The following is a 288,358-nucleotide window of genomic DNA, read 5'->3' as shown; positions in this document are numbered from 1 at the left end:
GCTTCTTATGGTTCAGTGATCATCGTGAAATTGAATATTCAGTGGGGTGGCAGAAAAGGATGGGGTGAGTAGGTAGAGGTTGTTGTGGGTGGTGTGGCAAGGGAGGACGATTACACCCTGTGAAGACAAGCTTTGTGTGGAGCACAGCGTTGACGCTTAGGAATTTTTCTTAGCTATTCTCTGTGCATGTGCAGGGTGGGGGTCAGAAAAATGGAATAGTGAGGGGGTAGGGGGTAGGTGGAACGGGCTAGAGTGTCTGTGGTTGGTGGTGAAGGATGGGGTGTAGCCTACTCTAAGTAAAAAGGGTGTTGCAGGTAGCATGGTACGGACGTGGTAAAGGTTTAAATCAGGTTTCCTCTAACAGAACACAGACATCAAGAAGAAAAAAAGCAAGCGCTCGTCTCTTTGTGTACCTGGCGTCTTACGGTGCAGATAAAAAAAAAACAAAAATGTTAAATTAAGCACTCTTCATGACGCCTGGCAGCATTTAAGCTTAAGACGGGGTGGGGAAGGCAGGGATTTTGCAGTAGATCATGTCATCCTGCATTATATTTTTTGGCATGGTGCAGTACAAGGAACAACAAATACAGTACGGTATCGTAAATCTTATGTAAATGTTCCGGCCTGCATTGTGTGAGCACGAGAGGAAATAACTGAGAAGGGTGTCTCCCCGCCCCTCGACCCACGATATTCTCCGATAGGCAAGGTCACCATTCATAAGTCTTGTTCTTGGTGTGCTCGTGACCCTCATTTGCGTTGGTATTCCTCATGCAACGGTATCAGGATGCTGGTTCAGCAAATAGTTGTGCATGTATTAATCTCTGCAGGACACGACAAATCCTAGCAGTTATAGTCTGGCCATGTCTTCTTAAAATGTGAGTGGCTTTCCACCTTCTAGGAATTAAAAGTACTCGCGGTTGTAGTCTGTCTCTTTCCATTGTGTATATTTTACCAATGTGCCTCACAATTACTAAGATATATTTGTTGACAACGAACACTGCAATATTTCTTTAATCTGTTTTCCTGCATCACCAAAAAATTCAAATTTTCGTTCTGAGGATTTGTTTATGAAATATCTTAGATACATTTGCATCTGACACATTTATGAAATATTTTTGTAAACTTTACAGACTGTACACACTTTAGTATTGAAAATAAGGCCACAGAGAAGGAAATGTGTAGTTGTTTCGTGGAATTTTTTGGCGCCACCATCAATCATAACCACTCATCTTTACTATATTTACCGTTACACTGACCACTTCACCTAATGTGTATGTCGCTTGTGGTTCATTAATATTCCAAGGCCTCTACTCTTTGTATTCTTTAACCTCCAGAACCAGACCATTGTCAATAATATTTAAACATCTACAGTTTACTTCGCTTGGAGACCTAGGGATCGTGTATATAAACCCCCATAAGCCCCTTTGAGCTTAAGTTGTGTATCTAGTTGTTTTTATTTACGTCCCCCTTTACTCATACAACCACCAAGCACTTCACAATCAAACATGATAAAACACACACACACACACACACACACACGGGGAAAAAAAATGATCTGTAGTAATAGTCAGCTGTTATGGAGACTTGCTTATCTTGTAAATTTGTTGGGATCATTAGTATATCTGACCCCAGGTGATGTGCAGGTGGCGTGAGCAAGGTGTGTCAGTGATAAACTCACACTCAAGCACGGAACACGCAATGGCCCAAATGTGTTGCGTGAGGTACAGATTGAGCTCAGTGAGGCATGCACGCACACGCACACACTTTACACCTCATAAGCTGCGTGCAGGCGATGAGTAGGTGTATTTGTGTTACGGTCGGCAATGCACTGTGGGAAAAACTGGTCGGAAAGAAGTGCTTTTTTATGTCTTTTTGTAGACTGAATTCATAGAGCTTGCCACAGACAGGTCAGGGAATAATACATATCTTCATAATCTGCTCGTCTAGAAATTCTACTCCCTACCAATGAGTGAATAATGGATCCTCTTAAATTACGATGCTGTTTTTCAGGATTTCTTACTCAAGTCTGTGGAGAGACAAAACCTGCAGTAAAGAAGAGCCTCCGATTTCAGCTTTATCGTGTTACACTTCCCATGTCTTATGATTCAGTACGAGAGGCCTTGTGTGGTGTTGCAAGGCTGGGATGAGCGTTGTGCTGTCACAGTAAAATGAACTCTATTGTTCACGTTTCCCTTCATATGGTGCACCATTGTTTGTGAGTGCAGGTGGTTGTGTGTGTGTGCGTGTGTGTGTGTGTGTGTGTGTGCGCTTATCTTTCTTCATCCATTTTTCCCCAGTACTTCGTGCGTTTAATTCGTGAAGAATCATGAAGTTTTGTGTAAACTATAACCTGCTTTATCGAGGGCATGCACTGACAATATCTTACTGTTCATTTCACTATGGTATATTGTGAGAGTATACTGCATAATTTCCTTCACAGCGTTAGAAGAGAGATCAGATGGGTTACTTTTCCGCGGAGCAATACTGAAGTTCTACACCATCGAGCGCAGTAGGTGTTGCAAGGTTCACAGACTGTCTTCAGACAAATTTAGTTGTGCAGCTCGTTTGTCAATTGCCAGACTTAACATAAATTCCTGGGGGTTACAGCTATATTATTTCCACATGAGACTGTTATCTGGTTGGGCTGGTGAACCTAATCAGCGTCTGTTGACTGCATTTCATATACAGTAACATAACACCCACTGTCTGATACAGCAGATAAAAGCAAAGGATATTTCAGCACAAAATACTGTAATGATAACATGACGTTCTGAAGACGAGCTGGTGGCCACTCATTCCAGTAACCAGTAAAACGCCTTTGTCGGCGAGGTACGAGCGAGGCCATTTAATTCCGAAAGCACTGAAATGTCACCTTACACCCCGAGGATGCCTAGAGTATATTGATGGCTATCTACCTACCAAGTGTCATGCCTTTACGACAAACTGTCTGGCCTGTGGCCCTCTTTTGAAGATTTTCGACATGCTGCACTTGGCGCGTGTCACGTGCCAAGTGCACCGCCAAGATGTGATGAAACCTGTCAAAAACAAATCTTAAAGATATGTGCTATCATATGGCGCAAACCACGCAGTGATCGGCCCTGTGGTTGTTGAGATAATGCAGAGGCGACCGGCGGCAGAAGAGCTACTTAACCAAAAACAACTTTTGAGATAATCTGACCTTAAAGTTAATGCGTCTGTACCACCCTGTATGTATACGAAATATATGCAAATTTGGTATCATTAGATTTGTATGGTCAAAGAGAATAATTCCCTAATTTAAAAAAGAAATTCTATATTCATGCATTTTTTTTTTTTAATTCACTGCCTAGCAACCCCCCCAATTTTCAGTGGGAAAAAAATATTGCAGTATTGCTATGTTATTGCATGCAAATGAAATACTAATGTACTGAACACAGTGACACAAAAAAAATTGTCATGAGTCACTTCCATGAATTTTGGCAAATTCTTAAAATTATGGAAAACTAAAAAATCGAACAAAAATACGCTACATGGCACCCATTTTTTTTTTTTTTCAAAGTTAACAAACACCATGAAAACTCAAGACAATGAATATTTTGATGCCCAAAAGATGGTTGTTAATCATATTTTTTATTTTTGGCAAATATAGAAAAAAAAAATCCAAACTTAAGTATCTGACCAAAATCACCGTAGTGTCATCAAATTCAGCTTTATGACCAGAAACCCTACATTTTAATTTTTTAAAAGTTAACAAACATTATGAAAACTCAAGAAGCGTCATCAAAATCAGCTTTATGACCAGAAACCCTATAATGTTTAGGCCATTACACATTTAGCGTATAATAATAATAAATAATAGGACAATCTGTTCAATCTGTAACGTACCTTGAACTAATGCAGAGTTGGGCGCCAGTGGAAACGTGTGGTTCAAGTGAACACTCCATTTGACTCTCGTGCACACGGCCCACTATGTATGCAGTCTGGGCATAATAGTCCTCTGATGCCCTGACTGATGAAAAATGTCATTAATGTTCTCCACATCAACACGGGTAAAGCACTTATCCTGCTCACGTTGGCCTCACCGTTGTCTCTTTTACGCTTAGCCACTTGTTTCCACTCAGAACGGTGCTGTTGTCGCTTTCTCGTGACCTTTCGATATTCACACTCACTTTCAGTACCACTGGACGACAACTGTGGGTTAATCCACGCAAAAGTAGCAGAAATAAGCGAGGTTTAAAATGCCATCTTCTCCCTCACCTGTGCTTGCGGGCTGACTGCCCAACGAGCGTGCAACGGGCCTTGGGATTGGCAGAGCCAGCTCCTGTAGACACAGGATGAATGCCGCCACGCTATTGGCTCGTCAACTCACCCTTTAATACTTTGTTTTTGCTGTCAAAATTACCTGACCTTGAGCTTTGATTTTGAGGGGAATAAGGGCCGATTTCGCTTGGCTTTTCACAACAGATAAAGAAGATGGTCATGGTCAGGATGAATTTAATTTAAATTTCATTTTCGGTCCTTTGGCAAAGTCGCTCTGTCACCTCAAAAGCGTTGCTGTCGGGCTCCCAAATATGAAAAGACGGACAAGTATATAACCTACAAAAGACCGACGCAAAATCTCCAGACACAAAAAATGCTGGCAGTGTTCCATGTTCGGTTCTGATTGTGGTTACGGTTTCGGAGAAAGTTCGATTAGAAAGGGATATCTAGTCTGTATAGCCTGTGATTCATTCAATTTAACAGAGTTCCAAATACAAACATTTACATGTATGACCATATAAGATGCAAACTTCGGGAAATGTCACGCATTTCTTAACATACATTGGCCCTCTAGTTAGGTATGAAGTTAAGATCTGTAGCTCTAGGAGGTAAGTCATGTTGAAAACCTGCTTCCTTGCTGGTTGTTTGATCAAAAACTTCAGACAAGAGACTTGTTATATCTATCCATCTACCTATCTATACGCGCGCGCGCGTGTGCGTGTGTGTGCGTGTGTGTGTGTGTGTTTTAATCTGCTGATTTCTTACATAAGTTGCTGTTCATCACTGATTTTGACTAATTAAGATTTGTGAATAGATAATAAATGGAATTGCATCTCAGCTTAATCACCGGACCGATATGCTCGAGGCAGAGATAATGTCAGAAACTCTTATGCATAAATAAAGGGTTAAAATTAATGTGCCCATCCATTCTGGGGGTGTGGGGAGGAGGTGCGAAGAGTACGGGTGGTGTTTAGCATTCCATTACGCAGTGGGTTGTGCTTGGTGATGGAGGCACGGGTTTTACTCGACCTCTCAAATAGCTATGAAAGTGTTTGTGGTTGCTGAAAACAGTAAAAACATACAACGCTACGGCGCCGCGCCCCTCGGCTAGGCTGTGACTGTGGCTGCTGGAGGTGAGTGTGGAATGAGGTCGCTGCGAAGGTTGTTCATGTGAGCACTGTGAAATGTAGATGTGCACTGTAGCCTAGGGGGCAGGAAGGTGGTGCAGAGAAATTCACCTTTATTATTCTTAATTTCATGTGCACTTGTTCAAGGTGGTAATGAGTGTGAGAATTATTTCTGTGATAATTGTGTAGTGCATCTGAGAATGCTGATAGAGGGACAGAATCTTTTTAACATTCTCAGGCTCACATAACTCTGTGTGTGTATATATATATTTATATATAAAACCTGAATAACATCCTCGATGTCAGCTGGGATAGAAGAAAATAACAGATGTTCCGACCATAAGAGGGTAAATTACAACATTATTAACACATTCAGGCTCCTGTGACACACATATAGCTACACCCAGCTGTATTCAATCATCTGGCGCAAGCTGGAGTAAAATAAGAGAGAAGACTCGACCATACAAGTGTAAGTCAAGAACAGAGTGTGTGGAATCCAAATGAAGAGCTACAAAAGCAGTGTGTCAAGGCGTGTAGGTGACAAACTTAAAGTGGGTGCAGTGGGAGGGTGTGGCTACGCAGAGCGTATAGCAGAATGATTCAAGCAAGGAGCATCCTCTTGCGAATTAGGCGGAAAAAGGAAATGCTGACTTAGGAAGAGATGAGAGTCTTTCCTAACCCTTCTATCTTCTACGGACTCATTATTGTACTCAGGCTTCCACAAGACGATATTGTTAAGCTGAGAAGAATTCCGGTACTCAAACGGACGAAAAATAAAAACCGATAAACCTTTGAACTGGTAGAAGCTTCCTCTGTTGAATGAAATTATCCGAATTTAGAATACAAGTGAACCATGTTGAAGAACAAGTTAATATTATGTTTACTACGATAACCTCTCCCTCTTTATTTCACAACGAAAACAAGGAAGTGGTCCAGAATTACGATATATACACATTTTAAGTTGCCAGAAGAGAAGACCTTGTGAAATAACTGCGAACGTGGAAAGGAGAACGCACTGGCTAAGGAATGCAATTTCGAGAGCCGACTTTTTGCTGTGAAATACTGGGAATGCCAAAGAAGTCTGGTTTAACAGGTGAATTGGAAGAGTTTAGAATATTTGGAATGTTTGGCGTTGAATGCTTTCCTTAAAGAGGAAGACTTACAAGCATGGAACAGAGACGAGCTGTGGCCTGTGTGTGGTGTGAGAGAGAGAGAGAGAGAGAGAGAGAGAGAGAGAGAGAGAACATCGGAAGTGAATGATGATCTGCTGAAGTATGTGTTGTGGTAGAAAGACATTACTACTGAGCCGAGATCAAGCTGTATTATGTCCCTCAGCTCTGGCGTTTACCACTCCCACCACATGATATAACCCATTTTTTTTTTTTCCCCGAACATTTTATTTCCATAGCATTAGTTTACCTCTGTGATTACTGTGGTCGCACTTTTTCCCCCCCAAGAAACGTCAGACGATATTGTTCAAGTGAGAGGCCTGGCAACGTGGAAAAATGGATAATGGAACTAACTGAATTACTGTTAACCCCTTTAGCGGTTCTGATGAGGGATGCTTTCACTCAGTGGGACTGATAGGGGGACTGTATAAAAACTCCCCTCAGCTCCCTCTCTCTCGTCCGAAAGGAGGATGGTGACTTGCAGGTAAAGGGCAACTTCATCTTAATGTTCACTTGGATTAAGTTCAGCTGGGGTCAAAACAACACCACATCCTTCTGTCTGGGGGACATCCTACTGACTGGGGGGCTTCCTCTAATCTGAAAATAATCATGTTCCTTAAATTTATAGATGTCCTAACCTCTTCTACCAGATGGCGCATTTCTTCATTTATTCCTGCTGTGTTCTGATGATTAAATTCAGGTTAGGAGACTTTCCTAGCAAGAAGTCATAGAACCATTAATCCTGTATAACTAGTGATCTTCCATAGACCCCCCAAATCATCCGTAGGTAACAGAAAAACGTAAATATTCGAACTGAAGGGATAAAATGCGGTATGTGCTTAGAATAAAACAAAGATGCAGTATTTCTCATAAGCTAGCAATTGACTAGGAAATACTAAAGCGTAGGGAGGAAGATCTGTATTGCATGGTTTTCTATTCTGTAGGATATTTACAGAAGAAATTTGTGCAGCATGTGATGTGGTGTGTGGAAGGAAGAGAAGACGGAGGGGAGTGCAAGGAACAGCGTGGTGGACTGAAGAGGTGAGACAGGCTGTGGCACAAAAGAAGAAAGCATACAATGAATGGATGAGAAATAGGGCCGTGGAAGAAGTTGAGAGGCGGAAGAGAGAGTTATATGTAGAAAGAAAGAGAGAGGTGAAAAGATTAGTAAGAGAGAGTAAGAGGAGAGTGGATGAGGAATTTGGAAGGAATTTGAGTGTAAAGTGGAGGGATTGTAAGAAAATGTTCTGGAAAGAGGTGAAAAGAGTAAGACAGGGTGGAAGTGAAGTTAGCAGGGGAGTGAAAGATAAAAATGGTAGATTACTAGTGGAGAAGGGAGAAAAAGTGAGCAGATGGAGAGAACACTTTAAGGAATTGTTGAACATAGAGGATGGAAGTAATGCGAGTATAAGTGGCTGGGGAATGGCTGGGAGAAGGAGAGAGGTGAGAAGACGGGAAGAAATCAGTAGGATAGAAGTTGTGGAAGCAGTGAAGAAAGTTAAATCAGGGAAAGCCCCAAGAATTGATGGAGTGTGTGGTGAAATGCTGAACCATGGGGGAGAGATAGTAGTAGAATGAATGTAAAAGATGTGCAGATTGGCCTGGGAGGAAAGTAGAGTCCCAGAGGATTGGAAGTCAGGTATAATTATTCCCTTGTACAAAGGAAAAGGGGAAAAAGAAGTGTGTGGTAATCATAGGGGCATCTGTCTTCTAAGTATAATAGGAAAAGTGTATGGTAGGATACTTACTGACAGAGTTAGAGAAAGAACAGAGAAATTAGTTGGAGAAGAACAGGGAGGCTTTAGGAAGGGAAGAGGTTGTGTAGATCAGATATTCATTCTTAGATCTTTAGTGGAAAAGTTTCTAAAGAAGGGAAAGAAGTTGTATGCGGCTTTCATGGATTTGGAGAAAGCATATGACAGGGTGGATAGACAAGGATTGTGGAAAGTGTTAAGAATATATGGAGTAGATGGGAAGTTGTTGAATGCTGTGAAGAGTATGTACGATGGTGCAAAGGCTGCAGTGCGTGTGGATGGTGAACTAAGTGAATTTTTCTCTTTGAAGGTTGGGTTGAAACAGAGATGTGTCAAGTCTCCATGGTTGTTCAATCTGTACATGGATGGGGTAATAAAAGAGGTACAAGGTAGGGTAGTGGATGTTGGAGTGGCTCTGGTGAGAGAGGATAGTGTTTGGAAACTCCCTGTACTGTTGTTTGCGGATGATACTGTGTTGTTGAGTGAAGACGAAGGGGAGCTGCAAGGCTTGGTGGATGAGTTTGGGAGAGTATGTAAGAAACGGAATCTAAAGGTGAATGTAGCGAAGAGTAAAGTGATGGTCTTTGAGAGAGGTGAAGTCAGTGAATGGACAGCGAGGTTGGATGGTGAGGAATTGGAAAATGTGAGTACGTTTAAGTACTTGGGTAGTGTGATGAGCAAGGATGGAGGTTTGGAGGGTGAAGTGCTTGAAAGGGTACAGCAGGGAAGAAAGGTTGCTGGTTCTTTGAAAGCAGTGATAAGAAACAGGGAAGTGAGCATGGAAGTGAAAAAGTTACTACATGACAGTATTGTGATACCAACTCTAACGTACGGAAGTGAAGCTTGGACGTTGTTGGAAGGACTTAGGTCAAGAGTGAGAGCAGTGGAAATGAGTTATTTAAGAGGAGCCTATGGAGTCACATGGAGAGACAGGCTGACGAATGAGGATATAAAGGAGCGTTGTGGTGTTGATGTGGATGTGATAGGAAGCGTTATGAGGAACACACTGAGGTGGTTTGGCCATGTGGAGAGGATGGAGGGTGAAAGACTGACGAAGAGAGTGTATGTGAGTGAGGTGGAGGGGGGAAGAGGGAGGGGGAGGCCGAGGATGAGATGGAGGGATGGGGTGGAGAGGTATATGAGAGAGGGGGGTGTGAGTTGGGAGCAGGGGAGTGAAATGGCGGGGGACAGGGCGACTTGGAGGCGATTTGTTTGTGGCCACCCCAAACGGGATTGAGGCGTCTGGCAATAGATAGATAGATAGATAGTCAGCTTCCCTCCTGTAGTTGTGTCAAGTGCGTCTGGTGCCTCAAGCCAATAGCTGTTTTATTTATGTTATTATCTTCGTGTGTGTGTGTGTGTGTGTGTGTGTGTGTGTGTGAGAGAGAGAGAGAGAGAGAGAGAGAGAGGGCAAATTTCTGATGCTCCAATCTCGGACCGCCTCACTCCGATGACATCCTGTATTTTTGTATCTTGTTCGTACTTCCTCCAGACAGTTTTATTCAGCGTCGACAAAAACCTCGTGTTGAAGGGATGAATGGTTATATCTAAATCCTACAGTTTGAAAAGTTTGCCTAAGGTGAGAAGGGTTGTTTGGAAAGAGCAAAAATTAAATGTAAAATTAGTTAAAACCTTTCGCTGCCACATAGAACTTTGTCTTTTGTTCTTTTCTTCTCCCAACTTTTTTATTTGTCTCAAGAAAATCCTCAAAAGCAGGATAGTTAAAGACAAGCTAGATTAATCCCTGGGTCGTTTATTACAAAATTTACACTTTATTTTGGCTGGCTTCAGTCGGTTTTATTCAGCATAGGATAAACAGCCACAGTCAAAGGGTTAATATCCGGCACCCACAATGCACAGGCTGTCAGAACTCCCTTTATACTGCCCCGGAACTGTCCAAAAAAAAAATAAAAATAAAATAAAATAAATAAATAAATAAAAATCTTAAGGCTAAAGAGTAATAACGAGACAAGTCGAAATCTCTCTTCACTTATTTAGAACCCCGGACGTGTAAAGGAATTATTCTCCGCGACGGTAAAATACATGGACAGTGGTGATGCTGGCTAATATGTAAAGAGAGAAATAACATTGTGAGAATGATCTTATTGAATAGGATACTGTGCTGCGGCTGTGTGATGAAACTTATCTGACAGAAACTACTGCAGCTACAGTATGTATTAGTAGTAGTGGAAGTAGCAGTAGTAGTAGTAGTAGTAGCCCCAGGTTTATCTGAAACTTGCACTTCACCATCCTCCTTTTGGGGGATAGGAAAATAGTTGAGGGTCATATGTACAACCAGATATTGGAGCAACCTGATTATATTAGTGCCACCACATGAAGGCGCCCCTCTCCAGCGCCCCACCACAGCCATACCACAACTACATAAAAAAAATAAGCACTGATCGTATACTCTTCACCATTCACTTTCAACGAACTGCTTTAGTCAAGGAAAACTGGGCTATTATTGGGTAGAGAGGGGCATGGGTGGCATGGGAGAGGTGTAGGGGAGGTGTTAGGGGTGCTGGAGGAGGGGGGGGGACTGCTAGAGGATGGGGGTGAGGAATGAGAGTAGGGGAAGAACGATCATTTCCGGGAGATGTTGTCTCACCGGGATGTGGTTGGGAATGCGGGGCCATGAGGAGGTGGAATGAGGTCTAGGTTATTAAGGGGAAGAGGAGGAAAAAGAAGAAGAGAAAAAAGAATAAGAATAAGAAGAAAAGAAGTAGAAGAAGAAGAAGAAGAAGAAGAAGAAGATGGTGATGATGATGATGATGATGATAATGATGATGAAGGCGGAGGAGGAGGAAGAAAAGGAGAAGGAAAATAGTTTCCAGATGTATTACAAATGCATTATTTAATCTCCTGGCGTAGATTAATTTCGAATAAAGAAAGTCCTTACAATTGACTACAAGCGAGGGCGAAGCCCTTGCGGGTCTTCCGTCAAGTAGTGGCCTTTTGTCACATACGAGCGGCCAAACCCGACCCGGTCCGACCCGTCCCAACCCGACCCGGCCCGACCGTAACGCTTTTGAGAAGCTTATATCTCAGCAACCACAGGGCCGATCACTGCGTGGTTTGCACCGTATGATAACCCAGTTCTTTAAGATTTGTTTTTGACAGGTTTTATCACACTCAGGCGGTGCACGTTGCACGTGGCAATAAATTTACTTCTGTTACTGACGGTGGCTCAATTGGTAGAGAGGTGGCCTGCGGTCCTGTCGGACCCAGGTTCAAATCCCCACAGCGGCAGGGAACAGTTTAAGGATTTGAATTTCATGTAAAGCAGACTTTACCGATCTACCAGAAGACCCGCCGACATGTCGTAAAAATACCCCCGCTAATACCAATACACCAGTCCTGTATGAGACAGCCCTGGCATGTATTCAATATGAACGGTGGGTGTTAGTGCCGAAGTGGTGACATGTGGATGTGTATGATATGTAGGAGGACTACTGGGCCTTGGAAGCAGGCTGTGAAGCCTATGCCCAGAGTCGAGCACATTAAAAAAAAGTACAAAAAAGATAAAACAGACTGAGAATACATGAGGATGATAAAAACAGTACATACTGTATAATTCTGTTATTAACAAATAAATAAATGATAAAGCAGAATGGAAGAAAAATACAAATATGGGGTTAAATTGGCAATACATTAACATCAGAATGAAGGGAACAATAAAAGGCCATACTCCTGTTATTGACCATACACTGGGAGAAATGTATTAAGGAGGAGAGATAAACATAGCTACTACATAACACCAGGATAAAAGAAACTATAAATATACTCCTGTTTGTGTGTATTAAATATTTATATTAGTTATCCAATGAAGTCCTATATTAGTTACCCATAAACAATAACGTTATACGTGTCCATAATAGAGGGCGTGGAGGAGAACCACGAAGTTGCCAACAACACGGATTTGGGTCACCCACTTTTTTTACTATCTGCGGCAGGCACTCTCCTATCATCGTTCATATAGTCATTGGTCACCAGTGCTTGCTATTGAACTGTAGTGTAAACAGTGGGAAAGTAGGAGGCAAACATTTAATACATATCTGTGGTAATTAGCAAAAGCAAATGGTTCTTAAAGATAATGCAAAAGATAATGATAACTACATAAAGGAATACTCGCATAAAGCAGCATACAGTATTTAGGTTTCCAAGAATATTACTTCTGTCCCGGGGCAACCCAGCTGCCGTGAACTAGTTTCCTCACAAAGGTTTCCCTGGATATTGTTGCCACAGTCCACCGGTTCTGGAGAATTTAAAGAGATTACTCCATGATGGGATGGGCCCTTCTCAGTGTCACCACGACGTTGAGTTATTTCTTAAGCACCATTTTGTTCTTGTCGATTATAGTCAATACAGATATCGTCTTTCTTGTATTACGGGGACAGGTCAGCGTTACTAGTTTCTGCCCTGCATTATTTATACCAGTCACGACCCTTTTCATTCTTCATGGTGTATGCATATCTATGTCCACTGATTGTATGATTGATTTGCAACATCATGAAGCACTCTAAATATCTGCGTTCCTCACACCAGCACACTAAGCCGTCCCCACAAGACACGAGAAATGAGGGGACAATTTACCAACCACCTGTGTATCTGAAATGTGTCCATCGGAGACATGTGCCAATGCTGGGTATATCAGGGAGAACTAGGCTATATGTTGACCTGACTCAACGCAATAGACATAACGCAATCGGAAAGGACCGAAACGGCCCAGCAGTCCTCCTTTGTATATGCGCCTCCACATGTCACCACTTCGGCGCTAACATCCACCGACTGAAATACCTCACAGGGTTACTCCTTCCTCCCCCCCCCACTTTTTAACCAGTTTCTCAAAATAAAAATAGACCTTGCGTGATCTCGGTTAGTCACGGAAACCGAAAATGTCAGCAGAGTTGTTCTTTTATTTTTTTCCCCTCTCGAATGAGCCCCTTTCAGTTCGATGACGCATGTTGTTTTATTCATTTATTTTTTTATTTATTTATAATTTACGGACAATGTTATTTGATTTAGAGGAAGCCTATCGTAGTGAAAGGGTTAATGATGGCTATATAAGACCTATTAATTTCAGAAAGTCTCTCCTGAACTCTTTAAAAATCTATAGACAGCAAGATTAAAAGAAAGAAAATCATGAGAGTCTTCTACAGGCTAACACTATATTCGAATCCTATTTTATTCACGTTCTTTATGATGATTCTTCGAGTGGATGAAGATAGCAGAGAATAGGAACTCAAGCGCACTATAGTTTACAGGCTCGTACGCAACTCCTTCAAGACAGTGACGTATATTTTTTCATCCCTGGGAGCGATTTTCTTTTTTTCTTCCTGCCACTGGACGACTAAATTAAACTTAGGAGGAGAGATTTCTAGTAGTGAAAGAGTTAATGAAGACCGTACCTGACTCTTCCTGCTAGTAAGAATGTCTTTAAGTTCGAAAAAATAAATCCCTGGCAGTAGCAGTAATAGAAAACAAACTACTAACGAAAATGAAGGGGTTGAGATAATTCACTGTGGCCACTTGGCTTTACCGTTTCTTTAATTGGTAGGACATAATTGGTTGTGGCTGCATCCCAGTCTATTACCCAAGGACGGGAGGGGGATGACGGGGGAGGGAGAGAGGGGAGAGGGGGGACGGGGAAGAGGGGAGGGAGAGGAGAGGGACAGGGGCGGCAGTGTCTTCCCAGAACCAATTCCAGTTCTTGTCACCTCGCTCAATGGGAATACATGGTTGCGCTTCTCCTCCGGCTCTTCCTTTAACCTCTTCTTCCTAGTAATAAAAAAAACAATTATTTCCTTTCAATCCGATGGCGCCTTTTGGTATTTTTTATTCTTCCTGTTCCATCCAGACGATTTTAGTCAACTTATGGAAGATCTTAAGGTTATGAATGGATTATATTTAACCCCTCCAGTTCGAAAGTCCTCCTCAGCTGAATAAAATCGTCTGAAGTCAGCAAGATTCCAGGGAAAAGTACGTCATGGAGTAAAGTGGTTAGCCTTCTCACTCAAGGATTTTTTTTTTTTTTTTTAATTGTTGGTATTGCTCTATTTTTTTCTGTTTTCAGTTCAGAAGAATCCCATGGAAGAGGATATGTTAATGAAGGCTCTCTCTCAGTTTTATCTCTTCCCTAACCTGAACAAACCTGAAAATAACACTAACAAGAACATACTGAAGTCGTACTCAGGCTGAAGGGGTTGAGCTCTTCCTCCTAGTGATAAAAAAAAAGTTGATTTATGGAGGCGATTATGGCGAAGGAGAGCAAGACGAGGAAATGGCTTTGGGATGTGCTTTGCGTAATCCTAGACCCAGGGATTTAGAACGATTTCTGTGTATGGAGGGAGGAGGCCGTGTGGAGCGAATGGAGCATGAGAGACTGACTAGGAGAGTGTATGGAAGCGAGGTAGTTGGAAGAGGAAGGAGACGAGAACGAGGTGGCGAGATAAGGAACGAGAAAATGTAAAGGAAGGCGGTATGTCTGTGGAAGAAGGTTTGTTACTTAATAGGGACTGAGGCTCATGAGGAGACTAGAAGATTGTAAGAGCAAGGTGGTTAGGAGGGGGAGGAGAAGGAGGAGACCGAGAAAGAGGTGGAGAGACAAGATGCAAGAGTAAGTAAAGAGGATGGTTGTGTGTCGTGAGAAGAGAGGTGGTTAATGAGTGGGGACAGAAACGTCTAGAGTCCTTTTGTCGAGGCCACCGTCCCCCAAAGACAGATAGATAGATAGGTAGGAAGATAGATAGACAGATAGATAGATATATAGATAGATAAATAGATAGATGAGGTGCTTGCTTTCCTGGATCAGACTTTGTGCAATTCTAAACTAATAATTTCATGGCGATCGATGGTATGTGTTGGAGATTTTGGCAGAATTAGGTAGTTCTTTTGGTTGTCAGGCCTGAGGAATAGTATATTATACTTCCATGTAAAGCTCTCAGTTCAAATGCCTATTGTGGAGTGAGAATGGAGATAAGAGAGAAAAAGAAACGAGGAGCAGGTTGAGGAGAGAGGGAGGAAAGGGAGAGAGAGGGGTATAAATAGGAGGAAGAGAAAGAATAAGAACGTGAAAATTATGTTACGGATTTTGTGAGATGCTAAAATACTTGATAATTACCTTTTAGATTTTGGCACCTCTTCTACTTCTTTGTGTGTGTGTGTGTGTGTGTGTGTGTGTGTGTGTGTGTGTGTGTGTGTGTGTGTGTGTGTGAAAGAATGAGATAACGCACATTTGTTTTGTGTGCGTGTGTGTGATTGTGGAAGCGTGAGATATTACCTGTCAGTTGGAAGGAACAGGTATGTAAATGTAATTGCACTGTATAATGGTGTGTGTGTGTGTGTGTGTGTGTGTGTGTGTGTGTGTGTGTGTGTGTGTGTGTGTGTGTGTGTGTGTGTGTGTGTCCCAGGGAAGGTGCTGGCTAGAACGGTAACTCCCTCAGATGATCAAGTTTTTATCACGTCATAAGCAAGGTGAGCTCCTCCCCCCCTCCTCCTTCCCCCGCTCCTCTTCTTCCTCCCCCACATACTGATCTTCTTACTCCTCCTCATCTCATCCCTCCATCCTCCCTCTCCTTTTTTTCCTTCCTAACCACAGACTGCTCTTCTTACTCTTCCTCTTCCTCTACCCTCTTCTTCTTCTTCTTGACCTCACCTTCCTCACTTAAATGGTACGGTACTCCTCTTTCTGTTCCACATATTGATCTTCCTCCTCCCATATAACTCTTCTCTTCTCTTCTCCTCATTCCTCTTCTCTTCTCCTCCTGCCTCTACCCCACTTCTCTTCATCCACCCCCACATACTGCTCTTCTCGTCTTGAAGTATCAGAATAAAGTGAAAAAGACGTAATTGAATATAGAAGGAGTTGATTCTGCAGTTTTTCATTCATCTTTTCCCAGTGATTACGCATTTTTCACTTTAATCTTACTAGCTCCAGACGGTTTTATTCACTTCAGGAAAGACCTCACGTGGTCATGGGGATTAATGAAGACTATATGTAATCCATCCAACTCAAGTAGTCTCTCATACGGTGAATAAAATCGCATATCGTACAGAAGGGAAGAATGAAATATAAAACATATCGGCTGGAAGATGTTGACCTTCATCAGCATCCACTCTCCATCTTCTTCATTCCTCCTCCTCTCTTTTCACTCTTCTTCTACCACCTTTTTGGGGGGCGCGGTAGCACAGTGGTAGCGCGCTGGACTCGTAATCGGGGGATTGCGAGTTCGAGCCTCGCCCGGGCTGCCGTGCTGGGAGTGGTAGCTCGCTCCTGTAACCCTAGCGGGGCTATATAGTCCAATACAGGGCTTAGCTCGGGGGAACTCCATTTCTCCCATTTTTTTTTTCTACCACATTTTCTTCTCTTACTGCATCGTCTTCCATTTCTTTAATTCACTTAGTCTTCATTCCCACTCACTTTCACGTTGTCTCTCGGGTCCTCCTAGTGTTGGGAATCATTCTGGTACCTATTCTTTACAATGGTGTAGTCACGGGGAACCAGTCAGGGGGACCTGGTCCTTGCAACTGGTTCGCCCTTGAAATTTCTGTTTAATGTGTGCACATTGTGCAGCAATGCCCTCCCCTCCCATCAGAGCTTAGCCCCACTTTGGGGCCTGGGACCTGGATACACCCTTGATTCTTTACCATTTTATTTCTGTATCTAGTACACATTATTGGTTTCTTATGTGTTATATATTGTATGCACTGCATGCATATGTATACATGAACAATGTAAATGACATGAAAGACAATATTAATACTCTAGTGATCGAGACAACTCTAGTGCTCTATTCCAGCGAGTGAGATTTTATTCAGCTTTGAGTAATGGGTATTTAGGATTTCAGTTCTGTTTCCAATAACTTTTCAGGTCAGGAAAATTCTAATTTTGTATTCGTGTTAACGCTAACCTATTTTATTTAGCTGAGAGAGAGTTGAGGAGCCTGAGAGTGTTATATTCTTGCTTATTGTTGATATGATTTCTGAGCCGAAGTTTATGAATAATTACACGCAAAAAAAAAAAAAAAAAATAAAATAAAATCAAATCAAATCAAAATGTGATATGCAATAAAATCGGTGAGGTGTTGAAAAGTTTCCTGGCTGACGTTAAGAACTTCATTAATTACTCCATGTCCGTCTTCCTTGCTTGTCAACTTTTGGAAATTCTCTCGCTAACCCTGCAGTATTTTGTGTCCTAATTATTTTAGTTTAATTTCCTTAATGTGATAATTTTCCTGCTGTATTTTGTCTATACCCGTAACAAAAATCTCTTCTAACTGCAAGAGATAGAATCAGGTTCTACATATCCTTTGCAACAAAAACTCCTGTTGACGTTGTGACATTCTCATGATTATATTCAGCTTAATCCATTGAAGTTAAACATGTATCATTCAAGCTGGATATTACCTTCTGAATTTTCCGAGCACAAATTACAAAAAACTTCTCCAGGCTAAGGCGATTAAGAAAGATCTCCCGGGATGAGGAGATTAACAAAAGCCCATTACCTACAACACATCCATTTACTTCCCATCCCGACAACACAGCTTCACACATCTCAGTTTCCTCCTGCTACCGCACCGCAACCTTCCTCCCGCCTCTCAGTTCCGTCACACTCATTACCTCACCTTCCGTAATCTGACCCTCGTCCTCTGCCTGCCTCACCCCACACCACGGTTTACCACAAGACTCTGAGGCTGTGTGCACTTCCCTCCTTACCCCCCCCCCCTCTTCTCTCTCTATGCCTCGTTACACTGTATTTCTCTATTAGGAGCGTAGGGGCCCGGGGCTAGGCTACTCGACGCAGCCATTTAAAACAAGAATAACCAGTCACCCTTCACTGAGTAGAAGTATACAATATTAGAAAGAAACATCCCCTTGATTTTAACTTTTTTCCGGCAGAAGCGCCTAATCTGTTGTGACCCGGATAAATATGTGAATCAAGAAGGTGTATTCCGCTTTCATAACCAGTCAGGCTTGTCTGCAAGCCTGTTGTCTGCAAGCCTGTTCTGCTGGTGATCCGCCAGATATGATATCATCTTGTCAACTCCTCTTCCGCACTACGGTGAAGGAACTGTCGCACGCCTTTGAGACCTTGAGTGCGATTATATATTTTCAGCTTTAGTTTTGTCCTTTCCAAGTGTTTTTTTCACCTTAGGATAGACTGGACGGTTTAAATAAAGTTTGTGTTAATATATCTCCCAGGTGGCTCTCATAAACTTAATAAAACTGTGAAACAACAGTAAAAATGAACCAAAAACTATGTTATCTGATTATAATGTTATATTTCCCACTCTTACCAGGGGATGTCACAGATATTCTCTCTTATTTCTTGTATCGTTAATCAAAGCACAGTGTCCCATGCTTCCCACGAGTCACTTCCCCCAGCAGTATAAATAAGCTGGATGTAAAGTCGACTGCCTCGGAATTTAATCTCTTCTCTCACATCAATTCCCGTATCTAGTCACATCGATCTCCATTCCTGCAACACGTCTGAATTATTTTATGTTTCAGTTCGATGTCCTTGCTTTTCCGCCTCTTCTCTCTCCCTTTACGGTTTCAGTCAACTTTTTTTTCCTCCTTTCCTCATTTATCCTTCACTTGGTGGATTTCGTGCTCTCTCTCTCTCTCTCTCTCTCTCTCTCTCTCTCTCTCTTCCCGGCCTTCCTTCCTTATTGTCTCTTTCCTTTTTCGTCCCTCCCCCTCCCCCTTCCTTATTACCACACCCTTCCCTCCCTCTGTCTGTCTCTCTTTTTTCCCTCCATCTTTCCCTCCACTGCCTATCCCTCTAATCCCATTGTTTCTCCCCTTCCTTGCCCCTCATTCTTACCTCTCACCTTCCGTCCCTCACCCATACCTTCTGCCACACCCATCCCTCTATCTCTCTGTTTCTTTCCCTCTCCTCTTTTCCTTCTCTCCTTGTGTTCTCTCCCGCTTCGTCTCACTTCCTTCTCCCTCTTCCTATCGCCACACCCTTTCCTCCTCCTCTTTCCTTCACCAGTTTCTTCCTTTGTGCTCATTGCAGTGCCTCTCGCCCTAAAGAAATTCGGGTAGACAGATCTGGATAATTGAGTAGCGGGTGTAAAGACTCCCATATTTTATAATGATAATGACTTTCGTGACGACTCCAGTGAAATATCGTTGCTTAAAACTTTGGAGGTTAGACTTCAGAATTTAGGGCTTCCTGCTGTCACACCCGTCCTTCTCTGTCTGTCTTTCCCTTCCCCCTCCCTGCTGTCACACCCTTCCTTCTCTGTCTGTCTTTCCCTTCCCCTTCCCTGCTTTCATACCCTTCCTTCTCTGTCTGTGTTTCCCTTCTCCCTCCCTGCTGTCACACCCTTTCCTCTCCGTCTGTCTTTCCCTTTCCTTTTCCTGTTACCGTTCGCCTCACCTCACGACCCACCAGGAAACCCAGTGTGTGACCTGATCCAGAACAAGCAGGTCACACATACACAAGGACACCCACGACACCCAGGCGACCTATCAGGATTCCTCCACACACCACGCTCGCTCGACATGCAAACTCTTGTCCCAACGGAACGCGAACATCGTCTTCTTTTCTCTGTTTTTATCTGATGTTTTAAATAATTCAAAAGTGATTCTTATGTAGGATTATCATGTTCATAACCGCATCTAAGCTCGTTTTTCTGTGTGTCTGTCTCCTTGTTCATCTGTCTATCCATCATTCTGTCTATCGGCCTATCTGTCTATCGAGAGAGCACAGCCTTGTCTCGCTTCTTTGAGAGAGGTGAAGTCAGTGAATGTACAGCGAGGTTGGATGGTGAGGAATTGGAAAATGTGAGTACGTTTAAGTACTTGGGTAGTGTGATGAGCAAGGATGGAGGTTTGGAGGGTGAAGTGCTTGAAAGGGTACAGCAGAGAAGAAAGGTTGCTGGTTCTTTGAAAGCAGTGTTAAGAAACAGGGAAGTGAGCATGGAAGTGAAAAAGTTACTACATGACAGTATTGTGATACCAACTCTAACGTATGGAAGTGAAGCTTGGACGTTGTTGGAAGGACACAAGTCAAGAGTGAGAGCAGTGGAAATGAGTTATTTAAGAGGAGCCTGTGGAGTCACGTGGAGAGACAGGCTGACGAATGAGGATATAAAGGAGCGTTGTGGTGTGGATGTGGATGTGATAGGAAGCGTTATGAGGAACACACTGAGGTGGTTTGGCCATGTGGAGAGGATGGAGGGTGAAAGACTGACGAAGAGGGTGTATGTGAGTGAGGTGGAGGGTGGAAGAGGGAGGGGGAGGCCGAGGATGAGATGGAGGGATGGGGTGGAGAGGTATATGAGAGAGGGGTGTGTGAGTTGGGAGCAGGGCAGTGAGATGGCGGGGGACAGGGCCGACTTGGAGGCGATTTGTTTGTGGCCACCCCAAACGGGATTGAGGCGTCTGGCAATAGGTAGATGGATAGATACTCGGACAGAAATGCAGACAAACAAAGGATAAATCATTCTTTTAAAAAACAGCGTATTTGCGCTACCCTGTCCTTAACTCCTTCGCTTCTGCAACTCATAAACGATTTAATAAACCCTGAAGCTGACGTATTGTACTGAAGAGATTAATGAAGGCTGTATTTAAACCCCTCCAGTTCGAAAATCTCTTTGCGAGGGGAGTAAAATCAATTAGAGAAAACAAAAGTGCCAGTGGTAGTTCCGTATCACCATTTCCTAAGCGATTCATTATGCCTACTACACCTCGAATTTTCCCTTTGCGTTATTTATACTGGACACTATTTTACCAACATACAATATGTCTCAACTTACAGAAGCATAAAAATATATATGTAAAAATAAATCGCTAAGGAAGAGGTGTTACGGTTTAATCTACGCCGCCAAGAATACGTCCCAGAGTTTCACAAGGGGCAAGAAAGCGTTGACATTTTAGGCTATACTGTAATTTTGATAAACAGGCAAGATGCGTCTGAGCACAAGGCTATCTAGTTCTTGGGCAGCGTGATGAAGTAAGTGGTAAATAATACAGTGTGGCTGTGTGTGTGTGTGTGTGTGTGTGTGTGTGTTTACCTCACCACATCTTTAGGTGGGAACAGAGTTGGGATGATACGATGATTGTGTGTGTGTGTGTGTGTGTGTGTGTGTGTGTGTGTGTGTGTTTACCTCACCACATCTTTAGGTGGGAACAGAGTTGGGATGATACGATGATTGTGTGTGTGTGTGTGTGTGTGTGTGTGTGTGTGTGTGTGTGTGTTTACCTCACCACATCTTTAGGTGGGAACAGAGTTGGGATGATACGATGATTGTGTGTGTGTGTGTGTGTGTGTGTGTGTGTGTGTGTGTGTGTGTGTGTGTTTTACTATATATAATGCAAATTCCCTTCCCTTCCCCAGTCGTGTCCCAGTCCCGCTTGTCGGCATACCGGGCCAGTTCCTTACATCCTGGTTGGGGTGACCTTGGCTCTGGCTGGGTCATGGTGGGTCACGCCAGCGCCGACCCTCACCCTTACCCACCATGTCACCCACCATTATATTACCCTTACCCACCATGTCACCCACCATAATATTACCCTTACCCACCATGTCACCCTCACCCTCCATGTCACCCTCATCCTCCATGTCTCTCTCACCCTCCATGTCACCCTCATCCTCCATGTCACACTCACTCACCATGTCACCTCACCCTCACCCACCATGTCACCCTCACTCACCATGGCACCCTCACCTTCACCTACCGTGTCACCCTCGCTCTAACACTTCCAGCCCATTCACCTAATCAGACACCCACATCCTGAACTACATGCCCGCCTCCTCAGATTTCACGCCTAAGTAACATCTTTCACGCCCAAAAGCCTATATTCACGCCCGAGACTGTAGATTCACGCCCAAACCTCCAAATTCACGTCAGAGTCCCCAGATTCACGCCCAAACCTCCAAATCCACGCCTGGGTAGCAACCGTACCCGCAAATTCACGCCCGAATCCCTAAAATCACGCCCAGATCCCGGAATTCACGGCCAAAGTCAGGTTTTCCCACGCCCGGCAGGCCTTTGTTGTACTACCTGGCTATACCACGTTCAGTGACGCCCACACACACACACACACACACATATTAGGATACCAGTCAACCAGAAGAGACCCCATCATCTTCCACTCAGTGACAGAGGGCAGGGTCGATCAAAGGTCCTCAAAGTTCCCGTCCTAGCGTCTCACACAACCACCGCTCCACCAGTCTACCTCACGACCTGGAAAAATAGCAACAAAAGCAGCAACAGCAACAGCATTGACAGCGGTACCAACACACAAGCACATCATCACCTCCACCATGCACGGTCCGCCACAAGAACATGCCTCCCTTTGGTCCAGTTTTTCGTAGGGTAAACATATGTCGTCTCTGGTCGCCCATCAGTACCATCTTCCCCAGTCTGGTGGTAATTAGAGCCCGGCCTTGTGTTGCCTTCTTAGAGGAGTCACTGCTCTGAGACTGGGTGGTGTGTGGATGTCGGTGTAGGTGGGTGAATGGGTGAGAGTGTAGGTGGGTGGGTGAGGACGGGTGTGAATTTGTGGGTGAGTGTTGGTGTGGGTGAGTGGATGAGGGAGGCGGTGGGGCAGGCAAGGTGGACGGGACTGTTGCCTCTTCGTGCTTATTTCTTTGGACTTATATGTAAACTTTCCTCACAGCTTCACCTCTATGTTTGTTCATATCCAATCGATATGTCTATTGATAATCCACCTGCCTCTCGACGCACTGCCTTTCCCGTGGACAACTGCTATCTATCACAGTATTATCTGTTCCTCTGACTAATTCTTACCCCCCCCCCTCTCTCTCTCTCTCTCTGGATATTTTTTTGGCCTGCAGCCTCTCAGTTTTGATATATGCAGCCAAATTGTCATCACAGTTAATGTTTTTCCACAGCCTTGTTTATTTTGTTGTCTTAAATTCAGCCACAAGATGCAGTGGTTATAAGGTGGTAAACTGACAGGTGTTTTTGCATACCTGAACTGTGACCTTTTCCTTCCAGCACTAAAAGAATTGTTCAAGTGTAAATCCTAATTTATTTAAAAAACAAGCATAATTCATATTTAATTTAACTACAGTATATTGTTCGGTTCATGTATTCTGATTTTTTTTTTTTGTTCAGGCATCTAGTGTTAAAGTTCTATATAAATCTTAATGCACAACCAAACATAGGCCTATTTATTTCAAATATAATTGTCTGCCATTCTGTTTCTTCCCTCCATCTCAGGACCATCCCATGTATGAGATTTTCCGCTCCTCAGCAAGTGACCTTTCCCTCCCTCCCTGGCGCTTCTATTTTTTCCCCTTCCTCCCCACCTCTTCTTCTCCCTCCCAGTTCCCGTTTACCTTTCTCTCCCTCCCACCCTCTCTGCTATTTTTTCCTTCCCTTCCCTCGTCGCCTTTCTCCCCAGTTCCCGTTGTACCTCCTTCCCTCCCTCGAAGCTCCCTCATTTACTCTTCTTTCTCTACCTTCACCTTTCCCGTTTCCTCGCTCAGCTATTTGTATTAACCTTTTTATTTCTTGCTTCAGCCACCCACTTGCTGACCACTGTTTTCAATTACCATTTTTTGATGATTTTGTCACATATTTCCACTCTGTTGCTTCATGGGTATCTTCCTTAACCCCTGTCCTTTGTGTCTTGTGTCTTGTGCCTTGCTATTCTACGACTTTCCTCCTTTGATCCTTTCGGTAGGTGAAGCGAATTTAGCTTTCTGTTTTGGCTGACGGTAAACATATCCCAGTGAAAAGGGTTGAGGCAGTCATTGAAAACTTAATTTTTATTTCTTATGTTTATCAGTGTGGTGAGTGGGGACGCCCACCATCGACTCAGTCAATGAAGTGCTGCCTTCAGGTGACCCTAAACTGAGTGACAAACCAGATGACTTCCTGCGGTCCTGGAATCCATGTATTACGTTGGGTGGTAGCCATATGACAAAATGATACATGGAAGTTTAGTGGGTTAAGGCGCTTCAGTCGGATGAGCAAGTAAGGTTTTCATCCAAGGCGTGTCTGGGGCTTATTGCTTACATACTGCCATTCAGGAAAGAGCGAGGCTGGTCACCCTCGACTGAAACGACGGGGCCGAGTAACTCAAGTCTTGGGTCCGTACGTTCCTGGTAGGACTGCATAGGATTGATGGATTAATAAATTCCGTATCCCCCCTTCCGTCCTTCCTGTCCCTCCAGTCTTCCTTTTCTTGATTGTTAATATAAATGTTAAATGTTAAAATAAAGTGAAAAGTCTGTATGGAATAACTTGTGAAAAATATGCCAGGAAGTCGGTAATTCCTGAATGAGCGAAGTTACATCGAGTAGGAAAAAAAAAGAAAGGAAAAAAAAAAAAGACTGTAACTGCTCCTCGACAAAAGTAATAGCTATTTTAGTGACTGCAAAAGTATCGGGCAATAATTTTCTCGAGCAGAAGTTCTTAACCTAGGGTACACAACAACACGTGCCCCTTGGGAGTAAGAAGCACCAAAAAGGATACGAGAGATACTGGTCGATTACTTGCATACAGTAGTTACAGTGATACTCGAATTTTATTTTGCCAATAATGGTGTGTTTTTATACTACTAAACGTGATTGTTTGTTTGTAATGTGTGCATTTTACCCTTTTATACTATTGACTCTCTTTTTTATCCCTCGATCTTCACCAGGCTACATTTCAAATTAATGAAAAGCCCTAAGAAAAGAAGTTTTGCTAAATTTACATTGCTGGATGAAAGTTTTGGTTAGAAGTAAGGAATACTTAATGTGACTGTCTGTTTTCGGTGTACAGCTAAGTTCACCTGAGGACAGCAGCATTATCACCTTGACCTCGCACGTGAAATACCTGTGTGTCCATCTGTAGGGTCAGGGAGGACGGAAGGCGGAAGGAGCCAGAGAAGTTAAAATGGAACTGGCAGTAAATGAAATGAAGGGAGGAAGTAGGATAGCCCCGAAAGAAAGAATTAAAGGCAGTGGGAGAGGAGGAGTAGCAAGGGGAACATAAAGCACATAAACCACTCACACCCACCGCTGCGAGTGATGACTGTGGCTGACGTGGAGGTGGAGATAAAGTCAGGCGCGAAGACAACCTAATAAAGGGAAGAAAAACGATCGTAGGTAGGGTCAGACGCCTTCACCTCGCCTCAGGGAAGCTGTGTGCCATTGCAGGTGTCATGTGAAGGGGTGACAAAAAGCCTTCACATGAGCTTGAGCTTTACAACGCCATGATACCGTAATGCAACCTTCCCTCTCTAATCTCACATCTCCCTCACTCTCCTCCTCCCTCACCTGTCCTCTCCCTCATTCCCCTCTTCTCACATATCCCTTCTTTCTTATTCCCCTACTTTATATCCCTCCTTCTTCATATCCCTTCCCCCTTCACTCCACTCGTCTCTCCTTCTATCCCCCCATCCTCTCCTCTTTCCTTCTTCCTTTCATCTCATCCCCTCCATCCCCTTCTTCTCCCCTACCTCCAATCATTCCTCTCTATATTTCCCTTAGCGTCTACTTTTTCATTTTCCCCATCACTCCACTTATCCACTCTTACCTTCTCTCCCCTGTCCTCCTCCTCTCCCCCTCTCCATACTCCCTATCTTTCTCTTCCCCTCCCCCTCCTATCATCCCCTCCTCTTCCTCTTCCTCGCCACCTCTCTCTCTCCTCTCCCATCCCCCCTCTGTGTCCTCCCACATGCTATGCCACTAAATTACTGCCCGTGACGACTCTGCTCACGACCCTGCCTGGCATAAAAAGAAACTCACATGGGCTGAGAGAGAGAGAGAGAGAGAGAGAGAGAGAGAGAGAGAGAATTCTCAGTATATATATATATATATGCTCGAGATATTTTCTTGTTCCCTTTTTGCTTGTGAATATCAGCACGTGTATGCATGTATGTATTTATGTATAAGTTTTAGCAAAAATCGCATTAATGCTCTGTTCGATTTGGAAAAAAAAAATCGTAAATTAATTTTGTATGGAAATGGAAAGAAGTTATTCGATTCTTGTATGCATCAATCAAATGAGAAGGTCGTGGGTCAAGGTCACAGTTCGGGCCCGGCGTCATTTTGCTGACGGCGCCTTTTGTTTTTCTTAATATGGTTACTGAACAAGGTGGTTATATTCAGTATGGAAGAAACCTCTCGTAGTGAAGGTTTCTGCTCATTCTCTCACCTGTCCTCATCGCCCTCTTCTTCCGTAGTATAGCATAGCATTCCACCTCCACCTTAACTCTTTCCTCTTCATTCATCCTCGGTCCTCCTCTTTTCCCATTCGTAGATTTTTTTCCCCATGCAGTGGCCAATGCAGCAGCACCTTCACCACTCATACTCCACTGCACAACCTTGACGGAAAGAAATGACTGTGAATAACAGCAGAGTCAGGGGGGAGCCAGAGTGCCCACGCCCCTCTGGACAAAGAAGGCTCTCGGACACCACACATCCTGCACACTAATTGCTCGTTAAACTGAGGCTGCCCTTGGTGTTGCAGATTAATGGTGCTCTCCTTGTGGGGCTGTTGGCTGGCTTTAATCAGTGTCGTTCTGGCTGGGATTATTACTGTGTGAGATTGTAGAGTACTTGGGATATTACAGATCCAGCCCCTTCAAGATGGTGTCGGATCTTTCCCACTGTTTCTGCCATCTATAGACGGTTTTATTGTAGCTCAACAGAGAGTATATTGGAATAGATTGGTTAGATATAGCCTTTATTTACCTCCTTATTACTATCATGCATTGTGAAACTGATTAAATTCGTCTGGTAGAAGCATACAAATAAATGACGTCCTCGGGGCTGAAGAGATAATCAAAATTCAGCAGTTTAATGTAGCTCTCCACCACCCTGGTAACTACCCAATCCAACTTAATCCCCATGACTGTGACTCCATGACGTTCAATGACCTAATATACCCTAAGCTTAACAGTACAGCCTAATTATTTCCAAACTAAAATCTAACCTAACCTAAACCTCACCTACTATAGCCTAACCTAACTTAGTCTAGCATAATCTAACCTAACCTAACCTGTCCTAAGTTAGCCTGACTTACTCTCGACCACCTAACCTCTACCTAACAGCCCAAACAGAACCTAACATATCCAAACCTAAACTAAACCAAGCCATGCAAACAAATCTAGTCTAATCTCACCTAACGAAGCCAACCTAACCTAAACTAACTCAGAACAACTCAATCTAACCCAAATGACCTCACTTAACCTAGCCTGTCCTAACCTAAGACCCTAACCTGCCCTAAAAATAGCAGTCTAATCTTACTCATTGTAACTTATCATAATCTAACCCATTCTAACTTCACCCATTAGCTTAACCTTATCTAACTTTATCGAACCTAGCTCTACCTAACTTATTCTGGTATAACCTACGCCTGAAAACTTAATCTGCCCAAAACTGTCCTAATCTAACTTAAGTCTAACAGCCTGACCTTACCTAACTTAGCCTAATCTATCATAAACTCAGCAGTCTAACCTGATCTAATCCATGCTAGCCTAAAATCTAACCCTCTAACCAAAGCTAAATCTGTCTAACCTGACCTTATCTAACCTATCCTAAATATTTTAATCTAACCCAATCAAACTTGTTCTAATGTTACTTAGATATGTCAGGCTAACTTAACCTAGCTTCCCCAACTCAATCTAAACCTATCAGCCAAAACTAACCCATTCTAAGCTTACACCCAAACCTAACCTGGACCCTCGTGGAGAAGAAAAAGTGTCTCAATCGACTAGAATTCGTACTCATGCCCTCCGCCCAGCACTCCTCACTGTGTCCAGGTGGTGATTGTGGTGCTCTTCTGGTGACAGGCACACGACTCACCACCAGCCACACACTACACCATCTGGCTCGGCGTCCCCTTCACTGTGTTTATGTGGTGGACGATGTGTTGACGACCGCCACAGCCACCTGCTGCCATACAGTATACTCCACGGTGGTACACTGGTTAGAACATCCACCTTGCAAATGGAAGATCCCGACTTCGAGCTTCGGGCTGGTTAAAATTAGTGGACTCAATCTGCTTCCTCTGTCCGTATTCACCCAGCAGTACAATTATGGATTTGGCTGTAAACCGATCACTGCGGGTCGTAGTTTAGGGGTGGACTGAGACAGAGGCAACCCATTGTCTGTCTTAATGGCTTTCATGCATAGGGCGAAGATAGGATTATGTTAGGTGGGGGGACTGAAGTTTGTCATTAACCGTGAGATACGGCTGATTGGAAAACCGTAAAATATTATCTAAATTGAAAAAAAACGTTTGTAGCATTAAATGGTAAAAGAGGCAACCCAGGAAACTCATTTATAACTGAATTAATACATAAAGTAGATCTACGATATGGATGCTGATTTGAAAGAATTACTAAATAATATACTGAGTCACAAAAGAGGTTAGTACCCCGAGGTAAAAGTCGCATGATCACAGCGGTGGCATATGTGTATGAAATCTAGTACAGAGGGTAAAAAACATGCAAGGAGTTTCAGCCGCACTGTGGTATATGGTGAGTTATAAGAATGAGGGATGGGAACCCAACTCTTTGTGCATCCCATTATCCCTTTGCCCGATCTTTGCAAGGGGTAGTAGTAGTAATTGGTGGATGGGAGCCCATTCACCAATATATACTAAGATATCAAAGCGATATCTCTCCTTCTTCCCTATATTGCCTTTACATGTTTTTGCCGAAGGGTTCATCCCCCCCAAAAAAAAAATTAATAATGATGAAAAATTTTATACTGTACAAGACATTGTCAAGACACCACACGAACTGACATGAGAAGCTTTGTTGAAATCCGTATGCTCACATTCCCCTATTTCTGATCGGTTTTATTTTTGGGGGTGGGGGGGGGTAATCCCCCCAAAATCACTGGGGGAGGTCATGTCCCCAAAATATCGCAGTACAGATAAGAGTCCATTATACAACATGTAAGAGGACTAAGATATTTAAGTCGTATCTGCCATTTTTTCACTGTTTCCGAGAATTTTTAATTTGATGAGAGGGCTGACACCCCTAAAACCATGGTTGGAAAATTGTAGATAGTGGAAAACCTTCGGAGTAACCAGGATAACTCAATTGCCAAGTTTCATTCAGATCCATCAAATAGTCTAGGAGGAGTTAAGACACGGACACACAGGCAGACAGACAAACACAGAGACCGGCTAAATCTTCTGTACTTGGTACTGGAATATATACACATCACAGTATAATGCTGTATCTCATTGGAGGCGGATGAATGACTTGGTGCGATTGCTACCCAAGGAGCGTCACACTGTTGGCCTTGAACAACCCCAGTCATGCTCGCTAAGTGACGGGTGTTGTGTCAGGGCGGAAGCAGAGCGTCACTCATTTATTTTCTTTCCCTGTGGATTATTTTTACCTACTTTTCAGTCAACCTAATGGTGTTTCATTTCATCAAAGAAGTTTCTGAGACATCATCATACAGGCGACTCTTAGTCTTACATGTTTTGGTATTACATCTAAGTCCATTTTATTGCTGAAATTTATTACTTTAAGACTTTTTGACAATCAAAACAGTTTACAACTATACTGAAATACTGAGGAGTGTTTCGCCGAGGTTGCAACAGTCACACACAATTTGGGCGACACAGCTGCGTGAGCCAGTGACAACACAGTGAAGGGGTGCGGTGTTAAGGCTTAGCGGCGTGACTGCTGCTTCCTGCTGGCTGGCTGGCCCACTCTTATGGGTGGCGGCCCAACTGAAGCACCACGGACACGAAAGGGGAGGGGGTGGGGAAGAGCAAGATGAAGGTACTGTGGGTGAACTGATGTTGGGGTGGAACTTGGTTATTGGAGAGTGGACTGATGCGGGGAGTTATGGGGTGGGTGAACTGGGGAATGCTGGAAGTTGGGGCCAATGCTGTGGGACAGGGTACTGAGGGGTAGACTGAAGCCTGGAGACGGGGTTGGGATGGGGTTAGTAGACACTGAGCTGGTGTGTGTCAAGCACGACGCTCACAGATGGTCCTGAAGATACACACATCTGTATAGAAAAATGAAGAGTTTGTGACTTACTGAACGCTGTTATGATGTATGGAGGGCGATAAATTCTTCATTAGTATATTCGTTCAGTGAGTCAGTGTGCCGTGGTTACAGTAATTAAAAAGTATCTGTGCATGTTCTGTATTAAACAATGCGAGATCATGGACGATAGATACTGTACATGTTCCGTTTGCATGAGTGTGCTTCAAACTGATTTATGGACATGTTCCGCCGTGCTCATACGGAATGTTTTTAATGACAGATGACTTTATACAAGCAATTAGATCCTGATTTAGCTATATAAGATCATTATATTCTCCTTTGAGATCAGGAGCTAAACGTACAATTTCGGGAGTCATCGGACCTACTCTGTCAGATACATATTTGGCTGTTGGACACACGCGAACAGCTATTACTTACATTACTGTAAGCAGTACAAACAAAACATCATTACTGAGTCTTCATCATGGTAACTTAGTCTTACCAGCCATCTCTTTTTCCACTTCACGAAGCTCCTTCGTAAACACTTCCCGAAAGACGATACTGTAAAAACATCGCTTTGTATCAACACCGACTCGTGCCCTCCTCCCACCGCCTCTCTTTTGTGGGCTGGCAAGGCAATGGGTCAGACCATGGGTGAATAGAGACCAAGGGGATGAGACCAGGCAGCGTGAGGGTGTGCAAAAGGAAGGGGCGAGGATGAATGGTGGGTTGCCGAGTCGGGACTATGATTAAGAAATACGAGAAGTGATAACATATGAAAATGATGTCCAGCCATGTCTGCCGAATGAAGGAAAACAATAAGTTTACAGCTGAACGCAGTGCTTCTTCGTTACTTAATAAAACAATGGAACGAATATCCCACAAACTGTTGCTGGTAACTGCTGGAGTCGAGGGGGCGTTATTGGTTTTGACGAAGAATGGAGAAGTGAGGATGCGGTTGGCGATAGTGAAAGTGAGTGTAATAGCCTGGCAACAGATGCATCCGTGGTGGGGGCTGGGAAGCGTGGCGGGATGAGGGGGAGGGAGGATGGTCAGGAGTTGTGAATAAATAGTTGGTTTGATGGAAAGGTTGTGTCCTGTGGGAGGTGTGTCTGGAAAGTGTGAACAGCATATTAATGACAGAGGTGTGGTGGTGGTAGGGGAGGTGTTATGGTATGGTGAGGATGGTGTGGAAGTGTGGTGGTGGTGGTGGTGTGATGATGGTGGTGGCGGTGGAATGGTGCTGGTATGATAGCGGTTTGGTAGTGTGATGGTGGTGGTGGTGGTGGTGGTATGATGATGGTGATGTGATGGTGCTAGTAATGTGGTGTGGTGGTAGTGAGGTGGTGGTGGTGTGGTGAAGGTGGTGGTGGTTGGTGGTGGTGTGGTGAAGGTGGTGGTGGTGGTGGTGGTGGTGGTGGTGGTAATGTCGTGGTGGTTGTGGTGGTGGTGGTGTGTTGGGCAGTGGGTGATGTGTAAGGAACGTATCAAGCGGAGAGCAGCAAAATGCGCCCAGCCAACCTTCAAAGCAACATTCACTCACGTAATGCACTCATATCAGCGTGTGCAACCTCGGACGTGTGCACACAGTCCCTGCACGCACACACCGGTACACACACACCTGCACGCACAGGCAAGTACATCTACCACACGAAAAACAAAAATCTTACTTGACCGGAAAAAGTAGTACGCTTGCAAGATGGTACACACGAACACGCATTGATGAAGACATCCCCACTGCATGCATAAAGTGAATCATGCACCCCCTATGCTGACCCGGTGATGGAGAGGAACGCCTTCACGTGGTGGCACTGATGTAACCTGGCAGATCGCAGCCTACTTGTATGAACATCCTTATAACTTCTTTCTAATCCCCCAAAAGGAGTGTGGTGAACTAAAGGTGAATAAAAACTTCAGCCTCCATTCTACCGGGTTCTCGTTTAGATGAACCCGGGGTCACAACAACAACAACACACTGATTCATCCATATTGCACTGCATACATCACCATTATTAAATCTAGAATAATTCAGACGATTCTGTTCTATTCCAACTAGCATTTAGATTTTTCAGTCAGTTGAGAGCGAGTCATAGGAGCCAACAGTCTCTCATGATCGGGACAGCTCTAGTAATTATTCCAGCTAACGTTAGATGGATTTATTCAGCTGAGGAGAAGTCATGAGAGCCCGAAAATGTAGGGGGAAAAAAGATATTGCAATCATGTTTGTCTCGTTTTGCTTTATTGTACTTAAGTTCAGCCTAGTTCCCCATACAAAGAAACTAAAAGTACATTATTTTAGTATTGTGAACCAGATTTGTGGCGTTGTTGTTGTTGTTGTTACTGTTGTTGCTATTGCTGTTGCTCAGACTTATCTGGACGTGAACTCAATGGATTGCAGGACTGAGACTGCCTTTCCCTCGCAGTCCACCAGCCTCTTTGAGGGGAACAGGGGGGGAGTTAAGGGACGTTTGTATACCAGGCAACTACATCGCCTGGTAATATGATGGCCACCGTGCGAAGGCGCCATGATTAAAAGCTGAATATCATATAAAAACTTTCCCAACCTTGAGATCCTCCTCTTGCTCCAGTTTGAAGGTTATTTATTTTAGCGAGTTCATGTGGAGCGGCGTGAGAATGGAGGTGGTGGTGGGTCGTAATGTAAGTCGTGCTGTGCGTGGCCTCACCTCGCCCTGGCCACGCACCTACAGTTACGTCCAGAAAGAATTAAAAGAGCAGTTGTAAATATACTGTAAATGTAATGAATATTTTGTGTCATGTAATTTTCCCTCCAGTACGTCCAAATCCAGTTGAGAATGGATGAAGAGGGTGCTGGTGGCTCATGATGAAAATGTACTACGGTGTTAATACTTGTGTTCTGTAAGTGTATAAATGTAGCATAAACGTAGCGTAAATCGTGGTTCGCGTGGCCTCAACCGCCCTGGTCACGCCTTCAGTTACGTCCAGGCCCAATTAAGAAGAAAACGGGGCAGGAGTGGGAGTGGCTATGGGCCGAGCGTGACTCCACTTACCATAACTGCCTCGTAATCTCCTGCACTGCCACGCATCTTTAACACCTTCAGTCCAGTGGCGTATTTCCTTTCTCGTGCCACCTCCAGACGAGTTTATTCAGCTCAAGAAAGGTCCCGGTCGGTGAAGGGATTAAGGAAGTCTGTATCTGACCCCTCCAACTCAAAGAGTCTCTCTTGAACTGAATAAAAAGCATCTGGGAATAAGAAGATCGAAGGAGTTAACTCTCTCAGGTCTCGATGATTCACCTTCAGCTGAGTAAAATCGTCTGGTGAAACTCTGGATAAATGATTAGACTGGATACAACCACGAGAGTCTAAATGAAGAAAATAATACCACTCTCAGGCATCTATACTCACCCTAATCTGAACTTAATCTGGTGTTAGCCTAAAAGTACACAAGAGTAGGCGCCATTGTGAGAGCGTTAACCCTTTCTCTGGGCCATCTTCTTTTCAACTTAAAAGTAATGTGTTTTGTGAGCTACAATGAAAAAGAGTTTATAATTATAGGCAAAAACGTGAGACGAAGTAGTTTCTAATCTTTTTTCTGATGTAGGCTTCTCTGTGGCTAATATAAGCTTTTGGCTTTGAATAAAATGATAGATCCCACGTCTCCTCTTAAAAGTTAAACCAAAAAAGGAAATAAATAGTGATAAAGAAATATTCAAGTGACTAAAACTTTGCTTCACACACACACACACACACACACACACACACACACACACACACACACACACACACACACACACACACACACACACACAAGACAGTAGGAAGCGTACCATAAAATGAACGTTAAAAATTGACTTGAAGTGGGAAAACCATACCTGCATAATAAAAATGGGTTTATTGTGAAGATGCACCTCTTTTGGCGCTACCTGAATCCTCTTCGTGTATTTTCTTGGCTGATGATCTTGAAGTTTTTACTCTTGAGAAGCGTAAAGGAAGGTTGTTTTGAGGCATAACTGAAATGTAAGAGTGAGGTGTGTGTGTGTGTGTGTGTGTGTTCGTGTTCGTGTTCACTGGTCAGCAGGGAAGGTCAGGGACGTCCGCTCTCGTTAATTCTCCCTCACTGGCTCGAGTGCAAGAAATCCAGGAAAAAACATTTGCTCGGTCAAGTCTGAGTGGAGTAAGGGCGGGAGAGAGGCACTTGTAAATACAGTATAGCTATTGTTGCGGAGAACTGGCCGCACACACACACACACACACACACACACACACACACACACACACACACACACACACACACACACACACACACACACACGTTTATCTAGAGACCGGAGAGAGGACTGATGGAAGCGAGAGTGAGGTAATGGTCAGATTGTGCTAGATGGGTGAGCACTGGAGTGGTGTTACAGGAGGTGGAGAGGCGGAAAGTGGGTTTAGTCCAAGGTGATTCCACACATTGGTAAGAACTTCATGCATTACTGATTAAAAAGCTTTCTGTAATCACCACACACTTCACTGGTCACACACAATGTATTAGAAACGCAGTATATAGTCTAGAAGTGAGTTGCAGGTGTCAGGGGTACAATACAATCTTGTGTTGTTACAGTATATGAATAGATGTTTATACACTAAAATTCAGTTGTTTGTGAGTTCTAGGTATGCCTTAAACACTCATTTTTACTGCTGAGAGAATTATGCACAAGCCACCCTAGTTTTCCAAGACGGTGTGTGTGTGTGTGTGTGTGTGTGTGTGTGTGTGTGTGTGTGTGTGTGTGTGTGTGTGTGTGTGTGTGTGTGTGTGTGCTTCATCCACACCTTACCGTCTACATGTCGAAGAGCGTTGGTGGTACATTGGTTAGCATGTCTAAGTCTTAACTGGAAGATCCGGAGTTTGATTCTAAGGCGTGTCAAATTCTTGGACAAAGTTTATTTTTCCCTTTGCCCCTACCAGCCCTATATTGCAAATGGGCTCCTATACTGGTAGGTAATACTGACGTAAAAAAGAAAAAAAAATGCTGCCTGCTTTAGCCTAACTGTCTTCACTTAGTTAATAGACAAAAATCCTCCTCCTGCTCCTACTTCTTCTTCTTCTTTTCCTTCTCTTCTTCCTCCTCCTCCTCCTTCTTTTCTTCTTCTTCTTCTTCTACGTCTATATTTCTCCATCAAGCTGCCTGTTTGCATGTCACTGCGCTGCTTGCTCACATTTCCACGCTCTGCTTATGTGTTTGTCTTGCCTCTGTGTTTATGTGTCAATTCTCACGCCAGTCTGCTTGTGTGTGTGTTTGTCTGCTTCACGCTTTCTGTGTTTATCTTATACAGTTATTTACCAGCTTAATATACCTGGATGTTCTCTTCCTTGTGTCTTATTATAGTTGTTTCACTGTCTTCTTCACTGTTTGGCTTTCATCTCTCTCTCTCTCTCTCTCGCTGCCTGTCTACCCTTGTCTAGCCTCGTCCGACTAAGGCAATATTGGTGCGAATTGCCTGTCGTGACAAAGTGGTGCGTGGCGGGCAGGAAGAGAGAGAGAGAGAGAGAGAGAGAGAGAGAGAGAGAGAGAGAGAGAGAGGGAGAGGATGATGACACCTTGCAACACTACTCTCTTTCGCATCACTCTGTCACCATACCAGCGTGAGCATCTTCTCGTATCATCACGCTACACACACACACACACACACACACACACACACACACACACACACACACACACACACACACACACACACACACACACACACACACACACACACACACACAAAGCATAGACTTACAGCCCCACTTAGTATAACTCTCTCTCTCTCTCTCTCTCTCTCTCTTCATTTTTAGGTCAACACACTCTGGTGGAGATATACAGCATTTTCATTTTTTTTCCATCTTTCCTACAAACAATTTTTAACTTGTCATTCCTTTATTTCTTCACCAGTTCCTTCAAAAATAGCATAATTTCCCTTAAACTTACTCCCGACACCCCATTTATTTTTCCTTCATTTATTCTTCCTCCCTTCTCTCCTTCCCTCCTTCCTTCCCTCCTTCCTCCATTCCTTTCTCTTTCCCCTCTTTTCATTTCTTATACCATGGCCTTTGAGGGGGATTCATGACGTCAAAGGGCAAACCATACAAACATAAATTTTGGAATCCTCTGCTCTTATATGTTCATTAATCATTGTGACAATTTGCACACGAGTATGTCAGTGTATTTAGCCGCGTCGAGGTCATTCTGCACTGATGTACTTCCTTGATTATGCTGGCTGTCTCTAATCTCTCTATTCTCTTTACAACTTCCTTTTTTCATTCCTTCACTCTTTCTACCTTCCATCTTCGTCTCTGTTCTCGTTTACTCCTTTCCTTCCTCTGCATTTTATGCTTTATCTTTTTTTTTCTTTCCATCGTTCTACTCTGTCTGTCTGTCTGTCTGTCTGTCTTTCTGTCTGTCTGTCTGTCTGTCTGTCTCTGTCTCTCTCTGTCTCTGTCTGTCTGTCTGTCTGTCTGTCTGTCTCTGTCTCTGTCTGTCCGTCTGTCTGTCTGTCTCTCTCTCTCTCTCTCTCTCTCTCTCTCTCTCTGTGCCCCTTCCCACGAGGTTAAAGAGGCACAGTCATTAAGGCCACCAGCTGGGAGAGGGAGAGGCGACCCCCTACCCACCACAGTCCACCCACCCTCCCTTCCATTTTTCCCTTCCTTTTCCCTTCCACACCGCCTGCTGCTCCCTTCCTCCCTCCCATTTTCCATCCAAACTGCCTCCCCCTTTCCGTCTCTTCTTCCCTCCCTTTCTCCCTCCACCCGATCCCAGCTGCCTCCTTCCTGCCCTTCCACCCTCCATCCCATCCAGTCTCCCTCCCTGATTTGCTCCATCCCATCCAAACTACTGTACCTTCCTCCTTCCCTTCCTCCCTCCCTCCACCTATTTCAACCTCCTTCCCCCCTCTCTACCTTAATCCATTCCATCCAACCCATTTCCCTTCCTCTCTCGTTCCTATTCAGTCAGCTACTCACCCTCCTTTCTTCCTGTACACCCTTCTTCCCTCCAACCATCTCATCTAACAAGCTTTTCTTCCTCCCTCCTTACCTCCCCTCCCTTCCGTAAGGCCTCGCTCCCTCCCATCCTTCCTCCATCCCATCCAACCAATCTCTCTCACAACCTTAAACATCTCACACATCTTTCAATCCCTCCTTGCCTTCTCTCTTTCCTATCGAGCCAGTCCTCTTCCATATACTCCAAATCTTAGACATCTTCATATGCTTCTCATCCATCAGTCCAGCACATTCAGTCAGTCCCCGTCCTCCTTTCTTTCAGATTTCAAGCATCAATATCCCTACCCTTTTCCACTTCCTCTACCCCTCCCTGACCCCATCTCCTGACCCTTATCGTTTCCTTTATCTCTTGTTATCCCCCTTTACCTCCCTCCTCTACCCCTCTTCCCCCCCCTCTTCATCACACCCCCAGCCTCACTGCATCCGTCATCCCGTCTAGTCCTCTCCATATTCTTCTTCCCTCCTCATCCTCCCTCTTCTCTGCCCCCTCCTTCTTCGTCGTCTCCGTCATCACTGTTATCCCCTTCATCTCCCTCTCATTCCCTTCCTCTATCCTCCCCATCCTCATCCACCTCCACCGCACTCTCGTCGTCCCTATCATCCCTTGTTATGCCCTTCCTGCTCATTTATAACCCTTTCCCACCCTAATCGTTCCCGCCACCACCTCTTCTCCCCTCCATCATCCCTGCCCTTTCATTTCTCCATCCCCTACCCCTCATCTCCTCCACCATCTTCTCATCCACCTCACCACCTCCTCATCCACACAAAATCGTCTCCCTCATCTCTGCTATCCACCCCATCTTTTGTCCACCCACCCTATGTTCCTGACTGTAATCGCCGTCGTTCCCGCCTCCACATCATTAACGCCAGCTCCTTTCCACCTTCCTCTCACATGCTGGGTTTTGACTGTCTCGGGCCTTTGCGTTCTTGAAGTGTGTTGTGGTGGGGTGAGTGTGGGATTGTGTGTGTGTGTGTGTGTGTGTGTGTGTGTGTGTGTGTGTGTGTGTGTGCGTGTGTATGTGTAAATGTCTACGTACTCCACCATTTGTGTCAGTTAGCAGATGTAATTGCTACTTTGTATTACTGTAAGTGCCATTATCTATAATTTGTGTCTTATGCGTGTTATGTGATATGTCTGTGAGTGTCAGTTACTCGTGTCTGACTGCCAGTTTGTTTGTCCATCTGCCAGTGTGTTGGTATGTGTGAGAAAATGTCTGTTTATTCATAATTTCTCAGTACATATTTGTGTATTTGTCTGCAAGCCCTTCGTCTGAGTTGTTGTCTGCCATTTACTCCTTCATTCCGATTATGTATTTTGTGTTTTAAGTATTGCTACCACCAAACGATTTCATTCCACTTAGAACATACCTCTGACGGTCAAGGGGTTAATGAAGGCTATATCTTATCTCCCTAGTTCGAAAAGTCTATCCTAAGCTGTATACGTGGATGCCTAAGTCTGTGTGTCGGTATATCTGTGTGTGTCTTTATTGTCTATATGTGTCTGTTCATGAATACCAGTGAGTTCAAGCTAGTGCACTTTGTCTGCTACGTCCATGTCGTGTCTGTGAGTGTCATTGTGCCTATAGGTGTGTGTCTGTGTTACCTATTTGTGTCTGTGTGAGTGCCAGTATATTTGCGTGCCTACGTTGCGTCTGGCTGCGTGTATGCGTCCATTTACGAGAGATTGCTATAAAAACGGGTTCTTGAGTAAGAGAGAAATTCATGACACTGAGACCAGGTCGTGAGGCGATGATTGAAGGAGGGGGGAGAGGGATGGAGGGAGGGAGAAGGGGTGATGAGGGAGGTATGAATGAAGAAAGGAGAGAAAGAGGAATCTGCGCGAGTGATGGGGAAGGAAAGAAACGAAAGTGCAAGGATGAGAGTGAGAGCATTAATGGTGAAGAGAAGAACAGAAGGACACAGTAGGAGTTAAGAATGGAGAGACAGTGTGAGGAAGGTATAGTAAGGGAGGAAAGAGAGTGTAGAGATTTGTCGAAATCATCAGAGTGAGGTGAAGACTAAGGTCTGTAATTTGTATTTATGAGTGGTGTGAGAATAATAATGTGTAGAAATAATTTCCGTCGCTTAATGCATCCCAATATACTGACCCCTTTTCAGTCTGGGCCTCAGCATTGCTTCACTCTTGAATTACTGTGTGGGCGGCCTCTGATCTCCTGGACTGCTTTACCTCATGCCTGGCCTTTAAAGGTGAGTCTCCAATACCACAGACTTTACACATTCTCACTGTTTTTCTGTTCCATTTTCCAGTCACAGTGCAAATCAGTGTATTTCATCATTCACCTCTACAAGCGATCCTGTCTGCAACAGTTATCATTCCTAAAGTGACAAATTTTTCACAGTCGGTATGTTAGTTAATCTCCACGTATGTGGACTGTGACCACCATCATATGTGAAATACGTCATAGGAAGCATATATATATATATATATATATATATATATATATATATATATATATATATATATATATATATATATATATATAAGTAGGAAAAGCAGTTATGTAGGTTAAGTAAGTAAGTCTGTATGTAAGCAGTGTCTGTAAGCAGCAAGAGAAAAATGTATCTAACGTCGCCATAGTGAAGGGGTTAAAGGAGATATCTCGTAGTGAAGGGGTTAAAGGAGATATCTCGTAGTGAAGGGGTTAAAGGAGATATCTCGTAGTGAAGGGGTTAAGGGAGATATCTCGTAGTGAAGAGATTAAAATAGATATCTCTTCTTGGCTTGTTTTCGTCTGACAAAGCTCCGTAGCCCTTTTCAGCTCAGTTGGTGGCCAGGTGTAGTCAGAACTCGAAGATAAATTCGACTAGTAACCAAGAAGACTCATTCCTACTTCATTACTGAGGCTCAATGAATCTCAAGGAATCAAGACTTAGTTTTCAAGTTGGAGAAGTGGCCCAGTTGCGTCAGATGAATATAAACGTACTACAATAATAGAGTATAAAGTAGGATAGTTTCATGGAGAGAGACTAACAAATGAGGAAGTGAAGGAGCGTTGTGATGTGGATGTGGATGCGACAGAAAGCGTCAGGTGAAATACTCTGTGGTGGTTTGGCAATGTGGAGAGGATGGAGAGTGGGAGACTAATGAGGAGAGTGTATGTGAGTGAGGTGGAGGGGGGGAGAGGGAGGGAGGGGGAGACCGAGGATAAGATGGAGGGATGGAGTGGAGAGATGTATCAGGGAGGGGTTGTGAGCTTGGTGGAGGGCAAGGAAATGGAGGGGGACAGGGCGACATGGAGGCAGTTTGTTTGTGGCCACCCCTTACGGGATTAAGGCGTCTGGTCATAGATAGACAGATAACGTAGGATGAATTATTTGGTTGAGAAAGGCCGATCATCTGTTTTACCTGTATTTTCTTTATTTTTGGTCCAAACGAAAAAGCGTTCTTATTTCGTTGTTAAATGGGTTAAAAATGAAAAATATTATCTTTTCTGTTCTGTTCTTTGTTGTATGCGTGTATAATGTGAGTGGGGATGTGCGTTAGGGTGGGAATGTGGGTGCGGGTGAGAGTGTCAGGATGAGCGCGGGTGCGGATGAGAGTGAAAGCGAGCGTGTGGGTGAGGGTGAGAGTGTGAATATGAGTATGGATGTGGGTGGTGTTGTGAGCGAGGGTGAGCATGTGGGTGTGAATGAGGATGAGAATGTTGGTGCAGGCGTTGGTGTGGGTCAGGGTGTGAAAGAGGATGGTGATGTGCTTGTGGGTGAGCGTGCGGGTGTGCGTGAGGGTGAGGGTAAGACTGAGGGTGTGGATGAGGATGTGAGTGTAACGGAGAAGGGGTTAGAGGGGAGGGAAAGTGGCATGGGGGAGAGCAACGCGGGTACTGGGGAGGAGGGTGAGGAGCAGGGGGAGGCGCAAGCTGGTGTGGGAGAGGAGAACGGGGAGGGCACGCCTAACACGGCGGTGGATACCGCCACGAAAGTGAGTTATAGAGTGAAAGAAACCAGCGATAACACGACCAGCACCCTCCAGGCCAAAACGAGTACACTACTCACCCCACCCCCCTTTACGGGCTGCTGTGGAAAGGGCCGGCACACTCGCCTTGCTGGAAGGAGGTGTAGGGGCTGCCTTGTCGGTAAGCGGACACAATCTAAAAGGGACCTGAAAGCCCACCGCCCAGCCAAAAAGGTTCGCCAGCCTGGTCGGAAAATGGTGATCAAGCGTCACATCCGACCCAAGGCGCCCCATCATCACCCCATCCGACGCCGAGTTTCCCATCACCCCATCCAACGCCGGGTTCCCCGACGTCACCGCATCCGACGATCCATCGTCAGACATCGACATCCAGTCCTAGGACGACGCCCCGTTCCCGTCCGAGGACGTCACCCCGTCCGACGTACCTTCATCAGACGACGACACCCTGCACGACGGTACCCTGTCCGACGGCACCACGTCAGACGGCACCCCGTTCGGCGACACCCCGTCAGACGCACCCTCATCAGACGACGACACCCTGTCCGACGATACCCGGTCCGACGCCACCCCATTCGACGACACCCCATTCGACGACCCCTCACCCTGCAGCGACGCCACACCCACCACGGGAGACGCCCTGTTCGACGAGGGGGGGTCAGGCGCCACGGGGGAAGGAGAGTGATCTGGTACAGGCCTAAGCAGAGGCGGGTCGGCGGATTGTGGGTCATGGCTCGCAAAGGCTGAATGTGATCACACCTCTCCTCTAACTTGCTCTTTTTTTTTTCTCTCTCAATCTTAACTAATTTTAAACTCATGTAGTTTTTTGACACTTACCTACCCACATTCTCCCTCATTCTGACATTCACTCCCTTTCTCATATTCACTTATTTACACAGTCACTATCTCATTCACATTCATTCTTACACTTACGTCCTTTCTCATATTCATTCATTTTCACAGTCACTATCTTACCCACTCGTTCACTCTTTTATACTCCTACTCTCCGGTATCTTTTTTCTTTGTTATATTCTTGATGCTTTTATTGTCTTCCGGTTTATCATTGTTTTTCCTCTCAGATCTTCACTCATCATCATGCTGTTTCTCATTCTCAGTTTACCCTCAGTCTCGTTCAACTTTACACAGACTCTCTCTCTCTCTCTCTCTCTCTCACTTTCATTCTTAACTCACTCACTTCCCATTTCACCAACTCTCACACTGACTCTCTCTCACTGTCTCACACTTACCGCCTCACACTTACTGTACTCACTCTCACTTTCATTCACTCTCAAACTAATATTGTCTCACTCTCTCACACACTCACCCACATTTTTGCAGGTATTTTCTCACGATCACTCACTCTCACACTTTCTCACTGGCACTACTCTCTCACATTTGCGTTCACTCACTCATACAGCCTGACCACGTGAAGCTGTGTGTGTGTGTGTCTGTGTGTGTGTGTGACCCGAGAGTTTGTCCGTTTGTAGTGTGTGTGGCTTTGTACCTGCATGTGTGTGTGTACCTGCTAGTTCGTTTGTAGTGTATGTGTGTTATGTACCTGCATGTGTATGTGTGTGTGTGTGTGTGTGTGTGTGTGTGTGTGTGTGTGTGTGTGTGTGTGGATGGGTGGGTGTGTGTGTGGATGGGTGGGTGGGTGGGTGGGTGTGTGCGCACTCCCGAGGTATGGTGCCATATATGCGGTTCTCACGTTCATATCACTGAGGGGGAAGGGGGCCGTCTTTGTTCCGGCAACAGTGTCAAGGTCCCGCCAACACCCCCGTATGGCCAGGTAAAGCGGAGCAGTGTGTGGCAGGTGAATCATGGAGGGTGCCAGGCTACTTATGATTCTCGTTACTCTCGCTATCGCAGGCCATTTCCTTTATTGTGTTTCCCATATTCTCTTTGTGTTTCCCATTCTTTCCTCACGATTCTCGTTATTCTCACTCCATTGGCTGTATTGTTTTTCCCATCCCTTCTACATGACCCTCGTTCTTCTCTCTACCTCAGGCCATTTTCATTATTGTCTTTCTCATCCGTTCCTCATGTTCCTTGCTATTTTTCAACGCAGCTATACATCATTTTATCTAATTTTCTTTACTCTCCCTTGCTCATGCCCTCCATATTTTCCGTATTTCCTGCCCTTTTCATTATTTTGTTTTTTTTACCTCTTCTTATGCTCCTCGTTGTCACTGCTATGCTCTTTTCACCTTAACTTGGCCCAGATATTCGTCACGTAGCTCATTGATGGAATAAGACAATGTTGTGGCTATACAAATCTCCATATAGTACTTCTTCATGACTAGCACCATATTTTAGTGTTAATCTATAAATAAAAATCAGCATTCAAGATGGAGAGAAGGCAATTTTAGGCCAAGTTAGAGTAAAAAGGATATTTATACTTTACAATATGTAATTCTTTGTTCTCACTAGCTGCTTTCTTTATTGCTATCGCTAGTTCACGTCAGGTCTGTATTTTTCGGCTTATTCTATGGCATAATTATTATTGCTGTCACTAGTTCATGCCACTGTGTTTTGTTCCTACTATTTCGTGTCACTCTCTTTCTTCTGTCTCATTTTCCTTGATTTTTCTATTTCATGTTATTTTCTTGCCGTCTCTTCCATATTCCAAGCATTATTTTACTTCCTCTCACAATTTCACACCATTTTCCTCATCATCTTTCCCAGCTTTTCTCATACTCCTCTTTGCTTTCATCAGTTCATGTCATTTTCTTTCTCACTCTTTAATGTCTTTTTTCTTTTATATATTTTTTCTTTGTGGCATTTTCATAATTTTTTCACACTAATTCGGGTCAGTGTCATTTTGTTTACCCTTTTTTATATTATTCTTACTATTTTGGGTCATATATTTTGTTCTCATTTTTCTGTGTTACTTTCTTTATTAGACTTTTACTTCATACTTTTTATTTTCTTCTCTTTGGCTGTTCTTATTGTCACTAATATGTCCACTGTCTGTAAATTCCTCGTATTTTATTTTATCTTCTACATTACTGATATTCTTCTTAGTCCATATTATCTTCTTATCTCCCATCCATCCTTCATGATTCTCATTGTTTCCTAATTCATGCCACTTTCTATCTATTCTCCCTCCTTCCATGTTACTTTCTTTTCTCACCTTCTCTGCGCCTCACCTTCCTCTGCTGGGAGTGGATCTCTGTGTTTCTCTGCCATAGACGATTTTCTTCTATACGATGCGTCGGCGAAGTAATTGTTGAATATACTCTCTCTCTCTCTCTCTCTCTCTCTCTCACACACACACACACACACACACACACACACACACACACACACACACACACACACACACACACACACACACACACACACACACACACACACACACACACAAGGAGGAAGAGAAACGCACCTTCGCTGTACAAAATATATCTTTATTCGTTGGCGGTTCATGCATAAATATATACAGTAAGAAGCATCTCTCTCTAATACAGCGAGAAATTCCGATCTGAAGGGAAGAAGCACAATTTATGTACAAAAAAATTACAAAAAGGTGAATCAAGAGAACCATACATAAGAGACTCAAAATTTTCGTTTGAATTTCGCTCCTCACATACGTCAAAATTATATATCTAAAAACTTTGCACTGATATTGTAAAAAAAAAAATGTTGAAAAGATCTTAATGGAAATATATTTGTGATTCGTAACCTCACAGTTTCTTTAACCCGAGTACATCACGGTTTAATCTTCATGTGTCCAAATTAGTGCACATATTAGCTTTCGAAATGCTAGCGTTAGATAGCTTTCTTTAACCTGTCCATTATCAGCAGGCTCTTCTGTGCTTCAGTAATAATAATAATAATATTAATAATAATAATGATAATAATAATAATAATAACAATAATGATAATAATAATAGTAGGAGTATTAGTAGTAGAAGTAGTAAAAATATAATAATAATAATAATAATAATAATAATAATAATAGTAGTAGTAGTAATAATAATAATAATAATAATAATAAATAAAAATAGTAATGCAGTACTCGGGGTGAAGGGGCTTTTAATTTTTAGTGCCACATCCATGACACCTCACCATACCTGACACAATGCCACTTCCGACACTGCCATACCACCTGCCACCGCTGTCTCTCCTCACACATCGGTACGCAGAAAAATACACACATAATTTTACCTGATAACAAACGTATATTTTCCTCCTTTCGAAGTCAAAGATCCCTCTTTATATTCCCTCAAAGGCCTTCATAGCACTTCTTAAACGATTAATTTAGCATATTACACTTTAATTTCTTTTTGTAACTAATTTTTATCTCCCTAAAAGTGAATGTAATGGTGTAGTGTGCAAAAATAAATCGCCGAGGAAGAGGTGTTAGGAAATCTGTTAAGGCAAGGATACTATACCTCAAAAAATAGATTGGCGATACACACTGCATCTCATATACCTGGTAGACTTGGAGCACTGTTTCTACTCACACTCTACCTCTACCCTTGAGTGAGAGGAAGGCGTAGTCAGGGACCCGTAGGTTAAGAAAGCTCCCTAACACGTAGTCCTTAGCGATTTACTTTTTGATATGGCTGGGTAATATAACTTTGTATGGTATTAAGAGTATGGTAATGGTAAAATGATTTCCGCAACACAGATAAGGACGGCAAGATGTCATAAGCAAAATAAATCGCTTAGGGAGAGGTGTTAGAGGCTTCCTTAATCGACGTGAATACGGGTCCCTGTCTTCTGCTTCCCTCCAGCCAGGTGTAAGAGCTGACTGAGCAGACGATGTGGTGCAAGACGACCTGATTGCTTGTGCTCTCTTTCGCTGCGTCATGGCGGCCTGATACCGGTATGTTTTTTTTTTTTTGTTTTTTTTCTAGACGTTTTTTATATATGTCGTAGTGAAGGGGTAAGAAATGGAGGCTTTAGAGTGTACTGTGAATGTAATGTGGGGTTAGGAAGAGGAAAATTTAGGTGTGAAGGAATAATGCATTGAAAGCGACATTCTCTCTCTCTCTCTCTCTCTCTCTCATTAGCCCTACAACAGTTCCAACTCCCTCATGACTACCCTTCCTTGGACTGCAGTGAATATTTCTACGTTCGTTTGTTCCCTTTAGTGTGAGGATTTTTTTTTTTTTCCCTAGCATCTTCCAAGAGCTTTTTATGATGCTTGCGTGAGTCCTCCTGGACTTCAGATGCTAAACCTCTTGTCTGATTTCCTCAGTCACTTTTACTATCATCCTTTGCTGTCTTCTCTGTGTATTCTTTGATTTACACTCAAGGACCTCTACATTTTCGTGCTTATGTTTCGGTTTACTGTATTTTCTTTGAAGATTCTTTGCTGTTCCACTCCTGTTTAACTGAGGTTGTCTGTCACAGTAAACTGAGATCATTTGCGTTTTAATATAATTTAATTCCTCTGCGATCCTGCTCCTTGAAATGTAAGGAGTGCAGTAAAATGAAGCCAGTTAAGTTATTTGATAGGACTGAATAATTAAAGCATAAAAATTATTTGTTTGCTATTTCCCTGTGTATAAACCATCGTGACTTTTTGGATGAGTGCTTAATGAGTAAAGTTGTAACATTATAGATAGCTACTAAATAAATAATCTTTGTTATTAATGTGTCTACGGTAAGTTGTCCAAACTTACAGATGTCATATGGTGTGTTGCTGATGTCCAGATGTTTCTCAGTTTGTCCCTGAGGATAAAACTTTCACAAAACGAGTTCGTGGAAATTTGTCTCGTTTCACTGCAGCTCGGCACCAGCCCCAAGGTCGGGTCTTTTTAATTTTCCTTTCCAGTCCACTCTCGCCCGTTTCTCGACTTGCCCTTCCAAGTTACTCAGAATTCGTATTTAGTTTTGATTGTCCATGTGTCTAGCCTACATCCACTTATAAGAATACATCAACGTATCTACAGCTCGTCTTGATTTTCTGCTCACGTCTTAGGTTCCTCTCTCAGTACTTCCTTCGTTAATAATGTCCTTTCTTTTAGGTCTATATAGTAAGCCTACCCACTTTCTCATAACTGTCTGCCCACCTTACACATCTTCTTAGTTAGACCTCTGAGTCGGGATTCACTAACAGATTTACGGTCAGTTCCCTGTTGTATGTGTGTGTGTGTGTGTGTGTGTGTGTGTGTGTGTGTGTGTGTGTGTGTGTTTTGCAGAAAGAACAGTGACAGTGCAGAATCTTCCAGTGCCATTTGTTCTTACTAATAAATCTTACTGGGGAGAGGAAAATTATCACAAGTAATTTTGCTTTGCAGGTAGGACAAACAAATGAAAATTCTAAATCTTCTATATTATTCCATCAGAAGTAAGTCTGAGTCACGATAGGGAAATGATTGTTTGTGAATGGGGTCGCAGACTTCTCCCCATCCCCCATCCCCACCTCACCCTATACCCCCTGACTCAACCAGTTCCCAGCCCTTGCCCTTCTCTCCCGCCTCAACCGAACTTGACCTAAAGCAGGCGATGACCCGCGATGACCTCTAGGCCGAGCGTTTTATACTCCTCCTCCCCTCCCCTTTCACACCCCTGTCAGAGGAGGGGTAGATGATGTTGAGGGAATAACGATCATATTATAACGCAATTTTAACGCGGTTTGTAGCGAAATATTGTTGTACGGCTGTTTAACCCTCTTATAGACAAGGCAGAGTAAGTCTTTCTGTACAGTTCTTTTAAATTTATATAAAGTTTCATCTCCCGGATCTAATGCATGGCCGTATCCTTATATTATTTCGGTAAAGCGTTTGATATGTATAAAGTTGTTTGTGTGGCACGTTGGGTGTATTAAGAATATCAATAAATATGAGATTCCTATAACACTGAAGCATCTTCCTGACATCTTCCTATTGGACTGACCTTTGACCCGGCTTCACTGACCTCTTTTTCTTTTTAGTGAAGCAGGTCGTGAGAACCCCCTGGCAGAGTTTAATTTATTCACACATTATAGCACACACTTACTCACGACTAGGACTGCACTGCAATTATGTTTTTTTTATTATATATTACAGTACATACGTATTTATATACTGTTTCCGGCGATACCCAAAGCGTAACTTAGCTGGCCACTTACTATTTTTTTCCTGTTCCATGCAAGTAATCCAACCACCGCATCCTATCCTGACTTCAAAGAAATATGTTTTTATTATGTGACCTTGGCAAACTTTAAGAGGTTCCCTGGTTGTCTGGAAGCCTTATGACCCGAGTGCTGGTATTTATGTCATCCACGATCAGATTTTTTAACTGTCACTATCATTTTCTCCTGAGAACTATCGATATCCATGTCTTGTTTGGTATCTGTCTGCATCTTTCCTCTAGCATTTTTAGAGCATTAACAACCCGGTATTGAACTAACCTTTGATGTTATTACTTCCTTTATATCCACAACATGAAAACTACGGATCTCGTGTTGGCATTTATAGTCTAGCATGCGACCAATCTCTCTCTCTCTCTCTCTCTCTCTCTCTCTCTCTCAACACTCCGTCCCTTGGAGTATGTTGTCAGCCCCGAGGATTCAGACAGACGCAAGCGACACTAAGTACCAGAGACACAGGCCTGATCTGGCGCTACGGAAGGGGGAAGTGAGAGGCATTGCGTGAGAGAACAGAGCCACGTATTTTAGATGTGGGTTAGTAATACCTCTCTCCCAGCGATTTATTTTGCATGGTACATCTTCACATTCTCTTGCTTGCTATCTAAACCGTCTTGATACTATGTGGGTTGGTAGCGCTTCTTTCTCAGCGATTTATTTTTCGTATTTTCACAGTCTTGCTTGTTATGAAAGTCTTGATATTAACGTGGTTTTGCAACAGTCTCATACTAGTTAATACTTAGGTGTAATATGCAGACTAAATCGCCAAGGAAGAGATGTTACGGATTTTCGCGAGTCATCTAGAATACGACCCATGGGCAAAAGGTAAAACAATATCACCTGAACGTGCATACCCCCTTCGAGTGTAGAGGTTCGTATCTTTAAGGGTAGGTGACCAGACTACTTCCCCTTATGGCTTTATGTGGCCGGGAAACATCATCTCATGGGTTTCAGTCTATGCAAGGCCGTCAGTCCCACAGGCGCATTCTAACTACTACACCATCAGGAAGGACAGACAGGGAACAAGCTAGCGTGAACAGACAGGTAGGAAAGCGGGCACGTAACTGCGGGACAAATGCAGAGTAGCTTAAGATAGAGATAAGCACATGGACTGGAGGTTTGCGTGAAAAGATAACATTTCGGGCAATTAGACGGAATTATGAAAAGTTTGGCAGACTGATAACTATAGAAGGGAAAATTTCATACAGCAGAAGTAATTGGTGTAATAAGACAGTTAAGCATGGAAAGCTATGAAGACAGTGGTAGAAAAGAGAGAAGATAGATGGATAGATAGGTAAAGAGAGAGAGGGGAGGGGGGAGGATATCGCACTACCAACACATTCCCTGAGAACTGCCCGAGAAATGAGTTCCAATGTGGGTTATTTTCTGCTAACTGCCGTGTTGCTTCCTGTAAACTCTTAGATGGTCTGAGAATGTTGAACGTTCCAAGTATTAATTAGTTTGAGAATATCTGACGCTCCAAGTCTTAGCTAATCTGAGAATGACTGAATGAATGACGTGTAGAAAAGGGAGGGAGGGAAGGAAGGTAAAGAATGATTGTGTATGTGTGTTATACAACCTGGGGGGGCAGGGCCCACACCATGGTTGTATTGTGTAGATTTGTCATTTGTCAAGCAGGAGAGGAAGAAATTTAGTTGAAGAGAAAGTGTGGGGGTTAATCCAACATGCATGTGTATAATTAGGAAGGGGAGGTATCAGTGAGAGCAGTGTCTTTTTATATTTATTTAAAGATGGCATGATGGAGGAGTTAAGCAACAGGCCCTCTTGTGTCAAACATTAACTAACTTGCTGCCTCCTGGTCTCAGCTTGGACGGCCTCAGGGGCTTGGACAGGGGGATGGTGGAGGATGAGGATGTTTGGGTAGAAACTTGTCAGGACTGTTTGCCAATCTGAGAATACCTTGACACCTCAAATATTTAAGTATTGCAGTAACTTAGGAGACTGGGAAATAGAGAGTAGAATGTGATGTGCCAATTAACGACTATATGTTGGTGTAGAGTATGTAGCTACTTTACCAAACATGTGTAGTATTAATAAGTTTAAGTGCTCAAGTTCGTTTAGCAAATATCACTGCTGAAATTAATTAATCGTGTTAGTAACTTCCTGATCAGTTTTTAAGGGTTTCAATATCACTACTCTTCTTTTATGTAACTGCTCCGAATGTGAGACTGGTAGTTGGTTTCATGAGGCCCAGCAGTCCTCACAAACACTTAAAACCTTGATGAGGGCACACACCTTCTCATGGTACCACCTGAACACTTATACCTCATCTGTATTAAAATTTGACCCATAATGGCATTCGGGCGAGTGTTTTTTGATATACCGGTGCGAATGAAGGAGGAACAGTGAACTTTTTAACTTATGGAATTCTGTGACCTACTTTTCACATTCTTCTTGCAAGTACAGGCAGTTTTATTATGCTAATGAGAAACTTTCAAAATTAATGCAGTTAGATATAGCCATTAATAACCTTTTCAGTACAGATTTTTTTTTTCTAAGTTGAATGAAACTGTCTCGAGAAAAGAAAAGTAAAATATCGCGTCATCGGATTCAAGAGGTTACCAAAATTCAAGTCCTTAGTCTAGCCTAGCTCTTGTCACAGCCAGGATCGAACTTGCTATCTTAGAATGAAGTAGAATGAACAGTACACTCCTCTGACGGAAGAAGAGAGAGAGAGAGAGAGAGAGAGAGAGAGAGAGAGAGAGAGAGAGAGAGAGAGAGAGAGAGAGAGAGAGAATGCTGCCACCCAGGAAGTTAGAGACTGGGAAACGTGTAATTGAGTTTCGTGACAATTTATGAGGTGTGGGTGTTCCGTAATTGGGCAGACGTGTTGGGTGTGTGGCCGCTGGAGTGAGACACAGTGTGAGAGACTTCCTGTAGACGGAGAATGAGCCAATGGACTTTTCTTGAAGCGTTTGGAGCGTGAGAGTTGTGTATATGTGTTAGAAGTGTGAAAAAAAAAAAACTTCGCATAGTGTATGTGTGTGTGTGTGTGTGTGTGTGTGTGTGTGTGTGTGTGTGTGTGTGTGTGTGTGTGTGTGTGTGTGTATTACGCGTGTTGCTATCCATGTGCGTGTACTGAGTCTAGTTCGACAGGATGGACGATGCCCGACAGCCGGCGTAAAACACTGGCCTTGTCTCCTATAATGTATTTCTTGTCTCTTTTTCCTTCTTCATCACATTCTTCATCCTTCACTATCCTATGTGTTTCACGATCTACCACACCTTCATCTTCTAATTTCTTCCGTATGGCTAATATTAGGCGGTTTAGTATATCCATGTCCTCAGAGTCCGCTGAAGAGATTGAAGGAAGAAGGACACCATCGGTTGGGCGCGAGGACGATGGTGATGTTGGACGTGCGCTAGGCCTTGGGCGTCTGGACGGGGATGTAGGGCGGGCGTGGGGCGTGGGTGTAGGGCGTGCGTGAGGCGTGGGCGTTGGACGGGCTGCTGGAGCTCTGGTAGGAGCACGAACAGCTGACGTGGCAGGGGCGTGAGGAGGAGAAGGACCAGAATTCGTGCGATGCGAAGTTGGCCTCCTGCGCGGCGCCTGTGGGGTGGGTGAGGGGCGCACTCTTGTGGGCTGAGGACGCGGCGCTGACTGAGGTGCTGAGGGACGAGGGCGTTGGCGGGTAACTGTGGGTGTGGGCGAGGGTCGGTGGTGTGGTGCAGACACTGAGTTTTGCGACGCGTGGTGTCCGCCATCGTGTTTGGGACCCTTATGGTGCTTCCAGTTCTCTCCTCGCCGTATGCCTTCCAACACAGACTGGCCAATTTCAGGTGCCGGTCTTATGGGTCCGATTGCCTGTCTCAGCGACTCGAAATTCGGGTGGACGTCATAGGTAACGCTGGCAGTGTACCCGCTACCATCCGCTGTGTATGTCACCGTCTGGAGTCTGTTATCGGGGAGGGCCACACGGAATCTTCCTCGAGTCTCCTGGCCCAGACGCGCCTCCTCTCGGTCATGGAAGTTCTGGTAGTCGGGGGCGTCAACTGCATAAGCGAAGGCGTAGCTGCCGTCCTAGGAGGAGAGGAAAAAAAAGGATGTGGTTAGAATATGAGGGAATCATATGGCAGAATGTCACTCGTGTACAGACCAGAACGGTTTGGAAAGGACTGTCAGGCGTGTGTTTTTCGCTGCCGGAGAAAGTTGGAGTGCCACAGAGATCAGTGTGAGGGACCAGAGTGGGAAGGTCAAGATGGAAATAGAGGGAGGAAACGAAAGAAATGGTTGCAGTGGAAAAATAATATGGCATTAATTCAGTTTTTGTCAGTAATCAGTACGAATTATATAACGTGCTTTTTACACTGTCTGACCAATTAGATGGGAGGAGGGGTCCCCTCCTACTCTATGGCTTCCGTCGCCAATTTTATGTTTGGTAAAATGAAAATAAGTAAGGGGGGTTGGGCTACTTTTAGAACTCCTTCTGCTATCGAATCCACGTTTAATATAACAATAAAATTAAGGTGGGTTTAGCTGGGATAGGATAGGTTACGTTAGGTTAGGTTGGGTTGGGCTGGCTTATGTAATTTCACTTAACAGCACCATCGCTTGGACCTCTCACGTTAGATCACTTTCTAAAACTGCCTTAGAGAAACTTTGATTATTGTACAGAATCCCTAACTTCTTCATTGACGAGCTGTTAGCTATAATTTACAAGAGTCATGTGAGCTCTCATCTCGATTATTGTTCACCATTGTGGAGTGAAGGAGAAAGAGGGGAAGGAGAAGGAGGGAAAGGGAAAAGAGGCGAAGGACAGGGAGGCGAAATAGAAAGAGAAGAGGGAGAAAGGGAAGAAGGAGGAAGAGGAGAAGGAGAAAGAGAAGGCCGAGGAGGTGGATGGATTGTGTGAATGAAGACTGAGTGAGAAGGGGCTGACGAGGGAGGATGGGCAGGACCGAAGTGTATGGCGGAGATTGGTCAAGCACATCTACCCCATATAAGAGCGGGAGAAGATGGATGATGAGAAAGTAAGAAGATAAACTAAGAGACTGTTAACTCATTTATTAAGCTGAAGGAACAGTGCCTTTGTTGTTGTCACTTCTACACAATTTTCTTCAACTTCGGAATTGCCTCTCGTAAGTGAAGGATTAATGAAGGGGTTTATTTAACTATTATAATTACGAAAATCTCTCCCAAGCTGTAGATAGAAAGAATAAATAAAAATGACATCTTCTTTTTAGATAAAATAAGCAAAATAAATCACAAACTAAAAGGTATTACGAAGCCAATAACAAAGAGAATACGAGCCATTGTTTAAGCGTGTTGATCCCATCCGCCACACGCCGCAAACCATCTAAACACCCCCGTCCCTCAAGCGTGTCCACCCACTCACCCTTCCATGCCTCCGCCCTCCCTCCACGCCTCCGCCCTCCCTCCACGCCTCGTTACTCCTGGATGGTGTCGGCAATAGATAGTCAGCTGGGTTATCGAGCGTGTGATTGATGTAGTTACAATGTCCATCACAGCGGTATTGTTCATCTTTTAAAATACATCTAAAATATTCCCCTATTTAAACTGCCACACTTTTCTTATTTCTTACAACGTCGATGTATTGTACGTTCTGCTCCATCCCTGACGCTGCCACTCTATACACAGGTTCGTCGGCTGGTTGCGTTCTTCCACTCCCCTCCTAACTTTAGAGTGATTATAGATCTCTTTAGATTATTTCTTATATATGAATTATAAACACACAAATTCTTCTTTCATTGACCTGCGCTGCATAGAACACCTTTCTCTATAACCCTTTAAAGAGTACAGGTTCCTCTAAGCAAAATGTAATCTGGTGTTAGTTAGAAAAAAAATAACCAAAACGCTACACCACTCCTGAATGGGTCAACGTGTAATGAATGGCGTTTATGTATTGAGAATATACATGGAAACAATATCTATATGCAAGAAAATCAATATAGAATTCATAGGTTAGCTAAAAAAGAGAAACGAAAGTATGCCAAACAAACTAAAAAGAATGATAACAAGATTGCCAACATTCGTAAGGCAATACAAAATGGTCCCCACAGACATGCAGTTCACCGATAGACTTTCGTGCAAATTGCCATGATGATTAATGAACGTGCAAAAACATAGGATCTCAAAATTTAAGATCGTACATGGTTTGACTTTTGACCTAATAGACCCCTTTAAAAGTCCCAAATTAAAAAAAAAAAAAAAAAAAAAAGAGGTGGGAATTATGTGGCTATCAGCTGAAGAAACACCTGCAGCAAGTTTGAAAGGAATCGTTGTAGAAGTAAAGGAATAGTGCCAAGTTCCAGAAAAAAAAAAAGCTTTTGAATGAAAGAATAAAGAAATGAAGGAAATGCAGTTGGGAGGCATTGCAAGAAGCGACTCAAATGGCACCAAAGCATCATAAGAAAGGCGAATATGTGTAGTCTATATCCGTATAATTTTATGTGCGACGCAGGTAAACATCAACGGACGTGGACTTAAAAGCGACTTTAACAAATCGAAGGAATACTGCTGGACTTCTAGTTTGTTCGTTGAATCTTGTGTATAATAATAATAATAATAATAATAATAATAATAATAATAATAAAATAAATAAATAAATAAATGAATTAGCAAATAAATAAATACTCGTAAAATATGCTATTACATCTCAATGTCAGAATGAACTCAGACACCTTAAAGAGACAATACACAGACCGACTAACCGGAAGACGCCACTCACACCCATCATCATCAAAATAATCATTATCATTATATATTACATAATGCGGGAGGAGGAGGCGTGAGGGTGAGGGCGATGGCTAAGGTGGGAGTAACCGGTGTGTGAGGAATGCGTCCATATACAACCACAACAAAGACTCACGTGACTATCCACAGCCACAACAAAGATGCACCACACCACCACATCCTTTCCGCCAACACCCACACCTCAAGGTCTGGACATATTGGTAACCTTCGACAACTGAGGACTACCAGAACAATGCTTCTCTTTTGCTTCGTGCCGAGAATATTTTGAAACGCTCAGTTATGCAGCGCAGGTAATGTTATTTCTCAGTGTTCCAGGGTATCATGGCAGTGTTGGGTTTTGATTTCATAGTTTTTTTTCTTTTTTTTAGGGAAAGAAATTATGCCCACACGTTGAAGTTTTGTTTATTGTGAAGATTTAACAGTTTCGGCCTGATTTGGACCCTCTTCAGATATAAACACAACTCCAGTAGGTGGATATAATTTCTTCCACTTTTCGCCTTCGTCCCCTTGACCCATTTTTCAAAAAGTAAGTAGTACGTAGCCACCAGGGTTTATACTGTAATAGCTGGATTTTAATTTTTATTATTAAAAAATCTATAATACAGACACTGAGCAGACGCTCATAGTAACAGCCAAAGCCATTGTATTGTATCTTAATGTAAAGCGACGATTGCATGTCATTTCCTGGGTGAATGTTTGCATACTTTCCTTGAGTGGGGTTCTCGAAAATATTTACGGTCGGTTCCCTTGCAGTTATGTATATAGTATATAGAATTATTTATGCATGAAGAACAAAATACGAGAAGCCTCTGCAATTTAATTTTCATGTTCTTCCTGAAAAAAAAAAGTTTATGATAATTTTCCCCTCGTAACTAAGATTGGAATTTGTAGAGAACAAGAGACATGGAAAAAATATATGTACACTCTTGTCCCTTCTGCAAAAACTAACAAGTTGCAAAAGAGAGGTTAAACCGAATATACTTTAGAAAATCCCATTCCCTGTCAGCTACATTCTGTAGATTATTGCGCTGGATATCTTGGCAGGATGAATGTCGGTGAAAATGCATTAGCATTTGCTATGAAGAGCTGCCTTGAATTTGGAGAGGAATGCAGCATACAGCACTCCAGTTATGGGCTAGGATTTTCTCCCTAACCTTCTCAGAGTGATGAGGTATGTTTACTTTTCCCAAAGGGAAAACGTGTTAGCTATTTTTTTTTTTTTTCTTGTTGATGCTCTCCTCTACCAGCGCTTATTGCCACGGTCTTATGCTTTTAATTCTGGTCCGATTGGCCTCAAAATACTAAGCATTTATTGTGCTTGGGCCAGGTATCCCAAGACACATTTCTTAAATTTTCGATTTAGAATTTAAAGATTATTTTATAGCCCCGAGGTGTAAAAATACGGGTAAGAATCCACCAGACACGAAAACAAACACGCCGGTAATATATATATATATATATATATATATATATATATGGTAAGTAAACCCTAGGACGTCATGCATTTGCATGCAAATGTGGCCTCTCTAGTTGTATTACATTGTTGCTATCTCCAAGTTTTAATCAGGTCTGGGAGATTTTTCGAACCGGGAGGAACAGACATAGCCTTTATTAACCACTATGTTATGAAGGATTCCATCTAAAGTAAAAATAAAAATCGGTGATAATTTTATTAGAATGTTAAATGCGCCATCGGATTGAAGAAATAAAGGTGTAAATGTATATAAAAATATATGTAAATATATAATTTCATTTCACTGCATATCATCATCATCATCATCATCATCGAACAAAACTTTATCAAAGAAGTAAAAAAAAAATGTAATCACAATATGCCTTTATCAAGTTGACATTTTTGCCAGTCTTAGTACCAAGTAGTGAGTACAGGTTATGCGCCTGTGGTCAACTCCAATCAGTTTTATGTTGTAGGAAGACAGACCAAACCTAGGGGCTTGTGTCTGGGTCTGTTGTCTGTAATTACATACTTAATGAGCGAGAGAAGGGGAGGGAAGACTGGGACTTGGGGACGTTTTTTATCTTCTCTCTGTCCATCCCTGTCTTCTGACCATCATAGGAAGCAATTTAAGCAAACACAGATTTATACTTTTCCCTGCCTGTGATCTTCATCTGTTTCAAATTAAAGTCATGCCGTTACTTTTTTTCCTAATATCAAAAGCAGTCTTCCATGAGAAAATACACTTTCGAGACTTCCGTCAGTTTAAAAATATTAGACAGCAAAGAAAAGTGAGACACAGAAAAGATGAAATATTATCCGTTCAGTCTAGCGACAACTTTTTGGTTCTTGCAAACAAAAGCCACTTGCGTTCATTGTTGGGGGATTTATTTCTTTACTTATTTTTATTATTTATTTTCCGAAAAGCCTAATGAAGGCCACATTTAATCCCTCCAGGTTGAAAAGTCCATGCAAAGGTGAATCAATCGGAAAAAACATTAATGAAATGAAAAGACGTCATAGGAGTGCTGGATTTAAACAGATCTTTGTCCTCAACTTTGCATCATACGCTTGAAGCAATCTCCAGTTGTCTGAGTAGCTCTAATTTGGATTCTGGGTCGCATTCTATGCTGTTTTGGGGATACCGTAACAACTCCTTCTTGGCGATTTATTCTGCACATGGCACCTCAACATCCTCTTATACTGGTGTGTTAACTAGTGCTTGCCCGCAATTTGCAGGACTGACTCATAGCCTTTCCATCACAAAATGTTTACAAATACCATTATCTTTGAGCCTACATTGACCGGGTACCCTTGATCTATCTATCTATCTATCTATCTATCTATCTATCTATCTATCTATCTATATATATATATATATATATATATATATATATATATATATATATATATAAATAATATGTGTGTGTGTGTGTGTGTGTGTGTGTGTGTGTGTGTGTGTGTGTGTGTGTGTAATAACACCACCCCTCCTCAATATTCCGTGCTGAGACATTGGCGGCACACTAATATGAATAGTGAGAGCGTGTTGGGTAAGTAGAACGGCAGGTTGGAAGCGAGGTTAAGGTAGGGGTGAGACACGGTGCAGACGGATGCAAAATAGGTGGGAGGGTAGGCAGTAAGTGGGTTAGCTGTACGTTTGGTACACTGACTAGTGAATATGTCAGATAAAGAAGTTTGCATTCCAGTGTGTAGATGGGTTTACAGCATCACGGACAAGTAATTATTCAAACAGACATGATGATATGGAGGTAAATACAATAGGAAGACAAGCGTGTTAAGAAAAATCAATAGCTTTCGTAGAGAAGATGGATATGCAAATGAAAGCTAACGTGGACAAAAAAAAAAAAATGTCGAGTGTAGGCAATTCAGCAGATAAGCAGATGAACAGGAAGAAGTGTAGGTACCATATGCAGTTAGGTTGATAGACTAAAATGAGGCAGGTAGGTGATGATCAGAGAGATAGTAGCAGATATGAGGGACGAAAGAAAATGAATGAGGAGGTAGTTATTCAAATAAGAAGAGCAAGTGATTAGATGGCTAGATAAGTTAGGGAATGGAAAGACATAAGTAAACAGATCAAAAGGTACTGTTCCCTTCAAAAGTTCTGTTAATCTTCCAATCCTTCAATATCACATAACATTATACTAGTTGGGTAGATAAAACTAAATCAACCAAACAGATTAAAGCAATTACATATAATATTGCCCACAGTCATGTAATATTACTAGTTACCGAAAGGAAGGGAGCAGGAACAGAAATTTTAAAGGCAGTTATACGTTTACCTCCGACTCTTATACACTCTCGAAGCTTTATCAAGACCAATACGATCTTCCTCACCCAGCCAGGAGCATTCAGTGGGGTGAGAAGGGCTGCAGTCTCGTTTCTGTTAGTATCCCTATCTGTGTTAAAGTATTAGTGACCCCACGAGTAGAGTATGTGTGTGGGTAAGCAGGTCCGTAGGTTGGAGGGTAAGAAGTAGGTAAGTACTGTAGGCTGTTTGCGTCACCATCTTACGTCACGGGTCTGGCTTAGCTAATGGGACGGGGTTGACTGCTCATTATGCAAGGCGGTGGTCGACCCATACCTCACACGTCACACCCCATACCTCATCACACACCACCACTCATCACACACCGCACCTCATCACACTTCAGTGCTTAGTACGCACAACCACCCATCACAAACTACCACCCATCCCTCTCAAAAAATTTCACACAACACTACTCATCGGACACAACCATTCATCATACACCACTCATTACACACCACCACTCATCACATACCATCACTTATCACACATCACTACTCATCACACACCACCATTCATCACACATCACCATTCATTACACATCACCACTCATCACATACCACCCCTTACCACACTCCACAACTCATCACACACCATCACCCATCATACATAATCATTTATCACACACCATCACCCATCACACACCACAACTCATCACACACCATCACTCATCACACACCACCTCTCATCACACACCACCATTCATCACACGTTGCATATTCAATAAGTGTAGGGAGGTGCATGGGCGAAAGGATTGGGGCCAGAAAGAAAACTCAAGAGGTAGGAGTGCGGTGAGAGATGGCAGGAGTGAAGGGTAAGGTGACTGGGTATGGCACTGTCCACACATAATACAGGCGACGTATTGGTCTGCAGTGTGGATATCTGCTGGGAGAAACCTAAGGTACACGAAAGATCAAATCCGTGTGTATTAGAAAAGGGTTGAAAAGTGAAAGGCTTTCCTTTATTCACCACTCATTCAAGGAAGAAGAAAAAAAAAAAATAGTGTTTCACCGTTACCTAAAAAAATGTCGATTTTTTGTTTTTTTAAGCGAAAGAAGAAATGGTGTCTAATTTATACTTTAGAAAATAACAAGCGTTCGTCGACCGCATGCATGCGTCATGCCGGCGTACCTATTAGCTAGCAAAACTAGCTGACAAAACCGTTAGCTGACAAAAACGTTAGCTGGCAAAAACGTTAGCTGGGGAAACTCTTAAGAACATTAGTCGAAATGGCCTTTGATTTTCCAGCTTGCATTAATTAGGAATATATTAGTTCATTGGTTAAACCATGTCACCTAAAGTACTGCTGTGTCCTTTCTTTAAGTTATAACAGCCAGGTTCAGACCCAGGAACATAAATCAAGGTCCTATTTTGTCCGTGTGGATCCAGTCAGGTCAGTTTTGATCCATGAAAGTCAATTCAGGTCCACTCAGATCCACTTATATCCATTCAGACCACTTAGTGTTTCTATAGATCCTTGATACAGAACCCAACTAAATCGGATACAGTTAAGGACATGTAGGACAAAGGAGATCCTTCATGTCCAATTAGGTCCATCCAGGTTCATGAATGCCACAACAAATTTAGTCGCGCCATGGCATTAGTTTAACGAGAAAAAATGCCGCATGAATAGTTTAACCAGTCAAAGGTAATGACAAGCAACACGTAAGTATAAATTTCGCCGTAAGAACAAGAGATTTGTGTTTGTTTCTTGTGATGGCCAGAAAAGGTAAGAACAGACCAAAAGAAGACAAGAAACGTCCCCTAGTCCCAGTATTCCCTCTCGTCCCTCACTCATTAAGTCATTACAGACCACAGACCCATACACAAGCCTGTTTGGTCTACCTTCTGACAACATAAAATAAATTGGAGTTGACCACAGACGCACAGCCAGTACATCCATTCACGTGAAGAGTGGCAAGAATGTCCTTCACCTGCAGAGTGTTCCTATATTGAATACTACGTAAGTAAAGTTTTAGCGTGATCTAAGGCAATGATGATGATGATTATGATGATGATACATAACTTTGATCTGCATGCACATGTTAAAATACAGGCGACTACAGCTACAATACCTTGGACCTTGTAACGTTGAGACGAGTTCACCTACAAGATCAGACACACACTAACACCTTGCTTGATGCAGAACGGAGGTGTGACGATTGATATATAATCGTGGGCATAAATTTCGGAATGCGGCCACAGTCATGCAATCAAGAGGCCATATTTGGAGTGAGTCGCATTCCCCGCGTGGTTCGGAATATTTTGACTGAAAAAACAAACATAGCTTTAGGGTTGTAAAATTCAAACTCGTACGCGCATGTGGTTAAGACGAGACAGGGAGGAGGCGGGGATAATAATAACCAAGTGTTTGAATGCCAGTGATCTTCTAATAAATATTCTACCACCAAATAATAAAGTATTCGAGAGACTGATATTTATAAACCTCCAAATGCAGGACATACGAATATTGAGAGAACAAAAAGTGAATCTTCAAATGCAGGAAAGTGAAAGGAAGTCAGTTTATCCTCTGTGACGACCGTGAAGACATTGTGATAAGCTTTATACTTTAGATACAAGGTTACAAAGGGTCTGAAATTATTATGCAAAACTGATATGAGATCAGAGCCTCGCCAATTGAACATTTGTGCGATTTTTGAAGATAAATATGATGACTGTGGTCTCATAACTGGTAAATGCTTGATAAGGTAATGCATATTGTACACGGATTTTCTCCCATGTGTTGAACTGAGGAAACCATGCCATTACCGTCTTTGTAACAGTCCACCGCACCGCACCTGAACCTTTGTCGTCGCACTCACTCATGCTTGCCTATGTGACGAGTCAGTCGCTCATACCGCTCATGTTTCTCGAAGCTGCTGTGCATCGTCCGCCTCTAACCGGTTTATTAAATCTTTCGGCTTCATGTACGGTCATCTCACCAGAATTCGTGTACAGAGGACAAGGTATGACGGCATTACTTACAAAACTATATTCCCGAAATAACTTTGCCTTTTGCGTGTGTATGTGTGGAGCCAGTGCAGGGACCAACTTAAGAGGTAAAACGTGAATTGGTGAAGATCACAGTACTCAGAATAAAGAATGATAAAGATGCAGGTGCTACAGTTGTAGTTTCAGAGAAGCCGAAGGTATCTGGGGATTTGGGAGTAAACATGATGACAAATTCAGAAAAAGGAATAACGACACTTAAGGAGAGGTCCGTCCCAAAAGACTACTTAAAATTTGTCACTGTTAACAAGAATTTTTACAGATAACACAAGGCTGAAAGTATCTGGAATAAGTGGTGTGGTTTGTAGAATACGGAAAATGTTTGTGGAAACTGACAAGACTACGAGTACATGCTGTTTCCTAATGTATCGAAGCCTTCTTTTTATCGCGGTCTGCTTGGTGTATAATCTTTTTCATATATGCAGACCAAGTTAGTTTTTGTTCTTTAGTAATTGAGTATTCATAAACAGGACAATTTTTGCAGGATTCCAGCTTCTTATTTCTTTTTTAGTCTTGAAGAAAAAAATGCTAAAACCTCAAATAATGTTTTCAGGTTATTCAGGAACACAACTGCTGACTACCAGAACATTCCTCTCAGTATATCCTTTTGCATGAGCTCACTTCTTCAGACGCAAAATCGCAAGGTTCTCGATGTAAACAATATTCTCTCTCTCTCTCTCTCTCACACACACACACACACACACACACACACACACACACACACACACACACACACACACACACACACAGACGAGATTTGGCAGGCTTTAAGACATTTAATCAAGACTGGTATAGAAAAGACTAACGTGTACGATATTTCTTTCCCTCCTCTGACTCTGGATATAAGAAACTAGTCACAGAGATTCAGTAGTCCACCCACACACTAACAGTCTCTACATGCCACCACTTGGGTATTAACAATCACCATCTCTATTATGATATGATAGTAGTTTCCAGGAAGTACTTCGATCAGAAATGGAGTGATGATATTAATAGTGATGTTTCACCATCATATAAATATTTAGTATGAAAGAGCATGTAAACTGTTTGATCGAAAAGAATAATACTGTAGAACCAAAATCAAGGTCTGTTAATTTCATGACCCTTAAGACATTACTGAAGGTCGCAGTCAGGGTGAAAGACTGAGAAAGACTATCCCAGAGGTGGCCGCTTGAATTCAGTTAAGGTAGAGAACAGTAGAAAATTACAGCAGACTAATAAATAATATATTCAACCATTTGTCAGCGGCCCTGTTATCCCTCCCTAACGCATTTATACAGAGCTTTTTACCTACACTTGCTTACTTACCTCATCCTACTTATAAATTCCCCCTAACCTCCTTACAACACCACATACATTCCTTAATTCCCTCACCGCCACCACACCCCCTCCTGAACCACACCCCTGACCACAAGACACCACTTAGTGAACACTCAATGCCATCTTCTCTAGAGGGAAGGTGTGTTCTGACATTACCACCATCACCACCACCACCATTGCCATCACCACACTCCTTCCACTGCCATGACCAACACCACCACCACCACTGCCGCCACCACAGCTCTCCCACTCCATGTTATTATCAGGTTTGTTCCTACATCCTTTTCCTCCACCCTTAAGCCAACCTACAACCTACAACAAGGAATGTTTTCAGTGGAGAGATGTTGTGCTTGTTGCAAAGGAGACCGTGTGTCGAGGAGAAGAGTTGCTTAGAGCTTGTTGCGAAGATGGAGTTCCTTTACGCCATCTCGAAGCTGTATCAACATCTAATACTAAGCTAACCCGTCTCCTAATATTGAAAACTCAGATATGTAAAGGAGCTGCTGATCGGGATTGTTCATTTGTTGTACGTGATAAAAAGAGAAGCTGAAACGGTATATGAGCTGGGAAATTCTTCAGTTATAACCATCCTCAGATTGTGTTCTTATTTATGAGGAAGGCGTTGGGAATGAATAATAATAATAACAACATTAATAATAATACTAATAATAATACTAATAATAATAATAATAATATGATAATGATGATGATGATGATGATGATGAAAACATACACTTCACCATCAGCCACTCTCGACACAGCAACCTTTCTGGGAGAATTGCTGCTTTCACAAAATCCACTCCTTCCTGCTACATTTCCCTCGGGACCCCCTTTTCTGCTCTTCCCTGTCTTGCACCATAATTACCAAACTCTGTCCCATAGCAATATTACACCAAAGAACCATCCCCCGTCCCAGAATACCTGTACCTCCCCAGTGACTATCCTCCATCCCTCTTCCGTTCACCTCAACCACTTCTTACTTTACACGTATTTTCGGTTAAAATTTCCTGGACAAAAGTACACACACACACACACACACACACACACACACACACACACACACACACACACACACACACACACACACACACACACACACACACACACACACACACACACACGCACACACATGCCAGTATACGAGTACTTGAGTGTGACGGGATGGGAGTGAAAGCGAGGAAGGCGGAAGGGACTGTGTGTATCTGTCAGTATATTAGCGGTGACAGTAATTTCAAGGTTCATTAGGGTGCCATTGCTCTTAACTACTTCGCGGAAGCTTGTGTGTGTCTTTCGCTGGGACTGGTGTGTTTTGTTCGTATGAGACTGAGCTCTAATTCCTAAGGGACACATACAAAGACGAATATATACAGGGTGTCCCCTAGACCTGACGAAAGAAATACATGTAACATCGAGACTACTCTAAGACGTATATGTTGTATGATCATGTCGGATTTTCGGCATACTGCAATGGAAGGCAGCTGCCCCATTTCAGGTGGAACATCAGCTTAATATCTCCAAGAGCGATGGATGTGGTGCCTTTTGTCATACACCGGGCTATGTCACTATCTGCAGTTACCATTCATCCAGCCAAACTACAAATCCATTATATTGACCCATCAGGAGTAGGAGTAACAGTAACTGTACCGGTATTTGCATCAGTTCATATGAGGTCCACTGCAGGACCTGACCTTCTCCTCGGAGCAAGAGTGATAGCTGGGATTAATCCTCCCCATGCTGGTGAAGTACGAACATAGAAGGGGAGTTTGTAGAAAGAGTGATACTAATGAAAGTCGGAGAGTTGGATAGGGTAAGCTTTTGTGTGTCAGCGTCTGTATGTGTCGTCGGCAGAACTGACACGGTGCAAACAGATACAAGCATGTAAAAGACGTACTACAAGCACCTACTTTAAATGTCTTCCACGGCCTGGGTTCGAACCCTATACTCGGGGCATACGCATCGCCAGACGAGTACGCTACCCATCGAGCCACCGTAACCCCAGGAGTCAGAGTATAAACTTTCATTCTTGTATTTCAGAGAGTAAAACACAACAAGAATAATGACACTTTTCTGGCTGACTGTGCAACCACACGACGTATTCTCATTTGCTTAAGATATTTTGTCACGCATCTTTCTTGTCGAATTCTTTTATACGTTACACATTAATATCCTTTTGTTACTGAGGCACACGAAGCCGACTTTATTACGACACAAATAACGTAAAAGTGACAATTAAGGTTCAGTGTGGAGATTATTATTATTAAGAAAAAATAAAAGAATAAAGCATGAGACGAAAATATTAGAAAAAGAGAAGACAAGAAAAGAAGAGAATGAGGAGGAAGATGAATGACTGAAATTTATGATGAACATTTGGCACGCGAAGGCAAAAACGAAAAAGTTAAAAATTGCTGTGTAAAAAAAATATAGTAACCAGTGAAAGAAAAATTACAAAATAAATGGATAGGAAAAGGGATGAGGAAGTAGGACGAGGCCTGGGAACACACAGAAATTCATGGATGGGGAAGCGAAGGGTAGTACTGTGAGGAAGGTGAGGAAGTAAAATTTAAGGTGGATAGGATTAGGAGTTCTGCTATTTGTTTATTTTCCTTTCTTTACTTGTTTATTTATTATTTACTCACTTGCTCGTGTTGCTTGGACACTCTCATTCGATCCCACTTAATGGAAATTTCATACAACCATCCATACAAATGTTTTCGAGTCCATGCAGTTCATACTCCTTTTTCCCTTTTCTTTCTTTCTTTTATTTATTTATTGTTATTTTTTTAGCGAATATTTTACCTACTAGAAGCACCCCCCCCCCCCCGCCTTCTACAGTCCTGGATACGCCCTTGGGAGAGAAATAGGGGAAGTAAAAGGAGTGGGACGGGAGGTGTGAGATGTGGAAGGGAGACTAGAGGCCATCCCCATTCAGTGTTCCATCACCATTCCTTCCCACACTCCCAGACGCACTAAACCCCAGCTCTTTTCACTCCCTCCTCGTAAACTGTAGACTATGACGGCCTCTTCCGCGTTTCGTACAAAACTCAAATGGGCATAAAAAGTGTGTATCCGTGTCGCATTATTCTCTTTATGTTATATTACACAACATCAGAAAAAAAAAAAAAAAGAAACAGCGCTTAGAGGCAGAGTCGGAGGAAGTTCAAGGAGATGTATTTTTCGTCATATTTCGCTGCGTTGACTTTACCGTATCGAGTTCACTTTTATATGTTGTTGGAACCCCACTGTTTTATGGAGACTGCTATGTTCCGAGTAGAGGCTTCGTAGTGCCCCTGTCATAAAAAGACTTTGTAGTTACTTGTAGTGGAGTTATATATATATTAGACTTGAGGACGAGCGGTTGTTATACTTGAGTAGCTTTGTAAGTAGATAATCTTCTTTCCCATTTGTCGTGCAATGACAGGAGAGGTAAAGAATAGTATGGGACTATTTTTATTTGTCTTGGAAATATTAACAAGTCTCTCACTCACGAGTGAGTATGAGTAGAGTCCCTGTCTCCCTGTCTCGCTCTCTCTCTGTCTCTCCCAAGTTGCTAAGCACTTCTCCCTGCGACCTGTCTGTTCTATGGCTAGCTTCCTTCTCAGCTCTCTTTCCTAAATTCTGGTGAAACAGGAGTTGTATCACGTGTGTTCCCTGTGATTGGAAAGTTCTAGAAGCCTGTGTGTGAGTATGTGTGTATGTGTGTTCACCTGGTGATCGCTGACCAACTAACTGCATCATCTCCTGTTGACTCCTACTTCCTAGTCTGTCGTCAGCTTTTCCTCAGTGTAACTTGCAAGATCATTTCCCATTCCCAGGCTCGCATAGAGCTGTCTATCTATCTATTTATCTATCTATCTATTATGATTTGTAATTATAATATGGAGTCCTAATATATGCTCGGTCACGCGAAAATGGCGTACCATCGACAGTTAATAGTCATAACATATTAATACATATTATATACACATTATAATGAACTTATAAGCTAATTAAGTGAAATACATAATATTGGAAAAGTAACATAATTGTATGAATAGTGTATACATATAATATTTATAGTAAATAGTGATTATTCAGTAATATTACATTTTAAACAAGTTGTATACATATTTGAATAAATGCATTAAAAGTAAATTATTTAACTGTAATACAGTATGTACTTGGGTTATTGTAGTGAAATGCATACATGCAAGAAAAAAGAAAAAAAATAGTTTAAAATTAAGATTATGGTAAGAGTTATTAATATTTCATTTAAAGATAATGGTACTGGTATGCCATACATGGGTCATTCTTCTTTGTATTTTTTTTATATATATATATATATATATATATATATATATATATATATATATATATATATATATATATATATATATATATATATATATACAAAATATGTACACTTCATTCAGGGGGGTTAACTTGGATGTTAACTCTCCCCCCACTAAATAATGACTCCAAATTAGCAATTCTTGCATGCATTCTGTGCATTGCGAACAGCAGTACTGCAACTACAATGCAGACGATTATAAAGACAGTAGGTGCTGGGCTATACACAAAATATGGGTTGAACATACTCAAACTCAAATCTTCCCAGGGCTTCATTGTTTCATTGATCAGTTGCATAGTTTCAAACTTAGGTGAAGTCAACTTAATACTTGTGCTCATGTTTAAGTTCATATCAGGCAGTGGGTGGAAATGTTTGTGTGTATGATTGAGAATGGCGTAGTGATTGATGGTGGATAAAGTAGACATGGCTGGTGTAAATACCGCACAGTAGTCTGGTGCTATGTATAATCCTGATGCTGATGTATGAGATGGTGGTATATCTGGACAGACTATGTAAACTGATGTGTTATGAGGGAAATAAAAAAACTGTGAGTGTCCAATGTGTTGATGGTGTACAAGTTTATCTGGAGCAAAATTGAAGTTGCAATGATGATGAATATTGTCATTTCTGATGATAGCCATTTCACAAGGGACTGTATTAGTAGGCTGAAACGTGAAAATGTACGCAGGACAAAGACGAACAGCATGTAAGGATGTGCGGCACTTTCGTTCAATCGTTGATTCACTTGCGAAAGTGACAGTGTCCCGTCTCTTGGAGACCATGATGAGTTCGGTGTCTGTGTTGATGTTGATGATGACCAAAGTGTTGTTATTTTTATTGGGGAAGGGATGTATTTGGTATACCGTGAACAGGTCTTCAGTGATGAATGGTACATGAACTACTACTGATGTTGGTGTTAGTGTTGCTTCTAAATATGGGTAATATTGCATGAATTCCCTACTGCGGAACAACGGCTTCAATTTATGTTTATGTATGCCTTGACTAACTATCTGACGTAGCTCATGAACTGGGAGTAAGTCAATTGTGATCTTGCCATCACCAGCATTCGAAATTCCTTGCATAAGTGCCCTGAAACGATCTCTAGTGTTCTCTAATTGTAGTAGAATCGTGTCAATATGTTCTGTGATGATGGACCAGTGATTGCAAAACAGTAGAAAAAATTGTGTCTATGTTCAAATCTGGGGAAGACCAAGTCATGACAAAAAACGAACAAACGTAAAGAAAAACATGTCTGAACTTCACATAGGAGGCATGTTGGGAAATGAGCGTATCTTGATACCAGCTGTATGTGAGGATCAAAACGTTTCCTTATTTTTAGATACAGGCTCTCCAGTGAACTTAATAACACATGAAGAACTAAATAGAATTCTTAAAAATAAAAAGAAAGTAACTTTTCTGGATGAAGCTGATTTAGATTTATACACAGTAGATGGACAAGAGATTACAGTGAAAGGTATGATAAGATTAAATATCAGTTTCACAGAAACTACAAGACCATTCTCTGCATTTTTGTATATCGTTGAAAACTTAGCAATTAAAGCTCTTTTTTTTTTTTTTTTTTTTTTTTTTTTTTTTTTTTGCCAATCAACCATTGAGGCCGAAGCCTCTGGTCATTAAGGCAAATATATATATATGTATATATATTGACACATATATACATATATATACAAACATATATATATACATACATACATACATACACACATCCATGCATATGAACATACACACTTTCATGCACACGTACATATATATATAATAATTTTTATTTTATTATTTTTTTGTAGTTTTATTTTTATTATTTTTATTTATTTTTGATATTTTTAACCTTATATTACTTATAAACAAAATACCTAATTTAAAGACCCTAAAACTAACCACCTAACAGACAAATCGCTAACCTATACTAAATCCTAAGAGACAAATAACTAGGCCTACACTAATATTCAAAAAGCCTCGACCAAGAGAACACCATCGACTGCAGATACGTAATGCTTTTCTACATTACATACCTGCACTCATCACCTGATGACTGTCAGTCGAGGCACAACCTAATATAGGGGACATCAATATATGAAAGGGAACCAGACGAGTCAGGAACATTTCCATATACGTCAGCTGTCGTCCCTAATTAGAATAACTTAAGCAAGATAATATAATGTATTTACATAATTTATACAAAAATTGAAGAACCTCGCCCAGCAGACTACCATCGACTGCAAGTGCCCAATACCTTCCTATATTGCACACTTGCACTCATCAGCTGGTGACTGTCAGGCAAGGAACTTGGCTTAATGTAGGGGACATCTATATTAGAAATAGATCGGTGGGAGGAGGAACTATTTAAAATATGTCAACTGTCAACCCTAATTAATATTACAATATATACATATTTACTGTTCATAAAAACCATAACCACACAGTAAAAAAGTCACATCACTCTGATCAGTCCGGTCTCTCTCAAGAAAGCCATCAATTTATCAGTCATAACAATGTCCCCATCACCCAGGATGGTGGAAAGGGTGAAGGGGACGTCTACTGCGCCGCAGTAATTCATAAGTGAAGCGCGTTCACGAATAAATCGCCGACAGCGCAGGATGATATGACTGATAGATAACACCGCATTACAGATGTCACAGTCACGGTGGGAAGCGTCTTTCCATATATGGTTTTATGTGGGTTAAAACGGTGGCATTTAGCCGTAGCCGTGCCAACACTTTTTCTTCTAGGCGACTGGGACGGTTGGCAGTGTCCCAGTCGCCCAGGTACAGCTTACAAGTTGGAATATTTAGTCTGGTCCACTGACCTTGCCACAGAAGATTTATTGATTTCTTTCCGAGAGATAGACTCGACCGTAGATCACGAGGAACGTCCCAAGTCTCCTCGAGCTCCACAGCCGACTTTGCAAGTAAGTCAGCCTGCTCATTGCCGTAGATACGACAATGACCAGGCACCCAGATCAGCGTGAATGACTTGTTGCATGAATGCAACTTATTAACGATGCGGCCCTGGATCTCATGAGAGTCCGTAGTGCAAGATGCAATTGCCTGAAGGGCTGATTTTGAATCTGAAAATATGACAAATGAGTCATGTCTAGAATTGAGAGCATAGTCTATGGCTTTGTCAATAGCAAAAAGTTTTGAAGTAAACACAGATGTATGAGTCGGCAACCGATACCTGAGGGCACATTCAGTCGACCACACACTTGCACCCACACATTCACTCGACTTGGAGCCGTCGGTGTACAATTGATGGGACCCCAAGTGACGAACAATGATGTTACGAAACAAGTGGTGGACCTCCGCCTCCGGCGCCTTGGCCTTTGGTGCTGGGAGCCATGTAACATCGACTGTAAAGCCGGGTGGCTCCCAAGGCGCTATATTTTTAAGCACCAACTTGTCACAGTCACTGGGGTCCACATCAAGCTCCTGAGTCAGTAAGTGGAGGCGAGCGGCAAGTGGCCGACGCACCCCCCGCAGAAGGTGGTGGTATTGACGCAGGGGGGTACAGGCCACATTGCCGATATTGCTTTTCCTTAATGTTCGTAGTCCATACGAAAATGCCAGGTGGTCACGGCGAATACGGAGGGGAGGCACATTCGCCTCCACTTCCATACGAGCTACACGGGTACACCGGACAGCTCCAAGACACATTCGCAAGCATTTATTCTGTAACACATCCAATCCTTTCAGCGTGGCATCAGATGCCGAGCCATACACCTGTGCGCCATAGTCTAGCTTTGATCGAATAAGGGACTTATACACCATTAATAAAGATTTTCTGTCGGCACCCCAGGTAGTACCCGCTAGGTACTTGAGGACATTTAACGGTTTATGACAACGAGCAAGCAAAGTATTAACGTGAAGTTTAAAATTCATTCTACGATCAAAATGTATTCCTAAAATTTTACAGAATTTTGAAAAGGTACCGCCTGATTATCCAAAGTTAAGCACAAATTAGGTACGTTACGATTAGTGAAAACTATAGCGGCACACTTACGGACGGAAAACTTAAATCCCCACTGCAAGGCCCATTGGTGGACGGAGTCAAGGGCTGCTTGAATCCGCCCAGCCGAAAATTGTGCATTACGGGAAGAGTGCCATATTGCACAATCGTCAGCGTAGAGCGAGTATTTAAGATTCCTCGGGATGGGAGCTGATGACAGAATATCATTGATCATAATACTAAATAAAGTAGGACTAAGCACACTTCCCTGTGGCACCCCGTTTTCCTGGATAAATATATCCGATGTTACGTTACGGGGCAATTTGACAGAGAAAGTTCTGTCTCTTAAAAAATTTGAAATAAAAACAGGCAAATTTCCTCTTACACCATAAGCATAGAGCTTCATTAATATACCGTGTCGCCAGGTCATGTCATAGGCTTTATGGATGTCCAGGAACACCCCTATCATGAATTCTTTATTGGCAAATGCCTCTGCAATACAATGCTCCAAATTCATTAAATGATCTAGTGAACTTCTGTATTTACGGAAGCCACATTGTTGATCATTTAACAAATTCTTCGACTCTAAAACAAAAAGAAGCCTATTGTTAACCATACGTTCCATGACCTTACATAGACAAGAAGTCAACACAATAGGACGAAATGAAGTGGGATTCATAAGACGACCAGCCTCTTTGGGTATCGGTATGACGTGCGCAAAGTGCCATGAGTTTGGGAACGTTCGAGACGCCCAAATCTCATTGTACAATGCTAACATCTTAATCAGGTTGTCCTGATTAAGATGCTGGATCATACCGTACGTGATGGTGTCTGGTCCAGGGCTGGTGTCTTTACAGGATTTAAGGGCAAGGAGCAGTTCATCTAGCGTAAACTCTTGGTTGTACGGGGAGTTTACGTCTTCTGTGGCAAAGTCTAATATCTGTAGCTCTGCCGTGCGTTTATGAAGTTGGAAACACGGGTCATAATTGGCTGAGCTACTTACAAGAGAAAAACTCCTGGCGAGGATGTTAGCAACGTCCACGGGCTCGTCATAGATGTTATTATTTACTTGCAAGGTGGTAATGGGGAAATATGGGCCTTTATTATTTAATATTCTTATGGTGGACCAGACTTTACGTAATGGTGTTGTACGAGTCACCGTGGACACAAAGGACCGCCAGGAGTCACGTTTGGCCCTTCTTATTATTCTCCTTGCCTCAGCCCGTGCCTGTTTGTATGCAATAAAATTTTTCTCAGTGGGCTGACTATCAAAAATCCTGTATCTCCTATTGCGTTTTCTTAATGCTTGTCGGCAACCCGGCGTCCACCAATGTGCTCTATGCTTTGCATGAACTGTAGAAGTCTTGGGAATAGCAGCCTCAGCTACGTGTAATATGGATTGGGTTATATTTTCGACCTTAACATCTATGGTCTCCCCAGATATATCTAAATTGGCGATCCTTGAGAAGGATCCCCAATCTGCTTTCTTATAGTTAAATTTTGGAGGTGGAGGGTCCGAAATGATGTCGCGTGTATAAGAAAGACAGATGGGTAAATGATCACTTCCCAAGGAGTCGTCGTAAGGGTCCCATGAGAGATCTTGATGTATACCAGGGAGGCCAAAGATAAGTCAATGGCCGAAAAGTTACCAGTACGATCATCTACACGAGTCGCTCTACCATCGTTCAGAAGACAGAGGTTGGACTGTAGTATTAGGTCGGCTACTTGCTCCCCACGACCATCAATCCTCAAGCTACCCCATTGATAGTGATGGGCGTTAAAATCGCCCAACACTAACTTATTTCCAGGCAGATGTTCCACTAGTGAATTTAAAGCATCACTATCAATGGGGCCATGTGGAGGACAGTACAGAGAGCAAATAGACTGATACGTGTTATTAAATTTTACTCTGCACGCGACAGCTTCCAGAGTAGAATTTAGAATCACTTCCGTTTGTGGGTGTGATTTGTGTGTGTAAATGGCAACTCCGTGACCTTCATATCTTCTATACGAGTGGTAGTGTTTGAACTGTGGAGGATCAGGATGATCCTCCAGGCGCGTCTCCTGTAAACAGACAACGTCTGGCCTGTGTATAGAAAGCAAGATTGCTATATTGTGTAACTTATTCCCAATACCTCTACAATTCCACTGTAATACAGTGAAAGCGACGGTTTAAGATTTTCGTTGGGGGCCAGTGTGCTTTGTCTTTTTTGTCTCCGCGGCAGACGAGCGACTACCGGGGACCTATCCCGGTGCTTGTTCACGGAAACCTCCATATTATCGTCAATTACGAGGTTCCCTGACCCCACCGAGGAAGAGCTAACCTTCCTCTCCCTCGCTGGAGTGGGAACTGGAAGAACGTGAGGACGAGACTTTGTGAGGGTGGTCATGTTACTTTTACTAGACTTGTCGGGTTTCGCTTTAGGCAGTACTGATGGAGAGGCAGCAGCAGCCTGAGAGTACGTTGAAGCCTTAGGGATGTCAGTGAGAGAGTTGGAGCGGACAGGAGGTCGAGATGGAGATGCACTGTGAGTGGCAGTAGGGAGAAGGACAGGATCAGTCTGCGTCTCTACAGAGCACATCACAGGACGGGACATTACCGCCGAAGCATAGGACCTATTCGGCGTGGGAGTTGCATGCAACACCCACACCGTTTTACTAGCTTCGTAGTAGGAAATGCCCTCCGTTGCCTTCACTGTGCAGACCTCCTTCTCCTCCTTCCACTTGGGACAATCCCTAGAGGAAGTGGAGTGAGCGCCCTTGCAGTGGAAGCAACAGACCGTCTCAGATGTGCAATGTTCCGCCTCATGACCTTGGCTTGCACACTTGCCACACACTGGCTGGGAAGCCCGACAAGTCTTGGCACCATGCCCATATAACTGGCATTTCAAACAACGGTAAGGGTTGGGAATGTATGGCCGCACATGAACAATTTCGTAACCAATTTTTACATTGCTAGGAAGTGATACTTTACCGAATGTCAAAACAATGGTCGCTGTCTTTGTCCTGACACCTTCCGAGTAGCGAGTTATGAATTTAGCATCAATGACATCTTGCTGAGCGAGTTCATCTATGATCTCTTCCTCACTCATCACCATGAGATCCCTGCAAGTGATAACCCCTTGCAGGAATTCATGGATGTTGGGATCTTGGTTTCGACATCATAGCAATGAAACTTGCGCAGCTTCAACAAGTCCTTAATTTGAGATGAGGTACAAGTTTTTATGAGGAGGTCTCCGTTCCCAAGTTTTTTGACTTGTTCCACCTCCCCAGCACAGCCATCAATAACCTTCTTGATCATGAAGGGATTGAGACTGCTCAAGGGAGTGGAACCTAGAGCAGTGATGATCACATATTCGGCATTATTTACAGGGACATCACGGGGCAAACGAGTCTGGGGCCGTTCTGTCTGGGGGCTGTCAGTCCGTGTAGAAGTCGGGGCTCGGTCAGGACTACCTCCCCCCCTGAGGGGGGGGGAGGCAGTAGTGGCGTCCTCCATAGTTACCACTTCCCCCGTGAGGGGGGAAGTGGAAGAGAAGAGAAAAACGACCAAGGGAGAATTGCCCGGGGAACACACACTTAATCTGAGATTACCCTCTCAAACCACTCTCGGGAGGACGCGCCCGTGTGTAACTCACACCCCAGAGCGATCAGTGGGGGGTACACTCCAGAGGTGAGTAAGCAAAGGCAATCTCAGGAAACAGATATAGACACTTACTATATCTCTAAAGGGCTGGGAGGAGAATTAGTACTAGCTAACCTAACTTTATTGAAAAACGCCCTAGTGGCGAGGAAAACAAAAAGCTAAGGCCGGTGAGGCAACCCTGCAGCTAGACGAGAGCTCAGAAACACATCCTCACTCTTCGCAACCATCCATCAAAGTCCATTAAAGCTCATATGTTACTGGGCTTAAGATCCATGAGAGCTGAGAACATAACCATACTCCCACAAATGAATGGAATAGACTTTGATAACGAATTCATAGAGGAAATAACTTCAGAGCCCTCACCGATTGGTAGAAGAGAGCCAAAAAGAACTGGTAATATTAAAGGCTTAAACAAACATACACAAACAGATGAGTGTATAGATCCACTCCCACCACCAACCCCATCCTCCAGAATTAATGACCCAGATAACAGTACTGATTTATCAATTTTTCCAGCCCATCTCACTAATGATTTAGTTATACCACCTAATTCATACATGAAGGTTACCATAAAGAGCAAATTACGGAATAGTACTGTTCTTGTCTTAGAAGAATTATGTAAAGTAAAGGGATTGTCAGTAGAAAACGCATTATGTCATACGAACGACGAAGGGCAAACTCAGATATTCATAATTAATCACATGAATGGGGAAGTTCAGTTGGAAAAGGGAACTTGCATAGTTAATAGTGAAAAATGTCCCGCCCCTGTGAAGGAAATAGTTATAGCTGGAGTGACAAGTGAGATAAAATCTATGGATAGAGAAAGAATAAAAGAGAATTTAATTCACTCAGGTGAATTTGATGAAGAAAATGATTTGTTAACCCTGCTGGAAACACACAGGGACACCGTAGCATTGCCCGGAGAACAATTAGGGTGTACTAACTTGAGTAATCACATGATTAATGTGCACCCAGAAACACCACCAATTTTCGTACCAGCTTACCGCATACCACACTCCCAACGTACATTTGCAAATCAGTATGTCAATGAAATGCTAAAACTTGGAATTATTGAGCCTTCAGTCTCCCCGTGGAATGCCCCCTTATTCTTCGTGCCCAAACGAAATGGAGAAATGCGTGTGGTAGTAGATTACCGTAAACTAAATAATCACATAATCCCAGACAGATTTCCCATGCCATTGCTAAGCGATGTTCTACAGAATATTGGTCCTGAGAATAATATATTCTCGACCATCGATCTCCTAAACGGCTATTATCAGATTCCGGTATCAAAGGAGTCACGTAAATACACTGCCTTTTCAACAAACAGAGGCCATTATCAATATACAAGAATGCCAATGGGACTGAGGACAGCCCCAGGCACATTCCAGCGTCTTATGAATTACGTATTGTCCGGAATTTTAGGACAAGGAATATTTGTTTATCTTGACGATATTATAATCGCAACGAAGAATATTAAGGATCATCTCAGGAAATTAGACTTACTTTTTCAAAAGCTTAGTGATGCTGGTTTAAAAATTAAGCTTTCTAAATGCAAATTTTGCTTTAAGGAAATAAATTTCTTAGGCCACAAATTAAGTTCTGATAGTATTCACACCACTGATGACAAAATACAGGCAGTGAGAGATTTTCCTGAACCCACTACGACTGACGAAGTTAGACAATTTTTAGGTCTGGCTGGGTACTATAGGTCATTCGTACCACAGTTCTCTCATATAGCCTTTCCTCTATTCCAATTACTCAAAAAAGATGCTGTATTCCAATGGGAAGAAGAACAAAAAAGGGCATTTAACAATCTACAAATTACACTAACAAATGCACCTTGTTTAGCATATCCAGATTACACAGAATCATTTCTTATTTGTACAGACGCATCAGTTAAAGGATTAGGGGCTATACTGATGCAGGAAGATAAAAGAGGAAAGAATCAACCAATTGCATTTGCCAGCAGACAAACAAGAGGTGCAGACAAAAATTATTGCACTACAGACTTAGAGGCACTTGCAGTGGTTTTTGCATTACAAAAGTTTCGAGATTTGGTATATGGTTACGAAATCCACTTATTCACCGACCATAAACCACTGGTGGGTATGTTTAAAGAAAAACTCCTTTCTGGGAGGAGAGCAAGATGGAAATGTACGGTTGAAAACTACAATGTACAAATTCATTATATACAAGGTAAAATGAACATAGTAGCTGACGCATTATCTAGGAACCCGAACACAATTCAGGTCGCGGCGTTAGATCTCAAAGGAAATATCCCAAACCACGAGGATATCGCAAAGGCACAAAGACTTGACCCAATATGGTCTAAAGTTATATACAAGTTAGAAAGCGGAGATGACATACAATTACCCAAACTGCATGTCCCACTTGAACAATTCACAATGGTCAATAATACATTATACAAAATTAACTCTAAACAACCAAAACGCCAAAGAAATACTAACCAGTTGGTAGTACCTAATGACATGATACCCCAAGTATTACGATTGATACACGACAGCCCACATGCAGGACATCCTGGAAAGGATAAGACATTCAACCAAGCCCAGCTGTTATATTACTGGCCTTCATTACGAAAAGATATAAACAATCATATAGACAGATGCGAATCATGTGCGAAACAAAGGATACCCAATCACACCTGCACCGATGGGTAATTACCCAGTACCACATCAACCATGGGACGTTGTCGCTGTTGATTTACTCAAGATGCTATTATCATACAATAATAACCTATACTTATTCGTAGCAACGGATCATTTTTCCCGTTATGTCATTTTAGCTCCAATTAAAGATAAGACAGCAGAGACAGTAGCAAAGGCAATAACAGATAATGTAATATGTCGCTTTACTACCCCAAAGGTACTAATAAGTGATAATGGAGGAGAATTTAATTCTGAAATCTTACAAGAAATATGTAAACAATACAACATCAAAAAGGTTAACGTTTTAGCCTATCACCCAGCATCGAATGGGTTGGTAGAGAGACAAAATAAAAAAGTATTAGATGTGCTACGACACATTCTCAGTGAAAATTATGCAAGCTGGGATGATTGGATTCCCAGAGTAGAAGCCTCAATTAATGGATCTATAAATAAATCCATAGGTGAAACACCACATTTCATTATATATGGCACAGATAAAAAATTACCATATGAGCTCCTAGAAGGTGACAGCATGCCTATATACAATTACGATGATTACTCTAAACTCCGTTTACGTGAATTCCAGGACATACACAAAAGAGTCAAAAAACAATTAACGATGTCCAAGGAAGAAATGACGGAAGCATTTAACAAGAAGGCAAAAGATTCACCTATCAGCTTAGGAGACATTGTTTACGGTGTCATTCATACGAAAGACAATAAATTATCCCCAAAATTTGAGGGCCCATACAGAGTAATTAACATAAAAGCAAACAAAGTTTTAATTAAGTCACTTTCAAGTGGCGAGGAGAAACAAGTTCATATTGACCATTTAAAACGAGTTTCAAGGGAATTATCCCATAATTGTTCAGCCTCGGATACAACCGAACAGGCGAACGTACCTCAGGAAAACAAGCAAGAAAACAACAATGATTACAAAAAGAAATTAAGGTCATATACCAAACAATCGAACATAGGTGCAACTGTTCCAATCAAATCTACAGTACATCATTTACGATAATTAAATATCGATTTAAACTCCTTCTATAAATGAAATAACAATCAACCGTAACGCACATCATCACTATCATCGACCACAGCATGACCATATTAGGAAATTAATAGATTTTTTTTTTTTTCGGTAGGTTACGATGAAGGGACTTATGCTATGGATTCTCTTCTACATAGCAAGAGGATATGCGCACTTAGAACCCCAACACATAGTACGACAAGGATGCCTCATAGCTCCAACGGCCACGACTACAATCGTTAAGGACGTCATGAGTACTGAAATAAGTCTAGATTACTTGTATGAATTACCTACTTATCTAGACAGACTTGCGACGCCGATGCGAACTCTGGACTTCATGATAGGAAATTATGTTTCACAAGCACATAACACTAAGGAAGTGAATGAAATGGTAAAGTTAGCGAAATGGAAACTAGAACAGGCAAAGTCAACTATGCTCATCATGATCCAAGATCTCCCATCTTATGGAACGGAGGTACTGAGCGACAGGAACAACATTACACGTACTCGCCAAAAGCGCGGTTTGTTCGACCTGGGTGGCGCAGTTCTTGGAAACATCTTTGGATTGGCTACAGAGGATGACCTTAAAGAAATAAACAACAAATTTAATAAGATAGCTCAGGTACTAACATACCAAGATAAATTCATCACAGGACAGAACTCAGCAATGAAGACAATTGTGAAAAATCTGAAAAAAGCAGAAAACATAGCTCTCGAGAGTGTAGATAAAATAAATGAAATGGAGGGAAACGTCACACTTTTCCAACACTTCTCCATCATCACAGAACATACTGACACGATTCTACTACAATTAGAGAACACTAGAGATCGTTTCAGGGCACTTATGCAAGGAATTTCGAATGCTGGTGATGGCAAGATCACAACTGACTTACTCCCAGTTCATGAGCTACGTCAGATAGTTAGTCAAGGCATACATAAACATAAATTGAAGCCGTTGTTCCGCAGTAGGGAATTCATGCAATATTACCCATATTTAGAAGCAACACTAACACCAACATCAGTAGCAGTTCATGTACCATTCATCACTGAAGACCTGTTCACGGTATACCAAATACATCCCTTCCCCTATAAAAATAACAACACTTTGGTCATCATCAACATCAACACAGACACCGAACTCATCATGGTCTCCAAGAGACGGGACACTGTCACTTTCGCAAGTGAATCAACGATTGAACGAAAGTGCCGCACATCCTTACATGCTGTTCATCTTTGTCCTGCGTACATTTTCACGTTTCAGCCTACTAATACAGTCCCTTGTGAAATGGCTATCATCAGAAATGACAATATTCATCATCATTGCAACTTCAATTTTGCTCCAGATAAACTTGTACACCATCAACACATTGGACACTCACAGTTTTTTTTATTTCCCTCATAACACATCAGTTTACATAGTCTGTCCAGATATACCACCATCTCATACATCAGCATCAGGATTATACATAGCACCAGACTACTGTGCGGTATTTACACCAGCCATGTGTACTTTATCCACCATCAATCACTACGCCATTCTCAATCATACACACAAACATTTCCACCCACTGCCTGATATGAACTTAAACATGAGCACAAGTATTAAGTTGACTTCACCTAAGTTTGAAACTATGCAACTGATCAGGCTCGCATAGAGCTGTCTATCTATCTATTTATCTATCTATCTATTATGATTTGTTATTATAATATGGAGTCCTAATACCCCTTCCCTAGCGATTTATTATGCATATTACAGTTTTGTATTCTCATGTTTATTTATATTGCTTTAATTGCGACACAGTTTTCATTAACAGAAGATAAGAGGATACTGGTGTGAAAATAGGGGAGAGAGAGAGAGAGAGAGAGAGAGAGAGAGAGAGAGAGAGAGAGAGAGAGAGAGTAGGCCCACTAGAGATAAAACGCTCTAAGTGTGACGAAATCTCCATAACCAGTCAGAAAACGAGCCTTAATCCTATCGGTAGTTGAGGCACACTTAGGAATGTTATTAAAGTTGATGCCAGTCCTCTTCGTTCAGGGAAGGGAAGGTCTCTGCTGGTGAAAGGCCTGTTTTACACCTGTTTACCTACACACTTTGGGTTTAGAGTGGATTTTGTGAAGTCATGTGATTTTCCCTTTCTTTAACGTGGATCATTTATATTTTTATTCTCTCCTGTTTGTTTCTTTGTTTGTCTGTTAGCAGGACTGCTCAAAAACTAAAAGAGAGATGTGGAACAAATTTGGTGGGTAGATAGCCCAAGTCCCAGGGAAAAATCGATTAACATTTGGGACAGATCCAGATCATATTACAGATACTGGATCCGGAAAACACCTTTTGCGAAACCCTAATCAGTGATGAGAAAACCTAACCCATTATGAAGAGTGGTTTGGAAATTACGTTGCCCTTGTCGGAGAGATGCGCTCCACTGAGTGCCCCTCAACTTTACTCTGGGATTTGTATTGATAACAGGTGGTACAATTTTAAACATTATAAAAAAAAAAAAGTAAGGTTTCAAATTGCTGTCTGAATGGTTAAAAAAAAAAAGAAAATAAATGAATGTGTTAATTGCAGCACCATCCTTACACAGGCGCTTGTGTGAAGATGCATTGCTCAACCTGCACGTCATTACACTGGCATTGTGATTACATCTGTGTGCTAAATCATTAACAGGCTTTTATTGATTCTAGCTTCATAATCGATCATTGAAGAGACGTCGTTAAGGCAGGTAATTAAAATCATATACGAATGAGGCTTCTTGCATAACTCTACTCTCTCTCTCTCTCTCTCTCTCTCTCAATCTCTGCTTTTCCTTTCTTGGCAGTATTTTTTCATTTTTCTCTTTCTCCATCTTTTTTCATTTACCTCACCTTTTCATTCATTTTCAGCAAGGCAGTTAGTAAATAAATAAATAAATAAATAGATAAATGAATAATCAACGTGGCCTCTATCACTTGGCAATGTCTGTCTATCTATTTCTGTGTGTGTGTGTGTGTGTGTGTGTGTGTGTGTGTGTGTGTAACGGATGTGAAGTAACTGGAGCACTACACAAACTCAGTGACGGTGTGTGGATACTGACGTGGTGGATAGAGTGGGGGGTTGGGTGAACGGATGGTTCAGAGGGTGGATGGGAGGTGAAATGGATGGTTGAGAGGGTGGATGGATGAGGAGATGGATGGTTGAGTCAGAGTCCAGATAAATGGTTGAGAGGTGGATGGTTGGGTGGGTGGTTGGCTGGGAGGGTGGTGAGCAAGTGGGTGGTCTTTCGGGTGTGAGTAGTGGATGGCTGGGTGATGGATGTACAGCCATTCACAAAAGTCTTGACGTCGATCCCAGCCTCCGTGAACTGCATCAATAAAAGGGAGTTAATAACATTAGAAGGGTAAACATTTGTCCAGTAAAAGTGTGAGCAGGCTTTTACGGTGTACAGAGTTAGTTAGGGCCTGAAAGTGAGAAGGATTACATGTCCAGGGGTGGATACGACTTTCATGGATGACTGTATATGATGGATGATAGCGAGGTTGAGTGTGGGGTGGTCGGTGAAGAGGGGTTGTGGTGATGGAGGGGGAAGGGGCGCAGGGAGTGATAATGGAAGTTCGCTGTATGGTGTTTTGTGGTGGTAGATGGTACTGCTGGGCTGGACTGGAGGATGACTGCTGCTAGATAATATATGGTGAGGATGAGGGATGTGCAGGGAGTATTTAGATTTCAATGGCCGAAGTCAGAGGTTTGTTTGGTTCTGAATTCCGGTGGAGTTCACTGGAATGTGTTTAAGAAGAAAGTCGTGAGGTGAATGACTGGGGCTCATATGCGGTGGATGGAATGCGTGGTCCTGGTCATGTTAGCACTGAGTAAGATAAAAGAAAATAATCATGTTTAACGTACAAAAGCAAGAGATTGGCTTTGCTCAATCTAAAGATATTTACATTTTTGCTAAACCGTTCTGTGGAGCATCTATGTGCGTGCCTTTGCCTTCCTGCCCACTTTTCTCTGACTACACATTCCTTGGTGCTGAGCGCAGACTTCATGGAACAAAGTTTTCGACTCAATAGGAGATAAAAATGTTCCAGTTGCACTTTGCATTGCAGACTGGAGAGTGTCCCGACAGTGGTAAAGATGCAAGCAAGCGACTCTCCAAGAGAAAGTTTAGCTTATTTTGGCAGAGAATGAGGAAAATTAAGCGGGGAAAGCAAACACTGCACCAAAGTTTCTGCAAGCACGTATTTAATATCACGTCAGCATCACTAACATGCAGAGGTGCTTAAAATCTCAGCGATTATTCCCTCTCTGTGCCCCATCCTTGAGGTGTTATCATGAGTGTTTGCTGTAGATATGTCAGCAAGAGAGGTTAGACCACTTTCCATCCGTATTTAGGTTACGTGTGCTTGTCGTGAGTTAGCCACTTCTAGATGTTGTGAATCGCGTTTCTTAAAAGCATTGTTGATACACTTGGTTTCTGATGCGTAGTAGATCTGTCTTCTGTTCTTTGTTTTCCATATTGTTTAAGTGCTGTTATATTAATGCTGCAATTCCATTTGGATCAACTTTCTTAATTTCTGTTCCTCTAACTCTTTCTTTCCTTCTTCTTCCATTTTCTCCCTGTTTCCCTTCGTTTTCTGTCCACCTCCATCCCAGCGTTCCCTCCTCTGTCAGTTTCATGCTTCCTTCACCACTTTTCTTGTAGCGGTGGGAAAGGACAAACAACGCATTGTGACCTAACCAGGTAGGAAACGGAGAGTGTTCACTCGGAATGTTCGCAACTATGATAAGTTTATACCTTGCCTCATTCCTTGTTTGACGAAAAGTGGAGAAATTTTGGCTATAAAACTCTGTTCATGGATCCATTACAACATAGCCTTATAGTAATTATTCCACAAGATTCCGAGTTTCCTCCAAATCCTTTGATCGATCCTTGTAAAAAAGAGTGGCTTCGGGCAGTGCCATCTAAACGTTAGCAAATGCCGAAGGAAGCACTCAGTGTTTGTCGGATGATCCGCGGAAGCCAAGGCTGTGAAGTTTCACTTGGCAGGTTTCCACACCTACTTAATCAACGGTATTAATAATGGACATAGCTCCGTGTCAGCCTCGAAGAACGATGACAAAATACATGCATTAGAAAATTAGCAAATAGAATATCAGACCACACAGTGGGCACATTTACTTATCTGTCAGCCGCAGACTGCATCCCCGACTGTTATACTGACAGGTCATTTGCACAATACATCTATTTACGTAAAACTATTAGTGGTTTCTTTTGAAAAGAGTATCACAACGGAGACTGAATGGATCGTACTGTAAACATTAGTTTCAGGAAATAAAAAGACTCGTGGGAAAACAACCTCAAACACAGCACCATCGGTCTGTTTGGCCTTGTCTCACACTAGCCTCAGGCGCAATAATGGTGGCTGCGGTAAGAAAGTACACAAGTAACAAGGCACAGATTTCCTCAAACTTTTTAAATTTATTGGTAGTACTGCATTTACAAAACATAGTAGATACTTAGAAAATGTCTTACTTTTTGTCAGGAAAGTAAATCTTGTCCCAGTTAATACTGACAGCCACACATATAATATTTGCTTCATCTCTTGTATACATTAAAAAGTGACAGTAGTATCTACACATTGCTAATATGAGAAAAATTACTTAGGCAAAATCCACCGTTTGGTTATGGTATGGACTAACTCAGGCCATATAAATACGATTGCATGATAAGTCAGATAATGATATTGCTTCCTATTTTGTTATGATCGGCGAGTTGTGGCGAAGCACTATTGAATGTGGTAAGTTCAGTAACACGAAATACTGCTGAGCGGGCTGGGCTTCAGTGAATGTTAGTTTGAAGCGTGTGTGTGAGGTGGTAGTGTGGGGTGTTAGTGTGCAGTGTTAGTGTGAGGTGGTAGTGTGAGATGTGAGTGTGAGGGGTGAGTGTAAGGTGTTAGTGTGCAGTGTTAGTGTGTGGCGTTGGTGTGAGTGTATGGTGTTAGTGTGAGGTGTGAGTGCGAGGTGTGAGTGTAAAGTATGAGTTTCAGATGCTTGCGTGAGATGTGAGTGTGAAGAGAGGGGTGTGAAAGTGACCCTCAGGTAACCCCTTCACCATGAAATATCCTACCTCAAAATAAATAACATCCTCTGGCTACAACAATAACAGGATAAAAAGGAAGTAATGGCGTCGGGCGATATTGTACTCAAGGGGTTGTGGAAATTAAACTTAACTCTTTCTTAGTCTTCCAAAAAAAGCATATCATCACCTGGCGTTAAACTCTTTCAATCCGATGGCGCATATTTCATCTTAGTCTACCAGTTGAAGAGTATGTGACAGGGAAAGAGTTAATGATAGCAAAAATGAACCTCCCCACTTGGAAAACGTATCTTCTTAGCTGAATAAAATCGTCCGATGGTAGCAAGAAATAATGAAAATATACTCTGGTGGTCGGGGGTTAACTTTGTACAAAATCGTCCGGCGTTAATCCTTTTAATACAGTGACGTGTTTTTTATTTAATCAGGCCACCACCAAAGGGCTTCATGCAGCTTAGGAAAAATCTGAAGTCGTAACGAAATTAATAAAGGCTATAAATAACCTTCCCAGCTCAAAAAATCTTCCCTCAGCCTCGGAAAATCGTCTGGAAATAAGACAAAAATAATATATAGTCATCGGACAAAATTGGTTAACAAAAATAATGTATAAAGAAGACGTCATCACTTGCCAGGGGTAGGGAAAGTGGAAGCAGTGTGAGGAAGAAAGTGACTCTGTAAATCGGCGTTCACTGGCAGGTGTTGTAAATGTGATGACGGTGTATACAACTTTAAACATGATTTGTTGGTTCGCCTCAATCTATAAAAACTTTCGGTAATCCTTCGCTGGTAAGGATATATTTACAGATCTGTCTTCAGGTCGGCTTTAAGTTTGACAAAATTCCCTCTTAACTCTTTGTATGTATGTTTAATCTGTCTATAGCCTGACGCCCTAATCCCGCAAAGGGTGGCCGCAGACAAAACGCCTCCAAGTCGCTGTCACCCACCATTTGACTGCCCTTCCCCCAACTCACTCCCCCCTCCCTCATATACCTCTCAACTTCATCCCTCCACCTCATCCTCGTTCTCCTCCTCCCTCTCCCTCCCTCCAGTTCACCTACATACACCCTCTTAGTCAGTCTTTCATTCTCCATTCTCTCCACATGTCCACACCACCTCAGTGTATTTCTCCGAATTTTTTCAATCACATCCACATCCGCCCCACAACGTTCTTTCACTTTTCATTCGTCAACCTGCTCCTTCACGTCACTCCACGTGTTCTTTTCAAGTAACTCATTTCCACTGCTCTCACTCTTGACTTGTTCCCCTCTTACAAGGTCCACGCCTTGCTTCCATACGTCAGGGTAGGGATCACAGTACTATCATGCAGTGACTTCCTAACTTCCATACTCACCTCTCTATTCCTCATCACCGGTTTCAGTTAGCCAACAACCTTCCTTCCCTGCTTTACTCTTTCAAGCACTTCATCCCCAAAACTTCCATTTTCACTCATCACACTACCCAAGTACTTGAATGCACTCACACTTTCCATATCCTCACAGAGACCAAGAGTCGCACTCGACTCAAACTGATATGCTTAAACAAACTGTGGAATCCACGATTGCGTGATGCCACATTTATGTGATCATTAAATGCTGGAATTACTGGGAAAAATGTCAAATTCATGAATGTACTTCACAATTGTTCTCAGATACAGTTATTAATATGATATTAAACCATTCTTCCTGTACCGTGACACTTACCAGTGTCACCCCATGCTACAATGTTGACTATGCATACGGATAAATTGTCGACTTCACTTGTGAAGTGCGCCGGCCGCATATGTGTGGAATGCCACAATTATTGTTTGAGTATACGACCATAAGTCCTACCCAGGTACAAATCTTTTTATGACCATCTCTCATTTATCCCTTTATGTTTCGGTGACATTTATTCTGTTGATTCCTGCTATTTCGGACGATTTTGTTCAGCTTAGTAAAGGCATCTAGTGCTGAGGGGATTAACGAAAGCTGTATTGAACCTCACCAATTCGAAAATCTGTCCGAAAGTTGGATCAGATCGCTTGGGGATAGAATGAGAAAGATGTACCTCATTGAATTCAAAGTGTTAAGCTGTCTGTGCTGGTTGGCGTGCATGAAATGGAAACCAGATGCTTTTTAGTCTTTATTTTTTAAGTTGAGAGAGGAAGCGTGCATGACCAGAGTGATGATAACGCGGACTCTGTGGATGGCGAGTCACTCACACAGGAAATGGAGGTTCAGAGTAAAACAGTGTATGATGCAACGGCCAATCTACAAATAGTGGTAGAAAATATAGAGATGGAATGAGAGTGATATATACTCGTGAAAATCCTCAACATCATGAGTGGAAAAAGAGAGATATTTCCTGTGAAAATTTTAACTTGACAGACAGAATACGTGTGATATGCTGTGAAATTCATCGTACTGACTGGTAGAAAAAATAGCATATGCTGTGAAAATCCTCATACTGATAGAGAGAAAAGTCATAATGTTATATATTATTAAGATTCTCACTGGTAACGAAGAAATGTAAGGTACTTTAACTTCTTCAGCCCAAGGACATCATTTTTTTTTTCTTGCCAATCTGAGACCATTATATTTAGCACAGGAAAACCTCTTGATAATGATGGGGTTATTGAAGGATGTATCTACTTCCTCCAGTTCTAGATGATAAAGGCGAAACTTAATACAACCGTGTGGAGACTGGGAGAGTGAAAGAGATGTTTTGTCCCAGGGATGCAAGGGTAAAGGTCTGCCTAGTCTTTCAGGGAAACTCCAGCGTCACTTTCCTCCCTTTTATCTTTTATTCGATGCTAAAATTGCACTCTCACGGCAGCAGTACTAGAGTGTATATGCGCCACTTGCCCCAAAGCAAACTCAGTATGTCTTAAAGACCAATATATTCGTACATCAGACCCATAGTGTCACATCCACCCTGAATAGACGTTACGAAAACCAAATATAATCAGGCATACAACTGCAACAATCTGATCTCCATAGAGCTTTTCTTTACAAATTTAAGGCTGCATTCAATGTTTTTGACATTTTGTGAAGATGCTAACCAACGAAATCTTCCTTCCTCTGTTTCCCCTTAAACAGTCACCTTCGGCAGCAATTTTGGTGAGTAAAAGAACCATTACGTGTGAATTACTTGTTCAGTTATCATAGAATCCTAAATGAGCTCAATTCTTCATCCATTAATCTTGCCATCTTGGAGTGTCTCTTCGGTGAGATACAAATCAATCAACTGTGGAAGCGGTCCTTGTTGTCATTGTGGGACCACTTATGTCACTGTTTCTTTTTCTTTTTCTTTTTTTTTTTTTGGCGGTGATAGTAAAAGAAAATAATGTACAAGATATTACTGAAAGAAAAGAAAGTAAACACGTGAAAATATATAGTAAATGTCTCACTTTTTTTGGAGACGTCTTTTTGTTGGTTTATGAGGCTTCGAAACACGTCCTCCCCTCTCTTTAATTTCTGAACATGAAGCGTTAATATATTTATGTATATTATTTAAGCAGCTTGTGTAGGTATAAAATAGATATGATTAGCGCAGGAGAGGATAATAAAGTGTAATACGAAAAATAAACTGATCAGCGAGAGGTGTCACCAAGCCTCCGAATTTAACGAGCAAACGAAACCTCATCTCCAATCACAAGAGGATTAGCGGTGAGAGTATTAACACCCTCAGACTCCTATACCCATTATCAGCTGAATAAAATCGTCTGGATTTGGCTGGAATGTAATACTGTACAGAGGTGGTGCGATCATGAGCCAAAAAGACACGCAAAAATATGAAAAATCTAGTGAGCTCTTAATCACTTCATATCTTTCCTACTACTTACTTCATGATTGTGGGCGGGGTGGGCTGTGGGCGTAGGTTCCGGGTGAGCGAGGGTGATGGGCGGGATGAGGGCTGCCACACCCACCAAGAGCAATACGATGGGCGTGGGCGGGGTCATCTGCGGAGGAGTGAGAGACTCGGATTAGTGAAAGATTTGTTTGTATTTACCAGACGAGAGAGAGAGAGAGAGAGAGAGAGAGAGAGCGAGCACAAACAAACTACCAGAGACAGCAAGACAGACAGAGAGCGACATAAAGAGACAAGCGTAACACGAATTTCCTCACGCTGTTTAGCATTGCCTCACAGTCATCACTCTCAATCTCGGTGTAGGTGATGTGAGGTGATGCAGGGAGCTGGTGTGGGTCTCTCTCTCTCTCTCTCTCTCATGTGATGGAGTCTGGTCACGCAATCGTCGTCTCCCATGACCGGCACCCGGAAAGAGGAAAAAAGCAATCTGTATGTGTGTAATTTGCCGGCCTGACTTGTGCCCTCACCCGTTCACTCTCACTTGGCCGGGACCTGAGTGAAAGGAGAGAGAGAGAGAGAGAGAGAGAGAGAGAGAGAGAGAGGAATGAAAAAGAAAAGTTTACTTCTTGGGTGATCCTCAACACTTCCATCAAGTTTGGTCCAAATCATATTAAAACCATTTTCATGATTTTGTTCACACACACACACACACACACACACACACACACACACACACACACACACACACACACACACACACACACACACACACACACACAGAGGCTAGCTTAGTTTACAAAAGAGGAGCTCAAGGTGTAGCTAACTAGTTTTTTCCTTAGTTCTTCATAACAATTAAATGTTATAACCAGTCACTTTTCTTTTTTTTTGTATTCATCATCTAAATATTCATTCTAACTTGACTGTAAAGTGAGTGGTGTATGGGCGAAGACAAACGAATATACAGTGAATCTTATACACATCAGTAACTTAAGAGGCTTTATATATATGTCCAGTGGGTTTGCTGAATGAATGTATGTTTCAGGTCTTCATATTACCGTTTTTTTTTTTCTTACATCACCACCAGATTATTTTGCATATTTATAAGTTACGTGTTTTACATCACAAAAGTTTGTTGCGTGTCAACACTTCTCTGTCAACAACGCTCAATGATTTTAGTGCCAATAAAACCTGAGATGTATACAGTCACACTTGTCTGGCCTAGATATTAACCCGACTTCTGGATCGTAATCTGGGGGAAAGTTGATCACTTACCTAGTTAATGTCCTTTGTGTATGTTTGTTGCTGTGTGTGGCATGCAAAATACTGCCTGTGCATTTTGGCTTAAACCACAGTATTTATTACCTCTACCAACAAATTTGGACAGAGGTTATATATTCACTCGTGTCCGTCTGTTTGTCTGATTGTGTGCAAGATATATAAAAAAGTTGTTATCGGATTTCAGTAAACTCTGGTGGATGGGTGAGCAGTGGGTCAAGGAGGAGCTGATTATATTTTTAGGTGGAGTCAGGTCAAGATGCAGGAACAAATAAATTTTATAGGCGTTGGTGGAGGTATGGGCCTACTGAATTGTGTAACACGGCAGACTAAGACTGTAGAGTAAACAAAATATGTGAGACCGTAAAAGTATTTGTCTGGTAGGAAATGGGATCTACAGAAATAAATTTTATTGGCGTTGGCGGAGATACGCGCTCTCTGAGTGCTTCCTTGTTCCTTCCTATGTTAAACTCTTCACCGTCTTTTCCTTCGACTGTCTCCAATTTCCTTTCCTCCATTTGGTAAGCACTGCGACTTTTTTGTGGGTGCATTCTTGTCATATGGCGATTTCCTTAGCCGCTGCTGTTTTGTTACGATGTTAACCAGCGAAACTTCCACTCCTCTATCTCTGCATCCAGTCACTTTGGCGGTGATGGTGGAACACCCAAGAACCATTCACATGAGCATTATTTAAACGCTTACTATGGCATCCTTAGTGAGTTCCATACCTCCCCAGTGAAACTTACTATGTTGGCGATTCTTTTAGCTGAGACGCAGACAAATCGAGAGTGGGGAATTTCTCATGGTCAGAGTGGTCCTATATGATCAGAGTGGCCTTGTACAAATGTCATATGAAAAGTAGATTACACTACCGGATACGTAAATAAGATTGTAGATAAAAGGCACTAATGAGCCTCCCCCTTCAAGAGAAAGACCTACAGTATCTTTCATTGTATTTTTTCTCGTTCCAGACGGTTTTATTTGGCTTTGGAGATATTTTTCGAACTGAAATTGATACATATAGCCTTCATTAATCCCTTTACCACCAGGGGAACTCCTAACAGCAAAACTACACAAAGACTTTATCGTTGTGAAGGGTTTAATTGACGAGAATACGACCCATGGACTTAAGTGTCTTCGAGTATGCGGCCTCGGGAAGGAGTTACGCATAGATCACCAGCCTGAGCGTAACTTTCCACCCTCCACCACCTATTGAGTAACGCAAGTAAGACATTAAGAAACCCGCCAGTAACGCAAGCCTCCGGAACAATTAGATCAGCGTGATTAGGTTCCGTAGTGCACCCCAGGCTATCCGGAAGTGACGTCACGGTCTAACCAACAGGGCGGTCTTTGTTTACGTGTGTCTGCAGACCTATAATTATCGAGTGGACGTTTCCGATGTGTCGCTTCTGGGGTCGAAAGGTACGCCAAACCCATCTCATTTGTTTTTCTTTCAAAATCTGGTTTACCGCGTACTTACTCTGTGTAGAAGGAAAGTTGTGAGTGTGTAGGCGTAAAACATGGGACGATAAATGCAGGTGGAGGTGTTGATAATAATGGAAATAGTGTTTTTCTCTCGTGTGTGGAATATCAGGAAAGGACAGTGGAGAATACACACAGAAAGCACTGAATGTCCTGTGTGTGTGTGTGTGTGTGTGTGTGTGTGTGTGTGTGTGTGTGTGTGTGATAAGAGAAGCTGGCTGCTCTGAATAACAAACACCTCATCACAGTAGGATATAGTCTGCTTGATGAACTGTAATGAACGGAAAATTACCTCAGTTCTATATAATGATGGCCCTTTATTTGGGAGTTAATGTACCCTGTCTTACTTCCCCTGCCTTACCTTACTTCCCTTGATCTGCCTTACCATCCCTGCCTTGCCTTACCTCCCCTGCCTTATCTTACCTCCCCTGAGTTACCTTACCTCTCATGCCTTACTTGCCTCTCCTGGCGAACCTCACTATGCTTACTTTACCTCTCCCACCTAACCTTACATCCCCTGCCTTACTTTACTTCCTGCATCTTCCCTTCCTTGCCCTACCTTGTCTCCCTTGCCTGCGTCCACTTAGTTCCACATTTCCTTCTGATCCCTCTAAAGGTTCTCTCTTAAGGTAGGGCGTCATACACAAACACGTTCTGTAGTCAAGGACAAAACTTCACCATGTATTTCACTGCGTCTGCCTCACATTTAGTGGAAATCCATCACTTTTCCTTCCCGACGCATGATGTGAAAGAGAATCATCAATAGCCTAAAAGAAAAAATACCATTCTTCTCTCAGCTTAGAAGTACTGGCCAGCAAAGGGAAATGAGGAGTAAATGAGACGAAGCAGTGTGGACCTCTAACTTTGACTCCACTCCCAACAAGATGTATTATTGCTCTTGCTGTGGTTTATATTCCCTAACGCAAGACGAAGATTTGTTAAAGTACTGCATGGTTGATTTTAATAACCAATTGATTTTGTTGAATCGCTAATATGATACAATTTGGAATCTTTAATAATTACACACACACACACACACACACACACACACACACACACACACACACACACACACACACACACACACACACACACACACACACACACACACACACACACACACACACACATTTGCAATAAGACACTCAAGCACTACAATTTTCCTCTATTATGTCAGTTAACCACATGTCTTGCTGAGCCTTGCTGATCACACACTGTTTAGTAAATCATTTTTATTACTGAGTGTACCGCTACGTAAACAGGTGAGGAACAGGATCTCTCTCTCTCTCTCTCTCTCTCTCTCTTCATTTTTAGCTTGATTTCACACTAAACCCCATGTCATTCTTCTCTTCTGTACAATTTCTCTTCTATATTTCTAAATTACTTAATATTAATACAGTTATATCGATTCAACTTTTATCTCTTTTTGTAGCATGACCTCCCTTTACATAATTTTACTTTACCCAGTCTCGTCCAGTCAATCATAAGATATTTGATGTTCATACTCATTTTATTGCCCTCCCTCTTGCATGATTTCATACTAAATTTCCCGGCATTCCTCCATTCTCTTTAATTTCGTTCTTACTTCTTCACGCTAATTTATGCTTACACTGTCATCCTGCATCGTACTTTTCTTATTCGTTGCATTTCCTCTTCATCTTTCGTGTTCCCTTTCTTTATCACGTCTCCTTCACCTCTCCATTCACCCATCACATTCCCATCTTCCTCTGCATCCTTATCATTCTTTTCATCCTTTACATCTTCCCATCTTTTTCTACCCTGTCTGCCGTTCAACTTTCTTCTTCATCCTCCCTCTTTCCTGTTCTCCCTCCTTCTCTCCTCTTCTCCCTCCTTCTTTCTTCTTCTTCCTCCTTATTTCCTCATATCCCTCCTTCTTTCCTCTTCTCCCTCCTTATTTCCTCATATCCCTCCTTCTTTCCCTCCCTACTCCTTCCTTCCCTCTTCCCCTCAGTCCTCTTCTCCCCCTCTCCTGTCCTCCATCTCTTCTTCTCTATTCTCTTTCTTCCAGTCCCCCTCAGTTTCCTCTTTCCCCATCCCCTCTCACTCCCTCCTTTCCTTCCTCTTTCCCATCTCTTTCCCATTCTTCTTCCTTCCATATTTCCTTTCCTCCCTCCTTCCCTCTCTTCTTTCCCATCTTCCCTCCCTTTTCTCTCTTCCATATTTCCATCCTTCCCTCCGTCCCTCCCCCGTCCTTCTCTTTTCAATATTATTTTCCCTCCCTCCCTCATTCCCTCCCTCCCTTCCTTCTCTCTTCCATATTTCCTTCCCTCCCTCCTTCACTCCCTCCCTTCTGTCTTCCATATTTCCGTCCCTCCCTCATTCACTCCCTCCCTTCCATCTCTCTTCCATATTTCCTTCCCTCCCTCCTTCACTTCCTCTCTTCCTTCTCCCTTTCGTATTTGCTTCCTTCCTCTCCTTCCCTCGCCCCCGTCCTTCCTTCCTTCCCTCCCTTCCTTCTCTTTCCACACTTCCCTCAAGGCAACGACCACCTCCAGTGAAAGCCTGGTCAATATATTTTTCTTGTACTTTTCTTGCGTGCGGCTGCGGTGAGTGTGTGTGCGTGTGTGTATGTGTGTGTGGAGGGGGGGGGAAGGTTAGGGGGAGGGTGTGTAGTGGGTCAAGGTCACAGCGGGTGCTGGTGGTAATGGTAATGGTTGTGGTGTGGTGGGGGAGGTATTGGTTGTGGTGGCAACCACACACAAAAAAGTGAAATTAAGTTTCTGAGTTCAGTGACAGAATTATGAGTTTTTGGTAATGTGATGAGGTTCTAGTGTCTTTTACATTAGTATATTTCCAATGATAAATGTAAACTTATTAATGTTAAGTAGGCTCTCTCTGTTATACAACGAGATGCCCTTATGCACTGCGATGCTGGATGTAAATAAAGTGATAAAAAATTACTTGTGGTGGGAGTAATGTGTCAGACTAAAGAATCGACAGTACAACATCATCGTAGCCAAAACTACCTTACTTTTCCACCGCATTTCTGAAAAGATTTAAAAAACACTCTCTGACTCTGAGGTTTGAGGCTCGTATGTTCATCGGAATTATAGGCAGCCCATAAATGGCCCCCCGGAGGACTGGATCTCTCTTCTCCCCACTGAAGACAAAAATGCGAGGGTCATGGCTAACATAGTAGACAGACCAGAATCGGAGCCGTAAATTCAGTCTCAGATTACACTCTACCTCCTTGTCTACTCAGATGCCATCCTTAAGCAGTGGGTGAAGATACGTTTTCTTCCTTTAATTATAAAAAAAAATCTGTGCGAATGGTTATGCCTGAGATGGAGCCAGGCTTCCAGGGGCTTAAATGATATTTGGATGATTGTGTGGCCTATTTCCCTCAGCACGCTGTTGATAGTTTTCCCACTTCTGTTCTTTCTCTTTCCTATCTTAATCCATAATCACGTGGGCAAGAGGGTCAGGATGATGATAATGATGATGATAATGATGAGTTTGCTTTGTCTCGCACCTCTTACTTCGCCATACATTGATTACTACCTTCCGTCTCATCCCGCGACACCAGCTTTCATCATCCCTCCCAGGGCTTGTTTTTCTCCTTGCTACCCACCTCTTCAGACATGTAATTTCTACCGTCTTCCTCCTTAGTTTCTCCACATCTCCTCCTTTCAGCTAACTTTATCGTATTTCAGTTATTTTTGTATATAACAGTTTCGACATGATTTGGATCAGTACAGTACATTTTTTTCCACTTAATTTATGGCACTGCAAACTCAAAACACATTGTCCTTTACATGTCTCCATTTCCGTGTCTACCTCTTGTTTCTCCCTCCTTGCTTGTCTCCTGGTCCCCTCCCACATCTCCTCCCTCTGTTTCCTCCACCCCCTCACATTCCATCTCCATTTCTCTCTCGTCAGTGCAACCCTTCATGCCTTCCTCTCTCCATCCTTGTCTGTCTTCTCACCCTATCCATCTCTCCTCCTGTCCTCTCTTCCATTCCTTTGTTTACATCTCTCTCTCTCTCTCTCTCTCTGCATCCTTGCCTGTCTTCTCGCCCCGTCCATCCAGCCCCCGTCCCCCTTCCAAGTCGTGCCCTCTCACCTCCTGCCTCCCGTCACATTCACCTGACTCCCTCTTAATTGGCACCTCGTCCCGTTCAGGATCGTATTTACAACAGACCCTACCCAATTTTTGCCCTACACAATATTAACCCTACCTAATTTTTACCCTACCTAATTTTTACCCAACCTAATTTTTACCCTACCTAATTTTTACCCTAATCAATTTTTACCCTACCCAATGTTTACCCTACCCAAATTTTACCTTACCCAAATTTTACCCTACCCAATTTTTACCCTACCTAATTCTTACCCTACCCAATTTTAACCCTGCCCATTTTTTACCCTATCCAATTTTTACCCTACCCAATTTTTACCAACCCAATTTTTACCCAGTCCAATTTTTACCCTACCCATTTTTTACCCTACCTAATTTTTACCCTACCCAATTTTTACCCTACCCAATTTTTACCCTACCCAATTTTTACCCTACCCAATTTTTACCCTATCCAATTTTTACCCTACACAATATTTACCCTACCCAATTTTTACCCTACCCAATTTTTACCCTACCCAATTTTTACTATAAACAGGTCTGAGTAACAGTTTTATATATATTTTAATTTGTCACGTTACTTACTCAGATTTTGTTTTTGTCACGTTCATACGCATTCTGATTTGACTGCGAAGTGTTTGACAGCTGTATGAGGAGGTCACATATTTATACAAGCCATCTGAGGAGAGCTTAAGCTTTCGGGAGTTTATTGATAAGTGCTAAGCTGTCCTCCACGAAGCTTCACCCTTTCACTTTGTTAATTCCATTTTCTGGTCTACCTGTATTCTACATCCAAACGATACTCTTAAGTTTACGGGATATCTCTTCTAGTGACTGATTACTTACAAGATACAGGTAGCTCAGTTAGTTCGAAAATTCTCCCCAGATTTGAAAAACGTGGTCTGGTGATAGAGGAAACTTTAAAAATGCCGCCCTTGAGCTGAGCAGGTTAAACATATGAAACAGTGTCAATTGAAAGCATCATATTAAGATAGAGACTTCAGTATGGGAGGTTCCTTCATATGCGGGTGGAGAGTGTGGTGGGGTGGTGGGGTATGGAGTGGTGTGTGGGGAGTGTGTGGAGTGTGGTGTGGTGGTGGGGTATGGAGTGATGTGCGGGAAGTGTGTGGAATGTGGTGGGGTATGGAGTGACGTACGGGGTGTGGGAGGAGAGTGTGGTGGGGTGGTGGGGTATGAAGTGGTGTGAGGGGAGTGGGTGGTGGGGTATGGAGTGACGTACGGGGAGTGGGTGGAAAGTGTGGTGGGGTGGTGGGGTATGGAGTGGTGTGCGGGGAGTGAGTGGCTGACGGAGAGGAAAGCAGTGGCCATATGATGATGCGGGAGTCTTTATTACCCCTCTTCATAACACCCTTATATTCTGTTCATTGTTATTTATAGTTTTTCAGTATCGACATAGCTTGCATCAGTATCATACATAAGGCTATTGAGGTGTAATATTAAGACTAAATCGCCAAGGAAGAGGAGCTAAGAACTCTCCAAAACCTCTACGACTCCATGTTGCCTTGATTTATTGATGAGGAGCTGGCGTGGGTCCCCTCATGCAAATTACACTCCCTGGGGCCGACTGCCTAATTTTCTCCTTGATTACGGCACGATTCCTTACGTCATCGTCCTAATCAGTTGGTTTGTTTTATTCCCAACCCGTTGTCTTAAGCCTTCACTCCGGTGACATATTTATTTTATTCTTGCTTCCTGTAGGCAACTTTCTTTAGTCTAGGAGAGCCTTTCTGAACTTGAGGAATTGAATATTTCCTTCAGTAATATCTTCTCTGTTGGGACTCTGTCTTAAGCAGAATGAAAATTGTCTGGCAGCAGGAAGAATATAAATGAATCGGCCTGAAGGGGTTACCATGGCCGTGACTGCTTCATTCCTGTTTAACATTACGTACCCCTTTTCGGGTTTATTAGTATAGCATAGTGAACGTCGTATATTTTATAAGCAAAAATGAAAGAAATCAAGGATGACAACCCACAAAACTCGTCCCTTCTAGAGAAAGCTGAACATCAGTAATATAAAATCAAGAGCCATTTATTTCGAGATATCTGGATACAATACGTTTACAAGGCTGCAAATCAGAGGCAGTAGAAGAGAGAGATCAAGGAAGACAGTTCCTGAACTGACCAGTTGCGTACATGAAATACTGAGAAAATCGAACAGAAAAGGGGTGATGGTGTGTGCCTAAGCGGGTGCTTCGTGTCAGCCGTAATGGGGAAGTAATGCAGGCAGAAAGTTAAGAAAAGTAACCAGAATACGAGCGATAGAAAGGAGACATACAGTGTTGGGGCAAAGGAAGAGAAACTGAAAGGAGGCAGTGAGAGGAGGAGACCAGATGAGACATAGCGCTAATATAGTTTGTGTGTGTGTGTGTGTGTGTGTGTGTGTGTGTGTGTGTGTGTGTGTGTGTGTGTGTGTGTGTGTGTGTGCGTGTGCTTGTTTGTTTTTTGTCATCATACCTCACTATTTTACTTATAATTCAGCATGAAGGTGGCTGTTATGTGGCCACTTTAAACATATGATATCCGTGCCTGTGTGTGATGCGATGTGATTTGTAGTAAGGTGTGTGGTGCAGTGTTTGATGTGTGGTGTGTTTTGTGGTATGATGCAGTGTAGTGTGGTGTTTGGTGTGTAGTGTAGTGTAGCTTAGTGTAGTGTGGTTATGTTTGGTGTGGTTTAGTGTGTGTAGTTTGTGATGTGTATGGTGTGGCGTGGTGTGGTGTAGCGTGGTGTAGTGGTATGTGGTACAGGATCCACGGGTACAGCAGATCAGTGAAGCCTCTTTTGGCAGGGTCAACCCCCACATTGACTCTGAAGGCCGTCTGGTTGGCGTGGTGGGGAGGTGGGGGAGTGGAAAGCGTCTTCGTGGTGGGGAGAAGGTGCTTTGTGGTAGTGGAGTGGTGTGCGGTGGGGGGTGGAAAGTGGATGGTAGTGGAAGGTACTGGAGAGAAGGATGGTAGTAAAGCAGAGTCTAGTAGTAAAGGAAGATGGTACTGAATGAGAATGGTTGGTAGGAATTGGAGAGACTGATGGTAGTAAAGTAATAAAAGAAAAGTAAAGAAGATGGTACTGAATGACAAGGGGATGGTAGTGGAAGGTACTGGAGAGGTTAATGGTAGTGATGTAGTAAAGAAAGATAATACTGAATGGAAAGGGGTTAATACTGGAAGGTTCTGGAGAGGTAGTGGTGGTAAAGCAGTAACATGGTACTGAATGGAAAAGGACCGATAGGGTAAGGTCCTAAAGGTAGTAATGGTAGTGAAGGAAAAAAAATCAATAAGGAAGGATGGCAATGGAAAATAAAGTGGAAGTGAAGTGTACCGGAGAGAGGTGTAGTAGTAACAGTAAAGTAGGGAAAGTGAAAAGTGGTAAGTATCGTCTATAATTAATTCATTCAGCACAAGGACGGTATTTTTATTTTAACCTTGCTCTCTCCTGTTGAGGTTACATTTTTGAGCTTAGGATAGACTTTCGGAACTGGTGGGATGCCATACAGCCTTCATTAATCCCTTTACTATCACCAAGCTCTCTCGGGTTGAATAAAATCATCCTTATGCAGCAGGAACTAAAGAAAAGAAGGCCTCGGGCTGAAGGGAGTAAAGTGAGTGAGAAAGTTGATAGCGCAGGTAGTCTAATGAGATGAGGAAATGGATGGCAGAGGGTGGTAGACGTGAGGGGATGATGTCAAGCAACGGAGATGGAGCTTTCTGTAAGTCTGCAGATGTTGGTTAGGTGGTGAATGATGGATGGTGTGTGGGTATGTCAGCGGCTGCAAGGTAAGGAGGTGTAAGGTGATGTATGTGAGTCCTGCTTTGCCTGTCCCACTTTCCCGCGTCGCGTGGCACACGTTCCTATAATTAACACTTTGAGGGCGCAAGCATAGGCATGCCACAAATTTCTGACAGTCTTTGGTGACATCCTTGCTGGGAGTAAGAAGTGTTTAGTTAATCTGTCTCTCAGGTGAATGCTTTTTGTAACGTGCCATGCAGTTTGACTAAATATAATGCAACTTGCCATACCAGGGCCATGAATTATTTAAATTAATTAGATCCAGTATTAAAAAGTTGTTTATGGGAAAGATACAACAGTTTCGGCCCGACCTGAGCCCTCTTCAAGCATGAACAAAGAGAGAACAATGCATTTTCCAGGCTGAAGATCTAATGCCCACAACTGTTCCAAATATGACTATCAGAAATTCGGGCCTTTCGTTTCATGTCTTAATATTACAGCATGCAGCCCCGCCTTCAAGTTTAATTATGTGTGTGAATGCTGGATCGACCCCACTATTGTTGTGCTACACGGATTACACCTGGGCGGGATGTTGGGCGGTCGCCGGAGAAATCAGGTTAACATGGGCGTGACCTTGACGAGGCAGACTTCCCAAGTGTACGCCCAGATTGTGAGACGTGAAGGTTATACGGGCGTCACTCCCTACGCCATTTATACGCCCGCCTCTTATGTGGTGTTTTAACGGGTTCCTCTCTTTCATATGCAGCTTCGTACGGCATTATATAAACCATTAATTCTTTAACATCAGAACTCCGTTTTTTTTTTTTTAATTCTGGCTATCACTAAGATTATTATGTACGACTAGGGAAAGACTTGAAGTACTGAATGGATTAATGAAGGCTTTATACATCTAGCCCCTAGGGTTCGAAAGTCTAATCCAAACACATTCGTCTGAAGGTAGCAAGACTGAAATTGAAATATACGTCACTTGAGTCAAATTGTTAGAGTTGCCAGGAAAATATAGGTGATGATACTGACAGCGGTGGTGAAGGAAATTATTGTGGTAACTGGCGAGGGTGAAAGTAATAGTGATGTTGGTAACGGTGACGATGGTGATAACGGTAACTGGAAAGGACGAGGGGGTGGTCTGGGGGAGGGTAGAGGGGAAGGGTGGTTAGAGGGGTTGAGGGGGAGGGAGGGTACAGGGGTAGACGGGTAGGAAGTAGGTGGTGTTGGTGGTAGTAGTTGTGGCGGTGACAATAGCGGCGATGAGAATGGTACTGTCACGATGCGTCTTACCTGCACACACACACACACACACACACACACACACACACACACACACACACACACACACACACACACACACACACACACACACACACACACACACACACACACACACACACACACAAATACAGATACTGTACCTCCATACGAGTATACAGAAGAACTCCATACACAATTACTTACACGAATTCACACACTTACTGACCAATGCGCATCGATACCTACGTAAAAAATATCTCATTTAGAAAGACGTCGCAAAATGAATACACGTACGGACATACCTACACGCAGACGAACACACAAGGTCAGGACGTCTCACCATGCCAATCTCTCGCCTTGCCTCACTGCTGTGGGGCCAGGATGACCTCAGTTGCGGGCTGGCTTGGCACTCCCCTTTCCTCCACCGCGAAATCTAGATGCGCGATAGACTAAAAGGCAAGTCTCTGTTGAGCAGTGTAGCCTTGACAATACACAGACTGGACATTATTTACCTCCACCCCATCCCCTCTCCCTCTCCCTCCCTCTCCCCCTCCTCCTCCTCCTCCCCTACAGCTGGACTCATCTCACCTCAGCGCTGTGGATCGTCTTCCGCTCGTAACGCTCTCTCGTGAAGCTTTGGCGCGAGAAAAACTATTATAGTCCCAGATCCGCCGCGTCTTCCTCTGCGCTGCGCCTAATACGGTCTTGTTTATGGCGTGTTCAGGTGTCGTCAGCAGGTGGGGAAGTTCACGCTGCTCGTAAGCTTATCTCGTCTTACTCAAATATTCCGAAAATTTTATCTCTTGTGTTCGAGTTCTTTGTTCTGCCAGCGGCTCTTGAAAATTTATGAAGACTGCAGCACGATATGTTCCCGTATGAAGCGTAACACTGGTGACTGTCATTAATGACCCCGTCATCAATTCATTATCAGCCTGAGAATGTTCACTTTAGAATGAAGGCTTCCCCCATCTTTGTATATTCTGCTCAATACTTATATTACTCAAACTTGGACTAAAAATGCAATCTCTCCTTCTTGCATACTAAACTGTATCACTAGATTAACACCAGAACATGATACTGGTCACGAAGGAGTGCTGTGAAAGGATGCAGAGCCATGTCATTGTGCTTTTCTGCTACTTAGTTACCTAAAATAAGCTACAGTTGGATGAAAATCTAGATCAAGTTTACGTGATGAGACTACACTACAGTGATGATACCGTGATCCATCCCAGCCCGATGTAATTGTGAATCTCATCTCTCCATTTCTTTCCCTGGCTGCCTCTTCTTACTCCCTGGTTGGGCTGCCGTTCCGTTACCCTGTTTGTCCTTCCGTTATTGGTTCTCCGAAAACACAATGCAAGATCTGCCCCTGTTCATTTTTGTTTCTTGTCTGTAATTGTCATATATTCTACTTTCGTCTGTTCCTTTATGCTAGATACTCGCCTATTATTTCCTCTTCTGACACGTGGCATTACCCCACGCAGTCTTCCCTGAGTACTCACAAACTGATACTGGAAGGACCTTGATCGGCTTCAGGTTTCTGTTCCTTAAGTTTGAACGAAGACACACTGATTAAACACGAGTAATTTTTCGATTTGAGGATGGAGACATTTTACTCTTAATGATATTACAGTGTACTTTGTTTTACCAAAAGGTCTCCATCCTTTTCCTGTTCTTGGCTTGATTATATTGCCATGAAGTAGAACGCTGAAACTGGCCACCATCCACTCACTTGATGTACTGTTACCTTAAAGCTCTATACTGAGTAACAAGTAAAGTGATTTCTTGTAACCCAGGAAACATTTATTAAACTGGGTGGTAACTATACAGCCAAATAGATGCCTGGTGGTTTAATGGGTTTACAATGCTCCAGCCGGATGTGGTCCATTTGGGTCTACATTCGAGGGGTAGGTGGGGTTTATTGCTCATATAATACTACTCAGGGACTAATAATACTGCTCTGAGGCGAACGATTGATCACTCTCACCTCAAATGTCTGGACTAAGTAACCTAGCCCCGGGCCCCTACGCTCCTGATGGGTCAAGAAAGGACTGGATAACAAATAGCTTTTAATTAACTTTTTTGTTTTTCCCCATGATGTAGGAAACTTTTCGTAATACGCGTTGTTAACTTGTCTACTGCAAAGCCACCTATGTGCTTCGTGCGACTAACGGTGTGAGCCTCTTCAACTCCTGTCTTCTCTTCATTCATTTCGAAGTTTTAAATACTATTCCTGTTACTTGGAATCACTGCATGCATTGTTACTCCATTCTGATTGAACCCACTGATCACGATATTATTACTGCACGGCTCGGCATACAGTTTTCTGTAATTTTGATAACCTCATACCTAATAATTATTTATCTCCAGGGGTGTCTCAGAGATAATATTTTATTTCTAACTGCGCCAAATCTCTAATTTGTTGTTAGGCTTCCTTCAGTCCTCAGAGTTTCTTCAGTTTTATTCATGGTAAACTGTAAGATATCACTTTACTATATCTTAAATATATTTTTTTCCTAATTGCTTTCTATATTCTGCTACTTTTGTGTGATCTCCCCTTATCTTAATGACCATGTTCCATCATTTCTAAAGAAGCTGCTCCTCACATGCTGAAAATTTACTACCAGTGTTTTGGGGATTCCTGTCTCCTTCTATTAGTGCTGCTTCGTTTAATACTTGTGAAGTATTCGTTCCATTGCTCGCCGTTGTCATCTACTTTATTGTCAGCTAAAGTAATCACACTAACCTAGTAGATTTAACTCGCTTGCCATCTCTCTCACAGTTAGAGGGTTTGCATGCTCCCTTTGGATTAATTTCCCTTCCTGTTTCTAATATTACTTGACTTCTCATCATTATGTGGTCACGTCCTACATCTACTTTATTCGGTGAAGTTACAATCGTCACTAAGTCAGAGGGGATGAAACCCATTTGGTTCTCTGTATGTTTCCTAGTCAAGTATCATCCCTCTGTCCTTTAAATAGAGATACTTATTTATGTAAGACTGTTCCTGCATGTTTACTAATGTGTTGCTTTAGGAAGTCTGGACAAGCATTCAGTAGTGTCCTCCAGCAGGTGAGTATTTCTTCCCTATTTTTTTTAAATTGATATCTCCCATTAAAAACCCATACTACTATTTCTTGCCACTTCTACATCTTCATAAAGATTTTCTGTTTTTTCTTCTCCATATGTCAGTGCCTATATAGCCGGGTCCTGACACTGGCCTTGCCTAATATGGTTACACCTGACTAGCATTGCCTCACTGATCACTGGGATACGCAAGCTTAGTCGTGACAAGAAGGTAGAATCACTCGACGAAGTATTTTACCCCAATACCAGTGTACACCTCAGCTAACATCCACTTAAGCTGGTTCCCCAAATAATACATAAAAACATATATACTAAGCCTGCTTGTATCCTTCACCAGTGGGTTCTCAACACAGTGTGACTGGTGAATTCTAAGCAGGAAAATCGTATATCTACTACTACTACTACTACAACTACTACTACTACTACTATTACTGTTATTATTACTATTATTATTATTATTATTATTATTATTATTATTATTATTATTATTGTTATTATTATTACTACTACTACTACTGCTACTACTACTACTACTACTACTACTACTACTACTACTACTACTACTACTGCTACAAGTAATATTGCTTAATATGTACATGGTAAAAGTAGCTGCTTATAATTCGGGAAGCAGCCAGCATCGAAAACAAATACCGAAAATAATGAGTAAGGAAATCCACGCCACCTGCAGTACCGGTACGTCTGGTGGACCCACACAGTTACTCTCTATCTATCTACAGCCAGACGCCATAATCCCGTAAGGGGTGGTAATCAGTTATAAAGAATTCGCCACACATATCTAACTGTTCCCTACCCATTTAGTAACTCTTTAACTACCCAGTATCTCCTGACTTTTTATCAACGGCCTTTAGCATGGCGAGGCGATATAGTTTTTGTCGATGTGTGTGTCTGTGTGTGCGTGTATATGTTGCCAAAATATCTCGAAAAGTTGTGGACGAATTTTCACCAATCCCTCAAAGAACATCAACAATGTGTATGTGCAAAGCCAATTACATTTGGTGAGGATTTGATCAAAGACGACCGAAAGCCAGCCACCATAAGTTTTTTAACATGGACTAACTCTTTGTGAAGCGAGGGTTATGTGAAAACGTCTGTATTTTATGGATCACATCACAGCAATATAAAGAGGGTTTGATTTATACTGGCAGGAGGCAGTGGTAAAATCGGAAGCACACCGAGCCCATAAAAGAGAAACCCCAGGTTCGATTCCCGGGCCGACCGGGAGATTTTTTAGTACGGTCTAATTACCTCACTCCCATTGCACCCAGAACCAATAAAGGGACCTGGATGTGTAGGGTGACTGTTGTGTCGTAGGGGAAATGATTGTTGTGTATTTTCCTTGTCAGTTACGCGCAATACCTATACGCCAGCCAGCACAGGTCCCGCGATGAGATTTACAAACTTGTGACTTATTTCCCCCCGTAACTCCGCATCTGATTTATAGGAAAAGCAAGGGATATTAATGGGATTTTTTTTTGCACTCCTTTCCTTGTTCTTCCTGGGGGAAAAAAGAGGGAGGAAAGCTCATGGAAAGTTGCCTCCTCGTCACTAAAATTTAATATGCAAGAAAAACAACAACATGGGAAGAATAAGAATGCTGTTTTCTTGTGTTTACATATTTCCTCTCTTTCTTGCTAATGCCAGTTCTGCCTCCCTTGTGCTTTCTCACACTCTTCTCTCTTCTTTGTTTATTCCAGGCCTGTTTCCCTTTTGTCTCTCCTGCAAAAACAACGTTGAGTTACGAAAGGAGTTGATTGCAAATGTGTTCTTTAATCCCTTCAACTCGTCCCCCCCATAGCGGCGGCAGGATATGAGGCACACGTCGCCAAGCCAGAGTCACGACCAGCGTCCAATACCGTGGCAGGGAAACCCGGGTCGTGTGTGTGGTGGGGTTAAGGTCGGGGCTGGCGTGGCGGAGGGCTGGATTATGCTAATGTGGTGGAGGGGGTGTGGGTAAGTGTGGCCGAGTGGCGGGGTACCGTTACTGACGCGAGTGGTGGAGACTGGGGCGCTAAGTGAAGCAGCGACGAGAGGGACGGAAGGAAGAAGAAAGAGGAAGAGAAAGAGGAGGAGGAGGAGGAGGAGGAGGAAGTGGAGAAGAAGTAGAAGAAGAAAAAGACGACGACGACGACGACGACGACGACGAAAAAAAAAAGAAGGCTTAGTTTAATGTCTGTCGATTACAAGAGGGTCATTTAGACAGGTTATCAATTTCTGTTGAATCACAGTCTTCTGTAATACAACAGTCAGTGTTACAGCCAAGTCCCTAATCTAACTAACTGGTGGACAGAGATAAGAGGGAAGCAAGGAAGGGGGGGGAGTCAAGAATATACTGTACTGTATATAAAAAATGAAAATCAACTAATATTCGCAGGTCAAGAAATAAGGCAACCAAAACGAGGATGGATGGAAGAAAACGAGGAACAATTATATTATTGGTCGTTAAGGGAGGCAGTCGAGTTTACGAAGGAAAGGGAAAACAGAAAAAAGAAAATAAACCAGAAGACAGCAAACCAAGAGAGAGAGGGGGGGGAGGGGAGGACAAGGGAGCTCAGATTAATGGCTTTTTCCTACACGAGAATCATTAAGACAAACGTGCAAGTTTATGGAGGAGAGGGAGTAAGGAAGGTGAGAAGAGAGGAAAAAACAAGAGACCATAAACCAAAAGATACTGCGGGAGACTGGGACCCCAAGTGATTCACCCAAGAGGAGGAAAAGAAGAAGAAGAAAAAGAAGAAGAAAAGGAGTAGGAGAAGAGGAACTCGAAGAAATGAAGGAAGGAGAAGAAGAAGAAAACAAGGAAATAGATGAAGAAGAAGAAAAGAAGGAAGAAGGAGACGTTGATGATGGCGAAGAAGAAGAAGAAGATCGGGACTGGAAGTAAAGGCAAGGGAAGGGAAGGAAGCAGTAGCAGAGTTAAATCAGAGGAGAGAGAAGAATAAAATGATCTGGGGTAGATGAGGGTAAAGTTTGGGGGCAGAACTGGGGAAGAAGTTGGCGCTTGACTAGCTTACAGGGCACTGTTGGCTTGCACATAAATAGAAAAAACTGTTGTCAGGAGTGAGTGTACGATAGTGCTGTTTTCATGTAATAGAAAACTGAAGTTGTCGGACATGGCCGGTACGTGAAAATGAGCATGAATTCACAGCAGATACGTGTCGCAGATCCAGACAACACGAATAGCTTGGTGAGAAATCAGTGCTGAATTACGTGGGTAGTGCATAGTGCTGTAGCGAAGGGTAGAGTGAATTCGCAGTGATTGCGTTGGAGTGTCGACGACGCGGTATACAGTTGTGAATTCAGGGACATTCTGTAAGCTTTCGTAATATTTCACCACTCCTACTTTTCACAGCTCTTCGGTGACTAATCTTTGTATACTGCAAGATGCTTGGTATGTTTTTCAGCTCATAAATGACTTTGATAGGATGTGTCAGGGAGGAAAGGGACAGACATGCCTTTAGCGCGAATCAGAATTATTGAATTATTAGGAGAACGTAGACCCTAACTAAATGCTCACGAAATATTCTCTAAGATTTCTGTACCAAAAAGCTACGCACTCCCTTTGTGTATACTAAAGAAGCTACTCGATTCAAAGAATGCTAATATGAAGCAAGGTGTAGTGAACAGACAGGCAATTTACAGAAACCAGCAATTTGAGTCCAGAGTCCTTGAATTCCAGGAATGTTGATACAAACATCCGAGGCTCCTTCACACACACTCACGCCAAATCGCATCTCTATTATCGATTCGTCACGCTGGATATGTTAAAGAAAAAAAAAAATCATATTTTCTTGATCTTGTGGTCAAGATGTATATAGTCTTAGTATTAAACATTTATATCAACACTCGTATTTTCTTCATCTTAAAGCGTGGTTACCGTTCCAGGAATAGCGGGTTCATCATTCATAAGAACTTGTTCTGTTTACAATTAAGTTTTCCATCTTCCTTCATGTTAGATAATTTTCTACTGATCACATCTGATGCATATTCTAAAATGGGAAGCAAAACTAAAAGCATTAGCTATTACGGGTACAGGCAGAGTAACGAGATTTCTTGAACTGTCATGTGCTAACCATGCGGAAATCAGCAACTAATTACTCGTATTCCTCTGCAATGCATCCTTCCACTTAGACTGAGAGCTTCATTTTAGAAAAAGAAGGTTTTGAATAATGGTTATCGATTGAACGAATATCATTAAGGTAGACATTCAACTATTGCAGTGTCCCAATCTTCCCGTAGAATCCGACACGCAACCGTCGATAATACAATCCAGGTCTCAGTTTCAGTTCTATATACGAACAGGCTAGAGTAAAGAAATCACTGCACCGATAACCAAGCACGGTGGGGGTTATGAGTGTCAGTGTCAAGGGCTTTCTTCTCGTCAATGGCTGGAGCTCCCAAATATATTTCCATTACTTAATTTATTTTATCATACAGGACGTTGGCTCTGTTTTTCCAGCAAAATATGCAGTCTATGTCGGCACTGTGAAGACATGAATACCAGACAGGAGAGTATTTAAGTGTCATGTGGAAAAAATATCGCTGAGATAAAGATGTTAAAAAATCACCTGAGCTGACAAGGATTCGGTTCCACGTCAGCCTCCACCACATCGAGCAGCGACCACCATCACCACAGGCTCGTAATCTCGTGGGATACGGAGGCTGTCTAGCACCTTTTCATTAGCTATTTATTTTCCATATCACACCTCTCTGTCCTCTTGTACACCATTAACACCTTTCTAACACCAACACACACTCCACAAAATACAGAGTAAATTATTAACGTGTCACATAAATTAGAAAATAGTTAAAGAAGGAGGGTCTAGAGAGCTTCCTAAGATGAAGAGGATACGGTACCTGACACACTTGCTGGGTCTCCTTGGGTAAAATTCTTTTCTGAGGAGGATTTCTAGCACCTTCTCCTTAACGATCTCTTTAGCCTATTATACATATATTTTCTTGTACGGTGTTTATATTCTTTACATCAATATTCATAATATACATGAGACTAACATGGTATAAAAGGCTATATATCTCGCTTAGGAAGATACTGTTATAAAGTGATAGAAAAGGGCTGTCAGAGAGCTTCCCTAGATAATGATGGGGGATCGAGACACTGGCATATGCAAGAACACAAACCATTTCTTTCCTGAGCATGACCAGCGTATCGTGTGGGTAATGAAAATATAGAAGAAAGTACACTCATACACTGACGTTGCATTTATTGTGGACTTGAATATCTATCTGTCTATCTGTAGCCAGGCGCCATCATTCCGTAAGGGGTGGCTGTTTGACAATGAGTTAGTTATTTTCCATGGAGGGCCACTAACCCTCCGACAATCCGCTTGTTGCATATGTGGGTATAAATTTTTCCATCTGAACGTCTAACGGCACTTTGAAATCAAGACCCAATGACGAAACAGTAGCGGCGAGAGCGAATAATAAAGAACAGAGACTCTAGTACGTGTTCGGCAGTAATTGGTGGACTTACAGCATCATGCACTTTCGCGGCTACAGAGCTGTGACCATGGGAAAGATTTAAGGGTGTCCGGTTTATGAATGAGCATAAACCAGTCATCTAAGTGAAAGTGAAGATATAAAGTGAACCTGCTATTCAGAACCATTGTGTTTTCTATACATCTGTTAGAGAAGAGCATGGCAAGAAGGCGCTCCATATCGGGTAGATGCGGTTGTATCGTCTTAAAACAACGCTTCCATATGTGAGCAAAATCTTTCAACAGGGCCACTAATCCCGGTACTTGGGAGAACTTTGTCCAAAAAAAAAAAAAAAAAAAAATATTATCATCAGTTATCTTATGAATGATCTTGTCGATAATAATTTTGGGCTAATATTTTTCCTTTTCTTCAGTTATCTTTTAAATTATCTTGTTTCTTAGGATTTTCGGCTCATATATTCCCTTCCAGAAAAAAAAAAATCTTCAGTTACCTTTCCAGTTTTCTTGTGTCTGAAAATTTACGACTCATATTTTCCCCTGCTAATTAAGAAAAATGTCTTCAGTTAGCTTTTCATTTCTCCCGGCTTTTAAAATTTTCGTTTTTTCCCTTCCTAATAAAAAAAACCTACAGGTATCTTTCTAATTCTCTTGTGTTTTAAAATTTACGGTTCATACTTTCCAGTTCGACTTAAAAAATCCAGTTATTTTTCCAGTTCTCTTGTGTCTTAAAATTTAGGGTTCATACTTTCCCCTTCGACTTAAAAAAAAAATCCACAGTTATTTTTCCAGTTCCCTTGTGGCTTAGCATTTTCGGGTCATATTCCCCCCCCCCCCATACACACCATTTTTCCCGCCCTCACTGGTCTCTTCTTTGCACACTTTACCTCCCAGCCCTTGGCCCCTGGTGTCAGCATGTAGACGGCATGGTGTACAGGTTTAAGGACTCGGTCGCCTTGGAAGGGATAAGAGAATGAGGCAAGGAGAGCCGAGAGGGGGACAGGTGGGACTAAGGGGGCGGCAGGGAGGGAGATAGGTGGGACAAGGGAACAGGGGGGAGGAAAGGTGGATCAAGGAAGCAGGGGGAAGGTAGGATAAAAGGGGAAGGGAGGAGGATAAAGGAGGCAAAGAGTGGCAGAGAGGGGGACAGTTGGGGCAAGGCGAGGAGAGAGGGGGAAAGTAGACGTAAAATAGAGGGAATAAGGAGTGCGTTAGTAAAAAATCTGATAGAAAATGAATCAAGTAATGGAGAGGTGAAGGAAGAAAGACAGGGAAGGAATGGAAGATGAAGAAAATAAATAGAAGATAATGAGGAAACAGAAGCAAAACAGGATGATAGAAAGAGGACAAACATTAAACACTAGAAAAGAAAGAAAGTATAAATAAAAAGGAAAAGGCATGGAGTGAGGTAAGGACTGGCAGGAAGATGAACAAGGAGAAAGAAAGTGGAGGAGAGGGATAAAACAGTGAAGGAAGAAGGAAGTGCATCAAGTACCAGGAGAAAAATGAAGAGACGAGGGAAAATAATGCAAGTAGTGAGGTAGGGAGAGAAGATGAAGAAAATGAGAGGAAGGAGGGAAGAAATGAGAGGAACACAGAGGAGAGTTTCAAAAATATCCAAATACTGGAAGGAGTAGAAACGAGATTGTTGTGAGAGGGAAGGGATGGAACTGGGAGGACGCAGGAAGAAGGTGAGGAGGGGGTAAGGGAGTGGGGGTTCAGGGAGGAATGTGTCAGAGGAAGGTATGAGAGGTGAGGGAGAACGGGTGAGGAGGCAAGATGCAGGATAAGACTGACGGAGCGAGGATAATGCTGAGGTGAGGCGAGTGAGTGACGGAGGAAAACACGGGGAGAGAGAGCTGAGGACACTGCAACAGAGACACGTCAGTAAAAGATAATTAACCCATTGTCAGCCACGGATGTGCTTTGATATATATATTCGTCTGAGGTGGGTAGATTAAAATGTGTGTGTGTGTGTGTGTGTGTGTGTGTGTGTGTGTGTGTGTGTGTGTGTGTGTGTAAAACAGTACCTGGTAAACGCTGATGAATTTATGGTATTTACTGATGCAAATGTAGAGCTTATTAACTCTCACCATTAGGAAGTAATTTGCATTTTCTTTTAACTATCAATAGACAATTCAGGTTAGCTTAGGAACGTTCTTTCAGGGTAAAAGCGCTGACCATTACCTCTGTCTGGGCTCATAGTCAAACCTCGCTCTAGATTGTGAAGACTATATCAACCACAAATCAAGGCACAGACGCGATCCTGCCCTATTTCAGTTTATTTACCTGTCTAAAGCTATATCACTTGAGCATCGTTCAGACAAACTTTTCCAACAACCTTGCATCATCCACCTTCCCTTCTCTCATCCACTCTCATGGTTCTGTAGCTGTTTCTTCTCCTAAAAAGACTGAACGCTTCACCCAGAATTTCTCCTTGTGGGTGGAATGAAGCAATGAGACTCAAGCATAGCATCACTCCCGCAATGTAAGCAGCTGCCAACACGATCTTGACTGCCTCCAAGTTTAGCCATGACGTCACTCACACATTCCCCCCCCCCCTTACCTTCCCTCGCCCCCATGTTATTGGTCCCGTGCCATCACCCCCTCCCCCACCTCCTCTCCTCTCATCTGCTTCATTCCAGATTGGTGGACTCACTTTTAATTCCCCATAAGTCCATTTAATCCATCAGTATTATTGGGGACCTTGATTGTCAATTTAACTGTTGCATGTCGTAGTCTGGCAGAATATTAGGCCTCGGCGTCTACCTTTAATAATCCTCGTGTAATCGAATAATCCAGTGTAATCGATAGTTATTTATTTAAGTCACCGCCTTTTTGTTACTTCATTGCCTCACTTCATCCAACATTCCTGATACTGGAGAGGGATGCCTTTCTGCGGTGGCACCAATATAACCAGGCGGCTCCACTACCCTGTTATACAAACGTCCCTCACCTCCCTCCCTGTACCCCATAAGGAGGATGTTGAATTACAGAAAAAGGTCAACTTCAGCCTACAGTCCACTGGGTTCACGTTTCAGATGAGCCTGGGGCCAAGACAACAACATCTAACACTTCTACTTGACTCTCTGCTTCATTCCATCGGTTCCTTATCCCAGCGGTAAATTTAGGGACCTGGATGTCATATTGCTGCTGAGGGTTGTGTTCTAGTGGAAGACTGGGACGTAGAAAAAATTGGCTCTCTCCCTTAAAAGCCCTCGTATAGATGACAGGTAAATATCTGATCCATCTTCTCCCTTCGCTTTGTCTAAAACTTCTCTCATGTACTTCCTTCCTTTCACACCTAATTCAATGTGTGTGTGTGTGTGTGTGTGTGTGTGTGTGTGTGTGTGTGTGTGTGTGTGTGTGTGTGTCTCTGTAAGTTTTCTGTCCATACTTGCCTATAGTACTCTCTCCTCTTCCCTTTTCAGCTATTTCACTCCTATTTTCATTGCATTTCTTCCTTTCTTCCCTCGATTCTTGTTTGTCCTTCATATCTTCCCTCTTTCCATAACTGGTCTTCCCTTACTCGTCTTAGAACAACTCTCCTACTTTGGCAGCTCCTGAGGCCACATTCGCTAATAATCTTCACATGTTCTTCCAAAAATAAATATGTAAAGAAAAGAACCACAGTTACGGGTGAAATATTATGAATTATTATTATTATTATTATTATTATTATTATTATTGTTATTATTATTATTATTATTATTATTATTATTATTTTCAGGAAAGGCAAAACGAAATACGTGCAGAAACTTCCTGTGTCCATTTACTCCACGTCCAAGTGGTGATATGTGAGGGTGTATGTTCCATATGCTTGTGTTTGGGAGGACTTCCGGGCTTCAGGAAACGGACTTCCAAATCTATGCCCAGGGTCTGATCCTTAACCCATAGCACGACTCTCTGTTGTTGTTATTGTTGTTGTTAGTTCATCTGAAATGTGGGCCAGTGGAGTGCAGGATTTATGAGAGTTTGAGAGTGTACATTTTGAGGTCAGTGTGTCGGCTACGATTTCGAAAGCAGTTTCTCTCGCTCATTTATATTTGTGTTCACGGCGACGACGTGTTTTTAATCACTTCATTGCTTCCTTCTGGTCGATTTAATTCAGCTAAGGTAATTTCACGAACTGGATGGGTACTATACAGCTCTAACTAACTTTTTTTGTGATGGTGATGTTTTTTCCAAAGTTGAAATGAATCGTCTGGTGGCAGGAGAATAAAATAAACAAGAGGAAATAACAGTGCATGGCTTTAGTGCTGCAACTCACAACGCCATCATTTGACAGACTAAATAAGGTACCAGAAAAAAAAATGAAAAACTCCCTGAGGAAATATTTGCTTAGATGAGTTCACGACAACACGATACAAAAGTTCGTACCTTTTCGACTTGGCTTAAGATGTGAGCTAATAAAATGACCTTCAGAAAAATCACTTCTTTCATGCCGCCTCTAAATATGATGGTTAGGGTGTGGGTGTGGGAGTGGGATATGGTGAAAAAGGTCACATTAAAAAAACAATCTTCAGCATAGACATAAGTTTAAGGTATAAGATAAAAAAATATATATATGTATTGTACTACTCTGCCCCTTAAGTGAATCAACAGGGACAGTGAGAAATGATGCGTGATTACTGTATGTGATTAGCTTTTAGTACCGTCGATTCAATTACGTTCTTTTATAGTCTGTTTGCTACTTCAAGACGATTTCATTTTGTTTAGAACCCCAGCACAGGAGGAGTTAATGAAAGCTTTCCCCCCCCAGCGCGAAAGATGGCCCCTATGCTGAAGAAAATCGTTTGATGGGAGTAATAATATAGGAAAAAGACTTCATTGTAGTGAGGGGGTTGATTGTGTGTGTGTGTGCGTGTGTGTGTGTGTGTGTGTGTGTGTGTGTGTGTGTGTGTGTGTGTGTGTGTGTGTGTGAGTGTGTGTAGTGTTGTGTTCGTGGTGGTGTGTGAACAGGTAGGCAGTAGTAGCGACTGTTGGTGTGTGGCATGGCGGTGTGTAGTGTGGTAGTGTGTGTGGTGAATGTGTGTGTGGTGGTGTGTTATATGGTTGTGACTGTGGTGTGGCAGTGTATGTGGTAGGGTGTGGTATGGCAGTGAGAGTGGTAGTGTGTGGCGTAATAGTGAAAATGGTGGTTTGTGGTGTGGTAGTAAGTGTGGTGGTGTGTGGTGTGGTAGTAAGTATGGTGGTGTGTGGTGTGGTAGTAAGTGTGATGGTGTGTGATGGGCATTGAGTGTGGTGTTAAGTATGGTAGTGAAAGTTGATGTGCTGTGGAAATGTGTTAGTGTGCAGTGTGGTGGTGGTGTGTGGATGTGAGGCGATGTAAGGACGTGCTGACCTCACTATCTGCTACACCACGCATTAACCACACACCACACCGCGCATCACTACTTGATATTCCCACCACCAGGGTTCAAGGCCAAGGATAGTGGTTGAAGAGTGCCTGCAGGGATTTTTTTTTCTTTTCCTCATGCGTTCACTAAAATGGCAGTACCAAGGATAAGGCTGCGTAGTTGTTGGTGTTATGGTGTACATCTTAATTCTTGGATATTATTTCCCCTTGCGTCCCTCACTGCTGGATTCCATTGATTGACAAGGAGGCGCCAGGCATTTGAGGATTTTAAGAATGTTAGAGAATCGAGTTTGGACGCTATGAACAAATGACACTTCCTTTTATTGAGCACATGTGAACCTCGTACCATAAAAGCGTGGCAAGTAAAGACTCATCTATACAGAGTCTTTTTCCTCTGTGCTTATTTTTATAGAGTTTGTTTCCCCACAGTTCGTTTATGTAGAGTTTGTCTCCATATTCCTTGTTTATATAGAGTTTGCCTCCTCACTGCTCGTTTATGTAGAGTTTCCCTCCTCATTGATCAGTTATATAGAGCTTGCCTCATCATTGCTTATTTACATAGAATTTGTCTCCTCACTGCTAGTAGTTTGAGGAGCTTAAACATCTACATTTACTGCAAGCCCTTAATTAATGTCATAGGGCAACAAATCTGTGTATTTACGACGCCTCAAATGACCGACGTTAAAGAGATATTGGCCATAAAATATGTCCTGTGCATCTGAGCCGGGATTTGTTTATTCTTTTTAAATAAACACAGCGAAAAGTTTCATATACGATTTTTGTGTGCTTCAGATAGCATGGTGCTTGTAAGGTGTTAGATCTCTTCACCGACTGACAATGAATAACAGACTGAGCATAAATGAAGAGAAGAGAGTAGAAATAGGTTACAAATGCCATTATTTATTTAGAATGCCTATATTTGTAAAAAAGATAACGCAGTTTATATGACATTCAGGTGCCAAGATCTTACTCCTCCATATATACTGATTCTGACAGACTGATGATGCAATTACAACACTTGAAGCGCGTAAGCAATGCAAACATAACGTGTGTGATGTAATAAACATTCGGTTAACAGTCTCCAACGTGGGCGGGGAGAGAGTGTGTGACTGTATGTGTGTGTGTGTGTGCTGAATGAGTAGGGAGTTGATGGGAAAACATTTTCCAGTTATGAAATGTGGCTGAGAATCATTAATGAAGAGGACGAAAAGCCATTCCTGAGGTAAAATCGTCTGGCGATTGCAAGACTGAAGTAGATGAAATTTCTCAAGCCCGCACTGGATCTCTAAACTCCTGCGTCCAGAAGTACACTACTTTGTATTTTACGCTGCCTAACGCAAGACAGTATTATTCAGGTGAGCAGAGACCTCTTGCATTGAACAAAATCATCTAATTTTATCTTGAATTATCTATCTATCTATCTATCTATCTATCTATCTATCTATATATATATATATATATATATATATATATATATATATATATATATATATATGCTGTATATTGTAGTCAAGAACAGAGAAATGGTTAAATTATTCTTCCCATGTCAATACCCATTCCCACCCCGTCATTGCCAGGTAGTCTGTCAGGCTTTGAGCAAGATCAATAAATAAATAAATAAATAAATATATATATATATATATGTAGAGAGAGAGAGAGAGAGAGGGAGAAAGAGTAATTTTTGCCGGTTTCAGTCCTAAACTCCGAAAACGAATCATTTTCTCTGTTTCCTTCGGCAAAAATTTTAATTCTTATCTAATACTGGGGTGCTGACAGTAACGCATTAACCTGTTTAATATTCCATCCCTCACTAAGCACCATATTTCCAACATTTATATAACACTATAAAACCTGATTTACACTTTACTGCCACTGAATAATTTTTTGCTGATAATAATGTAAATAATGGCAATAAAAGTCAGTATAAGTGACTCCAACGCCGACAACTGCTATCACCGCCACCTCCCTCACAGTAATTTACATATTTATTGAGAATCAAAAAATTATCATATATTTAATGAGGTTCGTATTTTTTGCCTCTCTCTCTCTCTCTCTCTCTCTCTCTCTCTCTCTCTCATTACGTTTATCTGTCCATCTATCTACTAATCTGTCTATCTATTTATATAAACTATCACTCTTTTATCCATCAGTTATCTGTGCCAATCAGTTCTGCGACCTTCCAGAGAGAGAGACAGTAGAAACGCTGGCAAGACACACAAAAGGGATGATGTGAAGTGCAAATGCTTACTAAGAGACGGAAAAAAATTGAGACGACCAATATGAAACACACACACACACACACACACACACACACACACACACACACACACACACACACACTCACGGCGTTGGGTATGATTTATAGAGCTATTAATTTAGACGGTGATGAAAGGCAGGAAAAAGCTTGCTCAGTGTTGTAGGTAAACTGCGTGAAATATTAGTCAGAAGGGAAGACAAATACTCATAATAATTAGTTGAAAGATGAAGTTTGGGAGTTCTGATTTTTTTCTCCGATGCAAAAGTGCCCCTTCCACAGAAAAATAAAAGAAATCCGAATTAAGCTCCGTTAATTTCGAGATGCCTGGTCACTCTGAGTTTAAATGAATGGAGTTCGTATCGTGGGAAGAGAAAAATACAGACTGATGACAACTGTTCCAACTGGGGGTATGACATATGACTGGGAATACATTATAGACAGTAAAGGGGTGAGAGTACATTGACAGACGATTGTTGCGTGCCCGTCGTAATGGTGCAAGCGTGTGCAAGGTGAGAATTATGAAGAGCGGGATGCAAGTCCCCCTGAGTAACGTCCCTATTCAGTGTTATACTATGCAAGGTTAAGCAAGCACAGAGCAGGTTCAGAACGCCTAACACTGAGAAGCTGATGTGCATGAAGAGTAATATGATCTTTCTAAAACAGTCCACGATAAAATGTGACACCGAGATGTTAAATGATGCTGAAGAGTTGAGATGTGTACCACTGGAGGTAAAGGTATACTCGTGACAATTCTTAAAGTACTAAAAAGAGGTTAATCAGAAGTTACAAGTTGCATAGATCTATCACGTGAATGTTATAGCTGTTGCATCTGCTAAGGAATGTTACGTGGAGCTGAAAAAAACAAAGGATGGGTTCATAATAATTTTTTAGCAGATACAGCCAGATATACAGCTCATAAGATAGCTGTTGAATAATTGGAGGAAAGCTGGTGAAAGAACTTAACCCCAAGGAGAATCACTATTAAGAGCTTTTGAAGCTGAACAGTGGTAGTCTACATTATACCAAGTTGTATTCTAATTTTACCTAACATTACCCAATCTCCATCTTGAATGCTAAGTTGTAAGAATTGATTAACAACAGATTATGACGCTAGTCACAAAGAAGTCGTAGGGCCATAGAATTTTGTTTTTCTGCCGTTGATCTATGTGAAATAAGCTACGGAAGAACAAAAATCTATGCCAAGCTAAGGTGAAAGAACTCTAGGAATCCTTATATGAAGATAATATGAAATGATGGGAAAAACTACTTTCTCCTCGAAGAAAGCTGTGGACTTTGAGATGCTGCAGTTGACGGGATGGGAATGTGAAAGCTGACACATAAATCGACAGGAAAGCGAGTTTTGAGGGGCTAAATGCTTAAATATTTCCTCTCCTCAGCCAGACCATACAAGACTCTGAAGCCCATGAAGTCTTATTGGGTGCTTCAGGGAGGGAAAGTGACGGGTAGAAAAATGAACTTATTACCACTTATTGTATATGGGCAGAGGATAACACACTGCTTACTAGATGACCAATAGACGTAAGGAAATAAAATGGAGGGAGAATATATGAACTCAGATCAGTAATCCCCAGTGGTGCAGGAATAGAAAGGCCATAAGGAATACTGCAGATGGTAAAAAACATAAAAAAAAAGAGCCTCAAATTTATCAAGAGGGTATCATTGGAAGAAGAGGAACCGTAAAAGGAACACTGAAAAAAAAAAAAATGAAGAAGACACTGAGCCTAAGAATTATGAAGATCAGGAAAATGAAAATCCAAAATCCACATTCAGACACGATGAATGGGATGCCACAAAAAATTTTCATGTGTTCCAGAAAAAAAAAAAAAAAACACACACACACACAGGGAAAGGGCAAATGACTCAAGTAGTATAATCGTGTGTGGAAATTACACGAGCCATAACCGGTTTTGGGAAAGACATGAATGGGCTTATGAAGAAGAGGAAGACAGAGAGAGAGAGAGAGAGAGAGAGAGAGAGAGAGAGAGAGAGAGAGAAGGGGATAATAATAATAATAATAATAATAATAATAATAATAATAGTAAGACGAAGAAGAAGAGGAAGACGCAAGCAGATAAGAGAGGTTTTTGTGAGGCTTAAACAGGCTTAAACACACACACACACACACACACACACACACACACACACACACACACACACACACACTCACACACACACACACTCACACACACACATACACACACACAGATAAGAGGGGTAATGGAGTCTTGAGCACCTTAACGAGTAGATTATGCATGATTCCAGTGACAAGCAAAGGGGAAGTGAACCTAGTCACCTCGAGGACCTCTTTTATATATAATTCTTGCTATCTTTAATTAGTTTTATTTGGCGTGGGAGATTAGTTATTATTATTATTATTATTATTATTATTATTGTTATTATTATTATTGTTATTATTATTATTATTATTGTTATTATTATTATTATTATTATTATTATTATTATTATCATTTTTATCGAAGTGGTTTCATAATATACACTTCAATAACCCCTTCACCCAAAAAGTCATTCCCAAATTGAATAAAATCACTTGAGGGCAGGAAAAAAAAATAATAATCTAATGAAATATTGAAGTAAGCACATCTTATCATTTTTATTTATTTTCTTATCTACATTATTTTTTCAAGCTCAGGTCGGGTGTTGCGCGAGGAGAAAAAGATATACCCTGTTCACTTTAACTTGGCCTAAAATTGCCATCTCTCCACCAGGAATGCTGAGATGTAACAATAGATTAACACCAGAAAACATGGTGCTCGTCACGAAGAAGTGCTATGGAATGGATGTACAGACTTAGCATTGCCTTTTTCTGCCACTGAGTTACGTGAATTAAGCTGCAACAGGACGAAAATCTGGGCCAAGTTAAAACAAAAGAGGCACAGAAAACAGTAGGGTTATTTTTTGTTGGTAAGGGATATTTCTGAACACCTATTCTTCAGCGATTTATTTTGCACAGATGACTGGCAATGAAAGCACCCCCATAATCCCCCATATTGCAACACTGTGCCGTCAAGGTCCCTATTTCCGTTGCAAAGGAAAGTGACTGCAAGAACTACTGCCCAGAGGTGTCACGATCCGACTGGGGCTTTGAATATTACACCCTGATATTTTCTTCTGTGATATTATTGATTCTGAAAATAATAGAGATAATACATAACATGTATGAGAATATTAATACTTAGGGCTCTTTGAAAAGACTCACAGATGGATAATAATAATAATAATAATAATAATAATAATAATAATAATAATAATGATAAATAATAATAATAATGAGTTGGTCCGACTTTGCGAGAGTTAATGGCAACGATTTCACTATTGACTCTAGCAGGTTCTACGATTTACTCTTAGCTGAGAGAGAGAGAGAGAGAGAGAGAGAGAGAGAGAGAGAGAGAGAGAGAGAGAGAGTCTGTATCCAATTCTCGCGGCCAGGTGGTAACGTTTATCCAACATACTAATTACTTTTACTAATGACAGAGTTAATGAAGCCTATCTAACCCACTCAGTTCAAAAGGCCAAAATCATCTTAATAAAATCCCCTGAAGATGGCAAGAATCATATAAAGCTTGCGTCACTGGGATGAAGGAACGAAAAAAAAAAAAAAAAAAAAGGAAGAATATAAATCTCAGAAATGGCGCTACGTAGACCAACATAACATCACATCACATGAAAACCAAAAAGTTATATTAAGCGCAGAATTATCTAACATTACGATAGATACCATGGAACTTAGATTTATTTTACAAGAAGAATTAGAGACGTGGGAAATTCTACAGTCCTCTTTCCTTACCCATCCTGTAGAAAAGAATTATAACATGATAATTTCCCTCTCGTAACTTGGAATTGTCTTTTTGTAGGATGAACTGAGAAATGGGAAGACTTTGTACTCCTACTGCCTCATCCTTCCTGCAATAAATCATGGCTAGGAGAGGACACTGATTGTAATTTTGTGGATCAGGGTCACAATACTGGTGTTGTTGGAGGAGTAAGAAATAAACAGAGCGAGGCAGCGAGGGGAATAACACAGACTCCCTTGACCTTTGAGTTGATAGCGGCGGCAATAAATGATTCTCACTCTAGCAGCCACACTCACTAGATTACTCACGCTCGCGCACACTCATATACATACTCGTACACACACACACACACACACACACACACACACACACACACACACACACACACACACACACACACACACACAAACTATGGTTAAAATCATGTCAGCGCTCAGCCACATTTGGTATCTAAAAAGCTAATATTTTTCAGTGTTTGGAGTATTATATTCTTAGAGGCAACAGTCACACGCTTTGAAGTTCGCTACCTTAATTACATTTATAAAAGCTACATTTTGAATTACATTTTGAAAACTGAGGTTGTTCCACTGAGTCCTGTTGTCATTAAAGTTTAATAAGATATATTACTCATTAGCAGAGGAATAGACAGTAATTATTTAACGGCGTGGAAAACATGGGGTTCATGATCGACCTGAGGAAAGGGTAAACAGGCACAGCTCAGTCGTTTCCAGATTACTAGCGTTAGGGATGCAACATTACTGTGAGGGGAGACGGAAAAAGAGTTTCGGAAAGGAAGGGAATTGATTTTAAAAACTTTGATTCCACACTGATTAAGAGAACTGTTTTGCTTGGCACCTTAGTTTTTGGTGTACTGACACCCCAAAGAAACTAATTCAGCATAAAATAGCCAAGGTGCGCAAATAAATCGAGCCGGTTCGTCTTAAGGCGACAAATAACACCATACTATGTGGAGAGCATCCCTGTATATCAAAGATGAACTCAATGTAGGGGCGAACAGCCTTGTTACAGAGCCAGCAGGAATGCGAAGTTAAAGAAAGCACAACCTTGACCCAGCGCACCTGGAATCTCATATGCTACCTTCCCAAGAGACGATAAAGGCATTTGTCTGAGAGGAGGTGTTGCTTTGCTCATGAATTTGAAACTCCCAGAAAGGAATAATATGATGCTGCATGTTCCCATTTATCAACCCTACGAAGTGATTGAGAAGGCTGGTAAAATTTTCACAGGTGCGCCCTCCCCCCAATTGAGTGCGAGGAGATTCGAAGTGTCTGTTGACGGTCTATCAGTCTGTCATCACACACCTCCTACTTAGTTTAAAAATTTGTTATGAAAACTGACAAAACATCTGTGTTAGTTAAAGAAAGCATAGGCGGGTTTTGGTGCGAATTACAAATCAAAATACATTTTGATAAATTTCAACATCAACATTGAATGTGTAGTGTCTCTAAAATTGTAAATCAACTGACCGGGTGTATATATGTTTCGCTTTTTAATACCATGACGTGTTAACTCTGCTATTCAAAACGCTTATATTAATCTATTGTCCACTGAACTGTTTAATAGGCCACAGGAGACCGTTCCTTATCTAGGAAACAGACACAGTTGTGTGCTGACTTTATGAAGAGGTCATTACCAAATAAAGATCAGTCAAAATACCTCAGGAGCAACATTGACTAATCCTGACTACTCTTGACCAAGATTCAGTTTCGTACTGACTTTCGGTGCTCGCAATAACGGGTATCAGCACGACAGTCAAAATGTGATACCAGGAACAGTAAATATATCTTGACTTTTAACGTCGCAAAATCCCGCCTAATATACTGACATCTTGCTTCTCTTGGACCTGCCACCCTCTTACGAGTCTCCCAGGTTTCATTACCCACTTCAGCACGAGATTCTTGTCCTTCCTACGAAAACATGTCATATTACGACTGCGAACTGAAAACATATCTTAGTTGCGACTGGGAACTGAAAACACATCATAGTTAAGAGTGGGAACTAAAATCATATCATAGCTAAGACTGGGAATTGATCGTAAGTCTGTTCGTGAATCTGGCAGGTGATCTTCCTTGCAGCCTCCGAGCCCTGTGTTCAGCCAGTACCGCCAGCGCCTGTTATCATACACAAACGTGAGAGGCCCCGCTCTTCACTCTCCCTTCTCTACCCATAAAAGCCTCTCATCGCGGACCTCTTCAAAGCATTTCGTACTCGTATCCAGGAATCTCATGCAACATTTTTTGCTAACTGGCTGTGTGAGGAGGTAAGAGGCAAGAAAAACAGCTAATTTTCTGGTCTTTCCAATCTCACGGGTATTTTCAAGTCTGCCGGCAAAGTTTCGACATAGAAGTGCTGTGACCAAGAAATAAGTCAGGATGTAAAGAATCAAAGGGCAATATGTAGTTATGATATGCTGTTATTAGGTCTCCAATCCAAAATGAGTGGAGCTACTGTATATCCTCCGTTATTTTTTTTTCTTGCTTCCAAACTCTTTTTCAGTTTGAGACCATGTTTTTCCTTCACCAATTTACCTCAAACTTAGCAAAATTATGGCTTGGGACAATAAGCCACTTTTTTTTTTCTTTTTTTTAAAGGAATTTATGGAGTCAATCGTCAGACCATAACAACACGCGCATTTTGAGATCCCGTGTTTTTGTATTTTTACCTTAATCATCATGGCAATTCCCACAGACAGTCTTGTAAATTCCACTACCTTCGTCTGTTTACGTGGTTCATTATTCAGTATTTTAAAAGTGAAATAATTATCCTCAATACTTGCAGCTTGCTTAGTATTTAGGAACGATTTATTATTACAAATTTAGCTCTGAGAAGAGGGAACAAACCATCCTTCCTTCGGTAAACGCCGGAAATGTGGTGGGGGAGGGTGATGGTACCGTTTTGCTGGAGGACGGAGGAAATTAGCCCAGTGTGATGGCCGCTTTGCTCTCTCTCTCTCTCTCTCTCTCTCTCTCTCTCTCACATTCTCTTACTCACTCCTACTCACACAAACACTATAGTCACTCATACACTTTATCACTCGCTCACTTCATCAAATGCCATCACTCACTCACTTTCTCCCTTCCTCGCTTTCATTATAAGTGACTCTCTCTCTCACTTTCCCTCACAGTCTTTTGCTCTCTTTTCCATTCTCTCTTTCACTCACTGTCAGACTGTGTGTGTGAGTGAGAAAATGAAAGAGAGAGCCATCATACAGTTACTTGCTCTTTAATATCTCACAAGGTCGCTCTAACACTTATTCATTCCTCCCACACTCACTCTCATTTGCTCTCCTCTCTCGCTTTATGATACACTCTCACAATCTCGCATTCTTATATCTCACTCACTTTAACAATCATGTCACTCTCACTAACTCTCACTTCCGTTCGCTCACTCCCTCACGCTACCCACTCACCCACTTTCTGACGCCAGACTGTTACGTTGTTAATTTCAATGTTAATAGGTTTCACTCTGTCACTTAGCTGCATTTGTGTTCAATTAGATATTCATTCATGACACTCACTCGCTCTCACACCATCTCTTACATTTCTGACATTGTCTCCAACCCACACACTCACTGTCTCACTCTGCAGACATGAATTCTAATGTAATTCGTTAGTAAATACAAACTTCTGGTGTAAAGGCTCCCGGCCAACTGAGTAGATGTTTGAATAATTCGCTTCACGTTCCAAATTTCTGATCGCTACTGGTGGAGGATGCGTCTGGGGCCCCTCGCTGGCCTTGGGTCCCTAGGCCATCACCTAGTCTGCCTACCCCAGGAACCGGACCTCCATGCCAGTACTTCCCTTTATAGCCATCCTGTCCTCAGTTATTCAAGTTTTTCTGCGTTTTGGAAATCCCACCAAACTTGCGTGGTCCAAATTTTTACCAGCTTCATCCCAACCATTTCACTTTAATTCATCCAGTCATTTAGCCCACTACGACCCTCGCCCTCAGCCCTCTCTCACACTTCACAAATGTAGTTTCTCTTCGCCCACTGCCCCTCCAAAGACGTACCTCCCCATCCCATCTCCACAGCCATCTCTTTCATACCAATTTTCCTTCGTCCTTCATCTCAATCGCTCCCTTCAATCACATGTCACCTGCTATACCCATTTATCCATCACTGTCTCTCTGATTTACCTCACTTCCCCTTTTCTTCTACACACACACACACACAAACACACACACACACACACACACACACACACACACACACACACACACACACACACACACACACACACACACACACACACACACACACACACACACACACACACACACACACAGATAGATGGAGAGAGAGAGAGAGAGAGAGAGAGAGAGAGAGAGACAGACAGACAGACAGACATTTACCTCAAGATATTAGGTAAGTAGTTCATTGCCATCCCCCACTTTTCGATCTCGTTCTATTTCCAAACAATATTTCTATCACTTTTATTCACTATTCTCTCTTTCTGTCTTCCCTCATCACGTACCCTTCCTCTGGTGACATGTATGTTCATTTTAACGTCTTCACTCTTGTCACTTTTCGTCTCTGCTTCGCTTCTTATCCTTCTCTCTTACGACCTTTATTTTCGTGTCAGATCTCCATCAATTCTCCTCTTTATATCGACTTTCTATCCCTCTGCCATCCCTTTCCTATCACCTTTATGCATTCCCCTTCTTCCTACCTCCCTTCTCCATTCTTGCACCTCCTTCCTCCATTCCCTCTTCCTTCCTCTTCCTGCCCCTTTGCCTTCCCTTCCCGGTCGGTGGGTTGTCACTGGAGAGGCGGGTGACATGCAGGTTGAATCAGGGGCGCCGTTCCCATCTTCACAGATGACTTCCTCTGGTGACAACACAAGGTTACTTCCACCGACCCTGACATCCAGACATCACCTTCGCCCTGCCTCCACGTAGCCCCAGTTTAATAGATGGAGTGTCAGTTGCCAACCCACAGCTCAGCATCCCAGCAGTGAGTTAGTGGCATCGTAATTTTTTTTTTTTTCTAAGCTCCCTCTTACCTGACAACTTACCTCCGTTCCAAGGAAGATTGAGGGAACGTAGGTTGAACGTATAATTCATCGTAATATTGACGTTCACCGACTCTACCTTCCCTATGAATATTCGCCATTATTCATATTTCATCCACCATTCATGAAGCACACTCAGCCAGCCAAGTTGCCAAGTTACGGGGCCAGGCAACTCAGTGCTTATTACTCATATCCTCCATCCACTCACCACCAATTTCCTTTCGTGCGCCCATTTACTCACCTTCACGCATCCTGTCACCCACTCATTCACTCTTTGACCTACTTCCTTCCTTTTTTCACACATCGTTCAAAAGGCACGTACCCCGAACACCAATCCTGTAATAAGCGTTGCCCTGTAAGGCTGATTTAGGCAGAGCTGGATCAGTAACACTACTATTAAACACGAGTACACCCACAGAACCCATCGTCCACTCACTCGCTCACTCACCACAAATCATCCACTCACTTACTCATCATTCTTTTACCCTCTTATTCATTCAACATTCACTAATTCATTCACTCACTTACCTGTCATCCACTCACCCATCACACACTCACTCATTCATCATCCACTTACTTAAATACCATCCACTCACTCCTTCACTCACTCATCACTCATTCATTCACTCACTCATCACCCATAGCTCACTCATTCACTCACATATCATCCACTCACTCACACTTTCTCACCCATCACCCTGTCAACCACTCATTCACTCATTCATACTCACTCATCTTTCCATCGACTCACTCCGCCTCACCACACTTCACGCACTCACTAATAACCTTCTCTTCCTCTAGTGATCCCCCTTCACTTCCCTCCACACCCGATTATCTCCCCTTCACTTCACTTCACTTTCCCACCATTGATTCCACTTCACTTTAAAGCCCCACTAGTGATCCCCCTTCATTTCACACCCCTTACAGTGACCCCTCTTCACACCACTTCACTTCCCCACCAATGCTCCCCCTACACTTCACTCGCCACCAATAATCCCTCTTCACTTCATTCCACTTCCCCACCACTAGTCCCCCTACACTTGCCCACCAATGATCTCTCTTGTCCCCTTCCTCTCGCGTGCGTCACTTGTAATTTCCTTGTTGCTTCTTCCGCGCAGATTTATTCAGCTTAACAAAGTTCTCTAGTGGAGATAGGGTAAATGAATACTCTTTCTAATTACTCCTATTCGAAAAATTGCTCCTAAGCGAGTAATATCATTTGAAAGAAGGAAAATTAACCTCCCCCCAAAAACAAAGGCATCTGAGTGCAAGGGTTAGCTCCTCCATCAGTCACATTCCTCTCATATTCCTTTCATACTCATCCACCCCCACAGCCACCACTCTGTGTACCATTCATTGCCATCATCCACTCATTCTTACCATCTCCTCACCCACCCAGGCCTCCACGACTCCCTCACCACCTTGCCTCACCTTTTATATCCCCCCCCCTCTTCCCACGCTCTCTTTAATCCTCTCTACCTCTCACTAAGAGCCAGAAAAAGAGTAACTGTGGATATTGGTTAAATGAATGACTGAGGGAAGATAATTTGTCAGATTCAGGTATGTGTAAAATAAAGTCTTAGGTCAATCTGCGCCATGGTTCATTGAAAATCTAGGTCAGTGGTTCTCACAGTGGGCTATTTGACCTCCTGCGAGACCCCATTGCACGTCTGGGGGCTCCACAAGGCAATATGGTTCTTAAGGAGGCTATCGTGCATGCCCTTTTTTAATACGTGTCTTGAGAGGGAGCGATATAGAACGTCTACGGTAAAATATATGTCGTTGCTATTACTGTAACTCTTTCCTAATAAAGCAACACCTGTGAGGGAGCCATTCCGTCGTGAGCCTAGTAAAAAAAAAAAAAGTATATAAAAAAATAAAAGGGAGACGCAACCCTCATATGTGTATATTCACACATACTTCATCGATCCAGTTCCATCTTTCGTTAGATCATTTGCTTTCTCTTCCTGGTACCTCAGTTTACTACACAATCACTTACCACATCACCAGCTTCTTGGCTTTCCACCCACCCTTTTACTGTCTCACTCCTTCACGTATTTCCTGTTACCTAACCTTGCCATATCAATTATTTCCTCTCAATTGACTCTTTAATTAATAGACTTCCTTAAAATGCATCTTTTCTGGAACTCAGTATCTTTTACCCCATCCAGTCTTCGCACACAGCGTATCTTCCACAACAGTCCCATTTCCACTGCATTCATTCTTGATTTTCAGTACACGTGCCACACCAGTCTCAAACCCATACAGTGATGTGGGTCAAACACACCCTCATGCAGGCCTCTTGCAGCCTCTGTACTCCGTTTCCTGCTCCGTATCAAGGCCTTCATGCCGCCAAACCACCTTTCTTGCCATCACCATTCTGCTCTCCGCTTCCTTTTCAGATTTCACTCTCTGTTGATCACTTATTCTCTTCCATCAGTTCAGGTTTCTCATCACAATTTGGTTCTCCATCACTCTTAGCCATTAGTACTTTCATCCACTTTCATTTTTTAACAATACCGCCCACAAACATTCACCAAAGTCTGAGTCATTCCGGAAAATTGCCATTCCCAGACAGCAAGTAACATCGCTTTCTTCTGCAGACATCATTGTTTATATATTCTAATTACCCTCATCATCTTCACTCTAGTATTCCCAAAATCTCCGACCCTTTCCATAACCTGCTCCATATCACTACTGAACGACCATGCAGGCATTACATATATTGGTCTCCAACATTGATAAGGAACCATTCACACACACACCCATTTGTCCTTTCACATGCCTCCCTACTGTCTTAAAAACTGTATCATTCACAAGTTTTCCTTCCACACCAAATACGGGGTGTCCCAGGAGGAAAGGGCATAACTTTTGGAAATGGAAGCTGAAGGTATGTTAAGCAAAAAATGTTACATCAACGTGTGTCCAAATCTCAAACTTGACCTACCTAGTGGTGCCGCTTCCCTCTCACCTGACTTCAGCACACACACACACACACACACACACACACACACACACACACACACACACACACACACACACACACACACACACACACACACACACACACACACACACACACACACACACACACACACACACACACACACACACACACACACACACACACTTGCAAACTACCTCCCTGTCGCATATTCTCACATTCTTTTTCCAATATCGGTCTTACTCCAGAGATTTGGTCCATACGTCTCTTGCACCTCTGGAAACCGCTCTTATTACTCACCAAATTTCCTGATCCGCCACACCTTCACAGTTACTGTCCTACTTAACAGAAGATAACATAACATAAAACGGCGCCAGGCTTCCCCTCTCAAGGAATCCCTGTACTGGGGTTGGCCAAAGTACAGCTGATGTTTTCTAGGGACTGGGAGCCAAACCAAATACCAAAACCAGCTAATTACTTACCAACAGTTGCTGAAAACTGTTGGGAAAAAGAAATTTGGGATGTGTATTAAGAGTTTTAAGTATGTGAGAGTCTTAGCTTGGACTCTGACTCTTTTTACTGTCGTTCAGAAGAAAGATCGCCGAGTGACTATCTGTGGCTAAATGTTTCTTTCCTTAGAGTGATGATTGTGTGGCTATTTACCAAGCTTGCAGCCACATTCTACTCTCTTGGCATTACCTCCTAGGGTCGGCGATAATCATCCATCAATTAACTAAATACTGCCCTACAATATTCAAGAAACTTATTCCACGTTAGTATTTGCTCTCACGTTGATCACCTCTTACGTTCTTTCAAGAGTACACTCATCCCAATTCCATCCCATTGGTAACATTCATCTCCACATTTTCGCAGCCCATTCGAAAAACTTCATATATTCGGAGGAGTTTGTATTCGATTGACTTTCATGATTTCCATTAATTATCCCTATTTTCTTACTATTTTTTTTTCCTCAGTATATTTTCTCTGTGTCATCTGAACCTCTTAGTTGCAGCCACCTCATCCACTTCTTCCGCGTGTCCTCTACTGCTGTTTTTCCCCCATATCTCATCAAATTCCTTCACGTGCAACCAGACTTCTTTGTATAACATCACACTGTTAACCAAACACTCTTTGTATGCAGTCCACAAACTTTCAAAATCCATTTGTTCCCAGTATTGACTTTAACTCTTCTATCTTTTTTCCATATTCATTTTTCTTGTTTTTCAGATTTTCAACTGTTTTGTATTCATTTCGTGCTATCCTCTTAACTTCTTTCTCCCACTCTTCCCTCAGCTATATTATAATCGGCCAGTCATTCACTCCACTCCCCCTCAGTTCTCCTGTCACAAACACACCCTAGCGTCCTTCTTTCAACAAACTAAATAATTACTTTCACACCTCATGCCGCTTCCCCAGAACTAAGTAAGCTTATGAACCGCATTGTGCTTAAAATTCGAATTTCTTTTTTCACGCCACACACACTCCACACAACTATATAGGGCGCACACACACACACACACACACACACACACACACACACACACACACACACACACACACACACACACACACACACACACACACACACACACACACACACACACAGATCAGAGATGTGTAATATTATAAGTAACAGCGTAAAAATATCAGCTTGGATTTTACCTATGTGTACCGTGGCTAAGTTCCTTCCTTCAGTATGTTATGCAGGTTAACAAGTTATAGTCGAATATCACCATTTTGGTAGTACCTTCCGTCGTTGGCACCCAGTCGCTTACTACCTAGATCAAAGAAACGTTTTTACTTTTTTTTCAAAGTTGTAGGCGATAAAAACCTTAGTTAATCTGGTCTAGACTGTAAGGTGAATGTGAATGAGTGTGTGAACCAGTTCTTTGGCCATGTTGTTATTAAATTCTCCCTTGTGTGTGTGTGTGTGTGTGTGTGTGTGTGTGTGTGTGTCTTTTTCCGTCTTTTTCCTGGTTTTCTGGACCCTACCTCACCCCATCTTCGGGTGTGAAAAGACGGTCGGGGTGATGATGATAGTGATGATGATGAAGGCAAGTCACAAAGCGCACTAAAAAAACAAAACACGTAAAACTGTTGTGGGGAAAAAACGAAGGATGAATAAAGATACTTTTTTCATAATGAACAGAAATGACAAACGAAAGCTTAAAAAAACTGATGTTCTCTTTGGAACTGAAAAATAGTTGAGAAAACATGTGTAAATGAAAGATCCTATTAGATAAACGGGCAATATCATATCAGTTGAAAAGATTAGGAGAAATACACTGAGGTGGTTTGGACATGTGGAGAGGATGGAGAATGAAAGACTGACTAAGAGGGTGTATGTAGGTGAGGTGGAGGGAGGGAGAGGGAGGGGTAGACCGAGGATGAGGTGGAGGGATGGAGTTGAGAGGTATATGAGGGAGGGGGGGTGAGTTGGGGGGAGGGGAGTCAAATGGTGGGTGACAGAGTGACTTGGAGGCGTTTTGTCTGCGGCCACCCTTTGCGGGATTAGGGCGTCGGGCTATAGATAGATAGATAGATAGATCATAAAATTACATTATTGGAATCATTGCCTATGGAAGTACACAATAAAACGATTGCATAAAGAACTATATAGATAAAATCATTGCCTCTACACTCTACGAAATATTATCCGAAAATGATCATCGTACTCTGATAAAGGCTCTGTTGTAAATTCGTATAATGCCGGAAATTGTAGTTTTTTCACGCATTAACGAATATCAAGCTATCAAATCATGTGAGAAATAAATCAATCCTTCTTCTTCAAAGCTCCTGTGAGCCAGGCGTGACTTGACCTACCTAGAGGCGCCTTTTCCCCCTCACATGACGTCAGCACACACACACACACACACACACACACACACACACACACACACACACACACACACACACACTGCACTCGTTCCCGCCCCCCGCCAGCCACCTACCCATTTCCGACGTGACGTATCGCCCATTGTTCTCGGAAAGGCGGGCAGGCTGTGTCATGCCCGCGATCCCTCGACGTGTGTAGTGTAAACAGAGGAGACGGGACGGTGGCCAGGCGACTGTCAACACATTTCCTCACGTCCTGTCCAGTCACTCGCTGTTTCATCTTGTTGATGTTTAAACTGATGTGTTAAGTATTTTCAACAGTATCTATTCTCACATAAGCAACAACAATCGCTTGCAACTGACTGATATTTCTCATACATTCTTTGCTGTGTATTTCCGTACTTGTCTGTAAATTTAATTATATGGCAAGCTGTCCTAACATACCTAATAATGCTACGGTTGGAGGCTATTAGGATAGGTGAGGTTTGAGTTACACTTGAGTAGATTAGATTAGGTTTAGATAAGAATTTCGCATTTAGGTTGTGTGTGATAACAGTCAACAGCGCGCACTTTTTGGCCTTAAGTCCAACGTGTGTGTGTGTGTGTGTGTGTGTGTGTGTGTGTGTGTGTGTAGAGAGAGAGAGTAGGTCATGCTTTCACCAGTTTGTGTGTTGGCTTCTCTTCAGCATGTCTCAATAAATCATCAGTTGATTTTGTTTCAATTTCGTGACTGCGTTTATTGCGAAAAAATATTCCCTCGCTGTGACTCGGTGAAGACTGCGTGACCTTCCGCTGCCAATGAACTCTTACAGATCTTCCCGGTACAAAAAATATATATAGAACATGAGATTTTACATGATCGCTCGCTAAATCGGTGCCTGTGGTGTGTATGTTGGTAGAGAAAGCAATATTTTGAATTAGTTTGAATTAGTTCGTCTTCATGATATTTTGTAGATGGTCCATTTTGTGTGTATCAATAAAAGAATCAGACTAAACTTCGCCTTTATTTTTATTTAATCACTACGCCATTCCATACACCCCCTCCCTCTCACCTGTTACGATGTCTGTGGAATTTTCTCACGCAAAAAAACGATAGTAAGATAGTTTTGGTGATACAGTCATCCGCACGCCACACAGCACGGCCTCTAATATAACACAATGATTTTATTTGAGATAGTAAAGATTGGTTCCATATTCGATGAGTTTTAATTATATTTCTCCTAGTCTGTGTTTCCCATTTGCTGCCTCTAGGCCCGACTCATTCACTTGTTGAGGTTGGAATGTGATGAGGATAATAATGAGGAAGATAATAATGCTGATGACTACGATAATATTCATGGTGGTAATTATCCTGCAGCAAAACAATGTCTTGCCTCGAAGGGGATTTTTTTCATATGATAAGATTTTGAGATTTCTGTACTGCCTCCAGAGTGCACGAGCAGTTCTTTCTCTTGGGAATAAAGTGTAGTAGTTTTCGTTGTAAATAATGAGTGATCTGGTGGCAGAGAGTACGTTTTGCTGTTGAAGAACAAACTTCTGCCGATCGCGCTTGCTGATACGAGGCGTGATGAAAGTATGCTCTGTATGTAGTGTTCTTGCTGGCAGTGCTTTAGGTCACTACTGAACTGAACACTTTTATTTTGTATGATGACACAGGCCAGTGCTTCGTGTAAGATTTGTAATAGTTTTGTTCTTTTTACCTTTTTCCTGTGATATCGTATGAAGCCAGCAGTGCATCTTTTTTGATCGCGTCAAACACAGGCCCGAATTGAAATGAAAAACCAAGGACTACAATTTCTCCCCGCCTCCTCTAGATGTAACTGGGTTTTGTACTGCGCAGAAAAAGGTCTACAGTGTCCTTTTCCATGTTACCTGGCAGTCTTGACGAGTACTGTACATGGCGGAGGTAAAATGAAAAAACAGAGTCTGAATTTTATTTTCGAATATGACATTAGCTTTGAAAAGGGAAATCGCCATGAGCTATAGTCAACGTTTTATGTCAATTTTGTAAACAGCTAAGCGAAAATTCGGTCAAAAAATGTATAAACTCATAAAGGACTCATTGCAATATCTTCCACCTTCCCTGATCCCCAAAACCGTACGTTAGAAAGGCAATTATTGAACAGGTGTTAAGAGTAGTAATATAACTCCCATAATCCACATCTAGAACAGCGCATGGAGTACAAGTAGTCATTTGCAGTGGCTACATTTACTTTGGCTTGTGTCCTTTCGTTACTAAATCGAAGGGTTCAACTTGTTTTACTTTGTTGTGGTGGCTCTTACGTCACCCCTTCATGATACTTAACCCAACCCTTTATTATCATCATTATCACCATCATCAGCATGCATGTTCTACCCAATCAGATACATAACTTCTCCCTTCAGCATCATCATCCTTATTATCATCATCATCATCATCATCAACCGAAGGAGGCAGGGTGACACCAGAAAGGGACGAACCAGAGACAAACATATATTCTCAGCGACGTAGATTTCACAGTACCTCTTCCTCAGCGCTTCATTTCCCTCGTACTGATGGCACTGCAACAACATTAACGGGATATAAACAAAATTCAAGACAAAATTAACTCCTGAATATAGCTGACGACCTCTTTTCTTTTTTAAGTTTATTCTTATTACTACCGATCGATTTTATTCAACTTGGGTAATGTCTCTCGTACTGACGGAGTTAATTTAGGCTATACCCACCCTTTTCAGTTTAAGAAGCCTAAGCGGAATAAACTCGTCAGGAGATGGCAGTAAGACGAGAAAGACATCGCCGGGCTCTCTAGGTTACGCCATGATAAGGAAACTAAATCGCCATGGAAATTATGTTAGTAGATGACCCACTGTGACAAGCGAAAATTTTTAGTGGGAGAGATAGAGAGACAGGTTTGAGTTTAAATTCTCTGTCTTCTCTGACGTTTTGGGATACACAGACCCATCTTCAGTTTTATTTATTTATTTTTTTCTAAGGATGATTCTGTGTAGCCCCCCAATTCAGAGAAAACAGAGATATTAGCTTCTAATCTGTATCTCTCTCCCACCGAACATTTCCAAACAGTGATAGAAGGTTAACTAGACGCAGTAACAGGCGAGAAAGGGGAGCAATCGGGTGTTAGGCAAGCAGGAAGGCAAACGAGTGGGGGAGGCAGGTCAGTGGCAGGTAGGTCACGGGGGTTGTAGGGAATGATGGTGCGGTGGGGCATCTAAACGCGATATCCAGGTGGGCCAATAGCACCTTTACCACGATGATGCATTTCTTGTTTTAACTTTATTTGCAACCACACCTTTCTTGTTCTTGCTTTATTTATAGTCACATCACTTTATTTTTGCTTACCTTTCTTGTTATAGCTTTGTTACAGATCCATGTTTTTATTTACTTAAGAGAGAGGCTTTCAAAGTGTATCGGTTATAAATACTGCCACATCTCTTTTACCGTGTTGACGCCTCTCTCTCTCTCTCTCTCTCTCTCTCTCTCTCTCTCTCATTATTACAGCTAGATTTGTTACTTAGAGACGCCCTCGTGGTGAAGGGGTTAAAGTGGTCAATTAAGTAGACATATAGTGCTGACAAGTAAGTGAGCAGTTGTAAGTAAATCAATCACTTAACGGAGAATAACAAGCAATTAGGTGGAAAAGTAAACAGACAGGCAGACACAGAATCACACACACACACACACACACACACACACACACACACACACACACACACACACACACACACACACATAGCGGTTTGGTGAGTCAAGTGGGGAGACGTGAAGACAGAAGAGGATAAACAAGGCAGCCACTTAGGTACCGGTAAATAAACAAGTCTGCGGGAAAACAAAGCAAGAAGACCGGAAAGCAGGTAAAGACGTGAGGTGCGAGGCGAGATAGGGAGGCAGATAGGGCACGTAGTCACGCAAGAAAGCAAGCGAGGCGGGTAAACAAGCAAAAAGGCCAGGTAGGTAAGAAATAAACAAGCCAGGCAGAAGTAAACAGCTATGTAAGAGAATAAGCAAATCAGAAATCAAGCAGGTACGTCAATCAGGACATTCGTTCAAAAATAAGAAATCAGTTCCTTGTCCTAGCTTCGTTTTTTGGTGAGGGGGGTAGAGAAAATGGGAACGCAGAGAGAGAGAGAGAGAGAGAGAGAGAGAGAGAATCCTATGTCTGAAGCGGTTGACTATAATGAAAATGAATCAGGCAGAAATAAAATAATGAATAAATAAATAAATGGCGTTTTGTGGCTGAAGAGATTAGCTACACTGGAAAGATGCATCGGTAGGCAGGATATACCACTTCCTCTACGGCGTTGTCAAGGATGCATCACTACCACACTCTGACCTACCACGAATGCAGCTGGTGAGAGAGAGAGAGAGAGAGAGAGAGAGAGAGAGAGAGAGAGTGGGGTGAAGTGTGTGTGTGTGTGTGTGTGTGTGTGTGTGTGTGTGTGTGTGTGTGTGTGTGTGTGTGCCGAATTAATGTTATCACCGGAGACTCCTTACCACCTTACTCCTGAGAATTAATATCCTTATCACTGCTCACCTTAATGTTTTTTTTTTTTTCATATATATATTTTTTTAACATTTTTCAATATATGTCCAAAGTTATACCTGCAGCTTGCATCAATACTCTGGTGTCTTATATCCCATTCTGTATTAACTTTACTATTTGGTTGCTCTCCTACGTTGAATTAAGTTGGTTGAAGGTGGCGAAAATGGAAAAGAGGAGTTTGTAACTTTGAAGAGGTTAAGTTGTAACAGAGAAAACAAATCGCCGAGGAAGAGGTGTTAGGAAATCTTAGCCAACAAAACTGGGGGCCCGTATCGGCGCGCGCGCACACACACACACACACACACACACACACACACACACACACACACACACACACACACACACACACACACACACACACACACACACACACACACACACACACACACACACACACATTTTCACAAAACCACACCACCACCAGCTCGTCTCTCCTCCTCTCCTCCCATAGTCTCATATTCACATCTGTCTCCAATTCAATTAATCTCTTCATCCACCATACACCCCAAGCCTATCGATGCATTAATTACGAGGCTTGCATAATTTTTAGGTGGTAATTGCAGGAGTGTTGCGTTTGGCGTCGTGGGAACAGAGTGGTATTGTTGTGTGTCGCTCCTGTTGTTGCTCTGGAGTGTGTGTGTGTGTGTGTGTGTGTGTGTGTGTGTGTGTGTGTGTGTGTGTGTGTGTGAGATCCTTCCAGGGGTCGCTAGGTGCACATAAATACACTTTCCACACGAAGTTGAAGTTATCTCGTTGGATCTACAGACACAATCAGAGACGTGGCCAAGCTGTGGTGATTGGGGGGTTCTTATTGATCAACTTTGTATTAACTGCAGTGATCGTGTGGATTTTGCTGACCAACTCATTGACCAGGTCTGACCAACCCTGATAATTGTGAGCGCAAACATCGATGGGAATTGGGTAGTTTGGCTAACTCTACCTCCTGTGAGCTGAAACTCTATGTTGTGTTCTCCTCATTCTCTCCCCACCCCCTCATTGGATCCCCAGTCTGTATTTCATAACTTTCACAGGTAGATATCAGATGAAAATGAGACGCAGCTGATAAAATGGTACTGATGGATCGTAGTGTCATCCTGGGTAGCATATTTGAGGAACTGATACTGGAGTGACATGACGAGTGTTTCAAGGCAGAGCTGATGTTGAGTCCATTAGCTGATAAGATACTAAAGGTAAATTATCAGCTCTGCAAAAGAAGGAGGCAGGATGCTATGAGCTTCTCATGGGTTTGGTTATTATTATACGTGGATATACAAGTCTGTATTTTGTCTGTCATCGAACTCCTCCGTTATGGCTGGACAGGTTGTAACCAAACTTGTCAGGTAAGTATATTTATCCTGTGCAAGTGTCAGTCACGAACTGGAGTAGCCTTCCTTGAGCTCCCTGTGTCTCCGGCTCCATTTACCATGATCAGTAAATGGAAATTACTTTGAATGAGACAATGATTAATGTTGATAAAGGACGACTGTATGAGGTGTAAAATAATGGAGTAGAACAGGTGTAAATACGTAAGATGGAAGACAATGGAAGAAGCGTGACAGAATGACAGAAAACTATGGGTACAAAGTAGACAGGAAACGGATCTGCCATGGTTATATCCTGTTGGAGGAGTTCCAAGCACTAGGAAGCGATCATATTACTGATTATATGTATGTCTGTACAGTTCGTATGTATGTGTCAAACCCGTTGGTCCTCCATCTTCATTACATAATAGACAGACAGATAGGTTGATAGATAAATAGACAGACAGATAGGTAAACAGATGGATAGATAGACAGATAGACAGACAGACATAGGTAGACAGATAGACAGGTAGATACGGTAGATAGAAAGATAGATATTTATTTACCTAACTTGTAAAAGTGCTTATGGACTTCTTATTGGATTTCAGGAAATAAAACTTACTTATTTACTATAATTATCAAATTTTTACATGGAATCAGATTAGCATAGTAGATCTGAAAGTCACACTGGTGGCGAAAACTGAAGACTGACAAAGGTCAGACGATAATAACGTTGATGAATATCTTGTGACGCTAAAATTATTGCATACTTGAAGTTAGGATGCCTATTGTCAGAGCGGCACAGAAAGTTAAACCGACAAGCACTTAATGTCAGAGTTTTTTTATTTTTTTATTTTTTTTTTATATGTCCGACTCTGGGCATAGGCTTAACAGCCTGCTATCAAGGCCCAGCAGTCCTCCTACATACCATACACCTCTACATGTCACCACTTCGGCGCTAACACCCACCGTCAATATTGAATACATGCTAGGGCTGTCTCATACAGGACTGGTGTATTAGTATTAGCGGGGGTATTTTTACGACATGTCGGCGGGTCTTCTGGTAGATCAGTAAAGCCTGATTTAGTGAAATTCAAAGAGTGCTCAAATACTGGTGCATAATGGGAGCGTAGAGGTCTGGTTGGCTGGTCACATTAGTAAATCAGTTGGTCTGGTAAAATAAAGTGTCTAGCAGTGTTTTTATTGTTGATGCGAAAAGAAATAAAGCAAAGGACACTTATTAAGCAGCAGTCATCCCTGTATTTTTCTAAGGCGAAAGAAATAACTATTTACTGGTTAAGTACTTAAATGACACACTGGTGGCTCACAGGCCGTCCCATTACAGCTGACAGCACAGAATTTTGCCACGTTCCTGTCATATTTACGGCTGTTCTGGTACCACACAAGTACACGGTCGACCAGACGCACATCACGCGCATCTCAAACACACCCAGACGTACATCCCAGTGCTCTGTGCTTCTCTGCTCCTCTGTGTCATATTTATGGTTATTTCAGCACGACGCAGGTACGCACTTTACTAGATGCACATCTCACGCACCTCAGACACATCCCAAATAAGCCTCAAACGCCCACCAGACACCACTAATACTCCCCACCCTCAACGCACCCTCATAAGGCCTTTCCACCATCCATCAAACCACTACAGGGACTCAGTGAGCGAGTGACGAGTTAGAGACACACCGGATTTGACCACCTCAGCAGGTGCAGCAAAAAAACAACCGCTCCAACCAGCGTAAATCAAACGAAAGAGAGCCATAATCAAGATCCTTTCATTTCTAGGTGTTTGGACACATTATACTTGAAAATGTGTTGGAGAAAGACCGACTGAGAAAATTGTTCAAAATTCGGCCAGTCGTGCAGGCAAGGAGTTCAGCTGACCAGTAGCGGTATAGGGGAGAATGTGGATCCAACTTAGATGTAATGGACGACAAACCTAAGAAAAAAAAAGTGGCAGAAAAAAAAAAAAAAAGACTCAGAGTGCAGCATCTATCATGGCCTCTAAACCCATACTGACTAGAAATCACAACAGCCAACAAGCTAGCGACACGTTAAACTCATTGTCTTTGTGGAGCTTCACTGACCAAAAAATAAATAAATAATTAAAAAAAAATAATTAACGAGGAACACAAAAAACATATTCGTAATGTATATCTACTCGTATATCTATATCTCTCTATCTATTTATTTATTTATTTGTCATATTTAGCCATATTGAAGTGTTTTGAATTCATCGCAAAGAGATCCATCATTTCTTTCTAGTACTGTACACATCTGTGTCTCTTGTATCTTCGTTTTTCAGCCTGCTACTGGATCAGTCAGTCTGCTTAAGTATGTTAGTCGAGGTCCGATTAACTTGTAGGTTAAAAAGATCTTCATATTGCTTTCGTCAATACTAAGACTGGAGTATTCATATCCATGGAGTATACGAATCTTTGTTTTTGGGATACACAGAACACCTTCAGTTTGGGGGGTTTCTGTGTACATTTATCTCGCTCCACAGCTCGCAGGGCGAGGTTTGGGAGCACCCTTCTCCAGGGAGGAGAAATGGATATATTGGTTTTGATCAAAATCGCTGCCTAGGAACAGTTAGAAAAGAGTTTTTAGGGCAAACGGTGATATATTAAGAGAACGGTTTGGGGCTAACTATTACACGGTAGTCTCTATAGGTATCATTGAGTCTGCTGCTGTGAAGTGGGACGCACTGTTTTGCTATACTTGCAACGTTTTCTTTATCTGTTTTCGAAAAACGCTTTCATAATCATGTACGCCATGAACAAAATATCCCTGACAGTCCTCAGCAAGCACTGTGTTCTGCCTTCCATGTATCTCAGTCCTCCCCAAATGGCTGGGAGCAACCTTCCTTCTCTTACTATTTAGAGTGTGCACTATTGTGCTCACGTAAAACCAGTTCATGTAACACCTTCCACTGCCACAGCGGGGGAATTTTGCTCATAGTTGTATCTTACACACCTTATACTGTTCACAAAATATACTGATGGGATAGCTTAGTTACACGGTATACTGGCGGCACTTTCGTGTCTTAACCATAATCAATGTACAGTAATAAGGTGATGGGCAACACTCGTTATATAATGCCATCTGGGCAATTCGACAAATTTCTGATGACAGTCCCTCTTTAAACTCCAGAAAAAGAAACTTGATGCTTACTTCGTAGACAATGAAAGATAAAAAAAAAGAAAAAAGTTGCATTACCAGACTTGTTCAGCATCGTACTTAGCAGTAATTCATTACCAAACTAATTATAAATGCCTAACAACAAATTTTCTCATCGCTGTCAGATTCTTGTCACTTTACTGCCTGTTATTTTTTATATTGTAAGATTTCAACTGCAACACTGGAATAAAGCTGCAGATTTTGACCCTGCCTAGTTTCGGAAGACCAGTGCAACTGGTAGTTCACATCGGCATAGGTCAGCGTAAAGAGGGTAGGCCTACACGACACTTGGAAGGTTGAGAACCACGGATTTGTGCCATCAGTCACACCACAGGCCTTGTATACCTTAACTTCAAACATAAATCTTAGTTGGCAAGTAATGATGCATTTCATCTTACTTTATTTACACCTGCACTATTAAAAAGATCCTAGTAATGTACAATCAGTGAAGATTACGAGCAGCCCGTAAACCATACTGTACACCTTAAAAGGCCTTAGTTGAGATACAAATAAACTAAGGAATATAAAATTGCTCAGTAATGCACATACCTCCTCGAAGCTGAGAAGTTTTTATTTAATGTTTCAGACACTCTGTATGGATAAATTCTATGGAGTTCAATCTCCTTTATTTTTTGCAGACCTGAGGCCTACTTTCTTATCTACTGAGTGCACAGCTATGTTCTTATATTACAATGATGTACTTTCATTAAAATCTTAGGCCTTCATTCTTGGGTCAGGAGCAACATTTTCACAAATTTTCATCAAGATTCTCTCATCAATAGTTCTGTAAAAAACATAGACAGACGGGAAGATTTGGGTAAAGATGTAACTTTCTTTCATCCTTCATCCCAGAAGTAATGAACAGAATAACATACTCGTATAAGTCCCCAGGGTCACCACTCGGCGTACTGGAGGCAGTCTGGGTCCCATTAGTGGTTAAGTCTGCCCCATCTTGTCCAAGCAAGGCAGTCAGTCTAGAACCAAATTCATCAACTTTGTCATTCCATCGGTTCACCAGAATAGTTATCAATTCCCAGCTCCTTGTTTTGATACTGTCAGCGTAAATACCGCGATATGGTAAAGCTGAGTTACCCCCACCACCCCCACCACCACATTTACTAACCACTGCTACGGTAAGTACGTTGACGAATGTGGTCCCAGTTTGGTTATGCAGCGTTGTGGTGGCCCAAGGCAGCTGTTATGGACGTGGTAATAGCAGTGTAGTGACAGTAGTTTCATCATATTAGTTTCCCACAGTGACTTGGGGTGGGGAGATCCAACTCACGGAACTCTGATTTTACTAGAGGCACGAATACGAAGAAAAATGAATTCCCAGATATAATAATCTCTCGTCCTATATTGTTGGAGGTGCGAGGTTGCTTGAAACTAAGGTGGGATCGACACCTTCTTCTAGTACGGGGGTGATTCTCAATACTTTTCATCCTAACACCTTCCATCAATTGAGTTTTTTCCTTCATACTGTTTCTGGATGATTATACTCAGTTTAGCGGAGACTTTCCCGACATAAGGGGTGGGGTTTGATATGGCTTGCACTGCCCCTCTTCGTAATGGGGCTCCAATAAGATTAATAAAATCGTCTGGAGGTAGTTAGGATAAATAAAAAAAAAATACGTCACCTGTTTCATGGCATGTCTCTTTTCATACGCTGGGTAACTCGGTGCTCTTTAATTGTATATACCCTTCATGTAAATAGTCCTTACGCCTCTTACACACTTGATGCAGGCCTGATGGAAACACTGCAATTACACTCTCCAGCGAAGTAATTTTCATATTGTCATTTTTTACATGTATCCACTAGAGATCATCCAGTTAAGAGATGAAATTAAGTCTCACTGTATTATTTATCGCTGATGCACATACTTCAGCCACTAATATTCCGTAGCTCTCCAGTTCTTGATAGGTGCAGTATTGTTGACGCGATGGTTTCACTGCACATTAATTTATCACTAATATTTCTCATCACACAAGTACACAACACACGCACATAGGCACTTACCTTGTCTCCGTCAGCAACACACCCAGTACACACCACACACACAAGCGAACAACACAATCCAGCAACACGTGGGCCTCAATACCATCAACACAACAAAACCACGTGCCGCCCACCTTCACAATACAGAAGAGCAGCGCCCACCTTCCACGACGTCCACAGACACACTGACTTGCAAGGCCGTAGCCACGCGTGTTTTGAGGTGCGGCCACAGGGGAAGACGGGAAGGACGGGGGGAGGGAGGAAGCAATGAAGGGCTGAATGATGGACAGTGGCGTAGGGCGGGAGATGTTTATCCTTATGTAATGGTTCCATTGTTCTTACTGTACCTCAGGACGGAACGGTAATAATAAAACTGGTATTTAAAACACTAAACCCTTGAACTGTCACTACATTAGCCATGGTCATACATTTGACTACTGTAATGTGAATGGGAAACTTCGTCTTCAAAAATGAAACCCTAATTCACTGAACACGAGGCCTAGTCACCTCTTGCGTTATTTTTCTTATCTTCGACTCACAGAATAGATAACAAAGTCTTAGTTTACTCTGCAGCAAAAAGCCTTAAAAAAAAAAAAATATATATATATATATATATATATATATATATATATATATATATATATATATATGTATAGGATATCTGTTGTTGTTTGCATTCCTTTATACTTCTCTGAATTACTCTGACACACCACACAGACAGGAGTTTGAAACAGGCCGTTAGTCTCCGCCATAGGAAAAACGGGCTGTGCATAAGGCAGAAAGCCTACACAGTGATGTACCTTACGCCAGCGGGTAGTCCAGTTTAATATTCATTTCTGCACAGGTTCCTTCGTTTGGTTATAAGTAACTGTTAAAGGATGTGAATCTACGACCATTGCTTACTTAGATGGAAGACATTCAAGTATACAGAGATTGTGAACTTAATCGCAAGCAGACCAGATTTAGGAATGAAGACTGCGAGGGGAAATGTCTTTTCTACAAATAAATATAAGTCAGTCAGCTACACACATCAACATGTCAGCCATAATTCGAATGGTCTATGTGCTTATGCTTTGGAAATGTATTCAGAGTACAAGGGCACAACACACACGTCCCGAGTGCGTGAGAATGTGCTTGAATCTGGCTAGTCCGGACTGGCCGATCCCCTGCATTGTGATGGACTGTGTGCCCTTGAGGTGATCTACACAGCAGCATCTCCTAGGCAGTGCAAGGTTGGTGCTGTTTGTGGTGCAGCTATGGTCTGCCACTCGTGAAACATGCCTTCAAACGGCTAGTGGGCTGCGTCACACCAACTGAGGGTGGGACGCTTGTTTCGGAAGTAAAGTTATCATGCACGCTATTAAAATTCCAAGAAGAGTCCTTTACTTCTCACTTCCGCGTGTAATCACTATCAGAAAATATCTCGAGTCGTTTGGCTGGTGTCGCGATTAGTACCCCATTAACCCCTTGGCACCTAGGAACTCCCCTAAGCTGAAAAAAACAATCGTCTTGCATTTAGCAGAATAGACAGCAGGTCCTCGGAATGAAAAGATTACTATGATTATTACACATCGATGTCAGTGAAAAAGAAAACTAGGATAAACCAAGTGGACTAATCTGGCAATAATGTGGGGTGGACAGATTTAGTCAGTTCTCACCTGTACTTGTCACTTATGAATATTCTGAAGGTGATGAGCTGGACACTGCCAAGGTTTTGTTTATTCAGATCCATGTTTCTAGTTACGTAGGTACATCAATCATCCTTTCTTCATCGTCAGCATAAATATGAACCATCGCGTAAAAGATGGTCCCCAGGTGCTATGGTTGGTGCTGGGCTAGGTGGTGTGTGTGTGTGTGTGTGTGTGTGTGTGTGTGTGTGTGTGTTTGGTGGTGTTTGAGATTGTGTGTCAGACGGCTTGTGTAGAGGTATGTGTAGTGGTGTGTGAGGTGTACTGCACTGAATGTGGATGAGACTGCATTTCCTACCTAATTACAGAATTCTTACCTTTCCCTGTGTCTTTTACCACTTTTTCCCTAACATGACTGGTTTTGCCCATTACGGTGAATCACGAAACTTTCCCTGTTTTTATATGTCAGCTTCACCATCCCGCTCGGCTGCTCTGATTTTTATACCAGTTCCATTGGTTTTTACTTCCGTTGTTGGCTGATTTGCTTGCCTACTTGTACGGCCCATATCTCATTCAGTATATATGATAGAAAAACAGTAGTGGTTTTCTAAGTAATCGAAATTGTAACCATATTTATTCATGTTCATAGTACTCATATATTGCCCCATGAAATATTTTCTGAATATCCCAGATAAAAGAATGTCATTTACTGCACAGAGTATTGCTAAGATCTTCAGTATTTTTCAGTCAGTACATCAGCATTCAGATCCGAAGCATAAATTGGCTTCTCAAAGTATAGATTGATTTCTGTGTTTTATTTACAGTATTTCCACAGACAGTTTCCTGCCAACAATGTGTCCTGCCTTCCCTGTCTTTCTTCCCTCCCCGAGCGTCAGAGTATCCTTCCTTATAATACTGTTTTACTCTGTATGCTTCACATTGCTGTTACATATTTCGTTAAACCTCTTCCATCGCCTAAGGTGGCTAGGAAGTGTCGGGGTATTTTTGAGCTAAACAGTATTTTTTAACAGATTAAACTAACCAGCTCACCGCAGCACACACCTCCATCATGAGTGTGGCCACGCCGATGATGGCTTGGTGAGTCATTCACTCCAGTCAGAAGATGACAAACCACACTAGGCGTTTGACCCTAAAACCAATATGCGTGTCACAACCACTTGGTGAAACCTACATCATGTCACTTTCAGCTTCATGACAGACAAATAACATTGTACTTGACAGATCTGGATGACGGTCATGCACCACAGTTATTCACAACAAACTTCGGTGGAAGCATCTAGCTTGACAGATTAGAGCAAGCCTGGCATGGCCAGTTGACAGCCATTTGACATGGAATTTGACAGCCAAATAACGTTGTGCTTGAAGACGGTGTTAGAACGCCGTCTGGTTCCGCTTTCTCACCAGGTGGTCTTTTGCCCACCAGGTTGGACTATGAGAGCTGAGTGAATGCATGTTGTTAGTGTTGGCAGAGTGCTGACGGTCACGACATGGGCGAGGTTTGTCACTTCCGAACGTGGTGGAAAAGCCGTCTGTGATCCGGGGCCTGGGAGTGTTATTAACAGGCAATTGTCACCAGAATGTGGGGGACAATCGGAGTTAGAGAAAAGTGAAGCCTAAAATGAAGTGCAGGGTAACAGCACGAAATACGTACCGGTTTTTTTGCTTTACATAACCGTGGAAACTTAATGCAAAGCCTAACTTTTAAAGCGGTTGGAGAGAGTTTAATGGTAAAACTTTGTGAAAAGTGGCAGTACATGAAGAAAGTTGCATAGTCTTCACTGCTGTCAATATTCTGCGCGTACTGGTTTGTATGTTTTAGTTAGTTAGTTTTTTTTTTTTTTTTCAGGAAGTAAATTGTATAGATAGTAATGTTAATCGTGATAGACTGTAGTGTTTTCAAGCGTTTTGTCGACCCAGTGAAACAGCGTAAATAACAATAATACAATCCACCAACACGAGAAAATCGCGTTTCAGCAGGTGTGACAAAACAATTTCTGGACACTTCAAACTGAAATGTGCTAACTCAGCCAAGATTTGAGAGCAATAGTTCACGTGCAGTAGTAGTAGTTGTTGTTGTAGCCCCAGGTTCATCGGAAACGTTAACTCGGTGAACTGCTGGCTGAAGCTGCCCTTCCCTGGTACTTCACCATCCTTCTTTCGGGGAATAGGGAGTTGGTGGTAGTCTCCGTAACTGGGCAGCAAGGTCTCCCGGCTATATCGATGGGGGCGCCCCTCCTCAGCACCATACTCGAAGTGTGAGGCGAATTATCCTCATCACACGTGCAGTATTTTTTTTTTTTTTTTTTTTTTATATGTCCGACTCTGGGCAAAGGCTTCAGGGCCTATATCTCGGGGGCAGTAGCCTATCCCAAGGCCCAGTAGTCCTCCTACACCTCCACATGTCACCACTTATCAGGTAAAGGTAAATAATTCTATAATATCGCTACAGACATCGGTTGCCTGCGTATATGATGCAATGCACACGAAATATTACAGAAAATTCACAGTAAACCTCTATGTATTAAGCATTCTTTGAGTGGAAAAAAACAAATGCGTCTGAAAGCGTGAGAACCAGAACGCCTGAGTAGCCTACAGTCAGCATTGACCAGAAACTGAGAAATTTGAAACGATGCTAATAATAATAATAATAAAAAGAAATCATTTATTGTCAGAGCTAGCGATGAGCGTTAGAACACTATTCGATATATGAGTATAGTAGGGTGGTGAAGCATAGCACAAAACTATTCTATCGGAACTATGATAGCTACAATGGATATAATTATGCACAAGCTGGAGAGAGAGAGAGAGAGAGAGAGAGAGAGAGAGAGAGAGAGAGAGAGAGAGAGAGAGAGAGAGAGCACAACTTTTTTTTTTAGCTGTTGAAGCTACAGCGTTAAAAGGGTTATGAAAGAATAGTATTTTTTTTTTTTTTTTAATATTCACCACCATGTCGCTAAAAAGAGCAAAAAAGTGCCAAATTGAGCACCAAAACTGTGTTGTCTTGAAAACTATTGAACTTACAGCAGATCAACGCTTATTTTGGAAAGCTAAAGAAAAAGTAATACGCGTTACATGAGTGGCTTTTCTCAAAATTCGTTACCTATTGCAAAAAATAAATAAATACATACATAAATAAGGGCAAAAGGAATACTAATTTGAACGTCAGAGTTAGGTTATCTCAGAAACTATTAAAACTACAACAGACCTAGACCCATCGTTGGAAGGCCTACAGAAAAGTAATAGAGGTTACATAAGTGGCTTTTCTTATAATCAGCCTCTAAATTGAAAAAAGAAAAGCAAAGGAAAACGCCAAATAAAGCACCGACACTAGGCTATTTCTGAAACTGTTAAAAAGATAGAAAGGAACAACACAAATAATTAAAAACCTAAGAAAAAAAGCAAACGTACTTACTCGAACATACTGCATAATTTTACGTATATTTCTAGCAATATTAAGTGACATTCTTGCTCAGCTTGTATAAATAACAAGCTTATCTTCGGTGGAACCTATATGAAAAGTTAATTCTCTCTCTCTCTCTCTCTCTCTCTCTCTCTCTCTCCTTTTTTGGGGGGGTGAAGGGAAAGCGTGGAAAGAGAAAGCACTAATAACAATCCTCTGTGTTAAACAATGATATGCACCGTAATTTTCCACCAAAAACTCTCATACTCTTGTGTCTGCCTTTTTCACTCACGCCTCCAGTTCGTGCTGTGCATTAATGTTGAAGAAACTTGATTCTCTCTCTCTCTCTCTCTCCCCTGTGGGTCACGAGGTCTTGAAATATTCCAGATAGGGTCGCACACTAAAAAGTTTGAGAACCGCAGCTCCATATCTAGTGGTAAAACTAATGTGCGTTCTCGTGCATAACGCAGATCGTAGCATAAAGTTAACCTCTAAACCGCTGTGTGCCTGTTAATACACTGGACACTTGGAGGAGGTAATCATCCTTGTGAAAATTCATATATATTTTTTTTTACGGGGTTCATATTAAGGCACATGGCGGGAAATTATGCAGTCGTTACCAGAAATTAAGACGTTATTTTCTGGAAATTAGAGGTAGTCACCAAAATTGGTCGAGATCAGTTATTACTCTACTTAAGTATGTTTCTGATAAACCAAATTATAATAGAACGATAACATAACGACTTTCATATTTCGGTGAAGGGAGTAATTACAGGAATTTCACTTAAGAAAGAAGCGAACTATGATCCACATGATCTCTGCACTCAGGGTCCTCACAGTCACACTAAAGAAGAGGGCTCATCTTTTGTTTTTATCGAAGAGGACTTTACACAAATTTTTCTTTGGCAAAAAGGAATAGTTATGCATCTATGAAATCGGTGTCGAACGAGATGCAATAATGTTAACAGCCTTTTTTTCCCTTTTTTATTATACTTTTATTTTCCATACAATAATAATGTGAAGCATTGTACGAAGGGAGGCTCAGTAAAGCTATAAAAGTTTGAGAAAAGCTTAACTGCGTTCATCATGTCATACGGTCAGATCTCTAAATATTACGTACGGCCACATAACATTGCATGTAGTTAAGTCTCCGAGCCAAATCAGAGGTCATTACGCAACCTTCTATGATAAGAGAGAAAGATTTATAAATAACTTGAAGATTTCTCTTTTTATTATGTAACTGGGTATCTTATAGTGAGCGTGGGAGCTGTACGCAGAAGAAAAAAATCTCATGTCTGTTTCTTTAAGATCAAAAGTTCTTAAACGGGTGATAAGGTAACATGATTCTCACTTTCCTTCCATGACTTCAGTGTTCCGGTGCACAGTATCAGGAGCTTTTTCAGATCTATTTTCAAAAGTATTTTCCCTTTTCCTTACTTTTTTCTCGTTTCCAGGGGGTCTGGATGGAAAATAAAACACAAATTTTCCCCAAACCTCCACTTCTGACACACCAATGTCCATAATTTAGCCCCCCTCCCCCGTGGAAACTACACCTGCACGCTTTTTATGCTCGTGACTCGACGAAGTTGGGGTCCCGGGTTCGTGTGCTTTTTTTCTTTTTTTTCTGACGGAATGTCGAAAAGGAAATAAGACGCATGAAGGTGAATGAAGGAGGCATGGGTCAGGAGAGAATAAAACTAAGGGAAATGGAAAAAGCAGAATGACGAAGAAGAGGATAGATAGAAAGAGAATATTACAAAAAAAAAATTGTAAAATAAAGTAAACGAGTGAGTACCAGAACGAATTGCTGATGATATATTAGTAACCAGAATGAGAGAGTAAATAAATAAATGGATAAATTCGTAACTATAACTCTCTTCTGGATAGCGTTAAATGTAATACCTGCTTACATTTTATTTCGCTTTAGCTAATGTACATTTTGCATGGATAACCTAGCCGTCGGGAGGAGGTAAATCTCTCTCTCTCTCTCTCTCTTTCTATACAATTTCCTCCAAATGTGAAGCACCAAAGAAGAAAAAAGGTGGTCGAATATTCCTTAAACACGATTCTAAGTCATGGAAGTGAGTGGGGTGAAATAACCGGACGCCTTCCTCTGCCAATCTTCTGTGGTCACCTCAGGGCACATGACGTAAATAACCTGTGAATAAACTGACATTGGGAGGGATTTGCACATAGAACTTCGAAAGTAAATGAACGAGAGAGAGAGAGAGAGAGAGAGAGAGAGAGAGAGAGAGAGAGAGAGAGAGAGAGAGACGCTTCCCTATTTGCATGCGGGTGTGCGTGTTTGTGCGCCTGTGCACGTGTGTGCACGTGTGTGCATTTGAGCGCGTGTCTGTGTTCGCCCCCCCCCCCCGTCGTGCCCCGATTTGTATCTGCACAAATGTTTAAATGCATGCACGTGTTTGTCTTTATGCTCGTGCCTGCTCACGTGTTTGGTTGTGTGTCTGCACTTGCGCATGTTGTTGCTTGCTTGTGTGTTTGCGCGCGTGCTTGCGCGAGCACTTATTTGTGGGTTTTGGGCAAGTTCATTTTGCATGTGTGCGTGTGTGTGTGTGTGTGTGTGTTTGTGTGTACAGTATATACCAAGACTGAACAAGTAGAGTGTTAAGCAATATCTGGCCACGCTTAAAAAAAAAAAAAAAAAAAAAAAACGCCGTGCAATCTAAATTCGCTGTTGAGCACAGAAGTGTTCGAAACAGGGCAGTGTATTTCAGGGGTCATCACCCTAGACTAGAGTTGCCCAACCGGCAGTGTGTGTACCACTGAGGGGCGCATGTAGCCTCGGCAGGGGGTGCATAAACGGTACCTGGGATGCAATAGTTTTGTTTTCTTGCTTGCATCTGGTCATCCATATCTCTGTATTTAATTTTATCGTTCTGTTTCCATTACTTTTGATCTACAGTAAAGGAGTAGGCACATGTTTGCCTGATACTGAATGCTATGTATTCTTTGGTAAATTAATGTTTTGTTAATTATACAGTACTTAAAAATTACACTCCAGTACAATATGGAACATACTGTATTATAACCAAAGGGTGTCGCTGAAGGCCAAGCGGGAGGGGTATATCAGAGCAGAGGAATAAAGTGATGCATACATGGGGCAAAACTTATCATACTGAGTACCGTTACAAATACAGTTAGGAAACGCGATACAGCAGAAAAACATACATGACATATTCTTACGCAAGATTGTTATATATATATATATATATATATATATATATATATATATATATATATATATATATATATATATATATATATATATATATATATATATATATATAAACAACATGAAAATTTACACAATCGTAGATATGTACTGGGACCACGTTTTAGGCATGGGGAGACCCCCAGTGGCCACCCTCCACGGGAGGGGGCAATCGCAGGGGATCCTGGCCAAGGCCTCTACAGTATACTCGTTTATTACATGATTTTTAACCTAGGAACACAACATTCTGCATGCTGGCAGACGTTCACCTCGGCCACGTTTTAGTCAGGGTGGGACCCCAGATAGAAACTCCGCCACGGAGGGATTGCTTACAGTAGGGACAAGGCCATAGTTTTTACGTGGGTAGGCCTATATGAAATTTTGCAGAGTAATAGACATTCAGCCAGACCAGGGTATATAGAGGATGGGACCATAGGGGCTTGCGTCTCTGCCTCTCCCATAAATAATTATTTCTTTCCCCTCACAGTACTACAGGGGGGTATCCTTTTTCTTGTTAGCGTGAACACAGTTTCCATTAATTATAAGCAACAGGATACTGAGGCGTAATGTACTAAGTATATCACTAAGGAAGAAATGATACGAAATCGCCAAAGTCGCTTGAAATATGACTCATTGTCCGAATAATACTTGCACGTTCGCATAACGCCATTTATACGTATAGAAAGGAGGAGGCAGGAGATAGCTGGAAGGCAAGGGTGCAAGTAGGGTAAATGGAGAGAAAGTAAACTGAGAGTGAAAGTCTGCCGACTTAACACCTCGATATATATGATGTTTTTATATTTGTTAGACGAGAGTGTGTATTTGCAGTGTTGACGTCGAGCCAGCTAATTCTTTCTGTGTACAGTATTGGAATGAATTTTCTTTTTAAGGAGGGGGGGGCCTGGCATAAGATATGGAAGGAGGTTTTTGCATAGCGAAGGAAAAGTGAGGAAAACAGATGGAAATTAATCAGAACTACTGATGGTCTTATCACCTTGCCATGTGTAGTTGTTAATATTTCGTATGACTGAGATGCTTTTGTTACCTCCAACAGTGAATTTGGAGGAGGTTATGTATCACCTATGTTTGTCTGTCTGTCTGTCTGTCTGCCTCCAGACGATATCTCCAAAAGTTCTCAATAAACTTCAATGAAACTTTCTGGAGGGATCCGGAGTATCCCGCATAATATCTCCAAAAATTCTCAATGAATTGCAATGAAATTTTGTGGGAGGTGGGTTATTGGCCAAGATAAAATTGATCAAATTTTGATTCTAAAAAATGATTAAATTTACCTCCGCCAACGTAAATATCGCCTATTACAGCACCGTCCAAGTTCTTTCTCTCAATTTCTTTCTGTCCACCGAACTATTTTTGGGTCCAGGTAAACCAGATTTTATTAGACAGCCTTAATATGTGAACACCATCCCTCATTCAGCACTCTCAGGGCGTAGTAATCCATTCGTGCACCACCACCACCACCACCCGACACCAGCCCAGGCCATCCCAAGCAATCACCTCCCCCCCTACGCCATCCATATTATTTGGACTGTCCAAAGAGAGGTGCCGCCTCCAATACTTCTGAGATACAAGTTAAGATTGCAGTTACACAGAGGACAGTTGCTATTTTATCATTATTATTATCCTAGTTCTCATAAATAACATATAAAAGAGTAATAACGTGCCACGTACAAAAATAAAAGGGTACAGTGAAGGTACTACGAAGCCTACTAAGCACACAGAAACACGGTAACCAGGTGATAGGCTAGAGATTCTTGGTGAAAAATAATCGCCCCTCTAGACCACTGTGGCTTTCCCGTGGCCACACCTACACTTTTCACCTGGCTTTGATTGTACGATGATCCACTTCTGTTCACTGACTAACGCAGATATCAGTGTATTCTTCTCTGTTATAATCTAACTTTTGTAATGTAACCCTCACTGGATTTTTTATGTAATTTTCGTTCTATATAGAATTGCGTTTGTGTGTGGTCGTGATCCACCCAGTAGAGTGGAATGTGTCGAAATTCTATAAAGAAGTTGGGTCAGTGACTAAAACTGCGGCCAGTTCCACACTCTCCTTCCATTTATCCACACTCACATCCACAACCACTCCCACTCATACACACTCACACCCTCACCCTTTCACCCACACCCTTTCACCCACACCCTTTCACCCACACCCTTTCACACCCATAGCCACGCACACTGACACCCCCCTCACACCCATACCCAGACCGACTTTTACACCCACTCACATCTACATTCACACCTACATTCGCATCCACACCCACACCCACTCACACCGACAGCCGCTTCCTCAGTGACAGGTCTTCAAGACAAGAAAGTTACAACGGAATTATGTGAAATTTCGTGGTTATCAGCGGTCCACGTAAAACTCTCATACCGTAACTCATGGTGAACATTCCTTGATCCCCCCTCCCCCGGTGTGACCTTACCCCCCAGACCACCGAGGATTTCACAGCGACCAGTAGTATCGTCTGCCTCTGACAAAAAAGAAAAGAAAAGAATTATGAGTAGTTTCCAGGGTTTAAGAACAACCTCGCCCTTGAATTAAAAATAAAATACAATATGCAGCTTCCGTGTCATTTCAGGACTCAACACAAAGTGAAGTCTGAAGTAATATTAATGTTTTAATGCTGCTGGCCATTCACGATGCAATAGCGCTCGTAGATATAGGATTTTTTAGAAGTTTGCAAAATATCTCGACAGCATGGGAACTAAAGAACACGAACATCGGTGCCTGCCTCCACAACGAGTAATGTTCTGTAACTTTTGGTGGAGATTTCGTCATGGATTAGACAACTGTTTCTGGCTTTTCCTGAATGACCCAGACGATGTTTTCTTATTTTCTACCTCAGTCCAGCTCAAAACTTGCTTTAAAAGAAGGTCAACGCCTCACTCGTCACCGTAAACATTTCGACTAATTTTTACTGCAAAGCCCTCCATATAAGCAACTAGGCAAACAGAGAGGAGGAAGAGAAAAGTGCTGGTGAGGCAGGCTATTCACAGTGTTGTGGGATATTGACCCCGAGGTGTAGTAAGAGCACTGTCAGATAAATCCTGTTTAGTAATAATGCAAGCATCACACACACACACACACACACACACACACACACACACACACACACACACACACACACACACACACACACACACACACGTAAACTTTTATAGCGACGTTATCAAGCAAACACCATGCATTATAAGTAAAATTCAGCCCACCTGCCACTGCCTGAAGCGAATGTGTGTGTTTAGCTTATTAACCCCTCCTCAACCAGGCACTGAAACAAACGTGAAGGAGTGTCGGTGTAGAGTGTCTGTGAGGGAATATGTTAATCAATCATCATCAGATAATATTGCCTCTTCTTTCATCGCCACACATGCTCCTCCGCCCAGCTCTCCTCTCATTTTCATGTCTTTCTCCTCTTCCTGTACTTCTCCCTTATCGCTACACTGCTTCACTTTCTTCATATCACAGTATTACTACACAGTTATACACTTATAGCCATCTGTCTATCTATCCATACATATATACATGTACAGCATACATATATACATATTAATACATATATACACTTACATATACGAGTATCTGTCAGTCTATCTATCTGTCTATCTATCTATCTCTGTCTATCTGTCTATCTACCTATCTATCTATCTATCTATCTATCTATCTATCTATCTATCTATATATATATATATATAAAACTTACAGGTGAAAATCACTCTGCCATTTGCAAAAACAAACACGCGAGGAAATATGCTACAGAGCCTCCTAAGTCCACTACAATAAGGACGGCCCCTGGGGTACGAAGGGAGGGAGGGAGGTTGAAGAGAGTGAGTGGTGAAGGAAAGAGCAAAACACACACGAAAATTTTTGGGAGATTAAAATAAAAAGAGGAGACAAATGTACAAAAGCAGGGAAAGTAAATTAAAAACAAATGTGAAAAAACGAGAGAAATGGAGAGGAGAAAATGAAAACAAGCGAGGACGGTGAGAGAGGGACCCTGTAAGAGGGAAATGAAGTGCGGGAAGAATGAGGAGGAGAGAGAGAAAAAGCAGATGGAAGAGAGAAAAAGGAGGAAGAGGAAGAGGAGGAAATGACGAAGAGGAAGAGAGAAAGAGGAACTGGAGAAAAAGAAGAGGACTGGAAGGGAAAAGAAAGCAACGTAGGATGAGGAGAAAAAAAGGAAAGAAAGAGAAAGAAGAGGATCGCTTGGAAGAGAGGAGAAATGGAGGAAGAATAAGAAGAGGAAAAGGAAGAGTGACAGGAGGAAGGGGAGAAGAGTAGAAGAATGAGAGGAAAAAATTGGGGAGGAGGAAGAGGAGGAGGAGGGTAAAGAATGTCATAAGAGGAGTGTGGGGGTGAAGATGGAAGGTAACGGTGTGGAGGGAGGGAGGGGAGGGGAGGGGAGAGAAGGGAAAGGGAGAGAAGAGGAGGGGAAGGGAGGGGAGAGGAGGAGAGGGAAACTCGTAGAGAGGGAAGGTGTCCGTGAGATCGCCTAAGTTATGAGAGAAGCGTGATCCCCCCCTTCTCCCTCCAACCCCCATCCTTCCCCCCTCCCTCTATCCACCCTCTTTCCCTCCCTCCCTCCCTCTTTCCCCTCTCATCCCCTCCCTCTGTACACTCTCACCTTCATCTTTGCTCTCTCTCTCTCTCTCTCTCTCTCTCTCTCTCTCTCTCTGTATTTACCTCCCTCCCCTTGTTTCTCCCTCTACTTACCTCCCTCTCCCCCCACCGAAACCTCTCCTTGTCTCCCTTCCTCCCTCCCTACACATTCCCTCACTAACATTTTTTTCCATCTCCACTTTCCCTCCCCTCGACCTCCCTCTGCTCTCTCTCTCTCTCTCTCTCTCTCTCTCTGCTTCCTTTATCCACTAACTCAATCTCTCTCTCTCTGCTTCCTTTATCCACTAACTCAATCGCTCATTCACTTATTCGTTCACATTTTCACTTAATCTATTCACTCACCCATTCATTCATTCATTCATTCATTTATTCATCATTCACTCTTCACCGCATTCACTCACTTCTCCGCTCACTTGTATATCCACTTATTATTTGCCTACTCACTCACTCACTCACTCACTTACTCGCTCGTCCACTCACTCATTCACTCGTCCACTCACTCCTTCACTCGTTCACTTATTTTTTTCACTCCTCCAGTCACTCACTCACTCGTCCACTCACTCATTCGCTAGTCCACTCACTCATTGACTCGCCCACTCACTCACTCACTCACTCGTCCACTCACTAACGCACTCACTCACTCACTCACTCCTCACTAGGGGGGTCCACAATCCACAGGTATAAAAGTCTAAAAAGTACTGCTCCCAAGGCTGCCCCTGTTCCATTTGGCAAACAGACATCACAGGCAAAATTTTAGCCCATTTTAACAAATTTTAGAGGTTGTACAAAAAGACAGATTTTGTGTCAGATGTATGAAATTCTTACTGTGTGGTTATTTCGGTAGATTACTAAAATTTTATCAAAGACTGTATGCTTTTTTTTTTTTTTTTTACTAGATCTGTTCTTCTAATGGCTTTAAAATAATCCTCTCCAAATGCAGAGTTAAGTTGCTCACTGCCCACCTTTCCAGCTCTTAGACCGCTTTTGTGGTCTGTGCATCAAGCTTTCAAATCCTTTTAACTTGAGGTCAGTCATGAATAATCATCCAGATCGTTTCAGATCTGGAACATATACATTGGTGAGTACAGGTGAGACTTTGCACAGGTTTAAAGTTTCGATCACAAACTTTTGTCTTGCTGAGAGAGCTCTTTTTAATTTTGCTTTTGACCATTGCAGTTGTGAATGTGACAAAGTAGCTAGAAACTCGGAAGTTCCCCATAGGTGTGGCTACTTGGAAAGCCAAAGAAAGAAATCACATGCAGTAGATTTCCCACAAAATTACTTGTAAAGACTTTATTGTATACCATTATGTAGAAAACAACACTGTCAGAGAAAACGCCAAATTAGCTGTCAGGACTACTACCCCCTGGGGGTAGGGGGGTTTTCAAGAATACTCCCCCAGTATCCCTGCTTGTCGTAAAAGGCGACTAAAAGGGTTGGCGGAGGGTTAGTGCCCCTCCCCGGAAAACAACTAACTAAAAAAACAAACAAGAAGCCTCGGACAAGGACTGACCAAACGATGACGACCCAGGACCGGACAAAGGACTTGGTAATGAGTACATGGAATGTAAGAGGAGCGAATGATGAGGTGAAAGAGAGAGAGATTGTCCAGGTGCTTGAGGGTGCGAAAGTGGATGTATGTGGAATAACTGAAGCAAAATGGAGAGGAGAAAGTGTGAGAGAATGGGAGTATGGATGGGGTATATGTGCAGGAGTAGATGAGAATGAGAGGGCAAAGGAAGGAGTGTGTATAGTTGTGAGTAAAAGATGGAAGAAGAGCATAAGACCGTATGGATCAGTTGGGTCAAGGATTGTGTGGGTAAAGTTGAAAGTTGGAATACAAATGTGGGCGATTGTGTGTGTGTGTATGCGCCAACGCAAGATCGTGCTAGAAGAGTGAGAGAAGAGTTCTGGACAAATGTGGAAGTGTGCATGGAAAAGTTTGGAAGGAATGAGAGAGTGTTTTTGATTGGTGATATGAATGGTAAAGTTGGTAATGTGAAGGTGGATGGAATAGTTGGTGAGTGGGGTGTGCCTGCCGAGATAGATGAGAATGGGAGTGCGTTAGTGGACATTTGTGCTGGGAGGGGGTTGGTGATAGCCAATACCCTCTTCAGGCATAAAATGATCCACAGGTATACATGGCGAGTGATGAGAAGGGTGGGTGGTGAACTGAATGAAAGGAAGGCAATGATTGATTATGTGTGTGTGGATGAAAGGATGCGAAGGTGTGTAAAGGATGCAAGAGTGTATAGAGTTTGGGGGAGTGGACTTTCTGACCACTACTTGGTGGTGGCCAGAATTAGGATGCAAGTGAGATGGAGGAATAGAAGAAGGGAAAGACGAGAGGAAGAAGTAGTTGCAAGGAGAGTGGAAAGGTTACAAGAGGATGAGAAAAAGGCAGAGTATAAGAGAGAAGTGGAGGAACGATTGGGCAAATATGAATTGGAGCAGATGGGAGACGTGGAAGGTGTGTGTAAGATATTTACAGAAGAAATATGTGCAGCATGTGATGTGGTGTGTGGAAGGAAGAGAAGACGGAGGGGGGTGCAAGGAACAGCGTGGTGGACTAAAGAGGTGAAACAGGCTGTGGCACAAAAGAAGAAAGCATACAATGAATGGGTGAGAAATAGGGGCGTGGAAGAAGTTGAGAGGCGGAAGAGAGAGTTATATGTGGAAAGGAAGAGAGAGGTGAAAAGATTAGTAAGAGAGAGTAAGAAGAGAGTGGATGACGAATTTGGAAGGAATTTGAGTGTAAAGTGGAGGGACTGTAAGAAAATGTTCTGGAGAGAAGTGAAAAGAGTAAGACAGGCTGGAAGTGAAGTTAGCAGGGGAGTGAAAGATAAAAATGGTAGATTACTAGTGGAGAAGGGAGAAAAAGTGAGCAGATGGAGAGAACACTTTAAGGAATTGTTGAACGTAGAGGATGGAAGTAATGCGAGTATAAGTGGCTGGGGAATGGCTGGGAGAAGGAAGGAGGTGAGAAGACAGAAAGAAATCAGTAGGATAGAAGTTGTGGAAGCAATGAAGAAAATTAAATCGGGGAAAGCCCCAGGAATTGATGGAGTGTGTGGTGAAATGCTGAAGCATGGGGGAGAGATAGTAGTAGAATGGATGTGGAAGATGTGCAGATTGGCCTGGGAGGAAGGTAGAGTCCCGGAGGATTGGAAGTCAGGTATAATTATTCCCTTGTACAAAGGAAAAGGGGAAAAAGAAGTGTGTGGTAATCATAGGGGCATTTGTCTTCTTAGTATAATAGGAAAAGTGTATGGTAGGATACTTATAGACAGAGTTAGAGAAAGAACAGAGAAATTAGTTGGAGAAGAACAGGGAGGCTTTAGGAAGGGAAGAGGTTGTGTAGATCAGATATTCATTCTTAGATCTTTAGTGGAAAAGTTTCTAGAGAAGGGAAAGAAGTTGTATGCGGCTTTCATGGATTTGGAGAAAGCATATGACAGGGTGGATAGACAAGGATTGTGGAAAGTGTTAAGAATATATGGAGTAGATGGGAAGTTATTGAATGCTGTGAAGAGTATGTACGATGGTGCGAAGGCTGCAGTGCGTGTGGATGGTGAACTAAGTGAATTTTTCTCTTTGAAAGTTGGTTTGAAACAGGAATGTGTCATGTCTCCATGGTTGTTCAATCTGTACATGGATGGGGTAATAAAAGAGGTACAAGGTAGGGTAGTGGATGTTGGAGTGGCCCTGGTGAGAGAGGTTAGTGTTTGGAAACTCCCTGTACTGTTGTTTGCAGATGATACTGTGTTGTTGAGTGAAGACGAAGGGGAGCTGCAAGGCTTGGTGGATGAGTTTGAGAGAGTGTGTAAGAAACGGAACCTAAAGGTGAATGTAGGGAAGAGTAAAGTGATGGTCTTGGAGAGAGGTGAAGTTAGTGAATGTACAGCGAGGTTAGATGGTGAGGAATTGGAAAATGTGAGTACGTTTAAGTATTTGGGTAGTGTGATGAGTAAGGATGGAGGTTTGGAGGGTGAAGTGCTTGAAAGGGTACAGCAGGGAAGAAAGGTTGCTGGTTCCTTGAAAGCAGTGATAAGAAACAGGGAAGTGAGCATGGAAGTGAAAAAGTTACTACATGACAGTATTGTGATACCAACTCTAACGTACGGAAGTGAAGCTTGGACATTATTGGAAGGACAGAAGTCAATAGAGAGAGCAGTGGAAATGAGTTATTTAAGAGGAGCCTGTGGAGTCACGTGGAGAGACAGGCTGACGAATGAGGATATAAAGGAGCGTTGTGGTGTGGATGTGGATGTGATAGGAAGCGTTATGAGGAACACACTGAGGTGTTTTGGCCATGTGGAGAGGATGGAGGGTGAAAGACTGACGAAGAGAGTGTATGTGAGTGAGGTGGAGGGGGGAAGAGGGAGGGGGAGGCCGAGGATGAGATGGAGGGATGGGGTGGAGAGGTATATGAGAGAGGGGGGTGTGAGTTGGAAGCAGGGCAGTGAAATGGCGGGGGACAGGGCGACTTGGAGGCGATTTGTTTGTGGCCACCCCAAACGGGATTGAGGCGTCTGGCAATAGATAGATAGACTACTATAATGCACTGGGAGAAAGCCAGAAGACCAGTGCAAAGGAATGATTCACCTGAGCACAGAATTTGACACTTGACATCCATAAGAAGCATACATTCCAAGCAGGTCAATGAAACTCTTTAACCTGGTAAATGTAGACAGTGAAGAGTTAAAATTTCTAGAAAAAGACCCTGCTACCTGGCTAGCAGATGACACTTATCTTACCATACAGAAGGAAATCTGTGGAGTTAAAGTGGTGAATGATTGCACAGAAAGAGACATTAGAGTAGTTCCACTAAGTAATGTATCCGTACGCTGACAAAAAATGAAGGCCAGAAGCAGTTGTTAGTCAAAATTCATAGGCAAATGTCTTCCAATAAATCTGCAGTTTGCCACATTAAATTACTACACCTTTCACTGAAGTCGCCATACCTAAACTTTTTAAATTTAATTGTACAATAAGTAAAGGATGTATGTGCATACCTTGTAAGTAGATATTCATTATGTTATACCATCACTGCAGAGCACTTAAGTATAATGAACTCACAAATCATTTATGCATTTTTTATTTATACAGAGTTGAAAGGTGTTAATAATTTGTTAACAGGGAACTTATTTGTACATTTTCTGTTTTGATGGTTAAAAGTGGTTATTAAAACACTAACACATTTGCCTCAAACAGTGTTAGAAATTATTCGAATTGTGTTCACTTTCCATCGAGTATCCCCCCCAAAAAAGCCTTCATTTTGTGCAATATTGTTCAAACCTGATGAAATTTTTACCAACAGCATATTGTCTTGTCTGTAGGAACGGGGGCAGACATTTGGAGCAGCAAAAATTTAAAGTTTATTTGTTTTCTTGGACCACCTTACTCCCCACTCACTCACGCACTCGCTCACTCGTCCACTCACTTATTCACTCGGCCACTCATTCACTCACTCACATGCCCACTCATTCATTCACACGTCCATTCACTCATTCACTCCCTCCCTCCCTCCCTCACTCACTCACTCGTTCACTTAATCACTCGTCCACTCACTCATTCGCCCACTCATTCACTCATTCTATCACACTCTCACTACCGATTTCTCTCTCTCTCTCTCTCTCTCTCTCTCTCTCTCTCTCTCTCTCTCTCTCTCTCTCTCTCACTTATTCATTCCCCTGCTTCCCTCTCCCTCCGTCCCCTCGCTTCCATACCACCTTCCTTCCCCCACTCTCTTTCAAGTATAAATGATAAGGGGGTTAGGAGAAGGGTAAGGTACTGCAGCTTGAAGGAATAGACGGTGAAACACAACACAGTAGTAGCACAGTGGTGTTACGTAGGGTTGGTTATATAACTGTTGCAGACTGGCGTTACCTTGTGAGCGTGCACCGTCCTTCACTCCCTCCCTTCCCCCACTCTTCCTTTCCAGTCCCGTTTTCTCTGTCAAGGTCACCAGCTTCTCTGAGGAGGAGGAGGGGGAGGAGGAGGAGGCGGTGGTGGTGGTGGTGGTGGTGCTGGGGGGACGGGGGACTGACTGGAAGGTTGGGATGAGCATGGCCTTCAGCTGCATCACTCCCTGGAGAGTTTAGGGTTGTGTTGAATGGTAAATAATCTACATAAATGAAGAGGGAATGTGCAGGAACGTAGCATATGTGAAAATGGAGGAAAGGAGCAGGAGAGGAATGGACATGAATGAAGGACACGTCGAGAGAGGAGAAACATGCAGGAATATCAAAGAAAAAAGAATATTCTGACAGGCATTTATAAGAAGAAAATACTTATAACAAGAGGATGATTCGTAATAAAGACAGCATAGTAGCATGGTTCAGTCGTAAAGATATAAAGGGTCTTGACTGATTAAAATTACTAAAGTTGAATGTGTAAATGTTTCAACAGGCTGTCAAGTTTTACAGGTTATTTATGAAGCACTTGTAATTTTTGGAGGTAATTAGACTGCATTACAGAGTGCAGTCAGCAGCGATACAGAAAGGTCAGACATATTCTTACCACTACATGTTTCTGATATTATCCCCCCCAAACTGGGAGCTTGTCCTCATCTTCGTGCTCTCAGTTTTAATAAAGCTGTCCATGTCGGACTGAAAGTGTTGTACCATCATATTTAACAGTTTTGTATGAGAGAATAATATTTACATGTTATCATGGCTTACATAGAATATGGAAGGCATTTCTGTCTGTCCTGTAAAATAAATTATGGTTACGACAGGGGGTTGACCATAAGTCTGTGTATTTCAACCTCAGCTGCAACCCCGTCGCACCATATGAAGACTGAGCTAATTCGTACGAACTGCACGAAGGATAATTATGGCAGATAATGATATATATATTTTTGATAAGCTCCAGTCTTCCCCTTCAGTACGTCACAGAGCGATCCAGTTTATATCTGGGTACCCAGTTGGTACTGCTGGTTAAACAGGGATATGAAGGAAACAAACTTCGTCCATCAGTCTGACCGGCAGGAGAATCGAGCTCCGGGTCTTCCTTAGGCGAGCTGGATATTCTACCACTGCACCACCTACTCCCCCAGGTGTGTGAGAAGGGGGTTATGGTGAGAAGGCTGGGGAGTTGGCAAGAAGATAGAGGAAGTTGGGATGGAGAAACACAAAGAAATAAAAATAGATGAATGGAGAAAAGAAAGAAACAGTTTGGTGAAAATGAGAATAGGACAGAAAATAATACCATAATCTTAATAACGGACTTCATGGGGAAAGGTTTTAATCTAACACATAGATCTTTTTTAAGCTGGATTTTATTTGTGTAAAGGCAATCAGCATGTACCCTACTTCAAGTAAACATGCACCTAAGAGCAGGAGAGGTTAGACTGTATGAGCTTCGATACTTTCCCCGATTTGGCTCACACTCCCTTCCTATCTTCTCTGCCAGCGACCTGCTCGTGTGCCCGCTCCTCCCCTTCCCACCTCATCAGTCTCCTCCTCACGTCCACACTTAACTGTGTACATCGTTCCCCCTACCAGTTTTGCGTCCTGTGCCGTGGATAGCAAGCAAGATGGCCCAGGAAGCTTTTATTTTTATTTTTTATCCATCTATATCCCGTATCTCAATATGTCATCCTTTTTACATTATTCCCTCTCGTTGCTTTTATTTTCTTTCATGTCATGTTCTCTCTGCTGTCTGGTAATCAGCGACTCACTCACAAGTTCTGAGTCATGTTTTCATTTTGTTGCATATCAATTAGTGAAGCGACTAACAAGTGTGAGGATGTTGTTGACTTTCTGGGATAGCTGTGTATGTTGACATTTAGGGCTTATATTCTGGCTACCATGAAATTTCTATTAGTAGTAGTAATAGCAGTAGCAGTAATAGTAGTAGTAGCAGCAGTAGTAGTGGCAGTAGTGCTAGTAGTAGTAAGATAGTAGTAGTTGTGGCAGTAGTAGTAGTGGTATGGCAGCAAAGCTCACATGACAAGTAAAAGGTTAATCAGCTCTTACGCAACATTTTTTCCCTAACAACGTTCTCATAGTTTTCGATGACTTCTCACTGTTCCCACAATATTCTACCTTCTTCGACAGAGGATATTCCTATAATAATGCGGTTCCGGCCAATTTCCAGTGATGCCTAGTGAACTGCAGCTTCAGGTAATAAATCATTTCGGCGGCATTGCATTCCCATCGCGAGCCGAGTTGCACAGAGTTCTATAATCTAGAGACACGGCCAAGTAATCACAAAGAATGATAACCAGCATTTTAGAGAAACAAGGGTCCGTTGCAGTATATTATTATCAGAAAGTCTTGAAGATAAATTTTTCATCTGAGTTTATTCCAGTATGGTTGTGGAATAATTGGTAGCTGCGTGCCTGAAGACAACGGTATAAACAAGCAATCTTATACGCGACTTGTGAGTAAGAAAGCTTATGAATACAGCCCTTGTTCAGTATCATAATAAGAGACTGAGGTAAGAATGCGTGGAGTGCGTCAGAGCGTTCACCGCGGCAATGATGGGAGAAATTATTGAGCAGCCACATCGCCATCAGGTGTGTTCGTGCACTCAAGGAGGGTTCCAGGTTAATATAATGCTTTGGTTTCTGTCTTGGACTTTATTAATTCCTTCACTACAATGACATCTTATATAATTAGGTTACTCTTGTCACTGTCACACGATTTTATGTGGTTTAGTGGAGCCCTTAGTAGTGACAGGGCTAAAGAAGGTTCTGTTTAATCCATCTAGTTAGAAATGTCTCTTCTTGGGTGACTGAACTCATGTAGGTGTATCAATGACAGTATGAAGAGATTAATAAGATTTATTTATAGAAACTGTAATATTCCTGAACTCATCCATCCATATCTATTCCCTGATATTAGTGTGGGTGTTTTATGGGTATATGACTACCAGCTGTGTAATGTCTTAATTCAGTGTTTTGGTCAGCAGTTTATGAGACGGTCTTCTGCATCCCGTACTTAAATATCTATCATTTTACAGTCTTTGGTGTGGTCAGGTTATGCGATTAGGTTTGATGGTATTGTTTCCTGTCTTTGATCATATATATAAGCTTAAATCATTGCACTGACATCATTCCTTATCTCTTTCTTGCTTTCCTTTGTAATACTCTTAATAAACATTGTTGAGGACCTTTGTCATCACAGCTTTGCATCACTGTACCCTCAGAGCATAACCTATGGTCAGCCCTGAGAATGAAGTAACAAGGTTGGTATAATTTTCACAGGTTCACATACACTCCCACCCCCTCACCCACCCCCAAACCCTAACCCACCCCACCCCCATACCGTAAGGGGAGACTCACACCCCCAACGCCACCCCCATCCCACCCAACCACCATACTGTAAGGGAAGACTAGGAATGTCTGTCGTAATGACTGTATATACGAGTATACTATATGCTGGTCTGCTTGTCTGTAAGTATGTTGGTATGTCTGTTTGCAAGTATTTCTGTCTGTCTGCATGGATATCAATCTGTCTGGAAGTGTGTCGATCTGTCTGTCAGCAATTATGTCGATTTGTCTGATTGTATGTCTCTCTGTGAGTCTGTCTAAAATCAAAATCTTCTTACATGCCTTGACCGAGATTTTTTTAAAATTAATTTCTTTAGGAAAATTCAAGTATCAGAATTTTGCATTTGCCTCGCTTCCTTCCCCCATCCCCTCCCCCCCCTAAAAAAAAAAGCAACAGAAATTTTGACGATAAAGAACTTAACCAAACTTTGACTCTGCGGGGAGGGTCATGGTCATATTGCGGTGTTCTGGAAAATATTTGGGCTGAAAAGGTGTGAAATAAAGGTCACTGGTGGAGGTCATACTGTTTCATTATAAACTAAGGGAGTATTGAATTTATTTGGGCAGTCTGTCTTGCTCTCTCTCTCTTTCTCTCTCCTTACTTTCACACTCATTCTCTCTCTCCTTACTTTCACACTCACTCATTCTATTATTTTACCATTTACTGTCACATTCGCTCATGCACTCATTCTCCCAGACTCATTCTATCCCATTCACTCGCTCATTTACGCACTCACTCAAACGTACCTCTCGTGTGCACAGTGAGCTGAGAGAGAAGCGGCGGGAATGTGGAACAATGAGAGAAAAACCGCGAGGACACGAGAGTAGCGGGAGGGAGGAAAAGAAGTACAGTACGCGGAGGGAGAGAGGTAGGGAGGGAGGCCGTCTGGGGAGAATTGTAGGTGAAGGAGCTTGATGAGGCAGAGATTATGGCCAGTTTAGAGAGAAGCGTAAGGGAGAATGAGTGAAGGTTAAGACACCTTTCTACTCACACAGTCTCATCCCTTTTTCTGTCTAACACACTAACGCGGGAATGAGTCGGCATTAGCAGCCTTTCGTACATACAGTTGATGAGACCAAAAACAGCCTTCCTTAGAGTATTTTTGCTGTATATTAACTCATCCCCTTACTCGCACCTGACCTGACTAGTCTGATTAGCTAGTTACGTCAGGTGCGAGTAAGGGGATGGGTCTATTATGATGTGGCAGGGGTAAACCAGCTCTGCTGTCGGGCCCTGCTGCGGATGTCACTGATTGCACTGCGCAGTTGACCCATGTGTGGTGTGGTGCGGTGAGGATCTGTCCCTTCTCCCCTCTGGGGCTAAGATGCGAATGAATGTGTTTGAATGGATGAGTAAATGGAGAGTGTGTCGTCCTGTCTCGGCTACCTCCCTTTCCACGGGGGAAGCAGCCTAGGTATATAGATAGACAGATATTAACTCCAGTCTCTTAAATTCAGTGTAGGATGAACAGATCTTGAACTCGGATCTCTGCCGTCTTTGGAGGAGACGGTTTTTCTCGTGATCTGAGCTCTTGGACTTCTCTGCATGGAAAAAGGACACACCCGCATCATACCATTACACATACTCCAAGTTAGACCAGGGAAATACATTAAGTTTTTAATGGGTATAGTCGCACTTAGAAATTACAGGTAACGCCAGATGATTTTACTTAGCTTTGGGAATTGCCTACCAGTCAAAGGGTTGTCAGATTTAACAGGTACCGTAGGACAATACAGCACAACAGAACAGTACCAGTATGGATGTGATTACCGTAGAAAAAATTACACAACCTGGTGGACGTTTGAGGCGACGTCCACATCTCCAAGGCTGCACAACTGTCTGAACCTCCATAAATACCACAACGTCCTTCCACATTACATCATAAGTGAACTAGAACCCTATTTATGCCGCCGCTCGCTTTGTTGATCTCCCTCATTGTTATGCAAGTTCAGACACGGGAACTGTTTTGCGATCCCTTGCATTGTGCCTTATATTACTGTGGTGATGGTCCTTGTTCTCCTTGTTGCCGAAAGATTAATTGGGAACTATTGTTTTTGTTCTGAGTGTTTTTGTTTGGCCATTCTGTCTTTGTTATTTCCGTTATTTTCATGTTTTCTGTCTCTCTCCCTCTGCCTGCCTCCTCCCCCTCCCTCATCTACCCTCTGACCTCTGTAACTGTGTCCTCTTCATTTTTTTCCTCTCTCTCTCTCTCTCTCTCTCTCTCTCTCGTTCCATTCCTTCTTTTCCTCCCACTTCCCTTCTCCCTCACCGCTCCTCCCACATCTCTCAAATACTTCTCCTTCCTTCCTTTCTTCTCACTTCCTCCTGCTTCCTTTACTTCTTATCACTTCCCTCCTTCCTCCCTTACTTTTCACTTCCTTCCTTCCTTGTCCGTCATCTGCCTGCCTACTTTCTTGCCTATCTCACCCTACCTGTCTGCCTCACCCTGTTTGCCCGTCGATCTGCTTCTGTGCCTGTCTGTTTGTGCGTGGCGCAGTACGTGTCCGTGTGGTCTGCTCTGAGGAAACTATCTTTTCTCATCTCGAGGTCAGGCGATGAATAGAAAGCCACGCCAACTACCATTATCAAGCGGGGTAAAAAACACGGCTGCTCTACACCCGCTCTTGTATTGTTGGTCTCTTAAAGTCGCAGACGACGGCCTTGCTACAGACCACCAGTAAAGCAAACTAGGTACCAACTGATATTTCTTTAAAAGCCAATCTGTGCCTGCATCACTTGGGGTAACAAGAGATCCGCCACGTCCTACTGCAAAGGATTCGGTGGTGTACTGGTTAACACATCCGCCTCGCAACTGGATGAACCCGAGTTCCATTCCCGAGTCGGTCAAACTGGTGGGCTATTTGTTTCCCTTTTGTCCCTGTTTACCAGGCAATATAACCGGGAAACTGGATGTAAAACTGACAACTGCAGGTCGTGTTTTGAAGGAAGACGGGCAGCAAAAAACTGATTGACTGCCTTAACGTCCCTCGAGAAGTGGAAAGGCATAACTAAGCATCTACAGGACATCAAATGCGTGCTGAGGCGGACGGGAGTTCTGCATCACTGTAACCCATAAAGTTTTCTCCCGCATCCGCCCGCGTCCAATGGGGACACTTGTATGAACTAGAGTGACACATAATTCCTGTCCACAGCCGCCCATGCCAGCAGGTATTTGAAGCACTACAATTCACTATTTTTGCTTTAATTTGGCCTAAAATTGCCATCTCTCCATCATAAATACTAAATTGTAGCAACAGATTAACACTAGAACACGATGCTAATCACGAGAAAATGCTATGGAAAGGACGTACAGCTGTAGCATTCTTTTTCAGCCACTGAACTACGTCAAATAAGGTACAATAGGACGAAAATCCAGACCAAGTTAAGGTGAAAGAGCTATAATCGCCGAGCCCCTTTGACATGATGGAGAAAACTCAAAATTCATAGAAAATTCCCAAGCCGCATCATCCCGAGTCTGCAATGGTGTGACAGTGGCAGAGCGTGACGGCAGTAAAGGCTTCGCCACTCACGCCCACCATCGCCTTTACAATTTGATGCTCGTGTAATGCCAAGGTCGCACTACCGGGACTGTGTGTGTGTGTGTGTGTGTGTGTGTGTGTGTGTGTGTGTGTGTGTGTGTGTGTGTGTGTGCGCGCGCGTGCGTGGGTACCTAGTTCATTCATTTTAAGCAATCGCAAATTTAACTGTTTTGCAGACGAATCCATCATTTCTATTACATAACTCCATATGTATTGTTAAATGATCAATGCTTTCTATTCTCACTGGAACTGAAAGTCTTCCATTATTCGTACAAAAGAAAAGTAATAGCCTATATATATTTGACTGAACTTCACAACTATGTCGTTCTCCACACTTTTTTTTTTTATTTTAACCCTGACGCGGGAATCCAGCGTGATGAAGTAGCATGTTTCCGCCCAGGTTTAAAAGTGAAAAGCAGAAATACGCACAGTACCGTGAAATTAGCTTCTAGCAGTAGTGATTCTCATACAATGACAAACTCCCAATGAACGCTTGAATTTTGAACCTGTCGAACAATGGAGTACACTGTTTCTGCTACATTGTTTTAGTTTCTTCATTCCTCCCAGTTTTTCCCTTTGCCTTGTGGAATTGGTAAAGTTACATGTATTGCGAACTCCAAACACCTTTTGTTACATAATGCGTCTGATGTGCAGCGCAGCCACGCATGAAGAATCTCTGCAAATCACAATGACTCACACGGTCGTGCTGGCTCCGATATTCAACCTTCATTCATATAACAACAGCGAGAGTACGTGAAATAACCATGGGAGCTCCAGTCACTGACCTCAACCACGCAGCCCTAGCATGCAGTCAGATTCGAAGAGAAAAAATTAACATGGTGTTTGAATAAAATAAGTGAGGGTAACAAAACACTGCATCTTACTTATGTTTATCCACCGCAACCCCTTCTATATCCTATTTGCAGCCAAATAATTATCTCAGCTTATTAAAATCATCTGGTGTTGGCCGGAGTAAAATGCTTAATTGGGCCTGGAACAGTGATGAAGATTTTATAAAATGTATATTCTCTGTTTAAGGGTACCGCAAGTCCTGTCTCTGGATAGAAAATTAAAATATGGTCTTAACAAAGGTCAGTTCACATAAGAACTTAAAGAGATTATTTTTATGATGGGGCGTGAAGTGGCAAAGTTAATCACGCCTTGACCTTTTGTAGTCAGTGACCTATTAAGGAATTTCTGGTCATATGAATATTCAGTGCTTTTCGTGTTTCTTTTTTTATCAATGCGTGTGACATCAGGTGAGATGAAGAGCACAGGCCTATTAGCACGTGAGGCCGCTGCCAAGTCTGTCGTCTTTTCACCATACAGTTCTTAGGTTTTAAGATGTTTTCGTAAAAGCAGTTATACTGCACTTATATTCGTGTCACTGCCCGAGGTGTCTCACTAACGATTGTCAATGCCCACATCTACAGTACAGCCACACCTGAACCACACCTACATCTGCACCACATCCACAACTGAACAACACTCGCACTTACACTTATCCGAACCACAACCTTATCTAAGCACACACACACACACACACACACACACACACACACACACACACACACACACACACCGCTCGCTGGTGCAGTGGTAACGTTCTCGCTTGCCAACTGGTGGACGGGAGTTCGCGCCTCGCTCGGGTTGCGAAAAGTTTCACTGACGAAGTGGGTGGTTACTGTCCCCCTTGAGCAAGGGGACGGGTGTGTGCGTGTGTGAAGGTCACAGCCTTGCCCTTAGATCGGACTATATGAGCTCTCAGCTCCCTTCCGGGAGGGTAAAAAGCTGACGATCACGACCATCAAGTGATCCTGATCCTGACCGACCCGGTGAATTACACACACACACACACACACACACACACACACACACACACACACACACACACACACACACACACACACACACACGAGCCTCCACACATATGAGCACCTTCATTTACATCCATACCCTCCTAGATTTATATTGTTACTCGTGGCAGTAATAGTATGGAAATAGCCGTTCCTAGAACCTCCGAATTCTTGAGTGAATCCATTTTCTTATTAATTTTCACCGATACTGGTAAAGTTTTTCAGTATCTGGGTAACGGAAAGGCCACAACCACTGAAATAATCTCGATAAAAAACTTCTGGTATCACGCATACTAAAACCAATTGTTTCGGCGGATACCACGAATTTGTGATACATGTAGTGCAGTATGCCTGAAATAGTACTCCTGAAAGAAGAGCATTGTGGTGAGATGAAATATGAGCTGTGTAATTTTCATCCCGTACGGAAACTAATTTGTATATGATTACAATTCTGAGCTTATTGTATTCCCACGCCCCTCCCCCTACCTACATTCTTCATTCCTTCACGTCTTGTATCTGTGCAACGTAACTGTGCAAAGGTAGACTTCTAACTCGTTTATTGTGGGAAGTGTGTGTGTGTGTGTGTGTGTGTGTGTGTGTGTGTGTGTGTGTGTGTGTGTGTGTGTGTGTTTTACGATGCATGTCTATATCACCAACGTCGTGTGTGTGGCAGTGTGACCCCGATAGAACAGCAGAGTGTGACCTCGACCGCCTCTGACCATCAACCCCCCCAGCACACACACACACACACACACACACACACACACACACACACTCAGTCACGCCACCTGCTGATCTGTACAGTATATTATTTCTCTCTCTCTCGCCGCTATGATGGAAATTGCTCAAGTTCCACAGGGGGAGATTTTTTTCATGTTTTCTTGTGTGTGTGTGTGTGTGTGAGAGAGAGAGAGAGAGAGAGAGAGAGAGAGAGAGAGAGAGAGATGCATTGCTGGGGAGGCTGATTTCTTTCCTCTGCCTTTAATCTTGTTCTTTTTCTCTCACATCAGTAGTTTATTACGCCATTCTCTCTCTCTCTCTCTCTCTCTCTCTCTCTCTCTCTCTAACACACACACACACACACACACACACACACACACACACACACACACACACACACACACACACACACACACCTTTGTTGATTATCACAGAAGCCATTGCTCGATTTGTTTATAAATTTAGCAGTAAACTAAGATGAATATTCTTTTTTGTAAATCTCAAAGTATCAGCCAACACAACACGTTAATTGTATATCATTATTACATTCTCTCCTTTTTTATTCAATCCTTTAAGCAGTTTCTTCACCACTTCCTTCATTTCTCTTCACTTGATGCTTTACTTTATTTCTGTATCGATCTTTCCTGAACAGTGACATATTACTTTTATTTTGCCGTCACTTTAATTCTTTTTTTATTATAATGTTCTACAGTTCCTTTTACCGCTGCGTGGATTCTTGTTACTGAACTAACTTAATATATTTCTTTAAGTTATATATCTTCATCTTCTTTTTCCATTTTTTTTTTCTTTACCATCATTTTCTCTACCAACTTAGATATGTCTAGTGCAGTTTTTGTTGTCTATCCTTCCTGCCCCTCTTACCCTTTTCTTTAACTTCTTTTTATTACCTTTTCGTGTTAATTATTTATCTGAATGGTTGAAGACTCTAATTAGCAATCTCTCCACTCACCAAAAAAGAGCATAAGAAACTTTTTTTTTTCGTCAGCACAAAATCTTGAAAAATTGTAGTTTTAGAGCGCTGATGTTTCTATGTCAAGGATTTTCACCCTTAAGGTGGACATTGGTCGCCATGTTTCTGAATATTTTGTCTTGATTATAGTCATCCACCTCTTACTCTCATCCTACCCTCTTTCTCGCTTCCTTCCCCACAGTGAGTTTCCATATTCCTATTTGTCAGTCATGTGCCAGACATTATTTCCTCTCATTCCCTCTGTCTTCATTTCACTTTTATCTCCTCTCTATTTTGCGTTTCTTTCCTCTCCTCTCTCTCTCCTACCTCTCTCCCTTTCCCATTTTCTGAGCTGAAGATGCCCATTTTCGCCTTAATCCCTTTATTCCAATGACATATTTCTTTCATTATTATTTTTGCTACCTTCGGATGATTTTACGGAGTTTGTGAGAGACTTTTCAAACTGGAAGGATTAGATAACAACCTCCATAAGCTCGTTCAGTACGTGAGATCTTTCCAAAGCTGGGAGAAATCGTCTGGTAGCAGCAAGAACAAATATGAATGACGAAGCTGGAGTTAACCGAGGCCAGATACAGAAAATCCGCGGTTCAGAGCGGGATGCGGTCCCGTGAGCAGTGGAGAAATGATGCTGTCCAGTAAAATGAGCTTTAGTTTGATTTCTGATTGTAATTTTACATAAGTAGGTTGAAGGTGGTAAGTATAGTTGTACGATATTATTCTGTGTACCTTGCTACCTGATTTAATTCCTTGTATATGGTGACGTACTCCATATTTCATTCCAGCTGTCTCATAACTGTTTTATTCAGACTAGGGGAGAGGTCTAGAGCTTGAAGAATTTTGTGTAATCCACATACCCCCGTTGCACGGACTGGGTGCTCTCTAAAGCTAAATAAAGTCGTCTGATTAGTAGCAAAAGCAAAATAAGAATTAAAGATCGTCAACATTCCTAAGATAATGCAGGATGGGCTTCCCACAGCTAAGTACACTGATATTTTTGTGCACAGTTGCATGTGCATCATGGATATGCAAGGGCACAGGATCACAAATGTTGTCCCTGTTTTGAACTTAAACCCCCTGAAGCCCTTTAAAAGGCCCAAACAAAAATGAAGAAAAAAAAGAGAAAGGAATGGGGATATTTGTCCAGGTAACAACCGTACCAACTCTGAAGCGAAATGGTGAAGGCATGAAGTCATGGCACCAAAGTGAATGTTTGGAGAAGAGAAAAAAGAAAGATATAACATGGTCTCCACCGGCTAAAGGAAACCATAATCATGTACTCGTACTGAAGGAGTTAGAATTCCACTGGATATGTACTGCAAAGTAAACCCGACAGAATTTCATTCCTTTTGTTTCATAATTATTATCATTCAATATTTGCTGCTGACATTATATTCTCTGATGGACGGCGGCTACTGTGGTACTTCTCTATGGCGCACAGTAAAATCTGCCGTGAAAGCCAAGTAAACAGTGAAAGTGATGTGGCGTGCGGGTGGGGTTACATTGTGGTCAGAAGTGGTTATATTTTGTGGTGGGGACTGAGGGAGCGCCGTGACAGCCTGTATCCACTCTCTTCCCCCAGAAAACATTACTTTGTGAGAGGAAGATATATAGGAGAGGTTTAGATGTAAAGTATACAGCTGCAGATTTGGGTTGAATATTTCGGCTGCTTTGTCTTGTTTTAATTTTGCATTTTCGAATCTGAACTGTTAGACTACATGTATGTTGACTACCATGACTTTAAATTGTATAGTGTGCCAGTACACCAGTGAATGCCTCTACACACTTTATACTTCTCCCATCAGACCCTAACACACTACGGTAAACTTGTACTATGATGGGGGTAATATGACCTTGGTGTATACGTGGAGGAACAACGTTACTGAATAATGAGCATCAGTTTATGTCTCGATCACTTTACATTATTATCGCTGGTGCGTAAACTTCTTCACGCCGTGACACCAAATATAACCAGGCGGCTCCACTGTGCGTCGTACAAGCATCTCTTTAACTGCCTTCTTATCACCCGGAAAGAGGATGGACTGCAGGGGAAGGGCAAATTCAGCCTGCAGTCCACAGGGTTTGCGTTCATATGAGCCTGGGGCAACAAGAGCAACAACAAGAACAAGAACAACAAGAACAAGAAAAAGAACAACACAAACAACAACAACAACAACTACTACTACTACTACTACTACTACTACTACTACGACTACTACTACTACTACTACTATTTACTACAATGAAGTGCGAGAGTAGGTTGTCTGTTTCCATGTTAGTTTTAGAATCATGGGAATATACGTGGCTGTAAACGATATGCATTTTCCAGTCGTTCAAGGTGCTTTAAGTTTTCAGGTAACTAGTGTACTGTTTCTCTAAGCCCATCTGAAGCACCATAAATCACTGTTATGTAGAAAGGTTGCTTATAATTTGAAACTCATTAGTTCACATTTATTTTCCTTTTGGGACTGTAGAAGAGCACACTGAACTTCAAATGCGTGTCCGGCGAGTATTCCTCAGATAGTTGGATATTTGTGCGTGTGCGGTTGTACGCTGACGAGAAATTAGCTAGACATCTTCCATTCTGGTGTACATGCTTGTAATCAGTGTTTGCGGAATTGTTTGTCATGGTGTCAAAAGACCTGATGACACACTGTGGGAAAACACTTCTTGCAAGTTGTTGGTTGATGCGAAAACCACTGAAGATATGTCGATAAGTACGCGGTAGGATGAGTAAACCGACGGAAAATGATCGAGAAAAATTAGGTAAAGTTTTAAACCAAAGGTCATAGAATACTTAGGGACTTTCAAGGGAGATGCTCTGGCCTGTAAGATTTGTGAAATGGTGGGAAATATGCAGGTAGTGTTAACGGAAAGGGGTTTATGTTTGTAGAACGATCTGCAAGGAAGTCAAGACGCTATGGTATAGGATGATGAAGTTGAGAATGAATATTTAAGGAATGGCCAGTCATTGTTTTGCATCCTGTGTTTAGTGTAAAGGTAGATGATATAGTTTATGGTAACGGTAATAGTTTTAGCTGCAATTCTGATATTCTTCAATTGCATTTAAATACCTCTACGAACATGGCTTGATACCATGGGAAAGAGAGGGAGAAGTGGACCTCGTTCCCATGTCCTGATGCCTTCACCTCTCAGTGCCCCATCCACACAGACAATGAAGTTATGGTGACATGACAGTCTCGTTTCAGTCCGATAGGTTTATGGAATTTTGCTCTACAAGTAACTGTTCACTCGCTGGGATGGTTTTCTTCATAAGGTGAACTCTGGATGGAAGCAGTTTTCTTCATTCCACTCTACACATTTTCCCAGTAACCACTCCATAACGCTGATCTATCTGCTTTATCATATTCCATTTCTGGGTGCATTATTAACCTCTGTCCACTTCCAGACCTATTGTCATACCAAATAGCAGTTAACAGAAAATATCGTACAGTATTACTCTCTCAATCGGCACTCCACTACATATCTTCCTTATCTAATACATCATTCATCTAACAGATAGCCTCAGGCCCAGCATTCTCTCCTCTCACTTTACAGATTCACAAACAATACAACGTTCTATTCCCCGTAGCAAGTGTGTTTTTTATTCGCAGGGAAGACAAAAGAGGAAGATTACAAAAACTCCCCATGTCTCTTGACCTTCGATGAAAAACGTCTTTAGTACGAGGGACAATCATTGATCTTAAGATTTTTTTTTTTTAATTGATTTCATGGTTGTTACGGTCTGCCTCTGACGGCCTCCTTCTCCTTGTAAACAGGTAAAGATATATTGTAATTACGACGAGGATTTGACCCTAAGTGTGTTTGTGAATCCTGACTCCTTCTTATACGAGGGATCACTCTTCCACTCCTTAGATACTGTTTCGTTTATTACACTTTACCACTTATTATCAAGGGTTTAAATTTGTGGAACTTCTCTCCCCTCTCGTACTATAATAGTATTCACACACACACACACACACACACACACACACACACACACACACACACACACACACACACACACACACACACACACACACACACTTACCTTCTTTCATCTCACTCATAAGTATCTGTTACCATATCCCTCTGTTGCACAGCATTCTCTCTCTCTCTCTCTCTCTCTCTCTCTCTCTCTCTCTCTCTCTCTCTCTCTCTCTCTCTCTCTCTCTCTTTGTCTCGCGTTCCCGTACTCCTCATTCTTTGTATCTCATGATTAGCAACAGTCTCGTCTGATCTCTCAGAGTGAGTGAGTGAGTGGGTGGGAGTGTGGTACTGTATTACACGTAGGTAGGCAGGCGGTACAGTACATATACAGTAGTAAGACTGTCAGAACTTCAGGTAACCGAGACGGAGTGAGAGACAGGAAGAGGCACATACAACCTCAGAACAGCCTATTTACGGCTACAATCACAGCCAACAGATTGCACATTCTGTGGTAATTTTCATCCAGGCAGACTCAAAGGCCCCATCTCTCCGTGGTTCTTGTGGCCACTGTATCGCTGACCGTCTACTTTCTCGTGGAATATCGGATTGTATTTCTAGTTGGTCTCGGAGACTTCGGTGACACGTCTTGAGCTAAAAAAAAAAAAAAGTTGAAGATGAAGGTTATAATAGGCCGACTTCAAATTTTCTTCAATTATTTGGGCTCATTTCGTAAGGTGTGTGTGTGTGTGTGTGTGTGTGTGTGTGTGTGTGTGTGTGTGTGTGTGTATTTTCACAAGCCTTGGTATACATAAATCGAATCACGAAATTTGCACATAAATTTGTTAATAATTAGTCTAGATATTAATTAAAGGATCAGGTTTACCTGCAGTTCTGGAACTGGAGGTGAAAATTAATGAGAGAGAGAGAGAGAGAGAGAGGGAGGGAGAGAGAAGCAATACAGTCTGTGAAAATAACTGTTACGAAGACTCGGCGTAAAAAATGGTTAGCCGTGGACCTCAAGACATGTGCGGCCATGAAGTGCGTTTGGTGGCGACGCCGCGGGTGCCTCCCAGTGTGAAAGCAGCCACTGGACAAGGCTTCTCCAGGTGCTTAGCGAGGGACCAGCCACGCCCCTCCTGCACGGTTGTGGGAGCCAGTGGTGCAGTGGTAGCATATGCAGCTCGCAAAGAAAAAAAAATTCGATTCTCGGGCTAGTCAGACTGTAAGACAATGCTTGCTTTTTTCCTTGTCCCTGGTCACCCAGCAGTATACTAGGGGATCAGGATGCATATACGATGTGTGTGCGTGTAGTATTCAAGGGGAAAATTAATCCTTAGTAAAAATAAGGAGCTTTCTGGTAGTATAATACTCGTGCAACCTCTACTTAAGAAGTCCACATATTTGATTTTGCCCTGTGACCTTGATCTTCGACCGATTACTTTTAAAAACTAATTCCTTCAACCTTGCTATGCTCTGAACCCTCCCACAAAGTTTGGTACAAATCAGATCGAGCGATGCTCATGTTAACATCGTCATGTGACCTTGACCTTTCACCTTTCTCTGTGCCCTTGGCATTTAACGGATTGATTTAAAGACTGAGCTTCTTTTTCTCTCTCACACACACACACACACACACACACACACACACACACACACACACACACACACACACACACACACACACACACACACACACACACACACACACACACACACACACACACACACACACACACACACACACCTCATCCTGAACCCTAATACTTCAGTTCAACAAAATTGTCTGGGATAAGCTGTAAAGGAATACTAGAGCTGCTCTGACCACGACAGGGCTAATTCTCTCTAATATTCCTTAAGTACTGCTGACGATACAGTTGTGGGCATCAGTATCGTTAATATTCCGTTACGATATGACCAGTTGTGAGTGATAACTTCTGAAACCCAATAATGAATTCCTCTGTGCCAAACAAACGCGTTGGAATACTGTGTAACAATTTCTTAAGTATTCGACTAGGGATTTAATCATCCCCGAGCTAGGCAACTATGTCCATATAGCCCCGCTAGGTTACAGGAGCGCGCTACCACTCCCGGCAACGGTGGCTTGTGAGAGACTTGAACACAGGACCTCACGATCACGAGCTCGGCGCTCTACCTCTGAGCCACCGCGCCCCCAGTATTCGACTAGGAAGTGAGGCGATAATCCTGTTCACAACTGTACCTTGTAGATGAGCGGGACAACATTGCAGCTCCGGGAGAAGTGACATTCCTATGGCTGTGTTCTTTATGCGTGTCACGTCGTTTGGTTATGCGGGATTCAGATCAGTTACGGTATTTGTGTTGCCCAATCGCCTGTTTAATAGGGGACTTTGCGTAAGTGAGCGCCCGAGCGCGCACGCACACACCCGTGTACACATACACAGACACACACACACACACACACACACACACACACACACACACACACACACACAATTTTCATGCCGATATGCCGCTTAATCTTCATTGTCAAAGTTATTGTCACCACTTCCGAACTGTCTGCTTGCATCCCTCCACCACTACGGCTGGCGCGTAGCCCCGTCTAGCAACAAACCCGCATCCCTTTTCTGTCCAACTCTTTCATGCAAGAGTAAACCGTTACTCCCAGTCATTCATGTATGTAACAGATCATCTCTGGAACTGTCTTCGTTTGTCTGTATTTCATACTGCCTATAGCCTCCAATCTTTCAAACGCAGTGTGTCCAGGCATCTCAAAATGAACAGATCTTGAATTTGACTGTGTTTTCTTCTTTTTGTCTTTTCTTGGAGGGAGCTGTCTTACTGGCTTCTGGTCTTTTCTTCCCTCTTCCTTGCATTAAAAAAAAAAATACTGTAACTTATTCTCTTCAACGCAGTGAGGTCTTAAGTCTTATCATATTATTCATTCGGCTCAGAGAAGCGTTCTCGTAATGGAGGGGTTTACTGAATTTAGGATGCTAGAATTACGACGGAATCGTGTCGTGTAGTTGCACACAAAAAACATTGGTTCAGTTTCTTTCATTTTGTGTTTTACCGGTGCTGTTTATATTGCAGCGATTTAAGTTTCTTCGTTGCTGGCTTAACGGCTTATGCAACAAGTGTATACGTAGTACTTAGTCACATACTAACACTGAAAATTAGACCATTTCATGACACGGAGCGCAAGATATATCGATGAATTTAACTTAATTGTAGAAGAGAAAAATTCTGAAGGTTAAAAAAAAAAAAAAAAAAAAAAAAAAAAAGTCAGGCTGTCCGGTAGAGAGGAAAGTACGGGTAGGTCGTGCACATACCTTAAGCCCCACCACTGTGTTCATAACAACCAGTGAAACACATGGTAAGGCTGAAGATACTTGAATGATAAAGAAAAAACAAGACCTGGAAAGCAATCGGACAGGATCCCAGACTATAACCCTGAGGAACACCTGGACAGTGTGATGACCGCGCCTCAAGGCCGCCAGTGGGAGGGGGCCGAGGTGGGGAACCTGCTTCGTGATGCCAAGCTGACCCCTGGGGTCAAAGAGGCCACCAGGTGGGTAATGAGGGAATGGAGTGGGGAGGAGGCAGAGGGACTGAAACAGGTACCGGCGGTGGGTATAGATAAGGAAGGGACGGTGGAATCTTGCAGTAGATAAGAAAGGTAAATTTCAAAACATTTTTTTATTCCAGAATATGTTCGTGGTTTAAAAACTAAGTATTCTACAGAAGGATAGAGAGAGAGAGAGAGAGAGAGAGAGAGAGAGAGAGAGAGAGAGAGAGAGAGAGAGAGAGAGAGAGAGAGAGAGAGAGAGAACGAGAACAGGAGGTGGGCAGGCCATGTAGCTAGAATAAGGGACAACCGATGGAGCAAGAGGCTGACTGCCTGGACACCAAAAGATTGTAAGTGTAGCAGAAAAGGGACAGACTGGAGGCGGAGAGAAGAGATAGAGAAAATTGCAGGGAAAACGTGGCAAAGATTGACTTAGTCAAGGAATTCGTGGGGAGGTTGGGTGACGCCTTTGTTCGGCAGTGGACTTGTAATGGCTGCTGCTGCTGATGATGATGATACATATACAGAGAGAGAGAGAGAGAGAGAGAGAGAGAGAGAGAGACTATATATATAGATAAAGATGGATAAATAGATACACATACGAGCATTGTGTGTGTGTGTGTGTGTGTGTGTGTGTGTGTGTGTGTGTGTGTGTGTGTGTGTGTGTGTGTGTGTGTGTGTGTGTTAAATATTTATTGTGCTTATACGTGAGTATTTGCATAAAATATAGTACTAAAACCCAAATCCTGTTTTAACATCTTATTTGATGAAACTTTGCAACTCGCCTAAGAAAGGAAAAGAAGGGCGGACTGAAGATGTTAGTAAAGGTAGGGGCAGACGCCATGAGGCGCTTAGCCGCGGTGCTTGTCTCCGTTGTATAGACCATTGAGCCTGTGGCGGGTTATTCAACGAATATCCTGGGATATAAGCCACTGAACCATCCAGGCTACCACAGTTACCTCCCCTATGTGTTACCCTGGGTACTCATTTTAACTAGCAACCTATTAAGTGTGAATGAACACCTGAGTCGAGTGACGCCTGCTGCCTGCACCAGGATTCGAATTTCGAACCCTGCAGCGAACGGGCCGGCAACCTCGCAGTCGGCGATGCTAACCACTCAGCCACCGAAACTGAAGTAAAGAAGAAATGCAAGGGGAAGCAATGGCTGATGAGAGAGGAGCAGGGCACAAGAGATTAAAGAGGGACTTAAGGGTGACAGACTCACCTCTAACAGCTCAAAAACAATTTGGCAGACGGCTCGAGGTTCAAGGTCAACGAGTGTGAACATCTAAGGCTCGCCTCCTTCCCGCGGGCCAGCCTCCGTCAAGGTCGCTTTTTCATCAACATTTATCTTCGCCCTCGTGACCCCATCGATCCTCTGCTATACAGGAGATGCAAGTTTTTTCTGTGCGTCGACTTTTATGGTGCTAAGACGACAGATACCATAGAAGCCTGAGTCTGTGTTGTCGTAACTCTTTGGCTGCGGATTATTTCTTTGAGTTCCATAAAATCGTCAGCGTTAGGTGGAATCAGGACCCATAGGTGGGTCCTGGGTGGAATAATTGATAGCTCTTTATTTCCGACCAAAACGTTTACCGAAAGACATTAAGACCTTCAGCAGCAGCGGGTTTCTGAGCTGAACAAAATCGCCTGAGACGCAAGCCGAAATAAACCAGAGTTTTTATGTCACTGCCAATGAATAGTTTACGAAGGACGTGTTTTGGCAGTTCACCAATGAGACACTGATGGGGCTAGCAAAGCGTGCTCTTGTCACTGTCAAAAAGTGGTCGAAAGTAAATCCCCAGGTCAGTGTATCACCAGCTCTTGTACAGCGTCTCTTCACACTGAGACCATAGTAGAACATATTTTGACGCAAACTTGCTCGGCCGTGTAGATCTGAATACAGAACTGGAAGGACGCTTCGTTTGAATGGCCCACGTTCTGAACACGTTATTCTCACTGTCAGCTTTATTGTCGGAGAGTGAGAAGCAGCTTGTCAAGAATGTGGACCAATGAAACGGGATGCTCCTTCATCATTTAGGCCTATCCCGACCTATTTCCGATTAAGGATTCAGTGTGTTGAGGCCCCCAAGCAATAAATTCCAGACAGAGGGATGTGTTTTATTTCAGGAATCATAATGCCAACCTTCATATCTGTGAACTACTGTACACCGTGAAAAGCATAGTTCTACAAAAAAAAAAAAAAAAGTATGTAGCATACTGTGTAATGAAAATGTGAAAAATGATATATCGGCAAAATATGGTCATGTTCTACACTTACGTAACCTGTAAGACGCCCAGGCACTTCCATGTCCCTCCCTCCCTTCTTATGGGACCTGTTATTATGACCCGAGTTTTTTGCTGTCTTCATGTTAGCTTACGTGAAGACTGACGTCAGGCTTCCTAGACGACGTATTTTTTTCCACTTTGCTGGCGGGTTGCAACTGTATGGTGGGGGAACCTATTGTCCTGAGTCCTCTGCGTGTGGGAGGGAAGGTGTAATTTTTCTAGCAGGGGGAGGGGATGGGCGAGAGAGCCAAGGACAGTGGTTGTAGAACGTGATGTAATGAGTAGAAGCTCTAGAGAATCTACTTCCATGAGAGGTAAATCGCAATACAAGCGGTACTGCTTCCGACCAGACATCACTCCTGTTTCATTCTATTATCTCTCTGTCTCTCTCCTGTTCCATTCTGTTTTCTCTCTCCCTTTCGTTCCATTCTATTCTGTCTCGCTCCCTCTTGTTCCAACCTATTTCTCTTTCTCTCCCATTCTATTTATTCTCCTGTACCATTCTATCTTTCTATCTCTCTCGTTCCATTCTGTTCTCTCTTTCTCTCCCTCCACTTCCCTGTTATATTCTATTCTCTCTTGCTCTCTTGTTCCATTCTGTCTGTCTGTCTGTCTGTCTGTCTCTCCTCTCTTATGTTCCATTCTATTTTCTCTCTCTTTTTCCATACTCTCTCTGTCCCTGTCCCTCTCTCTCTGTACTGTCCTTAACAGTACATTACATAACTTTGTTATTACGAACGTCTGCTAGCTGTCTTTTTTATTTATTTATTTATTTTAAAGCATTTTGTAGGGATTAGTCAGTGGATAAGTGTTGTAGGGTTGTGGGGTTAGGGGCCCACATGGGGGACTTTTGCATAATCCTGGATTTTGTCAGTATCCGCAGGCCTTTGACTCTATTACACCGGATAATCGGGAGTTTACTTATACATACATACGTATACATTATATATATATATATATATATATATATATATATATATATATATATATATATATATATATATATATATATATATACTGTATGTATACATATATATATATATATATATATATATATATATATATATATATATATATATATATATATGGACATGTGGAGAGGATGGGGGATGATAATTGGGTGAGGAAGGCGAGAAGTGTTAATACTGGGGGTGGGGTTACGAGGGGTAGACCGAGAAAGACATGGGACGAGGTCATTAAGTGTGACCTCAGGGTTAAGGGACTGAACAGGGAGGCTGCAATGGATCGTGCAGCATGGAGAGCCGCCATTAGGTGACCAGGGCCGACGCATGCAAGCATGTTGGAGCCTTTAAAAACGAAACGAACGAAACGAAACGTATATATATATATATATATATATATATATATATATATTTTGTGGTAGGTGGGGGCGCTCACCATCCACTCACTCAATGTAGTGCTGCTCTCGGGTGTCTGCCCTGTCCTCTCCTCCATCCTTCTTTCCTTCCATCTTCTTCTGTCTTTCTTTCCTTCATTCTTTCCTTGTCTTTCTGCAGCGGGTGACTTTACACTCCCTCTTCTGTCTTTCATTCCTTCGTTCTTTCCTCTTCCTTCTGCCCGTGGGTGATTCTACACTGAGTGACAAGCCAAATGGTTTCCTGTACACCAGGAAACCATTAATTTTACTACGCTGGGTGGTAACCATATAACCAAATTTTGGCGCCTGGTGGTTTAGTGGGTAGTTATTGTGCTCCAATTGGATTGAGCCGGTGAAGGTTTATATCCAAGGGGTGGTTGGGGTTTATTGCTCACGTAATGCCACTCAGGGATGAGTGAGGCTGGTCACTCTCATCTTAAATGTCAGGACCAACTGCCTAGCCCTGGGCTCCTACGCTCCTCATGGGGCAACGTAGGATTGGATGATGGATATATATATATATATATATATATATATAGCATATACATAAAAAAATATGTACTATATATAACATATATTACATAATATACATATTATTCCGTATCCTAGTCTATCCACTCTCAGTACTCTACATACATTCCTCAGCAGTCCCATCTCCACTGCTGTTACTCTTGGCTTTTCGTTTTCATGCCACACCATAGTCACACATCCATATGTTAAAGTTGGCACTAACACTCTTTCATGTAAGCCTCCCACAGAGAGAGAGATTGATAGACAGATATAGATAGATGGAGATTTATATGGATATAGATAGTGTATCCATATATTCAGGTGCAGAGGGACACTTTCATGTGAGAGCACAGATATGACTAGGTAGTGGAGCTGCCTGGCTGTACAAATTCCATTAGTTCTCTCCCTTTCCTGGAAGCACAGATTGGTTGACTGTACAGTAGTATGAAAAAAGCTTCAGTCCAGTCCACTAAGCTCACTTCCAGATTGGCCTGGACCACAGCAGCAACAGCAAAAATACCAGTCTATTTTTATATGAGGCATTCTGTTGATGAAGGGCTATCCAACAAAAACCAACAAAAGGATTAAACAGATTTTAACCCATTTCCCTGGAATAGACTGCATGCTTTTGCCCCCCAAGGAAAAGAATACTGACCCTTTTAATATGGTTGGATGAAAGTTTTGGGCGTATCAGATAGAGCCAGGATTCCGGGGGCTTGAATTTTGAGTGAATGGAAGTGTGGCTCATTGGAATGGGCAAACTTGGGCTGTCAGGACACTGCTACCCCTCACCCTGCCCTAGGGTGGGAAAGGAGATCCGGATGATGATGATTAATATGGTTGAGAGTCCATAGTCTGGACCCCCTGCAATCTTCCCTGTCGCATTCAGTTGGTCCTACAAACAGTGCTCCCAAGTGGGAGGAAGAGGGGCCACCTGAGTAAATGCCTCCCAGGCAATGAGGCACTTCTTAGCCTGTGAGTATAGCATTCAATGCCTATTACCTGTCAGTTTTATTGCTTAATTTACAGGCTAACAGCTATAATGATTCCTAACAAACGGCATTTTTTTTTTTTTTTTTTTTTTTTTTTTTTTTTTTTTTAAGACCACAAGTATAGCTCCGTATATCAGTAGTCTGATCATTTCATAACCTTCTATATGGGATAGATTTTGGCACTGCAGTGTACAAAAACAGGCACCACTGCCCACATGCCTCCCCTTTTATCACACTGTAAATAGTTACCAGGATAGTTAATACATTTACCAGTTATAATATGAAAGGTTTTTCATCCATCCATCAAGTATCCAATCCTTTGTTGCCCCACAAGGAGCGTAGGAGCCCAGGGCGAGGCAAGTTGGTCCTGACATTTAAGATGACAGTGACCATCTCCGCTCATCCCTGAGTGGCATTACATGAGCAAGAAACCCCAATCGCCCCTTGGATATAAACCTGCACCGGCTTAATGTGACTGGAGCGCCTTAACTACTCACTAAACCACCAGGCACCAAAATTTGTTTATATAGGTACCACCCACTGTAGTAAATGGTTTCCTGGCGTACAAGAAACCATTTGGCTTGTCAGTTTTTGGTGAACTGGAGCAAACCAGTACTGAGATTTTAACTTTCATATCCTTCCATAGAGTTTTTCCCCACACTTGTTTATGGCTGGTTGGCTCTTCTTCCATGGAATGCCTCATTTCTAAACAATTTAATTCTAGAGAGGGCAATCATAGACATATCACCTCCATGTCTCTCTATCCTCCCTGCAACTTGCACCGATTCATCACTCCATCCTTCCACCTCATCCTCTGTCTTTCTCTCCTCCTCTGCCTGAATCATATAAATTCTCCTAGTCTACTGGTATCTCTCCATTTTCTCCACAGGGACAAACTGTCTCAGGCATTAGTTACAATTAGGCAAAAGAAAACTTGATGGGGTGGGGAGGGGAGTGTATCCCAGCACCCCCTTCAGTCCACTGGTATCACTGAATTTAACAAAATAACCAAACATCCATACATCCCTTTGTAATCCCCAGCAAACCAGCCAGTTCCATTCAGCTACTAAAACCACTTATTTGACTACATCTATCCTACTGGAAATGAAACAGGTTGAGAATCCTCCAAATTCATATATGATTTCCATTAAAAACTACTCCACTATCCAACAGCTTGCTTAAGCACTTCCTTAACAACCATGTGGTGATGGTTTTCATTGCTCTTCTCCATTTTTCCTTTGGACTCCCCCCTTAAAATGGTATAGGAATTCACACACAAAATATTCAGGACTGATTTTAAATGCAGTATCTTTTTATTTTCTGATTCATTCTCCTTGTACAGAAGCTATGATAATTCATCAATTACTAAAGTATAAAATTTCACAATATACTGTACAGCTGTTCTTCAAATAAAGAACATCATGAATATCTATATTAAATCCTAGTAAAATTGCATTGATAGTTGCTTAAGTATTTCAAATATATACAATTTGCAGAACCTGTAGCACTCATAGCTGCTAAAATGTTTGACAAACAATTACTGGTATGTATCTACAGCATATACTACGTGTGAAATACGTGCTGTAATACACTGTCAAGAAACTGGACAATTTTTGACAAAGAGTACAGTAAAAGTCCTGTAATCCGAATGGCAGGGGACCAAAAGTCTTTCACTCTATTGGAAGGGACCTCTGAAAACATCAGAAATATATACATGATCATTAAATAAACACTTAAAAAGATATGGGTTATTGTTTTACTCACTGGAAATGCATAGAACTGCAGATGAATAGTTGCAGGCAGGTACATCCAAGTTGAAGGGCAAGTCCAAGCCAAATAAATCCTTATATAAAGCCCAGAAAAATTTGAAAAATTTCACCTTGAAGAATTTGGAGTATTGGGATATTCAGATTACTGGTGGTCAGATTGGAGGACCTTTACTGTATTTACTTATTACATGCCAGAGGTACTTGAAGGTGACCATCACCAACTTACACGATGTACTGCACCCTACTTCTCATTTCACCTTTATCATTCCTTTTCTATGTCTGCCTTCCCCTCTTCCAATTTCTCTCATCCTTCATGTAACTTTTTATTACTCTTCATTTCAGATGACTACACTGAATGACAAACCTAGCTGCTTCCTGTAACCCAGAAAGCCATTTACAATGTTGGGTGGTAGCTAACCATATAACCAAATTAGAAATATGTCCATAAGACATGAATGCCCTGCCGCTGGCATCCTTTGTAGTGTTCGTGTTCATTAGCTAAACGCAAAATCAAGAAATGTGAGGTCAGGGTTATATGGAAGGTCAATGTCATCAAAGTTTGGCATGGCTGAAATGCTCTCACCAATATGTATCTGTGAATGAAGTTCAAACTCTTTCACATCAGGTGGCACATCAAAGTGCCACAAAGGAAATGTCTGTAGTCACTGGGTGGCACAAGCACATTTTCTGGACTTTTTAAAGTTACCCTCCAGTACTGAGGGCCCAATAATAGTTCAGCACCAGGAGGTGGCAAGACTGAAGAGTTGCCATCACAGAAGGACTATTTTATTGTCTATTATTTTCATCATGTCGAGAAGTATGTCAAGGCATGCGGTATGAGATGTTTTGCTGCCGTGGCAGCTTACTTGGATCTGATAAAAGCAATGTCTGATGACTCAAATTATGTCGTCAGAAGAAAGTGAGAGTGAAAATGAAAGAGCTACTACTACTACTACTAAAAAAAAAAAAAAAAAAAAAAAAAAAAAAAAAGCTCTGAGTTTATCATTATGCCAAATGGCATATGTCTGGCAATGATGAAGCTCCAACACCATAGGTTTTGACAGCTCACCAAACAGGTAATTATTAATTTTTTAAAAATCATGTTAGACATCATTTTACTCAGGAAATTATGGTCTATTTTTTGGTGTGGAATATTTTATCAAAACAATTATCTTTGTATACCTCAAAACTCCTGTGTGTGAGACATCCAGCCAAAAGAATGCACCTGAAGTGAAGGGGTTAATGAAGGTATCTTTAACTGTTTCTTCGGAAATGAGCCAAATGAAAAACGGGGCGGACGGACAGGAGGATGAAAAGACGGACATGACCAAAACTATATGCCCCAGCCATATACTGTGCATGGTGGGCCATAATAACAATGATGTGGAGCCTACTATGGCGCCCCTGTTAACTGGGTGGAGAGATACAACTGTGGTATCCACCTGGGAACCAAACCTCCAGACCCGTCTCAATGCCTTGCTGTGGCAAGGCACTGTCTGCCGCAAGTGAACACTGGTTCACTGCATAGGATGCCCCTGCAGGGATGGTTGCTTGCCTGCAGCTGATGAGTCTGCTCAGCCAGACAGACTGGGGACACTCAATAATAAGTTTTTACATGCATGAACACACTCATTATTAGTAACATAATACTTAAGTATTATGGGAATCTCAGAATTTATATGACATTATAATAGGGATTAAAATAAGTATTTGCACCATAGTGGCATATACCAGTAATTACTGTATGTTAGTAAGAGCTAGCTAAAATGCTACATCAGATGATTTAAAAAAAAATTTCGTGTGTACTGGGTTCATGTAAAAGTATAGTTCCTTATATCACCTCATGCAATCCTAATGCTTTGTTTTAGTATCACTACCCACAACAAGAATGTAGATTCCTTTAAACAAGTCCCATTTTGGCACGGGATAGATGTTCTCGGGCAATGATTAGTCTCTGGATCTGGGCTGTGCCTTCATAAATCTGGTAAATCTTGGCATCTCTCATCAGTTTCTCTACTGGGTACTCTGTGTTGAAGCCATTGCCACCAAAAACCTGCAGAAAATGTTGAGAAATTACAATATGTTGCATGTTACTTTCTGTGAAACAACTGTGAACCCACATTAATTAGTATAAACTTAAATTTGTACAGTAATAAACTGAGGCCTACCAATGACCCTAGGGTGGACTCGAACCTCTGACCCTTCGGGCAGAGTGGAGAGCTCTAACCCAATGGGCCATGGCTGCTGCAATATACAGTACCGTACTGTATACAGTATATCTATCTATCTATCTGTGTGTGAGTATATATAATATACACACACACACACACACACACACACACACACACACACACACACACATATATTTAAATAATAATCAGTAAGAGAGAGTAAGAAGAAAGTGGATGAGGAATTTGGAAGGAATCTGAGTGTAAAGTGGAGGGAACGTAAGAAAATGTTCTGGAAAGAGGCAAAGAGAGTTAGACAGGGTGATAAAGAAGTAAGTAAGGGAAAGAAAGACAAAAATGGTGTATTACTAGTGGAGAAGGGAGAAAAAGTGAGCAGATGGATAGAACACTATAAGGAATTGCTGAACACAGAGAATGAAAATAATGTGTGTATGAATGGCTGGGGAATGGCTTGAAGGAGAAGGGAGATGAGAAGAGAAGAAGGAATCAGCAGGATTGAAATAGTGGAAGCACTGAAGAAAGTTAAAAATGGGGAGAGATCCACGAATTGATGGAGTGTGTGGTGAAATGCTGAAGCATGGAGGAAAGACAGTAGAACAATGGATATGGAAGATGTGTAAATTAGCCTGGAGGAAGGCAGAGTTCCAGAGGACTGGAAGTCAGGTATAATTATTATCCCATTCAAAGGAAAAGGGGAAAAAGAAGTGTGGTAATCACAGGGGCATTTGTCTTCTTAGTGTAACAGGAAAAGTATATGGTAGGATACTTACTGACCGAGTCAGGGAAATAATAGAAAAATTAGTTGGAAAAGAACAGTGAGGTTTTAGGAAGGGAAGAGGTTGTGTAGATCAGATACTCATTCTTAGGTCTTTAGTGGAAAAGTTTCTAGAGAAAGGAAAGAAGTTGTATGCATCCTTCATGGATTTGGAGAAAGCATATGACAGGGTGGATAGACAAGGAATCTGGAGAGTATTAAGGATATATGGAGTAAATGGGAAGTTGTTGAAAGTCATGAAGAGTATGTATGAGGGTGATATGGCTGCAGTGTGTGTGGATGGTGAACTGAGTTAATTTTTCTATTTGAAGGTTGGATTGAAACAGGGATATGTCATGTCCCCATGGTTGTTCTATCTGTATATGGACAGGGTTATAAAATAGATACAAGGTAGGGCAGTGGATGTTGGAGTGACCCTAATAAGAGAGGGCAGTGTTTGGAAACTCCCTGTACTGTTGTTTGAAGATGATACTGTATTGTTAAGTAAAAATGAAGGGGAACAGAATGGCTTGGTGAATGAGTCTGGGAGTGTGTAAGAAATGGAATCTAAATGTGAATGTAGGGATGAGTAAAGTTATGGTCTTTGAGAGAAGTAAAGCCACTGAATGTACAGTGAGGCTAGATGAGGATAAAATGGAAAATGTGAGTGCGATTAAGTACTTGGTCTACAGGTGACTTTACACTCCCTCTTGTCTTTTTTTCCTTCATTCTTTCCTCTTCCTTCTGTCTGTGGGTGACCCTACACTAAGTGAAAGGCCAAATGGTTTCCTGCACACCAGGAAACATTTTACTATGCTGGGTGGTAACCATATAACCAAATTTTGGTGCCTGGTGGTTTAGTGGGTAATTATGGCACTCCAATCAGACTGAGCCTTTGAAGGTTTATATCCAAGGGATGGTTGGGGTTTATTGCTCATATAATGCTGGTCACTCTCATCTTAAACGTCAGGACCAACTTGCCTAGCCCCGGGCTTCTACGCTCCTCATGGGGCATCGTAGGATTGGATGATGAATGGATGGATCGATGGTAGTGTGATGAGTAAGGACGAAAGTTTAGAGAGTGAAATGCTTGAAAAGGTACAATAAGGAAGAAAGGTTGCTGGTTCTTTGAAAGTAGTGATAAGGAACAGGGAAGTGAGCATGGAAGTAAAACAGTCGCTGTATGACAGTATTGTCATACCAACTCAAACGTATGGAACTGAAGCTTGGACCTTATTGGAGGAACACAAGTCAAGAGTGAGAGCAGTGGAAATGAGTTATCTGGGAGGAGCATGTGGAGTTACATTGAGATACAGAGTGACAAATGAGGAAGTGAAGGAGCACTGTGGTGTGGATGTGGATGTTACAGAAAGCGTTAGAAGAAATACACTGAGTTGTGGTTTGGCTATGTGATGAGGATGGAGAGCACAAGACTAACGAGGAGTGTGTATGTGAGTGAGGTGGAGGGAAGGAGAGGGAGGGGGAAGCCAAGGATGAGATGGAGGGATGGAGTGGAGAGATATATGAGAGGGAGTGTGAGCTGGAAGCAGGGCAGTGAAGTGTCATTGGACAGGGCGATGTGAAGGCGATTTGCTTGTGGCCGCCCCTTATGGGACTGAGGTGTCTGGCAATGGTTAGATAGACAGAATAATCAGACACTGCTCAGCTTATCTTGTGGAATGCAACAAATGAGACAAACCTAACATCTCTGTTGGCATGTCTATTTTTGTGTACTATCCTATTCCTGGGCAGCAGACAGGCACAGAGGATGTTAGACAGGTTGCCATTCACCATCAGAATAATGTACTGATAAGTTAAGTGTTAAGAGTATTGTATTTAGAAACAGATAAAAATTATATTACACAATGAAGGAGTAGTATAGGCTTTTTGGTAACCTTTTCATTTTGGTCTTTTGTTTTTGAAAACTACATAAACAAATAAATACAAATAATTAATAAAAAAAAATAACAATCACAGGCAACTTGGGGCACCCCATACCTTGGCACCCATGGCAACTGCCCCTTCTGCCATCCACTAGGTAGAGGGACTATATGAACTGTGGGAGCTGAGAAGTGTCTGTACATTTGAGCCAAGGAATAACTGTCACTTCAACCTTTAATGTTTTTAGTCAATGGCACTATTTATCTACCTATATGCACTTCTTTGTAAACCAGTGGTAAGTGACTGTTCAATCATTACTGCTTGTGGAGGAAGTGATGAAACTACAAGCTGTCAGCAATGCATCTGAATATAAATTAGATGGACATATATGATCCATCCATCCATCATCCAATCCTACATTGCCCCATGAGGAGCACAGAAGCCCGGGGCTAGGCAGTTGGTCCTGACATTTAAGATGAGAGTGATGATATGAAATTTACCTAACACTAGCACTCTGGTAGACATGTCCCTGTCATATTTCTGGGCTTTACTGAGTTTTGCTGTTGTAGCTAATGCTTGCTGAATGTATTCAGCTATACAGTGTTACATATATTTCATGAGCCAAGGCCCGAACTTGGGCTCACATGGGCACCACCAACCACTGTTAGATAACGGGCTGTCAATCTTTTGTAGAGTTTTCCATGGTGTAATTGTAAAAATCAGATTTCCTGACGAAGGGCATGGCAAGCTATGAAGCCAGCCTTCTGGCACCACTCCATGCTCATAGCTGTACTTTCTTCAGGATGATAGTAATTTCTTTTATTTTCTCTTCTAAACTCTATTTTCATAAGGAATGCTCAAGAGGCACTACTAAACAGTTTTCTTAATCAGTCAAAACAGAATGTGGAATTTATATTTCCATGCATGGAGAGCTAAGACTTGCCTGGACAGCATTTGTGGCAGCTCTATTGGCAGCATCCCCAGCAAAACCTTTAGCTATAGAGGCATAGTAGGTATTGCGACGCCCTTGGTCCACCTCCCATGCAGCTCGCATCCATGCCAATCGACCCAGTTCAGTCTCCATTGCCATCTCAGCTAGTATGAATGACACTGCCTGTGGGAGTAATTTGAGAAATACACACTTTTACAATTCAATGCAAGGACCTAATGTAAAAATCTATTCATCCACCATCCAGGCATGTGCTGACTCATCGGGTGTGTAGGAACTTGGGGCTAGGCTTCTCATTCTAGACACATTAGGGAAGTGACCAACTGCTCACTCCTAGGCATCATTACATGAATATTAAACCTCAATGACCCATCAAAAGTAGACCCATAAGGGCCACATTAGGTTGGAGCACCTTAACTTACTAGACAACCGAGATTCTAAAAAGCAGAAGGTGGGCAAGAGGATTAATGTTTCAGAGTACATGAACTGAACTGAAGAGCTTACAGTATATTACATATTTTGAGTTAACTGTAAAAACACAAAGATTTCAATCCAAAAGTACAGTAAAGATCTGTAATCCACTGAGTTTATGGCCAAATAAATAACAAATGATATTACAAGTACTGCTCTGTATTCAATTCTGGATGTCACTAATCAAGGAAAAACTTCCATTCTTCACCAGATGATTTAATTTTCAACATCGAAGTCAGTCAACTAAACCCTGTTCTTTTCAAGTGCCCTCTGTGTAACTAAATGAAAAGGAGAAATTATAACAACATTTTTACTCACTGCCATAGGGAAGAGAGACTGTAATATAGTCAAACAGAAGCAAAAACCGATGGTCAGAGTCTACCATCTCAGTTTTGGGATGGATGTGATTTTCCCATTCTTAAATATCAGCGCACTTTATTTCCCATCCATTTCATGTATTTGTCCAGCAAATCAAAAATAATCAGGCTTATAAGAAACATGTAACGATTCTTTGATACAAAATATTGGCACAACACGACAAAAACCATGGTGTGTTGTCTGCCCCACTGGACCAGGGTTGCTAGGTTGGCTATTTTTTAGGCCAAACTCTTCAAATTAGGCCTTTTTTTATTTTAAGTGGTTGGCTTCCAAAAACAGCTGGTTGGCATTTTCTTGCTATTGGCATTTTTCGGATTTTTCTCCTAGTATGTAATATAATTTGATAATTTCTCAGTGATCCATTATGTTACTTTTAAAATCACAAACTCAGCTGTTACAAACTATGTTAATATCCCATAAAATTAATTAAAGAAACTGAAGTCCTACGTTCTCTTTCTATCGCAAGCTGTATCTCCGCATGATTTCAGCTTTAAACACTACAATTTTCATACAAAAAACTTTGCAGATTTTCTTCAGCATTTTTTTGGGATGAAGCACTGTTCTTTTAGAAAACTACATTATATGGGTTTCAAACCAAATGTACACCTAGACATGTATATATGTGAAGAATGCTGCCATACCCGGTGTGTTTTATGGTTTCTAGTAACTGTATTACAGTATTTATCACACTAAAACATACCTTGGAAATTAATATAACTAATGAAAAATAAGATCATGAAGAGCTTACATATGGTGTATCAATAACCATCACGGGGGAAATTTTAGAAAATATGCAACTGCAGGGGTAGCCCAACTTCCATAACGAACTAGCTGGTGATCACTGGCAACTGTACAGTTAGTGACATAGGGAATGTAGTTATTTACTCAAAACTGAGCATGGCAACATACTTGCGATATCACACCCACTTCCAGGAGTCCAGTACAACGTTTCCCATCCCCTCAGATTTCACTTTTTTTTGTACACGACTTACATCCAACATGTCTTGAAGATTATTGTGGCATAAGTCTCTTAAGAGTTGCTGTTGTTGTTGAGTAACCCCAGTCTGTCTGGCTCAGCATACCCATCTACTGCTGGCAAGCAACTGCCCCTGTAGGCTGTCATAAGCAGTGAACCAATGTTTCCTTGCAGTTCACACTGCCTTACTGCTGTGCTGTTGTTTGCTGCATGGGACTGCCCTGCAGGGTAGTTGTTTGCTTGTGGTTGATGGGTCTGCTCAGCCAGACAGAGTAGGGCTGATCAACAACAACAATTGTCACTGTACATGTTGATTAATGCTATCTTTGCCTACTTTCTGAGAAGAAATGACCAGCAGCTTCAGTCTCATGCATCTACTATGCAGAACCTCTGATGATGATTTCCCTATGGTGCAGTGTGGCGTGACCCTAAAGTATGCCAGTTAGTGGTGCATGATCTCTGATAGGAATGCCAGAACATACTCCATGTAGCCAGGTTTTGAAAGTAAAGTTGAACCTCTCGACAGCCTCATTACCTCTGAGCCACCAGACACCTAAGCAGGACTGCTTGATCCCATACTGCTGCAGATAATTCATAAAACTCCTTGCCGATAAACTGCAGTTTATTAAGAGACTACAGTACTTCGTCTCGATATCCATCTCTTGCTTAGACAGCGTTCGAGAATGAAATAACATCCGAGGTAGTCACACGTGAAGACAATGCAAGCTCGGTTCTGCAGTGTGGCAACAAAACAAGCGCTGGGTGCCAGTTAAGGGCAGAGGGAGGGTACAAGTGACATGAGGCAGCACGAGTGAAATGAGGCAGTGCAAGCGACGTGCAGCAATACCATGCAGTAAGGATGTCATTCACCTCCTGACTTCAATGCCGGGAAAGACATGCTAATTTATCATTCAGATGTATATTTTTTGTAATAATTATTTAATAAAAGCATTTTTACTATTCTGTGGTTCTCTCAGGTACCAACCTATTTAATTCCATTAAAACACTTTAATTTTGCGAGAAATCAATTTTCAGCTACTTCTCAAGGAACTTATCTTGTGTTAAACTGACAATGTGCTGTACTAGAATACGCTATTGTACTCATTTTCAAACATGTGCTTGAGATCCCACCTCAGGAGGGGGACCTTTGGATATAATGAATTTTGGCTTTTCCGGATCAGGCTTCCCTTCAATTATTCCATTACAGAGAGGGTCCAGTGTACTTAATTTCACTCTCACTAAATCTCCTGCTCCAGAATGAAGTGACGCACTCCTTTCCATAGCTGTCAATGTATGACAAAATGGCACCCATCCCCTTGTCACTAGCATCTGCTGTCACATATTTTGGAAGGGGTGCATCAAATGAGGGAAGTCCAGGGCAGTTGGTAATAGTATGGTTGATGGCCTGAAAATGACTCTTCCACTTCTGTGTCCACTTTACAGCAAGGCACCAGGTTTCGTGGCATCCAGATTGGCGAAGTTGCACTTTGGTGGCAACCATCAAATATTCCAGTACAGTAACTGCACATTCACGACTAAAAAACGCACTTTCGCGTCGTCTGGCAGCACAGATTTTGGATTCTAGCCACAGCAATGCCTGCAACAACACTCAGTTTCAGCCTGTTTCCTGCACGTGTTCAGTGTCTCCGTGAGTTGAGTGTTACCCTCTTGTGTCCTTGATTAGTAACTGACAGAAAAATGTCATCATGTGCTTCAAGTGGGGCCAGAGGTGGACTGCGTCATAGTGGAAATGGGCACTACAAGAAAGGAGTGGTGGTGACGGAGGCGGTGTTGGAGGCAGTGGTGGGGCCCACTAGCCCTACCCAAAGCCTTGGATACCCCCCAGCATTGAGTCCATTAAGCCCTTCATCCTGATCTTTCTGTTGGGTGTTATGTTTGTAAGAAGGGAGTGTGTGTATTACATACGTAAGTAATATTGCTAATACATACTGTATTTAAGTGTATTTTATGATGCTTTTATGTTTTCTTGTAAATATACTTTATGATTTGATGTGTCAATAGTAACATTTCAGGAAACTTTAGGATGTATTTAAAGTAAGAAATACACTAGGGGGGTGAGTTATCTTATGGACTCAGTTTCCTATTATCTTATTTCCCTTAAGGTCAATGCCCAAACTATGAAGGCACTTTTCATAGTCCCAATAGATGGTATGCACGTGACGTCACGGTCCCCTGATAAACAATAACAAACTGCCGCTGGCCGTGGCCGCCCCGTGAATCGCAAGGATGGTGAAGTGGTGTTGTGCATTCAGCTGCTCAAATAAGGAAGGTAAAGGCAATGTCTCCTTTTACAGATTTCCTGTCCAGACTAGAAATAGAAAAGGAGGGCCTGAAAGGGCTATAAATCACAGGAAATTGTGGGTAAATGCCATCAAGAGAGCAGCAGTCGGTTTGACTTCCAAGGTTTGGCAGCCTTCACGACATGACAGACTGTGCAGTGCACATTTCATATCAGGTAAGTTTTTAAATACTGTACTGTATTAAACTATTAACGATACTTTATAAATGCCAGGTTTTATTTAATGCAAGATATAGAGACTGGGCTTAGGAAAATTTCAGGTGCAGTCCAGTTAGATAGGATAATAAAATCATGTGAAACTAGGTGCAGTCCAGTTAGGTAGGGTAATAAAATCATGTGAAACTATCATGTGAAACTATTAGTAGTGTAGTTATCTATGCAATAACTGAATCGATTAGTGTATAAAATTGCAGGAGAGAGGGAGAGACTAAGAACATACATGAAATTAGTTACTAATTTAATGTCTGTCCTTAGTCACTCCCTCTCTCCTGCAGTATTACACACTTATTCAATTATGGCATAGCTAACACTATAACCAATCTGTGGATTATTTTATTCTTAAGACTGGGCAAGGGTAGGCATTTCTCCACTGCGCAGACCATGGTCCACACATGAAGCCTAACTCTGAATTATCACCGTGCTCCCCTACCATGTTTTGTTGCTGTTTTTGAATGGATAAAAGATAAAGGTTAAGTTTGGATAATATGATGGTCATATATTTTGGGGGGGAGAAGGATTGTTGTTTCTCCACTGTATTACTTATTAGATGACAAATAATTTCAGAAGAGATGTACATGTGTTGCTGTTATGCTTCTGTTAGACAAATTCTTAACCATTACTTGATCCTTCAGCATCTTTTATGATTGATTGATTAGCTTGGAGCTCTAGTATCCTAGAACACCCAAGTGCATTTCCACCCTAAGGGAAATTCAACTGAATTTCATGATAATTTATGAAGGTTTTTGGGAAGAAAAGATTACCATTGTTATAAAGTCAAAAAATCTAACATCCTGGACTTCTCAGCTGTAAATAAAACCAGCGAACGGTCATTATGTTATAGCTGCAGCTCAGGTTAGGTTAGGGTTGGGTAGGAATGGGAAGGATAGGGTATGGTAGGTTAGGTTAGGTTAGGTTAGATAAATATGAAATATTTGGGCTTTCATCAAATTTGGATTCATATGGAAATTACATAATTCAGGACATAAACAGACGAACTTCATTAAAGTACCTTGGCTGTTATGATGCACACTGTAGAAGCATTCCTTTGCTTGATGTCTGCTATGAGTAAATCACTGACCCATCCAGCAACAAAGTACTTACAGGTTTCCAGACTTCTGCATGCTCTCAGTTCCTTATGATTATATACATTTTTGAAGTTTATTAAGTACTGGTATATGTCACTGTGGATAAGTCTGGCAGATCACCATCAAGCAGAGTCGTGATGTCTTTCCACTTGTGCCGCGGTGTGTTATACAGGTCTATATTACCTATTTCCTTGCACTTTTCACAATATCAAGACGCAGATTCAGAGTTCAACACCTCAAGAACATAATTTGATATATGAACACCATCAATAATTTTTCCTGCCATACTGAATGAGCTCAATGTGAGTGACTGTTATGCATCTAGAGGGGAAGAAACCCTATTTGTTTACATTTCGCCACGGCCAGAGTCGAGACCACGCGTATTAGGGGCAGGGCTTAATGACATCAATGCATACCATCTATTAGGCGCGAAACCTGGTGCCTTAAGGTAGCTGTACATCCTTCCTGAGTAATTGTCAATGGATTCACAATACAGTGATCCTTTGGTTACCACACACTAAGTTATAATGGCTTTTGTTATCACTGCTAGACAAAAACCTGCACTCCTGTCATTATTGCACATTTTTTACTAAAAAAAACTTTGCCAAGTACACCTGAGCTGATTTCTGCCAACAATGACTGTGTGTGTGTGTGTGTGTGTGTGTGTGTGTGTGTGTGTGTGTGTGTGTGTGTGTGTGCCTGTGTATCTGTGTGTGTTTGTCCAAGTGTTGGATGGCGTGGATGACAATACGACTGCACTGAGAACATTGCCCAAGTCTAATTAACTCCTGCCAGCCTGATTCTTTGTAAGGTAGTTTACACTCCTGAGTTACTGTTTAATAACCAATGTACTGTAAACTGTACTTCATATGAGGCTTGCACCTTGGTCAATGCAGACCTTCATTGTGCCTCATATGAGGTCTGCAGCTCAGCAGAGTTTAACCCGGGGAACAGTCCTGCACGGTCAAATAAGTTAAAAATATGCATTTAGGTATAACAACTGCATACGTACCTGATGATCAGCAATGCTTGTACCAAAAGTCTTTCTCTCCAGACTGTACTTAGTGGCCTCATCCAAAGCACGCTGAGACAAGCCCACAGCACCAGCTGCTACAGGTGGTCTTGTCCGATCAAATGCACCCATTGCAATTTTGAAACCAGAACCTTCACCTGGTAAGTAAAAAAATAGGACAGTTACTTTCAGCAAGAATCATCATAATCATCATCATCATCATCATCATCATCATTATAACAGTCCTCTTCCAGGCTCTCATATAGGAAACTCACACACAGCACACTCTCTTGTACAATATGGATGCAATTCTCAAAAACTGACTGCATAACAAATTTAGCGTTGTAGTGACCACATAAGCGAGAAAAACAATTGTATAACTAAGAGAAATGCTTAGTTACCTCTTAAATTAAAATATATATATATATATATATATTTTTAATATGTATTTCACAGCAGCAGAACCAGGTCAAATCAAACATTATTGAAAACATCTTAGACCCACAGCCACAGATGTTCTGACAGGAATCTTTTACTTTACTTTACATTTCTTTTTACACAGGACCTACAAAAGTATGCTTGAGGGCCACCTCCTACACCTGCATCATTCACATGCTTTAAATGGTGATGGGAGGTACCATGTCGTACTTTGAGAAGAATGGAGAGGTGCAATACTTGCTCCCTCTTAAACAAATTAAAAAATGATACATTTTAATGTATTATACCTGCAAGTACATTTTCCTTGGGCACAACCACATCCTCAAGAGTGAAGCCAGTAGTGCTGGAGCAGCGCTGACCCATGTTTATTTCCTTGCGGCCTCTAGTAAGTCCAGGAGAATCACCATCCACAATAAATCCAGTAAATGCCTTGGATGCAGGGCACTTAGGATCAGGGCTGCAATTAGACGCAATATATAACTGGACACGGTTTCAATAAAATAAAAGCCAGATGAAGTCAGTCTGCTATAAAACAGACTTGGGAGAGCAAGTGGAAAGTTAATGTGCAATCCAGTATTCAGCATAAATTTCCTTCAACAGAAATAATTCAGGCTCTTTTCCTCAGTAATGAGGCTTTAGTACTGTACAACCAAACTCTGGGAGGCAGATTTTATATGGGAAAATGGTGATCTTCCCATGGTAGAGTTTGAGAGAAAGAAATTCCAAAGATACCAAGAAAAGATGAAAGGCCAAGTTCTGTCCTATTGAAAATTAAGGGATATTCTAATCCTGACTGGGTGAAAAACTGAAAGACTGAGTTTTTTGTTTGTTCATTCATAAAGGCTCCAACATGTTTTGCATGTGTCGTTTCTCCATGCTGCTTAATCTCCAGCAGTCTCTGTTCAGTCTTTTAACCCAGATGTCACACTATGACCTTGTCTCTGGTAATTTTCAATCTGCCTCTTACATCATAACCCTCCATGTTCACAACTACCATCCTTGGCACTCAGTAGTCATTCTTCATCCTCTCCATATGCCTGCACCATCTCAATCAGCTCCTACTCATCAAAACACTAATACATACTGGTTCCCTTCTTCCTCTCAACTTTTCATTTGAAATTCTAAGACCTCAGACCTGTCATCCATCTGATCATCCTCACCTCCATACAGCACATTTGAACCTATGAATATACTCCTCTTTCACTGCCCAAGTCTCAATACCATACAGCATTTATACATGCTGCATACAAGGGTCCATTAGCACAGAGGAAGAGCCCACTCAATGTCAGGAGAAGCGACAACTCCCTGAACTTCTTTCAACAACTCCTTATCTTTGCCACCAAGCTAGCTCCAGCCCATTCTCCAGCACATATCACATCCCCCCAAATAACAAAACTCCTCCACATGCTTGAGAGACTCTCCAGTGATATTAATCCTTTCTCACTTCTCTGCCTCTGCATGCTCTCCCCTACATACTGCACACACAAAATCACCATTATTTTTCAGCCTACTTCAAATACAACTATTTCTCTTACGCACCCACTTACCACAAACACTGCACAAAATGGAATTACTTCCCTTTTGACAAATTTGCACACAGCCACACTCCCTCTGCTTTGATAGTACCACATCCTGCCCGAAATATCCACATTTACTCTCAAAACCTTGTGCTCCATTCCTTTGAAAACTCATGAGTCAGTGTTATCACCACGGAGGATGGTAGGGACTGAGGGAGTGAGGGGGTAGCTGGAAGGGTATGGAGGAGGGACGAGGAGGGGGGGGGGGAGAAGCGAGGGTGTGAGCAAGATTCTCCCCCTTCTGTCTACAGGCGGACGGGCACTTTTACCGCACATTTACTCATGGCTTGCGGTCTGTTAGATGTCGAATACCCATGCAAAAACAAAACTCACCATGACCGGGAGATTTTCGACTTTTGGTAGAGAGGCAGACAGCTGCTGTTGCCGAACATGTACTCATGGCTCGTGGTCTGTATTCGATGGTGGTGGTGGTAGGGAAAGACTTAGCCTGTTAGCTGCTCGATATTGGGCATTCGGTGGGGATGCGTACGGACGTTTTGACACCACTTGCGGGATACAGTTGTATTACTCGAGTGCTGGAGGTTTGCTGGGAGTGATAGGACGAGCGCGCGATATTGACCATTAAGCACAGGGGCAGCCGGACATTTTAGCTCTGGTTGTGGGTTATGGACTACTTCCCGCTCACAGCTCAAGCCCAGCGGCCATGATACTGAATGTTTGAACACGTCAGCTGGCCAGCTGAAGTTCTCAGAGACTTTTACAGCTAGATAATAGCAAGTAAATTCGGATAATGGTTTAACAGAGCCAAGGTCCAGCATCCGGATAATGAACATATCCGGATGCTGAGCGTCCAGTAAATGAGGGACTACTGTGTATGTATGTATGTATATGTGTGTGTGTGATATATATATATATATATATATATATATATATATATTTATATATATATTACTGTAATTTTCTTGAAAGAATGTCATGTGCTAATGAATTTGTTATTGGAAGAACTGGCATGTTGGAGAAGAAGTAAATTATTATTATTATTATTATTATTACTGTTATGATGATGATGATGATGACTACTGTGTATATATACAGTATAAATAAATTACTGTAATTATCTTGAAAGAACATCATGTGCTAATGAATTTGTTATTGGAAGAACTGGCATGTTGGAGAAAAAGTAAATTATTATTATTATTATTGTTATGATGATGATGGACCTGGCATTTTTGAGAAACAAAAGACCAGATTATTATTATTAATATTATTATCATGACAGGTCTCCCCCCCTATTCGCTGGGGTTAGGGGACAAAGACCCCCGTGAATGGAGGTGATCCGTGAATTTTGGATGCAACCTCCAGAAAATAGCCATAGAGTGACAGATTACCCCTGCAAGCCACTAAAAAAACATATCAGGGACCTGAAACTAGCATAAAACATTACAAACATATACTGGACTACTGTATACAATACAATAATAAAAAAGTTGTTAATATGTACTGCTATCAGAATTTTGGGTAATTTTGTTGCTGATGACTGCCATGGAGTCCCCGGGCAATGTGCACAAAGACCTTTAAACCATTTCCGGGACCTGAAAACATCATAAAGTATCACAAATATATACTGAATCATTGTATAAAAAACTGTAATAATGAATAAGTTTTTAATGGGTATGGTTATAAGAAGTTAGGGTTAACTACGTAGCACAGCACTGCAATACCGGGTATTGTGACCTTTGCACATGTGACAGCACTATAAGGCACAATAAAGACAGAAAGTTTGATAATTGTGGGAGGCTGAAATGCTCACAATGGTGGCTGGGCAAAGAGTAAGACAGAGGTAGGGTGGTGTGGTAGCGTGGTGGCTTTGTACGGAAGCAACAGGACTAGGCGAGCGGAAATGCACAGGATGAGACTGATGTCACGAATCAGACCTGATCTACCCTGCAGATTCCATCTGTAAAATCTGTTCACGAGGGACAAACCCACGAAACTGCGGGTACCCGAATCATGTGGGTTACCTATACTGTACTAGTATATGATGTAGATGATGATGTTATTGATGGCAATGATGATGATGATAATGAATGTTGGAGGAGCAAAATATAAGGTGACAGGTTTTGTCATGAATACAGTATGCATTAGCTTGAGCTAAAGTTGGTTAATGTTTACAGTAAATTAGTCTCCATATACACTGCAGTTTTGGCATTGCTGGGTATGCAGTTTTTTTAATACAGTCATCCCTTAACATCCGCGGTTTTAACATACACGGTTTTGAATATCCGCGGATGGCTACAGAAAAAAAAAAAAAAATCTCGTTGAACTCTGCTGACACTAACATTATCCCAGGCACAGTTTGTGACTGTTTTAGTACAGTAATGGCATTATCCAGTGATTGAAATATACTGTAACACTCTTCCTTTTGGAGGGAGCTGGGATGAGCGCAGTTGTCAGAGGAAGCCATGCAGGAGTACACTATTCATTATTTTTAACTTTTAGTGTTCTTGTATTAAATAAAGTGGTTGTAAACATGCACACAGGGTTTTCTATATAAGGAAATGGGGGGTCCAGAGGTGTTTTTAAGGGGGGGGCAGCAGATATCCGCGGATTTTTAACATTCACGGGTGTCTCTGTTACCTAACCCCTGCGGTATGTTAAGGGATGACTGTATTAACTTGTAAGGAATATAAACTTTACTTTAACTCATAGCGTCCGTGTGTCTTGTATACATGACGGACCGGGGACATCCGGGTGTCATGCATACATGATCTAGTGTTTGGCGGCATTGTTTGAATATTCTGGGGGTTATTTCCACCACATGCAGCCACTGGTAACGCTCCTTCACGCATCCCAGTCATGCTCCAGTTGTCAGCATACCTCCATAAAGGATAGACATAAGCAAAAAGTTTTCCCTATGTCCAGATCCTCAGCTGAATGCCCACAGCTGCCGACTTCAACACCAATGAAGTCCAAAGGCCAGAAAAGAAAAGGTCTTTGTGATAGTGCGATTGGGAGAGAACTCGACATTATCGCCAACCGCAAGTGGGGAAAGTGGTTCTTCCTCTGAGGAAAGTGACCTCGCCATGATGAGTGTCGATATTTATGCATCGGATGACGAGGGTCGATCACTTTAGTCCTCCACTGTGTGCTCATCGTTTCCCCCCGTATATTCATTGGTTATTTTCGATGATCTGCTATTTCTGATGATGGGAATCGTGCAGAGGATACTGACGATCCTGGAATGGAGGATATTGGCACGGATGAAGAGATGGAAGGGAAGGTAGGGAGTGGAAAAAGGGAGGAGGTGGAGGAAGGAGGGAGGAGGAAGCGCTGTACAGCAAGTCTCGCACCAGTGCATGTCTGACGTCCTACCACAGAACTTTCCACTCGACCTGCCTTATTTTTCATTGAAAGTTTTCGTGTGTGTACATATTTGTTATGAAGAAAAGGTACAAATCACAAGAAAAAATTCTGTTATAGTGGAAAATATAGTGGATTATGGATAGCATGTGGATGACTATTTTGTTCACAATATTATTACAGTATTTGGGTTTTATGTAGTAGTAGTAGTAGTAGTAGTAGTTGTAGTAGCAGTAGTAGTAGTCATAGTAGTATTTGTAGTAGTTGTAGTAATACCCAGACTTCTAGTGGCACAGCAGTGCTAGAACTGAGTGACAATGCAAGCCAAACATACATGTGTGTGTGTGTGTAAAGCACTGGTGGAAGCATGGAGGAGCAATGGTTAGGTGAGAAGGTGCATACTGCTGTTGGTGAGCTGAGCCAGCCTACCTCAGTTGCTATAGTAACTGCACTCACGCCTTCTGAAAAACCTACACGGAAATGGTGTTTGTGGTTGATTGTGGTCTTCTGGAAGCGTTATTATTGTGGAGGGCTAGTATAAGCCTTAGTTGTGCCACCGCACCTCAGCCACGCATACAGACATGGGCAAGAAAACACCAAAAGTTGCCCCAATTCCCCACTCTATCTCTCCAACTACACACACTTCACGGAGAAGCTGAGGCCATCAGTTTGAAGTGGAAGGATTGGTGAGTATTATGACCATTATTATTATTATTTTTTTTTTTCTGGTTAAGTATTAGCTAAGATATTAAGTAAAAAAGGTGATTTCTTTCTGAAATGACTGGCTAGGAGAAGGGTCAGCAGAATTATTGGCCGAACACCATGGGGAAAAAAAAAAAAAAAAAAAAAAAAAAAAAAGCACTGTTACTTACTCAGTACGAGCAAGGAGAAAGTACCAATTAGCAACTCCTCCATTTGTAATCCACATCTTTGATCCATTAATAACATACTCATCTCCCTTACGTTCAGCCCTAGTTCGTATTGCAGCAACATCAGATCCAGCCCCAGGCTCCGTCACACCATATCCCTGTTCAAATTAAATTCCGTTTAATAGGGGTGCAATCAGCTATGTGTGTACTGGTGCATATACAGAAAAATACATTCATCCATGAAATGCAAAATATATAAAAAAGTGCAATGTTCTTAAATTATATAAAAAAAGCATAATGTACTCATTTTTTTTTTAAAGCATCAAATATAAATGCAAATACTGTAGTCTCACATACTTTGTACCATGACTATCCAAATATTCAACACATGATGTGGCTGTACAAGATGCCTTAGTTTAATATGTTAAATTTTTGTTTGTTAATTTTTGAAGGCTTCCATATGCTTGCATGCGTTGGCCTTGGTCACCTAATGGCGGCTCTCCATGCTGCTCAATCTCTGGCAGCTTTCCTATTCAGTCCCTTAACCATGAGGTATCACTCAATGACCTCGTCCCAGTCTTTATCAGTCTACCTCTTGCAACCCTACCCCTACATTAACACACTTTCTGCATCCAATTATCATCCCCCATCCTCTCCACATGCCCAGACTATCTCAATCTAGCCCTCCTTATCACAACACCAATGCAGTCCAGTCCCATCCTACCTCTCAAATCTTCCATCGTAAACCTAGCCCCTCCAGGCCTCACACTCAGGGACACACTGCATATCCACCTAATCACTGACATTTCTGTACGTTTGAGCCTGCGAATATATTCTTCCTTTACTACCCAGGCCTCACTACCATACAGCATTACACTTCTAACACATGCTACATACAAAGATCCCTTAGCATGTAGGAAGAGACCTCTCAGTGTCAGGAGATGCGACAGCTCCCTGAACTTCTTGCAACCACTCCTCACTCTAGCCAAAGAACTGGTTCCAGCCCCACCTCCAGCACATGTCTCCCAATAACAGACCTCTTCCACACACTCAAGAGACTCACCAGCACGTTCAATCATTTCAAACTTGACAATCTCCACCTGCTATCCCTGACACACCACACACATGAAATCAGCATTATCTCGCAATCTACCTCTGATACCACTATACCTCTTACTCACCCACTTATCACAGACACTGTACAAGATGGAATTACTTCGCATGCTCTTGCGGCAAATCACAGGTGGCCACAATCTCTCTTCTTTGACAGTACTGCCACCAGCCCTGGATACCATCACACTTGTTTTATATGCATTTACTCTTAAGCCCTTGTGCCCCATACCATTTCTCTATTCCCAAGTCTTTCCTCCAACTCCCTTTCATTCTCTGCAATCAACACTGAATCACCAGCATACAACATCTGCCGCAGAAGTCCATACCTGAAGTCACATGAGAGGGCTTTAAGTGCCATGATAAATAACAAGATGCTCGAAACTGACCCCTGGTGCACACCAATATTCACAGAAAACTCATCACTCAAATTTCCATTCACCCTTACTTGGGTGCAAGCACCCACATGCATGGCCATAACCACCCTAACCAGCCACTCCTTGATCCCAAGCTCTCCCATTGCCCACTTCACCACCCCTCTAGGGACTCTGTCAAAGGCCTTCTCCAAATCAACAAAAACAAAGTACAGTTTCCTTTTCTTTCCTATAAATTTTTCCTGAAGCTGTTGAATAATGAATACGGCATTAGTGCTCCCTTTGCCTAGCATAAAACCAAACTGCATCTGAACAATATTCACTCTTTCTATAATCACACCTTCTAGAACTCTCTCCATTACCTTCATTATCTGGTCTAAAGAATTTATGCCTCTGTAATTTCCTCTTTCCAGGGCATCACCCTTCCCCCTGTACACATTTACAATTACACTTTTCAGCCAGTCATCTGGGACAACACACTCATATATGATTTTATTTATCAGGTCAGTGACAAACCTCACTCCTGTATCTCATGAGGCTTTCAACGTTTCAGCAGTCAACCAAGACACACCTGCTGCCTTCCCCTCCTGCATCCTGTCTATTGCCCTGCTCAATGTAGCAGCATCAATCAAAGGCCATAGGCCAGACACTGGATCTGCTGGCTCCAAACCTTCCCTGTCCCTGTCAAACTCCTCATTCAACAACCAAATGTAATGTTCTCTCCATGTGTCTTTAATATCCCCACTGTTCACCACTAACCTTTCTTCATCATTCATCATACACCGTTCATCTACGATATCCCTATCCTCCCTCATCATCTGATTTGCCACGTTAAATATCATATTCTTCCTTTCCACACGATTTAGGTTCTCAAGTAAAACTCTCTGTGACTCAGCCTTCGACCTGTAAACTTCTTTTCTAGCCCCATGCTTGGCAGCCAAGTATTCCTGTTTGTTACCATCCTTCTTCCATTCCCAGAAAAGCCTTCTTTTCTCCTTAAAAGTTTATGTATATATATATTTTTTCAATGCCATTAGGTGACCAAGCTCGATGCATGCTGGCAAGCTGAAGCCCTCAAAAACAAAATGAAATGAATAATATGAGTACTGTACTGATAAAAAATGGGCTATCAATTAAAAAAAAAAAAAAAATGGGGTCTACTTACACACATCAGTGTCTCCTCAGTCATTCGGCCCAGGTACTTCTTTTTCTGTTCCTTGTTGCCCGCAATAATCAACGGCATTTGCTGCGAACATCATCATCGTTAATGGGTATATTATGATCCATTTAAAAGGAGAATAATCAGCAACTAATTTTCCACTCTATGCTCTTCCCTTCTGGAGAAACATATAAGTGGTTATGCTGCTTATGACACTAAGCTGCATTACAAGTGGTGAACGAGAGATATCACCCCAGACTCAGACCTGGGGAGTGGGTGCACTACCTCTTGTCTCAAATTATAATACTTCACAAGGCATGGCAATCTTCTCTTGAAGTTGTCAAATGATCTCTCATATACAATTTATATATACTGTATGTGGTAGGTGGGGGCGCTCACAATCCACTCACTCGATGTAGTGCTGCTCTTGGGTGTCTGCCCTTTCCTCTCCTCCTTCCTCCTTTCCTTCCATCCTCTTCTGTCTTGCTTTCCTTCATTTTTTCCTTGTCCCTCTGCCTACAGATGAATTTACACTCCCTCTCCCGTCTTTCTTTCCTTCATTCTTTCCTCTTCCTTCTGCCTGTGGGTGACCCTACACTGAGTGACAAGCCAAATGGTTTCCTGTACACCAGGAAACCATTTACTATGCTGGGTGGTAACCATATAACCAGATTTTGGCTCCTGGTGGTTTAGTGTGTAATTATGGCACTCCAATCGGATTGAGCCAGTGAAGGTTTATATCCAAGGGATGGTTGGGGTTTACTGCACAGAAGGCCACTCAGGGATGAGTAAGGCTGGTCACTCATTTTAAATGTCAGGACCAACTTCCCTAGCCCCAGGCTTCTATTCTCCTCATGGGGCAGTGTAGGATTGGATGATGAATGAATGAATATACACACACACACACACACACACACACACACACACACACACACACACATACATATATATATATATATATATATATATATATATATACAGTATATTATAAATATATATATACTCTATTTATTATTCAATCCTGTGTTGCCCCGCGAGGAGCGCAGGAGTCTGGGGCTAGGCAAGTTGGTCCTGACATTTAAGATGAGAGTGACCAGCCTCACTCATCCCTGCGTGGCATTATGTGAGCAATAAACCCTAACCATCCCTTGGATATAAACCTTCACTGGCTCAAGCCAATTGGAGCGCTGTAATTACCCACTAAACCACCAGGTGCCAAAATTTGGTTATATGGTTACCACCCAGCGTAGTAAATGGTTTCCCAGTGTGCAGGAAACCAACTGGCTTGCCACTCAGTGTAGAGTCACCCACAAGCAGAACGAGGAGGAAAGAATGAAGGAAAGAAAGACAGAAGAGGATGGAAGGAAAGAAGGATGGAGGAGAGGAAAGGGCAGACACCCGACAGCTGCGCTACATCGAGTGAGTGGATGGTGAGCGCCCCCACCTACCATACATATATAGATAGATAGATAGATAGACAGACAGACAGACAGATAGATATAGATATATATAAAGAACCTTTGGTCCAGTTTCGTTTCTCTGTACCTCCAACTGAGACACCCCAGCTGGTGTGTGAGAGAAACTCATGGTGACCACTTGTATATACCACTTCTGGTCTCCCCATTATTTTTTTCTTCAGTGAACACGTGCCCACACTGCACTGTAAGGTTATTCTGTCCCGGGCCGGTAGCCTATGGCAGCATGTAGTATGTCTCAGACATTTTCGTTTGCTCTGTTACATATATGCATCTTTATTTTTACCACTTGCATGACATTGTAGCTAGTATATTTTTCTACCTTTTTGGCCATTAACATACAGGTACCTTCTAAGCCCTATTATGCATTAAAATCTTGAGACTTCTTGAGCTGGTATGCCATAATTTTTACTAGATCAATTACTTCTGATTGTGTTGCTCATTTTCCTCATTATATTACTGGATTTACACTTTCTGCTCTGTGTTTAGCCAGTGTCAGGTAGCCTGGTGTGTTCAGTTCTGCAAAACACAGGTAATGAGCTAGCCAGGTAGGTGTTTACTGTATGTCTGCTGCATCACCATCTGCAATTATTTACTGGCCTCGCAGATGTACTACCTCAGAGCTATACAGTACATCCAGAGCCAGGCCTAGGAGAGGTTTCATGCACTTTTAATTTGATAAACAGCAAAGAAAGTCTTCAACAAAAATTTATCACTGAGGCATCTACTTACCTGTGAACCTACTCTGAAACGGTGCTGTGAGTCAAAGCATGGCCACATCCTGAAGGCACTGAGTGCTGTTCACTAGTTTTCTTATGTGTTCATTCAGTCCAATAGACTACAACTGTCCAGTGATAATATTTCTCTACCTGTTTGTTCTGGCTTTTAGGAGACTATTTACAGTGTTATCACATCACTATTAGGCTATGACCTACAGTATATGACATTTCAGAGTTTCTTTGGCCCTTCCTTTTAATCAAGTTTCTCTTTTGGTCTATTTTGTATTTACTTAGGGGACGGTTGTGGTAGGTAGTGACATTCATCATCCATTCACTTTATGTAGAGCTGCCTACTTCTTCATTCATCTGTATCACTTTCTCTCTTGTGTCTGTCCCTCTCATCCTACCTCTCCCACCCTTCCTGTCACTTTTATTACTCTTCTTTCTGCTTCAGGCAGCTCTGCACTGACTGGCACACCTAATGGTGTCCTGCAACCTGGAAAATCATTTACAACACTGCATGGTAACCATATAACCAAATAATGGGGTGATATGGATCCTACAATGGAGCCCATGTTAACTGGATGGAGAGATGCAAATTCAGCATCAGTCTGGGAACCAAACCTCCACACACTTCCCTATGCCTCAGGTGCTGTTTGCCAAAAGGGAATACAGTGTCAATTCATTGCATGGAGACCCTGCATGGGCAACTGCTTGCTTGCAGTTGATGGGTCTGCTCAAACAGAGACCAGGGTTACTCAACAACAATTTAGAGGATAGTCTGCTCACACTTGTGGACATGACCCCCACAAACCACTTTTCCTTGATATTCGTACCTTTGGGTAGTGACCCTTCCATATGTGCGAGTAAAGTGTTAACCTAGGGTTCCATGCATTTGGAGGCCACACACATAGATAACTTGAACCAATTATATTAAAGCTAATGTGTTAACCAACCCTCTGGCCTGACCCCAACTTGCCCAATAAAAACCTTTTTGTGATCTCAAGTAGTTACATATATACTTCATGACAGCACAGCCAACCGTATTTAGCTTGTTACATACCCTGGATCTGTATAGTTAAGCAGACACACCAACTGCAGGCAAGCAATTGCCCCTGCAGGGGTGTCCTGTACAGTGAACCAACACTCCCTTGTGGCAGACAGCACCTTGTAGCACGGCATGGGGAGGAATATGGAGGTTTGGTTCCTTGATAAATGCTGCACTTGGGTCACTCCACCCACTTAACAGGGGGAACCACATAAGATACCACATCACCCTGTTTTCTGGTTATATAGTTACCAGCCAGCATTGTAAAGAGTTTCCTGGGTTACAAGAAACCACTGGTCACAGTGTAGAGCCATTTGAAGTGGAAAGAATAGTAATAAAAAGTGACACTAAACATGGGACAAGTAGGAAGTAATGAGAGAAGAAATGAAGGGTGAAGTAGGTAGGACTACATTATGTGAGTGGATGATGGTCGCTACCATCTACCATTAATGTACGTACATTATACAGTATAAGTAAACTGTGAAAACTGTGCAGCACCCTGCAAGTGTCATGGTTTGGGGACTTTCACTGGTAATATGGGAAGAGGTGGGCTGTATTTGTTACCAAAGATCATAACAATGAATGGGACATGATATCTGGATGTGCTGATGGAATATTTGCTGCCCTTTTATCCTACTCATCAATGTGATTCTTTTATGCATGATGAAGCACCAGCACACAGGGCAGAAATGGCTTGCAAGTGGTTGCAAGACAATGGGAATGAAATCCTAGAGTGGTTAGGTAACTCACCTGACCCCAATCCTGTTGAAAATGCTTGGAACAGGATGAGGAAGATGGTTAATGAGACACACCCCACAAATGTGAAGGACATGGAGGAATCTCTCAAGAGGATTTGATGCACTATGGGCAAGGAATACTGTACTTCGTTAATCTTGCCGATTCCATGGTGTCCAGGCTGAGAAAAGTGTTGGTTGCCAAGGGCAATATGACTAAGTACTGATGTAAGCTGCGTCTCAAAAGTTTTTGAGTTTAATCTTAAGAGAAAAATTTTAACATCTTTCCTATCACTACCTTCTTTCTGATCATCAGTGTGGGTTCTGTCAAGGACACTCCACTGGCGGTTTTCTCACCTACCTCTCACATTCCTGGTCATCCTCCTTTCGGGACTTTGGTGAAAGCTTTGCCATTGCACTTGACATCTCAAAGGCTTTTGATCGAGTTTGGCATAAATCTTTAATTTCTAAACTGCCCTTTTATGGTTTCTCTCCTTCTATCTGTGCCATCATCTATAGCTTCCTTTCTGGTTGTTCTATAGCTGCTGTTGTAGATGGCCAAAATTTTTTTCCTAGATCTATCAATAGTGATGTTCCTCAGGGCTCTGTCCTATCACCAACTCTCTTCCTTTTATTCACCAATGACCTTCTAAGCTGTATATCTAATCCTATCCACTCATACGTTGATGATTCCACCCTTCACCTTTCCATTCGGTTCCCGCAACGTCCCTTTCAGCACTTACTTCAACAAACAAGAGAAGAGGCTACGGCACACCTAATGTCTGACTTGGCTTGTATCTCTAACTGGGGTAAAAGTACCGGTAAGCTTGTTTTTAATGCATCAAAGACAGTTCTTACACCTATCAACCTGAAAAAATCTTCCACGGGAGTACCCACTAATGTTTGGTAATATCCAGCTCAATCCTGCATCATCCTTAAACATACCTGTGGTATCATTCTCTCGGGATTTATCTTGGAAAGATCATATTACATCTCTTGTAAAATCTGCTTCCAAGAGATTAGGTGTGTTAAGCCGACTCCGTACCTATTTTACCCCTGCACAGTTGTTGGCTTTATATATGGGTTTTATTTGTCCCTGTGTAGAGTACAACTGTCATGTGTTGGGAAGCTCCCCACATACAGCTCTTCTCAACAGGATGGACTCAAAGGCTTTTCGTCTCATTAACTCTCCTCCTCTTACAGGCTCCCTTCAACCTCTGTCTCTGAGCCGCTCTGTTGCATCTTTATCTCTTTTCTATCGCCACTTCAATGGTCACTGCTCCTCTGAAACGTCTGCTTGCGTCCCTCCACCTCTAGCACCCGTCTAGCAACAAACTCTGAGTCGCACTGTTGCATCTTTATCTCTTTTCTCTCACTACTTCAATGGTCACTGCTCCTCTGAACTGTCTGCTTGCATCCCTCCATCTCTAGCACCCAACTAGCAACAAACTATCATCCCTTTTCTGTCCAACCCTCTGATGCAAGAGTTAACCGTTACTTCCAGTCCTTCATTTATGCAACAGATCAACTCTGGAACTGTCTCCCTCTGTCTGTATTTCCAACTTCCTATGATTTCCAGTCTTTAGAACGCAGTGTGTCCAGGCATCTCAAAATGAACGGACTTGAATAAGGCTCTCTTTTATATTGTTTTTATTTTTTCTTGGAAGGAACAGTTGGTGGGCTCCTGGCCTTTGGTTCCTTCTTCCTTGCATAAAAAAATAAACAAATGAATAAAAATAATGTATGCATGTACTACTGTATTTTTTTTCCTTTATTTTCCTTATTATCAAGTATGTCAAGATTTCTATTGCAGGCACTGTACATACATCTGCCTGATATTCAATTTGTAGACTGCCAAGGTAATCTACATCCATTCTCTCCAAATGACCAAACCATCTTAGCCTTCCTTCATATCACTGGTATGGCACCACTCATCCAAGTTTTCCTAAATATTTCCAACAACCATTACATTCACTGTCTCCTCTGCTGTACAATTTATCATCTCTGAATATACCTCATCAACATATCCTGCCTTCATATTTTCAATTCCTGCAGAGCATATTTCACCTCCGCAACAATGGCATAATCAAGCAATATCATTATCAACTACTAATTATCAATCGGCATTACAATGTGCCATTCTTAAAAACTATGCAATTTAAATATTATTCTAAGATTCATGTGTGCAAAATATTCAAACTTACCCCAAGGTTATTGGCCTCCATTGCTGTTTGAACTCCAGTGCAAGCATATGCAATTTCCTCAGTGATGAGACATCCTTCAAATGTGTGAAGACCCATCCCACCAAACTCACTAGGAATGTGGGGATTCAACAGACCTAACTCCCAGCCCTGAAATTAAAGACCAATATAGTTTAAATACAGTTCTCTACTATTTGTTGCTAACATACTGGCTGCAAGGGTGTGTTGCCAAATTACTCTGGCTGTTTTATCAGTAAAACTGCTTCTCGTCTGCTTTATTTTCCAACACAAAATGATACACAGTGCAGCCAAAATCCAATCACAAGGGAGAAATACAGGTACAGTAAATGATCCTGCCCCGAGTCTTACATTAACTGTAAATTCTTCTTATAATGACTATGAAAATTCTTCTGTCATCACGCAAATTTAACTGAAGCAGAGAACAGCAGCAGCAGAAGTACATGTATTGCATTAAATAAAACAGCTGCACACTATTTAATTTTTATGATTGGTGAATGAACACATTCCCACATCACCCTCATGACTAAGGAAACAACTGATGGAACAGAACCAAATACTGTACAGTAAAATTCCGATTATCCAGTCAACTAGAGCCAAAGGCTTGAAGTATACTGTCAGAAAGTCGGGTTATGCAAAAGTTCCCCCTAGAGGCCTCTAACCCTCAACCCTATAACACTTATCCACTGTCTAACCCCTACAAAATGCTTTAAAATGTCAAAAAGCAGCTATCAGATGTTCCTGAAAATAAAATACTGTAATACAATACTGTTAATGCTTTTACATACAGAAGCAATTTCATGTTGACGTTGGGGATAATATCAAAGTCCCCCCAGCTGGGAGGCCCATTTTCTTTCACACAGCAGTATATGTACAGTACCGTATAACGCACATTGTAAACACTATAAATCGTCAAAAATCAGCTAAAAGACTTTCCTAATACTGAAATACTGTGAAGTACGATGTAATCTTATGTACAGAAACTTATTTCACACTGATGGTGGTGGTGAGAAGACATTATTGGAGAATACTGTACAACAGTATCCCAAATAAATAATAAAAACATCAACAAACAGAAGAAAACATGAATAAAATGAAGCATGCTTCATTACTGTACTGTGCTGTGGACACCATACTGTACTTTCTTCATTTGAAATTCTAGCACTCTGCCACACAGAACACAACAAAACTTCTGTCTCATAGTAGCAAGGACAAACTTCACTTGGGAAGAAACAGTTGCCTAAATGACTTTATATATTGTGTTAACAATTCGTTTGTAGCACAATTAATATGCTTAGTAAAATATACACATTATTATCAACTCTTCTTGTTCCGTAACCCAATTTAATTAACTTTTCTTTCCATTACACTTTCATCGGTGCCTTAGCAGAATCCAACAGTCACGTACAGTGCAGTAATATACACTTCAGAACACTGTAAATTGTACTTACTGGAGAGGAGAGGAGAGGAGGGGAGGGGGGGCAGAAGTGTGACATGTCAGAAAGACATGGCTGCGCTAGAAGGCCAGCCAGGTTTTGGAGGGAAACCCATTGCAATGCTGCCATTCAATAATAATAATGTTTTGAAAGTGACATAGAGTGCAGTGTAGGTTCGTTTGAATACCGGCATCATTGTGGCGGTGGAATACAATGGAATGTAAGAGAAACTCCACCTTCCTCCTGGCAGCCAATGAAAACTCTGCATTGCAATTCTCTCTCCCCTGCCTTAGCCAATCAAAACTCTTCTACTGTACTCTCAACCACTGCATCTCCCCTCCCTACCCACCACCAAACACCCTGTGAGCCTAGGCCCACCAACCATCAATCCTCCCTCCCTCCCTCCCTCAACACTCCACTCCTTTCATATTACAATATGAGTACTGTATAACCCCATTCTTTTTGTGTATTTTTATTCCTTTATTTTCTTTTTTTGTGATTGTGGCTGGAGGTTTGATGACAACATGTGTCTCATGCAAGATAATAATGTACTTTTAGCCAGAAGAAAGGGGTCCTTCATGCTGGGTAGTGCCAAAGATTTTATGCTTTCTGCCGGATACCATTTTAATTTGGTCATTAGCTACGCCGAATGATGTCGTATGCCGGGTAGTGCCGAGACTGATAATCAGGGGTTTACAGTACAGTACAGTACTGTATAACCTAATGCATGGGTATGGGGGAGCACTTTCAGCGTGGAGGGAGGGCGAAATTTCTCTTCTCCATCTTTACATACAGCAGCCTCTAAATATCTGGCATAATTCAGCCAAACCCCCTGCCGGATATTGCATCGATACTCTCAACTGGCTACGATGTCCATTTGGTGTTGAGCTGGATAATATGTCACCACCCTAAGCTATCCATCTTGACCCTCTATCCTAAAAACTTTCCTACCATATTACCCATGAGTAAAGATTAAAATCAAGCATAAAATACAATACAGAATTGATACAGTACATACATTACAGTACTACAGTACCTGCAAACACAGTCTGCAGCAACCAGGGCACCATCATAAAAGTCACAACCTCAGTCATCATGCTGAATTAGGCTACAGCAATTGGAGCAATAGGGCATGGAACACTGAGGCGCCACAAGGAAAGTTACAGCGCTTCAGCAACAAGTGAGGCACAGGGGACCACAGGCTAAGTCACAGCACTGGGGGGTGGCCACCGCGTGGGTCTCAAATGCACAAGGAACGAATACAGTAGGTGCTCACTATGTGGTGTCCAGTGGAGAGAATGAGAGGGCAATGATTGGCTTGGTGAGCTGAGTGGGCCGCTCCCGCAATGCACTGTGATTCGCTAGAGTGTGTTGTGGGCTCTGCCCATGCACTGACTGGGTCCCATGCCTGAGCCAGATGATATACATTCATCCATTCACCCATCATCCAATTCTGTGTATCCACTGCGTGAGGTTGCCTGGGCTCAGCTGAGAAAAGTCGAGTGGATGCCCACTATGTCATACGGCACACTGACATCACAACCCATGCCACTTCCTCGCGCACTCTACAAGGGCAGGTTGCACTCTGTGGTGCGACACCAGATTCAGCTCACTTTGTCACCCCAATTTCACATTTTCAAAACTATCTCACACACTACCAATTATTTACTTTTTTCACTCCCTGTTGTGCTCTAGGAATTTTGCAACATAGAAACTCTCGTATTAACCCATGCCGTGCTGGGGAAAAAAAAAAAAAAGACATACCACTCTATGCCGGCCAATTTTAGATTTTTTATTCTGGCTAAATGGTCTTAATACATCAATATAAGATTCCTGGCACTAATAAAACTAATCATCAAAGCCAGAAAGTTGGTTGAATCGAGTCAGGTTGGTGCCACTCTACCTCTGAAATTTTCAAGATTACTGAGAGAGCGGAGCATCTATGAGCTTGTGAACCAATTTTGGATTTTTTTTGTAGGTAAATGGGCTTAATACATCAATATAAGATCCCTGGCACTAATATAAATAATCACCAAAGCCAGAAAGTAGGTTGAATCAAGTCAGGTTGGTGCCATTCGACCTCTGAAATCTTCAAGGTTACAGACAGAGCAGATCAGCTGTGAGTCTGCTAAGACTCACTCGCCTCCCATGCTCCTAAATCAGTGTTGTAAGCGTAGTGGAGAAATGTCTGAAGTTAGCAAGATACAATATTACCTTCCATTTTACTTCAGTTGCTTCCAATGACTCCTCAATGCTGCAGGATATAGATCTACGTCACCGGCGTTTTTGAAGGGGAGGTTGATCTACGTTGCTAGTATGGTGCGGGTTAAGCAAATGGACTGTATTTCATATTTTACTTTCACATATCATTTCCCTACCCATTTCTCTCTACTCCTTCACATGAGAGAATAAGTTACAAATCATAAGGAGTTACTAGGAAAAGTTATTACTGTACAGTATCTCCAAGACCTTGTGGTCCACACCTAGGAGAAAATGCGCATTTGCTTGGGAATGCATATCCAATTTGCAATCATTCTAATGTAATTAAGAACCTACTGGGGTTTCTTTTAAACTGCTCCATTGTAGTGCTATTAACAACATCCATGGGGAGTCAGTTCCAGGTGAAGCAGATCTTTACATGAAAAAGGTTTTCACATATGCTACTGTTAAATCTTGATTCTAACCATGGTTGCAAGTTGATTTCAAGCTGAGATTTATTCGCCCCTGTGTAGAGTACAACTCCCATGTGTGGGAAGGCTCCCCACATACAGCTCTCCTCAATAGGGTGGAATCAAAGGCTTTTCGTCTCATTAACTATCCTCTTACTGGCTCCCTTTAACCTCTGTCTCTTCGCCGCGCTGTTGTCTCTTTATCTCTTTTCTATCACTGCTTCCATTGTCACTGCTCCTCTGAACTGTCTGCATGCATTCCTCCACCTCTACGACGGGCGCGTACCATCCGTCTAGCAACAAACTCTCGTCCCTTTTCTGTCCAACTTTCTAATGCAAGAGTTAACTGTTACTCCCAGTCCTTCATTTATGCAACTCTGGAACTGTCTTCCTCTGTCTGTATTTCCTACTTCCTATGATCTCCAGTCTTTCAAACGCAGTGTGTCCAGGCATCTCGAAATGAACAGATCTTGAATTTGGCTCACTTTTGTATTGTTTTTGTTTTTTTCTTGGAAGGAAGTGTTTGCGGGCTCCTGGCCTTTGGTTCCTTCTTACTCGCATTAAAAAAAAAAAAAAAAAAAAAAAAAAAATCTATGCTCAAGACTGTCAAACCCACCCAGTATTTTACACACCTCATTGAGCTTGAACTCAGAGTCTACAGATTTCTAATGACAACAGTCCCAGAGCCCTCAGGCAATCCTGATAACTCATACTCCTGATGGACAGAATAACTTTTGGAGCTCTAGCTTGAACTCTTTAAAAATTATGTGTCTTTCCCAAGTGCAAGTGACCAGAACTGCACAGCACACTCCAGATACAGTCATATTAAGGTCTGCTCTACGTTGAGGCAGAACAGCCAGTTTCTTTTGTGGAGTCTGTACTGTGAAAATACAGCAATGATAACGGTACTGCTGCTAACTTAGAAAACATATCCCAAGGGCAACTGATATTCATGGTTAGAACAGTTCCTTCCCCCCCCCCTCCCATACAGATTAGTGTCCTTCCTTTAAATGATTTGAAATAAGGCATCCTTTACACCAAAAAGGAGTAATATAAACTGGCTGTCACTGATCACTGCTACAAAATTATTATCAAATATAAGTGCTCCAACTCACCTGCCTGATTAATTCCCAGGGATACTCCATGGTAGCATCAAGTTCAGCAGCCTTAGGCAGGATTTCCTCTCGGGCAAACTTGCGTGCCAGCTGTTGAATTTCCTTTTGCTCTTCTGTTAAATCTGGGGAAAAAAAAAAAATTGGTGTTAGCATGAAATGTCAAACCATAATACCATGTACCCTGCTACCTACAGTTACTACATTATACTTATCCTCTCATGACATAGCTACCAACTCTCAATCAAGAAAAACCGCAGGGCTCACCACACAGGCCACATCTTAGCACAAAAATGAGATACCAAGAAAGCATGATACAGACTTTACACCTCAAAATGTTATTTGAGTTTAAATCTATAATTTAGCTATCTACTCTGATGTCTTTAGTAAATTTTCAAGAATTTAAAATAATTTGCATGCATTTATCAAATTAGGTGAAATCTTAGATCATGAATGAAGTACAGTACGGTATCAATTCAGTATGATCCATCACAACATTGCCCATATCATGCTCTCTTCTGATGCTGCAATTACCATATTATTGGCATATGACACTGCATTGTGTAAGACACATCTTAATTTTGGATGAGCAAACCTAAAGAAACTTTTTTTTTTCACTCTTAACCAATGCGCACTGACACCTTAGCTTCATACAGTAAATTTCACACTCATCATGCAATACAATGCAATTCCCAAATCCCGATATGGTCAGGATCACAAGGCTTTTGGAAAATGTGATTTTTTGGAAAACTAGAAAAATTTCATTACCAAGTCACATGTATAGATATCCATATGTCCCTTGTCATACCTTTCAGTAATCACAGTATTCATACTACAATTTACTATCTCATAATAATGGTTTCACTGAATATTCATTTTTTTTCTTTTTTTAACTCAAAAATACTGTAGGCCTCACTCATGATCACTTCATGCTCAGAATCCCACTGCCCAAGTAGACATGCACAAATTATTCTCTTCGAGGACAACAGTAATAAAAACAGTTCCCTTGACTACAGTATATTATGTTGTACAGAATTATCTGATTATGAGAGAGCACATCAGTCATGCACTGGTCACCAATTTCATGTTGCTGCTGAGTTCAGTCAAGCCAATCTGAGGACTACCAAACATACTGGGATTGTGAGTTTAGTGATTTTAAGTTAAAAGATCTCAAGATAATTTTCATCTTAATATGCCAATATCTTAGAGGCTGAAAGGAAATTCTTCATTCAGCATTTCAGGCCCACTAATTTTGAAAAATTTGTGCACAAATTTTTCGGCAACATCTTAGTCATAAGACATCCCCCCCCCCCCCAAACCTTCACACATTTTATTCTATGACATTTAAATTCCATTGTTACTCAGCCAATTCCAATATGATTCCAACTACAGTACTGGATAATATTCCCTGTAACTATGTAGAGATTTCACAAGCTTTGATGCAAGGCAGTGGAATGCTACTAATCATTGGCCTCATGACCAGTAGGTGATTGGATCAGACAGCACTAACTCTGTACTGGACAAAAAATAAACCTCGTGGGTAAAAGTATTTAGATCAAATTAAACTAATTTAAGGCACAAGAATCCCCAGAATGTTGTAAACAATGATAGGCAAACACACAAAACTGAAATTTGATATGATGAATATAGGCAGAGAGGGGGGACAAAAAAAAAAAAAAAAAAAAAAAAAAAAAAAAGTACAGTACAATACACTGCACAGTTATGGTTTAAGCATGCTGGCAAACATAAGTAGAATGACACTCGGTGATGTTACCTCTACCGGCCAATGCATGTTCTCATGGACTGTGACACCTCTCTGCTACCCAAAATAATGTCCCCCCTCCACACACACACACACACACACACGATTGGATTTCATGTACATCCGAGGAAGAAATCTGTACGAACATAAGTTTTCTGTAATACGCTAATTTCTTTTTTTACTGAATATTTTGAGTGTCTACCATACTAAAAGCAATGACTACTAATGCAATGAGTATCTGACAGGAGACCACTGTACCACACTCCATCTGTTCAACGAGAGATGCAAGTTTCACATAGAGAATAACTGATTCTTAAAAAAAAAAAAAAAAAAAAAAAAAAAAAAAAAAAAATAATAAATTAACATGAAACTTACCGAAGCATACACCTCCCCCACTTGATGTACTTGTAACCCCAGGAGATGGCTGTATGGCTGTGCTGCAGCATCGTGACCAAGGCTGTTTCCTTGGTACAATACGAAGTAACTGTGCAAAAATTAAGAAGTATCACTGCCAGCATTACAAGAAGCTTACACTAGTCTGATGAATACTATAAACAAAAATTGCTCCACAAAACACACCATTTATACTATGAAAACTAACCTGTTCCAAATTGGGCAGGTTGTGATCACAGGTTCATTTGGACATTAGCTTAATGGACTGCGAGAGCAATATACCATTTTTATCTTTTGCTACCCGAACTACTTCTTTATCACCCTGCCTAACTCTCTTTACCTCTTTCCAGAACATTTTCTTACATTCCCCTCACTTTACGCTTAAATTCCTTCCAAATTCCTCATCCACTCTCTTCTTACTAATCTTTTCACCTCTCTCTTCCTCTCTACATGTAACTCATTCTTCCATCTCTCAACTTCTGCCACGCCTGTGTCTCATCCACTCACTATGTGCTTTCTTTTGTGCCACAGCCTCTCTCACCTGGTCATTCCACCATGCTGTTCCCTGCACCCCCTTTCATCTTCTCTTCAACCCACACACCATCTCACATGCTACACAGATTTCTTCCGTCAATATCTTGCACACACCTTCCACATCCCTCATCTGCTCCAATCCATATTTACCCAATCACTCCTCCACTTCGTTTTTATATCTCCTACTTAATCTAATTTTGTCTATATTTAACCATACTTGAGTCAGGAAAATTACATCATTTTTATCAGTAAACAGTTGTTTTATAATCTTTGGACATGCATCTGGATATTTAAAAACCTCATAATATTATACTGTACATACTTTTATCATCATGGGGCAAGTAAAGGCCTAACAGTCTGGAACTCCGATTTGATACCTGTCTGTGGCTCTGGCTAAGGAATGTCTATTTTATGCAAATCACAGAATACATACAAATAGGTCCAGAGAAATCTCACGGCTTTAGCAATGGTAGAAAAAGCAATTAAATGGTGAAAGTTCTAAGTAGGAGTCGATAACCCTGATCTAAAAACTTTTTGGGGGCAGGTCATCGGTATTTTACTAAAATAATAAATGAGCAAATGTAAAAAAAAAAAAAAGGGGGGGGGAATAGGACATAACTAGCAATAAATACCTGACGAATTGCAGCCATCTCCTCAAAGGCTTACAGTAACGATATCCAAAAGCTACACAAGTTGTTTATAATAATGACGACAACGATGGGGATGGATAGCTCACAACGAGCTAGTTGCCGATATACCACCTTTTGCACCCATTTGAAAGTTCACATTTATTTGCCACTAAATTCTGGGTGACCAGTAGTTAAAAACTTAGCAATAATTAACAGGATATATCAATTGATTTGCGAAATTTTCTGCACTTTAGCCCTTTTGGGCGATTTATTGAGTTTTGTTTGCTCCAAATATTTACATTAGAAAACTCGAAGAAAACAGCTGATTACGGAACAACAACGACAGCCAATCGCAGGCATTAATTAGAACTCGAAGTTGTCATTGGTTCAAGTGGAAGGAAAATCAGCCAATATAAACTTATGCCTTGTGACAGTATGAATCGAAAGTATGTTAACCAATTACTACTGAGAATTTTAACTGGCAGAATTTTGATTTGCTAAGAAATTTTGCTTCTTGCAAGAGACGCGGGTTTCAGTATACAAATAAAGAACGGACGTAGCTAGGCGGGAGGAGGGTTAGTATTTGAATAAACAGTTAATAATTTACGGAAAGTATCTATATTTAGGTTTTATATATATCAAGGTCTAGTGAGATATATACAGTATTGCTCCAGGTTGTGACGATACCGCACCAATTGTGAGTTCCTGCTGCATTGCAGTGAGAGTTTATGTGTTGAAAGGTTAACGTAGTTTACTGTACTTCACTCATTGTAATTGACAGACTCGAACTAGTTCATCCATAACACAGTAGACACAATAGTCTGGTGGGGGAGATTCTATACAAAATGAGCATTTTTTTATGGAAGGTAAATATACGCTTCATTTGAGGCAGTAGAAACACCTACCAATTCCATTAATATTTCTCCTTTTTTTCTGTATTTGACTATTTTCAGGATTTCAAATTACCTTTTTCTGCGGAAAATTTTCCCACTGTTTTTGTCATGTTCCTTAAGCCAAACCTATGATTCTGTGTTTGTGGCATAAGAGAAATCTTACTCAACATACTGAAAAGTGTACTTCGTTTCTGGATGCCAGGTTAGGTTAGGTTAGATTAATTATTAGGTATAGTTAAGTTAGGTTGGGTTAGAATTAAAGACTTAGGTTAGGACAGTCCTTCTGCCATTATAGCTGACCAATCAAATGAGTTGAATCAACAGAATATACCTAAAAATAACAGGGGAAACAATTTTTGCATGAAACTTTTACCACCCCAGAAATAATCAGAAAATTATATATACCGTAACAGACTATCAGGAAGAAGAACTGGTTTTTTAAGGTGCTTCTACTGCCTCAAAGAAAGTGTAGCTACGTTTACCTTTATTGGATGCAACCTGGACATATGTATGAAGTAAAAGTTCAGTACAAATGCAGTAGAGCTCCCATTAACAAATTATTATTATTCTATTTCCCATCTTTCCTGTCACTTCTCATTACTCTTCTTTCCTTTTCAGGTGGCTTTACATTGAGTGACAAGTCTAATGGTTTACTGTAAGCCAGGAAACCACTTACAGTGCTGAGTGATAACCATATAACTAACCCACTTGTCCTGTGTCAACAAGTAGGTTGGCCCCTACCAGTAAAACCACTAACTCAAAGACAAATGACCTTCCCTTAGGAGAGTAGCGTCTGGCTGCACTGTATATAAATAGAGATTATTATTATTATTATTATTATTATTATTATTATTATTATTATATTACAGTATTATCATTATTATTATTATTATTATATTACAGTATTATTTTTATTATTATTATTATTATTATATCAATACTTTAACACAGAGGCACAGGTCTACCAAATTTCCTATTCAAATGAGTCATTCACAGGTTGATTACGATAGGTAAGGGTTGAAGTTTTGGTCTGCTAGGAATTGAGAGCTTCCAGTGTTAGGCTTCATGGTAATCTTACATTAGGTAGTTAAAATCGTAGAGTGTTTGGAGGTGATTCCCCCAGTTAGGTTAAGTTGTCAAGATCAGTAAACACCACCCCACATGCTGCACAGATTTCCTTCATGAATACCCAACTCACACTTTCCACCTCCTCCATCTGTTTCAAGGCGCATCTGTCCGGTCACTTCTTCATTTCTCTCCTGTACTCCACCTTTTTGTCTTCCTTTGTGCAGCTTTTCCTCACTCTGCAACATCTGCTTCCTTCTGTCTTCTTGATACAGGTGTGTTAAAAACTCACATACAGGTGTATTAAAAACTCATATCTGGGCAGTTTCCTCTTCAGGCCAGCAGTGACTAATTCACTTGTGTCTGAACATTTTGTTTTGATTTTCCATTCTTTTGGTGTCTACTGCATTGACCTACTAGCCATGTGAAGATTGAAGTACAGAGATAAGACTGCATTCAAGGGTATTTGTGGAGTGTTGCACTTGTAAGTTTTTTGTTCTTATTCAGCAGGTGGGATCTTTACCGGTATGTAAAATGACTTTGACCTTAATAATAACTTCAATGTATGAATGGAAAAATGGAGGTTAAGTCATCAAGACATTCCTCTCTCCAATCACAATAGCATTCCTCTCTTCAGTCACAATAATATGATGAATCTGAGATTATAACTACTTTACCTGGCAACCACAGCTACCCTACTTTTGTAACTAGTTTCATGATGCTTGCACAAAGTAGCTGTGGTATATAAGTGTTTTGTTGTAGACATACCCAAAGTAGCTACAGTATAGAAATGTTTTGTTGTAGACATACTAGCTGCATTGCAGTATTTTCTTAAGTTCTCTCCCCTTTAATTCTCTAGGTGAGTGAAATGGGTCTGTCCTTCAATTTGGCAGGTGAATGAAATGGATACCCTGACCTGCAGTGATGGAGATGTGCTTTGGGATGGTGCAGTGGTAGTGAGTGTGGTGGAAGCTGCCACCCCCTCCAACACAAAGCGTACCCTCAGTTTGTTTGTGAAGCTTGAGACAAAATCATCTGCCTCAACAAAGGTATTTAATGATTTTATGAACATTATTACTGTTGATGAAATCACTACCATACTTCAACATTTCTTCACCAATATCATTCACCCTAGGAGCCTTCTGTAACCAGCTTATTAGTTGCCATAATTATTTCCCCTCTGCTACTTGGTCCTTGTTCCTTCCCATACCCCTAGCAGATAACAGCTGCTTCTTTCTTATCTCCCACTGCCAGAAAGCAAAAATATTTTCTGCATCTCCCAGCCATACCATATTCATCCTCAAGCACCCTACCATCCTTACCCTGAAGTTTACCCCCCCCCCCCAACCCTTCCTTTCACCCTTGGTCATCTAGCATCCTTTGGTGTCTCACAGTATTTCTCTCTGTCATTCTTGTACTGATCTCTAATCTTTCTTCCAAGCTCCTCATCTACTTGCTTTTGTCTTCATTTATCATCCATCTTGTTTACTGGTTCAGTCTCCTATAGCCTATTCTTGCTTCCTTCTTTCTCTTAGTTCCTGAGGTACATTTCTCAGAAGCATCTTTTTCCATGCCTCCTTTTGTTAACATACATACTGGGTGCATCTCCCAACCCCGCTCAAAGCAGTGATCATCAGAAAGTTATGACTACAGTGTAGGCTAAACTGAAAAATCCAGATTCCAGATTTCCGAAAATATCAGCTTTCCTAAAGAATTTTGAAAGTGTCAGTTTACTGAAAAAAAAAAATATTAAGTAATATACTGTATTTATCAAAAACTCCTGATTTGGTTTCCAGGGTCACTGTTGTATCGAAAATGTGCCACAGTAGTGTACAGTTACACAGCCTGTCGTAAGTTGGACACACCTAAACCACAAAATTGATTTCATAATTTTTTTGGTTTGCAATTGTGTCCCGTTAGAGAAAATTGTCTAGTTTATTACTGAATTTTTACACCTGAATCATCATTATCACAATTGTGGCATAATAAATTTGAGCATGAATACAGTGAATAATAAAAGGAGTACCTGTTAGATGGGTGTCAACACAAATGGTAGATTTTTTTTTTTTTTTTTTTTTTTTTTTTAATGTGTTCAACTCTGGGCATAGGCTTCACAGCCTGCTCCCAAGGCCCAGTAGTCCTCCTACATACCACACACCTCCACATGTCACCACTTCGGTGCTAACACCCACCTTCCATATTGAATAAATGCTAGGGCTGTCTCATTCAGGACTGGTGTATTGGTATTAGCTGGGGAATTTTTACGACATGTCGGCGGGTCTTCTGGTAGATCGGTAAAGTCTGCATTTTATGAGATTCAAATCCTTAAACTGTTCCCTGCCCCAGCGGGGATTTGAACCTGGGTTCGGTAGGACTGCAGGCCACCTCTCTACCAATCGAGCCACTGCCTCCCCTCCAGTTTTCCAAAAGTCTGATTCCAACCATTTTGAATTTTGGGAACTGCACTGTCTTGGGGATTTCTTAATTCTGATGTCTATCAAGCTGTTAACTAATTAGTTAATGCAGTATACATTTCCTTAATGGCACCATAGGTGGGGGCATCCACCATCCATTATCTTGATGTAATGTTACATTCAGGTAACTCTGCAATGAGTGGCAGCCAAATGAATCCTTGTATCCCAGGAAATCATTTACTGTACTACACTGGATGGTATCTGTGTAACCTGTGGATTGTGGTTCTCCAACCAGATGCGACCCATAAGGTGGTACATCCCAGAGGTGACTAAGGTTATTGCTCAAACAGTACTGCCCAGGGAAGAGCAGCTAGGCACTATTGCTCAAGATTTTTTTTTTCTTTTTATTGGTAAATAGGACATCTCAAGGTTTTGCCAAAAAGGTATAATGGATGAAACAGAAAATAGAGTCTAGTTGTACATTGCATAGGTTACATGGCATTGTTAGTATTGGGGTTAGTGTTACTGGTACCTCTTGATTTACGTGAGTATTGTGTTCCAGAAGTCGTTTAATTTGAATTTTACGTAGGCTAACTTAAACACAATTTTCCCATAAGAATACATGTTAAGTGAAGGAGTTAGGTTCTGTTAACTTTCTAGAGTACTATATGGTGAATAAAATACAGTTATATGTCGTTTACGTTTCATTTTCATTTTTGAAAGCTCCAACATGCTTGCATGTGTCGGCCTTGGTTACCTGATGACTGCTCTCCATGCTGCTCAATCTCTGGCAGCTTCCCTATTTAGTACCTTAACCCTGAGGTCACACTCAGTGACTTCGTCCCACATCATTTTTGGTGTGCCTCTCACTACCCTATCCCCAACACTTCTTACTTTCTGCACCCATTTATCATCCCCCATCCACTCCACATGCCGAGACCATCTCAATCTACCTCTCCTTATCACAACACCAATACACTCCAGTCCCATCCTACCTCTCAACTCTTCTATCATAAACCTAACCCCCCTAGGCCTTGAACTCAAGGACGCACTGCACATTCACCTAATCATTGGCATTTCTGTATGTTTGAGCCTGCAAATAGCCTCTTCCTTTACTGCCCAGGTCTCACTACCATACAGCATTACTTGCCTAACACATGCTGCATACAAAGATCCCTTAGCATGGAGGGAGAGCCCTCTCAGTGTAAGAAGAGGCAACAGCTCCCTGAACTTCTTCCAACCACTCCTCACTCTAGCCAGAGAGCTGGTTACAGCCCCACCTCCAGCACATACCATGTCTCCCAAATAACAAAATTCTTCCATACACTCAAGAGAATCACCAGCAAGTTCAATCCTTTCACGTCTGGCATATCCATATGCTCTCCCCGACACACCACACACAAGAAATTAGCATTATCCTGCAGTCTACCTCTGATACCGCTACCTCTCTTATGCACCCACTTATCCCAAACACTGCAGAAGATGGAATTACTTCCCATGTCCTTGTGACAAATTGCACATGGCTACTCTCCCTCTTCTTTGACAGTTCCACCTCCAGCCCTAGATACCATTACGTTTGTTTTATTTGCATTTACTCTTAAGCTCTTGTGCCCCATACCATCTTTCCACTTCCTAGATCTTCCCTCCACCTCCCTTTCATTCTCTGCAACCAACACCAAATGATCAGCATACAACATCTCCCATGGGAGTCCATTTCTGAAGTCACATGAGAGGGCTTCATGTACCATGATAAACAACAAAGGAGTCAAGACTGACCCCTGATGCACACCAGCATTCATGGAAAACTCATCATTCAAATCTCCATTCACCCTTTCCTGGGTATGAGCACCCACATACATGGCCATAACGACCCAAAGCAGCCACTCCTCGATCCCAAGCTTTCTCGCCCACCACACCACCTCTCTAGGGACTTTGTCAACAAAATTCCATGCCTCTAGTGACACATGAATTATGTACACACACTATACAGATAGAGAGGAGAGACACAGACAGCTCACATCACAACAACTCGTCCGAATCCGTCTCCTACTCTGATTTGCATCCAGCAGCTGGCTCTAGCATCCTCTTCTTAAAGAAGTTTAGCATGGTTGTCTGGGCAGTTTTTGACTGTTTTTCTGATGTCTTCTGATCCCTAGCATAGTGATGAAGCACGTCAATTTTCTGCTTCAGGTTTAAAGACTCTGTTCCTCTTCACCGCACTTCCATGAACTCCAGATGTTGAAGGATGCTTGGTGGCCATGATGAATCACACGAGGGTAAGTTAAGTAACAAAAAAATGTTGTAAAACATTGATGAGGCTGCACAGTGATGCTGACACGAAGCTAGTATAACAGTGAGTGCATGTTTGGTGGTGTTTTTCATCCTCCAGTGCGGGAGATGGCTGCAAAATGAAATGCCCTGTGGCACGAGTTTTGTTTTTTCTTAAATAGTGTTATTTTAAGAAAAACATGTATTGTAAACAAAAGACAGATTTTTTACATCATGTTATTTAAAAAACATGTAATTTAAACTCGTGTAAATCGAGAGGTACCGGTATTTGGGCTGCATGGTTAGAGTAGAACCTGATGTTAAGTAGCAACAACAGCAGTAATGCAGTACTGTGTTTTACTCCAATTTCTCTTCCTAATTTATGGATGCATGTTTACATGTTTTTCAGGAGTTAGTGGTGAGAGTGACAGATGAGACTGATCCATTTGTTTTGTACACATGTGTGGTCCGTGAAGAAGACTATCATTCACTGAGGCAGCAACAGGGACTTCTGGTTGACTTTAGTGCTTTTCCACATAGTTTTGTGGACTTGGTTAACTCTTGCACAAAGGAATGTGGGAAAGAATCTCCAAGGTAAATTTGATAAGATTTTTTTTTTTTTTTTTTTACAGATACTGTTTAACAGACATGTAGACCATTGATATTTTTCCTCCTTTGCATTATTATTGCACGTGAGGGATTTGCTGTCAGATATGTTAGTTGGTGGTAACAGGCACCTCTTGGGTGGCTGGGCATGCTTTCTACCCAGTTGGGCAGTGGGGGAATGGGAGTGGGAAGTCAAGAGAAACGATGACATCGTGACTTCATGGTGGCCTGGTGCGTGACTGAGGGATGCAACATGTGCAGGCAGGCTGGGGTTGACCTGTGCAAGCCGCTCATCAAGTATTTACAAAAAAAAAAGTGCAAATACTACTGTAAGTAGTTTCCGGGTGTTTTCTGGAAGGACCATATGCTCTGTGTGGATTATACAATTCACACATAACCTATTGATACAAAGTATCAACTACTTTCCCTAACAATGAGTAGGCTTTATATCTTACTGATACAAAGTATCAACTCTTTCCTTAACAGTGGGCAGGCTCCATGTATCTTATTTATGTATAAACTGACACAGCCACCACTTATGGTTATTTGTTTATTTACTTATTTTTATTTTTTTAGGCTGTACATTCATTCCAATGCAAATTGTTGCACTTTAAAACACACAATTTTCTAGTTGTGAGATAGTTTGCAATGCATACATATGCTCATATGTGAATAATCATAAAAATTCCTTAAGATCTATAAATGTGTACTGATTTTTCAGTAGGTTTGTATCTCAGGGGTTGTAAAGGAGGTGCAGGGTAGGGCAGTGGATGTCAGGGTGGCTCTAATGAATGAGGGTGAGATTTGGAAGCTTCCGGTGTTGCTGTTTGCTGATGATACAGTGCTGTTGAGTGAAGATGAATGGGAGTTGCAAGGTTTGGTGAATGAATTTGGGACAGTATGTAGGAGGAGGAATCTGAAAGTTAATTTAAACAAAAGTAAAGTTATGGTGTTTGAGAAGAATGAAGTCACAGAGTGTGCAGTGAGGTTGGATGGTGAGGATATGGAGAATGTGAGTGCATTCAAGTACTTGGGTAGTGTGATGAATAAGGATGGAACTTTGGGGGATGCAGTGCGTGAAAGGGTACAGCAGGGAAGGAAGGTTGTTAGTACACTGAGAGCAGTGATGAGAAATAGGGAGGTGAGTATGGAAGTTAAGAAGTCACTGCATGATAGTATTGTGATCCCTACCCTGACGTATGGAAGCGAGGCATGGACCTTACAAGAGGGGAACAAGTCAAGAGTGAGAGCAGTGGAAATGAGTTACTTGAGAGGAGCATGTAGAGTGACGTGGAGGGACAGGTTGACGAATGAAGAAGTGAAGGAACGCTGTGGGGTGGATGTGGATGTGGTTGAGAAGATTAGGAGAAATACACTGAGGTGGTTTGGACATGTGGAGAGAATGGAGAATGAAAGACTGACTAAGAGGGTGTATGTGGGTGAGGTGGGGGGAGGGAGAGGGAGAGGTAGACCAAGGATGAGGTGGAGGGATGGAGTTGAGAGGTATATGAGGGAGGGGGGGGGTGAGTTGGGGGGAGGGTAGTCAAATGGTGGGTGACAGAGCGACTTGGAGGCGTTTTGTCTGCGGCTACCCTTTGCGGGATTAGGGCGTCGGGCTATAGATAGATAGATAGATTGTATCTCAGGTATGTCCTCAAACAAGCATCTTTGAATCTCGTGCATGTATCTAAATGTAAGCATCTCTATATGGTGATTATAGCACACTGAGCTGCCACTGCCTGCCTAATTGTTGTGATCTGCCAGATTGCAGACATAATGAAGGATCAGCATTGCCTCAACACCCTTAACTGCAGTCCGTCAAAGAGACTGATATTGTTGCACCAATGTTAAGATCCTCGATCCTACTTCTTCATTGACCCCCCACCCCCCCATTAAATGAAGGGGGAACCAGTAAGAAGGGCTCCCCTCACACTCACACATACATAAACATATTCTGTTGTAGGCCAGTATTGTGTAAGAACTCATCCTAAGAACTCACAGGGACAGATGAGTAATGTCAGACAGATGATCAAGTTGGATAGGACTTAATTATATTGTAGTAACAATAGTAGTACAGTACAAATATGGTCTTTTGTTTCTTAAAGGTCCAGTTTTTCTAAAGGAATTCACAACACATGTGAAATGCACGTTTATAGTTACATGAATTTTGATATCATATAGAATACAAACATCTGCAGCATTGGCAACAATTAATGATGTTTGTGATGGATGTAGTGTTTACTGTTCAAAATTATGTGTGCATAGCTTTTTTTCTGTCCTACCTTCTCTCATGTAGTGTTCTGTGTTCATAATGGAGTGTTTTGAAGCCTACCATGGTGCCCCAGTTAACTGGGTGGAGAGACAAATACGTTGTCAATCCAGGAACCACACCTCCACACTTTTCCTTATGCTTTTCTGCAACAAGGCTTTGTCTGCCGCAGGGGAGCATCGGTTCACTGTACAGGACGACTCTGCAAGGGTAGCTGCATGCCTGCTGTTGATGGGTCTGCCTGACCAGAAAAACTGTTACTCAACAACAACAACATTCATTATTTATATGGCTATGTGTAATAAGACTTCTCTGAGTAAGCTTCCAGTCTCAGTATCCAAGCCTCACTACCACCAGTATAAAGTGCATTTTTGCACATAGTGAGCGAATGAGTCTTTGTAATTGTTTTCCCATTGCACAGTGTTATGGTGCAATATTGGTTTTGTGAGTAGTAAAATACAAAACTGAATTGACTGGCATAGCATCTAGAGAGAAAAACAAAACTTGCTGCTCTGGCTTTATTATGTAAAAAGTTATTTAGCCTCTGGAGAGTATGACAGTTGGGTTGGGCTGGGGTGGGCCGCTCATTGTAATTTTCATATACTGATGGTAAACTTTGCTCACTCACTCGTAACCATCATCATCATCATCATTGTCATTGTCGTCGTCATCGTCGTCGTCATCATCATCATCATCATCATCATCATCATCATCATCATCATCATCATCATCATCATCATCATCCAATCCCAAATACTGTAGTCCCATATACAGTATACAGGAACATAGGGGCCCAGACTTAAGCTGCCCAGTCCCAATATTTAATGCAGTGGTGACCAGCTTCACCCATCCCTGAGTGGTATTATGCATGCAAGAAACCCCAGTCACAAAACCCCTTAACAGTTCATATATAACTCCAGTGGTGAAAAGGATATATGTTGAGGAGTTTGAAAATAGCGGGAAGCATTAGGATGGTATGATCTTACTTGGTAAGAGGTGGATGGTGAAAAGTGGATGTGTGTGTTGTCTGAGGATAGCAGGAGGCAATGAAGGCCAGGATATTGATTTGATATGGTAAGTGAATGTTTGAGAATATGACCAAGATGTTGATTTGTTATGGTAAATGAATGTTTGAGAACAGGGGTAAGATGTTGATCAGATACAGTAAGTGAATGTTTGAGAGTGTGAGCAATGACAGTTGAGGAAAAATATATGATACAGGAAAGTGAGTGAATGAAATACAGGCACATGACAAGGTTGCATGCACACATTTTTGAACTCAGTAATCAAGATAATGGCCATGTTTGACAAGTGTTGTGAAAGCAAGTTGATCAGGTGAAGCACATAAAGCGCATGGCTTTACTTAGTGCCTTGGGTGGAGTCAGGAATATCCAAGGCATGAATGATGGGTGGATGGATATATGATCTACAGTAGAACCTCTTTAGGTGACACTGTTGGGGGGGAGGGGGGAAGACTGTCCAAGTTGAGGTTGTCTGAGTTATAGCAAATAAATTTCAAGTGGTTTGCTCACCTTTAATTATGATTCACAACGTTTTGTCTTTTTCTAGATCCAAATAGCCACTAAGCATTATCCTTGAACCCCCCCATGTTTCTCAGTACATATTTTCAGCAGCTGCTTGAATTTCAGTGCCTTCAACTCCAACACTCAAGGAACAGTGTTGCTGGTATCATTTAATAACAGGCTCATCTAAATTTTCATAATTTAGCATTCTAAATTGCTTCACTGTTTATTGTTCCCTGATAAGACCAAACTTGGCTGTGGCTGCACTGCTCAAAAGTTTGTATTTAGTTTTCCATAATCAGAGCCACATAATTTTGAAATCACATATTCAGTCATAATTTGGGCTGGAGATGCCCCATTGTCTATCTTTTCAAGGATTTTCATTTTTTCTTGGATAGATAGACACTTCTGTTTGCATCTGGGGGCAGACTTAGGCCTAGGGTCATAAATCTTTTTGGATAATATCTCCATATATCTCTTTCATTCCTGTAAAAAAACAAATAGTTAGTAGAAAATCATTCACTTTAAACATGTATCTGTAATCTGATGCATGGTTGCCCAAGTCACGTATTGGTAATTTCAAATACAGTACAGTAACTCATACTAGTCTGAATTACATCAAATTTTGCCCTCTTTTTTTTTTTTTTTTGGTCAAAGCAGTGTTTGATTTAGAGGGGTTCTGCTGTATATCATTTGGTACTCTGTTTACAGTTGCTTACTCGTATATTTTACATTTTCTGTTTTCGGGTTGTACCGACTTTACTGATTTACTTGAGATAAGGCTTGGCTGGTGATGATGATCATTGTTAAGCACCTCCTTGAAACTCACCCATTTAGTGCTTACTATCCTTTACCAAAATTTAAAAATGTCTCCTGGGAGTTGATGCCTCATGTGGTTGAAACCTTTGTTATTGAGCAGAAGCCCTAGGGGAAAAAGATAACAAATCTTTCCTATTAGCTTTGTTTGCATGGTTGATATCTGATGGGAACTTTTTTTCATATATTATTAAGGTACATACATCTTTCATATATATCCTCATAATATGTGCTGTATGTATGCTACATAATTATTTTTTTCTTTTTTAGTTTTGTCTTGATGCTACGATCTAGTGGTGATAGTGTAATACTAGAGGTTGTGGAGCCCAACAGATTAAAAAACCTGTGTCATCTGGCCCTGACTCTCACTGCAGCACCCACCCAACTCAAGCTTGCTTACTTGGCTGATAGCTGCAAAGCTCTTAAGGTAAAACCAACAGTACATAAAGCTGAAAATATCCATTGTATATAGATTGACCTTAAAATAAGAACTTTTTGCAGAGCCAGAAAGCAGTTTTTCCCCTTTCCCTGCTTGTAGCAAGTGAGTTTTGGAGGCATCCTTGGAAGAGGCTTTGTGCTACTTCCAGCATCACACAACCATTACAGGTCATGATGTGAACAGTCATTCAAGAGTCAGAGAGGTGAGGAGTATATGCATTATTTTGTTTCATGCTGTAATGCCTCAGGAGGCATGATGACATTGCTCCAAGGTCATCGATATCTTATCTCTTTGAAATTATCACTCAGTGACATATTCCTGCTCCCTGTTTATGTGGCCAGCAGGAATGCTTGTAGGCCATAATCCTCAGTGGCCAAGAATTGTCCCATTGTTGCTTTGTGTCATCACTCATTGTTACATGTGCTGCTAAGAGCATCACTACTTTGGGCAGGCTTAGTTCTGAAAGCCTCTGAAACTTGCTCGTCATGAGTGGAAAATGACTTTTTGGCAATGCAAAATCCAATTTTTTTCACTCTATACTTATTTTTTTTTTTTGAAGATACTGGAGGAAGAGTACCCAAGCCAGAGGGTGAGAGAGTAGTGCAAGGAGGCTTCAAACATTTACCTGAACATAGAGTAATTTGAAGTTTCTTTCAAGCTAACTTATGCAGGACAAAGAGCAATACACAGTTAGGAAAGCTTTGATTAGTGGTCTGTGTTATGAGATATTTGGCTTGGTACCAGGATGGTCATGAAAAAGGTACAGTGTATATATACTGTATTGTCTTTATTGTGTCCAACAACCCAACCCCAGGTAGGTCAACCCAGGCATATACTCTGTTTCTTACATTCAAGAGAAATTGGCACATTGAGATGCTCATTGTTGAGGAGGTCATTTTTCAGTATCACATGAATGGTGCTGAACCAACATCAGTGGCGTAGGAAACCTATGAGATGACCCTATAAAGGGAGTTGCATACCTACAGTTGACACATCTGCTGGACCAGACAAATTATGTTTGAGCAATAACCAACAACAATTATGACAATGAAGAACTCTGTCAGTGCATAGGACATGGGGCTGAGGACTTCAGTAGGTCTTGGCTGTGCAGGCTTATGGTGCAGGAGACTGACCAGATGCACTTTTTTTAAGGGGGCATCTTTAGGGGAATAATTTTTTGTGAGATGCTATTGGAGAGAAGTAATAATGCACAAGCTCCTCAACTCAGCTGGCTTTGATGATTCTTCCCCATCACATCTTATCTTGTTTACTGTACATGTTGATATAAACAGTTTGATGTTTCTTTGTATGGTGCCTCTGAAATGCACTGGCTACAAGTAAAGAATGTTGTATTGGCCATGCAAAAAACTTTTTTTATACTGTATTGTTTTGTTATTATTATTATTATTATTATTTTTTTTTTTCAGCTTTAAGGCTGAACAGGTACAAACAGAATTTCACTTTCTTTTACTGTAAACAGGCAGAGCTAGCCATGAGAGAAAAGACAGGATCACAGCGTGAGGCTAAGCTGCATGAGGAACTTCGTCAGTGCCGGGAGAACCTGTCTGCTGCCATTCAGGAGGCCAGTCACCTGCGTACAGAGATGAAACAGCAGGCATTAGAAAATTCAGATAAGCAGGCTCGGCTTTTAACAGATGAAAAGGAAAAGTTACTGCAGGTAATGTGGTACTTTGTACAGACTGAATCATGTTTTTGAGTCGTTCATCTGCCTGTCACAGAGTGGAGATTTGCTCAGTGATTATAATGATGCAAGATATGCTGTAAGGCCATTCTTTCACAGAAAGATGTTGACATGTGAGACTTCATGTGATATGGTCATATGTAAGGAATTGGTATATAGAAGACTGAAAAAGAGAAGACAGTATAAGACAACAGGAAACATAGGAAGCATTGGCCAAAGAAGTGAAATGGTACAGTGGGAAATATTTTGCATGCCAAGCCTGAGTTTCCAGATTTGTATTCACCTAGTTGTATTATACAGATTTGAGCAAAGCTTGTATTGTCCTGCCTCCATGTCTACTTTAATTCAGTCTAAATTTAAATGCTGGAATGTTCTTTGCCTGCACCACCTCCATTTCCAATCCATTCCAGATATCCCTGCTTCTGTTTGGGAAATTAATTTGACCACATCATTGAGACATGTGCTTTTTCTCAATTTTATATTCATGCCCTCTTGTCATTCCATCATCAGTTACAAAAAGATCCTCTCTGTCCTGTTGTTCTAAGTCTCTTACACCTTTGTAATCAAGTATCCACTCTCTTTCCTTTCCCATAGTGAGGGCAGTTTTAGCTTCTCTAGTCTTTCTTTGTAGGAAAACTCTCTCAAGTCTAGAATCATCTTCACAGCTGTCCTTTGTACCTTCTTCAGTGTTTTTTTTTTTTTTTTTTTTTTTTTTTTTTTTTTTTGACCATGTCATCATCCAGACCTCCTTTCCCACCCAAGGGCAGAGTGAGGAGTAGCAATGTCCAGACAGCACAAACTTGCCCAATCCAAATTGGCCACACTTCCATTCACTCATCATTCAAGTCCCCGGAATCCTGGCTCTACCGGATACGCCAAAAACATTCACCACATTCTGCAGCTTCACACAAACATATCCGATTGAGTCAGTCATATCACTTTTGTATATTCAAATTATGGTCTTATCATGGACAGTATAATCTCTCAACATCTCCTCATCCATAAAATTAAAAGCTACTCTCATGTGTCAAGAGTCCATATGCCTCTCCAGTAATCCTGTTAATGTTTTTCTGGTAACAGGTCATCCTGCATTGTTCATAAATCCTTTTCTTTTGCACTGCTAATTTTCACTTTTCCCAAATTGCGTTTGTATCTGGGTCTCCTCTCACTGACCCCATTTTTAATATCTACGTGACATTTCTATCTATCTATCTATTGCCAGGTGCCTCAGTCCCATAAGGGGTGGCCACAAACAAATCGCCTTCATGTTGCCCTGTTGAGTGCCATTTCACTGCCCTGCTCCCAGGTAACACCTCCCTCACTCATATACCTCTCCACTCCATCCCTCCATTTCATCCTTGGCCTCCACCTCACTCGCATACACTCTCTACTTTAGTCTCTTGCTCTCCATCCTCTCTACAGTACATTGCCAAACCTCCTCAATATATTTCTCCTAACGTTTTCTACCACATCCACACCACAATGCTTCTTCATTTCCTCATTCGTCAGTCTGTCTCTCCATGTAGGCACTCTCAGGAAGTCTGCGAGGTTAAAGTCATCACATGACATTGCTTTTCCCAGTTTATTTGTCTTCTCTTACACAGCCTTCATGCACAGCATACTTCTGACTTATCAGGTGCAGAGTGATGCTGACCGACGTGTTGAACGTGAAAGACGTGAAATGGAAAGTAGGCTCAGCCAGCAGATAGATCGCTTAAAGGAAAAAGTTGCTTCACTCAAGCAAAGCAATGCTGACCTCACAGAGAAGAAAAATCTTGCAGAAACCAATGCTAAGTCAGAGCATAAACTTTTTGTTTGATCATAATTGTTAATATTGCTATCCTATGAAATATGAGTGTTCTTGCAAAGACTGTAGCCTCAGAAGGAAAATCATCAATGGTGATATGAATAACATTCAGTATTTAATATTTAATAGGGTATTTCTGGATATTTTGACAGATTTTACGGTACAATACTTAGTTATGTCATCATTTATTTTAATTATTATATTCTGCTTTGAACTTACAGCATACATCTTTCACATTTCATATGTTATGAACAGGGAGATAGCAGCTAGACTGAGTGCCACAGCGGAGGAGCTGGAGCGGTGTCACCAAGACCTCAGACACAGAAAAAAACAAAATACACGCCTTGAAGAAGAAAATCATATAAAAACATCCTCAGGTATGTGCAATGATCAGAGTATTTCCACAGAACAAACATACAATATTCATAAGTGATTTGAAAATGGTTATGATGTTATGGTATGGTAGATGGAAAACGAATATTTGAGAAAGTTTAAGTACCTGGGTGCAGTGACAGAAAAGAGAGGTAAATGTGCAAACCAAGTGGAAACCAGAGTGTTATAGGAAAGGCAGGTGGGTGGTACTGTGAAGGCCTTGATAAGAATCAGAGGTCTGAGTGTGACAGCTGCAGGAGGTGCACAGGAATGCATTTGGATACGTACTCCAACTTACAGGCATGAGACTGTGGTGTAGCATGAAATGAGAATGTCAGGAGTAGAAGCAGTTGGGATGGGACTGTTGAGAAATCTGTGTGGAGTGCGGAGAGTGGATTGGAAAGGGAATAATGTGATTTGTGAAACATGCATAGTAAAGAAGGCTGTGGATGCCAGAGTTGAAGAGAGTATGGTTAAATGGGATGAGCATGTGAAGAGGATGGGTGTGAATAGAGTGGTGAAAAGGGTATGTCTGAGTGAATTTGAAGGTGGGAGATGTGGTAGGCCTAGAAGAAAGTACATAGATATGATAAATGAGTGTATGAAACAGAAAGATATAGGAACTAATGAGGATAGGAACTGGTAAGTGATCAATCCGGCTGGGTGAATTTTGTGCAGAGCGTATGACCAGGGTTTTACAACCCTTTTTAACGACATAGCCATTGGATTGACTCTTTCAGATAGGTGAGTGTCAAGTTACATGCTGAATATTGTTTGGCCCATCACTTGGAACCAGAATTCCAGAGACTTGAATGGCAAATGAATGGGAGTGTGGCTCATTCAGTTGGGCAAACTTTGGTTAGGATCTTACTGTTATTTTTTATTTTTATTTTTTTCTTCTGGCTCACTGGACCCTACCTCATTCAACCTTGAGGTGGGAAAGGAGATCTTGATGATGATGATGATGACGGTGGTTTGAAAGCACCTGACTTTGCATACAGTATATGCTCACAATCCGAGGCATGCGGTAAATCATAAAAATTCATCAGCTGCCGGGTTCAAGTGCCTGAAAAATCCATGCTTGGCAAAATCATGAATTTGGGGGAATGTACCATAAGAAACATTTACAAAGCCATTCAGTATGTAGAATGCTCCTGGGGATTTTATTTCATTTATTTAGTTCATTTATAAAGACTCCAACATGCTTGCATGCATTGGCCTTGTCACCTAATGGTGGCTTTCGACACAACTCAGTCTCTGGCGCTTCCTTATTCAGTTCCATATCCCTGAAGTCAGACTCTGATCTCATTTCAGTTCCCCCCCCCCCCCTCAACCTTACACTCAGTGTTGGCACCTCTCACTGTCCACACCTAGTTGGCATCTTTCATCCTCTCATCATGCCCAAACCATCTCAGTCTACCTCTCCTCATCACAAAGCTAATACATTCAAGTCCCATCCTTCCTCTTAGCTCTTCAGTCACAGTCCCAACCCCCACACCCCCAGGCCTCACATACAAGGATGCACAACACATCCGTCTGATCAGTATAATTTCCGCACATAGGATCGTATGAATAGCCTCGTCTTTTACTGTGTAGGTTTCACAACTATACAGCATAACACTGCTAACACATACTGCATGCAAGGACTTCTTAGCATGGAGGGAGAGCCCTCTGAATGTTAGGAAAGGCAACAGCTCCCTGAACTTCTTCCAACCACTCCTTACCCTAGCCCCAGCATGAGTTTCAGCTCCATCTTCATACACTCAGGAGACTCTCTTTTTCATTATATCTCTTTCCACGTTTTCTGATGGCTACTTCATGGTCAGGATGACAATGATGGTGATGGAAAATGTAATATCTGACCTAATTTGCATATACACTTCACATTATCTCCACTGCCCTCGGAACAGTAAGAAGTACTGTAAAAAATTTTTAACCTAGGATTTAAATCTATGACATGGATACTTCTTGAACACTTGGAAATTACTGTATATTTGAACAGCTTTGTATGGTGGTTTAGAAGCAGAAGTGTGTCTGTTGATTACAGTAGCAGCCTTCTGTGGGACATGTTTATTTTAATGTCCTTGCTGTGGTTATTGGAGAACCAGCAGGGGAAAGTCACAGAGCAGTTATGAAGTGAGTGGACTTGGCTTTGTGAAGTGCTATGCCACTTTATGTTTTAGCCATTTATGGTGTGATGGATTAGGTAAGACAAGAATGAACAATTGTGTTTGCCTATTCCTGATGCCTTAAAAATGGTTTTCTCTCAAAGAGAGTTCGGTATTTGGACAGATGCTGAAGCTCCTGCATCACGAGAGGGTTGGGAAAATCATATCTGGAGATTTCATTTTTCTCTAATACATCTCCCAAAGTTATCTGGTTGAATGTGAAGGTGCTACGAGTCCTTCTCTTGTCCATCCATCCATCATCCAATCCTATGTTGCCCCATGAGGAGCGAAGGAGCCCAGGGCTAGGCAAGTTGGTCCTGACATTTAAGATGAGAGTGACCAGCCTCACTCATTCCTGAGTGGCATTACGTGAGCAGTGAACCCCAACCATCCCTTGGATATAAACCTTCACCACCTCAATCCGATTGGAGCGCCTCAATTACCCACTACACCACCAGGCACCCACTGTAAATCATCAGTCAGAAATGACTTGGTGCTCGTGTGTGTGTGTACACTGTATAAGAATACCATAGAATAAAAGGTTTTTAAATGCAGTTTTGTACAGTAGAGTACAGTACCTGTATTTATTCTTGAACATGCTAAAACTTTAATCACACTGTTACTATTGATTGCTACACATGTAATACTTTAATTAATTTTGAAGACTGCACACCTGTGTGAATATTTTTGTGTACAGTGATTGGATGATTATGATGATGATGATGATATAATATTCCAGGCATTTTGAATACGATTATTCTGGGGCCCTGAATGGTTGTATGGTTGCTTGTCATGAGTCTCTTGCTTTCTTGTTTCCTGTTGTTGTGAGGGTGATAATGAAGTAACTGACTTTCGTTCTGCATAGTATTGTATATATAAATGGATAATTCTATAAATATATTTTTTCATGTAGTGCGAGAGTTGGAAAGTCGTTTGTCTGAAATGGAGAGGGAGCTGAAAGGTCGTGATGCCAGTATCACACATATGAAACAAGTCTTGGAGACTCTACAAGAGCAGAAAGTAAGAGGAACATATTTGCATAATATTACTATAATTTTAACAGTTGTTGGAAATTGATGTATAAAAGAGGATGAACATTTTCAATACACTTCAGCAAAGTAGAAATATATTACATTGCTTTCACCAGAGAGGGCCCTCTCACCTTTTAGCATCACACACTTGGGAAACCATGGTATGAGATTCAGGAGTCTTTCTTTTGTGTGAACAAGTAAAGTTACTGTGCACAGATTATGCCATTTTCCTGGGTACTGCATTACCATATTTCTTGAAATTGAAAGTGTCATTAACTGTGAAATGCAGTACAGTATTGGCAACAAAAACATTATTTTTGTGACATGCTGGTTGGCTTGAAAGAATACTGTTATTAGTTGCAATGCATTTATTTACTTTGGTAAACTTTCCATTTATATGCATAACTTCCCAAATTTGAAATTCTAATAGATGGGTGGAACCTCTGTTATAAATCCTTTTGATCAGTTCGCACATCATAACAGCTCTGTATTGGCCAGAGAGCTCATTTTCTCTGTCATTTAAACTTTTTCAGAGCAGCCTGGAAGAGACTGTCAAGGAACGTGGAGAGAAATTAGCCAAGAGAGAAACATCCATCCAACTGCTGTACGCTGATCTACAGAAGAGTTTACAAGTCATAAAGAAGTTGCAGAAGCGGGTCAAAGAGGAAAACATATCAGTTAGTACAGTTTTACCGCAAATGTACTGTAAAGCTTCCTTTCATTGGGTTGATAGTGTTTTGAGGTTGTTGTTGTTGCAACCCCAGTCCCATCTGGATATGAACGTGGTGGATTGCAGGAAACTGGCCATTCAACCGGCTGCTTCCAGAGAGTATGTAGAATTCTCCTGGAGATTTTATTTCATTTATTTAGGAAGAGTTTTGTTATTTGGGAGACATGTTGTGTGCTGGAGGTGGGGCTGGAGCTAGCTCTGTGGCTAGGGTGAGAAGTGGTTGGAAGAAGTTCAGGGAGCTCTTGCCTCTCCTGACTTTGAGAGGACTCTCCCTACATGCCAATGGGTCTTTGTATGCAGCATGTGTTAGGAGTGTAATGCTGTATGGTAGTGAGACCTGGGCAGTAAAGGAGGAGGACATTCGCAGGCTCAGACGTACAGAAATGACAGTGATTACGTGGATGTGTAGTGCATCCCTGCGTGCAAGGTCTGGGGGGGCTGGGTTTACGATAGAAGAGTTGAGGGGTAGGATGGGACTGGAGTGTATTGGTGTTGTGATGAGGAGAGGTAGATTGAGATGGTTTGGACATGTGGAGAGGATGGGGGATGATAATTGGGTGAGGAAGGTGAGAAGTGTTAATATTGGGGGTGGGGTTATTAAGGGTAGACCAAGAAAGACATGGGACGAGGTCATTAAGTGTGACCTCAGGGTTAAGGGACTGAACAGGGAGGCTGCAATAGATCATGCAGCGTGGACAGCAGCTATTAGGTGACCAAGGCCGACGCATGCAAGCATGTTGGAGCCTTTAAAAATGAAACGACACGAAACGATTTATAAAGGCTCCAACATGCTTGCATGCATTGGCCTTGGTCACCTAATGGTGGCTTTCGACACTGCTCAGTCTCTGGCACATCCTTATTCAGTTCCATATCTTAGTGACATGGGAGAAGCTATGCACTGGAGAAAGGGAGGAATGATATCTTATTGTAACTCTGGCTGAAGACAACAATACAGTTTTTCATTTATTCATCATCCAGTCCCATGTCGCCCCATGAGGAGCATAGGAACCTGGGGCTAGGCAAGTTGGTCCTGACATTAAAGATGAGCGTGAGCAGCCTCACTCATCCCTGAGTGGCATTACATGAGCAGTAAACTTGGTTTTCTGGTGTACAGGAAACCATTTGGCTTGTCACTCAGTGTAGAGTCACCCATAGGCTGAAGGAAGAGGAAAGAAGGAAGGAAAGAAGGACATAAGGGGAAGGAAGAAAGAGAGGAAAGGGCAGCCACCAAAGAGCAGCATTACATCAAGTGAGTGGATGGTGAGCACCCCCACCTACCACCAAGAACACACTTGAACTTGAACCTAAAGGATTGTACTGACACATGTCAAAACATTTAATCACTACTTTTTGCGGGCAAAAGTAAAGCACAGAGTTTGTGCAACATGAATTACTGTATACAAATAACACCCTGGGAGAGAGATAGTAGTAGAATGGATATGGACAATGTGCAGATTGGCCTGGGAGGAAGGTAGAGTCCTGGAGGATTGGAAGCATGATATGATTATTCCCCAGTTTAAAGGGAAAGGGAAAAAAGAATGTGGTAATCACAGGGGCATTTGTTGTATGTGGAGTAAATGGGAAGTTGTTGAATGCCGTGAAGACTATGTGTGAGGGTGCTAAGACTGCTATATGTGTGGATGGCAAACTGAGTGATTTTCTTGTCTGAATGTTGGACTGAAACAAGGATGTGTCATGTCCCCATAGTTGTTCAGTCTGTATATGGACGAGGTTATAAAAGAGGTACAAGGTGGAACAGTGGATGTTGGAGCGGCCCTAATGCGAGAGGGCAGCATTTGACAGCTTCCTCTACTGTTATTTGCACATGATACGCTTGTTAAGTGAAGATGAAGGGGAGCTACAAGGCTTGGTGAATGAGTTTGGGAGAGCATGTAAGAAATAGATTTAAAGGTGAATGTAGGGAATAGTAAAGTTATTTTCTTCAATTGAAGTGAAGTAACTGAATGTATAGTGAAGTTGGATGATGAGGAATTGGAAAATGTGAGTGCATTTAAGTACTTGGGCAGTGTGATGAATAAGGGTGGAAGGTTGAAGGATGAAGTGCTTGAAAGGGCTCAACGAGGAAGAAAGTTTGCTGGTTCTTTAGCCCTGGGCTCCTATGCTCCTCATGGAGCAACACAGGTTTGGATAATGATGATGATGATGATGAGAAATATGGAAGTATAGTATTCTCTGCATGATAGTACTGTGATGCCAACTGTAAGTTATAGAAGGAAACCTTGGATCTTGTTGGAAGGACACAAGTCAAGAGTGAGAGCGGTGGAAATGAGTTATCTGAGAGGAGCATGTGGAGTTACATGGAGAGACAGACTGACAAATGAGGAAATGAAGGAGTATTGTGGTGTAGATGTGGATGTGACAGAAAACGTTAGGAAAAATACATTAAGATCGTTTGGCCATGTGGAGAGGATGGAGAGTGAGAAACTAACAAGGAGAGTGTATGTGAGTGAGGTGGAAGGGGGGAAGGAAGGGGAGGCTGAGGATGAGATGGAGAGATGTAGTGGAAAGCTATATGAGAGAAGGGGATGTGAGCTGGGAGGAGGGCAGTGAAATGGTAGGGGACAGAATGACATGGAGGCGATTAGTTTGTGGACACCCCTTACGGGATTAAGGCGTCTGACAGTAGATAGATAGATATACACCCTGGCATAGTAGAATGCAACCCACACCCTTTAATAACAATCAGTTCTATGCACTGGAATCTCCATTACAAAAGGACATCAGCTAAAGGCTTCATTGTCAATGGCTGAATGACAATGTTTCATATTTGTTGTGTGTATTTTTATATGGAGTTAAGTTACTTTTGCAGTATCATCTGGGTAAATTGCAGTATTACAGATATTAATGTAAATGTAGTGTAACAAGTTTTTGAAACAGAAGACTTCATTAGTATGAATATACAGTAGCTCACAACCATAGCCTGTCATCTATGCTAGTGTTATTAGCAGTAGTGTAGCCAGAGCCCCACAAATAGGGGGCCAGTGTGGGGCTAAGCCCAGTTCTATGGGGGCCCACAGCTACATACTGTGTAAACACTATAAAATCTGAACTATCAAAAAGGAGGCTAGTGGGAGTGCCAAAGGTCTGACTGGAAGAGTCCAGGCACCCCATGGCTTTGCCAGTGGTTACCAGTTGCCTGCACCTAGTTGCCCATCTATCCGAGGGTGAAAGATTGTCCATTTGTTTATTTCATTTCGTTTATAAAGACTCCAACATGCTTGCATGTGTTGGCCTTGGTGTCCCTATCTTTTAGTTCTTCTGGGCTGAGTTTTAAAGTCTAAGCTAATGAGATGGTACTGTATGCAAGTTGCTACTGGTCTTCCATGAGGCATCAAATGAAGACTTTAAATTCTTAAAATTTGGCATTTTTTGTAGGGCAAGGTGCGAGGAGCTGCATTAGCAGAGCAGGATAAAGTGGTAATGGAAAAGGACACAAAAATCTCCCAGCTCAGTGAACAGGTGGATGCTCTCACCACTAAAACCTCATGTCTTACTGAGGAAAGGGATTGCCTGCAAGGGGAACTGCTAGCTGCCTCAGAGAAAATAAAGGAACAGGAAAAAACACTGCAGACCAACTCTGAAGGTGAGAGAGCTTGCAAGGATGTTCATGACTATAAGTTGTTAAATATTGTAGATATTAAAATGGTTTACCTATGTTATTCAAATCATTGTCACACTATGCTGTCGCAGATGGGCATGCCACAACTTAGTGGTTAAAATATGCGGGAGAGGAAAACTACATGCATTTGCTGTTACTCTGTTCTGTAGTTTTTATTTCTTTGGCAGTATCCGTTCATAGCAGATTTATGGAACCGTCATGTTAGTTAGCAGGAATTATACTGATGTTCGATAGTGGTGGTTCTAAACCTTTTTTGCCATGTTATCCTTAGTGATTTCCTAATAGAATGAGAGTATCACCATCCTGATTGTATTTGGGGAAAAGGAAGGGAAACATATTGGTAAGGACCGTACTATACTTTGTCTACATTAACTAGGCATAAAATTGCCATCTCTCCATCTTGAATGCTGAGGTGTAGCATAGGTTAACAGTAACACATGGTGTTAGTCATGGAGAAGTACTGTACTGTGAAGATGCAGAACTGTAGTTTGTCTTAATCTGCCACCGAGCTACAGAAAATAAGTGGCAAAAGGATGAAGAAATCTGCAGAGATAAGATGAATGATCTGTAGTAATACCTAATCCCCAAAGAACTTCTGTCTATCTGTCCATCTGTAGACAGATGCTATAATCCCATAAGGGATGGACATTCATCTTTGAGTTAGGTTTTTTGCAGGGAGGGGCACTAACCCTCCGCCAACCCACTTATTGACACGTAGGAACACATAGGAATTGGTCATACAGTTACCACCTAGTGTTGTAAATGGTTTCCTGGCTTACAGGAATCCATTAAACTTGTCACTCAATGTAAAGCCACCAGAAAAGGAAAGAAGAGTAACAGAAAGTGATAGGATGATGAGAGAAATAGAAAGAGAGGAAAGTAGACACAGAAAAAGAATGATAAAGGTGAAAGAAGAAGTAGACATCATTGTATCAAGCAAGTGGATGATGGTTGCCACCACCTACCACCAAAGAACTTATTTCACTTAAATTAATGTTACACCTGTGGTAGGTGGGGGGGCTCTCCATCCACTCACTCGATGTAGAGCTGCTTTGGGTGTCTGCCCTCTCCTCTCTTCCTTCCTTCCTCTTCTGTCTTTCTTTCCTTCAATCTTTCCTTGTCCTTCTGCCGACGGGTGACTTTACGTTCCCTCTTCTGTCTCTCTTTCCTTCATTCTTTCCTTTTCCTTCTGCCGACAGGTGACTCTACACTGAAAGACAAGCCAAATGGTTACCTGTACACCGGGAAACCATTTACCACGCTGGGTGATAACCATATTACCAAATTTTGGCGCCTGGTGGTCCAGTGGGTAATTAAGGTGCTCCAATTGGATTGAACCTGTGCAGGTTTATATCCAAGGGGTGGTTGGGATTTACTGCTCATGTAATGCCACTCAGGGATGAGTGAGGCTGGTCACTCTCATCTTAAATGTCAGGACCAACTTGCCTAGCCCCGGGCTCCTACACTCCTTATGGGGTGGCATAGCATTGGATGATGGATAGATGGATGAGGTTACACCCAAAGTATTGCAAAAGAAATAATCATCATTAGTTCATCATCTAATACTATTTCCAGTACCTACTTTAAATGCAAATTTGGAGACCAAGGAACAGGAAAACCAGAATTTAGTTGACTCTTGGCACAATGTTCCTTAAAAGTGATCCACACAATCATTCACTCATCATTCAGGTCTTGAAAATTCTCAGATCCGTCTCCTAGGCCAAGCAGTCTGCATAAATATGCTTCATAATACCTGTGGGAGAGAAATCTTTCTATCAACCCTTGTTATGTAGTGTATTTTGTATATACTGTAATTCAAGCATCCATTGTATCAATTGTCATTTCATTGCGCTGTCACTTTCCATGGTTTGCGTTTAAACATTCTTATTTTAACAAAAAAGTCAATGAATTTAGGCTGTTTCACTCACATTTAGGTCTATTCGATACTCTCACAATCAAAACAATTTCAGTAATGAATATTCTGTGTTCAACAAAAAGGTCAGTATACCAGTATGTAGAATGTTTTTGTCGCATTTTAATTGCACTTGATACATTCACCATCAGAACAGGCTCAGCAGTTAACTCATTTTGATGAATATTCTGTCTTTAACAAAAAGATTAGTACAGTTGGTGGTAGGTGGTGGTGACCATCATCGACTCACTTGATGTAATGCTGCCTACTTCTTCCTTATCCTTTATCATTCTTTTTCTGTGCCTGCCCTCCTCTCTTCCTATTTGTCTTATTTTTCCTGTCACTTCTTATTGCTTTTCTTTCCTTTACAGGTGGCTTTACATTGAGTGACAAGCCAAATGGTTTTGTAAGCCAAGAAGCCATTTACAACGCTGGGTGGTAACCATATAACCATACCATACGTGCTCCCTACGTGTCAACAAGTGGGTTGGTGGAGGGTTAGTGCCCCTCTCCGTAAAACAAATAACTCAAAGTCAAATGGCCACCCCTTACGGGATTGTGACGTCTGGCAATAGATAGACAGATAGATTAGTACGGTACAGAATATGAGATGTTCTGGGGAAGAAGTGCCAACCAACCAAAAAGGGCAAAGTGGACCTACTTGTTCTAGCATGTTCATGGTTTGTCCCCAAAGAAGCAATTACAGTATATATATATATATATATATATATATATATATATTTTATTGTCTGAATTAACTTTTTTATTCAGACACCAAATCCAAATAATGAATACAGTAGTAACTCAGTGTAAAAAGTTACTGTTTGTGGAACTTGGGTGTTACAGTAATCACATGGCTCAACACGAAGATCACTAAGGCTGAAGCTGCTGCAGAAAATTCCAGGCGTGCACCCCTTACAGAGGCCTACATGTCTACCCAGAGAGCCCCTTCCTCTATGAATCCTGGCTGCCACATCATGGCTCATTCTACCCCCCTTTCAAACACTACAGTCAGTTCTGGGCTGCCTGGACTCACACATTCTTCTCTGGTAGGTTCTTCATCTCATACAATATTACTATTATTAATTCTGTTATTCTTATAATTATTATTGTCTTTAATATTAATTTTATTCATATGGTGGTAGGTGGGGGTGCTCACCATCCATTCACTCGATGTAGTGCTGCTCCCAGGTGACTGCCCTTTCCTCTCTTCCTGCCTTCTTTCCTTCCATCCTCTTCTGCCTTTCTTTCCTTCATTCTTTCCTCGTCCTTCAGTGTATGTGTGACTCTACACTTAGTGACAGGCCAAATGGTTTCCTGTACACCGGGAAACCATTTACTGCGCTGAGTGGTAACCATATAACTAAATTATGGTACCTGGTGGTTTAGTGGGTAATTAAGGCACTTCAATTGGATTGAGCCTGTGCATGTTTATATCCAAGGGGTGGTTGGGGTTTATTGCTCATGTAATGCCACTCAGGGATGAGTGAGGCTGGTCACTGTCATCTTAAATGTCAGGACCAACTTGCCTAGCCCTGGGTTCCTCCGCTTCTCATGGGGCAACATAGGATTGGGTGACGGATGGATGGATGGAAATAATTTTGGAAGGAGGTGCAATAGTTTAGATATGAGAGCAGAAAAAACATGTGAAAGTGGGAGAACATAAACAAATGGAAGTGAAGTAGTAGATGACGAGAATGTTTTTGAAAGGCAGACGAATGGGATTGATAAGAGTAGAGCAGCAGTAAACATGATTGGTTTTTGGTGGTGGGCAGAGCAGGTATGTGATGCATGAGCAACACCATGAAGTGGTTGAAGAATGGGAAGACATAAGTGTTGATGAGATCTATACAGTGATAATTAAGTGTAGTACATGAAGCGATTTGTATTTTTGAAATACGGGTACATTATGCCAGAAAGCTAGGACGAATGAAATTACTAGTGGATTGAAAAAAGACTGATTGTGCCTTCTAAAAATATACTGTATGGGTGATTGAAGTGATTTAAGAAATTACCTTTGCATTTTGGTTATTGTTACCTCATCCCACATTGTCTGGCTGAGCAGCCTCATCAACCGCAGGTAAGTAACCGCTTCTGTGGGACCATCCTACATGTACAGTATAGTACAGTATATACACTGTGTAGGGATCCAGAGCACCAGGAAGGTGCAGGAAAATATGAGAAGGTTTGGTTCCATGATAAACACTTCTGCTGCTCCATCCAGGGCACACAGTGCCACCACATACAGGCTCCTTATCACTGCCATTATTGTTGCAGGAAAGGTATGTGAAAGACAAATTATAGACACAGTTAATATTATATTAGGATGCCTGGTGAGTGATGGACAATATGACTGGGGTAGGATCTGTATTTACAGCTAGACATGACAAAAGCATGGCCAGCAACAGTGTCAAGAAGGTAATAAATATGCTGCCAATACACTCACATGCACACCTTAGGCAAAGGCTTCATGGGATCATTGAAAGGTGTATGATGCAAGGAATTAAATCATAAAGAAATGCAAAGGGCTGGTACATGGAAGCCTGTTGTGAAACTTTACCAGTGCTCAACAACAATGTAAACTTGGAGAATTTTCATCATACCAATAGCTATGTTTATTGTGCATAAATAAATGGTATAGTAGTAATTGTAAAACATGTGAAGTTCAGAAAGCTTTGTATTTAAACCTCAGATGCCCAAGAACTCTTAACAGAAATGAGAGGCAATAGGGAGGCAACATAGCCTTCCTGCAACACAACAAAATGTTCCATCCACAATAAAGATCATCTCTTAAAATTTGGGGAATTTAACCCCAGAAGAGAGGATTGGCCAGCAGAGCTCAACACATTGCAGAAAGCAGACACTATAAAATAAACAGTGCATGTGCTGGGCAAGCTGTAAACACTTACACAGGAAAGGCATGAATATCTGAATATCTTGCAGTCAGGTTGCCAACAGAAGGTGGGAACCACCCTCATTGATTGCAAATTCCATGTGTAGATGTTTCATTTGGAACCTTGGGTAGGGTTTCTTTGCCTTTCAGAGCTTGTAGCAGTATCCTTAATACCTCCTTTCTCAGCCCCCTTGGTCTGAGATGTGTTCTGCCCAACCTTCTCTAAGTGTTGGCATTTTTTTTAGTTGGAGAAAATCCTCCTTTCTGGTGGGTGTTTCCATGGAATGGAAGGAGTAAAAAAGAAAAAAAATGTTTTTGCCTGTGAGTTTAAGATTTTGAAGGCTTACCTGATGAGTGAATATGTATGTGATCCAGTTTCATTGTGCACTGAGTTGATGGATCTCCCATAGTCATGCTTTATTCTTCCTATTTATTGATCTTCCCTACCTCATTTTTTATTGGGAAGTGGGGTAGGATGATGATGATAAAGAATTATGATGAAAACATAAATCCATCCATCCATCATCCAATCCTAAGTTGCCCCATGAGGAGTGAAAACTTTAATAATTTCTTTTAGGTTGATAAAAGAAATACTTCATTCTTTAATTTACAATTTACAGAATAAATATGTTTATACCTTTTCTTATCTCTTAGAACTCCATTCGTAACCTTAGGGGCATCCCACCCATCCCCGAGGAGATCAGTCCAACTAACGCCCATGATTCCCCTGCTGCAGACCATTCATCTGTCAGTAAAGAAAAGTAAGTTAGAGTAATGATGTATAGCACAAACTACAGAGAATTACTATCACCAATTTATATCTGTGTAGTTCTTGTGTGTTTTAAGTGTAAATTTTTTAAATTAGATGTGAAGAGCTAATTTACATCTCAGGAACCTCTGGTAAGTAAACTAAATTGTGTAGATAGGAGGATTGAAGTATTTAGAGTAAATAAGCATCTGATGATAGAAAATGAGGATATATTTCATGAAATGTGTGTGAAGAAAAAGGAAGTGAAGATGTCAAGGATGTATGGAGAGAACATTACAGTTGTCTCCTGAATGTGGAGTTCTGCTGGAATAACATAGTCTGGGGATAGATGAATCAGCCATAGGTTCCATAATCACATATTCATGTTAAGACTTTAGTTAAGGTAACTGATGAGATGAAAATGAGTAAAGCTGTTTGTTTTCTGACGGGTGGCTGAAATGTTGAAAAAAAAAAAGAAAAAGCATAAGATTGTTAACAAATTAGGAAGTAAAGGAGCATTTTAGTAATGATGAAGATGTGCTGGAAATTGTTAAGAGAGAAACAGTAAACTCTCATTTATCTGTCTTCACAATGTCTGGCCCAGTCCAGTATCTGGTGCAGCTATCTTGGCTTTGTTAAAGCAGTATCTGGCGATTTTTATGCAACATCTGTTGCTGAAATGGGATTTACTCAGTGGTCCAGTGCAGTATCTGGCGTTGAGGCTTCTCAACTGGCTCTTAAGCAGTAGCCAATCAGCACCAGGGGAAATCCTGAAACTCGGGAGCCAGTGAAAACACCCGCTACGCACCAGTCAATCACAATCCGTCATTGGCATGGCTTATCCAGCGCGCCAAGAACACTCCAGCTCTCTCATTCTCGCCTGCGGATGTCGTAGAGTCAAGACATGCCTGTGCGCTCCCTCTCTTCTGACCATGCTCTCACAAAACACTGTTTCTTTGACTAACTCTGTGGCATCCTATGTTCAAGCTACTGTACTGTATTGTACTATAGTGTAAAGCTAATGGCCTATCAGAGCTCATGTCCTTGTGCTCTATTGTGATTGTTAAACTACCCCTGTGCTGTGTTGTGTACTGCACTGTTTGTGAGTGCAAACCCCCCAGTGCTGTTTCTCTCCATTGATGCCAACACTTGGTGTGTACATACAATAGCACACTATGTACAGTACTGTATTCCAGTACTGTATCATTACTGTGTTGTGTTTATACGCTTAGTTTTCACCTTTTTCTTATGGTAAAGTTTTTAGGATAGAGGGTTGAGATGAATAGAATCACAATATCTAGCTCAAAGCCGAATGTTGAGCCGGATATGCAGTATTCGCCGTTTCACATTATTCACTGTAGGGCTTGGCTGAATTACAACAGATAATTGGGAGTTTACTATACCCAGATACAGTGTGGCCATGTGGAGAGAATGGAGATTGAGGGATTGACTAGGTGAGTATGTGAGTGAGATGGAGGGAGAGAGAGGGAGACCAAGGCTGAGGTAGAGGGATGGGGTGGTGGTATATTAATGAGTGGTATGAATTGGAGAGAAAGCAGCCTGATAGCAGAGAACTGGATGGCATCGAGGAGATTTGTTTATACCTGCCCCATCTGAGATTAAGGCATCTGGCTGTAGATAGGTAGACTATTATAAATGAAAGCCCTGTTCTAGATGATTGGTTGAAGAGTAAACATTTATAAGGGGACGGCACTCAGTTGAGTAAATGTAGGTCCCTGAAACTGTTAGATCAGGTAGGGAAAGTTATGTTGATTTGTGGGATGTATGATTAGGGAGAGAGGGAATATTAATGAGATACAGGTACATTTTAGTTTCATGCCTGGCAAAGGAACTGCTGTTGCAGTATTAATTGTTAGCAACTTCAGGAAGGATTTTTATGTTAAGAAGAAAGTGCTTCACACCGTATTTTGTTGATTAGGAGACAACTTTGAGTAGAGTACGTAGAAAGTTAGTATATTTGGCAATGGGGAATGACTTTAGGAGTGATCTGTCTTGGCTTATATGCTGATAACATTGTTGAGTGTGAAGAATAAGAGGAAGGACAGCAAGAGATTTAGCAGGTGGAGAGATGGAATGAAGTTGAAAGATATGCTTATTAATGTGAATAAAATAAAATTATGATCACACGGGCACATGGTAGCACTATGGTGACAAAAGATGTATAGTCATATGGAGTGTATCAGAAGGGTGTTGGGAGTAATTCAGCTGTGTGTAATGTATGTGATAATTGAGTGCACAAGAGGTGCACTTATGATAGAGCTAGGGTGTGGAATGTGGTTGACTTTGAGTTCACTGTATGGAGGGTGAATATGGAGAGAGAGCTGGACAGTGTTAAGATAGCCCTGGCAATATGTTGGGGAGGGGGGGTGCTGATACTTATTTCATAGCTGGAGTTAGGATGTGCTGAAAGAAGTTTATGGAACTGTTACCATTCCTGATGTGGAGGGGTTTCTCCTTCACTGGAAGGAAAAATTGTATCTTATGTGTTTAAGAAGTGAAGAGCTTTATGGAACTGAAATTTGGTTAAAAAAGGAGGATGAAAAAGTAGGTGTGAGTGTTTAGAGATGAGGATGGCTAGATGAATGTGCAATGCTTCTCCCAGATGACAAAGCTGCAAATGGCAGAATTGTGAATGAGCAGCTCAGAGATTGGTTAGGAAATAAATGTGTTGATGATGCAATACATATAGGAAAATTGAGGTGGTCTGGACATGTTGAGAGAATGGAGGATGAAGACTTGGTGAAAAAAATCTAGTAATATAAATGTGGAAGGCAGATAGCCTTGAGAAAGACATAAGAAGACTTGCGATGTGACTGTACAGAATAACCTCTGGATTAGGATGTTGAATAAAGATGTTGCCATAGATTGTGTAGCATGAAGAGCAACCTGTCAGTGAACAAGGCTGACACTTCCAGATAGATACAAAATCTCTCTCTCTCCCCCCCTCCCCCCCAAAAAAGGTATTTATTTTCATTATCTCAATTGAGAAAAGAAAGGGGTTTTGTCAGTGCCAACAGCCTATGAGTATTTCTCTCTCACAAGCAGTTATGGGGTTACCTGAACAGTTTGTGGCAAAGTTATCACAAGTGATCTCAACTCTAAACTTATAATGGAGTGAAGGAAACATGGGAGATAGGACTAACTGCAAATGCAATATATGGAAATAAAGAAATTTAGAGTATGGTTGGAAACTAGCATCACAAACATTTTTTTACGCAGGGATATATGGTCTTTTTGTAGAGCATTGAGAAGCTGCAACTTTTGTTAACTGTGCTAGCATATTAATTTTCAGCAAGTTTCCAGGAAATGCTAAAAAGCATCCAAAGCATCTGTAAATTTATTCATAACTGAGCAGTTCAAGAGCTAAGTTGTTCCTTTCACTTGATTGTCAAGGTAAAGGAGAGGGTTGTTTGTGACATATTTGTCTTGAATTTGTTAAAAATGAATGATTCTTTGAATTTGTAATGAATTGTTGCTTACAATGAAAACTAACCTTTATAGAACAAAGTAACAACAGATGTGTTCAGTCTTCCACTCCCTTGTATGCCTGTCAGACAGGATGCCTTTTTAACTTCAAGAAGTAAAATTACATACCATGCATTAATATAAATCCACCCACAGCTAAATCAGTCTTTTTATTTACAAATGAAACAAACAGAAATAATCTAAATGCCCTTGTTTAGGTTTAATTGAAAACATCATGTTTTTATCTGTCAGAGTACGTACTGGCCAAGTAATAGCAAGGCAGGCAGGAAGCAGCCAGCACTTACACCACTGTGCGAGACTAGACTTGCATCCCATGTCAGCCCTCTCATGAAGCATGTTGTACCATAAGGAAATGCAGGCAATTTTATAGCATCTGAAAGGCACACCATGGGCAACTGGAAATGCCTTCTGAAAAGCATGTCACAGCCAAGGGGTTTTGCTGAATGACCTAGTTTTTTTAATGCTCCTTCCATTAATGGTGGCACATATGTTTATTTTTAGCTTTATCTGATTTGATAATGGTAAACCAATTCTTCGTCGATATTTTTTAATGCTGAACTGCTTACGTGAACTCCTGAGTTTTGGTTAGAGATAAAATTTTCTTTGAAAACAAGATGCATGTACAGTACTACTAATATACTGCATTATATGTGGATGTGTTATTTGCTAAAATTCATTTTATGCACCATGGGTAATAAGGTTCTTATAAAGCTTCCATGATTTGAATGCATCCACAGGAGTCCAGCAGGCTTGGATCCTAAATATCTGGAAGCATCAAGACCTGGAGCTGTAGTGGTGCATGGGCTGCTGAGGGCCAACTATGATCACACCAGCCAGACTTCCAGCACAGAGAAAGTGTGAGTGGTGAAGTGCTTTAAACACCATTATCATTGCCATAAGCCACAGCCAAATGCAGTCCAGTGTAACAAGAAGGCCTCTCCCATCTTTATCTTCTCTAAACTGATTACTGTTATATCCTTCCATCCAGCCATAAGAAATGTATTAATTTCATCTTTCCATCTTGTTCTCTGGCTACCTCTTTCTCTTACTCTGTCTTTAGTAGCCATTAAGATATGAAGGCTTCACCTGGTATTCAGATTAATTGATTAAATCATCATCATCATCATCATCCATACCTCTTTTCCTGCCCTTTGAATGAGTAAGGAAGGGACCAGAGAACCATAAAAAACCTGATCCTGATGGAAGAAAAACTAATTAAGGTCTGCCCAGTTGAATGGGTCACACATTCATTTAGGCACTATTCAGACCCTTGGAATCCAGACACTGCATCACAGGCATACACATCCAAACTGATGCTCTTCATGCCACCCATCAGATAGAGTCAGTTTGATAACTATTACTTCACCAGGAAAGAACAGGGGTGTTAAACTTTTATCATGCACTTCTGCGTACAAAATTCTTCCAACCAGCTCAGTCTTCTGTCATTTCCCTGCCATCATCACTTTTCATACCTCACTCTTGCACACACTCAGTTAACATATCTATCCACCTTCCCCTGAGCCAGCACACTTCCTCCGACCTTCAAACTCACTAACACATACCCTTTTCACAACTGTTCACTCCCATTCTCTCCACATGACTGTATGATGAAAGCACATTCTCTTTAACTCTGTTGTCCTCAAAATGTCGTAGTCAACATCTTTCAAGAATCACATTACTCTTTGTCCTGTCCTCTCCCCATACCGCATACACTTTCCTCAGCATCAACATTTCCACTTCTGTTACTCTTGACTTTTCATTTTCATGTCAGAAAAGAAGACTTTTCCAGGATTGGAAAAGGGGTGGTAACAGAGGAGAATTCTTGGCGGCCAAGCATAGCGCTAGACAGGAGGTATACTGGGCAAAATCTGAGTCTCTGATGAGTGATTAACTTAAATAGTGCTGAAAGAAGGAATATGGTATTCATGGTGACGAATCAGATGAAGGGGAAAACAGGTACATGTATATCATAGGTGAGTACTGTGTGAAGAATGATAAAGGAAGGGCAGTGGTGAACAATGAGGATATTAAAGATAACTGGAGAGAGAACATTATGACTGGTTGCTGAGTGAGGAGTTTGACTGGAACAAGGAATGTTTGGAGTCAGCGAATCCAGTGCATGGCCCTTGGCCCTTGATTGATGTTGCTTCTGTGAGCAGGGTCATAGGCAGGGTGCAGCTGGGGAAGGCAATGAGTGTGTCTCGGTTGACTGCAGAAGTGTTTAAGACCTCAGGAGATACAGGTGTGGGTTTAGATATTGATTTGATAAATTTGATTATATATGAGTGTGTTTTCCCTATGTGTCCACAAGTGGGTTGGCAGAGGGTTAGTGTCCCTCCCTGTAAACCAGCTAACTCAAACAGCCACCCTCTATGGGATTGTAGCATCTGGCCATACAGTAGATAGATAGTGTTGTCCCAGATGACTGGCTGTAGAGTGTGATTGTAAATGTGTGTAAGGGGAAGGGTAGTGCACTGGAAAGACGAATTGTAGAGGCATAAAGATTTTGGACCAGATAATGAAGGTAATGGAGAGAGTCCTAGAAGGTATTGTAAGGGAAAGAGTGAACACTGATGAGAGTTGGTTTTGGTTTATGCCAAGGAAAGGGGTCACTGATTCCATATTCGTTGTCTGACATCTTCAGAAAAAATATATAGGAAAGAAAAAGGAGCTGTACTTTGTTTTTGTTGATTTGGAGAAGGCCTTTGACAGAGTTCTAGGGAGGTGGTGAAGTGGGCGATGAAAAAACCTGGCATCAAGGAGTGACTGGTCAGAGTAGTTATGTTTGTGTACATGGGTGCCAGTACCCATGTGTGAATGAATGGAGATTTGAGAGACGAGTTTTCCATGCATGTTGACGTGAATCAGGGGTCAGTTTTTAGCCTCTTATTGATTGTCATGATGCTTGAAGCTCTCTTACATGACTTCAGAAATGGACTGCCAGGGGACTTGATGTTGAGAGTATAGAATGAAAGGGGGGTGGAGGAGAAAGATGTAGGAAATGGGGAGATGTAATGGGGCACAAGGGTTTGAGAATAAATATGGATAAAACAAAAATGACAATATCAAGGGCTGGTGGCGGTACTGTCAAAGCAGAGGGAATGTTGTGATATGCAGTTTGCCACAAGGGTGTGAGAAGTATCTTCATCTTGTTCAGTGTTTGTGATAAGTGGGTGTATAAGAAATGTAGTGGTATTTGATGTAGACTGTGATATGATGCCGATTTCATGTGTGCGGTGGGTCGGGAAGGGCATGTAGAGATTGTCTGGCATGAAAGGATTAATCTTGGTGGAGAGTCCCTTGAGTGTGTAGAGGAGTTTGTTATTTAGGGGACATGTTGTGTGCTGGAGGTGGGGCTGGAACTAGCTCTGTAGCCCGAGTAAGGAGTGGTTGGAGGAAGTTCAGGGAGCTGTTGCCTCACCTAACATTGAGAGGGCCCTCCCTCTGTGCTGAGTGATTTTTGTATGTGCCATGTGTTAGAAGTGTAATGCTGTATGGTAATGAGACCTGGGCAGTAAAGGAAGAGGCTTTTTGTAGGCTCAGACATATCAAAATGACAGTGATTAAATGGTTGTGTAGTGGATCTTGAATGTGAAGCCCGGGGGAGCTAGGATTGCTATTGTAGAGTTGAGAGGAAGGATGGGACTTGAATGTATTGGTGTTATGATGAGGAGGGGTGGACTGAGATGGTTTGGGCTTGTTTAGAGGATGGAGGATGACAGTTGGGTGCAGGAGGTGAGAAGTGTGAATGTCGGGGGTAGGGTTACGAGGGGCGCACCAAATAATGACCTGGGACGAGGTCATAGAGTGTGACCTCAGGGATAAGGGACTGAATAGCGAGGCTGCCATAGATCAAGCAGCATGGAGAACCATCATTCAGTGACCAAGGCCGACACATGCAAGCATGTTGAAGTACAAGTATTTATAAACAACATGGTACGACATGATACATTGCCCAGTCCTCTGCCATTTGCCTGACCTCCATCGAACTCACACCTGAGTGTCTCATAGCTCTCCACTTCATACCTTCATCTTACCCTTGGTCTCCCCCTCCACCTCACTCACATACTATCTCCTGCTCAGTTTCCCATTCTTTATTCTCTCCTCATGTCCAAGTCATCTCAGAGTATTTCTCATGATGCTTTCAGCCACATCCATATCAATACTACAACTCTCATTTACTTCATCATCAAGCTGTATGTTTCCATGTAACTCCACAAAGTCCTTTCAGATACCGGTTACTCATTTCCATTGCTTTCACTCTTGACATGTGTCTTTCCAACAGGTGTAAGCTCTGCTTCCATATATTAAAGTGGATATCACAGTGCTGTCATGCAGTAACTTTACTTCCAAACTTACTTCATTATTCCTGATGACTTCTTTCAGTGAATAAGCAACTTCATTCTTTGAACATAATTTGTTTTTAATTTACAGGGCAGCTTCTAGGAGGGGAGGACAAATTAGCAATAGGGGAGGAACCAGACGGGGGAGAGGACTTAGTGGAGGGCGAAGAACAACTTCGGTAGGGGAGAACAAGAGATCTGAGAATCAGCACAAGCCTACCACTATACACCAACGTTCATCAAACTACTTTCCAGTGACCTAGTATTTTATTCCAGTAAATATTATAATTTATTATAGACTTTCAACCTATTCTTTTGATCTGTAAATTTGAAGGTAATCAAGTACAGTACTGAATATACTACAGTATTATTCCTGATAATACATGGTTTTCACTTAAACTTCACCTATGTAGATATTCTTAGGAGGAAGAGTTGCAGCCGTTTCACTACCCCACCCAAGGATTTTAACATGTCTATTTATTCTCCACCTTTGGAGGCACTCTTGAGAAGAAGGCTTGTAGCTATTATGTTACCAAATTCAGGGGTTCTAACATGCTTCTGGCTAAAGTCCTGAGTCACAGTACTGTATTATCTACTCTGGTTTTACAAAACAAGAGGATTTTCCTGATTTAGTCAGCCTCAGATATCATAAACCTAATACTGATAGTGTTTAATATCATTATAGTTTACCAGAGGTGCATCATATAGCATTTAAATCTGTGCACATCATTCGGGCAATGGGAGAATTCCTGACACTGTTGTCCCCATAGTGGGTTTTGGTTCTCTCATTATCCCTGTTCTTTCTTACACTAAGTACTTCCATCATGTGAAGGTCTGAGATGATAATGAACCATGACAAGTCCAATGTGATCACACTTTACAAAATCAAAGCAGAACTCAATGAAATAATGAGAATAAAATACAGTCACCTTATGACAACTTTATAGCCGGGTGCCCGACATAGGCTGTATCCCCTGCTCTTTAACCATAAACCTTTATTTATCTGTTTTTAGGTGATGGGGACCATCATCCACTTAATGTAGTGCTGTCAACTTCATCCTTCACATTTATCATTCTATTTCTCTATCTGCCCTTCTCTCTCTCCCTACTTTTCCCTTTCCTTCCTGTTACTTTTTATTCTTCTTTCCACTTTTGGTGGCTCTCCACTGAGTAATAAACGTAATGATTTTCTCTAACTCAGGAAACCATTTAGTGTTGGGTGGTAACCAAATAACCAGATAACATGGCGATGTGGAGCCAGCTATGGTGCCTCTCCTAGCTTGGTGGAGAGACACAAATGCATCATCCATCCAGGAACGAAACCTCCACACTTTTCCAAGTGCCTTGCTGTTGTGGGACGGTGTTAACTGCAAGGTAACATTAGTTCATTGCACTGGATGACCCTGCAGTGAAGGTTGCTTGCCTGCAGTTGATGGATCTGCTTGGCCAGACAGACTGGGTTTGATCAACAACAGTCCACTACCTCTGCAACTATAATGTGTACACAGAAGACATCCAGGGCATTCCTGCATGGATGGAACCTGCACTGCTCCTCCACGAGTTGGGAACATGACTCCAGCCACCAGTACAGACAACTGAACACCATGTTTTCCAGAAGATTCCAACACAGGAAAGAAAAGCAATGAGTCTTTAAGAGGATGGAAGAGAGGGGTCCTGACCTAATTTTGGATATGGCAGTAGTGTGTACTATTTTCATTCCTCTGGGAACACTCCTCGCTGCCAGTTGCTGTTGATGATGTCAAGGAGGTAACAATACAGTCAGGGTGTATGGTGCAGGAGAAAATAATTTGCCACCACGTCGGAGCTCGCTTCTCTGCCGGGAGGGAGAGAGGACAATGCTCTGGTAAATACAATGGCTGTAAATGGGCAGTGCAGATCAGAGTTGTGAGGAGAGGAGGTACACGGCCAAATGTCTTCCTCACATGTGATGGGATAGCAAGGTGAATGGGATGCCAAACTGGGCTTGAAAAAATGTTGCCAGGAAGTCTGCCTCACAGAAATTATCCATGAGGTTCACTCCATCACAACAGAGGGGGAATGAGTTTGAGGTCAGGCATTCAGCCATGGTCTCCAAGCCCCTTCAGGTGCTGAATGGAGAGCTGGGAAAAGAAAGGCTTGCACAAAATTAATACCAGGCCTTCCTCTTCCCTGACATGAGAGTCATGGTGCACACAGCATCAATACAACAGAACAAGCAGAACTGGAGTGATGCTTCCAGGCATAAAAAGCTTGATGACAGGCCTTAACCACTGCTACACAGTGCATCTGACCGCCAGGGCACACCAAACTTCTGTACACAGTGGTGAATAGACTGCTGAAAGACTCTGTTGCCAGTGTCAACTAAGCTGGTGGTAAATATACTGGTAGACACGTCCTGAGAACTCCAGTGTCCTGGAAAGCAAGCTGACAACTCGGCAGTGAATGTTGGCCACCTGTCTCCCTTGAACTTCCAGCGAGGGCGACATACACTGGTCAGTCTCGGAAACAAATCTGGAAATTAGCAACAAAACACTGGCAGGTGATCACTACCCATGTATGGGCCCATCTCAACCCTGAGGCATTGTAAGGTAGCATCACCAAGGCAGAGATCCAGGTCAGAGGCCATCCCAGCGTGTGGATCATAGCGTGGGTACACGCCTGGGAGTGAGGGGGCTAATACAGCAGGAGTCCACGAAAGCCAAGAAGAGGGAGAATCCAGAGGCACTGCAGGAGTCTAGAGAGGGATCTCAGTGCCTATGATGGACATTAAAGTCTCCATGATGGAGAATGGGACTAGCAGCTGATGAAAGTAGTGAAGGAGGTCTTCATGGATCACATCCCAACTGGGGTTATAGCACAACAAAACTGACACACAATCTGATCAAAGAGCCGCTTCCAGCAGGCCACTAGGGTAAGGAGTGCGGTTTAAATGTACATTTAGAGAGTACTCCTGTACTGCGAGTAATAAACCCTCACCCCTCCCCTCGGGACAGCTATATCCATGCAGAAGTATCCCCCCAAGTGAAGCTGGATGCAAGACTGCAACCAAGACTCGCATGAGGACCCTTGTCAGCCACAAAAATCATAAAGAGCTGGGTTTTATGCCTCAAGGACTGTGAGCTCCACAGCACAAAACGCAAGTCTGTTATGCCATGTATAATGTTGAGAGCAAAAGCAACAGCAACTTCAGCCACAGGGGAGAACAAATGTTAGAGGTCCAACCTTGCTGATTATGCTGAGAGCAAGAGTGACAGCAGCTTGGATTCATATAAAAAAGTAAGTTACCTAGCAAAAGTGACATTGAATACCGATTTCTGCATCGAAAACAAAACATTTAACTTTTAATGTCATACTGAAGATGCCATTCCATGTTTTCACAAACAGAACCATAAAATATGTAATATCAAAACAGAACTTCTCTTAAAGTTCTACTTTTTTATGAGATTTGGATCAAAATAAATTACACAGATCCAGGTAACCATTTTCTCCACTTTATATTCACTGTCCTCTGAGTGCAATATGCCACCTGAACCAAGGTTATTGTATTTAAAGAGAAGAAATGACGATTTTATATAATTTAGGAACACCAGATGCTGTTGGCATCCCTACGTGTCAAGTGGGGTTGGTGGAGGATTAGTGCCCCTCCCCGTAAAACAATTAACTCTAAGCCCTTGGCCACCCCGTCTGGGATACATGGCGTCTGGCAATGAATGAATGAATGAAGGTCTGTTTACTCACCACCAAATGATTTTTTTTTTCTTAGGAGATATCTGAATTAGGGGGTCAGCTAAGCTTTTTTTCAACCCTTTAACATGTGAAGTCGTTTCTAAGCTGAACACAGTCTTCCAGAGAGGGCAAAAATAAGAAAACGCGTTCATCAGTTTGAAGTGACTAAGGGCGACAAAAATCTTATGAAATTAGGAATGTTCTTTAAAAGCACACAAGACCCTTTGAGATCTGTCAGAAAGAAACTAGAGTATAAGATATATATAAATATTTATTAATAATATTTTAACAAATAACAACGAAGTATGGACAGCATCATATAAAATATATAATACATATGACCCTGAGACAAAAATTAACAGAAACACTGAACATTACCAGCAAAACTGCCTTTATTTAATGTGTGCTTGTTGTACTAAGATATGCAGAAGCACTTAACCGGTTAAAGCAAGGATCACTCATGATGATTCAAATGCTTGCTGAAAGCTATCATCATTAGCACCGTACAGATAGGGACAAGTGTATTCCCAAAGTTTGACGATTACGTAGCGGAAAAATCGAACCATTGAAGCACACTAGTTGGGTTTTCAGTGATTTCGTCAGCTGTAAATGTTCATCGCATGGAACTGGAAAGATATTTGTTTATTTGGTTGTACATCTTGGTGCATTCGATCACATCGTCAGACGAAGCAGAAGCAGCACATCATAGCTTTTCCGGCTCACCGGCCAAAGGGTTAGAGGTGCCACTGCTGGAGATCAGAGGGCCTTGTCCGTGTCCTCTACGGTGTTGGACTCTTCCCACTTGATGGCCGCCTCTGCCAGTGCGTCCAGGACCTGTGTTACCTGCTCCAGATTGCGGCTGTTGAGGAGACACGGACACGTGGCGTTATAGTGGTGATGGTACGCACAGTTGGCTTTATAGGTAATAAAGGCAAAGTTAGTGAGGAGGGTATTAAATTTAAGATTTTTTTCATAATCATCATCATTCGTTTATAATGTTATGTATTTTTCAGATTACTAATAACAACTGTCTAATTTCAGGTAACTGTCGATACTTACTCGTAATTTTAGTGGTATGCGATATATTACGGAAATGAACCTCAGATTTCCCACTACCTATTACCCAGGACCCACCTATACCAGGTCAGCCAGCCTGCTCTGTTCGCGCAGGGGATTAATGGGGGAGTGAGGTGTAGTGACGTCAGCTTCGCCTCTCGGTCACCAGCACTGCCGCTAAGCCCAGTAGAAAAGCTTACTGTCTTATCATTTGATGAAATGAGCCTTGCTAAGCAGTGGAGCTACGATAAAGCAACAGACACACTCTATAAGCCGCACAAGAATGTACAAGTTGTCATGCTAAGAGGCTTAGCTAGTAAATGGAAACAACCAATAAATTTTGCATTTGATGAATCAAATATGCATAAGATTTTGTTAGAAATAATTAAGAGTGTAGAGTCAGCAGGATACCCTGTTGTAGCAGTAGTGCATGATCTGGGACCTTGTAATATGCGGGTATGGAAAGAATTTGGTATTGATCCTATAAAAACTAAGAGGGTATCCTTCAAAAATCCATGTGCTGAAAGGGAAATATTTCTTTTTGCTGATGCGCCTCACCTGATAAAGCTCGTCCGAAACAATTTTCTTGATTCTGGTTTTGTTTTGGACAGTGGAGACTTTGTTACTGTTGCATGCATAGGGGAAATGCTTGCAAAGACTAAAACTGAGTATGGATTGGCTTATAAATTAAGTGATCTTCATCTTAACGTACATGGACAGCAACGGCAGAGAGTTAAGTATGCTGCACAGTTGTTGTCAAAGACCTGTTCAAAGTCTCTACAGTATTTAGGTGACAAGGGTCTTTTGGAAAGCAAGAATTGGAAAACAACTGCCGAATTTATTTCATTGGTAGATGAATGGTTTGATGTGATGAACTCGTCTATGTACAGTGACAAAAAAGAGCGGTGTGCATATGGAATGAATTTGGTAACACAGGTAAACATTTTAGTTAAAATGATTGATGTCATGGAAACCATGAGAGTAGGTAACTCAAAGTCATTGTACAATTTTCAGAGAGGAATAGTTTTATCAAGCCTTTCACTTAAAAGACTGTTACATATGTTGAGAAGTAACTACAATCTTGAAGTCATAATGACCAGAAGACTGAATCAGGACTGCCTAGAACATTTCTTTGGGTGTATAAGACAAATGAGTGGACCTCAGGATCACCCGGATGCAGTCAACTTTAAATATAGACTGAGAAAGTATGTGTTGGGAAGGGATATTCAGTTGGTCAGTGAAGCAAAAAATATAAATCTAGGAGATGAGACCGATACATGTTTGTTTGATAAGACTCTGCCAGGTGAAACCTTCAAACATGTTGATTCAAGTGACCGTGAACTGGCTCTGGAAATTTGCCTAACGAGTTTAGTATTCAAGAATTTGGAGTTAGATATTGATAAGGAAAATGATGACATATCTGAAGAAATCAGTGAAGATAATGAAATTCTCACACCTGGAAAGGTAAATGCAATATCTACTGGCAGTGTTATAGAAGATAAGTCTTGTCATATATAGGTGGCTACATTGTTAGGAAATTCTCCCACAAGCATCCCTATTTAGGATATAGGGCAGAGGACTGCGGAAAAGATAAATCATGGACTGAAGTGGTTAGCAGAGGACAACTGTATATGCCATCAGAAGAGTTTTCTTCTCAGTTACATATAATGAGAGAAGTATTCAAATCTACTCAAGGTGATGGTCTGAGGGAAGGTCCCAGATGTGTTAAGACTCTCTCCTCAGAGATAGAAAGCACTGGAATATGTTTACCATCAGACGGAGTTGAATTTTTTGCTAGAATATCAGTATTCTTTAGGATGAGACATTTAAATAAAATTATTACCTTCAACAAACAAAAGGCTGCCTGTAGAAGCCTGTTAAGAAAAAAGAGCAAAATAATGTCATAAAGTATCTTGTGACACAGAGCTACGGCATTAATACTGTGCTATGTTTAACCAGTACAAGCTCACGTTATTATTAGACCAAATATTTTCATTCTTAGGTTAGTTATCAGGATTATATTAATGTGAGTATTTTTTTTCTCTGTAAATTATTTTGTCTTATAAGCCATGAGTAATGAACACGGTTAGTTTCAGCTTAACTGTTCATTGTAGCTGTCTCACTCTCTTACTGCATTTCCTTGTATTCAGTTTATAGAAATAAACTGTTAATTTTATAAGTTTATTAATAACTTGTTTTTTTTATTACCCTTATGTTTTATAAAAAAAAAAAAAAAAATAAGTGATAGTAACAACAGCTGATCAAAGAGAAGTGAGAGCTTGTGGAACCTGTAACTCCCTTCACTGAGAGGAGAGGCGAAGATGACGTCACTATGCTAGCCTGCGCGAGACGGGCTTATTCTCGTCCCCTGGCTGGCTGACCTGGTATAGGTGGGTCCTGCTATTACCTACCTCTGCCTTCCCTGGCCCGTTTTGGTGAAGCAGAAAACAGTCTAAGTAGATTGGTGGACTGACTTAGGCGTTCTATAGATTATCATTATTCATTTATCCTGACTGACCTTGCTCGTGCGGGGTGGTAGACGGGCAGGTGGCGGGAGTCCTGCCAGGCGTGAGCGGCGGAGGCCACGAGACTCCTGGCGGGACCTACATAGGGCTTGGCGAAGATCTGCAGTAGCAGCAGCACGGAGATCACCACCACCGCTAGCACCCCGGCCGTCTTCAGGTCCAGCTGGCTCGCCCAGTAGTTCAGGTCCACCCTGCTGGCCCACTGCTTCAGGTCAAAGTTGTTGAGCCCGTGCTGAAGCTGGTACAGCAGTGGGGTCAGGCTGGACGCGGTCATGGTGGCTGCTGACAAAACAAGGATACATGATTTTGTTACGACAGTTGTGTCGTTTTACACTACATTCATGCGTCATGAGTAAATGCGTTAATAGGACTTCACTGCGTAGGTGCATTTCTTTACAATGTGGCACAGGCAGAGAGGAGTATGAAAGTACAAAACGTGTGTTTTCAGATGCATTCTTCGTTTCGATCACAATACTTACGTTGCTAAAGTTTACCAAGTTAGGCTTGGGCCAATAAAATGGTTGTTATTTGAGTGAGAGTCAGAGCTGGACTGTTGTGGATGAGGTGGTGGCCGTGCTTATATACATGAGCACGATGCGGACAGAAAGGTGCGGCACTAGCAACCTTTCACGGTAAGAGGACCAACCGGATGTTACTGTAAGCATATTTGGTGTGGTGATGGTGGGAGGAAGGGGAACTACGTTGACGAAATGACAGTGTGTTAAACATGATGGTAATAATGTACATTGGCGATAGCATGGGGGAGGAGGTGGCTGAATCGGTAGAGAGGCGGCCTGTAGTCCTAATGGACCCAGGATCGAATCCCGGCTGGGGCAGGGAACAGTTTAAGGACTTGATTTTCCTAAAAAGCAGACTTTCCTGATCTACTAGATGACCCGCCGACATGTAAAAATACCACAACTAATACCACTACACCAGTCCTGTATGAGACAGCCTATGTATTCAATATGGATGGTGGGTGTTAGCGCCGAAGTGTGACATGTGGAGATGTAGGAGGACTATTGGGCCCCAGTGAGGACTACTGGGACTTGGGAATAGGCCCTGAAACCTTTGCCCAGAGTCGGACCCCTATATATATATATATATATGTTGCAGTATTTTGGGTGTTTCGTAGCTCATTAAGTTGTTTGTAGAAACCAGGCTGGCAGTCAGGTGTGGGTCATTTCAGCACTGAAGGGGTTCAAATGCATTGTATCTCTGTAACATTATTTGTATGCTGTTGTTTCAGGGTCATCTAGACTACTGTGGATTATAAACAAATAACATATAGGTTACGCATATTTTAAAAAGAGCTCCATCCAAGACAAGCTTATTTCCTGGAAGGAACATACTCCAGCGTCTCATCGTCTGCCTTCGGGTAGAGAGTGAAAGTTGCTTTTCGGGCGAGTCCGGGTCGGGAGTAGTGACGTCACAGCGTGGGAACGTAGACTGAACGAGTCTGGGAAGGAGGAGGTAGGCTGCGATTGTGGTTTGAAGCGTAAGCAAAGTGGTGTCATTGCACAGCGTTTTTGTTTGTTTGTTTTAGATATATGAACTTATATTACTGACATTCGAGATGAAAACACGAAAGGGAACAAAATTTCATTGCCATCCTTCGTTTATCGTTGAGACGTATCATAAGCATTTTGTGAATTCACCTCAAAATTATTAATATTTTGTCTCAGTTGTCACGGTACTTTCTACAGTAACGAGCTATATGAGGCATGACACTGAAATTATGCAACAATACCAGGAAAGAGTGAGCAGCGTGAGGTGTAGCTTTCACTGAGCACGTAATTGTTGAGAACAGGATCCAGAAAAGACGCTTTGCCGCTGTACCTCCCCTCAGTTTTGCTCTCTCCCTGGCTTCCGTTTCAGCATCCTTTTACTTTCACTTGTTTATTTTTCTTGTGTTGTGTGTGCAGTATTACTTCACCACATTTATTGCTGGTAAGTCGTGTTAAGATTATGAAGATATACGATGATGGTGATGATGATGATGATGATGATGTTGATGATTCCACTCCTTTTTGAGGCTCTCAGTCCTGTAATATTTAATATTTTCTTTCACAGGTACACGCTCTGACTACAACACTTTTTTTTTTTTTTAATTAATTGTTACTACTTATCATTTGTTTTCTCAGGGATTGGCTTCTGCATGTTTTCTCTCCGCGAATCTCTCTATAGTCCCATCACTTTAACTTGGCTGTTGGTTTCATCCTCTTGCACTTTATTCCATGTAGTTCAGTGAGAGAAAAATGGACGTTGCTATGGTTCCCCGTCCTTCCCATAGCTTTATTCACGACTATGATCATGTTGTAACGTAAATTTATTGTTACAGCTCAGCATTCATGACGGAAAGACGGCTAGTTTAGGCCAAGTTTAAGTGAAAAGAGCACAGCATTCATGTTTATCTCACTGTGAGCCCCTGTACTCTAAAATTCGTCAATTTTCTGTGCTAACTTTAACATTCATCCTGTTTTTTCCTTTTATAACCTCCTCAGGAACTGCCAACATTGGATTTTCCTGTTCCACGTAACATTTGCAACGCCCTCTCTTTGTTTGGTAGTCTGGTGGTTTTTTATAGTTTTTTCCTTTCACATTTTCTCTTCTGCTGTATTTCCCTCTGTGTCTACTTCTTCCTTTCTTATCTCTCCACTCTAAATTATCATCCCCTCCATTTTTTTTTCTGATTTGCTACTCATTTCACCCTTTCCCGTCCCATTCCTTTTCATCTCATTTCATCTTCTACTCCCATCTCTTCTCTTCAAATTTCTTCTTTTCCTCAGGTTCTCATTCTTTCTCTTTTATTCTTCAAGTGTTCTTTCACCTTCTTTTCTCTCTCCAGTCTCTTCCTGCCTATTGTCTTCCATGTGCTTCTTCCTCTCTCACCTCCTTTCATACACCTCTTCCTCCTTCTCCTCCTCCTCCTCTGTCAAAATTTCCTCTCTTACATCCCAGTCTCCCACCTCATCTTCGACTCACCCATTTCCATACGTCTTTGTCTTACTTTCTCCTCGCCACTCACTCGCGTCGTGGTGCTGTGTGACCTTGGCCCAGGAGAGGAACAGGGCGTGGTAGGAATGACAACACGGTTGCCATTGATACAAATCGTCGTATAGGTTTATTGCCACCTACCTTCGCTCAAGATGGAGGCCAGGTTTGTGGGTTCAGTGTATGTTCGATTAGCATGTTAGAGTAACTTTGTCTCCTGATCGATAAAGCACATATTTAACCAGGACAGAGCGTTTGATAAAAGCTACATACTTAACAGAATATCACTACATATGTGTATAAGAGGAATGTTAATACTAAGACATCTGTAGTATTATATGAATACGTGTAAATGAAACACATTCATAATCACTAAGTAATAAGAACTCAGTGGCACCGGTAAAGACTGGGAGAAGGTAAACTATTACAATTTTGATCAGATTTAAATCAAACATTGTGGAAGTGTTGGGGGTCAGGAAAGGACGATATAATTTAGTTTTGAGAACAACCATTTAAAGGTAAAAATATGAGGACAAGGTCAAAGTTTCGGCCCTTAAGCCGAAATAACTGATCTGGATCTGGATCTGGATCAGTTTGGTGGAAAATCTTAATGTGAGTCAAAGACTAATTGATTTTGAGAACAATAGATCAAAGGTCAAGGTCAAAGACCAATGTCAACAAAAACACTTCGCATCATATTTGGATCAGACTTAGTAGAGAGGCTAAGGGTCACTCAGCAATTAAGCATTTGAAACTTAACGTTCAGTCAAAGGTCAAGGTCATATGGCAGGATCAAAAGTTAGGTTTTGACTGATTGTAAGGCGCATGGGCTGCCCTGCAAGGGCTCCTCTTGATATTATCTCCAAATGATATTATTGAGCTCAGGAGATACTTTTCGAACTGGAAGTGGTAAGTCAGAGCCTTCATTAACCTCGTCACCACTACGACGAGCTTTTGTGATTAATAACAAATATCTTCGTAATTTACAAACACGGAGGCTTCTCAAAAACGGCAAAGAATATAAAAGTATTTTAGCCTTGAAAAGGTATAAAGTTGTAGGGATGACTCAGTGCCAATAAATACCGGAACAAGGCCGAGGCATTATAAACACATGTATTCTCTTCTCAAGTGCTGTGAGCAAGAATTGTGTAAGACTAGTGACAGAAAAAGTAAGGCATGTGTCAGAGTATTAGGTGAATAACGAGCAGGATGATTTCAGAAGTGGTATGGGATGTGTAGATCAAATATTTGCATTCAGGCAGACGATGGAGAAAGGACTTGAGACGGTATGGATCGAGAAGATTGGCTACGTATGGTAAGAGTGAATAGGGAGGTGGTGGTGGTTGAGATTCGTCCATCAGAATTATTATGGACCTGGGCTCAGAGTGGAGAGGGATTATGGACAGTGTTTTTTTTTTTTATATGGTATGGTTAGCATAACAGGTAAATAGATACATCGGAAGAAAGTGCATAAGAAGAAATGGAAGCAGATACAATGACACAGTGATATATGGTGAAGTAGTGAATGGTGAGATACAATAGTGAATGGTTTTGGTGATGATGTGAGTGGTATAGTGCGGTGTTCAGGCCGTGGGTGGTAAGCCAGTGAGTGGTGTGGCGAGGCAGTGAGGGCTGTGGTGAAGCAGTGAGTGGTGTGATGAGGCATTGAATCATGTGGTAAGGCAGTGAGTGGTGTGGTGTGGTAGTGAGTGGTGTGGTGTGGCTGTGAGTGGCGTGGTGTGGCAGTGAGTAGTGTGGTGAGGCAGTGAGTAGTGTGGTGAGGCAGTGAGTGGCGTGGTGAGGCAGTGAGCGGTGTGGTGAGGCAGTGAATGGTGTTGTGTGGCAGCGAGTGGTGTGGCTGTGAGTGGCGTGGTGTGGCAGTGAGTAGTATGGTGAGACAGTGAGTGGTGTGGTGAGGCAGTGAGCGGTGTGTGTTGTGTGGCAGTGAGTGGTGTGGTGTGGCTGTGAGTGGTGTGGTGTGGCAGTGAGTGGTGTGGTGAGGTTATGAGTGGTGTGGTGAGGTTGTGAGTGGTGTGGTGAGGTTGTGAGTGGTGTGGTGAGGCAGTGAGTGATTTGGTGAGGCTGTAAGTGGTGTAGTGAGGCAGTAAGTGGTGTGGTGATGCTGTGAGTGATGTGGTGAGGTTTTGAATGGCGTGGCAGGGTTGTGAGTGGTGTGGTGTGGCAGTGAGTGGTTAGGTGAGGCAGTGATCAGTGGCGTCGTGGGACAGTGAGTGGTATGGTATGTGGTGTGATGAGGCAGTGAATGGCGTGAGTGCTCTCTCTCTCTCTCTCTCTCTCTCTCTCTCTCTCTCTCCCTCTCCCTCTCTAACATAATGATCAATGGAAGAGACTCATTAATTCTCAAGAAGCACCTTATTAAGACACACCAACCATTAGCAAAGCATAATAAGTTTCTTTCGTTGAAAATCTTTGTCCTATTTGGCAAAGTCGTTAATAAGCGGACTATCATGTGCTGCAGTTCTGAACCTAACAGAAACCCACGAACAATCCGGCATACCTGTAAATACAGGGAAGACTACAGTGTTATCTTCATCTTGTACCTCTCAGCGGACCTTCCATAGCGCGAGAAAATAATTGACAGGGTGGTGAATATGGATCTCTACGGTGTTAAATCATAGTCACATCCCTCTATGGTTTTAGTAGGGTGCTTTAAATTTGATTTGGATGGCTTCCCTCCTCACATTTTGGAGATCAGTGGATTTAGGGCTACGTCCACGAATCTCTAATACTAAAAGTGATAGGATAAGCAGCTCAGAGCCTAATGTATTTAACCCATCCTTGGAGCGATTTAATTGTCATCTCACTCTTTTGAAGCCCACGTCGCTTATTTTCCTGCATTCTAGAGGGTTTCTCTGTCTTTACCTTTGTCCGCGGAGAGGTGGCGGAGTTGTGCTTCATATTTAACTCTCACTGGCTCTGTTCTGCAGAGATCAAGCTGAAGGATGGGGAAATGTTCAGCGATGACGATCAGATTGCCTAAGACTCGTACATTATTTCGTTCATGAGTATTCAAAGGAATAAAAGAGATATGCAGATGTGTGAAGTACATGATGATAAATTTATTCTGGAAAATACTTCAGAATGCATAAAACTACCGTCAAATGGATATTTACCATAGTTCTTTGTACCTAGTGTATCACTAACTTTATCTTTGGTTATATAGTCTGGTAAACTGTGATTATAAATACAGCATCCTATAATGGTATTTGAATTGCAAAATTACTGTTCTCTTGTGCTCTGTGATGGAAAATCTTTATCCTTCAAACGTCATTCAATACCAACTGTGTGAATATAACAGCATCAGTTAGTTGGCTAAAGTGATCCGAACACTACTGAGGTGAGCCCTTCAGCTGTGACGGTGCGCGTGGAAAAGAAGGGCACAGCTTCCTGCTACTTCTAGTTCTGCACCACGTTATCTGCCAACTCCTCGTACTTCAGCACGGCTTTAGCCAGAGAGTCCAGAATCTGAGTCGTCGAGTCCAAGTTACGGCTGCAGTTTGAGAAAAAAAAAAGTGTACCTGTAGTCCTTATTTATCTTAACTGCGTTTGACATTAAAGAAAATAAATGAACAGTGTAACACTGACACTGAAATAACTACTTTAGCTGTACATTAAGGCTGTATCTACACACAAAAAAAAAAAAAAAAAGGGAGGGGGGAGGAGGAGGTCAGTAGTGGACGAAATGACATCAAGCGTTCTCTCTACAGACAGCTCCATTTAATAGATGCCAGCTCACTATGCTAATGGTATTGAGGATTGAAACTATTTAGTGACAGAGCACCTCTTTATGTGCTGGGGGTTCCTCTCAGCTGAATAAAGTCGTCTGGCATTAGCAAAAATAAAATTTTCAATCTGTCATTAACCAGACACCCTAATTCCGTAAGAGGTAGCCACAAACAAATCGCCTCCATGTCGCCCTGTCCCTGCCATTTCGATGCCTTCCACCCAACTTGCACCTCCCTCTCTCATATACCTCTCCAGTTCATTCATCTATCCCATCCTCCGTCACCCTCTCCCTCTCCCCCCCTCCACCTCACTCACATACACTCTCCTCGTTAGTCTTTCACTCTCCATCCTTTCCACTTGGCCAAATCACCGCAGTGAATTTCTCCTAACGCTTTCTATCACATCCACATCACACCTCAACGCTTCTTTACTTCCTCATTTGTCATTCTGTCTCTTCATGTCACTCCATATGCTCCTCTCAGATAAATCATTTCCACTGCTCTCGCTCATGGTTTGTCTTTCCAACAAAGTACAAATTTCTCTTCCATACGTTAGAGTTGGTATCAATACTATCATGCAGCCACTTTTTGACCTCCATGCTCACTTCCCTATTTCTTATATCTGCTTTCAGTGAAAGAGCAGCCTTTCTTCCCTATTGTACCTTTCAAGCCTTTCATCCTCTAAACTACCATCCTTGCTTATCATACCACCCTAGTACTTAAATGCACTCACATTTTCCATTTCATCACCATCTAGCCTCACTGTGCATTCAGTGACTTAATTTCTCTCGAAGACCACAACTTTACTCTTCCCTACATTCACCTTTAGATTTCATTTCGTACATACTCTCTCAAACTCATTCACCAAGTCTTGCAGTTCCCTTTCGTCTTCACTTAACAATACAGTATCATCTGCAAGTTATGCAATGAGAAAATATCACTCAAGAGTTAGAGTCTCGACAAGGTCGCCGAGTTAATAGCTCAGAAAAGAAATCTGTAATTTATATTTTCCTGAATGAACTAGAGAGGGTGAGGTAATAGATACCCAGTAACTTTCACACTGGATATGTCTCTAATTAGGCTTCTTTTTTTCAGTATAAAGTTTCACGACTTATATATATTACATCTCACCTGAAGTTTCATGCATGTTTAACTGGCGCCAAATGAGATCATTGTCATCTTACCTTCCACGGCCGTCAGAGTGGAGACCCTGCTGATCCCTCTCGTCCCAGACATGTGCTGCGGAAGTAATGAGGCTTCGTCCGTAGGAAGCGTAGGTGGACGTGTTGCCGGAGTAAGCAGAATAGCCATAGTTGAACAGGTCGAAGAGGAGGACGCCGGCAAACAACAAGAGAGCCAGGACGCCCACAGTCTGCACATCCACAGACTTGAGGAAGCTGGTGAGATCAAAGCCCATTGAGCGAAGGCTGTGATCGATAGCAGTCGCGGTGGGGACCATTGTGGACGGCATCTTGAGGTCTGGAAGGATGACGATTTGTTTAGGCAAATGCTGTATGGTCGGGCACAGCAGTCAGTTATTCTTCAATACTAGGTGACCGATTACGAGACTGGCTAGACTGTGAGAGATTAAGATGGCAGATGTAATAGACACTGAATAAGTGAGTTAACTGATGCTTTATGCAAACCTTTGTGGATGTTAGTCAGATAAAGACAGAGAATGATGAGTGTAGGCGCTGTGAGGTGTTGAGAGGTGAGATGGCTGGAGGTGACTTGTGCCGAGTGAGACAGTGACTGGGTTTATGTACAGGCGCTGCTCCCTGGTCTGACGAAAGGACTTGAAAGTCTCCATCCGGCCCTTTGATGTCAAGATTTCCTCAAGGGCGCGCTTAAGCTGGCACTTTATTTTCCGCGCAACTTTTGTCCTCGATAACACAACACGATGCCGCTTAGATGACGATGCACGTGTCATTAGTGAATTCCGCCGACATTCACTCTTAACAAGTTAATTCGCGATAATTAAAGAAGGTCGGCCAATACGAGTACTAAAGCTGCCCAAAACGTAACAACTGTACTTTGGTATACAAACATGTCGAAAATAAAATCATAATACAGTAGTTAAATATCAGACTGATGCATTCCTCGACTGTAGCCTTTACTGGTGCTGAGCGCTGATGTAGAGTTATTAGATTCACAAACTATCAGTTCCCTGACGTAACTCATATCTGTTTTTATAGGAAGGAGTAGAAGAGTGTATAATCCTCCTGTGCCTCATATGCTCTTCATGAATTCAAATCTTCATTACGAGAGAAGAATCATCATGGCTTTCTTTTTTTTTTTCTTTTTTTTTTTCTGGAACGATAAGGAAAGAAGAGTATAGAAAATTCCCAAATCTCATGTTATTCCTGCTAATGAGAATCTGAGTTACGAGAGGGAATGGATCCTAAGCTTATCAGTGATTGATTATGGCCATTGGTGTGTCAGCCACAATTGCTATTCCACGTCACTCGAAGTTGAGACCAAAACTGACCACTGTGATCGCTGTTGTGAGCTTCACAAATCATATGAAAATGACTGAAGAACGCGCACGCGCACGTGTGTGTGTGTGTGTGTGTGTGTGTGTGTGTGTGTGTGCTTTGCTTGATTTCAATGGTTGCACATTTAGCTTTCTAACTGTTACTGTACGTGTGTGTGTGTGTGTGTGTGTGTATATATATATATATATATATATATATTGTTACATAGCCTATGATTTCATCATCCTTTGTGTAATTTTAACGCACAGTATGCTGCATGTTTGATCACGAGCGTGTTCTGCCTCAGTCCCCCCCTTCTACCGTTATAGTAGAGTAAGTCGTTCTCTCTGTTGTCCAGAGCGGGATTGTGAACTCTATGTCCCCATGGCTTTCATTTGCGCGTCCTCTTACAAGTTGTATCAGGCTCTGCCAGCCCCTATATAATGAGCTCAGTCTCTGCATCATGGCCACTTAGATCTGCTCCTCATTTTGTTCACATTTCTGTCCTCCCCTGTACAGATATTATTATTGTGAGTGCTCAAGAAATCTCCAACCATCTAGCAGCTGTGTGTAATTTGAGTATAACTGTTGTTGCATTTTTTCTTGTACTGTATAGCATAAGTTTAATTTGTAGGCCTAGTGAAGTTTTTGTAATTCGTGTGGGGTTCTTTATGTCAGTCATTTTTGATAATAGTTTGTATCTGTAATAATTTATCTGGCGTTCACTGAGTATTATCTGGTATCTCATTTTATCAGGGCTGACTTAGATAAATTTACTCTTGCTAATTTCGTGTTAATAGAGGCTATTGCAGTTAACCATATATTTAACCTGTTTATTTGCCATTACATTATCCTTATGAGTTCTGAATGTTTTGTTGTTAGTTTAAGCATTAAACTTTAACTTGTAATTTTACCTAACTCTTTTGTTTTGAACCTGGAACTTTACGGGACAGTAGTGACTCTTAGTATTCTCACTTAATGTGTACATTATCTTTCTCTGTTCCGTAACATAAATTTGGCGACCTCATATCAGGATATTCAGAATATTATCATAAGGATATTGTTTGATATTTTGTGACTGTGATATATTCATGATGGCTACTATTTCTACACTTGATGAAGCCAAAGATTTTTTGTCAAATGTGCAAACAGTGTGTGATATAGAAAACAGAACAAAGAATGAACTTAAGCTTGTTGCTCAACAATTGGGAATTGCAGTTCACTCTCATCATTCTAAAGATCAAATTGTTGGCATGATTAATAAAAGCTTGTTTAATGTAACTCCTCCAAATGAGCAAACGCAGATTGAATTAGCTAAGTTACAGCTAGCTCTGCAGGAGGCTAAGGCTAAGGAGGCGGAGTCTCGTGTTAAGGAAGCAAATGCTCGTATTGAAGAGGCACAGGTACAGGCTCAGGCACAAATTGAACTTGCCAGGATTCAGGCAGACCATGAGTATCGCATGAAACAAGGTGGAACTGGATCATCTAGCTCTGATGATTTTGATGTGGCTAAAAATGTTAAACTTGTCCCTCCTTTTAATGAATCTGATTTAACAAAGTATTTTCAGTTGTTTGAGAGGGTAGCTACAGGTTTTAATTGGCCTAAGGAGTATTGGCCAGTACTCCTTCAAACTGTTCTCACCGGTAAAGCTCAAGTAACTTATGCATCTTTGCCTCAGGATCAGTCTGATAATTATGATGTAGTTAAGAGCTTGATTCTTAAGGCCTATGAGCTTGTTCCTGAAGCCTATAGAGTAAAATTTAGGACTACTTACAAGCAAGATAAGCAATCCCATGTTGAGTATGCAAAAATCAAAGAAGATCTGTTAGAGCAGTGGTTAAATTCTAAGAATGTGGATTCTGATTTTGGTAAATTTAAGCAGATGATTTTGCTGGAGGATTTCAAAAGGTGTATTAGTAAAGATGTAAGCCTATATCTTGATGAGAAAAGAATAGATAATTTGTCTGATGCTGCTGTTTTAGCTGATGAATATGTTCTCACTCACAAGAGATATTCTAGAGAAAAAGGGAAAGCTGAGAGTAAGTACGTTGCCTCTACTCAGAGTACAGGTAACAGGAAAGAGAATAAGGATGATGTTTCTCAGGAAGTAAATACCAGCTTCACCTCTAGATTTCAGAAAAGTAAATGTACTTATTGTAGTAAGCTTGGTCATACTACGGAGAGATGTTTCAGGAGACAGCGTGATGTGAACAAAAAGGAGTCTTTAAATATTCAGTCAATTGGTCTAGTGTCCACTCTTGAGAGTTCCCAGAATTCTTTAACTGAGTTAACTGAACCTGCTTTGAGGGGTAACTTAAATTCTCATGATGGAGCTCCTCTTTTGAGCAGTAACGTGGGTGACACTCTCAAGAGTTCATGTGCTAATTTCCTGTCTGATGGTTTTGTCAGTCCTCTGGACAGTAATGACAGGAAATCAGTTCAAATATATCGTGATACAGGTGCTTGCCAATCCCTTATGCTGACCAGTGTTCTAGGCTCTAATTTTAATTCCTCTGATGAAACTGTAATCTTACAAGGTGTAGGGAATAATTACTTCTCTGTTCCTCTGTGCAGAGTGAATTTAGAGTCTGGTTTTGTTAATGGTTCTGTTATGGTTGGGTTGGTTGAGACACTCCCAATGTCAGGTGTAACTTTCTTACTTGGAAATGATATTGGTGGAAGTCAAGTGTGTCCAGCTCCTCAGTTGTCTGGTGAGCCAGTGGCTGCGTCCCAGGATTGTGATGTCCCTGATGTGTTCCCTGCATGTGCTGTCACTAGGGCTAAGTCTAAAGTTACTGGTGATTTAGAGGATAATGATGATGATGATGTTATCCTAGCTGACACTTTTCTTGCTAATTTGGACCACTCACCAGATGAGGCAGTACCCCGTAGTGTTGATAATTTGTCTCGTCAAGAGTTGGTTGAGTTGCAGGTTGCTGACCCTGAGTTGAAAGGTCTAGCTAACTCTGCTTGCAGTGAGGAAGAGTCAGCCGGTGCTTCTACTTGTTATTATGTAAAGTCAGGAGTACTTATGAGGAAGTGGAGACCCCCAACAGCATCAGCCGACTGTGAATGGGAGGTTGTACATCAAGTTGTCATCCCTCGTGTTTGTAGGCAGGATATCATTAGAGTGGCTCATGATTCCAGTTTGGCAGGACACCTTGGAGTGAGGAAGACTGTGGCACGCATTTTGAAACACTTCTACTGGCCAGGTATCTTCAGGGATGTTTCCTGGTATTGTAAGTCTTGTCACACCTGTCAAGTTGTGGGAAAGTGTAATCAGACCGAAAAGGTTGCACCTCTAGTTCCCATTCCTCCTTTTGAGGCGCCTTTCACCCGTGTGTTGGTGGATATTGTGGGCCCTCTTCCTAAGACTTCTTCAGGATTTTCTTATGTGTTGACCATGATTGATATGGCTACTCGTTATCCTGAAGCCATTCCACTTAGAAATATCTCAGCAAAGAACGTGGTTAAGGAAATGCTGGGGTTCTTCACAAAGTTTGGTCTGCCTAAGGAGGTACAGTCAGACCGGGGAAGTAATTTCATGTCAAACGTTTTCAAGCAGTCTCTGAAAGAGTTGGGCATCTCCCAGATCACGTCTTCAGCTTACCATCCCCAGACCCAAGGAGCGTTGGAGAGATATCATCAAACACTCAAATCGATGCTCAAGAAATACTGTTTGGAACATCAGAAAGACTGGGATAAAGGTCTTCCATTCGTTGTGTTTGCTGCAAGAGAATCTCCAAATGAATCACTGGGCTTCTCACCTTTTGAACTACTGTTTGGCCATAAAGTAAGAGGACCCCTTAAGCTACTCAAGGAATGCTGGCTGTCGGAGGAAGATGACGTCAACCTGCTGGAGTATGTGATGAATTTCAAAGAACGGCTGTCCACTGCTTTACAGCTGGCGAGAGAGAATTTAGGAGCTGCTCAGGAGAAGATGAAGACTTGGTATGATAAGAAGTCCAGGTTACGCCACTTTCAGCCAGGAGATCAGGTTTTGATTCTGCTACCAGTTCATGGGCAACCTCTTCAAGCCAAGTTTAGTGGTCCTTATTTCGTGGAGAAGAAACTCAGTGATGTCAACTATGTCATCGCCACACCAGATCGTAGAAAGAGCAAGCAACTTTGTCACATCAACATGCTAAAATTATATCACAGGCGGGACGAAAATAATCCAGTCTGCACTGTAGCTGTTCCACCCGAGTCTGCAAGTGAAGCTCTCCCATGCAGTATGTGCCTGAGTGATAGTTTGGGGAAGAATCCTGATATCATGAATGATCTCCAGACTAAGCTTTCTCATCTACCACCCAAGGAAAGGCAGGAGTTTTCGGCATTACTGCAGGAGTACCCGCAAGTGTTCCGTGCTACTCCAGGAAGAACCACTGTGTTGATGCATGATGTCGATGTTGGAGACGCAAAGCCAATTAAATTGCCTCCTTACCGTGTGAACCCAGTGAAAGTTCCTCTCATCCAGAAGGAGCTTGGCTACCTGTTGGACCACAAGATGATTGAGCCCCGTCAGAGCGAGTGGAGTTCTCCTGTCACTCTAGTCCCTAAGCCAGGTGGGTCACGGAGGCTTTGCATCGACTACAGACGTGTTAATCAGATAACCAAAACAGACACTTACCCTCTCCCTCGTGTGGAAGATTGCATAGACAAGATCGGAAAGGCTAGGTACATAAGTAAGTTTGATTTGTTAAAGGGATACTGGCAAGTACCTATGACTGAACGTGCTAGGGAGATCTCATGTTTTGTAACACTAGGAAAGATATTTGCGTGTTCTGTAATGCCATGTACAGATTGTTTTAGAGTAATAAGAAATTTCCTTTGTAAATTTCTTTTTTCTTTGTGGGGAGGTGTTACATAGCCTATGATTTCATCATCCTTTGTGTAATTTTAACGCACAGTATGCTGCATGTTTGATCACGAGCGTGTTCTGCCTCAGTCCCCCCCTTCTACCGTTATAGTAGAGTAAGTCGTTCTCTCTGTTGTCCAGAGCGGGATTGTGAACTCTATGTCCCCATGGCTTTCATTTGCGCGTCCTCTTACAAGTTGTATCAGGCTCTGCCAGCCCCTATATAATGAGCTCAGTCTCTGCATCATGGCCACTTAGATCTGCTCCTCATTTTGTTCACATTTCTGTCCTCCCCTGTACAGATATTATTATTGTGAGTGCTCAAGAAATCTCCAACCATCTAGCAGCTGTGTGTAATTTGAGTATAACTGTTGTTGCATTTTTTCTTGTACTGTATAGCATAAGATTAATTTGTAGGCCTAGTGAAGTTTTTGTAATTCGTGTGGGGTTCTTTATGTCAGTCATTTTTGATAATAGTTTGTATCTGTAATAATTTATCTGGCGTTCACTGAGTATTATCTGGTATCTCATTTTATCAGGGCTGACTTAGATAAATTTACTCTTGCTAATTTCGTGTTAATAGAGGCTATTGCAGTTAACCATATATTTAACCTGTTTATTTGCCATTACATTATCCTTATGAGTTCTGAATGTTTTGTTGTTAGTTTAAGCATTAAACTTTAACTTGTAATTTTACCTAACTCTTTTGTTTTGAACCTGGAACTTTACGGGACAGTAGTGACTCTTAGTATTCTCACTTAATGTGTACATTATCTTTCTCTGTTCCGTAACAATATATATATATATATATATATATATATATATATATATATATATATATATATATATATATATATATATATATCCCATTGGATCACAGGGGTGCTGGGCGAGGCATGGCACTGGGCGGGTACTAAGCGTACCGCCCTCCGCCTATCGGCTCTTAGTCGCGAAGCTCATAGGCCCCTACCCGGGGGTTCCCTACTTTATAAAGACTTGAAGAATCCCAGTTCTGTCCAATATTCTTGACACTGGGCTCCAATGGGTTAAAGAGACTGATAGGTTTGCCAGTCATTAATATACTATATATATATATATATATATATATATATATATATATATATTATACACGCACACACACACACACACACACACACACACACACACACACACACACACACACTTCAGGGAGAATCTTCAGTCAAGTAGTTTTGGAATGAGCTTGTGATTCTTCTGGCCGCGACATCCAAGAAGGTAGCTAAGGTATTAAACAGGAATGACGTAAAATGTAATATAATTAGTCGCCGGAGCGTTGCAGTCTAAATCTGTTCATATATCACACTCCCAGTCCCAGCGCTCACCTCAGGTGATGGCAGCTGACACACCACTGAGCCTCCATAATATAATAACCTACATCCTTCCACACCATATTCGAGTTTCCTCTCATTCTCCCATCAGTTTAGCTTCTGTAGGCAATGACCATCAGTGCCCTAACATGCGAATATCCTGTGAAATGTATGCAATTACCACTTATATCGAGGTGAATTGCAATACACATTACTGTATGGTTAAGTAGCTGATAAATTTACGGTACTGTACATCTGAAGTTGCGTTTGATAGATCCATTCTGGATGAGGTAGCGAGAACTCTGACGTTTTAAAGTTATTATAACAGTGTTACCGCCTTTGGCACGAGAACATTTTCAATTTAATCCTGGTATCTCCAGATGATTTGAGCCAGCTTATGGGTGACTTTTCGAAATGAGGGGGTTAGATGTAAAAATCATTAATCTCTCTACTGCTAGAGGCCCTCCCTAATTTGAATACAATCGATTGATGGCAGTCTAATTAGAATAAAAACTACGTCATACGAGTATGAATGGAAGGATTACCATTCCTTGATGGCCAATGATATGTCAGAAACCTACTCCCCCCACCCCCCGCTAATATCATCACACCATTCCTCAGTGAAACAGTTCCAGGTTATGGCAATAAAGATGATTCGCTGTTAAAACCCAGTTGGATTCAAATATGGGTTCATGTTGGAGGGACGATAAGATGCAGAACTAGCACGGGAATATTCTGGACTGGAACAGAGGCAAAGGTCCAGAAAGTTAAAGTTTCTTAAAGTACGACATGGCAAAGATTTTGAAAAGATTTAAGGCTAAATACCACAGAGTGCGAAGCGTGGACTTTTCCCTTTGAGGGAGGACTATAGTCGGAATTTAACTTTCTCCATGCTAGCAATATATAAATGAGGAAGGGGTGTTTTTTCGGGAGCGTGGTATACGTGCAGGTATCAGTGCTGTAGTGGTCCTGTTTGCATGTCAGAGACTGTTTATGTCATCGGTAGGGCTGACAGGGAGCGAGAATACGCGAACAGATGACTTTCTATGTGAAAGGCTATACCACCAACACCCACTTTGATCTCTTCAGTATGATGACGCCATTTGCATTTTATTCTTGTTAACCCCAGACGATTTCATCCAGCTTATGGAAGACGTTTTGCTCTGTCGAGGTTGGATATAACCTGCGTTAACATCTCCATTGCTAGTGGTCGTTCTTAAATTGAACGAAACTGTCTAGAGGTAGCAAGACCAAAGGAAAAAAAAAATTACGTCAACCAGATTTAACAGAATAAATGACCGCTAAGGCTTAGGTTTTGAACCCTAGACTCAGGGCACATGCTTCTTGAGACGAGTAAGCCACCTCAGCTCGGCGCTGTTTAAGGCGCTGCAGACTGAACAGTTAGTTAAGGAAATCACTGTGTTCTGGGTTTGAGGACAGACCTTCTGGTGGATAGGCCTACACGGTGTTACAGTCACAGTCTGCGTACAGACACAATCTAGAGAGCAAAGTGTGGGTAGGATTATAGGAACCTATAATCCTATAGTAACCTATAATGCTATAATGACATCTTCCATATATAAAACATAGACTGAAATATAAATATTCACTGTCTTATTAAGGCTTGAGCCAACTCAGTTATGGAAATAAAGTTGTATTTGGCAGTCATATGAACACAGTTTACAGCGTCGTGCTCATGTGATCGGCATAACAAATAAAAACAGTGCAGGTAGGTTTGTTTGATGGTGTTGTATGGTGATGGTGGTGCTAGTGGCTCATATTTTTCGTAAAATTATATGAAAATATATCAGTTCCTGTAAGAGATCACAAAAAGTACTATGCATACATCCTTCCCTTGAATACATCAACTTGCTACAAGCCATCGCTAAATTAACTTTCATACTGATGTCACTAGAAAGACGTTCTGTTTTGTAATGTGCTCAACGACAGAGAATGAGTGTTGTATTTTCATATATGACACCAGAATCATCATACTGTTAGCAGCATCACTGACATTCATTCCTGACAGGAAAACCTCCTATAATAAGCTCCGTCCCCGGGTTATGTAACTCGACGCACCCTCACTGCTGACACAACATTTACTTTCACCCACTTCCGTCTCGCGTGGATTTTAAGGTCAAGACTTCCCAGGTGACGCCCAGGACGGCAGATTCCACCAGCACATGAAGACTTAACGCTTTCTTCAATACGACGGTGTCGTTTTATCTTAATTCTTTGCAGCCTCCAAATGACCATGTTTCACTTTCGAAAGAATTTTTGTATTAAAGATGTAGGAAAAACAAAAGGCGTCATCGTAGTGAAGGGGCTAGTGCATTGACTGGCGATGTAGTTTATTGGCTACTTCTTACTGGCTTCAGGCTTTACTTTCTCTCTCTCTCTCTCTCTCTCTCTCTCTCTAAATTATCTATTTTTTTCTTAGGAGGAAACTTTTTGTGATAAAGCCAGTGAAAACCGTATCTAACCTTCCCAGTTCAGAAATTTTCCTCTAAACTGAATAACGTCATCTGGAGGTAGCAAGACTGAAACATACGGGTCATCGCAAAGTAGTTAATGCAGTCTATCAGCGGGCGAGTCACCTTCTAATACGGATGACATGGAAAAGCGCAGTGACACATCCGCAAAAAATAAGTAAATAAATAAAAAAATAAATAAAAATGCCGTACCTAATTTTATTTATAGCATAAAATACAATGAATTCAATAGTTTGATTCTTTATGCCTGCAAGAAAAAAAAAAAAATGCATATATATTCTCATCAATAGGATGTAGCTAATTGTTCCCTATGACCTGTTCCTTCAACTCATAGTTGGTAATATATCCTGAACAAATAGTTTTTGGATTCCTTCATACACGTGAGGGTCCTATAAAATATTATATCTGGATAATATTTCACTATCATGAATATGAATCCTTGGTTCACCTACTGTAGTATTCAGACTTTCACAGGTACTGGCTGAAAGTACATTTCGACACAAGACAGAGAGAGAAAATATCTGGGTCGTTTCTTTACCAATTCACACCTCCAGAAAATTGAGAGAACTTGAACTTATATGCAGGTATGTCTTCCCCTCATTTGAACACGGGAAACAGGGTTCGAACGATGAAGATAACGAAGATGTTTGCAAAGAAGCTGAAAATTGGCAAATTGGTACCTATAGAGAGGTGTTTCTTCACTATTCACCGAAGTTGGAATACATATCGATACTGATCGTCCTAATTATATCGCTGTCTCCATCGGGTACAAGATAATAGTTTAAAGACAATGTTTTCTCTGTTATAATTCGGGCACTGTGCAGTTATTCAGTATATGGGAAGCAGGACATAGGTCAATAATAAATAATTTATGAGACTGACGGAGTCGAACCAGATTCACAGCAGCATACGTGATGAAACAAACAATAGACCGTGACCATCTTAGGCTACTGCAGCACTGCGCCCCTGGACCTGCTCAGTTCCATTTTTGCGGCTTCTCATATCGCTTCTCCTACCTTCCTACGCCGTCAGTAGCTTCCTCCATCTCACCAAGGTACTGTACTTTCGCTATTCCAGTAACTAACACACACAAACACACACCTGGCAGTAATTTTTAAATCGTCACTGAGATACTAACAAGGTTAAAAGAATTTTAAGAACGAATCTTTCCCAGTACAAGGAAGAAGGCCGTTCTGCCGAGATTACAGTATCAGACAATCGCGTTATAAGTTGTCGTTTGATCAAATTAGGCATTTTGGCCTTATGCGCAGTGCTGTAATTGAACTGAACATTACCTACAACTTCTACTCTTTTTGTTAGATACTCCCCAGATGTGGTGGTCTTTCTGAATTTTCTTCTTTGTGTGTGTGTGTTTGTGTGTGTGTGTTTGTGTGTGTGTGTGTTTGTGTGTGTGTGTGTGTTTGTGTGTGTTTGTGTGTGTGTGTGTGTTTGTGTGTGTGTGTGTGTGTGTTTGTGTGTGTGTGTGTGTGTTTGTGTGTGTGTGTGTGTGTTTGTTTGTGTGTGTGTTTGTTTGTGTGTGTGTGTGTTTGTTTGTGTGTGTGTGTGTTTGTGTGTGTGTGTGTGTGTGTTTGTGTGTGTGTGTTTGTGTGTGTTTGTGTGTGTGTGTTTGTTTGTGTGTGTGTGTGTGTTTGTGTGTGTGTGTGTGTGTGTTTGTGTGTGTGTGTGTGTGTGTTTGTGTTTTTGTGTTTGTGTGTGTGTGTGTGTGTGTGTGTGTGTGTTTGTGTGTTTGTGTGTTTGTGTGTGTGTGTGTGTGTGTGTGTGTGTGTTTGTGTGTGTGTTTGTGTGTGTGTTTGTGTGTGTGTGTGTGTGTTTGTGTGTGTGTGTGTGTGTTTGTGTGTGTGTTTGTGTGTGTGTTTGTGTGTTTGTGTGTGTGTGTTTGTGTGTGTGTGTTTGTGTGTGTGTGTTTGTGTGTGTGTGTTTGTGTGTGTGTGTTTGTGTGTGTGTTTGTGTGTGTGTTTGTGTGTGTGTTTGTGTGTGTGTTTGTGTGTGTGTTTGTGTGTGTGTTTGTGTGTGTGTTTGTGTGTGTGTTTGTGTGTGTGTTTGTGTGTGTGTTTGTGTGTGTGTGTGTATTTGTGTGTGTGTGAGTAGCACAGCCGACACTGGGTTAATGATTTTAATGTGATTTACCAGGATGGATGCGAGATTTACAGATGGGCCCGTTTGAATTTTATATTGACCGAAATTTTTCCAAACGGGAGCTTTGATTCCTAATTGTTTCTATCGGCTTTACAGCACAGAATGCGTCTGGGATTTTCTGTTCTCCTGCGTCGATGCATGAATAATGGTTCCAAGCAAAGTGAAGCGTGGATCGGAAACTAGTCTCGTTGGAGCAAGTGTCAAGTAGCCTGATAGGACTGTGAAGTGCTTATATTTATTTTTTTAACGTGTCCGACTCCGGGCAAAGGCTTCAGGGCCCATTCCCAAGTACCAGTAGTCCTCCTTGGGGCCCAGTAGTTCTCCCACATCTCCACATGTCACCACTTCGGCACTGACACCCACCATTCATATTGAGTACGTGGTAGGACTGTCTCATATAGGACTGGTTTACTGGTATTAGAGGGGGTATATTTACAACATGTCGGCGGGTCATCTGGTAAATCAGAAAAGTCTGCTTTTATGAAATTCAAATCCTTAAACTGTTCCCTGTCCCAGCTGGGATTCGAACCTAGGCCTATTAGGGCTGCAGGCCCCCTCTCTACCGATTCAGCCACCGCCTCTATTTCATAATTGCTTTAACGTGCCACATTATGAAGTGCAGTTTCATATACAGTAAAGTTTTGTACATGGCGAATTGATGTATTTAGGATGCTCAACGTTAGATAGATCATCCACTGCAAAAGTGTATGTTTTGTCTTCAGCCGCCATGACTGGATGTGGCCTGGCCCAAGTGCTGTACCAGCTTCAGCAAGGTTTATACAACTTTGACCTGAGGCAGTGGGTCAGCCAGGAGGACCTTAACTACTGGGCGAGCCAGCTTTTTGACGTAAAGGTAGCCTTGGTGATTGGGGTGATGATGGCGGCGGTGGTGGTCTCAATGGTGGTGCTGCTGGAGATCTCTGCAGCGTCTTATGTCGTTTTCGCCAGGAGAACGCTGGCCTTCGTCGCTTATACCTGGCAGGACTCCCGCCAGCTGCCCATGGACCACCCCGAGCTAGCAAGGTAAGTCAGGATAAAGGATCGGTTGTGGTAATCAATAGATTAAGGCAGTCACCAATCCTGCACTTCCGCTATCCTCAGTTTCACAAACATGAGCCTGGAAGAGGGAGGAAATAGCTAACGAGAAACTTTAAGTTCGTCACCGCAATATTCTATCACATACCACTGAGATAAGAGAAAACAGCTACCTGTTTTTCCTGATATTCCTAAGAAGGGCTCACTGAAGTTGGGACAGTCTATCTCTTTGATGTATAGAATAAGAAACTATAGTGATAAAAATCTATATGGATACCCTTCCTGGCAATTTTGACTTGTTACCTATATTGTCATTTAACCATACTGTACATGCACGGTACGTAGCATCGCCACTGTAATGCCGCGTGTTTCCAACAGCCGCAATCTGGAGCAGATGATGCAGGTCCTGGACGCACTGGCTGAGATGGCTATCAAATGGGAGGAGTCCAACGCCATAGAAGACACGTACACCACCCTCTGACCTTCCCTAACATTTGAACTGTGAATATAGCATGTATAACCTGCAACCTCGGAGTCTTTCACCTGTAGACTTTGAATATCTATTGTATGTAGCCTCTGACCTCCAAAAAAATATAATACATACCGGTAATGTGTTCAAAGAAAAGTCACAGGGGTCAATTTGGATGGTCAGGTTTTCTGGCTGGTCTGTGATACATAGGCTACTGAACATTCCATTATGAGGCCATGATATCAGATTATGAACATAATAGTTCGTTTCCTAGATTTGTGTTTATCTTAATTTATTGTACCTATAAAATGTTTGTTACATGATTATAATTAATATACTATAAACTCATTCTTGTGTATTTGCAATTTGACTTTACTAAAACACGCTTGATACTATCTTTTAATAGCCATATCACTGTATGAGACGAAGAGGACGAATGGCGTAGTAAACTATTAAATGTGAGCATTTGTGGACTTTGTAAAGAGGG

The 288,358-nt window shown here is 41.9% G+C and overlaps 4 protein-coding genes across 4 annotated transcripts; 1 reads left to right on the top strand and 3 right to left on the bottom strand.

Annotated features, from left to right (window-relative positions):
• Positions 1 to 51,324: 51,324 nt before the first annotated feature.
• LOC145390409 (uncharacterized) lies at positions 51,325 to 167,102 on the bottom strand. Its single transcript, XM_080265342.1, has 3 exons — positions 166,965 to 167,102; positions 88,622 to 88,738; positions 51,325 to 52,284 (listed from the first exon to the last, which is right to left on the bottom strand). Exons 1-3 carry the CDS (start codon positions 167,100 to 167,102, stop codon positions 51,325 to 51,327), a joined length of 1,215 nt encoding a protein of 404 aa, XP_080121468.1.
• Positions 167,103 to 187,029: 19,927 nt separating this feature from the next.
• On the bottom strand, positions 187,030 to 221,974 carry Mcad (Medium-chain acyl-CoA dehydrogenase). Its single transcript, XM_080264919.1, has 10 exons — positions 221,850 to 221,974; positions 220,666 to 220,774; positions 218,532 to 218,653; positions 213,297 to 213,443; positions 207,123 to 207,203; positions 204,477 to 204,631; positions 198,994 to 199,163; positions 198,269 to 198,426; positions 191,802 to 191,972; positions 187,030 to 188,087 (listed from the first exon to the last, which is right to left on the bottom strand). The coding sequence occupies exons 1-10, from the start codon at positions 221,865 to 221,867 to the stop codon at positions 187,935 to 187,937; spliced, it is 1,284 nt and encodes a 427-aa protein (XP_080121045.1). The 5' UTR covers positions 221,868 to 221,974; the 3' UTR covers positions 187,030 to 187,934.
• Positions 221,975 to 224,706: 2,732 nt separating this feature from the next.
• On the top strand, positions 224,707 to 261,752 carry Sas-6 (Spindle assembly abnormal 6). The gene is made up of 15 exons (XM_080265341.1): positions 224,707 to 224,853; positions 228,896 to 229,080; positions 233,971 to 234,127; positions 235,620 to 235,817; positions 237,478 to 237,635; positions 237,904 to 238,025; positions 241,102 to 241,208; positions 241,753 to 241,896; positions 245,346 to 245,553; positions 248,348 to 248,550; positions 251,049 to 251,155; positions 255,387 to 255,506; positions 256,809 to 256,891; positions 259,084 to 259,171; positions 261,599 to 261,752. Exons 1-15 carry the CDS (start codon positions 224,707 to 224,709, stop codon positions 261,750 to 261,752), a joined length of 2,181 nt encoding a protein of 726 aa, XP_080121467.1.
• Positions 261,753 to 272,710: 10,958 nt separating this feature from the next.
• LOC145390407 (uncharacterized) lies at positions 272,711 to 274,510 on the bottom strand. The gene is made up of 2 exons (XM_080265340.1): positions 274,224 to 274,510; positions 272,711 to 272,804 (listed from the first exon to the last, which is right to left on the bottom strand). The coding sequence occupies exons 1-2, from the start codon at positions 274,508 to 274,510 to the stop codon at positions 272,711 to 272,713; spliced, it is 381 nt and encodes a 126-aa protein (XP_080121466.1).
• Between the last annotated feature and the right edge of the window lie 13,848 nt (positions 274,511 to 288,358).

The sequence above is a fragment of the Coenobita brevimanus genome, chromosome 14, assembly GCF_032717465.1.
Source record: "Coenobita brevimanus isolate Jiangsu-jjx chromosome 14, ASM3271746v2, whole genome shotgun sequence".
NCBI classification, from domain to species: Eukaryota; Metazoa; Arthropoda; class Malacostraca; order Decapoda; family Coenobitidae; genus Coenobita; species Coenobita brevimanus.
The sequence above is the reverse complement of the archived record's forward strand: the minus strand, read 5'-3'. Positions and strand labels throughout refer to the sequence as shown.

Bases quoted from the DNA above. Each gene is read 5' to 3' on its own strand.
- LOC145390409 (XM_080265342.1), bottom strand. From the start codon at position 167,102: ATGGTAGTTGGCGTGGCTTTCTATTCATCGCCTGACCTCGAGATGAGA. The intron at 88,739-166,964 runs GTGAGGCAGACA...ACTCCTCCGCAG, and splicing joins CAGATCGACGGGCAAACAGG to ATGACCCCGCCCACGCCCAT. The intron at 52,285-88,621 runs GTAAGTAGTAGG...CTCTCCTCCTAG, and splicing joins ACCCCGCCCACAATCATGAA to GACGGCAGCTACGCCTTCGC.
- Mcad (XM_080264919.1), bottom strand. The intron at 218,654-220,665 runs GTAAGTTTCATG...TTTTTTCCCCAG, and splicing joins TGGGGGAGGTGTATGCTTCG to ATTTAACAGAAGAGCAAAAG. The intron at 204,632-207,122 runs GTAAGTAGACCC...TAATTTGAACAG, and splicing joins CTGAGGAGACACTGATGTGT to GGATATGGTGTGACGGAGCC.
- LOC145390407 (XM_080265340.1), bottom strand. From the start codon at position 274,510: ATGCCGTCCACAATGGTCCCCACCGCGACTGCTATCGATCACAGCCTT. The intron at 272,805-274,223 runs GTAAGATGACAA...CTCAAACTGCAG, and splicing joins CACTCTGACGGCCGTGGAAG to CCGTAACTTGGACTCGACGA.
- Sas-6 (XM_080265341.1), top strand. From the start codon at position 224,707: ATGGATACCCTGACCTGCAGTGATGGAGATGTGCTTTGGGATGGTGCA. The intron at 251,156-255,386 runs GTAAGTTAGAGT...ATGCATCCACAG, and splicing joins TCATCTGTCAGTAAAGAAAA to GAGTCCAGCAGGCTTGGATC. The intron at 256,892-259,083 runs GTGTGGGTTTAG...TTTAATTTACAG, and splicing joins TAAGACCTCAGGAGATACAG to GGCAGCTTCTAGGAGGGGAG.